The following is a 288,358-nucleotide window of genomic DNA, read 5'->3' on the forward strand; positions in this document are numbered from 1 at the left end:
AGATGCTGCTTGTAGAGACCATGATATTGCATACAACACACATTCTGATCTTGACAAGAGACATGTTGCAGACAAGAAATTAGAAGAGGCTGCATTTGGCAGATTTGTAAGCAAAGATGCTTCTTTAAGTGAGAGAATATCAGCATTGGGAACCACCATAGCTATGAGCACCAAACAAAAACTGGGGTGGGGGTTGTGAATATGTATATAATAAACCTACAATGAAGGCCAAGGGTGTTATGTATCAAATACCTTATGCAGGTCTCAAATCTCTTAAAACTATTGACAGTCTCTTGACCAAAAAGCAGCGCAAGAAAAAAAGCTCTTGTCTTGCAAAGGGGCATGGTATGAAATTGTTGCTTAGTACCCCCCAATTAAAAAAATTACAGCAATCAAGAAAAAAATTGCATACAGGTGGATTTATATTTACTATCCCTGCCATCTTAGCTGCTCTCGGGGCTGTTGGGAGCTTGGCCGGGGGATCAGCCGCCATAGCAAAAACAGTAATAGATGCCAAGAAGAATAGGGCAGAATTAGATGAGCAGAGGCGCCATAACCTGGCCATGGAGAAAAAAGGCAAAGGTGTTAAGAGAGCCATGAGTAAGTTTAAAAAAAACAAGAGCCGCTTACAAACCAAGATATTGAAGCTTTAATCAAGCCACTGGGCATCAAACATTTTAGAGGTGTGTACATGTCTGATTCTTTGCCAGAACAACCACTCAACAAAGAGTGTGGCATTGTTAATTTGGATGAGTACAAAAATCAGGGCACTCACTGGATCTGTTATCTTACATATTTAAAAGATGAGGCATTTGTGTTTGATTCATTTGGAGGTGTTCCTCCTGAAAATTTAGTAAAATATCTAAAATCAGCTAATCTTTATTACAATAATGCCCGTCTTCAAAACTTCAAAGATGTTAATTGCGGACATTTGTGTTTATCTGTTCTTAGATATATGTCTCAAATAAATAAACCATCAATTGAAAATTTTCAAAAGGCCTTGTGGTATTTAAAACATCATGGGGGTATTCCATCTCACCAGCCAAAATTCAATATTGAAACTTAAATTACATGATGACATAGTGTATCCCAAAACAATAGCTCTCAGAGCATTTTACGGCATGTACTTGATCCCTAATATTACACACCACAACAACAAAATTGCAGTAGGGGATCAAAAAATTGTCATCACTCCAGGGCAGTATAATCTATCCACTCTAAATGCTCAATTACCCAGAGGTGTAGTGTTAAGTCAAAATTCTGTCACTCACAGAGTAGAGATTGTATCTGCTACAGAAACAGTGCATCTGGGTACTATAGGAGAGCTGTTAGGCTTTGAGAACAACACAAAACTTGAACCGGCCATCAAACACACTGCTATGAATATACCTAAATTCTTAGCCATAGAGACTCTGAATATTCACTGTAATGTGGCCGAGGGTATGATCACAAAATCAAATGGCATAGGCACTCACAAACAAACTGGCATCATTGCAACATTCAAACCTAATTCCGAATTCATGGAGCCAATCATCTACAATCCATCCCCAACATTATATTTTCCTGTGTGCCATAATAGAATAGATAACATTGAATTGATGGTCACTAATGAAAAAGAAGAATTAGTTGATTTTGCTGGAGCCACAACAACTGCTATCATAGAGATTAATATTTAAATAAAAATACATACAAGAAGAAAATGGAAAATATTGAGAGTTATGAGCTACAATCATTCCCCCCAAACAGGAGGACATTTGCAAATTTAAATCAACCCAACACGGAAATAGAGGTTGATCTTGATGTAGGGGACGGCTTTATACACCCCCACAGAGCAGATCTGTACATCAAATTTGATGTTGTAAAGCTCGATGGAACAGATTATCCGGCAAATTCAAATATAAGATTGGTGGACAATTTTGTGCCGCATCTGTTCTCTGAAATTGAGATCAGAAAGCATGGTGTTGTTATAAACAGAATAGATTATCCCGGCATTACCTCCACAGCTTTGGCCACACTAAAATTATCCAAAACCGAGGCTTCATACTACAAAATAGGTGGATTTGAAGCTGGTGATAAAATATTAACCAAGAGCCACACAGTGCTGTTCCCCATGCGCCTGTTGCCAGGATTCTTCTCTGAATACAAAGAAATTATGTGGAAGGGCGGGTTAAGAATTACATTTAGAAGAGCTGCAAATGATAATAATGCTTTGATGAGGTACAGCACATTAAGCCCTACAGGAGAAGCTATGCCTAATACTCTACCTGATGAGGGCAAGTGCATTATTCAGACTATGGAGTTAAGAATCCCGGTTGTTGAATATGAGGCCAGTTACGCTCTTAAATACAAAGCTGATATCCTAAAAAATCCACAGATTCCTCTACAATTTTATACATATCAATGTGTACAGAAGCCTGCAACTGGTACTTATTATGAGTTTGATGCTACAAATTCATTCTCCAGTATACAATATGACATGCCTGATTTTGTGGTGGTACTGTTTCAGACTGGGAGACACAATAATCAGGAAAAAAATTCAAGTAGATTTGATAACTGCAACATCAAAAACATATATCTTAAAAATGGCAGAAATGAGGTATTTCCTAGAGAAAATTACAATTTAGACATGTCCAAGGATGATTTCCTCAAATTATATGAAGCTTTTTCGGCTTTCAAGAGGGTCACTACAGGCAGTACTGACATGTATTACACACCAGATGAATTCAAAGCACGGAGACCCATGTTTGTCATCAACGCTTCAAAAAGGAAACAAGTTGTGGTTAATGACAGGACAAACATTAAAATTATCTGTGAATTCCACGAGGCATTACCCGATGACACCATATGTAGTGTTATTCTCATAGGTGAAAAATCATATGTTTATGATGTAAGAAATGAGAGAGTCACAGAGCAATTCTAGAGACCCGATTCAAACACAGAAACCCCCTGATTACAAAGCAATAATACCAACACTTTGCTGTCAGAGAGGACCCAGACACTCTAGCAGCTTTGAAACCTCAACTGTATTATCAGCTAGCAGTATATTGTTGTAAAACACTTTTTACCAGGTTTAAGATCTGGGGGCTATCAACTAGCAGTAATTATTCTCAAAATCTCACTTGTGGACATATTATTTTGCCACACATATTTCAATCTATGAGGACTCGAACCCGGAGCCTTTTGCTTACAAGACAACAATATTAACATTTTGCCATCAGGGGAGGCTTCACATTTTATGAGGACTTAAACCCGAACCTCCACACCTGAAGAATTGGGGTTTAAGCCCCTCTTGCCATTGTTTTAAGTAATCTATCTGTTGAACCCTCGCCTTTTCTACACTAGAAATTCAGAATTTCTTAAAAATCAGAGCATATCACACCTGAAAAATTGGGGTATAGACCCCTTTTGGCTTTGTTTTAAGTGTAAGCAAATCAGATTGTTCAATCAAATAGCCTCGCCTTTTCTACACTTGTAAGTTGTCCTGTCCCCCCCGTAAGCCCCACTACTCGCAGACGTTCCAAATAACCCCCTTCCCCCCGAAGTCAACGCTCTGAGGTGCGTTAACCTCGAACTCGGCCTTTGTAGTTCAATATTCTGTTTTCAGCCCCGCGACGAGCGTGATTTACAACTGCAGGGTTCAATATCTCCAGGGTGCTTTGGACTTTGCGGTTTTACTCCGGGGACCTTGACGTAAAGGTTGCATCAGGAACGGTCACGTGGAAGGGACACGCTGCACGTGCTTGGTCAGGAAAAACGGGAGGCCTCGGGTTCGAGTCCAACTCTGTGTCTGAAGGCAAGGGTAGAAAAATGCAGAACAGCCGGTCGATATGGAGCTTGAAAATTTTCACCGGGCGCTTGGCTTTTCAAATTCACTACAAATGTCTCCCCAAGGCTATAATAATAATAATAATAATAATAATAATAATAATAATAGTAATAATAATAATAAAGTAGTAGTGTAGTAGAAGAAGTAGTATTGATGATAATGATGAATTTGGAATAAAGTTTTTTTTATAAGTTTATGGTAGTTACTATTTTATAATAATCATAGACATAATAATAATATATAATATTTATTTAAGTAATGAGCACGATTTGATAACCAGGTACATCACTATGTCAAAATTGGTTATACAAAATTACAGAATTGAATACATAAATATAAAATAATGTAGTGCATCCTACAATTTTATACATCATCATAAATTCAAATTGTAGGTTTCAACAACATCAGCTACTAAACCTCTGGGATTATCTGGGAATTTTATAAGCTATATTATTCAAAAAATATTCACTGTCTATTTGGAAAGTTAAGATCTTCTGTAGCGCCAGGGGTCCCGGGTTCGAATCCTGGCATGGGCATGGATGTTTTTGAGTGTCTATTTATCATTTTCATCATATCATCACTCATCCATATTTTCGCAAATTAGCCAAAAGTGGGACAAGAAGCTAAGTAGAATAAAACAAATCAAATCAATTAAGATCTTCTGTACAAAATTTATCCTTTTCATTTTTCTTCTTTCTTCTAAGGTAAACATATTCAACTGCGTTAACCGTTCAGAGTAATGTTGGTCATAGTAATTCTTTTTAAAACTTTGTGCATAATAACCTCATAAGAAGTTTTTGAACTGATTCAACTTTTTGAAGGTGACTGGTGGCTGTCAGAAACCATAATTCATTAGCATATTCAAGAATAGGACGAACTATCGTTTTATACAGGAATATTAATCTATATTCTTTTTGAAAAACTTTGCATGAGAAAAATATGTAACCAAGAATCTTCGCTTCTTTGCTCTTTTGCAAATTTCTGAAATGTGCTCATCAAGTATGAGAGAGGAGTCTATTAATATTCCTAAGTCTTTATGGCTGTCGCACACTTGGATTTTATTTTGATAAATATAATAGTTGCAGACTATGTAATGAACTTGCTTAGTACATCTTAAAACTTTACACTTTTTCAAGTTAATTTCTTTCATTAATCTTGCACCAGTATGTCATTCTATCGAGGTCAGCCTGAAGTTGAATGACATCTTTATTTGTTAAGTATTGTTAATTTTTTTATATCATCTGCATATAGTAAACATGTGCTAGATTTAAAACATAAAGTGACATCATTGATAAAAGCAGCAAAATTGAATTTGGCCCCTTGAGGTACTCCGCAGGATGTTTCTTTTCTAGGAAATTGTTTCACCAATCTTAACAGAGAAAGTTCTATTTACTAGAAAGTTGGAAAACCATTTCAGAAAGCGTGTTGATAATCCCATAACAATAATATAAGTAATAGTAGAAGTAGTATTGATGATAATGATGAATTTGGAATACAATTTGTTTTATTAGCTTATAATAGTGAGGCTACTACTTTATAATAATCATCATAAACATAATAATAATAACAATTAAAGTAGTAGTAATAATAGTAATGATGATGAATTTGGAATAAAATTTGTTTTGATTAGTTTATACAGGTAATAATAATCAAATATAATAATAATAATCGAGTCTTACGCCCATGAGTACAAGTCAATCTTAACACCTTCCTCCCCGCAAAAGAGTCAGGTTGACACCACTGAATTACACATCCTTTGGAATCTTGCACCTTGGTTAGCCTGGGTGATCACCAATCCTTTTGGCGCGAAACGGCGAGGCCAGACGCACGCCAGCCACCTGCAGTGTGTCAGCTCCCCAAGGTCAATTTCCGCCTGCGACCTTCAACCTTCGGATGAAGTCCCTAGTTTAGGTTGAAGGCATCTGAGACAGCCGCAGGTGGTGCCCGGGAGAAGGGTGAAGGACCTGCTCGAGAGTTCCAAGGAGTGGGTGCGGGGGATTAATCTATACCAGGTATTTGAACTCCCAACCGGGACAGCCATTTGCATGCAGCTGTCTGCGTCTTCTGGAAGCGTCGGTTCCATCACAGGACACTGCCCCGTTGCACTATCGGGCACGTATCTAGCAATATATTTCGGAAGGGGAGGAGGGGTTTCAAACCAAATGTCTCAAAATAATAATAATAACGTATGGCGCAGTGGTAGTGTCGCCTTGTAATCAAGGGGTCCCGGGTTCGATACCTGGTGGAGGCACATAGTAATTAGGATCTCACTTTAACTGTAGGTCCCGTCCCGATTAGTCTTAATGTGCATAAAGTGTACTTGAAATGCAAAATCAATCAATCAATCAGTTAAGCAAGACTTAAAACACTACGTAATCAATCAATACCCATCGCCTAATATAACAATATTCCAAACTTTTTGTGAGGAGTGTATTTTTTTTTGTAATTATTTCATTATTTTTATTTTTTCAATTTTTTGTACTTATTAAGTCTTTCGGCGCGGGGGCAGGGTCTGGACCCTCCTAGAGCACGCCTAAATACGTCATTGACTGCTATGTAAGAAACACAAACAATTGCACAAAGATAAAACAGAGAAACCGAAATATCATGTGATACAGAGGGCTGTGTAGCTGAGTGGATCACCGTTATTGCAAAGCTGTCACGGGCAGTGGCGTGCCCAAGGGGGGTTGGTGGGGGTTATAACCCTATCCCCTTTTGGTCCAATATTTTAAAACAAAGAACGTCAAAGGCAGGGAAAATATAGCAAAGTGAGGACTGACAACTTAAAAAATGTACACATAACCCCCCCTTTCGAAAATCCTGGGCACGCCACTGGTCACGGGTTCGAATACTTGGCAAGACTGCTTGTTTGTTGAAAACTTACCAAAAGAGTAAAAGGGAAATTAGAAGAGATATAAGTAAGAAAAAAGTTGGCAGAGCAATGGCACGGTATGCAGAAGCTGAAGTTTTTAATCTAATGGAAATATTTTGTACAAATGCCATTATTACGAGGGGGTGCTGAAAAGTTCGTAGCAGGATAAAAAATATCCCTGGCAGGGATGAGAACTTATCTTCATACGAAGGAATACCTGGGTCTATTGTGGGGGAGTGTCGGACATAACCTCACTGCCAGTCTTATATTACAAGTGCGGACAAAAGCACACCGATAGCGGACATAAGCTCACTTACATATAAAACATATATTTTTATGGAGCGATTTTACAATACCGGGCACTTCCTCAATCACATTTCGCATACGTACTCATTATTTATCGCAAGATTATTTGCGTTTCCAATACTTAAAAATCGAAATATATATTCCTGATATTACTACGACCCCAAATTTTAACTATGTTTGCCTAACCTAACCTAACCTTACCGTGATTGGTATGTGGGGCTACGAGTGCATGGTTCATGGGGCTAATTATTGCATTAATTATTATTTTATAATACAATTGCATTTTTTGTTCTGAGCTTATGTCCGGTGAGCTTTTATCCGCTTTTGCATTAATATAGGTGAGCTTATGTCCGGTGAGCTTATGTCCCATTGTGTGGGGGGGGGGGAATCCTTGGCACTAGCCCCCCACCGTTACATTTCCTGATTCTTCTGGAAAAGTACATAAATTTGAGTTGTTTCACACGTCGGGACTGTACTTCCAGTTTAAAGTGCCATCCAAGTCTCCACCGGGTATTATACCAGGGATCCTTCGATTACAATTCGACGATGTAACCACTACGCCATCGCGGAGACCCCGTACATAAATTTCAATAGCAACGAATAGCACGTAAGAATTCGCAGAGCCTAATCCAATGAGTGTCTAAAGCGCTGTGATTTTGACTCCGGCTGCGCGACGGCATTGTTCAGTCTGTAGGGTTTCGGCCTGTGTGTGTATAGGACCGGTGGCAACCCACCATCGTGAGGTAATTGGGAAGCTACGAGTGAGTAGCGTAACCCGGTCTGGGAAGCCTCCTATAACGGCTGAGGGTTCGACGTGCTGACCCCACGTTACCGGTTGACGATCTCCACACCTCTAGGTAGGATTGTGGGAGGGAAACTGGCAGTCGTGAGATAGGGCCAAGGCCCTTCAAGGGCTGTCGAGGCACGAGTTATGTTGATCCAATGAGTTGACTCGCCAGTCGACTTCTACGGGTTCAACCACGACAATGGTTGTTCTCTGTGAGTGTGCTTCTTCATTAATTTAATCTAATCAAACGTCTCGATCACCCCAAAATGACAAAGAGCGACACCAAACATCAAATACTAAGCCCGTGTAATGCCCCCTTTCTCCCCATTGTGCTGCTTGCATCCTGCCCAAATGTCCGTTCATACAAAGTGAAAGATCGCTGTTACAACATCGATTCCTGTGATCCGAGGTGGGTCCGATCAGCGAACTCCAACCTTGAAAGGCAGCCAATCCCTTCGGTCGTCTGAAGTGTCTGGATCGAGTTCTTCCTCCCCCAAGGTCACTGCGTTTTACAAAGACAATTCAATCACGCGTTTCAAGTGCTGGGTACTTTGCACTACTCCCTCTTTACTAAACGATTAAATATTCATTCTTTTCAATCCTTTCTCTACAAGTTCAGCGCCCCTGGTACTCGAGAGGTTATGCTGGAGTGCTTAGCTTCGAATCCCATCCTGGGAATTGTCGCGATTAGCCAGAGTCGCAGAAAAGAGAAGTAAAATAAAGCTAATCAAAACTCAAGTTTTTTTTTTTTAAAATGCCGGTTGTTTTTTTTAGTTTTAAGTCCACTTTATGCACAGATAAGCTAATCGGAAGTGGACCTACAGTTTAAAGTGGGATCCGAACCACTACTGTGCCTCCACCGGGCATCGAACCCGGGACACCTTGATTACAAGGCGACGACGCTACCACAGCGCCACCGAGGTGGCTCTTAAAGTGGAATCCGAACCACCAGGGGTGCCCAAAGGGGGATTGATGACGCGCCTGCGTGATGGGAATTTGGGGGGGGTACAAAATTGTATACAAATTCTATATATATATCTCCATATAAAATGGGAGATCCTTTCTTTGATTGACTTGTTATTGACTTGCAGTGATCCTGAGCAGTTTTGTACGTTTTATGTTAGCAAACATGAAAGCCTAAAGTAAACATATATTGCTTAAATATGCCTGTATTATATTGTTCCGCAAATTCTGTCTGACGAAAATTATTTGGGTTAATAAATAAATAAATAATCTATTTTTTGGGGGGGGAGGATGGGCACCCCTGCGAACCACCATATGTGTATCAGTATATTGTCCACGGGCAGACTAAGAGAGTAACTTCGAAGACGAATTATAAGACTTCGAATATTTCTTTTCTTCGATTATGTAGTGGTGTACAGTTCGGTTCCCTCTTAAACTGTAGGTCAAGTCCTGGTTAGCTTTTGTGAGTGTCCATTCATCAATTTCGTCATCGTCGCCATTAACCAAAAGCGGCAGAAAGGCGATGCTAAATATCAAAATTCAAACCCCTTTATGTATAAATTCAAGCAAATGCGCTTGTGGTTGACATCTAAAACCAACAATGCAAACATTGCTATACCTAAAAAAAACTCACCTATTACCACGAGAGAAGATTGTTAATCCTGTGGCGCAACCACAGGTGGGGCATTCCCCCCTCAACCTTCGACGGAAGTCAAGTCTAGGGGGGCAAGGGGGGTGGGCAAACATTGGCGGCCAAGGGCACCTGCAGCGGGGACACAGAGGAGAATTGTCCCCTTCGATTTCAAATTTTTTGCAAATAAAAGTACATTTCGTAAAATTTTCTTCCTCGCTTCGCTCGCAAGGCCTGCTTTTCTCAGTCTCGTCAAGTTCAGAGCCGTAGCTAGGTGGCGGCGGAAGTCGGCCATGGGTGCCGAATTATCTACATGAAAAAGTTGTGAATGAGAGAATGCCTTGGCGCCCCGTGATATTATTTGCGCCCTATTAGGGGCAAATAGGTGGGCAAACATTGACGGCCAAGGGCACCTGCAGGGGGTGCAGGGGGTGCCCCCTTCGATTTCAAATCTTATGGATATTAGAATACATTTCGCATAATTTTCTTGCTCGCTTCGCTCGCAAGGCGTGCTTATCCCGGTATCGCCAGGTTCAGAGCTTTAGCTAAGGTGCAGCGGGAGTCGGCCATACATGCCGAGAGATCCAAATGGAAAAAGATGTAAAAGAGACAATGCCATGGCGTCCAGTGAAATTATTTGTGCCCTATTAAATCAATATTGTTTTCAATTGCAAAAATTGGATCTAAAAATTTTCTAGAATGTAATGTATTCAAATAATATGTGTTGTATATGTATTAAATAAACTTTGAATACGTACAGAATGAATGTTAGCATGTTGCATATGTGTAAAAAGTATGTTGTAAATGAAAGTTATACATGTTATACGTACAAAAAGAATTATATTCGGAATGCGTTTATCATTCATTTTCTGCCATTCAAAAATACAGTTTGTGTGTTTGTTTTCCATTATTAGCTAATATGAAATTAACGGTGTTGAAAAAAGTATTTCAAATAGTTTGTTCCAAACAAATGCTTTAGTATCGACTTCTAACCCCTCTTTGCGTAATTTATGAGGATAATAATGTTTTTGATACTACTACCGCTAGTAATAATAATAATAATGTCATTAATATTATTATTATTATTATTGGTACATTGATCCTGGTACTTGGCCCCCTAGACAAACAAAAATTCGTGGTTGCGCCTCTTTGTTAATCCCCCACTGGTCTTGATGCGAGAGTTTGCCATATGGAACAGTTGAATGATTGATATCCGAAACGCACGCAGCATCAACTCGTTTAATCCATATGTTGACCATGGAGTCCAATTTATTCTACACAGAATACGTAGCACCCGGAAACAAGGAACAAACAAAAAACAAATAACCAATAACTGACGACTCTTGCATGGAGAATGCATCTGACCAGATCTCTGCCTGCAGCTACTGATGATCAAATTAGCCGAGTGGAAAATTCTGTTCGTGGAAGGGTGTCACAAGAAGCCATGAAATTTTCCATGCCCAAGGGTGGAGGACTGGTATGCTTCGTGCAGTAAGGGCCACTCAAATTTCAATTCAAGCGACCACGGGTAATTTATCTCGTTATGGATAAATGGGGCAACAGCTCACACATAATCGTGTTGACGTCCTTCTCGAGTGTCGATGCCAGTCATGAGTTCGGATAGCACGTGTCTCCGAGGTGTACAGCCTCCTTACCAACCTTAATAGCTGAGGCTGTGAAGGGGCACTTACCCATATAAGGACAAAACACGGCCCTACAAACGATGTGCTAACCACTCCACCACGGGGCGGAATTGCAAAGATGATATGATGAAGGGACACTCAGAAAGAACAATCATGTCCAGGCTAGGATTCGGCGCGTTGTACGGAGGCCGACAGGTCGCGGATAACCTTGTGCAGCCCCACACATTCACAATATTGGCCATTTGTAAGGTGACGTGATCAGCACCATGCTCCGGCCGTCATATAGTTGAAAGAGGGACGTAAAATATGAATGGGTTACCATTCTGTGTACATGTGTTCGTGGATTATCGTACGAATGCTTTCGGGCCAAAATTACCGACATCAGAGTCGCACGCAGAGGGGGACCAGGGGCACTTGCCCCCTGAAATATCTGGGGGAAAAAAACAGCTTGGGGTTAGGTGGAGTGATGTTTGTATGTATCAAACGGGGAAAATGAAGTGGGGATACGTCTGCAATTTATCATAGTGAGGGATGTTTTATGCGAATTTTCTTAATGGTGGGATATATTTTATTTCCATTATATCTACTTAATCTAGATGCGGTGTACATACAATGTATATATACAATAAATACGAACGGATGATATTCAATGTGACGTCAGCGGCGCAGAGCATGATGGGAAATCGGGCCAAATCCGTACATGGTCCGGCTCAGTCCGGCAAACTACAGCAAGCGTGAAGCGAAGCATATGCTGCGTGCATGAAAATGACCTGATGTTTAACATTTGTAATTGTATTACTATTATTGTATATTTTCAAATGAAGTTCCCTTTTGATGAATTAATGCGTTGTGTATGTGCCATTTTTTATGTATTAATTGAGAGAACATCATACCTTTATACAGTTTCGTCGATGGTTAAGATGGCGTGATTTATCCCAATCCGGGGTGGAGTATGAATCGTATTTTAAGGCAATATTTATGGCTAGCGTTATATGACATTTTGTTACTCTTTACATCCGCATGCTTTGCAACGGGCATGGTTGCTGTACGATCTTTTAATAACTAGAGCCCGGATGTTCAGACACTGAAAAGTATTAAAAATGGCAGGCAAAAAGGCAACGAAAAATTGAAAAAAAGGCAGTGTATGTCGAAAAAAGGCAGTAAAGTTTCAGAAAGAGACAGTGGAAATTGAAGAACAGGCATTAAAAATTGAAGAGAAGGACTTAAATTCTCCTTAAATCTTTAAACATGTATGTACAAATAATAATTTGAATAACAAGGGTTATTGAAAAACGAAATCAAATAGAAGAAGAGAAATATAATTTTAAAAAATGCCTTGCCGGAATGACAAAAAAGGCAAAAATGTTTGAAAAAGGCAGCGTAAGATGAAATAGGCAAAAAAAGGGCAACATAAAATATTGTTCAGAATGTTAAGAACCTGCGGATCGGTGTACTTTTGTGTTCAATTTTTGTCTACCAGCGTCGGAAACGAATAGGCATGTTGCCTAAAATCCGGGCTGCACTAATAACGTCCCCCACCCAAAATGAAATGCTGCTTATCAATCAGCGGATGCGTTCGCAGTATGCGTATATTTGTACGTATATACTTTTCAGCATATCTTCTATGGCTGTCTGAATTTACTAAAAGTGATAATGTACGTTACGGCCTTAAAAAATATAGTACACAATTTTGTACTTCAGAACTTTAATTCACTTTTTTTAAATATATATATTTCAATTCCCCTCCACCGGGAATGGAATTTTGGATCCTTCGATTAGAAAGTGATAGCATTAGTCACTACACTATCGAAAAGGACCGATTGATTCCATGAGGGACAATAGTCCTGTATTTTTTCGTATGTTACGTAGATTTATACAACGTTGTTTTGTGGCAAATAGCATGTTTTTAGACACTCTAGTCATTGTTACGAGTCTTAGGAAAATATGAAAGACTACATTTGGCATATAATCGTTATATTTGTACCTTGATCACTGCCACAAAAGCTGTGATCGCAATACATATAAAACGGGTTTTCAACACGCTCCGAAACGTTTGCCGGAATCATGGCAGCGGGCGTGCTTTCGCGCAATGAATTGTGGGGAAATTGTTCGCTGAATATCATCCATTGTTGCGGAATTTTCAGAATACGCCACTGCAGCGTTGACAACCTTTGTAAAAATATATTTCATAAAAACTCAAAGAATGCAAGATAAACATTAATGAAGATAATCATGCACAAAGTATTTTTTTTACATTAAACTAGACTTGATGTATGATAGATAAATCAGAATTAACTATTATATAACATTTTTCTTGGGTCAAAGTTCAAAACTTATATGTGATTAGCTGTGTTTATATAACAGAGGCTCTTCGAAAGGAAGAAAAAGGAAACATAAATGACATCACAAAGATTACTTCAAGTTCAAGATGTAGATTATGTCTTGGAAATGATATGCACAAATAGCTTCTTTTGTTCAGATTGGATTTCCCGAGACAAACTAGCGGACGTGTCGTTTGTTTCATGGTTTCACGAGTCCCTCTGTTCAAGGTCAAAGTACATGCACTTCTGCTAGCTCTTGTGTCTGCTTATTTTCCTCATAGGTGGCAGCTCCGGTTCACCTTCACGAGTGCTGAATTTCTAGGAAACTGATTCACAGTCGAATTTTAACGATAAATCGCGTTATGCAGCGAGGAACTATTTTTGTGGATCTGGTTGTTGATGAGGCGCCTTGATGAATGCATAAGTGATACACTTCGGTCGAAGATTGTAGGCGCACTACAGGAGTTTTTCACTTGAAGATCAAGGTGAGATTAACGTGGCCAGACTGTGAACAGTTGCAAAGCTTTTCTTCCAGACTCTCAAGAATAACGAAGAAGCTAGCTAGCGTTCTTACTGTTAGTGTTGTGCTTCAGCTTTACAATGCACAGTGTTGCCACGTTTCTGATGGAAGATTATCTACCTATAGTGCTCGCGTTCGTTGCAATTCTCGTGTGCTCGATTCTGTACGTGTGCGTTCGAATAAGGCACAGGAACCTTCCTCCTGGTCCATGGGGCCTTCCGGTTGTCGGTTATCTGCCGTTCATAAGCGAAGAGGAGCCCCACAAGACGCTGACTGATCTGTCCAAAGTGCACGGTGGCATTTATAGTCTTCGCATGGGAAGTGTGTTCACCGTTGTGCTGACGGATGTGAAGCTGATTCGCCAGGCGCTTGCCCTTGAAGCCTTCTCCGGCAGAGCTCCCCTCTACGTCACGCACGGCATCATGAAGGGCTATGGTAAGTCATTATAATTATCATCATATTTTGTTCTCTAAGTGGCGTGGGTGTGTCCGGTGTTGCACTGATGTAAAGTGCTCCCTTGTGCTGTGCACCATGCCATGAAAACGTATAGGAGGGGTGGAGTTAGGGCCGCACATTTTCTTGATCGCGGCCGAAGGTGGGGGTGATGTGATCAGCACCATACCTCCTGGTCGCCTTTACCCCTCATATTTTCCTCCAGGTACCCACTTTATACCACGCACTGATGTAACTCATTAACTCTAGGAGGCAAAATGCCCGAATACCTTTCGAAGTAAAGCATGACTCAGTACACACAGAGGGCCCTGACAGAGCTGATCTCTTTAACTCGTACATCGCGCTACGACGCCAGGGGTCCCGGGTTCGAATCCTGGCCTGGGCATGGATGTTTGCGAGTGTCCATTCATTAATTGCATCATGTCATCACCCATACCCATCTTCGCAAATTAGCCAAAAGTGGCACAAAAGGCGAAGTAAAAAAAGCAGTCAATCAATCTTTAACTCCTTTTTCTCTAAGAATATAGTGTCAAATACACCGGCTTTAATCTCACTTAAGTTTGCTGTCACTCTCTGACATCTCTCTCCACGTCTCCGGGAGAAGTTCAAAGCATCCTATCTTCGTTGCCTGAAAATCGCGCAAATGCTCCTGACGAAATCCCGTCTATTTTCCTCAAAAACACTGCTTCTTCTCTCGCTATTCCCTTCTCTATTTAGTAAACAGATGCTTCAATGAGGCAACATTCCCGGATTCATGGAAAAAGGCTAATGTGGTACCGTTATATAAATCTGGGGACAAGGATGCTGTTGCTTTTTATAGACCCATTTCCCTGTTATCACCACTTTCTATCGCCTGTGAAAAAAATAATAAAGGACCTGCTTTACAAATTCACCTCTCCATACATAAATACAGCACAGCACGGCTTCTTACCAGGCAGCTCCTACTTAACTTACTTGAGCATCGTATTATCTGACGCTATCAACTTTATATCTGAAAACTCTCAATTGGATGTAATATATATATATATATATATATATATATATATATATATATATAGATAGATATCTTGATTTCTCCAAAGCCTTCGACTCTATAAACCACAACTACCTCCTACATAAATTATCTCATCGTTTTAATATTTATGGGTAATTTCTCTCTCTGCTCAAACACTACCTCCGAAACAGACAACAAAAGGTTGTACTTTCCGGAACATCATCTTCTTATCGAGGTGTATCTTCTGGTGTTCCCCAAGGCAGTGTTCTTGGACCTCTTCTCTTCATCCTCTACCTTGATGATCTTCCAGAATATCTTTCTGACTCTTGTAAAAACCTTCTTTTGTTCGTCGATGATTGCAAAATATACCGTAAAATATCAAATTTAAATGACATGGCACTTTTGCAAAAGAACTTAGATTCCCTAATAAAGTGGTGTGACATACGGAACCTGAAAAAATTAATCCTCAGAAATGTACCACCATGGCCTTCTCCTTAAAGAAAAATACATTTAATACGCAATATTTCATAGAAAACAATTGCGTTCAAAGGGTTGCCGCACAGAAGGACTTAGGCGTCATGTTTGATGAGAAACTCTCCTTTTCTGACCACATCTCTGCAGTCACTGAGGGTTCCATGCGTATGCTGGGTCTCCTCTATCGTTTTACTGAAATACACAACCTGTCTGCTCTCGGCACTTTTTACCAATCTTTCGTTTCACCAAAACTTGAATACTGTTCTCCGATCTGGTCTATGGCATGCCGCTCAAAAGTAGAGACTAATTTTTTTCTTCCTGGCCATTGTTCGCCACCGAATTCCATCCACAAAACATTTACATAAGTCCATCCTTCTGAAAACGCTAAATATCCATACCCCTCATGATAGACACATATTTGCAGACCATATTTTCCTCCATTAAATAACCAATGGGAACATAAGAAGTGATCGCCTTCTTCAAGAAATTCACTTTCGAGTACCGTCCCGCACCACAAGGAGCACTCAGCTTTTCACCAAGGTACCTTTATTAGGTATGCCATTCCCGAGGTTTCGAGATTTTTTCCCATGATTCTGTGCGCGCTATGACGTCATTAAGAGGACAGAATGGAACTTACTTCGTTAGCGTATACGGAAGCTTGAGATAAATGGGTCGATTATTTACTTATACACATATTTTCTTGAATGCCGGTAGAATGAGAACAAATCACCCTGTTTGTGCTCTTGCCACGTGCAATAATAATAGAAGAAAATCGCCTGGAATAAAGTGATCATCGCAAAAAATCAAGTTGCTGCAGCAGGATTGATTCAATTTGTTCCTCCAAATTTCGGACTTACTCAGTGGTGCAACCACAGGGTGGGCAGGGGCATTGCCCGCCAACCTTCGACGGAAGTCAATTCTAGGAGGGGCAAACATTGATGGCCAAAGGCAACTGCAGGGGGCACAGAGGAGCAATTGCCCCCTTCTATTTCAAATGTTATTCAAATAAAAATATATTTCGTAAAATTTTCTTGCTCGCTTCGCTTGCAGTGCCTGCTTTTCTGTCTCGTCAAGTTCAGAGCCGTAGCTAGGGGGCGGCGGGAGTCGGCCATGGGCGCCAAATAATCCAAATTTTAAAATAAAAGTTGTGAAAGAGAAATGCCTTGGCGCCACGTGATATGATTTGTTCCCTATTAAATCAATATTGTTTTAAAATGCAAAAATTGGATCTAAAAATTTTATTTCCCGCTTCGCTCGCAATATAATTGTTTTCTGTAATGTGATGTATTTAAATAATATGTTTTGTATATATGTAATGAATAAACTTTGAATAGTACACAATTTAGTGTTAGCTTGTTGCATATGTATTTTCTTATTTTATGTCGCTCCATGTTGCATATGTGTAAAACATATGAAAGTTATACATGTTATATGTACAAAAAAAATATCTTCGGCATGCATTTATCATTCATTTTCTGCGATTCAAAAATACAGTTTGTGTGCTTGACACGTTCTAAAAATGGGTCTGCCGTTATTACCTCAGGCGTCGTATCGTTTTACTATTAATATTAACTTAATAATACTCAGCGGTGAACGATGAGACTCTGTGAAGTACACAGACTCCTCTCAGGTACAGGGATAGTGTTAGGCAAAGACAATATTCACAGCACAGAGAAATAAAACCACATTACTGCCGTATGTATAAATTGAAAAGTTTTATTCTTTATTTAATGCAATTATAATGCAACTATACTTGAGACGAAAGCGAGGATTTCGCTTTGTCGATGAATTGACTCAATTAAAACGCGTAAAACTCAATGCGTGGCTATCGGCAAGCCTATGATTGCATAGACCTAGCTTGCGCCCCGAACTACCACACCAAGAGATATGCAATGATAACTGAGCCAATATTTGCTCTTTAACCTTTTATTTCCAGATTAATCTTTAGGCTAACTTTATTATTTGACGTGGAATGGTTGCAGTATTGTGCATATCATCAATGCATGGCTATCGGCGTACCTATGTTCACATAGGCCTAGCTTGCGCCCCGAACTACCATACCAGGATGTATGCACAACACCGAGGAGTTCCTTTTACGTTTAAAAGCTTCGTCGATCCGTGGTGAAAAGTGTGATGATTCTTACGCGACATCCTCGCTTTTATACTCTTTTCGAGAACACAGATTAAAGTACAGATGAATCACTCACTATCTACAAAAGGATACTATCAACAAGACTGACATCTATACATCTTTAGAAATACAAATTCGTATAGAGCACTCTTGCAAACAAAGATACATTAAATTACTCATAACAGAGCATAAAATACAATAAACATTAAATAAAAGATATATATTACAAACAGGGTGCAATATTACTTATAATAACAAATAAATTACGCTTTCTTTTACAAAAATAAATACATTAGTGACATATCTTCTACTGGTGACTTCACATAAAAATGTGGATCATATCATCTGCCCCTTCCTTTCGGAAACTAAGTTTCAGGAAGGAAGTTATCTACCTGGAGGAAACTTAGTTTTAAATTACAAATTCTTTCTTTTTATCCTCCGAAAAACGCACCAGTTTTACGTTATCCAAGTTAACCTTACCATATAATTCTTTAGTCCTTGGAATTAGCAATGTCACAACATTATTTTCCACTTTGTCCACTAGATAAGGTCCTATCCACAACATAAATAACTTTTGAATGGTCCTATCTAATGAGGAGCTTAAGGAATGGTTTTTAACCATCACGAAGTCTCCAACTGTCACTGTCTTGGCGTTTCCCTTCTGTTTTAAATTCTTCGACAGCTTCTTCTTCTCCCTGACTTGGGCTAAGAATAATTTGGACTTCCAATCCGGTTGGGCTTCTTCCCGTTCTGGCCAATTGAAATGAGTTAGGATCTCTCTGGGTATGGGATGGTTGAAGAATAGTTCAGCAGGTGAATATCCAGTAGTCTCAGAAACGGAATAATTAATTAACCAAACAACTTTTGATATGTATCGAGACCAAGTCTGATGTTCTCGATAACAAAATAGACGAAGTAATCTGACTATCTCTTGATTTGCTCGTTCTACCATGTTCCCCTTTGGATTGTAAGCTGTGGTGCAAACGTGATGGATACCAAGCTTTTTGGTAAATTCGTGCCACTGCTTAGAGGTAAACTGAGCTCCTCTGTCGCTCAGGGTAAACGTAACGTTTGGATAGTGAGCAAAATATCCTCTCTGAAGCGTGTTTATAATTTCTGTGGTGCTGGCAGTCCGTAAAGCATATGCGGAGACAAAACGTGTACCCACATCAATAAGGCTCAAGATGTACTGGTATCCATTAGATCGAGGAAGCTTCCCAATCAAGTCCAGAGAAAGCATCTCATGAGGTTGCTTGGGACTGATATGAAGGGTCTCCTTGAGTATCCCCAATTTGTCTGGTTTACTTTGGGCACAAATCTCACAGTCTCGGATGTACTGTATCACGTCAACCTTCATGCCTTTCCAGAAGTATCGTACTGCAAGTCGCTTCAATGTCTTGGATACTCCAAAATGTCCAGCTTCATCATGAATTACTTTCAAGAGAGGTTGCTTCATTACCACCGGAACACACAATTTCCAAAGGGACTGATTGTCTGATCCTCTCTTAAATAAAATTCCTTCTTGAATGCGATAGGAACGATGCAATCTGAGGTTAGGTTCCTGAGAATTTAGAGATTGGAGTAAATGTTTGCAGAATTCATCTTCAGATTGTGCCTCTCTCCACTTGTCGACGTCATCTATTTCTCCTCTTTCGGCCCACAGGTAGTTTATTCTGAATGTCTGCTGGCTATTTTCAGGATGAATCTGTGGTATATCATCAGCAGGATACCGAGATAAAATATCTGCCAGATCGTTTTGGCGACCAGAGACGTATACTATTTTATACTGGTACTGTTGGAGTTTTAAAGACCAGCGAGTCAAACGACTGTTCCAGTTACGGGCGTCTTGTAACCATACCAACCCTTTATGATCACTGTAGATAGTGAAGGGCCTACCTTTCAAATAAACAGCATACTTCTCAACTCCAAAGATTATGGCCAAACATTCTAACTCATGGATGGAGTAATGGCGTTCGTTCTCCTTCAGTTTTCGGCTTGCATACTGAATGACCTTTCTCTCTTCACCATCCATTTGGAAAAGAATACTACTCAATCCTTTCCCAGAAGCATCGCATTGGATACAGAATTCCTGTTCAAAATCAGGCTGTGCTAATTCAGCATCTCTTACAAGTTCATTCTTCAGTAGCTGGAAACTTTGTTCTTCCTCGTCTCCCCAAATCCAACGTTGATTTTTACCTAACAGCTTGGTGAGCGGTTCAGATTTAGCTGCAAAATTTTCAATGAACTTCCGCCTCCAGTTGGCGAGGCCAAGAAATTTCCGAACATCCTTTCTAGTTTTAGGTTTAGGAAATAACTTAACGGCTGAATTTTTGTCTGGTTGGATTTTGATCGCATCTCCAGAAACAACGTGACCCAAGTAGGTGATTTCCTTTTTGACAAATTCACACTTTCGCAGTTTTACAGTCATGCCCACTTCTTGGAGTCGCTGCAACACTTCGTCTAGATGTTTGAGATGCTTGGAGAGTTCTTTGTCGAAAATCAGCAAGTCATCCATATATTGAGTTAGATATTCTTCGGTTTCAGGACCAAATACAGCATGCATGGCAGCTATGAAAATTGACACAGCACTAGAGATACCAAAAGGCATTCGAGCAAACATCCACTGACGTCCTTTATAGGAGAAGGCAGTACATGGTTGGCAGTCAGTTTTTACAGGGATCTGTAAATATCCAGAAGCCAGATCCAGATTTGTAAAATAACGAGCACCTTTAAATTTTTGTAAGGCATCCGAAATGGGTTCAACTGAATTTCGTGGAACACGTACAATTTTATTCAAATTTCTGAAGTCAATGCATGGGCGTACTGTACCGTCAGGCTTGTCGACTACAATTAAAGGGTTCAAGTAAGGGGAATTACAAGGCATTATAACACCCCATTGTCTCCACTTTTCTAATTCTTCCTCCAGGAGTTTCCTTTTTGCTATAGGTATGGGATATGGAGATCGATACACAGGTTCTCTGGTGGTGAGTTCAATCTCACACTGGAAGTTTTTAATAGTACCTGGTCTCTCGGAAAATACATCTCTATGCTTCAATAAGACTTCTTTCAATTGGTTTTTACCCCTTTCGCATAAAATCTCATTCGCATTGACCTTCTGCAGAATGTCGTCAGGACTAGCCGTCCACTGATCGACATGGGAATCTTCACGGACCTTTCTTACATACGTCCCTTTCGAAGATCCATTATTCACGAGGTCCTGCTCTACCGGAACTCCGTCTACGGTGAGGGATAACTTCTCGCGCTGTAGGTCAATTCCTGCTTCATATTTCCTGAGGAATGGGTAGCCCAAAATAAAGTCAGCTTCGAGACCCTTCAAGACAAACATGTCCTCCAATAAATTTCTTCCAGCAATCTCCAGATATACTTGTCTACATCCCACAACTCTAGTTTTGTTTCTCCCAGTGAAATCAGTCAGCCTAACATCTGGACATGTTTGTAACTGCAATGACGGCAGCTTCTCTTTAATCTTCTTCCAAATGGCGTAGCTCATGAGATTACATTCGCTGCCAGTGTCCAGAACACAAACAAAATCGACGCCTGTTACAGTTGCTTTAATTAACGGAGCCCTGGGTAGTTTTTCCTTTCCAACTGCTTGTTGTAGTGCTCTCTCTAAACTTTGTTCTCCTTCATTGAGAGTCAGCACAACAAAAAGATGATTATCTTCACTATATATAACGCTGTCATCGGTTCCCAGAGAAGTCCAAGATTTTAGCCCAACCGTGATCGGGAACGAAGAATTCACGTTGGGCGACTGGCTAAATCCGACTGCATACCACTCGGATTAGCACTAGTCGATGGTGCCCAACAAAAGTCTCTTGTCATGTCGACGCTTTGACGTTGCTCGTTCGTCAAACGTGAAGCAGAAGGTTCAAACGGAGGCGCCGTCGCTCTGAAATTACTGGGTTCAGAGGCGTTACGTGAAGAGTCACGGGAATGGTCTTCTGGATCAGATCTGGAACGACGCGGCCCACGTGCGTAGTTGTTCCTGCCATCCCTTCTCGGAGGATTACGTCGTCTGTTGTAATTGGAATATCCATTCCTCTGGTTCTGCATAACTTGTCTGACTCTGGGTTGTTGGTTTCCAATTCTATTTTGTCTGGGAGCATTTCCCTGGCCTGCACCTTCCCTATTCCACACAGGTTTCCAACTGTCCTGCTCTTCAAGCACCTCGAATCTTTTCAAAAAATCAGCAAGCTGTCGTACAGTTCGAGGAGAATTAGCCAAACTCAGACTGCGGGCTCTATATGGAAGCTGAGAGATAATTAAGTTCACTATCTCTGGTTCTACATAACGGGCAGACAGATTGCGGTAGGCTGAGTAAATGGACCATGCGTATTCTTCCATACTCATACCAAACTGCTTTGAATATCGACGAGATCTCACTGCTGTCAGCTGCCTTTCTTTGGCCTCTTCTGAAGCATATTGTTTGCGAAAACGGCGGCAGAAATCAGAATAGGACTTGAACTCTAACTGGTTTGCTCGAAACCAATGCTCAGCCTGGCCTTTGAATAACCGAGGAATAATTTCCAATCGATATTCGTATGGAACTTGCATTAAATCAAAGTTGATATTGAGTTCTTTTAAATACTGTTCAGCATTCTGGGCTTCCAGGTCTCCCTTGAACTTGGACAAGGAATTAAGGTCTGCCATCCTTGGGGTTCCTGTCGTCGTTGATCGCTGAGTTCGCGGTGGTGACTCATCTGACCCGCTTCTCACATTTCCATGCCTTCGTGTTCGCTTTCTGATATTCGCTTGATCCTGAGAGTCCGAGCTGGTGCTGGAAGAGGAGGAACTGCGATCTTTCTTCCTTGCTAGACGTTTCCTCTTTGCCCCTTCTTCAAAACGACGATGCCGTGCCCTGGGAGATTCACGCTCTCTGTAACCTCTATCATCGCCCGAGAGACTAAAGGAAGGTGGAACTGCAGATGCCACTTCATTAGCTCTTGAATCAGCAGTAACTCGTGGGCGACATACTTGTTTGTCTTTTCTAGTTCTCTCTCCACCTGTTCGGTCCATTGCTTCATTTAGTTCAATGTTAATGGTTGGTAACACTGCACTCTCAGCAACCGCAGACGGGTGACCAGCTGTTCGAGATCCAGTTTCTGTTTCCGTTTGCCGGGAAACGTGCATAGTCTCTAACTGATTCGTAAGTTGTTCTACCTGAGTCTTTATTTCCTCAACGTCCTTGCTTCTTTGAGACACAACGACGGAAATCTGACTAATATTTTCTTGGACCTCAGCCCGGAACTGTAATTTGTCAGTCTCGGCCTCGGCCAATATCTGTTCCATCGTCAGCTGTTTTTCAATAATCTTATTGCACTCCTCAGTGAATCTCGAATTTATATCCTCTACATCGATGCGAACACTTTCCGTGGCTTTATTAACATCGGCTGCCAAGCTACGCCGGAACTCATCAAAGTCCATCTCTCTAGCCTGCCGAATTTCTTCAGAGAATCGGGCCCTAGTATTCTCGTTCTCAGACTTTAGTTGTTGTATTTCACAGGCCATCTCGCCTATTTCAGCTCTTAAAGCTTTCATAGATTCATCGTGCTGCTTACCGATATCATCCTTTAATAGCGCACATTGTCTACAGATATCAGCTTTCAGTGCTTCAGACTGTTTGCTAATATCAGCCTTCAAGTTATTAATGGAATCAGCTTGCTGTTTAATGTCAGCCTGCAATGTTTCAGACTGTTTGCTAATATCAGCCTTCAAGTTATTAATGGAATCAGCTTGCTGTTTAATGTCAGCCTGCAATGTTTCAGACTGTTTGCTAATATCATCCTTCAAGTTATTAATGGAATCAGCTTGCTGTTTAATGTCAGCCTGCAATGTTTCAGACTGTTTGCACATATCAGCTTTCAGTGCTTCAGACTGTTTGCTAATATCAGCCTGTAATGTTTCCATACTTTCAACTTGCTGCTTGCTAATTCCTTCAATCATGGCTTTTAAAGCTTCAAACATATTTAATGGATCAGAGGTAATAGTTGTAGACAATGATTCACATTCTTTACAAACGAAATCGGTAGCTTCGTGGCTTTCAGATCGAACATCTAAGCCACAACATTCATAATGTAGAAACTTTGTACATTTCTTGCACACAAATGTGGGTTTATCTTTATCAACGTTCCGACAACAATCGGGAACATTAAGCTCTGAACTAGAAGCAAGATTTTTATTTGCGCTACGCAAATGTTTTCTTTCCATTTCAACGAAGTAGTTCTGTGCTTTTCTACAAATATAAAAGTTTAGTGCTCTTGCACAATGAATTTCAACTTTAAACAATTGTCTTGCCCTTGTACACTACAGAATCGAGCCAACACGTTGAGCTGCCATTTGACACGTTCTAAAAATGGGTCTGCCGTTATTACCTCAGGCGTCGTATCGTTTTACTATTAATATTAACTTAATAATACTCAGCGGTGAACGATGAGACTCTGTGAAGTACACAGACTCCTCTCAGGTACAGGGATAGTGTTAGGCAAAGACAATATTCACAGCACAGAGAAATAAAACCACATTACTGCCGTATGTATAAATTGAAAAGTTTTATTCTTTATTTAATGCAATTATAATGCAACTATACTTGAGACGAAAGCGAGGATTTCGCTTTGTCGATGAATTGACTCAATTAAAACGCGTAAAACTCAATGCGTGGCTATCGGCAAGCCTATGATTGCATAGACCTAGCTTGCGCCCCGAACTACCACACCAAGAGATATGCAATGATAACTGAGCCAATATTTGCTCTTTAACCTTTTATTTCCAGATTAATCTTTAGGCTAACTTTATTATTTGACGTGGAATGGTTGCAGTATTGTGCATATCATCAATGCATGGCTATCGGCGTACCTATGTTCACATAGGCCTAGCTTGCGCCCCGAACTACCATACCAGGATGTATGCACAACACCGAGGAGTTCCTTTTACGTTTAAAAGCTTCGTCGATCCGTGGTGAAAAGTGTGATGATTCTTACGCGACATCCTCGCTTTTATACTCTTTTCGAGAACACAGATTAAAGTACAGATGAATCACTCACTATCTACAAAAGGATACTATCAACAAGACTGACATCTATACATCTTTAGAAATACAAATTCGTATAGAGCACTCTTGCAAACAAAGATACATTAAATTACTCATAACAGAGCATAAAATACAATAAACATTAAATAAAAGATATATATTACAAACAGGGTGCAATATTACTTATAATAACAAATAAATTACGCTTTCTTTTACAAAAATAAATACATTAGTGACATATCTTCTACTGGTGACTTCACATAAAAATGTGGATCATATCATGCTTGTTTTTAATTATTAGCTAATGTAAAATTTCTGGTGTTGAAAAAAATTTAAATTGTTTGTTCCAAATAAATGCTTTAGCACAGACATCTACCCCCTTTTTGCTTTGTAACGTCTTTGATACTACTACTACTACTACTAGTAATAATAATGCCATTATTAATGTTATTATTATTACTATTATTATCATTGGTACGTTTATCCTGGCACTTGCCCCCTCCAGACAAAAATTCGTGGTTGCGCCTATGGCCTTACTTCTACACTCGCCTTCCATATCATCACGTATGCAACTTTCAAAAACCTTTACACAATCGGAACTCAGTTTCTAAGTATTGCTTCATTGAATATTGTGTGAAAGATAAGATTTATTAGCTTTGAAGTTGAAACATCGCCCGCGAAAATAATACTTTGAACATCTCGTAGGTAGCCAACAATAATTAACAATTGCACTGTGTTACTTTATTTATGTGCGTTTCATGGGCGGAGTATAAGCTTTTGCTTTGTGGGGGCAGACTCTGGGAGAAGCATATGATATTATAAACTAGGGGATATTCAATAACCCTCAGGTATTGAATATCCCCTAGTTTATAAGGGGTCCGGAGGCCTTCCCCCGGAAATTAAAAAAAAAAGCTTAAAATCACTGAGTTTTATTCCTTTTAGATTTGAAAATGTTAAATTTCCTTGCTTAAGTAAACAAATATTGGAAAAATGAAATTCAAAAGTTGTTTTGATGCCTCAGCAGTAACTGTTGACTCAACACAAAGTCATTTTACGTTTTTCTTTCTTCAAACTGTACACATCAATACGGCCGGTTTAAGGTGGGTGCTATTGATGCTGCGGCATTAGGCCCATTCCTGAAATAGGCCCAGATGAAAACAGACGAGAATTTTTCGAAAGCTGAACAGTTTTCTTTTGCTATATTAACCTGAAAATAAATCTTAGAATTAAATTTGGTGCCCCAATTTTGGACGCCTAGACACAGCGTTACTTATTATACAGTTACTATTATTCTTTCGGCTGTGACGTAACTATAACGTCGTTGTGTTTATTGTTCACCGAATATTTCAAGTTAATGCTATCAATTGATGCAGCATCAGGCCCAATTTCGTCTTAATCCGGCCCTGCACATCAATCAAATCGTCTAAGACCCGCTATTGCGGCGCAATTACCGCACATGACATCATGCCAAACGTCAAGATTTGCGATATGGCTTCATAACAAAAATGTAGTAACTGAACTTAATCATGTTTTATTTTATAGTCTTTTTTAAGTTGGGGGGCCAGGCCTCCCCTGGCCCCTCCATAACTCCGCCTATGGTGCGTTTGTTGAGAAATGGTGCTGAAAATATAATGTACGACTTACAGGACAGACGTTTCTCCCCTGCACATCCTTTCAATCTTCTCGTCAATCAATGAGAAGAGCTGTCATGTAAATAATGCCCAAAGAAGCTATTCAATATAAAGCATACTTATCAAAGCAAGGAAAATTTTATCAATGATTTTTGTATTATCAATATAATGTGTTGTATACACGTCTATTATATTATAATTTAAAGATATCGTACAAATATAATACTATTTTGCTGGCTTTAATTTATTTTATATGTGCTTTAAAAAGCCTCGTTGGTTCAGTCGTAAATAATCTGACTGTCACGCAGAAGACGAGGATTCTGTTCCCAGGGTGGTTGGTCTCGAGGGGGATTTTCTCAGCAACGTCCTTGCATGAAAACGGTTTCGAGGTTCGCCAGGGGTCTAAAAAAATAGTATTTTGGGGGCCGGAACGTGATGCTAACCACCTTCATAAATGGCCGGGATTGTGAATCATAATCCCTATTCATTCATGGTATGTTGCAACGCGCAGAAGGTACTTTTGCTTTTAAAACATAGTGCATATTTAGTCGCACACCGTGGTCGTTCGATCTAGACGTCATGCTTTGGGCTCTGGCTACGGAACGCGCAGGTCCGAGTCTCCTAGGGGAAGCGTAACAACTTTCCTTCTGAGGTTTCGGACTGTGTATGGGGCCGGTGGCCAGCCACCATTGTGAGGAAATTGGAGAGCTACGAATGAGTAGCGTAACCCGGTCATGGAAACTTACAAAAGTGACTGGGGGGGTCGTCGTGCTGACCACACGTCACCTCGTAACAGGTTGGATGATCTCCCGCCTCGGCAGGTGGAAGTGAGGCCGGCAGTCGGTAGGTAGGCCTTAGCCCTGTATTAGTACACATTTGAATACATGCCGCGAGAATACTGACACATTATGAAATTTGTTTGACTCAACTCAAACATACTGCAGAAACTCTTTCCATGTAGATTTAATAGCCGGCATCCGTGGCAGAGTGTTAGCACATCGCGCTACGACGCCAAGGATCCCAGGTTCGAATCCCGGCCTGGGTATGGATGTTTGTGTTCATCATCATGACTCATCCCCATCTTCGCAATTAGCCAAAAGTGGCAGAAAAGTGAAGTATAATAAAACAAGTTTAAAAAAAACAAACTAGATTTAATATTTCATATTTGTGTTGCTTGATTGAATTGGAGTTTTAAGTCCGCTTTTTGCACAGAAAGGCTAATTGGGACTGGACCTACAGTTTAAAGTTGGATCCGAACCACTATGTGCCTACACCGGGTATCGAACCCGGGACCCCCTTGACTACAAGGCGACGGCACTACCACTAGGCCATCGGGGAGGCCATATTTGTGTTGCTTCACAAGACTTATTTTCTAATTGTGCACTGTATTATTAGTAAAACACATTTTATATGTGTATTGGATATGGTATGAGATTTAATTAGGAAAAGCGATGGATAATGTAATATTTATACAAAGTAAAATAATGTATTATGTTCTTACAACAAATGTAACTATTACAGAATAGGAAGCCAGTGCCGAAATTAGCGGTAAGTTTCTTTTTAATTCCTCGGAGTAGTAAATATTGTTACAAATAAAATCTAAAAATTTAGATCCTCAACTCAGGTGGATAAGAGACCAAATTATAATTCTCAGCTTGCATTTACCTCCCATTATTAGAAGTATCATTCGACCGAAAAGCAATCTCTGACTGTTGGCTGATAAATGCGACGTGCCCAAAATACAGGAAAACGTAATTTGTATTGCTTTTGTTTTATTTCAAGTATAATTTACCCCTTGGCTAATCGCAAAGATGAAAATGAATGGTGAAATGATGAAATGGATGAAGGGATGATCACAAATCCATGTGGATCACAAACAGTACAGAGTCATACACAGATTGTTGGTTGTTGATTGTTGGATTGTTGTTGATCCCTTCGGCCCTCGACCCGAACTAGCAGTACACTGAGGCTCCGGAAGATCCGCTGTCGTCAATGTCTTCAACTTTGGACCCCAATTGGAACTAGTAGTAGACTTCGTTACTTTAGTATTTAGTTCTTTTCATCTTCGAATCACTAGATCTTGTAAAGCCACCAATGGACACTGATTGATCACTAATCGACAGTATGAATGAACTGTCACACTTACCTTTGAATTCTCATTAACAGATTGTGTTGTAGCCCGACCCTATGGCCGAGGGTTAGCACATCGCGCTGCGACGCCAAGGGTCCCGGGTTCGAATCCCGGTCGGGCTTGGTTGTTTGTGAATGTCCATTCATCAATTTCATCATTTCATCACTCATCCCCATCTTCGCAAATTAGCCAAGAGGCACAAAACGCGAAGTAAAATAAACTAAATCAATCAATCAATCAATCAAAGATTCTGTTGTACAGATCAACTTGGAAATTGAAGCCGCGTATTTTAACCTCATTATATTCTAGAATGTTCCGCAGATAAAACGATTCGTTAATGTTGCCAGTAGTTCGACTCCTTCTCTTATTCATGAACGTCCCCTCTCCCGCTTTCCACAGATTAGAAAATTACAATCAATCGCCCTACGTGTGGCGTTACGTTTGCAGCTTCCAAATGGTGACAAGTCTTTACATAGTGCAGCGACAACACCGAAAGCTCAAAAAAAGTTTTAATGCAATATTATCAATAACAGGGTTATAGAACATTCTCTGTGTTGCCTTGGTAAGTATTTCTCTCCTTATATCATCGACACACTATTCAAGAAAACAAAAACCTAATTTTATGTAGTGTAAACTGAAAAAAATTAAGGGGGACTCCAGCCCCCTGATCCCATCTTGGATACGCGCTATTAACAATAACAGGGTTATAGAACATTCTGTGTCTTGCCTCGATAATTATTTCTCTCAAATTATCATCAAATTATTCAAGAAGCCATGAACCTAATTTTATGTAGCGTAATTTCCTGAAGGGGTTGCTGGAGCCCCCTGATTCCCACCTTGGATACGTGCTTGACTCGATAATTATTTCTCTCCTTAAATTATCGTCACATTATTTTATTTCCGACCACAAGAAACCAAAAACCTCATTTTATCTATTGTAAACCGAAAACTTTCGGGGGGGGGGGGCTCGAGCCCCCTGAGCTCCCCCTTGGATACGTGCCTGCTGCGAGTGTACCTTCATCAATTAAAACTAATCATCACTCATCCTGTTCGTCGCGATTAGCCAAAAGTGGAAGACGACGCTAAATAACAAAAACAAATTTATCATCGTGGCGATCAACTGGAGAATCTGAAAAGTAACGTAATAATATTAAAGGGAAATTCCAGGACATTCAGTAAAAAGTCATATCAGAATATGCCCGGACAAGAACTTTCCTTAGAATTATACATTTAAAATAAATGCAATAGGTTAGCTGGAAAGAAAAGCCGGCAGTGGACTACAGCCTACAGGGATAAGATATCACGCAAAAAATAAACTATGCATTGTTTCGGAATAAAGGTATTCTTCTATCGCGTATTTGATCTCTTGTTGTCAAATTAAATTAACAGCTTTGGTGTATAATATCAAAAGATGCATGAAAACACAGCGTTTCATGGGCCATCTGCTACATTCTACGCATAGCTTTCTTCCGCTCGTGTCCGCTTGGTGACGTCACAAGATCTAGCCAATAACGTGCAAGTCGCGGAGTGGCCCCCTTTGGCTTTTCACATATCAGAAACCGAGCCACAGACTACCCGGCATATACAACAATCTACCAAACCGAGTTGACATTTTTGAAAACCATGCAAGTTTTAAAAGCTACTGTGTAACAACGTGTAATTCACTTTATTCAATATATATAAAGCCCCAATCTCACCTCTGACTGACTCACTGACATAAATGTTCTCCATGAAGGAAGCCCCGGAGGCAAAAAATACCCCATTACGACCCCCCCCCCCATGAAATTGTCCCAAAAGGCCGAGAAAATTTTAAAAAATCCCTCAATCGGCCCTCTTTTAAGGGTGAAAATGCCGTTTTTTCATGTCTTTAACAACCGTTTCCAAGGGCATTTTTTTGCAGCACACATTGTTTCCTTCAATTCTCAATTGTCAGCTACATTATATTTTTCACAGATCAATAAAACACAGATGAATGAACTCCTGGTTTTGAAAAGGTGCCTCAAACCAGGGTGACATCTACATAATAAGGAGTTTCAGGCAAGATACAATTACGTATATATTGTTATACTCAATGGGAAAATATCTACATCGTGCCTGTTTTAACTAAATGTTTAGAGGCATGATAACAAACAATTCTTTAGAGTTTGCCATGCCTATTGTCCATGGAAACGGACGTTGCTAGGGAATTTAAAGAAAGTTTATTTTCACCCCGAAAACTACTGTAAGAGAATTATGCTAGAGTTTTCGAATTTCAAAATACGAGCATCAGAATTTATTACAGAGGCAAGGTAGGAATTTGAGGACAATGACGGAAAACAATTATTTTTCAATTACGTTTATAAATGTGAAAATGGCGAGAGACGTAAATATTGCTTTTTCAATTTAAATGTCACTATTGAATTCGTTTATGCAATACATCCAATTAACTATCTTGAAACGGTTATTGCTTACTCACTTTATTATCAAGAAAATAGACAATTTTGAATATTTTGTATATTTGTACCATATTAGAGCCCGTGAACATTACGTTCAAAACTTTCTAAATAAGCAAACCACGCCGGCGAGCGCACGAAATGAAGGGAAACAATTATTTTTAAATTAAGTTTAAAAATGTGAAAATGACAAAACATGTAAATACTGCTTTTCCAATATAGTGTCACTATTCAATTCGTTTATATGAAAGATCTAACTATTTTGAAACGGACAATATTTACCCAGTTTATTATTATGAAAATAGACAATAATGTGTTGAATATTTGTACAATATTAGAGTGCACACATAAACTTATTTTTTCACATTAGCAAACTTACACACTTGTTCCCTTTCATCCAATACAACATGCAGACATTTTACCCCATCTTTAATATGATTGCGCCCACAACGTGGCCGAAGGTTACGCATGCGAGCGTACAAGACGTGGCCAAAGGCCAGCTGCAGCTGGGCAACGTCATAAACACACGTATGCGTGGCTGTAATGACACTCCGGATTGTGGGAAAACCCACCAAAAAAGGTCTTGACATATGTCGCGGCGGAAATGAACCGATAAGAAGCCTCGGCGCAAGCGACACGGACTCAAGTAAAATATCTTGTCAACTGGTGGGAATGTCCCTTAGTTTTATTTTATTCTATCTCCTTTTTCTATGCTTGTTAATTAAACAGGCAACATCTTTCGGTTGGGCATACACAGGAGATGTGCTATGCATAGGCTTACCATATTTTTTTGGGTCCAATCCAGGCAGTAGCGTACGCAGGATTTCATCAGGGGGGGTCATTTCTAAAACTTTCTCCAAATTCACATTATTATTGTTTTGTTATACTTTAATTAAATAATAATACTCATAATTAATTAATAATACTTATAATGAATTAATTAGCTGAATTACTACTAATAATACTACTCATACCACTACTACTATTAAGTACTAGAGATCTACATAAATATAGTATTTACGAAAGCAATAGAACGACATTACTTTCTAGTAATTCGATTTTTATCAAATTCTGGGAGCATTTTTTTGTTTCTTTGTTACGAAATAATTGTCTGGTCAACGAGGTGACACATTTTAAGTGTGAAGAAATCCATAAAAACAAGAAAATATATTAAAATAAATTGAAATAATCCAAGTATGGAACTCTGCGGTGGTCTGGTCGGTAGAACGTCTGACAACCACGCGGGAGATCTGGGTTCGATACCCGGAATTGGTTAGAATTTTTCCGGCTTCTTTCCCGCATAAATGTCCCCGATAATTCTTGCCAACAAAACATTTTACAATAGTTAAGCTTATTGTCGTTTGAATAATTGTCTAGTGAACAAGGTGAGACATTTTAAAGGGAGACATTCAAACGTGCTGCGGCAAACAATGGGAAGGCGGACTGGTGGCTGTATTCTTGTCCGCCTAGCCTTGTCTATACATTAGCCGCTTACAACGAGCCAAGAACTTTCTTTTGTTAATTCTCATTGTTCACACGAAAAAAATACATGTTCATTGAACATGATTGTCCCAAAATTCCCGTCCCAACTTTTAAATTCCCCCTTTATAAGAGTTCAAACCTAGGATATCCAGCTTCATAGCGCGTTACATTCACTATCCTTCACACAGCGGTTCGATATAGTACATACATATAACCTATGTGAGGTCCTATAAAACACATACTTGTATAGTGCATAGTGGTTGTATATAATGCTGTTTCGTAAGTATATGAACAATATGAGCGTCGGAAAGTGGGATCGAACTGATCCATAGAACCTCCACCTACCCCCGAATAGACATCGTTTATTGCAAGTTACAAAATAGCAAAACGTTTGTTAGTTTTATTGTTAATAACGGAAATAAAGTCCAGTTAGTATTCCAACAGAATAACCATAGAAAAGCTGCGTTAGATCGAAAAATTGAGGTTACGATACAGGCACCAGGTAATGTTTTACCATTTAATCCAAAGAATAACTGGTTCCACAGTTTTCAAAATTCCGAAAATTCAGTTTTATTTGAATGGCCAAACAACATAAACTTTATGACTAATTAGTTTATGAAATTTTAAAAAATATTATATTAACAATTATTATTGTTATTATTTCTATTATTCAAATTTATTGCAACGCCCATGGGAACAATTATGAGTGACCCCCCCCGAAATTTTTTCATGCCTACGGCTATATGTCACTAGTCGTCTTCCCACCCGAGTTTCTACATCTTATAAAACTGTTAATGGACACTGACTGATCACTAATCGACTGTGAATTATTCTGTTGTACAGACCAACCGTGAAATTGAATCCGCGTATTTATATCCATATTATATTCTGGAATGTTCCGCACATAAAATGTTTTGTTAATACTGCCAGTAGTTCGACTCCACCTCCTATTCAAGAACGTTCCCTCTCGACCTTTTCAGAGAATTAGTAATGCAACGAATCGCCCGACTCAAGGCGCCACCTTCAAAAGTGCTTTGTTGTGCAACTTCCAAATGCTGACAAATCTTTAAATAATGCAAGTTCGTTGCGACAACACCGAAAGAGCAAGAAAAGTTTACATACAATATTATCAATAACAGGGTTATCCCTCAGGGTTCTAGAACATTATCCGCCTTTCCTCGATAATTATCTCTCTCCTTAAATTATAATCACAGTATTTCATTTCACACACACAAGCCAAAAACCTCATTTTATCTAGTCTAAACCGAAAAATGTCGGAGAGGGCTCGAGCCCCCTGAGCCCCCCCCCCTGAATACGTGCCTGCCATAACCCGTCCATATGTGATTTCCCTTCATCAATATCATCATTCATCCTCATTGTCTCGAGGGCCTCTCCGATGGATTAGTGGTAACATCACCTTTCAATTGGTCCCGGGTTCGATACCCAGTGGAGGCACATAGTGGTTCGGATCCCACTCTAAACTGTATGTCCAGTCCCGATTAGCCTTACTGGGCATAAAGTGGACTTAAAACACCAACTCAATCAATCAATCAAATCGACTGGGCAGAGAATGAAAATAAAATAATTAAAATACAAAAAAATTCTCACGGAAAAGATCCGTCATTTGTCATCAAATCTAAAATTGACAAGGAAGATGATTTCACGGAAATGCAACATAACGGTAGATATTTAACCTTGGGTACAGCTCTGATAACAAAAATAGTTAAAATATGACCTACCATACTCGTAACAAGTTAACCCAAAATGATGTAATAATTGATTATCCTCTTCCTTTCAGATTTCAACAAGGCACTCTCCACACACTCACGTTTCTTCCCTGTAATTTTTAGCTTCTAGCCATGAGTGAATGGCATGTAATGAGTTTAATAGAGAGCGTGAAGAAGAGGTTCTGCGAACTTGAAAATTGCCGTCGGTTAACGCGATTGGTAGAATCTTGCATCAGCGAAATTACACCCTTTTATTTCTTCTTCCCTGGTTGAAAGGAGGGGTGGGGAAGGAAAATATTTCCAACAGCTGTTTGCCCTTGCACTCTTCAGACGATTACAACAGGGGAAGAGTAGAACTCTTACGTAACTCCTAGATGTGTGGAAAAGCAAGAAAGCAAGGTCGACAGATTCTAAAAAGCTTTGTTGCTAACTTGCATTGACGAACAGATACAACTGATAATCTTATGAAGTTCTCGGAAGAGTACCTTGCCCAGAAATTCTTGTCGGGGCTTTATTTTTCTCATTTTTTCACGTGCTCTTTCTTTTAACTTGTCCCAAATCGAGGGGCACTATATTTGGAAGATTTATTTTGGATATTGTCACTGTTAGGGATTTGCACAAAACAGAACTTCGAGGCCCCGTGTCAGATAAAAAAAATCGTTGTGTTCGCATTATTGCAAGTTTATAGGACGCTATGGTTTCCAATTAAGTAACTAATCTGATTTTCCTGACCTCATGGATTGTTTTGACATTACTTAAAAGTATCCAAACTTACTGAAATTATATTCTAATAATGTGTTATATAATAATCGTTTGATATAATGAAAGCATAAAGTGTAAATTCGCTACAGCGTCAAAATTTAATGAAGATAATTGCGATAGAAAATGTTATAAGATATGATTAAAAACGGCCGCGTTGATACCCAAGATAATAGTTTGATGTTGAACACAGTCAGTTTTGTAAATAAAACGTTGTCACACCAGTGTCGCATCGGGAATGAAAATGAAATTTAGAAAGTTTTATTTGGTTTTAAGTTTCGACGTATTCTCCCTATTGTTTTTAGGTAATAATACGGAATTGTATAAATTGGTTGTTTATTAATTGTAATATTGCTTGTATTGTGATTACGTAGGACACCTGTACTTCAGATTAAGGAATAAAAATCTGTTGAGTTTCTTAGGCATTTGAGAAAGTTTGGTTATAGGCCTACCCCGCGCCCACATAAGCCCGCATAAAGGATATATGCTGTGGAAATTAATGATTGACTCAAGTCAGAGAGAACTTTTTCCCAGAATGCCAACATCTGGGGAGAAGGAAAATAATTTGACGTTTTTATACTGCTGTCATGACCTATGATTTGCGACCAATAGATGTGTGGCACTTAATGATTTAGTGATTTTATGAATGCAATGAAAAAGTGACATTTTTCTGGTGTAATCTCGGCTAGCAACATTACTATGTCAACAAACATGTAGCCAAGTACTGAACATAAACCACACGAAAAATCTCATTACCCTGAAAATTGATTGATTGAGTTTTTGTTCACTTTATGCACAGAAAGGCTAATCGGGACTGGGCCTACAGTTTAAAGTGGAATCCGAACCCTTATGTGCCTCCACCGGGTATCGAACCCGGGACCCGTTGATTACATTACTCTGAAAAGGCCTTCTACTAGGATTTAGTTCGGCGAAAGAAATAAACAGCTTATTATAAAGCGTACTTAACACTGAGAGTGTTTCTTTTTTAGACTTGGCAATTCTTTGATGTGTTTCGGAAAAGCAACGCTGCCAACAGATAATGAGCTTCTAATTCAGTGTCTATGACAGACAAGAGCACAAAAGTAGTTTGTTGACATGTAGATTCTAGAGTAGAATGTGTTTCGTACGAAGGAAATGGACACACATACGCCATCAGATTTCTTATTTAACGTTTACATGGGTAAATGATGCGATAATTCTGGGTTCTGAAGTTAGATATTACAAAACGTTTCGACATTTTTATTAAGATAAAACAGGTTTTTGGTTATTGACACTCACTGTAAGAGCTTTTTCGACTTTTACAATAATGAACTTTGAATTGCATGTCTAGAACGCACAGTAATCATGAAAAACACAATTCAAGAAGAATTGACAGACCCTAAAGGTAGGGTAGGGGTGAGGGTGTAGACCACACACCTAGGACAAGTGTCATAATCATAAAATACTGATTCAACTAATGCAGCAGTTAATTGGTCACTATTTATTCTTGAATCATTTGTTCTGTACCTTTCATTAACAACGTACTCCCGAAGCAGTTCTCCTAGTTCACAGACTTGCCCACAGATGGCAGGAGAGTCGTCAGTCAATGAAACCAACTTTGCTAAATAGCTACGTAATGCTATTAACGTACCAGCATGGACAGTTTGTAACAAATTATTTGCTCTTAATAACAATGAATACAATTTGTAAAGTTCCACGTACACAAAAAGTTTCATGCACATTTTTCACGCCACTCCAGATCAATCTTTAAGTAAATGTAATCAGTTTCGGTTTAAATGGTAAGGTTGGCAGTGTATTTTCTCCGGGAAAAAGGTTCAAGTTCTGTTATTGTATTCATTAACTCTGCTCAAAATATTGCGGTATGTTCATACCGCTTGCTTCTCCAATACAAGCGCGCTGCGCCGCCAAGGGTCCCGGGTTCGAATCCCGGTCGGGCTTGGTTGTTTGTGAATGTCCATTCATCAATTTCATCATTTCATCACTCATCCCCATCTTCGCAAATTAGCCAAGAGGCACAAAACGAGAAGTAAAATAAATTAAATCAAATCAAATCCAATACAAGCATCGCGATACGACACCAGGGGTCCCGGGTTCGAATCCCAGCCTGGGCATGGATGTTTGTGAGTGTCCATTGATCAGTTTTCATCATATCACTCATCCCCATCTTCGCAAATTAGCCACAAGTGGCACAAAAAGCAAAGTAAATTAAAGCAAATCAATCAATCAATTCACCTGTCGCCAACTACTCAGTTCTGCGTTTTCTATTTCCTGTTTCCTTCTTGCACGGTTTTACTCAACGCCCTGTCTCCTCAAAGACATGCGCCTAGAACACTGGCGTACGCAGGATTTGTTGTCGGGGGGAGGGGGGGGGGCTGACTTGTGAAATTGAATGAGGCACAGGAACATACAAAACTCTAGACCCCGTTTTGGGCTCATTTCGAATGTGATGGAACGGAAAATCAGAAGTTCGTCATTTGAAAGTAGCGAACAAACATGCTTATTGCAGTATGCGATTTGAAGGTAAGATAGGAGGGATCCCCCCTGCCCCACCCTATTTTGGACCATCAAACCTCTGGTTATAAATGACACATCTCGACCACGGATCATTATTTTCAAACCCACTTGTAAACTAATTCGTACTTATGGATGGTATTCTAGTTCAGTCCGATTAAGTTTACCATACCATAGCTACGCGTACATAACAAAAAATTCCTTTCCAATTTATGGCGGTTACGTATGGTGCACGATATGAATAGCCGGTTTGAAGACTCAGTTTTTTTTCAATGTAGTCCTAATAAATGCACGTAACTGGAATTTAGATGATTAAAATCGTGTGTTTTATCATGACATGTCAGGTGAACTTTAGTGTAAGCTAAAGCATGTGTGTACTATACTGAACGCAACTGGCAGCTGGATTACAGCGAATCAGCGGTCAGCTGAATTTTCTTCGACTGAAATCTGACATTTTCGAGTCACAAGGTACCGAACGATGTTCGCGCGACGAAACAAATGAGCGTTGGGTTCACCACATGTTGCCAAACGTACTGCAAAGCGTGAGAGAGTCTTCTCGTGCAACGTTATTGCCAGCACCAGAAATCAGCGAGGTGTTAATGGTACAACTGCACACGTGATCCTACACGAGGGAGTTTCGCACGCAAACACTCAAATAGACAACTGGCAAAAACAGAAGTACGCTTGGCAACGTTGCTTCGGGAGGGCGATGTGATCCCTTCAGCTCTGAGTTTGTTGACGGCCATCGAGCAACACACTCCCGAAGACGATTGGGGGGCAGAAAGGGCCAGAAATAGCCGTCAAGGTCAGCCGCCAGTTGGAGCTGCGTTCAGTATAGTTAAAGATTTTCACGGCTACAAAGAAAATCCAAAGGGACATTCCTCCTCACTCAAAGATTGCGTGAATTTAATTTAAGTTATACCAATATCTACAGCTGAATGTGTTTGATTGATTTCGTGTTTTAAGTCAGCTTTATGCACAGGAAGGCTAATCGGGGACTGGACCTACAGCTTAAAGTGCGATCCGAACCACTATGTGCCTCCACCGTGTATCAAACCCGGAACCCCTTGATAACAAGGCTACGACGCAACCACTGCGTCATCGGGGAGGCTAGAACTGAATGTGAACGCAGTTCAGTGCCATGAATCTAACCTCCACTTCTCAGAGTAAGATTAAATATTTGCTTGGATCATAAATCCGTAAATGAATTTCGGTGATAATTCGTTGTTGATGTTTTATTTTCATGAGATATGAGCTGCAATTACAATTTTAAACTTTCGTTTTAAAAGTTATTCAAATACAAAAATGATTATCCGGGCCATTTAAAGTTTTTCCATCTTCATTACTGCCTTCATTTGATTCTTTTTTATTTTAAAAAAAATCTGAGAGCTATATCCCTTTCAAACCCCCTCTGCGTACGTCAGTGGCCTACAAATAATTTATGCCAAGTTAATCTAGTATTTTCTAAGTCTTATACTTCTTTTTTTTTGATGTTCACATTTGCTATTATCCGACATGACTGGTTCTCTTAGATCGATTGTTATTCCTGGTCATTTGTGCTGCGTTGAGCTATTATTCCATCAAATTTCGATATCGATAGTTGATTTATCGATAAATTGTTTGACAGTTCGATAAATGGATAGCGATAGGCAGACAAAGACGACCATTGCATCAGGACACTTTTTGCAGCTGTCTCTGCGTGACCAAAGTATTTTGCTTTGAGATATCTTCTCGATCGTCTTGAGGGAGAGTCGAATGAAAATTTAAAAGTCCTATAAAAAATATATGACAGACTGTATACAGGTAAACTGTACTTCAGGTATTAACTGATATTTGCAAAACGACCTCAAGGGTGCAACACTGATCAAGTGAGCTTTACAACACCATTCTCGTCATTTTCAAACATGGCGCCTCCCTCACACACTTGCACCAGTGAAGACCAGTGGTTTCTTGCCCACTGGAAGCCTAAACTTATACTAATTCTCTGGAAAATGAAAATTCAGGGAGAAATGCGACAACGGCTTCACTTCGCAGGCAGATGGGTGTAAAGACCTTCGCAATGGCGCAGGGCCCGGATTTTGATGACATTTCATCTTTTAACTGGTGCAAGGTAGACATTGCTAACTAGTACCGAAATCCTGAACACCCTCCTCAGTTGAAGAATGTAATTTTTTGGGTCATTTTTGGTCAATTTTTTACCATTTTTTTATTTTTCGGTCATTTTTTAAAATTTTGCGTAATATTTACGTCATTTTTTAAAATTTTGCGTCATTTTTAGGTATTTTTTTTTAAAAAATGTGTGATTGCATGCTGAAACATAAGAAGTTCAACAATTTCTGTTTTGTCTGAATGTTATCTTGCGGTACTTGCTCTGTGTTTAACTACCAGCGCAACAAAGCCTGTCTGAAAATCGCGAAATGCAACATTGTCGAGTTTCTCATTCACAGTCCATACAACACACAAAGGTGAAGAAGCAATTGTTAAATTGTTTGTCTTTTCAATAAGCAGATTGAGTTTTGCATGAATTTTTGGGTCATTTTACAGGATTTTTGTTTGTCATTTTAAAGGTCATTTTTCAAATATTTTTAGGTCATCAAAATCCGGGCCCTGGGCCATCCCAAAGATTCTTCTTCCTGAGATATACAGGCACTAACTCAAAACTTGAAATATGTGTGAAGCAGCAATGGTTAAATACTAAAATTCAGCAAACTTGTGCAACACTACATACAGGATAAAAGACGAAAACAAATTAAAGTTTTCATTTGACTTCCCTGTATATAAATACCGAAATTCTAACGTTCTAATCGGGAATCGAACATCGGGCCGCTCGCACCAGTTTGAACGAAATACAACTTCATGATCTGGCCTCCACCGTCAGAGCAAGAATTTCGTTCATGTATGTGGATCACACAAAACAGAATGTGATTGATATTCTTTTCAAGTGCACAACTTTTGAACTGGCAATATGAGAATTTTATGCAGATCACCACAAAAACATGCATGCAAGCCACTAACATATCTATTTACTATTATCTTGTCTTGCCTTCCTCCGCATTACTAACCAACTCACGGCATTTCGAGAGTGTCGAACAGTATTTTCCCTTGCACCGTGATTTCCATTCGCACAGCGCAGGCATGCAGATCGCTTGAAGAACTGAGGTAAACAAGTTATAAATTTCCTTCCCACTTGGGAATCTCTCTCGTCTTCATAGAACAGAGGCGAGGAAGACTAATGTGTTTCCGAGCAGGTTCTGGCCAGGGGAAACTTCTGCGACATGATCATTGCAGGTGCGGATTCACGGGGAGGGCAATAGGGGCGATCGCCCCTCCCAACTGCCAGTTTTGGATATGTTATTGTGCCTAATATTTTTGAAGACTCAAAAGGTTCTGTCTTATATCATCAAGTTCAACTAGCTTGTGGCTATTTTTTTTTAAAAAAATAGTAAAGTCCACTTCACGCTCATGGTAGGGTAATCGGAACTGAACCTTCACCTCAAAAGGGACTCGAGCCCAACACCACTTGATTATATTGTTCTTCTTTTCTCTGTTCATTCACTTTACTCCACATACCTGATCGTTCAGTGTAAGTGGCAATGGGATGAATTATGATAAAGACATACAATAATAAGAACAACCATCTATTCCAGCTCTAGACCCTATTTATGGACCCCATCCTCCAATCTCTAGAACATGGAAATCAACTTGGTTCGTGTTTACAGTATATAGAATATATAAAACAGTGCAAATTCAGGTTAGAATTGATTCTCGGTGAGGTCAGACACGACTATAATTCGCCCCTCCCAAGTGGAACTTCTGGATCCGCCACTGGCATTACGTCACAGCAATAAAAGTGATTGCTCTAAGTAATGGCTCAGCGAATACTTCTCGTGAACAAACGGATAGCGGCTGCTGCCTCAGCATGTCTCATGTTGCTAAAGGATTTCAGACAGGCGAAATTATCTTCTTCGGAAAAACCTACTTCCAATTCTGATGGCAAGGATTTCATTTTGTATAGAAAGTAAATCCTTTTACAGCAATACTCAAGGTCGCCTGAAGCTGCGAATGAACCACGTGGCATTCTCGGCGTAATCCATTCAAAATTCAGCAATGTACATCTACCTAGTCAATACAAAAAATGAACACGCGTTTAATTACCAATATTTCTATTATCTTTAATGTTGTCCTTATTATTTTCCTTTTTATTATTATCTGTAGAGTGTGTGGAGAATTATATCGTTTTATTGAACACGTTAAGATATTTTCAAGTAAAAAGCAATATTATGATTTACGTTGTCTCTTCATTCTTGAAATGTTTCTAATAAACGCAAACACAAATTAAGAACGAATACTGGAACACGCTGTAGCCAAGTGTTTTCAGAATTTATTCTGAAAAAATTGAAATGACAGTGAAATTTTAACACACTTACATTATAAGCTGCCATTCAAAAAAAAGAACAACAAAAAAAATATAATAAAATAGACTGAGTGTAGACTGAGTGGAGATTCCAAGGGCAGACTGAGCTGATGGTGGATCTCTCCCTTATACAATCTCTTCTGGGTTCGCCAGATACGTCGACATGTTTCGTCCAACCACTTGTTGCAACTTTGCATTTCGATAGGCCTATTGATAAATTTCCCCCAATAAATTATAGTTAGTGTCCATGAAAATATTTATATATCTTTTATGTATGATTATTTTTCGAATATAATCAGCTGCTTTCAAAATCTCCCACAAGCTAAAAGCTGAGTCGGGAAGACTGCCACAATTTGATCCTGGTTTACAGACAGTGTTACAAACTGTGAAGAATTTCCTTCGAAGTTATCTGCGGCAATAGAAATTTTGACAAATGAAGCAGTAGCAAAGAATGTGCATCAGTGAAAAGTTATCTGTAATTATTCGTAAAAAATAAGTAAACACACCAATCTGTTATAACATCACTAAGACTTCGACGTACTGGTGGTGTTATTTTTTCGTAGTGAGGTTTGCTATGCTGTCCTGCTTTGTTGTCACATCGTACGGTTTTCGATTTTGAAATTTTCAATGGTGGACTTTTTTTTTATACTAAATATTTATCCACATATTTTATCTTCCAATTTTAATTGGTCAGCAAGATAAGTATTGTATCAGATAGCAATGTTCAAATGATACATCGCACTCTGGATTGAATTTTGCAGACTACTGAGGGTCTGAAGTCTGGGCTCGCAGCCATTATAATCCTCTGTGTGTCTATTTATATTTCTGAATGTCCTTTCAATTTCATGTCATCATCGCGATTAGCCAAAAGTGGCTGGAAATCTAAGCAAAATATACCAAATCAATTAATCAATCATATAATACATCACAATACCTTAAATAATTGTTGTATATTTAAATGTATCGCAAACTCTAAATGTTCCATAAGTCCCTTACGCTCCCATACATGCTAGACGGGGATGTCGTTTGTAAGTATACATTACTCATTATGCATATTCATTTTTTTTACTCCCTCAATTACCTTGTTCACTCCGAGAGCAACCACTTTTATTGCTGTGACGTAATGCTCATATCCCAGAAGTTTCCCCTGGCCAGAACCTGCTCGGAAACACATTAGTCTTCCTCGCCTTTTTTTATGAAGACGAGAGAGATTCCCAAGTGGGAAGGAAATTTATAACTTGTTTTCCTCAGTTCTTCAAGCTATCTGCATGCCTGCGCTGTGCAAATGGAAATCACGGTGCAAAGGAAAACACTGTTGGACACGCTCGAAATGCCGTGAGTTGGTTAGTAATGCGGAGGAAGAGAAGAAGGCAAGAAGATGAAGAAGAAGACATGTTTGTGGCCGGATCAACCTTCGTGTAGATAATCTGATGCCGACACGCTCAAGGTCACGAAAAGGACACGATTGCATTTTGGCAGAAGCTCAAGTTGCACCTACCTGCAGGAATTATACTCCGTGGTGTTAAAAGTGTAATTGGCACTTTCTATGCTTTACTGAAACATTAAGGGCTAAATGGGAGTATTCAATTTCACGTGCGTTCAAAAATGGGTTAAATTCCTGAAAAATTGTAACTAGTATGCAAATTTTATGTTTTTCACGGCTTAATTGCACTATATATCATAATGGTTCCCAAAGTGGGTTTTACCGTTCTATTTGGGGAGTGGGATACACCGGAAATAACAAATAAAAGTCTGCTAGCCTGAATTCCAGTGCGTTTTTTTTTGTTAGGAAAAACGCACATAATATAATTACGAAGAGATTCTCTGGGGCTATCGACCAGGTGAGTTGTGGAAAGGATTTTCATCTTCGGGGTAGAAGTGATTCTATGTTAGCTCTCGAGAGCTTGGAATCCTTTCCACAACTCACCTGGTCGATAGTCCCTGAGAATATCGTCATTATTCGTCGCCAGGAAAGCTTCAACACTTACTTCAACATAATTATGTCTATTACTTGCGAGTTACTCGTTTCAGAAATGAATTGCAGACATTCACTAATGCTTATAGCATGCTGATATATTACAATAATCTATCAAGATGTTCCAAATATTAGTGAAGGTCGGTTTGAGTACTTACTGCAACTTATACAGTATACCTTACCATCCGGCTCTACAGCTTCTGGTGGGCCTTGGCCTCTTTCACGACGTGCCTCCAGTCTTGTCTATTTTGTATTGTTCTCTCCCATTCTCTTATTTCCATCTTCTTAAGGTCCTGGATGATTTCATCCCTCCATTTTGGTATCCCCCTTTGAATACATTCTTTCTTTCATTATTTTCTTTGACAATTTTTACTCTCCCATTCTTTCGACGTCCCCCATCCATCTGATTTTTTTGTGATTTTTGTATTCCATCTATGTCTTCATTATATACTTATACAGTAGGTTTGATCTAAATCCTCAGTATCAATATCAACTGTGTACTTTTAGGATGTGCAGCGTAGACTGCATTTGCCAAATATCCAAATGAAGAATGCGTCCTATCAATTACAACGTTATTGTTGGGTACAAAATATATGATGACACATGGCATTGGAGATGATAAGTAAAATTGAGTATTAGAGAACATTACTTCTGTCAAGTTTTGTGCCTGTATGTTTATCCAAGGATTGAAAACTACATAAATTGAAAATCAAGAACTATTAGAATAGAGGGTTTCCAAGGTGTGCTAAGTCAGGAAATGAAGTGGCTAAAGCATTTTATATTAGACTTTCAGTAAGAGAAAGGTTGTTCACATTCACATCAAAATTGACTTTGGGTTTCGGAAAGAAATACCGAAGCAGCTTTACTAAAGTGTTTTTTTGTGGAATGTACTGCAGTGCGGGTCAGAAATATTAAAAATATGCAAAGATTCTGAGTTGAAGTACAATGAATGTCAAAAACTGAAACAGAGTCGAGAGGAGAAGCACTACCTTGAGAAGCAAGAACTGCATAGGGTATGTCTTGAGAGTTGATGTTTAACTAAGGTAGAACCAAAGCACAGGCACAGAACATCTACAACACACACACACCTAATACTCAGATTTTCTGAATATGAATGTCCATATTGAGGATGGAGGTAGTAAGTGAGAGGTTCTAATCTGTTGATGTTCTATTAATACCTAGGGAAAAGTCCTGCAGATATAGATCAGTTTACAAGAATGATACTCTACCTTCGGATGATGGTATTTCATACAGCGATGTCCTTTAAACCGTGGAAACTGCGGACTGGCACTGCGAGTTGGTGCTTACGGTGTTGGCACGTTCCACATACATCTTTACTCCGTTGAATAAAAATCTGTATAAAATCGATTTCACAATGTAAATTAACAGTGATAATGGATTTTAAAAACAGATTCAAGGAGCTTCTAAACATGACCAATATTGTATTTGTAGGACTACCCAATACTTAGAAAAAGTTGTTTCATAAAATTGATAACGGATTTTTGGCAAATTTTAAAAAATCTGAAAATTAAGAATTGTGTTTAAAACCTTTCTGCTTGCACCATACTAAAATTTCGTAACGACCCGTAATCTAGCTGGACAAAATTATTTAGCCTTCAATATGTAAGTTATATATGCTGTAAAGTGTTGTAGATGAAATACAAAAGCATTGCCAAGGGTTGAGACATATATTTCAAGAAAATATCTCATTATAATAATAAAATATATGACAATGTTTGGCGTTAAATCGGTTAAGAACATCAATGAAACCAAAGCACAGAAGAAACGAAAAGTATTCAAGATAATATATAAGAACAAGAACCTACATAGTCGTACAAATATATAGAGGTACAACAAATATATACCACACACACCAAAGTTATACCACACGTCGAAAAAATTCCGCCGTGAAATTTGCGTAGTCATTCTGTAATGAAAAAAAAAGTGTATGAGTGTCGCAAACATTCGCAAACAAATTAACATCATTTGTGTAGGTAACAAGTAACTCTCAGAAAACTAGGATAACAGATCTGTATAATGCGATATAATGTACTAAAACTCTAGTCCAAACTGACTTATACGTTTTCTCATGCAGAAATAAACGTGACATTTTCTGATGGTGCTCATGCTTAAACTAAAACATATAATAATACACCAACAAATGTAACCTTACGTTGAAACACGAAAGCAAATAGGAACACCACACAATCACCACTAGCACACAGAAACAGACCCTATTCATCGAGCAAACTCAGACGAATGACGCGATCGCTTTCAGCACTTGGCAGGCGGAACTCAGGTGGTCGGCTAGTGAGACCTTTTTTCTATTGTTCAGTGTGATTTCTTGGAATACAAAGCCTAGTTTCATGTAATATGGTTCAACCCCTTTGCAAATTAACAAGTATTTAACCCATGTAGCCAAATGCGAAAATTTACTTTTGTCCAGCTAGTTTACGAAAATACCACACTGTGCGACCGGACAAGCAGTTTTTGATTTATAGAGTATCAAGGAGAGCGATCGTTTGCAAAGCTAAAAAAAACCGCCCTTCTTTTTGCTCTCAGAACGATAAACAATATAAGGTATATTCGAAAAAAATTGGTTAGGATAGATTAACGCAGAATTGAATAAGCTAAATTTTGATGTAACTCGTTTTTTTTGTAGGCCTACTGGTTAGTTCTTAATTGCAGTCTAACCTTGATTATCTATACTTTTTAATTCGATAGTAGTCCTCAAGTATAAAACCTTATGTTCATCCATATCAATTCTAAGAACAACATTTCAATGACCCCTTCCAAGTAACCTTCCGGTTGCTGGAAATTGTCATGGGAAAATAATGGGCGGTTGTGCAATTAAACCAATAGGAATTGTCGTAGTTTCGGCCCTTGTCAATATGTGGCTCCCTCCGTGTTAAAGCTAACCCTAACACAAGGGATGCCACATGAAGAATAGAAATCAAGCCCCCATACACCTTTTCATTACACAATATAAATTAGGATTAAAGTATTGCATAATGTCGTCTCTATTTGGGTTATTCTACATCGCTTGTCCCTTAGAGGCAGTCGTAGCGCGCCTGCCTGTCGCGCGGGAGAGACGGATTTGATTTCCGGGGAGGGTGATTTCAGACGTAGCAATGTGCTTTCATGAAGCGGCTCTGGGATTCACCCAACCTCTCATAATTGAGTCCCTAGGGTCAACCCTGGAGGATAAAAGCGGCCGGAGTGTGGTGCGGATCACACCACCTCCACAAATGGCCAAGATTGTGAATGTTCTCCCATATGACTTTGCGATATGTTGGAAACTGCAGGGAGCAGCTACATCCTTACATGTTTCTACATCTCTTGGGCTAATCGCGCAATGACAATTAGACACGCACTGTGCATCCATGTCTCAAAGCATTCTTGCATGAATTCTTATATGGATACGTTTTTAATATCATTATCTATTGGTAAATTGACCCATGTAAAGTATGAACAGAGATTAACATCTCCCACCTTCCCCCAAAATTCCACCCCTTTAGAAGGAAAACGTGCGAAACTCCTTCCCCCGTCCCTGATGGGACTTATTGCTTCAAAAAACTTCTCCTCGAATGGCAATGCTGTCGCTAGGAGGAGCTCTTGCATGAATGTCTTATGCAACAAGACCTACCACGTGCTTCAAGTGGATGTCAAGGTCGTGGCGTTTGTTGCTTGCAGATGAATCAGGTGGCCATCACGCCTCGGGGTGTTGCTGTGGCTGTCCTGCAACATCCTCAAACTCCTTGCTATGCGAACACGTTTCGCGCTCTTGCAAACCATCTTTGCATGGGAATCGTAATTTGTTTCTGTTATGCCAGTCGCACACTGGATCCGATACAACGCAACGCAACACGACGAGCCATTTTGTTTGTTAGCTAAAATCTGATAGCAGATTTCGCCCATGCACACAATAGGACTAGGTCTGTCTTTTATAATTTGGGAAGCGGGTAACGATGGAACAGTGGGTACCATGAGTATTACCAAGCAAATTTTCCATCACCACGTTTACTCTATTTTACGCAATCAGAGCTTCCAGAATTCGAACAAAACACCAAATAGTCTGCTACAACCTCTCCATCAGCAGAAGTAAAAATTCATTCCTTAACAACTAACAGGATACAAGAGAGAAATTTCAAGGGGTCCCGCTTGACTCGATACCCGGTGGAGTCACATAATGATTCGGATCCCACTTTAAACTGTAGGTCCAGTCCCGATTAGCCTTACTGTGCATAAAGTGGACTTAAAACAGCAATTCAATCAATCAATCAAAACAAGAGAAAAATTAATGAAAGTAGTCATGGACAATTTGCCGAGCTATACTTGTGGACCCCACTCTACAACAGTTTACAGCTGAATCAGTGTACTAATGCGTATGCAGAATTAATGTATCAGTTTATATGTTGTGAATTGAATATATTTCTAGAAGATGATTGGTTAGAAAATACGATATTAGCCATAGAATGTACGATTAAATTACTTTATTTAATTGTTGGTTTGACATTGCTTCAGTTTCCGATCTGTGATTAGAAAAACTTCAACACTCCGAAACAATTTTGTACGCAGACGACTTAAAAATTTATAAAAGTATTATAAACAATAAGGACGCAACCGAACTACAAAATTATATCAATTGCCTCGCGAAATGGTGCGAAGAGACCAAATTAATGCTTAATCTTAACAAATGCAAAATAATGACTTTTAGTCGCAAAAAACGTCCTTATTCATATCGTTACACAATCAATAACCACATTTTGGAGAAAGTAACTAACTATAAAGACTTGGGCGTCCAGTTCGAATATGATCTAAGTTTCCAAAAAACACACGGACCGAATAATAACCGAAGCGCATCGAAACCTTGGTTTTATAATGAGAATGGGAAGCGAATTTAAAAAGAAAGAAACGTTCGAAATGTTATACAACTATTATGTAAGGTCAAAACTAGAATACGCATCTGTTGTCTGGTCTCCACAAATCCAAACCCATATAGACAAAATCGAAAGAGTGCAAAACAAGTTTCTTAGGTTCCTGACACTAAAAATATCCGGCGTCTATCCTAAATATGTTCCAAGCGAAGCATTAAGAAGTTTTCTCAATATAGATTCCTTTCACAGCCGAAGACAGATCCATGAATTACTTTTTCTGCACAAATTACTCACAAATAAAATAGACTCCGAACGTCTTCTTTCGAAAATTAATTTTTACGTACCGCACAGCAAAGTAAAGCCGCGAAAAGAGCTATTCCAAATTTCCAGAGCCCGAACGAAATCTGCAGATGCAGCTCCAATTCGAAGAATGTGTAAATCATTTAACAAAGTTACAAAATAAAGTTACCCAGTGGACATCTTTCTAAGCACCCTAAAATCTAAATCCGAACTCCAGACCTACTTCATAAAAGCGCAAAAAAACTATGATGTAATAGTTCCGTAATCACGAGTAAAACAAACAGGATGCCCATACAATATGCACAATACCACAAACATTATGAACTAAATAACATTATATATTTTTAAGTCAACCTTTTGTATTTTTATCTTTTTTTAATGTATTTATTATTTATACGAGCAAATGCGTTAATCACTGAATTGTTTTTATCACCATGCCTTAACTTCGTTCAAGTCTGTATCTTCTCCTAAATATTATAAATCTCGTACAATGTAAATCTGTGTAATCATCTTGTTGTTTAGGCAACATTATATACTTGTATACCTTCATAACAATGGTACATGTATATACGTATGTTTGTGTGTGGGTGTATACAGTAGTAGCATTAATTCTAGACACTTTTAGTAAAATGTTTTTTTTTTTTTAAATTCCGAATGTAAAAACTATATTCTGTATGGGTCATTCCATGTCAAATCATCCAGAATTTTTTAAAAATGTCACCCACCATCCCCGATTTTGATGAAATTCGGTATGCTTATAGAACTTTTGATGTTGATTACAAAAATGACAACTTTTTTTAAAATTGGTCAAGGGGATCAGAAGTTACGCGGTTTTTAAGATCTCAGTGTACGCCACATGCGTCTCTACTTTGAATGACACGCATTAGGTTATAAACGATCGTATCTTCCCTTGGGTTTGCCGTAGAAACTTCAAGTTTGTTTTCTTTTGTTCAGAATAATATAAGCTTTCATTTAAATAACGTTTCAGATGAATGCATCAATAAACATGTATTTTTATATATAGTTTTATGTATTTTTTTTGGAAAAATAAATGACTAACTTCAAGAGCAAATTTCATGCAATGCTCCCCCTTCAATTTCCCCCCAATTTTATATGTAGGTAGGTCAGAGTGTGTACTAATGCCTGATGGAAAAATTGGGATGGGCGGTTCAGAGACAGGGTGATAAAAAAATAATTTGCATAAAATGACATTAAAAGTAAATCTTATTAAAAATGCTTATGTATTTAGCACAAAGCCTGAAGTACAATATGTTTCAAGCTACAATATTCAAAATTTATGTTCACTATGTGTGAATGTAAACATAGGCGTAACCTAGTAGGGGCAAAGGGAAGCACTCGCCCCCTCCCAAATTTATAGATTAATTAAAATTTACTAGTTAAATATATTTTGTGATCCTCCTGGCACTTGAGGAAGAAATGAATAAAGAGTAATAATTGTGATTTTTCAAATGTATTTATCAAATAATCCTGGACATTATTTTTATGCGATGGAAAACTTCGTGATTATCTCAACCCAAAGATAGTTCCCAAGTTACACCCATTAATATAGTACCTAAAAATTGTACTCTATGCATTGCCAAAATTTTATGTACTATAATTTGTGCCCTTTACATTTTAGATGGATATTTTGACCATTTCAAACACACTAAAGTATTTGACTTATCACTAAGTAAATATGTCCTTCCATTTGTGTTGATGATGTCCACTGGATACAGCATACTTTTTGGCCAGTAGTAGGAAGTTGATGGACCAAGTGGATGCAAGAATTTAATAGCTGCATCTCCATTTTCATGTCGACTTTTGAAGCAATACTACAAGCAAGTTTGAGTCGCGCACACACATGCTACTACATAACTGTTTACAGTTGGAATTTGGAATGCCACTTCTTCACAAAAGTCAAACCATACAGTTATACAAAACATATTACATCAGCACTTACTATTTTTGCTCTGACTGTTAAACAACTAGTGTTTCGAAGTAACTAGTTACAAAGTTACAAGTAACAGTTACTTTTTACTTAGAAATTCTAACTGTAACTAGCTACTTGTAAAAGTAAGTACCTGTAACGTTAACAACGATAACAGAGTTATTTTTTGCGGTAGGGAAATAGCAAAATTGGACAATTCTGTTCCAGACTATAAAAATAAAATATGTACCTTCTCCGGATGCTACGTGAAAGGTTTTTCTTGGAATTGCTGGCAAGGAAGCTATGCTTTGTTGCATGCTAAATTTAGAACATCCACGCTTTACTGTAATTCATTTCTAATTGTATGTGAAAACTCCATTGTGTTTGGTAGACTGCTGCGTTCGTTTGGGATGTTGTCCAGCTAGGAAAAAGTCATTGTCGAGGGAGTGGATCTTTGGATCTTGTTGAACTTGGAATGGAGGAGAAAGAAATAGGTGCAAGTGGAATAAATGACACCATATTCAAAATAACGTGGTCAATAACGTACACATGATTTTTTAACTATAATCGTTCAAGCAAAGCTGACTGTTATTTCCATCATTTATTATCAGTAATAATGTAAATATATGAATGCATATTATGTACTAGAAACATAAGTAAAACACGGAAGTCTTCATGATCGTTGATATTGTGTAACTTTTACACAAATCAATGATCATTAACAGTACGTTACTGTTACAGTAACTGTAAAAGAAACTCAGTTACTTTCAAAGTACCAGTAACAATAACTGAGTAACTTTTTTAACGATTGACTGTAACTCAGTTACTTGTAAAAAGTAACTTTCGGAACCTGTAAATTCAAATTAGTGCATACTTCCTGGTACTGTTGTAGTACTTTGCAATCGCTGACACATTGTATTGTGGGTTGTTGTCATTTCGCCTTAGATCATTACTAAGAAATTTATCCCTTGAATACTATTTCTACGGAATTGGTACATAATTACCGTGTTGCTTTATACTATAGAAGAATTTTTACTGTTCCAACCATCCCGTCACAAGGATATTTTTTGTGGTATGTGGCGAAAAAGCTCCATTTGAAAAAACTTCAATCAGCCCAAATGTGTAGTATTAATGCTTACTTCATATTACGTATCCCCATGAAGAGTAGCCAAAAAAGAACTTCCATATTGATATAAAATGCACAAAAGAATGTTCTCGAAGATAAATTTGCTAAACTTGGGAATGTTAATAATGATTATATATATAATTATATAATATATATAATGTTAAAAAAATTGAAGACAGTTGAAACTAACTTAGATACAGTGGAACCTCGATTTTGCGTTATCCAGGAGATCAAGCTCAAAAACTAAATACGCGGGAAAATGTATGATCTTGGAGAATTTCTAAACAATTTGCTATGTTGGGACCACCAAGATTGAATGCAAAATGAAGGAAAATGTAAAATCGAGGAACTTAAATTGGGGTTCCACTGTAATTATTACTTGCAAATTTAAAATTAATTATAAATTTGGGAGAGGGCAAGTGCTTCCCTTTGCCCCTACCAGGTTAACCCTATGCTTACATTCACACATAGTGAACATAAATTTTGAATATTGTAGCTTGAAACATATTGTACTTCTGGCTTTGTGCTAAATACATAAGCATTTTTAATAAGATTTACTTTTAATGTCATTTTATGCAAATTATTTTTTTATCACCCTGTCTCTGAACCGCCCATCCCAATTTTTCCATCAGGCATTAGTACGTACTCTGACCTACCTACATATAAAATTGGGGGGAAATTGAAGGGGGAGCATTGCATGAAATTTGCTCTTGAAGTTAGTCATTTATTTTTCTAAAAAAATACATAAAACTATATATAAAAATACATGTTTATTGATGCATTCATCTGAAACGTTATTTAAATGAAAGCTTATATTATTCTGAACAAAAGAAAACAAACTTGAAGTTTCTACGGCAAACCCAAGGGAAGATACGATCGTTTATAACCTAATGTAGAGACGCATGTGGCGTACACTGAGATTTTAAAAAGTGCGTAACTTCTGAACCTCTTGACCAATTTTTTAAAAAAGTTGTCATTTTTGTAATAAGGATCAAAAGTTCTATAAGTATACCGAATTTCATCAAAATCGGGGATGGTGGGTGACATGGCCTGGATGATTTGACGTGGAATGACCCGTATAGAAATATTAAACAAGTTTAAATGACATAGTTTATTATTATTATTATTATTATTATTATTGTTATTTTCAACCAACAGAACACTTGTGTGCGATTGTTGTATAGGAGGTCAAATGTGAGCATCATTCAGTAACTTCAAGAATTGCATCTTACTGCAGCATTGTTGTCTGATTTATTGGTATTTTCTGTACTGTACTGTGGGCCAAGTGTGAGCTTCATTGTTTACAGCAGTTGGTAACTGACCTTTGTGAAGTGAACATCTTTTAGGTGCTGGCCCACACTTGGTCCACAGTACAGTACAGAAAATACCAATAAATCAGACAACAATGCTGCAGTAAGATGCAATTCTTGAAGTTACTGAATGATGCTCACAGTTGACCTCCTATACAACAATCGCACACAAGCGTTCTGTTGGTTCAAAATAACAATAACAATTATAATCAGACTACAATGCTGCACTCAGATGCAATTATTGAAGTTACTGAACGATGTCATTTAAACTTGTTTAATATTTCTATACAGAATATAGTTTTTACATTCGAGATTTAAAAAAAAATAACATTTTACTAAAAGTGTCGAGAATTAATGCCACTACTGTATATAACTTATAATTATGTAATCACAGAGTTATGTATCCATCTTATATACAATTATATATATATTCATGTCATGAGAGAGTAATGTATGAATTATATGTTTGTGTCAATTACTCGTATTATGATATGTATACAACACTATAAATGGGCATTTGCCTATAGTGTCAAGTTCTATAAATAAATAAATAAATGTCTGTGGCTGAATTGAATGGATTCACGTATGCACAGATCGTTTTGTTGCGAGACCAGATTCCCCAGATATTCGTTGTTTTGTCGCAAACCGTCGCAACGTGACTCGAGTTTCGTGTTTCGTCCGGTGTGCAACCGCCCTTAATGACAAAACCGATTTTATTTGATTAATTTGTCTTATTTTACTTTGCTTCGCGAAGATGAATGATAAGATGAAATTGATGATTTAATTTATAACACGTCGCTTTTCTACAACTTTTGGTGAAAATGAATGATATGAAAAATATAATAAATGGGAGTGAGAAAAATTATTGAAAAGGTTACATTTTGTGAGTAATAAAATTAAAACATTATTTTTTTCTTCTGGTTTTAAATTCTAGTTAAACGTTATAATTTGAATGAATACATCAAATCAGGGGTGTAACACACTGCAGAAAAAACTAAATATTTTCGCAACACAACTGCAGTTTGAAAAATGTCGGGACAGGGATTAAAAAGAATGGACTGTCTCGACCAAATCGGGATGTCTTGTAGCCTTGCATCAATGGTTATAAAACAGAAATTAGTCAGTGTTGCAGACTGCACACTTCTAGAGCCTGACTTTCTGCCCAATCATGTATGCAAGGACGAAATCGAAATTCTTGCACAATCTGAAAAATCGTCAATGTTATTTTCGTACGTTTTTATATCTTCACATTATAATATTTCGAGGGGGGTCATGGCCCCTATGTCACTTTCGCTGGTAACGGACCTGTCCTACAGCTTCAGATTTCAACTTCCTCAAAACAGAGAAATACACTTTTAGGGTGAGTGAAATTATTAAATATAATTTTCGTCAGCAATTTATTATCATTATTTGAATATGATAAGTTGCTGACGTATCACATCGAGACAAATTTCAAGAACGGACGGGGGCCTCGCGATATGTTGCTGAGCCACTGGCTCTTAGCATTTAGTTTTGGCGCTTGTTGCAAGCTGGGTGGCCTGCACCATTGGAACTGGGAAATGGATCCCTACGACCACAATATGAATCAATGATCTTTAAAGATTCATTTAAATAAATTTAAAGCCGCACAGATCCTTGTAATGAGCAGTTCATCGCCTGACCAAGCAGTTCCTCTCTTCTGTTGCGTAATTCCTATGAATAACCGGAAGGAGGTCCTATTTTCGTTGTCGACAGAGAAAAAGAAGGCGATTGAGGGTGTTGTCGGCCGGCTTCAGCATTCCTCCGAGGACCAAGGTCGACTGCTCAGGTGATCGCAAGAACATAATAATGGGGTACCCGATAGGTGAAACAGTACGTGCTCGTTTACTGGGCGTATTTTGTTAGCACAGTCTACCACTTTGCAGATTGTCCATCATACTTTTAAAGAGTGGCGAAGGAATGAGGTCATGAGATAATATTAAGGTTATGTAAATTATACTGAAGATGGATACTAAGGTACTTAGAAGATGAATACAGGTTTATTCAAAACTTATAAATGTTTCAAAGGTTTGAAAATTTTTGACTTATGTTCTGCTTTAATGGTTGCTAACATACTTATTTTCTTTAACCCTCTTCCTTTCTTCCTACTCTGTTGAATCTCTCTATAGGGCAAAAGGTTCAACCGGCACGGTTCCCGCCAAAACCTTCTCTGTCGTCTGCAGAACATTGTTGCCACTGATTTCGGCGCAAGCGAGCAAATATGGCAACAAAGGACACGTGAAGGAAGCGCCGACTCCTGGTAGGCGGAGGACAAAGCACGTGCTGTCTCCTAGGCTTTCGTCAATGGTTGAAAACACTCACGTGACGCCCGGGAAAATCGGCTGGCAGAAGGAAATCTACGGTTTGGCGCGAACTGTGCCAGGTTAAACCGTCTGCCCTATAATTTTGGCTTTCTTTATTCCTTAATTTTGTCCCTCTATTTTTCTTTCATCTCGCTTTTCTCTCCTGTTTCTCTATTTTTTTTACTTTCTTTCTGTTTTTCCTTCCATTCTCTTTCCTCCACTTTGTTTCTTTTTATATTACGTATCTAACTCTTCTCACTATCTTCCTCCCTTTCTCTTATATTTGTTCGTTTCTTTACTTTTTACTTCCTTCTTTTCTTTATTGCGTTCTTTTCTTCTCTCTTATCTTCATTCCTCTTTTCTCTCTTTTATTTTATGTATCTATTTTTCATTTCCTTTCTTTTTGTACCTCAGTTTCTCAACTTCTTTCTATTCTTCTCTGTCTCTTTCTTCTCTACTTTCCCTCTCTCTCTCTCTCTCTCCCGTCATCCCTCTCGCCCTCTCTTTTAACCCATTTGGGAAGCAAAGTATCTGAGTGGGTAGATGGGTGGGCTAAGACCATTTAATTTTCTTCCTCTGCTTCTTTCTTTATGTCATTTCCTAGAAAAGGTTCCTGGATCGTATTTAAAATCATCCGGAAAAATTTCCTGGACCGTGTTTAAATTCATCCGGATAAATGTTTCCTGGACCGTAATATTTAAATTCATCCAGATAAATGGTTCCTGGACAGTGTTTAAATTCATCCGGATAAATGTTTGCTGGACCGTAATATTTAAATTCATCCGGATAAATGTTTCCTGGACCGTAATATTTAAATTCATCCAGATAAATGGTTCCTGGACCGTAATATTTAAATTCATCCAGATAAATGGTTCCTGGACAGTGTTTAAATTCATCCGGATAAATGTTTGCTGGACCGTAATATTTAAATTCATCCGGATAAAAGTTTCCTGGACCGTAATATTTAAATTCATTCAGATAAATGGTTCCTGGACCGTAATATTTAAATTCATCCGGATAAATGTTTCCTGGACCGTAATATTTAAATTCATCCAGATAAATGGTTCCTGGACCGTAATATTTAAATTCATTCAGATAAATGGTTCCTGGACCGTAATATTTAAATTCATCCAGATAAATGGTTCCTGGACAGTGTTGGAATTCATCAGGCAAAAAGGTTCCTGGATCGTATTTAAATTCATCCAGATAAATGGTTCCTGGACCGTAATATTTAAATTCATCCAGATAAATGGTTCCTGGACAGTGTTTAAATTCATCCGGATAAATGTTTCCTGGACCGTAATATTTAAATTCATCCAGATAAATGGTTCCTGGACCGTAATATTTAAATTCATCCAGATAAATGGTTCCTGGACAGTGTTTAAATTCATCCGGATAAATGTTTGCTGGACCGTAATATTTAAATTCATCCGGATAAAAGTTTCCTGGACCTTAATATTTAAATTCATCCGGATAAATGTTTCCTGGACCGTAATATTTAAATTCATCCAGATAAATGGTTCCTGGACAGTGTTGGAATTCATCAGGCAAAAAGGTTCCTGGATCGTATTTAAATTCATCCGGATAAATGTTTCCTGGACCGTGTTTAAATTCATCCGGAAAAATAGGTTCCTGGACCGTAATATTTAAATTCATCCTGATAAATGTTTCCTGGACCGTAATATTTAAATTCATCCAGATAAATGTTTCCTGGACCGTAATATTTAAATTCATCCAGATAAATGTTTCCTGGACCGTAATATTTAAATTCATCCAGATAAATGGTTCCTGGACAGTGTTTAAATTCATCCGGCAAAAAGGTTCCTGGATCGTATTTAAATTCATCCGGAGAAAGGTTCTTGGACCGTAGCAAAGTATTTAAATTCATCCAGAAAAAAAAGGTTCTTGACTGAATTGAAATACTTTACAGACAAAATGGTTCTTTGCGGTCCAGAACCCATTTACGCTCGGTGATTTTCTCTCCTGGACCGGAATTGAATTTACTTATAATTCTTGGACCTTTAACAACCCTGCTAGGAAATCCCTCTTTTACAGGAACTATCGGTTTCCTTTCAAACTTATTACTCTGCGAACAAGGAAAATTATGAACACTGTCGTTCAAGAGTAAGCTTCTTGGAAATCGTCTGCGAAGAAAACCAGAATCTGGGATTCTAAATGACTCTCCCTTCAGCAACAGCGTGTTGGACGCCTTCGTCTGAAGCTGCAGGAATGCAAAACGTCTTCAGGAAGGAGGGCCCGGACAAACCTGTCTTCCTGCTCATGAATATACGTGCTACTGGAGCGTAAACTGTGATACTGATTGCACATCGGACGGGAAAAATCGTGTCCTCGCGTGTTGTCTCTCTCGCTGCGGAGACATGTTGCTGCGCATGCATGACATTCTTCCTACCTGGGAGGACAAGAAGGAAAACTAAAGTGGAAACTGAAATCAAAGGGTAAATAGACACGGAAACAGAATAAATAGCCACTTGCCATTATAGCAAATGATGAAAGAGCTGAGGGACTACTCTCTTAGACACCGTTCAAAAATTTGCCTTACGAAATAACCACGAATTAAATGGAAGATCATATTTCAAAATGTGTAGCTTTATCTTAGTTGCATAGTCCACATTTGCAAATATATATATATATATATATATGTGTGTGTGTGTGTGTGTGTGTGTGTGTGTGTGTGTGTGTGTGTGTGTGTGTGTGTGTGTGTGTGTATACACACACACACACACACAGTCGACGCAATTGAAATATTTACGTGGTTATCGCGCGTGCCAACTATGCCATTGTTATACTCCGAAATAAACAAAGTTGGAGGGGTTTCTAATCTTGTGATTGTTCAGTGAAGAACAGCCGACAGTGTTGTGGTTATGCTTTGGCTAACAGTCTTTACAAGGGAACCAGAGAAAAAGGAGTTCCGGTTACGGTATCCAGTGCAAACAATTTCTTTGTGTTATAGAAGTGTGTAGTTTCGTCATTTCGTTGTTTCTGCCTAAGAAGACAATGGGGAGGATGAAGTTGACAATGGAAGAGAAAACTCGGGCCTTGACTTTGCTTCAACAAGGTATGCACAATGTCTGTGATTCGTGTTGCAGCTGATTTGACATTTGACGAAACTGCACACTTCTGTAACACAGATAAATTCTTTGCACCGGATACCACAACCGAGACTCCATTTTGTCTGGTTCCCTTGTAAAGACTGTTAACCAAAGCATAACCACAACACTGTCGGCTGTTGTTCACTGAACAATCACAAGATTAGAGACACCTCCAACTTTGTTCTTTGTTTATTTCGGAGTATAACAATGGCATAGTTGCCACGCGCGATAACCACGTAAAGATTTCAATTGCGTCGACTGTGTGTGTGTGTGTGTGTGTGTGTGTAAAATACGGGCTCCACAGAAAAAGCCCCTGATGTGCGTACAGTGGGACCCATGAGTATTATCGTGCAAATTGTCCATCAGCATGTTCGTGCACGTTATTTGACCCAATAAGAACTTCAAGACTTAAATGTAAACTCAAGACAAGCTGTTGACAACTTCTGCACCAGCACGCATAAAAATCCATCGCTTAAAAACACACAGGATGTAATAGAAAAATTAATGAAAATAGTCATGGACAATTTGCACGGTAATACTCATGGATCCCAATGTACAGGGTCAATGAAATTAGTAGTAAGTCGTGTTTTATACAGCGTATATTGATGCACGTGTAGGTTGAATTGTATCTTTTGCAAATATGCTGTATAGAGAAGCAAAATGCCGGAGTATTAATTCAGATGAGTGTACAGTATGTTGCTGCTATGGTAATATAAGGTTATTGTCTTTCTTTCATCTCAACAATGCAGCTACTAGTTAATACAAATATTAATTTTAACAATTAGAGATTAATAAGGAGAAGATGATGATTGTGACGATTCGGAAAGAACAGCTCCAACTTCACAAACAAATTTTTGATGCCAAGAACATTGTTGTTGGAGTTCATGAGGTCAGTGACGTTACCGTGGCACTGAACAATGACCAGAAAACAGTGGAAATGTAACGCCGGTGTTCTTGCGGCATTCTCCTAGAAAGTTTCCACATGTTCCTGCTCCCGTGAGACAAGGTATTCGCAAATCGAAAACAAGTTTCAGGAAAACCTGCGACTGTAAACAATTTACTCAATCCGAGAAGCCACAGAGTGACGAACTCATGACGCACGCGGATCTTCGATTGGAAATGCCTGTTGGTATTAATAGATGCAAAACAAATGTCGGTAGAGCGGCGTGAAGCAAACGGAAGCTCCGCCCTGCATAAACAGTCTGGCACAAGCATGTAAATCGTAGGCGATATTTTAATTATTGTCACGACCATGTCAGTACCTACTAGAGTTTTAACTGTATGACGCAATTGTAAGAGCGCCTGGTTAACTACTAACCTTTATGTCAGGGTTGTTAAAGGTCCAGGAATTTTAAATAAATTCAATTCCGGTCCAGGAGAGAAAATCAGCAAGCGTAAATGGGTTCTGGACCGCAAAGAACCTTTTTAATCTGTAAAGTATTACAATTTGGTCCAGGAACTTTTTTTCCGGATCAATTTAAATTCGGTCCAGGAACCTTTTTCCCTGATTAATTTAAATACGGTCCAGGAACCTTTTTTCCGGATCAATTTAAATTCGGTCCAGGAACCTTTTTCCCTGATTAATTTAAATACGGTCCAGGAACCTTTTTTCCTGATTAATTTAAATTCGGTCCAGGAACCTTTTTCCCTGATTAATTTAAATTCGGTCCAGGAACCTTTTTCCAATGAAACAATACGCAATTTGTACCGAATTTAAATTGTGCTAGCAAAGAGCTTCCTGTCCTGCAGCTGAACCCAATAGAATTTTCGGGTTCCTGGACCTTGAACAACCCTGCTTTATGTTGAACTCCTTTAAAACGTGGTTTCTATTTGTATTTATAGCACATGCACCAGTTTTACAAAGTTGTTCTATTAGCGTTAAGGCATTGTCTATATGCCTTGATAACTGTACTTAGTATGTACCAACAACATAGAAACACATTTTAAATTACCCCATAGGACACAAATAAATAATAACAAATATGCATTTCCAACTTTTTACACTTTTGTTTTAGAAAGCGAGCGAGACGAGGGAGTTTAGTTGTAGAATTGTTTCAACGCTCGCTGCCCGAGGGTTGCTGTTTTGCGCATGGATATTAAACAGAGTTGAGCTCACAGAATACAAACATATGTCCCAAGCATGTCACAGAATTTGTTGCGGAGGGCGTTGAAATCTCTACGGCTCTGCTTTGGCTATTTAAAGCCCTCTGGTAGGATTAGACATGCTTAACGTAAACGACCGACGAAATGTTGCTTTTGGAAAACCCATTATTCAAAAATAAATACTGCAGAAGGTGTGGCTTTATAAGATTATGGAAAACTTTTATTATTTAATTTTTAATAAAGAAATATTAATTTTAAGCCATGGTTCTGGCTTAGCATTTGGTTATCCACCAGTGCAAAGCATCCCCTTAGTTGTCTCATTGTCAACCTATTCCCCAAGTAACCCCAAGGCTCGACCACACATCTATACGACGCACGTTTTTAGAAGCGATATCGGGCGGAGCTACTGAGAGCGTGTCCTTGGCGACCAGCGAATGGCAGGTGTGCAACGTTGTACAGTTAGGAAACTGCGGCGCGCAAATTAAACGCCGTGTTCTGTATTTTTTCTTGCGCGCAAGAAGTTTTCATGAAACTCGCCACTTTAAGGTTCATCATAAGATGGGGCACGACATTTTGAACCTGACTGTCCAAGTCCCATGAATTTCCGCCGCCTACAGCCGGAGTTATCGTTCCTTGAAGAAACACGGGAAACAGCATGTCTCAACACACACGCACGCAATAACCCTTTCATTTTGCTTCAGTCTGTTCTTTTCGTTGCCACCGTGTTGACCCCGCTGAGTTGTGTCTTGGTAAAGCTATGGGTGTCAAATTCGGCTGAATATACACAATGACCTTTGATTGTTGTGGGCGTTAACGAACATTGCGAGTCATTTAAGTCAGTTTGAGTTCAGCGTTTTCGTAACAAGGGCGGTGTAAGATAATTATTAGAGCCCGGAAGTTTGGCAAAATGCCTCTTTTTATCTACTGCATATATTGATAAATTTTTTCCGGATATACGTTTCTTATGTTGTTTCGAATGTTTTGGAAGCCTTTTCATTTTGCCTATTTTACCTATTTGGGACCTCAGTGCCTATTTTTAATTATAATGCCTTTTTTTGCCTTTTTCAATGAAATTTGACATTTTTTTAAAAAAAAATGTGTATATAAATTATTTTTCTTCCGTTTATGATGTGAATAATTTTCGCCTTATTTAAGTAATATTGAACTCACGCATGTTTCAACATTGCTGAAGGAGAAAAGTGTAAGAAAAAAGTATTTCATGCTGAGTCAGGATATTGCCTTTCGGTTAACATTTATTGTGCATGATTGACTGCTGAAGTGGACAGGTTGATTTCGAACACAAAGAAAATATTTCTGAAACCTCCCTCTCGAACACGAAAATTTCAGGAAGTTGCGATTGAGCTTAGTTTACCTCAGCAACCAGTCTTGACGAGATAGGGAACCTGGATATCAGCAGCTATATATGATGCTAAAATCAGTGAGGTGATCGATGCTCTTCCAGAAAATGAAGCGGCTTCAATTCGTGAAGTGAAAAAACTCCTGTGCTATTCAAGTTTACTTTTGCACATTATGGTGCATTGCCAGAGACAATTACAATTATAGCATCCATGAAAATCTTCGAGGAATCTATGCAGCAGATGAGGGAAGTGCTAGGAGAAAAGGGGTGAGCTGTTACGGAAAAGTGCTAACGGGTAGTGAGTGCAAATGAGGACTTGAAACAATTGAAAACAATTTGTGATATTCTAAAAGGTGAAAATGCTGGTACCAAAATGAGTCCAGCTACATTAGCTTGTTATATGTATGCTCCAATAACTTCTGTCGAAGTAGAAAGATCGTTTTCTATTATGAAAAACATTCTCTCTGACAGACGACTATCAATGAATGTTGAGAACTTTAAAAAAACACCTTGTAGTTATGTGCAATCAAGACGGAGAAAATTGAAATGCTCTTCCCAATGTAGATTTTAATATTTTGCCAGAAATTATAGATAAAAGTAAGCGACTTCTAAATGTGCCTTTTTTCGGTTTATTTTGCCTTTTTTTCATTTTTAGTGCCTATTTACCACATTATAAATGCCTTTTTTGCATGCCTATTTTAACGAAAATAAATGCCTGAACTTCCGGGCTCTAATAATTATACTCGCACGCTACGAAGAACAGTTGTGAGAGGATTCAATACAGCCCTTATCGATTAATTGATTCAATTTATTTTACTTCGCTTTTCTGCCACTTTTGGCTAATCGCGAAGATGAGGATGGGTGATGATATGATGAAATTGATGAAGGGAAACTTACAAACACCTATGCCCGGGCCGGGATTCGAACCCAAGAACCCTGGCGTCATAGAACGCTGTGCAATACAGCTCTTATGTTAGATAATTGTGAGTGTTATTAAATAATATCGCGCCGGACACCATGGTTGGTGAATTGGTTAGCACATCACGCTACGACGCCAGGGGTCCCGGGTTCGAGTCCCGGCCTGGACATGGATGTTTATGAATGTCCATTCATCAATTTCATTATATCACTCATTCCCATCTTCGCAATTAGCCAAAAGTGACAGAAAAACAAAGTAAATCAAATCAAATTAAATTAATACGCATAATGTCGCTCTCTAAACCTAGTACCAGTTGTACAGGCACCAAGGGTAAAATATTACGATCACAAGACAGACATTTTAGTTTAAAAGTGTATTCTTACTTCACGGAATTGGCGTCGGAAGAAGTGCGTGCTGAATCAATGTTTTCTCATAGTCGAGAACGTGTGGTGTATGTGTGCATACTGTGTTGCTTATCATAAAAGAGGGTAAAGTATCTACCACAGAAATAGGTGAACCCTTTTTCAAATCTCAAATCTCTTACCCAAACATGGAAAGAACTATAGAAGCGCATGGTACTACACTCCTGACACATTCGGTCAATAGAAATGCAAATTATGATTTGGTTCGTATCGGTGGTCAGTGAAACACGGCAATGCAAGCCGAGTAGCTTGACTTCTATGTGACCCTTCACACCTATTTACATGGGTGCCTCCCCGATGGCGTAATGAGATCGTCGTCGCCTTGTAATCAAGGGATCTCGGGTTCGATGCCCGGTGGACGCACACAGGGGGCGACGGTGGGATTTCCCCCCACTAACAATCTTGGCGTCAAAAATCCCGCCCAACAAAAATTTTCGGGAGGGAGAGAGTTTTTGTTGCAACAAACAAAAGATAAGCAATTAGTTTTAATTTCGAATACATACACAAATTAGTGTAGTAGCTTTTTCTCTCTCAAGAGATCATTAACAAACCTACATTAATTTCCATAATGAAAGTAAAAGAAGGATCTAATGGATTTATATTAACATTAAGCACAAACTTAATAAAAACTTCATAATTTATTAACATCTTTAACCAGTAAGAAAAGGACGTAGTTTGCTACTTTATAATATCTGATTATATTTAAAAGTAACAAATTTATTTATTTTTGGGAAATTAATAAATAATATATTTTTAATTTAATAATTTATGTTTAGTTTTATTAACATTATAAATATGTATATCGTATAATTTATATGTATGTTTGTGGGGAGGGGGTTTGCAGATTAAGATCTTTCTCCCCCCGCCAGTCTTATATGATTTCGCACCCTGTGACCTACTTTAAACTGTAGGTCCAGTCCCGATTAGCCTTACTGTGCATTAGAGTGCTGCATCGAGGCTTTTTTGCTCGTTCGTCTAATAGTTCGCACGGATGACGCTAGATGGCATACGGAATTCGCTCGAGCGAATAACGCTCGAACAGACAAACGATCGATCGGTATACATTCGAAGCCCAGTAGTTCCCGTCTAACCGTAATTTGTCTGTCGTAGTGGGCCCTCAAATATGCTTCGTGAAGTGAAAGACGTAGTCGAATTGAAGCTTAAGTGAACATAGTCATCATGTCCATGTTAAAATATAATTTAGTCTATTTTACCAATACACAGCAATATATGAAAATGGATAGATGATTATGTGCTGAAACTACCAACACGAATTTTACATTTGTACGATTTATGTCACATTAAAATGATATTTCATATTCTATATATTCGAGCATGGGAGATTCGATTGAGTTTCACCGAGCGAAAGTGGTCCAATACAGTACTCTACTGTGCATAAAGTGGACTTTAAACACCAACTCAATCAATCAATAACATGGTTGAGTTTTATGCACAGATAGGCTAATTGGGACTTGACCTACAGTTTAAAGTGGGACCCGAACCACTATGTACCACCAGGTATCGAACCAGGGACCCCTTGATTACAAGGCAACGACGAAGGGGAAGCTCTTATTTTCATGGTGTTGTTTGTTCTGCTCTTTCCTGCCGTGTACAGTGATGGAAAAAAATACTTCCCCTATATAGCCTTAATACGAGTAGTCTTATGGGGGAAATATTTCTTTCCTCGACTGTACAGTCAACGACAAAGATAATGGTACGGAAATTGTCCACCGTTATTTTCATTACCTTTTTATTCTACAGAGCATTCCCTGACATTCGCTACGAGACTCGGCGGCAAGCGGCCCGGCATCAGCGCTTGTCTTTCACGGTGAACGGGTCCGCGACAGTCGCTAGAGTCGGTTATTAAAATTAACCTTGACTACAGAAGGTGTTGAAAATGATGTCCCTCTGCTGCAACACATTCCTGGCATCTCCGAAGGAAATTGGCATTTACACGTGCAAGTTCGTCTACCGTAATTCTCCCGATTTTACAATACTCTCTTTTAATTCACGGATCGTGTGCGGATTGTCTTTGTATACTTTATATTTTAGATTTCCCAATTTTTCTTTCCACTTTTATTCAGAACTGACCCTGTTACTCTAAACATTTTTACGAGGTTTAATATAGTGGTCCTATGTGGAACGGGAACACCAGGAAATTTCGTTGCAAAACGTCGTCGCACTTCTCCACAATTCCTCTTTCCGAAGTAACACTCGACAAGATAAATCCTTTGTTGTAATGTAAACTTTTGTTCAACACACGGACACGACACAACACAACTTCCGAGGCAGGATTATACTGGCGTCTGCAACCTCAACAGAAAGGGAAAGAAAGCGAAGGCAGGGAGAGCGAAAAAAACAGACTGTAGCGTGCGACTGTTGCGGACCCCGTTCACCGGGAAAGACAAGCGTTGATGCCGGGCCGCTTGCCGCCGAGTCTCGTAGCGAATGTCAGGGAATGCTCTGTACATCCTGTGTTGTTTGAAGGAATGAAACTATGTTGGTTCGAAGCAGGCATTGTTCTCTGCTTATTGACCGTCATTATTTCAATTCATTGTCATCACATTGTGTAAGTCGACCGAATGAAAATGGTGGAGGATAATTTGCGTACTGTTTCTTTCGCCGTTGGTTGTACACCTGTAATGCAAAATTGTTGGGTCGAAACCTGATCCGATGTGGCCATAGTCGCAAGGCAGAGGAGTACCATATCGTCCCATACATTGTGGCTTTTCCTCTTGCATGCAGGACGACACGAAAGGACATGTTGCATCATTCACGCACACAGAGCGTCCCGCAACGTGGAACTTGCCCAAAAAATCGTGATCAAAAAACTAAACGAATTCAAAAGAAAGAAGAAGGAAAAAGAACATGTGCGAGTAATTTAACGAATGGCAACCGTGCTTCTCATTGGTTACCCACGCTCATGACAACCAATGCCAATGTAGGAAAGTTCTCTGGAGAAAAAAACGAAGAAAAAATGCGAGGGAGTTACGGTAGGGGAAAGAAGGATGAAGCCTCAATACAAATATGGTAAAGTCAAGGCCACAGGCATTGCAAAAGATGTCGTAAGGCAATCGGTTATCTGTTAAGTAATCGGGAGGTGCATGAAAGTGGTGCCTGTCTGCTGGATGTCCATTTCTTCCCGTTTCCGTGCACTCTCGTTTCTGGATTCGCCTTTCGTGTCCCCATGGCACATTTTCTGCGTTGCGTTCCCGATGCAAGGACGTTTCGAGAACTTCTGGGTGGGGCACAATTCAAGGCTGTCGGTGCGTTGCTCTCCGAAAAGTCTTCTGGACGCGTAATCACGCTCGTGCGTCAGGGCATCGTGCACTGACGCAATTCCCACCCCTTCGATGGCGATGATCGCTTTCCGATGAAATCTGCTGATTCACCTATCCGGGTTTGCAAAATTCCAACGGATGTTGAGTTCGTTAATCCTAAAAACTTCAAGGAAACTGGTTAAAGGCTGCAAATTATATACGGAAAGGATATTGCAACTGACAAGGGAAACTGCATTGCTTTCAAGAAGATTTTGAATTTGAATTGATTCTAGGTACACCCCCTCAGGAACGTCGGTGATGGGAAACCTAAATGAACGCTGTTTTTGAAGTCTTCAGTTTCGGTCAGGGTTGTTAAAGGTCCATAAATTTTAAATAAATTCAATTCCGGTCCAGGAGAGAAAATGAACAAGCGTAAATGGGTTCTGGACCGTAAAGAACCTTTTTATCTGTAAAGTATTTCAATTCTGTCCAGGAACTTTTTTCCCCGATCAATTTAAATTCGGTCCAGGAACCTTTCTTCCCGAATCAGTTTAAATAGGGTCCAAGTTCCGTATTGAAATGAAACGGTGGACCAGAATTGGACGGTGCACCAGAACGCATTCCGGTTGGTTTCGATATGTGGTGCTTCCTCCTTCGGTCAATCCATAACGACGTATGACTATGACCTTGGTTTAGGTGCGGAAGGTCAAACATTGCGTGCGTGACACGCTCGGAGAATCCACTGGAGGCCACGCCCCCTTCGCACTTCCCAAAATAAAGGAAGAAGTTGCCGTCCCTGTCAACTGCGGCATTAAAGATCGGCATCATTTGCTTATACGGGCGTATAACATCAATAATTGCACATTACTGACATAGGCGTGTGCACGGGGAGGGGGGGCAGTTGCCCTCCTAATACTCTCACTTAGAAATTTAGTGTAGATAATTATTATTACCGTTATTAAACAATATTTTTCTCTGTAAAATTTAAAGACTTTTGAAGTCGACGAAAGTTCCAAGCAACTACGGCGGGTTTATTAATTACAGTAAAACCTCGTTAATACGGACTAATGGGGGATATGTTGACCGGTTTAACGAAAGTCCGGGTTAGCTGAAATAACCTAAAAGAACAGTAGAAAGTGGATTAAAACTCCGTTTATAGCAACAAAACACGTTTATTATGGTGTATTTAAAGGGCATAGGCCTAAATACACTGTACAGTACAGTACAAAGCCTGCGGGAAACATAATTTCATCAGTGGTTGACTGCCTTTTCTTCGGGAAGTTCTCTTGTTGACTTCTAACCACACTTAAAACCTTGCATTCTGCATATTTTTTTGTGCGCCTTTTGCCTGTTCTGATTAAGCGAAGTCCGGCTTATCGGGGTCCGAATTAACAAGGTTTTACTGTACTTCTTATTAAGGCTCACTTTTTTTACTCGTTAGTCTAGCTGTGTTACACCTATGTGGTCGCAGAATTAATTGGAAGTGAATAAATTATGTGTAGTTGTTTTGAATCTGCTGTACGGAATCATGTTTGTATGTAAATTGACACGGTCGAGCCAGGTTCAACCATAGGATATTAATAGCCATACGAATATATTAATATCAATATAAATTGAGAATGAGAAACATGAGACTGTATATTGGTATACGCGTGATACTTCCCAGGGCACGGAAAACATTAAGATTTGCAGTAAATAGAAACGAAAACACAGAACTTACGTTTTAACATACGTATTCAGAATCTATTTATCTTGATTATGCAATTTAAAAAGAACCAAAGTTGTACATCATAACGAAACTCACAAATAAAAATCACAGTAACAGCACAATCTCTCTCTCATGCACTTCCATTAATCTCGTATCTTCCAGCACAAGATTCATATCTATCAGGCGGGATGGTGTACTTCAACATTCGGTTCATACGTCCGGGAAGGACATGTCAAAATTAGTCTGAACCACAGAGAAGAAAAATAAATGGGGAGGGAACAGAGAACTTTTGTGCCACGGAAGTTAGAATTATTTTAAGAGAGTGATTTTCGGTGCGTCCGGACACACACTATATACGCCCCTGTTTAGTACCCATCAACAGAGAGATGGATTGAGGTTTTTCTCCGACTGAACTTCCATCAAGGCTTTTACCCCCTTAATTAAAAGGTCTTCGCACGCCTATTTTTGGAAATTATTTCTTTGAACTGTCCTAAAGCAGGGCACTTTTCGTTCGTTTGGGAAATTCTCTCCCTCCATGGGATGTTATATTGTTATACAGTAAAACCTCATTAATTCGGACCCTAATAAGCCGGACTTCGCTTAATCCGGACACGCAAAGGGCAAAAAAAAAATGCAAGTTTTTAAATGTGGCTAGAAGTCAACAAGGGAACTTCCCAAAGAAAAGGCAGTCAACCACTGATGAAATTATACTGCATAGTGTATTTAGGCCTATGCCCTTTAATACACCAAAATAAACTTGTTTTGTTGCTATAAACGGAGTTTTAATCCACTTTCTACTGTTCTTTTAGGTTATTTCAGCTAACCCGGACTTTCGTTAAACCGGTCAACTTACCCCCCGCCCCATTAGTCCGGATTAACGAGGTTTTGCTGTATCTGCATAATTGCTTTACACTCTTATTTCAAAATTGAGATTGTTTGTTTGTTTGAATTATTTTAAGTCCACTTTATGTACTGATAGGCTTACCGGGACTGGACCTAAAATTTAGAGTGGGATTCCAACCACTGTGCAATGTGCCTCCATCGGGTATCGAACCCAGGACACCTTGATTACAAGGCGATGACGTTACCACTACGCCATCCAGTGTGTAATTTTCTAATTAGATTTGCTGGGGAAGTAATTCAATATTCTTGTCTTTCTTGCTACGTCCCGCGTAGCGGTGCACTTCACAAGTACACTTACCTTATAAGCTCAGCAGAGCATGCTGGATAATCCCAGGGTTCGGGTTGAATTGCTGCGTTCCTTCCCCTTGGATCCACAGGTGAAGTCCAATGACAACCCACGAGGTTGTCCTCCTGATGCAGGTATCCACAAGTACGAAATACACTTTCGAAATAAAGAAAAACCGGAATATGTTCAACTTTACGTTTATTATAGACACGCACGTATATCACGTAAGACTAAAATTACAATAAAATACTTTCGAACGGTATAGCACGAGATGCGTAAGCCTAATCTTTCCCGTACCGCGAAGCACCTCTTGCTACTTCAAATCTCTCCGCGCAACTACTAACCGTTTTTCTGGAAGGCGAAAACAACACCTACTGAGTTACACAGTGTTACCAGACACAATAACCTTTTAATACTAGGAAGTTGATAAAAGCAAACAGTAATATATTAGAAATGTACAGTAATCTGGCACAGTGAATTTAGGTATGTGGTGGAAACAATGCAATGAAAAGCGCGTGATCTTCTCACACCACAAGAGTTTAAATAAATCAACAATGGCTTTCAAAATATAAGAGAAACGAACGGCGTTTTTCAGAAACATGAAACAACAAATAGATATAAGGAATTTAACTCAGAAATTATTAACTTAGGCTTCACTAACTTGATTAAAATGAAACTTACAACAATCTTTAGAACGTTTAAAGGCAAATCAAACGATTAATGTTGAAACTATGTAAATTGCTTAAATTTGCCGCTATTCATAATTGTAAATATGTGTATAATTTTGATTATAAAGGCGGCCATATTAGAAAATTGGCTGAAGGCATTAATATATTTATGAATATATATATGAATTATTAACTGTATAATGCGTTCAACTATAATAAGCATGAAATAATAATGTGATATAATAATAATAATATAAAACCACGAAGTAATGGCAAACTCGGGGTCATTGCATTCTTTTCTACGTCTTGTTGAAGCTCGATGGATGTTCCCCGCACTAGACTCCTAGACTAGGTTCACCACGCTGGAATCGCTTTGGCTGAAATGTAAATCTGAATGAGTGCTATAAATTAACTAATTTTCAGCTCAACGTCTCTCAGTTTGTAGAATTACGAAAACCGGTTATCGTAGTCTTGAAGCGCGTTGATCAATTTCCCTCAATGCAATACCAGGCAAATCTATATACAGCAGCTCAAAGACTCTAAAATTATGGCAGTTATCGCGCCTGAAATATTTTGTAAATTAATCTACAATCCCCTACTTAACTATGGCTTATATATTTTAATTGTGCATAATTGTGACCTTAGAAATGTTCTAAAATTTCTGTAACTTTAGTTCCTCAACATTCCGAAAATACATTTTAGAGTTTTCATATACACATTGTATAGCACGGTATGTAGAACATTTCGTTGTTGAAATTAAATCCATCGATTTTGCTCAAATGCGATACCAAAACAGTTCTCTAAAACTGTTTCACTTCACGAGATGTAAATAGTTAGGTTAGGTAAACCAAAGGTTAAGCTTCTAGGACAATTTACAAATCTCTAATGAGAGATAAATTTCTGAAATTAAAATAAATAACTCCTATATATATTTTGTAACATTGCTTGTAACTTTAAAAAAAGAAAAGAGATTTACAAAACCTTTACATCTGTTCCCAAGGTGGCCCACGGCTTATAGTTGGCTTAGAAAATGAAGCTCGTGCTCAAGAAAACATATTTATTCATGTTCATTCACGTTTCTACATCTTATTGGAGGAAATTGTTGGTGTCAAACTGTTGATTCTCGACATGCATTATATACAGTAACGACGAATAGCTGACCTTCGTGGAGGACTGGCCTGCACAGTCCCTACGACGCCAGGGGTTCGACGATAAGTTATATAAAATGTCTGCTGGCAGCTCGAGACAGTTCGTTTTCTGCATGGTGCACCTGAAAGGGACTGGGTGCATTAACGTATTTAGCTGTGTTAAATACGAATATGATTTCCATACGGATAAAGTAGATCAATTTTAAAAACTATTTGTCAGATTTCTGTGTATGAAAACTCAAAATTCTTATGTAAGATTTAAATATGAGGAGAGATTGGAATCAATTAACACTGTAAATGATAGAAAGAAAAAACTATATTTGTATATAATGCCCTCATCGAAGATTGATAGCTGCTATTTCTTGACAACTATTGCTTACAAGGTTCATAAATATAGGACTAGACACGATTCCATCATGCTACCTATGGCGAAGTGGTTAGCCTAGCTACGATGCTAGAGGTCTCAGGTCCGAATCTCGGTCTGGACATTGATGTTCTTTATGAATGTCCCTTCATCAGTTTCATCCAGGGTTGTTAAAGGTTCAGGAATTTTAAATAAATTCAATTCCGGTCCAGGAGAGAAAATCAGCAAGCGTAAATGGGTTCTGGACTGTAAACAACCTTTTTATCTGTAAAGTATTTCAATTCGGTCCAGGAACCTTTTTCCCGATCAATTTAAATACGGTCCAGGAACCTTTTTTTCTGAATGAATTTAATTAGGGTCCGGGAACCTTTTTTCCGAACCAATTTAAATTCGGTCCAGGAACCTTTATTCCAGGATCAATTTTAATACGGTCCAGAACCTTTTTTCGATGTAACAATACGCAACTTGGACCGAATTTAAATTGTGCGAGAGAAAAGGTTCCTGTCCTGCAGCGGAACCCAATAGAACCCATTAGAATGTATGGGTTCCTGGACCTTAAACGACCCTGGTTTCATCATATCATCGCTCATTCTCATCTTCTCAATTAGCCAAAAGTGTGAGAAAAGTGAAGTAAAATATACCAAATCAACAATTCGCTTATTTTAGTAGACGTGGCGAACTGATAAAATCTTATTCAGATAATTTAAACGGATGTGTTGATTACTAATTGTAGAATATTGGACGTTGTGCTGTATCTAGCCATTGCAGCATTAAGTAACGATAAACTACAGTGTGTTCGAAAAGTCCCAGCACTCATACTTTCAAGAAGATAAAGGTAGTAAGGCACTCATATGAGTTGGCATGCCTGCCACTAGGGATTGGTATGACCTTGAAGATCGAGTTTATGTTATATTTAGAGCAGTGTCGCCGTTACAGTCCTCTGTGTGACGTACAAACACAATTAGTTTGTCAACAATGTATTTTAAGCACATCGCCCACTGAGACGCGGTGAAACACGGAGAAATGCTGCGACGGAACTTCTGTCGTCTGCTTCCATTGAAATCAAATTGTGTAACAACTAACGCCCACTACAGGGAAACGTGAGAAACTGAAGTGCGGAATTTCCGTGCCAGTAGTCGGCAGGTTATCTTATAAACAAAAAATGCTCGAACTTTGAGTGCGGAACTTTTCGAACGCTCTGTATTATCTTTGCACAGAGCACGTCCCTTAGACCCGCTTTAGACGAAAACATTTTCCTTGGGATTTTTCTTAACATTTGTGTCATGACCAAAAAGCTACCGTGTAAAGCGAGAAATCTTATGGCATTTCAGTTGCCATGGCATATTTCATGGTATTTCTCAAGGATAGGCTCGGTCCGTAGCATTTTTCGTAGCGTAACCAATCAGAAGCGACCTCTAGGTCACGAGCGCAGTTGTAATGGCGGTCGCGTGAGATGTAAACAACGTATCACTTCACATTTTTAAAACACGATAATTATTCAACCAAGAGGAATTTCGCTTCGTATTAAATGGTTTTAGGTAGAGAAGAATGGCGATGATTAAATACATACTTTACAACGTTTACTGTACACATATGGAAGAATATTTCAGTTTTTTTAAAATTGGTATAACTCGATGTGCCTATCGTGCTGTATGTATCATACAATGTAATCTCAACAGCTAACCGAAATGTTCCATGAAATGCTTTCGTGTAAAGTGTTAACTGATATAAAATTTTTGGAAGCATTTACATAGCATTTATGCTAGCAAAAATGTTAAAGGAAATGCTTTCGTCTAAAGCCGACTTTACGCTATGTGGTACAAGAATGTGCATGCGTTCGACCAGCTAGAAAGAACCCTCCCCTGCTTTACCAAGCATAAATTGTCTGCGAGGGACACTCACTGCACGACGTGTGAAACTTGTTCCTGCTCGCGCGACGCCACAATAAAACTTCCACTCCATCAATCCGAGATGACAAGGTTTTGGCAAACGCTCAAGGTCACCTCGACAACTTTTCGTTTGTTATGTACATATACTAATCACTTCACGCATAACACATACCTATGTCCGCCTTATTCGGGTTGAGTGTGGCGAGGTTGGGGTGCATACTTTTACACTTCAACGAGAGCTTCTTGCCATTACATCAGCTTCATTGCGCAGACGCTTATTTGACATTAAATATTTTGCTACTTTACAAGCTCCGTACGTTCGTGCATGTTTGACATGGCGCAAGGCATGTGCAATCCGTCAAGAAATAGAAAACTTCAGAGAGGGATGGACTGACAGTTGAAAAGGAATCTAGTCAATTACCAGGTCTAGGATGTTGACGAGGAGCTTGAAGACTATGGATGCACAGGGCCGTAGCCAGAATCGATCTCCAGGAGGGCTCACGGGTTATCAGGGGGGGGGCGGCTTTGGAAATCAAGTCAATTTTTCAAAAGTTTAATAGTGTTAAATAAAGTTAAATTATGTGTGGGGGAGGGGGGGTCATTATGTTACATAAAGTTTAGAAATATCACACTACTACATTTTTTCTATATCTTTTAAAATATCGCTTGAAGTGTTAATTGACTGCTACTGAAATCGTCCCTTACTACACACTCCATACTACATTTGATGATGCAGATATTTATATCACCCAAGAAAAGATGGACAATATTCAATCATATCATATCACTGATTCTTGACAATTCTCCATATTTCTACTACCGAACGTACTAAAGTACCCGATACTTCCCAGGAAATCCCTCCCTGCCTCTTTCCTTCCTGATGATGTACCAACCGTCGTACCGATGTTCATCCCAGTCCGACCAACTCTTGCTGGTCTCCCGCAAGTCTCCCTGCATCAAGCACCACTCGTTCTTTCATATCCCTTCCTATAATAGTATTAATACTTACATCTCAAAGCCAATAAAACACTCACTATTTCAAACATAACATACTTGACCCTGCTTAACATTCATAGAATCGTATTAATGTCCATCCTTCATCTCATTCATCACCACTAATGTACACGACACACAATAGAAGTTATCCTAACAAACATTACAAACCCAATTACACACTTATGTAATTTCGTATTTGTATTCATAAACAATATTAATGTTAAACACTAACATATATTTACTTCCTACTATTACTAACCTTCTTACCTTGTAGAATGATGTAAAACCAACTTTGTTCAGTAAAACCGAACAAATTTGGTTCTTCACACTGGGGCATTCATGCCAATGTCACAGTGAATTATTGTAATAAAGAATGGAAAATAAAGGATGAATCAAAGAAAAGCGGGGGAATCCGTGAACTGACACCCTGGGTTAATGTTCAGGTACCAGGGCATAAGCGCATACCTCCGAAAGTAGTTTGACTACTTTTTGATCCATCCGTATACATAAAAATAATAATCTTTCTATGTAACCATATCTTGTATACTGTTTAGGATTCAATCATAGTGCCTAGCGTACATTCCACTCCTCGGCCGAAACAATAAAACTCCCCTTCGTTCCCAAAACTTGGGAGCTGTTAACCTTTGACGCAGATGCGGAGGGAATTTGCATAATGACATAAAAGTCACAGATTTCTGTATAAATAGGAGGTCGCAACATGGGTAGCGAAGGTAGAGATAAAGAAGCTCCCCTGTGAAGGAACTTTCTGAAGTCTAGAGAAGAGAATCTCCTAAATACTTGCCGCTACTTAAGACTTCTTCTTATAAATAAGATGAACGAATGTAATAGCTGCTGTTCATGCTCCCTGAATTTATCCATCACCAAAGTTGCGAGCAAAATAATATCTGCTGTCTACATTTTCACTCTTCACTGCAAACAAGGGGGCTGCCTCAGTGCCAGGGGGGGGGGGGCTGACGGTAGTTCCAAGGGAGCTGAGCCCCCCTGGCCCCTGCCTGGCTATGGGCCTGGGATGGTATCGTTAAAACACTTCACAGTGTCTCGTTCTGATCCTGATTTATAAACATTCGTCTCGTTTTCATCTCAATCTCATCTGAAGTCTCGAAATACATGTAAACAAAGTATACAAAATGTCACCTCACAAACGTTCACGATGTATTGAAGTCCTCGAGACAAACAACATCGTGTCCGCCATTCTGTTGATTCATAATTTTATTGCAATGATAAAATCTTTGATAAGAAGGATGTCATTATCATTGTCAGTATTATAAAATGTAGTATTATTGTGGTAAAATTCATGACAACTCATAAGTTAATTCCTGTGTTTTATTTAGCACAAAATTTGTAGATTTTGTGTTTGTTGCTAATTTAAATGAAACATCAACAATATTTCTTAGAGTTTTCCCGTTTTTAAACGTTAAGCTTTAAACTTCCAATGCGTATATTCAGTTATGTTGAGTGTTCGATAATGTTCATGTCTACGATATTGTCAAACATATGACATATCGCGCATAATGATTTGTATAGTACTTACGTATTTGTCATCATTTGCGTTGGTAACAACAACAACAACAAAAAAAAAAAACAGTTCCCATTAAGGCTGATACATTGTAAGATTTGGTTTGCTGCATTTTTCTTTCCACATTATAAATTTCAGGTAATTTAGTAACATAGTTAAACCCACAGAAGTTCATCTTTACATTGCTGGATTATTCTGCCTGGAGAAAGCATAATTGTGAACAATGTTTAATAGCAGTGCACATATTATGAAGTAGTGATGTTCATAATTCAACCGCAGTGTCAACTTCATTTGTTTCCTGTGGATGGCTCCATCACTTCTTTTGTAAAATTTGAAAGAGGTCTTATAATGTGAGATTGGCGGGAATCTATGCCAATTCTGTGACAGTAGTAAACAATTTTAGATGATGCTTTAGTAGTATTCAATAGATCGGTTGTTTCGAATGTCCTCATAAATGTGTATACTTTGCATGGGAAATCAGCAAAGGAGATATACAGCACCTCGCTTCAACGGGTTGGAAACCATTCGTCACCATATGTAACCGTTTAGTGGTGGATTAACGCTGTCAAAGAAGGACAAGCTGACATAACTGTTGCCCACCACGATGGTACCTCGAACACAGCTTGTGCTTTAAGCGCCTTGTACAGTGAGATCCATGAGTATTACCGTGCAAATTGTCCATGACCATTGCCATTATTTTTTCTCTTACATCGTATGTGTTTTCAAGCGATGGATTTTTATGTATGCTGGTGCAGAAGTTGTCAACAGCTTGTTTAGAGTTTTCTTTTAATTCTTGAAGCTCTTATTGAGTCAAATAAAGTGCACGAACATGGTGATGGACAATTTGCACGGTAATACTCATGGATCCCACTGTACACAATCAAATAAATCATGAACAAGTCCTTGAATTGGACGCTTAAAAGGAAATTACGTCAGAGGCAACATCATTTTTCTCATTGGATCCAAGGTTCGGTCAATGAATTTCTATAGGATTGGTTCTAATTAACACGATCCAAGTCTGACTGTCGACCAATCAGAGCACATCCTATTGAAATCGATTATCGAAAAGCGACCTCTAGGTCACGAATGCAGGTATAATGGCGGCCGCGTGAGATGTAAACAATGTGTCACTTCACGATAACTATTCAACCGAGAGGAATTTCGTTTCGTATTAAATGGTTTTAGGTACAAAATAATGGTGCTGATTAAATACATACTTTATAGCGTTTACTGTACACGTATGTAAGAATATTTTAGTTTTTTTTCAATTGTATACTCAGTTAACTTACCATAAATGGTGTAACTCGATGTGCCTTTCGTGCTATATATACATATTATACCTTGTAATCGCAAAAGCTAACCGAAATGTATTAATAAATGCTTTCGTTTTCGTATAAAGTACGTACTATCTGCTATAAGATTTTTTGAAGCATTTACTTATCATTTGTGCTAGCAAAAATGTTCAAGGAAATGCTTTCGTCGAAAGAATACATCAACATTACACTATGTCCTACTTCTTCCTTTGGAATTAAAAAAAAAAATATCTCTATTACGGCTAATCGCTAGTCTATTTATTTATTTCCATGCCGTACACACTGCCACGTTTTGGTCAATCAAATGTGAACTTGTCCAAGTTTCTTTGATCGTGTACATGAGCAATTTCAGACCATTCAAGATTTCCAATATGAACACTGTTGAACGACTTTCAATTTAGTTCATTTCAACGACTTGTACATGAAAATTTGATCGTGCACAAGGCGCTTTAGGGTAAAACCATAACCATGATGCCTCTCTCTTGTGAGAAAAGGTTCGACTAGCTTAGCTGTTGGCAGCAACCATAGTCTTTGGAACGTGGAGTAAATCTTTTGCAAGACGACTCGCCTCCTCATGGGCGTCTTGACTTTCGCATGAACGCCAATGTAAAATCACTATGTGAAAATGAACTATACATGCGGTTACCAAGACATCATGAAGATGTTTTGCATAGTATCAGCCCATTGTACCAGTAACAAGATGTCTGATAATGTTGTGAACGAACACATATCTTGCTTTATGTCATCTCGAGGTTACACACAGAGAACTAAATGCATCAATCGATTGATGCACCGTAATGCATCGATTGATGCACTAAAGTGTGTTATGTAGTTTCTTCAAAGAATCAGATTCACATTTGATGCATTTGGGTGCATTTTTGTATGTCGTTAAAGAAACACCAAATTGCATCAGTTGACTCAAATGACGATTTATTTCAGTCGGGATGCACTTCAATGGATCAGCTGATGCACCTTGATGCACCTTCATGCACCTTCCTGCATCTTTTTGGATGATGCACTTAAACGTTTGGTCTGAGCTACAGACTTTCTGTAGCTCAGACGAAACGTTTAAGTGCATCATCAAAAAAGATGCATGCTGGTGCATCAAAACACATCAAGGTGCATCAAAACGTATCAACTGATGCATTGAAGTGCATCTCGACTGTAAAAATTCCTCACTTGAATCAAATGATGGACTTCGGCGTTTCTTTCACGACATACAAAATTTCACCCAAATGCATCAATTGTGAATCTGATTCTTTGAAGAAGCTACAAAACACACTTTAGTGCATTGATCGATGCATTATGGTGCATCAATCTATATGATGCATTTAGTTCTCTGTGTGTATGAATAGGATTCTCGCCGAAGGACGATTATCTGCGCAGCAATTAGTGTTGTGGTCTTCACAGTAAATAGAAGTTGTTTCATTGCTGAGGCATGTGAGTGATGTACGCATCTTTGTCTGTCGTGACTTGCAAGTCGATCATTGAAGGAAGTGTCCTTATGATCGAGTGCTTCTGCAGTGTGGACATCCTTTCCCCATTTCACCAGAAGTTTTTTCTTGGTTTTGTGGCAGAACCTCTGGTTGTGTTATACTGATCGCAGATACAACTGGCGGATGACCTATATAGCTCCATCTGTCCACCAATCGTCTTCGCAGACGTGTGGCTCGATGCGCGTCAACAACCTCAGTTTCCAAGTAACAGCTGCAGGGGTAACATCGCTCTCTCGTTGCAGCGTTGCCAAGCGTACGTCTATTTTTGTCAGTTATTGTTACCTTGTTTGTACAGTGTTTCGGTGTTTTGTGTACTAATTTTCCGAGCTTGGTGTACTATTTGTGCAACTTATATCCAGTAACGGCGCTCATCGACTCTCTCTCACCATTTTACAGGACGTTTGGCAACATGCTGTGAACCCGACGCTCATTTGTTTCATCCCGCCAGCAGCATTCGGTGCCGTGTGACACGAAATGACCGATGTCAGTCGAAGAGAATTCAACTGATCGCTGATTCGTTGTTTCCCAGCCGCCAGTTGGAAGAGCCATCAGTAAGATAAACCTGCACAATATCTGATACTTTTTTAAAACATCATAATTAACCTACGAAAATGAACAGAAATGCGTAATTTTTGGCAATATGAACTATTGGTGCCTTACCTTTTGCCTTGTGATGTGTTTATCTCCCTTATTGTTCGATTCTTTGTTGTACAGTACAAAATTAAAAACAATGCAAATTTGAGGAATCGAAAAAAGCCGTCCTTATATCGGATAGTGGGTATGCCTAATATCGGATAGGAATTTAACATTATATAATATATATAAATTAACTCGCGTACTTTCGACGTGGCCTTTGGCCACGTGTACGCTCGCTCGGCCACGTTGTGGGAGCAATCATGTTATAGATGGGGTTCTTCATAGATCTTAATGACTTTGAAAATGTCTGCATGTTGTATTGGATGACAGGGAACATATGTATAAGTTTGAAAAGTTTAGAAAGTAACTTTATGTGTTGATTGATTGATTGATTTAGTTTATTTTACTTCGCGTTTTGTGCCTCTTGGCTAATTTGCGAAGATGGGGATGAGTGATGAAATTATGAAATTGATGAATGGACATTCACAAACAACCAAGCCCGACCGGGATTCGAACCCGGGACCCTTGGCGTCGCAGCGCGATGTGCTAACCACTCGGCCACAGGGTCGGGCATAACTTTATGTGTGTATGGGCTCTAATAAGGTACAAATATTCAAAGCATTATTGTCTATTTTTTTAATAATGAACTGAGTAAGTAATAACCGTTTCAAGATAATTAGTTGGATGTTTTGCATTTACGAATTAAATTGCGACACTGAATTGAAAATGTTATATTTACTTCTTTTGTCATTTTCACATTTTTGAACGTAATTGGATGATAACTGTTTTCCGTCATTCCCCTCTTTTGCCTACCTTGCCTCTGTAATAAATTCTGATGTTCATGTTTCGAAATTCGAAGAGTCTAGCATAATTCCCTTACAGTAGTTTTCGGGGTGAAAATAAACATTCTTTAAGTTCCCTAGCAACGTCCGTTTCCATGGACAACAATAGGCACGGCAAGCTCTAAGGAATTGCATGTCATTATACCCCCTAAACATTTTAGTTAAAACAAGCACGATGTAGATATTTACGCATTGAGTATAACAATATATACGTAATTGTATCTGGGCTGAAACTCCTTATTATGTAGATGTCACCCTTGTTTGAGGCACCTTTTCAAAGCCAGGAGTTGCTTCATCTGTGCGCTATTGATCTGTGAGAAATATAACTTATCTCGACAATTAAGAATTGAAGGAAACAATGTGTGCTGCAAAAAATGTCCGTGGCAACGGTTGCTAAGGACGTGAGAAAAGGGAATTTTCACCCTTAAGGAAAGGCCGATTGAGCGATTTTTGAATTTTCTTGGCCTTTTGGGACGATTTCATGTGGGTTCGTAATCGGGCATTTTTCGCCTCCGGGGCTTCCTTCATGGAGAACATTTATGTCAGTGAGTCAGTGGTGGGATTGGGGCTTTATATATATTGGATGGACATTATATTTGAAATGAAATTACATCTCATGATAAAAGCAACCTGTTATTTATTTTGCTGGAGGTTTGCAAATGTTAAAAAATAACAAGGATCACAAAAGTTTGATTAGTACAAAAGAGCATTGAATGACTTGTTATGCTTTACAGAAATCACATACATATGTCTTCCAGTTGTCACTATCAGCACATAATTCATGTGCCCACTGAAGGCAATGGGTGCAACGAATCCATTCCTCACACCTGCTGTCATACATATATCCGATATTTGACAAGCCTCCCTGTCCGATATTAGGCCGAACGCGACCTCTTGGAAATATAACCTTCATATCAAACAAAGACATTTACTCGAATAGGACCAGCATATAAACATACTCTATTATTCCATCTTTCTATGAAATATAAGTAAGCTATGGTTTCTCCTTACCTTCAATGTGAAAACCTTTGATGATGAAATTCTTCCAAAAACTCAGAAACTGAAAATTTCTGTTTTCGTCGTTCGTGGAGGCGCAGGGTGCTCAACAGCGTTCCCACTCAGAATGGAGCAATGGCGGCAATCGACGGAGATAGTTATGTGAACTGCTGCAGATGGCAGCACTCACGATCCGAGAAACGAGGGTATCCGATATTGAGCGGGTATCCGATATTATGCAGGTTTACCTTATAGCTAAGTCCACTTTATGCTTGTGGTGGGTAAATCACATCTTGGCTACTGGGATCCCGACCAATGTGGAATCTGCTTCCAGCGGGATTCAACCCCGGATCCATTGATACCCTTGCGGTTTTGTTCATCCTCATCGCCATGGCCAACTTGGAGAGAGAAAACAAGATCTAAAAATATCCAAAAGTAAGAATGCAAATGATCGTTTGAGTGTATTTCCAATAGTCATCCACACTGACAGGTTTTGCTCAAATGCAATACCAGGTATCTACAGTGTTACTGCTGTGGAAATTTATTATCAAAAGTTGGTCTGGTGAAAACATTGGATATCAACCCCCTCCCAGAATAATTCGTTGCTGATCATTGTTAATATCCAGAAATTATAAAGTAGGCAGATATTTCAAAATATGAGCAGAATTTGTAACACCAGGAGCGTCTTGCAACACTTTGACGGATACAGATAAAATCCAATATCAGATTAACCACCCGGGGTATCTAGTTGCTGTACAAGCAGAAGAAACAATGAAGCCAGTGGCGGATCTCGTAACCATACATTCTCAACAGGCATGCATTTAGAAATATGTTTCGGGGGGTTCTGAAGCAAGTGTCTCAATAATAATAATAATAATTATTATTATTATTATAATGTTTAATTGAAATAATTGCATTAAATCAAATTAATACTAATTACAACATACAAATTAATATCGTATTATTATTAGATGAATAGGTAAAGAGACGGTATAAGAATAAAGATATAACAGCGCATATACATTATGTAGCTTACCTGTAGTTAAGATCGGAATAATTTGTATATAAAAACAAGTGCCCTGGCAATGAAATTAATGCCAAATACATGAAGAATTGAATATTTATTGAATAACAAAAACAATGTTAGATACAGTCCGAGAAAAGTAAAGTTTCTGATTAATATTTTATGCACATAATTATGAGTAGTAGTGTGTATAAATCTTTGTAATGTCATTCAAAGCTGTATGATCCCAATATAATCCTTGACTTTCCATATTTTCATAGGAAATTAATAACCATCGATTATACAACAAATGCTAAACGAGTATATTTTCATTATTTAATTTTAATACTTGGTAATCCTTTCGTGGGGGTCCTGACCCCCTGAACCCCCCTAAATACGTGCTTCATTCGCAATTATCTCGCAAACTGTTTTTTGCATCTACTATCGTGTACTTTTCACCGTTTCAGTTTGCGCTCACATCTGGTACACCTTGTGTGTGGGGAGGGGGTGTATTGCTATTAAAAAATATCAAAAAATAAAATGAAAATCATAAATAAGGATGAAAACACGAAATATAGTAAATTGAATCCTAGTGGAAATTAGCATCTATATCCATGTTAAAAACCAAAGTTCGACCTGGCAACACTGTGTGTTTACAACATGAATGTGGATACGGGAAAGAAGCTATGGTAAGTAATGTAAGAAAGTTTATATTATTTCACAGAACAGGAACTTCTAATTGAAAAATGCACAGTGCCAAATCGAAGCTCGAATTAAGTACTACGAGTGAACATATATTTTTTTTACGCCGAAATGGTAAAACACAAGGGTCGATTGTGCAGTATAGCCCACAAATACACCATTGTAAGTTTATTCGCACAGTGTGTGTGTGTGAATAGAATAGAATTTATTTCCAGTATGAGCCTTTACAGCTATACATACCATACAAGTGAAAAATTTCCGTGTACTTTCCCTACACCCTTCCTCCTTTTAGTCTGCTTCCACCTTCACACTGCTTGCGAGTTCACAAACACTATTTCATTTGAAATCTTTCCCTATACTTGCACTGTTACCTGAGTGATTCCTAAATTTTCTCAAATTTATTTATTAATTTATTTATTTAGTAACCCTCCCCCCTTTCACACATGTTCGCTATCCCCACTGAGCTTCTTTGCTCTCTTTGCCCAGGCGTCATGTAGGAAAGTTCCCAGATTCCTTATTTGCGCCTCCCCCCCTCTCGGTCTCTCCCTCCTAATAACGGTTGTCATTATATTCTCAATGTTATCTTCATTTATTTCCCTGATATATTTTTGTCTTGCCTCCCCTGTTTCTTTGCACTGGAGGAGAATGTGACATTTCGTCTCGTCTTCACCGCATAACGGGCATTCTACGCTCCCGTCCTCCCGTTTAAGTTTAACTTGTGCCCATCCCCCCAGTCTGAACCAGGCCAATCCTGACCTTTCTTTTGCCCCACACAAATCTACGTAGTTCCTCCTTCCCCATTCTCGATCCGTATCCACTATTTTCGCCGATGTTAACGATATTTTTGCGTCGCATTCTGCCAAAATTTTCTGTTTGGTAATATCTTCCAGTCTGGCACGTATGGCCCCTAGCATCTGCGTATCAATTCTCCCCTCTATTCCCTCTTCCCGCACCCATCCTAGCCCTATACTGTATAATTCCGTCTTTATTTTTGCTACCCATTGCCTCCCATTACCCCCCCCCTTTATCTGTGATTGTACACAGAGTTTCTTCAAATTTCCCCCCTCCATGGTGATCAGTTTTGCCCACGCAGTATTTAATGCTCCTCATTTTGGCATGCACTTCCTCTCTTAATTTTCCCATTTCCCTAAGTGCCCCACATGTTGCCGTACACCTCCCTACTCCTAGCCCTTGTTTTAGGAATCTAGACTGTACGATGTTTACGGTTTCCCCTCCCTCCCAGACCCATAGTTCGATGCCATAGAACAGTGTTGCCTTAACTGTGGCCTCGTAGAGCCCCTCCAGAATTTTGATTGGAATATTTGGTACTTTGTATTTTATTTTTCTTGTTTTTTCTAACGCAAAAATTGCTTTACATTTATTCCTTTGTACGTGCCTTGCCCACCTACCTGTCATTGTCATCACCATGCCTGAATAATCGTACTGTTTCACCTCTCTCCGTATTTCCATTGTTCATCCTTACCAAATACGTACCGTGTGTGTATAATATATATATATATATATATAATATGTGTGCGTGTTTACATCATATACATTCTTAACGATACTTGTAGATAAAAATATATTTACTTTATCTCATTGCCCATACACAGTTCACATGAGAGAGTTACGTATGTGTACCAGGAGCGTATATTCTATTCTAGGTAGACTATCTGCGAAGCCTGAAGTCTAGAAAATAAAATTCAGGAGAAAAATCGATCAGAAATTGTAAATATTATTTATTATTCATATCAGTGAGATGATGCTGATTCTGGAGTTGGCAGCCTGATTTCTTATGAGTTGGTAACCTGATTACCTATGAGTTGGCAACCTGATTTCTTATAGGTTAACAACCTGATTTCCTATGAGTTGGCACCCTGATTTCTTATGAGTTGGCAACCTAATTTCTTTTGAGTTGGCAACCTGAGAGTTGGTAAATTTATTTTTATTCATAGCCTAGGACCACGTGACATAGTTAGACAGCCCATATCTTGGCCTCAGTGTACGCCACTGATGTGTACCGTATTGTAATGCAAATGATACATTGCAAGATAGCAGAAATGTGACAGACTTCGTGTTCTGTGCCATTACGCTATGCTTACATGATTCTACTGAAAGCAATTTTTTTTTACATAATTTGCAACACTGACAAGTTTTGCCAATGAGACGTGCGACGCATACAACAATTCATCAACTTGTTCACCTTGGAAGCTATGCGGGGCTCCAGGCAACAATTGCAAATGAGTGGCAATTGTTACTGTACTAGAGAGGAAGGGGGTATGTATTTACATGCGTTTCTTTTTATTATGTGCTACAACATTGCTCGCATGACCTTATATAGTGAGCGAAGGATAAAAACTGAAGCAGTGTCCGCCACTCAAGATTCCATTGGTCGCTATCTTCATTCAGTGAGTGACATTCAGAACGAGGAAAAGCAGCTTGTTCCCTGAATTAATAGACTGGGTCCATATCCCTCGTTCCCTCCGCTTCTCGGGTTTGTGATAAACAGACAAGTTTCGCGAATGGCTTGTCGTTGCTGGTACGTACATTATTATCGAAACTGCAGCTTTCTGACAATTGTGGTTATGGACTTATTTTTATTGTTGCAATAAAATGGGAATGAATAGAAACTTGAATAGTAAATCGGCATTGGTGAATTGTAGTGGAATTTGCACTCGACGCATGGCCAAGAAAACGGGTGGTGCCACACATAGGAAAAGCAAAACGAGAACGGGACAAAACTCGCTGGTTCCCGCGCACTGTGTGGCAACGTCAACCGGGCTGCGTTGCCTACTTCGAAGTCACACCGAGGCACTTTTGTGTCATCCCTGACCTTTCGAGCAAATACTGTCAGTTTGTATTACGAAGGCCAACTCTACAATGAGATCTTTCATTCTCTTGAACCTCCGAACACACGGGCTTGTGCTCCGGCGTGGCAACAACGCGAACTTCTGCCACCCGCCTAATTTCGTGGCCGTGCGTTTAGTCGAAATATCTTCGTGCCCTTCTGAACATTCGGCTCGTGAAACTGACACGCTACCTAGCCAATATATTCCCCTAATGAGGCGCGCATGGAAATCTACGAAACTTTGAAACACTTTTCCTCGGAGATGGCTGGCTAGTGCGAGGTATACCGCTCGGAATTCCAACTGGCGGCTGGGAAACAACGAATCAGCGATCAGTTGAATTCTCTTCGACTGAAATCGGGCATTTTCGTGTCACAAGGTACTGAACGGGGCGGGAAGAAACAAATTAGCGTCGGATACACAGCATGTTGCCAAACGTACTCGAATATGAGGGGGAGAGAGTTGATCAGCGCCGGTACTGGATAAAAGTTGTAAAAAAGTACACAAAGCACGGAAAATGAGTTTACGAAACACCCAAATACTGTACAAACAAGCCAATGAAAACTGACAAAAACAGACGTACGCTTCGCAACGTTGCAACGGGAGAGCGATGTTACACCTACAGCTTTTCCTTCGCAACTGAGGTTGTTGACACTCATGACCCTCTCACCCCCAAGAAACACAACAGATGCTTCTCCATGAAAATGTTCCCGTTCCTACGAAATTTCCCTTCTGGGAAGATCCCCAAATCGAATTCTATTTGAGGACCAGGTTAAACACTGTCAGTCATGTCCCGGCCAAACTTCAATAAATGAAGTGTGACAATCTCTTTTGAATCGAACTATCACCAGCTAAACTACAAATGACAGATCTAATATTTCTCCAGTAGTTCCTTTTCAACAGAAGAATTGTTATCCCCAGTTTATATGGCATATTTCGCGTCAAGTGCAAAATTCGGTGTTATTCTAATTAAATAATTGAATTCGCGTTATTTTGCGATTCGGAAACACCGAAAACTTGCCTCCTTAGCCTACCCAAATACATTTTAAACACTATATTTTGCTTTCTTCAACTTCTCGGTGTTATCGTTAAAACGAAAACTTCACGTTCCTATATACAGAGCATTTCCTGACATTCGCTACGAGACTCGGCGGCAAGCGACCCGGCGTCAGCGCTTGTCTTTCAAGGTGAACGGTGTCCGCGACAGTCGCACGCTATAGTCTGTTTTTTTCGCTCTCCCTGCCTTCGCACTCTTTCCCTTTTGTTGACGTTGCAGACTGACGCCAGTATAATCCTCCCTCGGAAGTTGTGTTGTGTCGTGTCCGTGTGTTGAAGATTGTGGCTTATTATTGCACCACAAAAGTTTACATTATAACAAAGGCTTTATCTTATCGAGTGTTACTTCGGAAAGAGAAATTGTGGAGAAGTACGACGACGTTTTGCAACGAAATTTCCTGGTGTTCCCGTTCCACATAGGACCACTATATTAAACCTCGTAAAAAAGTTTAGAGTAACAGGGTCAGTTCTGAATAAAAGTGGAAAGGAAAAAGAGGAAATCTAAAAATAAAGTATACAAAGACAATCCGCACACCATCCGTGAGTTAAAAAAGATAGTATTGTACGAGATATCGGAAGAATTACAGTAGACGAACTTGCACGTGTAAATGCCAATTTCCTTCGGAGATGCGAGGAATGTGTTGCAGCAGAGGGACATTATTTTCAACACCTTCTGTAGTCAAGGTTAGTACACAATATGAAAACTTTAATTTTAAGAACCGACTCTAGCGACTGTCGCGGACCCGTTCAGCGGGAAAGACAAGCGCTGATGCCGGGCCGCTTGCCGCCGAGTTTCGTAGCGAATGTCAGGGAATGCTCTGTATAAGTATTAAAGTACATAGAGATAAAAATGAAAAGTACTAATATGAAACATATGTATATATTAAAATTGAAGTTAATGTGTCCTAACGTGGAATATAAAATGTATTATAGTATATAGAAAAATAGATATGTATGATATAGTTTATATAATATTTGTGGGGCTATTTCTATAGGTTCTTATGTATTTTAGATTGACTTAGTTGTGTATAAATTTGATATATCTAATAGAATCTTTAGATTCCTATGTTATGAATTCTATTGTGAAGAAGGTTTCCTTTAACCTGGTTTAATATACAGTAGAACCTCGTTAATCCGAACTAATGGAGGGGAGTAAGTTGACCGATTTAACGAAAGTCCGTATTAAGTGTAATAACCTAAAAGAACAGTAGAAAGTTCATTAAAACTCCGTTTATAGCAAGAAAACACGTTTATTATGGTGTATCTACAGGGCATAGGCCTAAATACGCTATACAGTACAGTACAAAGTCTGCGGAATCAGAATTTCATCAGTGGTTGACTGCCTTTTCTTTGGGAAGTTCTCTTCTTGACTTCTAGACACATTTAAAACCTTGCATTCTGCTTTTTTCTTGGCCTTTCCGGATTAAGCTAAGTCCGGCTTATTGGATCCGGATTAACGAGGTTTTACTGTACCTGCTATTGGATGGATATTTGGAAACTGACTATTGTAGAGAGATAGGAGTTGGAATGCACTTCATGTTATTCTTCTTATTCATCTTCACATCTCCTCCCTCTTCTTCTTTCTTCTTACGAAGATTGATGAGCGAGGTGTGTGTGTGCCTTATATCATCCTCTGTTCCTCTTCTTTCCTTCTCTTTTCCTTATGTCCTTCCTCTTTCTTGCACTATATCTCCTCTCCAAGAGAGTGCGCATGTGTTGATTGACTGATTTAATTTCTTCCAGGTTTAATCTGCTCCGAAGGCGAGTTGTGGCGCGACCAGAGGAAATTCACCATCAACTGCTTGAGAAAGTTTGGAATGGTGAAATTTGGGCCGAAAAGAGATGTGATGGAAGGAAGGATCATACTTGGTGTTCGAGATGCCCTTTCGGTAAGTGCGAATCAACAGCCACACCTTGTCAGTGATACATGGATTGATTGATTTAATTAATATTTTGGGTACGTCACTTGCACCCGTCACATAATCCGGAGTTCAGCTCCTTGCCTTATCTAAAATACAGCGTGATGCAAAAAGAATGGTGCAATTTTACACAGTTATTATGACGTTACTATTTATGGTAGAAAATCAGACAAAGCATCAATATAAAGAAGAACTCTGGAAGTTTTACTCACATTATAAAGATTCAACATGGGAACCACGTGTAATGTGGAGAAGGTGAAAACGATAATCAAGTACCTGCTATTCACGAAACAGAAATCGTTGTCAACGGTTTCGAAGGCACTAACAATTCGCAGTTGTAACTTTGGCAAATCTTTTGGAAGGGTGAAACGTATGCATTACTACCGAAAAGCATTCGGAAATGTATTTGCACCATTGTGATTCAATCAGCTCCAACACACAATACGCCCTCTACTGGTCATTAGCCATTTTGCGACACTGACGATCCTGGTGGAGCATCGGCTAAGCAGAACAAGCCCGCTAAGTGGGAATAAAACTTCCAGAGATTTTCTTCATGTTGATGCCTTGTTTGATTTTCTATCATAAATAGTAGCGTCATAATAACTGTGTAAAGTTGCACCATTCATTTTGAATTACTCTGTATAACTACAGTTGAACCTGAGTTACACGTATGTCAAGATGAAGAGAAAAATAGTACGTATAACTGAGAATTACTTACAAATCAGATTTAGATACCATGTCATATCATTATTAAAAACTGTAATTGTATCTACTTTGAAGAACAAGATACAGTATAATAATGGTTATTTCTGTCATAAAGTGGTACATAATGAATCTAAAAGTTTGATTCTTATATACATTACATTTAGGGTTGACAGATTTCTAAAATAAAGAAAACGGGACACATAGACATGGATATAGTTAAATGTATTTTTATAAAATTTTTAAACATCACAAAATTAATTGCAGTTTAAAGCATTGTTAATGCCGAATTTTTAACATTTTGACAAAATATATTAATATATGAGTGAACACTTTGCGTACTTTAAGAGGATCTTTGTTTAGAATAATCACTACTATAAGAACACTTACTTCTTGGCATGACGAAATAAAAGAAAACCTTTTACAACACCTAAGTCCTGAATATTATCCACTCCACTCTGATTCCATTGGCCAAGAAAAGAAACAAGTGATAGATGTATTGGAACCAGAACTGCCTTTGCCAGTCGTGAGTCGCTTCTTATTCGACATATCGACAATCGACAATGAGCAGTTCTACGCCAATGTTAATATGAGGATTGAGTGGTAAATGGTAATTGGTATCCAATTAGGTTAGTTATAAATTGTTATACATTTCTTGTTGTATAAAATGATTTTCAAATTTGAATTAGTTTCTTGTTTAGCTAAATGCGGGACAAATGGGCGTCCCGAGAACATTTTCCGGGACACCGGGACATTTCTTTAAGAAAGGGGATAATCCCGTATATACCCTAATTACATTTGTCACTTTATTAGCGAACACTTTGATACTGAAATACTACAGTAGACATTATACTTTCATAGTTTTACTACCCAATTTTAAAAAAATCACCTAAAATAGCATTTCTTTTACTAATGACTGTGCAAAGTGCGGTATAAGCGATGCCTAAAACTGCAGCTATATCAGTTTTATTTTTATGTGGATTAGCGTCCACTTCCTGTATACATTTTACTTTCTGGTCAAGCGTGTAACTTTTCCTCTTTCTGTTGTCCATGGCCAACAAGTAGCAACTGTCACTTCTCTGACATATAGCTTGGTTACATTCAAATCAAATGTTTTATGAAAGGTAGTATGTATAACACCGAATTACGTATATAGGAATTACATACAAGTAAGGTTTAATTTACACGTTTTTAAATTATATTTTACCGGTACCTACAGTAATTTACGTATAAAACAGGATTACGTATAAATGAGTTACGTATAAAGCAGTCTCAACTATAATAACACAACTGTAATGTCGGAGACTAAAATATTCTGACTTCAGTTAAAAGCTGAGGCTGTAAAGGAGCACTCAGCACACACAAGGACAAATCACAGGACAACACACAAACAGTCCTACGAAGAATTTACTGTCCAGTCGCCAGAGCCTCGTTCGTCTGCAAAATGCAGTCCAGGGTGGACTGCGTGGAAGTGAGGTTGACCATTGGGTGTACTACGTGGAAATGTTAAAGTTGTATAAACAATAACTTTTTATTTCTAGGATATATCTGGGAGTCTAAATATTGGTCCATAAATACGACGCCGGCTTAGATTATATTGCCTCAGAAGATCGGTAGTTCTGTGTGAAATATACCCAACTATATCAACATCTGAGGGGAAATGTTCGGCACGCTTTCTCCCAATAAGCAAATCGAAAACATCAACAAAAGACGCACGAAGAGCGGAGTCAACGGCCGAAAAACAGGCTCAAGTATTCCGACTGGATGCACACGCCGGGGGCAATGACCCCCAAGATTGACAAGTTTTGTAAACATGTCTTTAACGATTTCAGCAACAACTAATAGTAATGTCATCTATAATAGATAATTCAAAATTGTCGATTATTTCAGGTAAGTTTCCATGTCGAGCTTGGATTTCTGCTGAGAAATGAATGCTTTTTCTTGTCAAGCATCGAAGTATTTCAGCTCCAAGCTCGAAAACTGATAGATGGCAATAAATACTTAATTCCTAAATAACTTAAATTCGATTGTACATCCATAATTGCCACAATCTGCAATGTGTAAGTTTTTACCTCTTCCCGCCAAAATATTCGACGTAGTATCGTGCACGTGACTCAAACAGCCAATCAGCTTCAATTTCCTGTTTCACAGGTGCTACCTGCTTGGTTCGTCAGTTACAGCATTTTCTTGTGAAGTGACTCTCAGGCGCGAAAATGATAATCAATAATCGATTATAGGTGTGTTTCACCTCCGTCACAAACTGTTGCGTTGTGGCTTCAAGCAAACACGATTGAGATTCTGGCAGGAATTCAAGCGGGAGGGCTGGCAGTAGATACTAACACAGACATTCGTGATTTAAAAGAAACGTGTAGTTGGTGCAGATGTAACGAACGCTACGTGGTGGATATTTCCTTGCAATTGTCCGCAAACATGGCGGCTGTGCGCATCCTGACGTCACATGAAACCCACCTGTAGCGAAAAAGTTAATCTTGAGCATTGATATTACTTTGGGTTAATTCACGGCCATCTTGAATAGAGGCCGGAGCCTTCAATTTGTCAACCCTGTAAACCGTGACATCAGCTGCCGATGTTTCTCGGTAGAAACATTACGGAATGAACGTCCAAATGTACAAAAAAGTAATAATTTTATGTACCCTATTCATCCCGTAATAACATAATACGCTCAAATTGTATTCGCTAGTGTATTGAACGTTATTTTTCCTAAGTAAAGCAATATGTTATCATGTTGTTAAAAATATACATTACATGTTTTGAGCAGCATATCAGCATTTCACGGAGCATTTCGTATGTTTCACATGTGGTGAATCATCGAATATAATAAATATACCATATTGATGTCATTAATATTCTTAATTATCATGTGCAAAATAAATTAGCGACGTCGAAGAGCTATAACCATGACATAGAGGCTTAAAACATGTTTACGCAAAAAGCAAATTCCACGCTGACGCTGAGAAAAGTTGTGTGCATGAGGCATCACACGCTAAGCTTTTACTTGTATTAAGTACAAGGGTTAAACTACAACACTCAAACAAGAATTCGGGAAACAATACAAACTGAAACAAACCTCTAAGAGCATAAAATTGCCTAACCTAACAAAAACTGTAGAACACAAAATCACTAATTCCTTCACTGTAACATATCTCCGCAAGATAAAATCGACGGAAATGTAACACCTTCTAATTTCTAAACCATGCAAAATTATCCACTTTCTTGCAGCGACTAGATAGTCACCAGCAGTCGGCATTATTTTAGCCTTGTACATACATAGGCTATATGCAAACAAAACAAATATTTGTACATATGCACATCGTAATTACAATGTACTCTCTGTTGAATAAAATCTTGGCAATTATGTCATAGACTGCTAAAATGAAGACGTTGTACAGAAATATTTAGGCTACATAAGATTTATTTAAACTCGGAATGTAACACTCGTTCATGCTGGTTTATCACATCAACAACTACTTTGTACAGTCACGGACACTGCCGGCTTTTAACGATTCCATTGAAAGTCAATGTATTCAGTCCGTGACTGTACGTCTTACTTTTAGAACTTTAAGTCCAGTGTGTTAGATCTTCCATCATTTTGTTGTTAGATTCGAATGTCATTCCGAAATGCTAGCAAATAAAATAAGGGCAAGCTACACATTATTGGAAAGTTCCATACTTGATACTGCGTATGAAATGCAAAGTTGGCATTGTATTTTCTGCTTATTTCAAGTTATTTAACGGCAAATTTATATTTCAATTGTTAATGTATGTCTTCCACTTACATCGTAATGTCAATCTTCTGTCCAGATTTGGAAAAAGGAAAACATTTTACACAGATTCCTGTGTTTCTTTAAGAGTCAACATCAATTTTGCTATTCGCGCCCATGCTCTTCTAATAACCTTGCCCATGCTATGTAGCTGGATGTTTAGACCGGCGAGACAGCGTTGCCACATTTCAGGATTCCGGCCTTTATAAAGCAGGCCGTAGTTAATTCCATGTGTGACTCACAGTATATTTGACTTTCTGTTATTGTTAGGTATTGTATTGCATTTTCAAGTAGAGGTGTTCAACTACACTGTGTTGTTACAAGAAATGTGATATCTACTGCATGCATATTGATAATTTGCATTTCAATTAGTATCTAATGAAATACAATAGTTTTTAATGCAGTTTAATATTTTGAATTTTCTTCCAACTTCACACAAAAAAGTACAATTTGATTCTACCAATTGACTTTATATACAGGGAGGTTATTTCAGTCGTTCACCGCGACAGCGCCGGCCGCTTAGCGGTACCTTCATGCAACAATTCCCGGCAAATTACGTTACAGGAAGTCCGTAACAAAAACAGCTTGTTTTGTAATGTTTCCACTTTTCACAATTACAGTTACAATTACAATTGAAATAAGCACGTACCTTGTCGCAAGGATGCTAGAAAAGGTGTCCTCCCAAATACAAATATTTCTGGCACCTTATTTCTGACATCTAATCTTAGATTAGACATCTCTACTTTATCCTCAGTTGTCTCGACAGCGCCGGCAGCTTATCGGGGGTCGGGGGAATTGTCAGCCGCGAGATGGCGCTTCATACTGAACGAACGGGACACATGTCGCCAGTGATGCCAACCGTAGGGACATGTCCCTACGCATAGGGACTTTTCACTATATTTTGCCCGCGTAGGGACAGATTTTACCAAATAAGGGAAAACGTAGGAACTTTTTTCAATCTTGGAAAATAACATTTTATTGTGCAAAGGTGCAAAGCTTACTCGTCAGTCAGTTGCACTTTCTTCGTGCTCGGTTTGGAATGAATGGATTCGTTTATCTGGATACTTTAGCGAGGAGGAGAAATAAGAACTAACCAACAAATCTCCATCAGAATTTTGAAACATGTTATCGGTTACCAAGAACTTTCAAGGCAAGTTCTTTTTTGAAAACTTTTCCACTCTCGCGAAAATAGTGCTAACATTGCCACATTCTAACGCGGAAACGTAAAGAATATTTTCAATGTTAGGTGATACAAAAACAAAAAAGAGAAATAGAATGGGACCAGAATTGTTAAAGACTGCAGGAAATACAGCATCACCAACCAATATCTATCTCTTCACATCAGCAGCAGTATGTATGACTTCAAATAACATAATCAACAGTAAATAACTCAACGTTATTCATTAGGAGTGTGCGGATCCCGAAAAATCGGGACCGAGATCGGGAAAAAAAATCCCGATGACTTCCCGACTTTTCGGGATCCCGAGCAGTCGGGAAATACCGAATGGTCACTTTAAAAAGTCGTTAATTCTAGACGTTTTCTGCATTGTAAGTTTCTGGAACTTATCGGAAATTTTAAGTTTTTATTCTACAAATTCAAAAACAAACACTTAAAGTGAAAATGACGTGTAGAATTCGAGATTTCCAGTGCTACGGAAATTTCCCGTCCCGAAAATTTCCCGACTTGGTCGGGAAATTGCAAATTTTCCCGTCCCGATCTCGTCCGGACCCAAAATATTCTGTCCCTCACACCCCTATTATTCATTAAGGCTAGAATTTACAATACCGGACCATTCTGTAATTTCTATGCTACGTCTTATACTCACGAAATAATTAGTCGTGATGATTTATCTCAAGTTAACATGTTGGGGTGAGGTGAAAAAATTGTTCATTAAAGTGTAGAAGTTGTAAAATAAGCTTTTCAATTCTCGGAATGATTCTCCGTATACAAGTATGGTAGCCATATTTGTTGATATGAACAAATGACGTTCGTAATTAGTTACGCTGTCTACAGCGTTGCCACACTGTCGATTTCATACTTGGAGAGCATGGATCGTGTAAGAATGGCGGAAGAGAATAGTAAAAAAGTTGTTAATGTTGTATAGATTTTTAGGTGGAGTGTGCAGGAGGATTGCCGTGGGCTAATTAATAAACTTATGGATTTCGGTATATTGCCCAAAGAAGGTGCTTGCTTATATGTGACAATCACGATGTAGAAGAACATGTGGAATGTGGACTGATTTTATTACAGGTAAGTTTGGCAACAGTGTATCGATCGTAAAATTGCAGGATACTAAAATGGCGTCTTCGATGATGAACGTTTGCCGTTAAAGTGCTACGAAAATAAGATTTTTGTTAAGCAAGGCAAACATAATTAAAATTTGGGGTCGAAATCCATGCACCCACAAATCATTGACGGATAGCCCCACGAACCATTCACGGTAAGGTTAGGTTAGGATAGGCAAACATAGTTAAAATTTGGGGTCGTAGTAATATCAGGAATGTATATTTCGTTTTTTAAGTATTGGAAACACAAAATCGTCCGGTAAATAATGAGCAATCGTGCCGATCGCGAACCACTCAATTTCACATATTTTGCAATTTCTACAAGTGACCGCAAATTTTACCTTCAAATTCGTGATTTGGAGGCCTCAATTAGTGATTATGAGAAATATTACAAAAAAAGGGGAGGGGTCCTGTATTGTAAATTCGCTCCTTCATTAATTGTGGAAGCACCGAGCAGAAAGATTTGGTAAGTAAATGTGTACATTTTATCTTCTGTTTTGCACGCTCATGAGGTGTTGTTTTTTAAAGTCGCTTTACTTGGCGTAGGTGCATTTGGCAAGTTGTAGGGAGATTTTGACTACGTCTGTAGGGACATTGCCGGAAAATGGTTAGCAACACTGGCGGCTACCAGACGTAGTGAGTCTGCGCTATGTTCACTTTTGTCTGAGTTTATCAGCACGCGTGTTGTTTATACTGTGTTATTGAGTTGGGTCTGCTATTCAGTCCTAGTGCTTTATTGTGTGTTAATTGTTATTCATTCATTAGTTATTCCGCTAAACAAATATAGTCTTGAACAAAGAGTTTTTATGTACGATAATTACGTGAAAACGTTCAGTATGAAGCGCCCTCTCGCGGCTGACAATTCCCCCGACCCCCGATAAGCTGCCGGCGCTGTCGAGACAACTGAGAATAAAGTAGCGATGTCTAATCTAAGATTAGATGTCAGAAATAAGATGCCAGAAATATTTGTATTTGTGAGGACACCTTTTCCAGCATCCTTGCGACAAGGTACGTGCTTATTTCAATTGTAATTGTAACTGTAATTGTGAAAAGTGGAAACGTTACAAAACAAGCTGTTTATGTTACGGACTTCCTGTAACGGAATTTGCCGGGACCTGTTGCATGAAGGGGCTGCTAGGCGGCCGGCGCTGTCGCGGTGAACGACTGAAATAACCTCCCTGTATTATACTTGTATAATAGAGGAGAAATCCTAACAGCTAAAATGTTGATGAAGTAAACAATTAAGTAATAATCAAAATTAATCACGTGATTCACACTACTTTTCCTTTTTCAGTTAAAAAAAGGTTAACAAACTCATACTCCATGCGACAGTGTTGCCAGATTGTTGCTCATACATTGATGCCAGTTGCTGATCCTTGTTTTTACCAACAACATTTTGTATTTCAAAGAGTTGGCAAAAAATATTTTTTAAACTCACTTTGGTGTATATTTCTGTGGAATTAATCGTTGCAATAAGTGTTTGTTAGAATAAGTATAGTTTAAAGCACTATACAATCGATTAACATTCCATGCTAATAGTATAGATATGAGATAACGACTGTTTTAGTTTAGTATTTTGAACTAATTTGCATATATTTTGAACTAATTAACTATACTACTCATGCTAATTCAAGTCAAAGGTCAGTTTTCTAACCTTCTTAAACCCGAAGGTTCATGGCTGTAGCAACACAGGCCTTCCATCTGTCCCTATCCTGGGCCTCCCCGATGGCGCAGTGGTTGCGTCATTAACTTGTAATCAAGGGGTCCCGGGTTCGAACCCGGTGGAGGCACATAGTGGTTCGGATCCCACTTTAAACTGTAGGTCCAGTTCCGATTAGCCGTAGTGTGTACTATTTTACACCAAATCAATCAATGTCCCTATCCTGAGCAAGATCTATATACTCTCTTCCATCCCTACCAATTTCCTTTAGGTCCATCTCAACATTATCACTCCATCTTCGTCTTATCTTCCTACTGGTCTCTTACCATTAGGTTTCCCAACAAGAATCCTGTAAACTCTTCTTTCCTATCCCATTCTTGCCACATGACCTGCCCACCTAAGTCTTCTTGATTTAAGCATTCTAATAATATTTGGACATGAATACACATTATGTAGTTCTAAATTATGTAACCTTCACCACTCACCTGTCTCTTCATCCCTTTTAGAACCAAATATTTTCCTTAATACTCTTTTAATGTAAGGGACAAGTTTCGCATCCATATAATACTACAGGCAAAATTACTGTTTTGTATATTTTAACTTCTAGTTTATTCATAAACCTTTGTCTTCTCGTTTAATATCTAAGTCCAATGTCAGATCATTTATATTACTTTCCAACAAGTGCACTGGTCGTTAATATTAATAAACAAAATTTCATTCTTGCAGAAATTGAAGGAGGTTGAGAATTCTCGCGTGGACGTCCTTCCCATCCTGTGCCACTGCGTGGGCAATGTGGTCAGCTCCTTCGTGCTGGGCAAAACATGGGAAGAAGAAGACGAGACGTGGCGGTGGTTGCATATGTTGCAGGAGGAAGGGACCAAGAAGATGGGCGTCGCAGGGCCCTTGAACTTTCTTCCTTTCTTAAGGTTTGTTCATTCTGAGAGTAAAATGTCTCATGGTTATGGATTCGTAGCAGGGTGGATAAAATCATGATTTTCTATGATTTTTTAAAATTTAAATCGATTTTTTTTAAAAAAACACACCCTTAAAATTGATTGTATCGTTTTTGTTTTGTTTGAGTATGTGTTTTAAGTTCACTTTATGCACAGGAAGGCTAATCGGGACTGGACCTAAAGTTTAAAGTGGGATCCGAACCACTATGTGTCTCCATCGGGTATCGAAGCCGGGACCCCTTGATTACAAGGCGACGACGCTGTCACTGCGCCATCGGGGAGACCCTGTATAGTTTTTGGCACCATACATATAGATATATGTTTTTTATAGAAAGGCTTTTTTCTAGTAAACAGCCCTGTAAAATATTTGAACAGTTTGATTAAAACAAATAAAAATAAATATATGTAAATATATGTAAATATACATATTTCTGTGATACTGTACATATGAACCTACTACGGAAATGTTTTTCAAGAGTGTGTTAATGAAACTACATATAATTATTTAAGTAACTTTTCTTCCAGTGAAAATTCAACATTCTGGATTTACTGTATAATTGTAACTTAAAATAATTTTATGGCCTTTGTAGCTGAATTTTTGGCGATCTTTTTAATTATAGTTTGCAAAATATCAGCTGCCATATTTATTTATAGTTTAATGATAATGATATGTACACTACTTTGTACACTTTTCTATACAAAATGTTTGCTATTTTTGCTTATAAAAATGATTGAATTTTAAATCAAGATAAATTTAAGTGTAGTTACACTTTACATATTGCATTTTGTTTCCTAATAGCTTCACCCCATCAGTACATATATTTTGTTTCCTATCTTTTCACATCGCGCTGCGACGCCAAGGGTACCGAGTTCGAATCCCGCTCGGGCTTGGTTGATTGTGAATGTCCATTCACCAATTTCATCACTCATCCCCATCTTCGCAAATTAGCCAAGAGGCGCAAAACGCGAAGTAAAATAAACTAAATCAATCAATCAATCAATCAAATCCTTTCTTTTCCTATCTTAGAGCCTAATAAACACCATTAAATGATTACAAGATGAATGTACTTTCACGATAAGTGATTCTGATATCTTCAAAATCCTTATGTACATTATTCTATAAATTATTTATTTAAAATGATTTAAATCGGTGATTTTTTTCTAAGAAATCACCTAATTTAAATCACGCCCAGATTACATTTGTAACTGTTCTACGGAGAGTTAAGCAGCATTGTCTCACAGTTTCTCTGCAACGAATTATGAAACTAAACACAATTGTTTAAACATAACTACCCTTTAAAGTGCCTCCTTGATGCCGCAGTGGTAGTCTCGTCGCCTTGTAATCAAAGGGTCCCGGGTTCGATACCTGGTGGAGGCACATAGTGGTTCGGATCCCGCTTTAAACTGTAGGTCCAGTCCCGATTAGCCTTACTGTGCATAAAGCGGACTTAAAACGCCAACTCAATCAATAACTACCCTTGTAATACGAGAACTTTCAAATGAAAACGTTAATTTCTTTTTAATCTAGTGGATTTCTGCATAAGAATTAAGAATATTGCTAAAATATTTTTCAAGGCAGCTAAAGAGAGAGGTTTGGAAATTAGCAAAGAGAAAACTAAATATATGCTTACAGGCCGAAACCAAGTGTTAGGTAATAATCAAAATCTAATTATTGATAACAACTCGTTTGAACCAGTTTCCAAATTCAAGTACTTAGGAGTAATACTAACAAATGAAAATGATATTAAAGAGGAAATAAAAAGCAGGCTTAATTCAGGAATGCGTGTTACTTTTCTCTTCATAAACTTTTGTCTTCTCGTTTGATTTCTAAGAAACTAAAAGTTAAAATATACAAAACAGTAATTTTGCCTGTAGTATTATATGGATGCGAAAATTCGTTCCTTACATTGAAAGAGGAAAATAAATTAAGAGTATTTGAAAATGAAATCGTTAGGAAAATATTTGGACATAAAAGGGATGAGGAGATAGGTGAGTGGAGAAGATTACATAATTTGTATTCATGTCCAGATATTATTAGATTGATTAAATCAAGAAGCCTTAGGTGGGCAGGCCATGTGGCACGAATGGGAGAGGAAAGAAAATTTTGCAGGATTCTTATTGAGAAACCTGATGGTAAGAGACCTGTAGGAAGGCCAAGATGAAGATGGAGGGATAACATTGAGATGGACCTAAGGGAAATCGGTAGGGATGGAAAGAGTGGATTGATCTTGCTCAGGATAGGGACAGATGGAAGGCCTGCGTTCCTGCAGACATGAACCTTCGGGTTTAAGAAGGCTAGAGAGGTAGTTAGTTAGGATTTCTGCATTTAAAGTTGCACAGATTTGTTGCATTTTAAGTCTTAATAATCACCCACCCTTCACGCAGTGTTGACAACCACTTTGCATTTTCATTGCAGCGTACTTCCCCGATACCAAAAGCTAATGCAATTCCTATGCGACGGCATAGTGAAGACCCACGAGATTTACGAGCAGATTATAGAGGATCATCGAAAAACTCTGGATCCTGAAGCCCCTAGAGATTACGTGGATGCTTACCTCATCGCAATGGACCAAGAAGAGGTGAAGAAGGAATTGTATTCAACGTCCCAGTTCCACTTTGCAATGGCCGACCTGTTCGGGGCAGGAGTCGACACCACCTTAACCACACTACGTTGGTTTGTGCTATACATGGCCATGTACCAGGATGTGCAGGTATGACTAACTAACAAACTCTCTAATCTTCTTAAACCCGAAGGTTTATGGCTGCAGCAACACAAGCCTTCCATCTGTCCCTATCCTGAGCAAGATCAATCCAATATTTTCCATCCTTACCGATATTTTTTAGGCCCATCTACGTCTTGACCTTCCTACAGGTCTCTTACCATTAGGTTTCCCAACAAGAATCCTCTTTCCTCTCCAATTCGTGCCACATGGCCTGCCTACCTAAGTCTTCTCGATTTAACTATTCTAATAATATCAGGACATGAATGCCATTATGCAGTTCTAAATTAAGTAACCTTCTCGGTTCATCTGTCACGTGGTGTGTGCTAACCAGGGTGGATAATAATCATGATTTTAATTTTTTTTTAAAAGTTTATTTTTTTTTCAAATCGATTTTTCATTTTAAAAAATGCTTAAAATTGCTGGTATGGCTTTTGTCACCATACATATAGATATGATTTTTATATATGGAAAGACTTTTTCTAAAGGGCTCTGTAAAATATTTGAATAGTTTCATTAAAACAAATATAAAATTATATGTAAATATACATGAACCTACTATCGAAATTTTTGTTGAGTGTGTGAATGAAACTATAATACATAATTTCACTAACTTTTCTTCCAGTGAAAATAAAACATTCTGGATTTACTCCATGTTTGTAACTTAAAATATTATTTAAAGCCTTTTGTGGATGAATGTTGGCAACTTTTTTAATGATAGTTTGCTAAATATCAGCTGTCATTTACAGTTTAATGATAATGACACCATTTACGGTTTGATTAGTATTTTGTATATATTTCTACACAAAATGTTTGCTATTTTTGCCTATAAAAATTATTAAATTTTAAATCGAGATTTGAGTGTGTTTTACATATTACATTTTCTTTCGTATGATCTTCACCCCATCAGTACATATATTTTCTATCCCTTCTTTCCCTTTCTTAGAGCCTAATAAACACCATTAAATGATTACGAGATTAATGTACTCTTATCAAAAGTGATTCTGATATCTACAAAATCCTTATGTACATTATTCTATAAATTATTTATTTATTTATATTTTTTAAAAAATAAATCAACCTGATTAAATTAATCCACCTTCGTACTAACTAATGAAATGAATGTTTAAAGCAGCAGACAGGCATTTGTTGAATCTTCTTAACTTGAACACCGCTATTCGTCTACTTGATTGAACGTCATTTATGAAATATGAAATACCACACTGCAGAGTTCATTTTTCATGTTTTTGAAAGTGCTGGGGGTCCATTTTCGTACCATGTGTTGCAGTGGCGCAACCACAGGGGGGCACTGCCCCCCCGAACCTTGGACCGAAATGAGTTCTAGGGGGGATAGGGGGGGCAAACATTGACGTCCAAGTGTACTTGCAGGGGGCAATTACCGCCCACAACTTCAAATTTTATGCAAATAAAAACACTATTCGTAAAATTTTCTGCTTTTCTTAGTCTTATCAAGTTCAGAACCGTAGCTAGGGGGCGGGAGTCGGCTCTGGGTGTAGAACGATCTAAATGAAAATAAGTTTTAAAATTGATTGATTGATTTGTGGTTTTAAGTCCACTTTACGCACAGAAAGGCTAATCGGTACTGATCCTACAGTTTAAAGTGGGATCCGAACCACTGTGCCATGTGCCTCCACCGTGTATCGAACCCGGAACTCCTTGATCACAACACAAGGTGACGATGTTACCATTACACCATCGGGGAGGTACAAAAGTTGTAAAAGAGAGAATACATTGGCGTCCCGTGAAATTATTTGCACCCTATTAAATCAATATTGATTTCAGCCTGCAAAAAATTGGATACAAAAATGTTCTTGCTCGCTTCGCTCGCGATGTATCATTCTTCTCTGTAATGCCTTGTAAATTACAGAGAAATAAGATTTGTCTTAATTGATTTTGTTTTAATTGCCTGAACAATTGTTTTGAGGAAAGGGAACGTGCACATTTGAGAGGCAATTTGTGTAATTTTTGCTGTTGGTTTATTGTGAGATGGATGAATTGTTTGTGTAATGTATTTAAATAATATATGTTGTATATAATATGTATTAAAGAAACTTTGAATATGCTTCATGTTGCATATATCTGAAACATATATCGTGCATGAAAGTTATACATGTTAATGAAAAAAAAAATTAGAATGCATTTATCAAGCATTTTCTGTCTTTAAAAAAATAGTTTGTTCGCTTGTTTTCCATTATTAATGTCAAATTGAACGTGTTGAAAAAATAATTCAAATCCTTAAGCACCAACTTTTGCCCCCTTTATGCATAATTTACGAGGGTAATAACGTATTTGATACTAATACTACTACCGCTACTACTACTACTACTACTACTACTACTACTACTAATAATAATAATAATAATAATATTGGTCCCGGGTTCGAATCCCGGCTTGGGCATGGATGTTTGTGAGTGTCCATTCATCAATTTCATCACATCGTAAGTCATCCCCATCTTCGCAAATTAGCCAAAAGTGGCACAAAAAGCGAAGTAAAATAAAGCAAGTCAATAATAACAATAACAATAATAATGATGTTATAATAATAACATTATTATTATCAACATTATTAAAATTATTATTAATAATAATAATAATAATAATAATGGTACGTTTATTCTGGTACTTGCCCCCCCCCCCAGACAAAAATTCGTGGTTGCGCCTCTAATGTGTTGTCACAAGATGATGCGAAATTAACTGTAAAATGCGAAATAAACTCTTAAAGGCGAAATTTGGAGTTTTGTGTACCCACGTGACCAGGCCCAGATTTCCCAATAGACCTCATAGACACGAATGCAATGACTTAACGTAGTGTATTGTAAATATAAGTTAACGAAGAATATTTCTTAAGAGAGATAGGCTAGCAGGGCTCGGAACTACTTTACTAATTTGTTGTTTTAATTACCTTTCAATGTACAGTATTGTTCTGAGCCGGGTCGGTGATTGCGGCAAGAACGAGGAGCCTGCCGCTTGCTTTTGAAAGACAACACCGGCTTGGCTGCGTTCCAGGAACGTTGTTCCTTGTTAAGGCCGGCATTGGCCGCATATCAAAAGCATGTGATTCGCATTGAATTGTTGAGAATTAAACTGTCGGTGCAAGCATTATTAAAGGGGTTTAATAACATTGTACTATTCTACTGTTAGTTGCTCGAGAATATTATTCAAGAAGTAGGTGGTGTGTCAATGTCCGACGTGCGTTTGTTGGGGTAAGTTTAAAATGTCATTACGCTCATTATGAGTGATAAAAGAGTAAGACTCAGTGGGTCACAATACAAAAAGAGAAAAGCGGAGAAAGATGAAAAGCAGGAAGCATTTCTGAAGAAGGTTCCGAAAATCAGTTCCTTTTTTATACAGAAATGTAATCAGGAAAAGAGTGAGGAAAGTGCCGTTGATGAGCCCAGTGTGTCCTATCACTTAAATGAAGTAAAAATAAGTCTTCTTTGAAAAACAAGGTAAATGTTAAAATGTAATTTATATAATTTATGTCATATCGCTTTGTTACATGTTTTGTATGTAACTATCATTAAATTAATACTGCATGCCGTTAATAGTAAAAATAGTAATACAGAATTATTTTTTTTCATTCTTGATAAACGGTATGGGGGGCGGCAGAGCTTGTTTGGCCTAGGGGCCGCAAACAGGTAAATCCGGCCCTGGACGTGACACATTCTGAATTCTGAATTATCCTACGAGTCAGATATGCAAGTCATGGAAAATGAATAAATTCCGTTGCAAATATTTGAGAAGCAAAAATTGACTCCTTAATACACGGATAAACGTAATACTCGACTGTTAGAAGGGAAATGTTTATTTTGTGTAAATAATGTAGTTCTTAAAATCAAATTTATGGTTTTATTCATCATTTTAACACCGAAATGCTATTTTATATATCGCTTTCGATCCCAAAATATGTCCAGTTTTTGTACAGAAATCTTGATATTTTATTCACCATAAATACAGTGTGTCCCAAAACAGTGTTTACACTCGTTGAACTTTAATGATGGAAACCCTGTTTTGCATGTTACATACCTTAAAGTTACAGCAATACTTTGTCTGCAATACCATCGAACAGATCGACAAATCAACCAACACCAGATATGGTTTCTACAGGAAGGGAAGCACAGCTAGTTTCATGTCATCCAGTGACGTTGGCTTTGTGGGGTACGCATCGTTCTTCAGTTTCCCAGAGGTAGAAATCTAACGGTGTTAAATTGGGAGATCTGTTTGGTCATTTGACACTTCTTACATTGCTCGAAAGAAAAAGTACTCACCTCTGCCACTTTGGGAACACTACCACCTGGTGGGCTGTGATGGAACTAAAAACAACAGAATGCCTACATACGCTCTCACACACACTAAATATAGATATTGCAGCTTATAATACAAGAAGTCCAGTCAAGTTATCTTCAGTAGTTTCTCTGTTAACTATTTCTCTTGTTGTCTACGGTTGTTACAATCATAAAATCCAGTTTTTTGTTGTGACGTTTCAGGAGAATGCACACTCCCTTCATCAGGCATTTATTTTTAGTTTGATTAAAGATACAGTTAAAACAATGGTTACAAATCTTTAAAAAAGAATCAGTTATACAATGGATCTTGTCAATGTTACATTGTTGGAATGTAGCAACTTTACTGTGAAACAAGCAGTCTGTTTTCTCAAAGCATCAAGAATCTCTGTAAAGGCAATGGTGATTTGGAATTGTCTGATGATTTGGGATTTATAATTTTTAAAGATTCTAATATAATAATTAAACAGGCTGCTTGTTTCACAGTTAAGTTGCTATATTACAACAATATAACATTGACAAGATCCATTGTACAACTGATTCCTTTTGTTGAACATATTTTAACCTTTGTTATTACTATCTTTAATCAAACTAAAAATAAATGTCTGATGAAGGGAGCGTATGTTCTCATGAAATGCCACAACAATAACTGTGTTTTCATGCTTGTAACAACCGTAGTGTACAATAGGAATAATTGTACAATGCAAGAAATGCGTACATACAAGAACAATTCTCTGTTAACATTCAAAGAGCGTAAACACTAATTTAGGACACACTGTAGATTCCTAAAGCATAGAAGAAGAGTGGTCTTTAACTCGGATACCCTTCCTGTCATTGCAGAGAAAAGTGCAGGAGGAACTGGATGGAGTTGTTGGTGGCCCAGGAGACCGATTGCCAACTCTCGAGGACCTTCCAAGTCTGCCCTACACCGAAGCCGCCATTGCGGAGACCCAGAGGATACGGTCCGTGGTACCCGTGGGCATTCCACATGGCACACTGCAGGTAACATACTCTGTAATGAGAGAACTGATGACTGAATTTCATTCTAATCAGTTCTTCTCAACCAAGAGATATACTAACTAACTAATTATATAGCATTCTTAAACCCGAAGGTTTATGGCTGCAGCAACACAAGCCTTCCATCTGTCCCTATCCTGAGCAAGATCAATCCAATCTTTTCCATCCTTACCGATTTCCTTCAGGTCCTTCTCAACGTTATCCCTCCATCTTCGTCTTGGCCTTCCTACTGGTCTCTTACCATCAGGTTTCCAGAAAAGAATCCTGTAAACTCTTCTTTCCTCTCCCATTCGTGCCACATGGCCTGCCCACCTAAGTCTTTTTGATTGAACCATTCAAATAATATCTGAATAGTTCTAAATCGTGTAACTTTCTCCACTCACCTGTCTCCTCATCACATTTAGGTTGTAAATATTTCCCTGAGGAAGGTTTCGGCATGCATCTCACATCTCGCACAACTGTAACCGTACTGCTGAGCCCGCCATTCGACGTGTGACGTAACAAACGCTGGGAAATGAGATTACAACCGGGAGTAATTTTTCACATGAAAAATGAAAATATTCGTTGGTTTGCCAAGTAGCTACTAGTTTCCAAATTGACAAACATATACACGCTAGCGTTCGACATGTTTCAGCCCATATCTCGTTACTCTAGCTTCTCCGACCCTAGGTTCCGATCTCCAACTGTTCAATAGTGCATCACGTATTTCATGCTTCTTTCTTGCACACTTTAACTGAATCACCCTGTATATCGATTAATTAGATTATTTAATCGAACAGACAAGTAAACAATGTGTAGGTCCTGTAGTTCGCAGAATTACATATTTTCAGCTTAAATTGTTTGAGAGGTATTGTCTACTTCCTGTTGCTTGTCTACCATAGACAAGCGGATCTAGTGCTTGTTGCATTTTGACACAGTAACATGAGATATTGGCCGATGCTTTCTTGGTATTGAAACAAGTTTATGCTGCACAGCGTTCAGCCATTTCTTCTGTCTAATTCGCAGGAACTTGCTGCAATAAATAACACCCTTTTGTCAACGAGCTCTGAAGAATGTTGAAGATCGTGCTCTCAAGTCAGAATTCCAACACCTGTTTCCCCACTTCAATTCGTGGAACGATTTATCTTCCCTGCCTCTTCCTTTGCAATGATCTTTTATTTAGAAACTACATGAATGCATTGTTTATGTATTTTTGAGATGATAAATAGATGATCAATCCTGTAACCAGTTTATTGTAGTGTTCTTTTATCGATGTTGTCATTCGTCCTCACTGTCAGGAGCTAATGTGGATAACCTTCTAGTACCAGTGTCTCTTTACCGTCTTTGGTATAAATAAAACGGGCCTCCCCGATGGCGTAGTGATAACGTCGTCGCCTTGTAATCAAGGGGTCCCGGGTTCGATACCCAGTTGAAACTGTAGGTACAGTCCCGATTAGTCTTTGGCCGTGTCCGACCCCTCCAAGAATGGTCTTGCAGTGCGGTCTTGAAGTCGTGGACTGGAAGTGAAAGTCTTTCGAATTGCACTTCGACTGCAGCGCCAAATACGATCAGTAGATGAAACTGAGGACACGTTGCTTTCCCCGCGTTTTAAACACTTGTTTTTCACCATAGAAATCACATAGCATTTTCAAATGTCCCTACATACACTTCCACCCATTAGAAACTCTTCAACCAACAACATGCTGGCCTATAACGTATATTTAACCTACGTTCCTGGCTTTCTACCTCCGTAATTTCAAACAAATGAACAACGAGTGCAGAAATCACGTGATCAAGTCTGCAACGATCCGTGCTCAGAGCTGTGGTCTCAATTCCTCGTGTACTTGGCGCTTTCAAACTGCATTAGGTGGCGTCACTTCCGTCAAGACTATACCTCAAGTCTGCTCTTTGTACCTTTCGGACACAAGCAAACACACGGAAATATGCTTAATTTCCTAAATGCCATTGGACCATCCCGATAGCGTAGTGGCTAGCGATGTTGGGATCCATGGTTTGATTCCTGGTAGAAACTCAGTGGATCCTCCTACATTAATCTGTGTTTAACGTTCCAATATGAGCAAAATGTGAACTTGAAAATATACTTTGCTAAATACCTCTGCCTAAGGATAATTCTTGATTCTTGGGCAGCCGCGTCGGTTGTCGGGGGTAAAGGCATGAGTGTCTATTCTTAATGTGTGTTCATTAATTTAATCTAATCATCATACATTTTCATTCTTTCAAAAGTTGGGGTGTAAGGGGTGACCTTCCACGTAGTACACCCTGGACTGCATTTTGCAGACGAACGAAGCTCTGGCGACTGGCCCAATGGCCAGTATATTTTGTGTGTTTTCCTGTGTTTTGTCCTTAAGCTTAAGTGTGCTGAGTTCCTCCTAACAGCCTCAGCTTTTAACCGGTCAGAATATTTTATATTTTAATATTTTAATTACGACACGACATTACAGTTATGTTATTTTAGTTGTGGTAAGGGGCTGGACTCCGTATAAAGTAACAGGTGCAAAATAGCCTATGTGCTGACGCACTCAAATTTTAAATTCAAATGCTTTCAAAAGTTAAAGAAACAAGATGTAAGAAAATGCTCAAGTTACATATTTTTTGGCTTTTTATATGGTTGCCTTTAACTGAAACAAATCATTAAAATTAAGAAATATCTATATCGTCCGAAAATGTTTGTACATTTAAAAATCCAATTTTATCAATAAAAAGGCCATCGTAATTATTTATTTAGTCCCCCACGCTCCTCCGTGCTGTAAGATGATGATAAACAAAAAATTGACAACGTTCTGTTTGGTGCTGCCATCTCGTAGCATTATCGAAACCTAACGAATCAAACAGTGCTGCACTCTTTTAGCATTTGCCTGTACTTCTGTTAAATCTGTAACTTGTCCAATCCAGTTGTCAGCTAAAGCGTGAATCACACGGAACTGGATATCCAGTAGGAATGCTCTAGTTGATGCTGGTTGACCCATTTGCTAGTTTTCGCCTCACACGATATTTGTTACACCGTACTTGTCGATAGTCTTTTGTTCCCATAATGGCGGCCGCGTGAGATGTAAACAACGTATCACTTCACACTTTTAAAATACGATAACTATTCAACCGAGAGGAATATTGCTTCGCATTGAATGGTTTTAGGTAGAGAATAATGGCGCTGATAAAATACATACTTTACAACGTTTACTGTACACGTAAGGAAGAATATTTTAGCTTTTTCAATTGTAAACACCGTGCACTCACCATAGACGGTGTAACTCGTCGTGCCTTTCGTGCTGTATGTATTATACATTGTAATTGGAACAGCTAACCGAAATGATCCATGAAATGCTTTGGTGTAAAACTGTAAAGTGCTATATCTGTTATAAGATTTTTGGAAGCATGCTTTCGTCTAAAGTCGGCTTAAAGGTGGACGTGGACGAGAAATTTGAAGAATGTTGTAGGAGAATTACTGCTTTGTGCTTTTATTAAAAAAGGAAAAGTATGAACTAGAGATTGGCTCGAAAAAAAAAATGATAATCAATGCGTACCGAACAAGCTTTTTAACTCGGGTTTGCATTATTCATACATGAGATTCGCAGGATTCATTCACAAAGAAAAGTCAAACATTTAGTAATACACTTGTAATAATAAGGATTTTCATTTTCAGCTAATCATATTTGTCACGTACACATCTCATCGCTTTGCATAAATACCTAAATGTTAATGAACTGAACACGAATGCACTGCACATCTCCTCTTTACTTTTTTTAATCGAGAAACTGAGAAACTATAACATAAACAGCCAGCACTCGGAAACCACAGACAAAAAGAAGCTAATTTGCAAACTCACAGATTATCTTCACATGGCCAAACTTTGCTCTGATTGGCTGTTCCACAGAATCCGTCTAGGAAAGCTAGTAGCACTTTGAACATGTCCTATTCCTCCAAAGCAGTCAGCCAGGCGGCCATGATTTCTACCTAGAAAGTCAGTTCAGCGCCAACTAGGGCATTTCTACTAGAAATCCAGTTCCGTGTGATTCAGGCTTTAGCTGACATCTGGATTGGCCAAGTTACAGATTTAACAGAAGTACAGGCAAATGCTAAAAGAGTGCAGCACTGTTTGATTCGCTAGGTTTCAATAATGCTACGAGATGGCAGCATCGAACAGAACGTTGTCAACTTTTTTTTACTTAGACATTTTCCAACTGAAAATGTGAACACGTAACTACAATGCTTCCTCATCACTCCAACAGGACACCACTCTCAATGGCTACGACATCCCCCGTGGCACCATGGTGGTTCCTCTGCAGTGGGCGGTGCACATGGACGACACCGTTTGGGAGGATCCGGAACTATTTCAGCCCAGCAGATTCCTGGATGACGAAGGGCGATTTTACAAGCCAGAGAACTTTATTCCCTTCCAAACAGGTACGTTATACTTAAGAAACAATACAGGGTGCCTAGCGAATAAACGTTAAAGTACCAACTGTGAATGTAATAAAACCCAGGGTTGTTAAGGGTTCCGCAACAAGACCGGAACCTCCTTCAAGTTCAAATTCAAATTCAAATTCTTTATTTACGTGGGCGAGGTTCAGCCTGAGGCTGTTCCGCCACCTAACCCGTGTCATCGATTACATATAAATTTACATTTCTTATACATACGTTATTACAGTATTAATACAGTGTGCAATAAACTGTATGATTTAGTTACAAAATCTATTGATAAAGTAATTGTAATAAATGTATGAATAAAATGATACAAAAATTGTGAAACGACAACTACATAAAAATAAAATAAAATGAATAAAAATAAAAACATGTAGACAAAATACATAACATAAACATACAAGTTACATCATAGTATTTGAGCACAATCTCTGCTCTGCCAAAAGAAAATTATTTACTTCATTTCGGAAAGATTCTATTTTAGATATGCTCGACATGGTCTTAGGTAGGGCACTCCATATTTTTGCAGCAAAATATGAAAACGACGACTGATATGCCTGTGTGTTGCAGAGTGGAAGGTTAAATTTGAAATTGTTTCTTGTATGGTGGCTGTGAATACTGGTGCGAGGGATCAACATGTCTGCCAGATACGACGGCTTGCCAGATGTAATAATTTTATGTATAAGGCAATATGTATGCAGTAGTCTCCTACGGTACATATTGAGGATATTCTTATTATTATTATAAAATATGTTCACGTGACGTCAAAATATGAACCGCCTGGACCGAATGTAAATTGATCTGGATCGCCTTGTAATCAAGGGTTCCCTGGTTCGATGCCCGGTGGAGGCACATAGTGGTTCGGATACCACTTTTAATTATAGGTCCAGTCCCGATTAGCCTTATTGTGCATAAAGCAGACTTAAAACACGAACTCAATCAATCAATCCAATTGTTCTGGAAAAAATGTTCCTGGACCTAATTGAAATACTTTAAACATAAAAAGGTTCTTTACGGTCCAGAACCCATTTACTCTTGCTGATTTTCTCTCCTCGACCGGAATTGAATTTATTTAAAATTCCTGAACCTTTAACAACCCTGGTTGAACCTCGCTCTGTAGCAAATAAAAAAGACCTTTCTATTATATTCCGTTCAAACCGGTTACAGAAGGCTATAAGTAGGGAAATTGTAATTGTGATCACTTACATAAACATATTTAACGTCAAAGGCAGTTGTAACCAACAACAATAACCTGTCGAATTCTTGGAGCGTTTCACAACTTGGACATTATCAATGACAACACTGCTTTCCCATTTCTCGGAATGTTTCGAGGCCTGTATCTCGCTAGGATGTTGACCTGCTCTTTGCCGACGGGTCAACGAACTTTTTCTCCTTACAATTCAGGATTCTGTTTTGGTGGCCATTGCAGAAAGCCGCCATAAATACGGAAGAAGCTTTCCACAAGATATTCAGTGTTGATCAATTGGAACTTCGCGTGACAACATGGTCAAGTCTACGATAAACATTATGTAATCCCAACGCTCGGTTGACAAACACCTATTCAGGACTTAAGCCCGCTGCCTTCGTAAATGGATTTCATATTGCAGTGTCTTATTGGCCGCTGAACTGACTTCAAAATCAGAAACGTACCTTCTTAAACGCACGGCAATGCAAATAGGCGGCAGGGCAGAATTGCGATGGTGCCACATGTGGGAAAAGCAAAGCGAGAGCGGGACAAAAGTCGCTGGTTCCCGCGCGCTGTGTGGCAACGTCAACCGAGCTGCGTTGCCTAGTTCGAGCGTCAGACCGGGACATCCCGAGTGTCATCCCTGACCTTTCGAGCAAATACTGTCAGTTTGTATCACATGCATTACAAAGACCAACTCTACAAAGAGATCTTTCATTCTCTTAAACCTCCAAACACCCAGGGTTGTGCTCCGACGTGGCAACAGCGCGAACTTCTGTCACCCGCCTAATTCCATGGCCATGCTTTTAGTTGTTGACCGCTGTCTGGACGACTGAATGTGATAGATAGGCGCGTCGCCTGATAATGTTCACATGAGCACGTGAACACTCATTTATATGTCTTAAATTACGTACATAATATATGCGCACACACACACACATACGTATATTTATTCGAAAAAATACTTTGATATACGAGTATATACACACAATTTACTGTGACACGATTTCTTTCACGTCTGATAACTTTTTTAGATAGTTGGTAACACTGACTCCTACAGTGTTCCACGGAGGGCGTTGAACACAATTGATGTGCGTGTTGCATAGAGCTGACAGCTAAGGGGCTGTTGGCCACAATACCCCGAAGATGTTCACTTCGATGTGCGAACACTGATGCAAGCGACAATACTTCTTTCATTCGGCACAAAGTGCAGCATATACAAGACATGTCTAGCGAGACTCGAAAAGGTCTGCGCTACATAGTTGCAAACTTTAGCGACAATTCGCTAAACCTGGCGGATTTTAAGAGGGAGAGGGACAATTTCCCCTAGGTCCTTCTTGTATATCATGATTTTGGGGGGAAAGCGTTGAAAATAAATTGAACTGTTATTCTCACTTTTTCAATTGAATATGAAGTTAACAAGGAAGAGGAGTAAATCTGCATTCAGTACAAAAACATTATTGTGAACACTCGTATGCGAACCGCATGCGACGCCACTGGTGATAGATCGTGGAATTCTTTCTGTTTCGGTGTGTAGGGGTCCCATGTTCGATCTCGGTGGAGGAACATTGTGGTTCTGATCAGTCGGTCTATTCCTAGTCTACATGTGCATAAAGCGGACAAACTTTATGATAAAAAAATTACGTCCTTTTTCTACATCTTGGGTTGAAGAACAGATTAAATAGATCATGGGACAAATACAGCGATGCACCCGTGCCAGACCATGGTTCGTATCTGAAACCCCTGGATTCCACGACCACCCCACAGAGGCCGCTAGTTTCTCTTCTAAATATTGTAGAACGGAGATCATCAGGAACCACTACAGAAATTTGAAATATATTGCGAGCTACCACACTGAATTTTTATGGTAGTTTCTGGTTAATAATACAGTGTGTGACAACTAAACCTGGCTGTTTTTATATATAAAAACAAAACTCTTTCCTGCAACGAAGTCAATACATGGTGTACACTCGCCTCAATTAGTACTCCGTCAGTTTTTTCTTTATACAGCATATTTGCAGAAGATACAATTCAAAATACAAGTGTATCTATACACAGTACGCTGTATAAAACACAACTTATTACTAACTTCGTTCACCCTGTACTACAGGGCAAGGTCCGTTGACTTGTTTGCCGCCTAGCGGTCTACGGACCTTGGTTTTCCATGGTGCTGGAAATCTGCGGGGAAATGTTTTCAATTTCATGCTGAATATTGTCCTTTAGTTGTTGTAACGTCTCTGGCTTATTCACATAAACAAATGACCTGGCCGGCCATGGCAAATCACCAAAACAGGATATTACTCTGCCCGGAAAAGTGTCACGCAAAATTGTCACAATTTTTCCACGTTCTTGTGGGGTATGCTTTTTCGCACACAATAAATTCCATGAGTATCTTCTATTTAACTGACAAAACACTCCTGATATAAACAACAAGATGTCAAAATAAAGGTCAGTTCAAATAGGATGATGACTCTGTGCCACCCTTTACAAACACAAGCCGCCAAGATCTGACTTGACTTGACCATGATTACTACGTTCGAGCCAATTACTAGAACACACATTTCTTTCTTTAATTTAATTTTTAATAACAAGCCGTAGCTACGGACCTTGCTACAGGGTGGGCACAAAGTCGCATTATCCAAAACAAGTAGCTTCTTCATTTATTGGGGAAAGCGACTTTGTGCCCACCCTGTATATCCACGGTGGATAAAAATCATGATTTTTACTTTAAAAAAATCATTTTTGATATTTTTTTTATTTAAATGAGATTTTTTTTTTTCAGTGATTTTTTAAAAAAATATATGCTTAAAATTGCTTGTAATTTTGGTACCATACATATAGATACGTTTTAGAAAGTTTTTTCTAGTAAAAAAAATGTAAAATATTTGAACAGTTTGATTAAAGCAAATAAAAAAAATATGTAAATATAAATTTTTTGTTTCTGATACAGTATATATGAACCTACTTTGGTAATGTTTGTTGAGAGTGTTAATGAAAACTATAATTATTTCAGTAACTATTCTCGCAGTGAAAATAGAACATTCTGGATGTAGTGTATAAATAATTGTAAATTTTTTTATAGTCTTTGTAGCTGAATTTTTAATTTTTTTTAAATGATACTTTGCAAAATATCAGCTGTAATGTTTATTTACAGTTTAATGATAATGGCTGCATTTATTGTTTAAAATAATTAGTATTTTGTATATTTTCTACACAAAATGTTTGCTATTTTAGCGTATAAAAATTATTGAATTTTAAATCAAGAGAAATTTTCGTATGTTTAAAGTTTACATAGTACATTTCCTTTTGTAAGAGCTTCACCCCATCAGTACATATATTTTGTTTCCTTTCTTAGAGCCTAATAAACACCATTAAATGATTACGAGATTAATGTACTTTCAGGAAAAGTTATTCTGATATCTACAAAATCCTTATGTACATTATTCTATAAATTATTTATTTAAATCTTGTTTACAATCGCCATTTAAATTAACCTGATTAAAATCAATCTACTTTGATTACATCTCAAAGCAGTTTTGGAAAATAGCATGAGTGGCAATTTCTTGACAAGGAGAGTTCATTGTTTTGAATAGTACACCTGTGAAGCACGGCAACTGAATCTGAGGGTTTTTATATCAACACTGAACAGACGTTGCTCGAGGTAACGACGTTCAGGTGTTCGTTATCTCAAAGCATGTCAGTCAGTGTTGCCACATGAAGGGAAATTTCCCTTTTGCAGGGAAATTCGAACCGAAATTTTAGCCAAAAGGGAAATTTTAAGACTTCTGACTCTGCATTATTACAGTTTATGTTAATTTCCAGCTTCATATTCACATTTTTATTTTTTCTGTTCCTTGTTATTTCTGCTTTCTTGAATATAAGCCTGTATATATTTATATTTCTTTTAAGTTTATTGTACGTCGCTTTTCTGTATCTTCGGATAATTGTGTCGATGAGAATTAATGGATTCCTGACCATGATTCAAACCTGAGACATCTGACCAGAAAGCGATGAAGCTGATATGTATGTGAAATATTTGTTTAATTTTTTTTATTCATACGAACATGGACCAACGGAAATTTTACTACTACTGCAGCTGCTGCTACTACTACTACTAACACTGCTAATAATAATAATAATTATTATTATTATTATTATTATTATATTTGTTTACGTGAAGGGAAAAAATTGTCCAAAAAGGGAAATTTTGCCTCTTAGAAAGGGAAATTGTGTCCTCGGATTTTGGCAACACTGATGTCAGTCAGCATGGAGCAGTGGTCGGCACAACACCATGCTTTTGTGGTTGAGACATGTTTCTTAATGAATGTGTGGTGGCAACGCAGTGTGCCTTCCTTCGGTACTTTAACATTCACAGCAATCTGCATTTTCCCAGTTGGAATACCATTTCACTGTGAAGACGGCATCAGCAATGAAAAGAACACCTGTTGTACATCGTAGTGACCTGTTACACAGATTTTGGTGGGAAATACTCCAGCACCCACCTTATAACCCGGATCTGTCCCCGTGCAATTATGCCATCTTGGTGAGTTGAAACTTGCACCGAGAGTGGTAGCCGGTTGAACTCGGACGCTGAGGTGAAGGATGCAGCGAGTGATTGGTTGTTGCAGCAATAGCCCACTGACCTATTGCCAGGACGGTTGGGCAAATGCCTCAACGCCTAAGGGGATTACTTTTAAGGTGAGAACATATTTTCATAGTAATGCAGGGTGGCCTGTTTTTCACTGACTGACCCTTATGTAATTATTATTTTACACTTAATTATTATTATATTTTTTAGGTAAACGCATGTGCCTTGGGGATGAGCTGGCTCGAATGATGCTTTTCCTGTTTGGTAGCTGCATTCTGCATCAGTTCTCGCTGTCACTACCAGATGGGGACACTGTCGATTTGAAGGGCGAGTGTGGAATCACTCTAACACCCAAACCGTACAAGCTGCATGTGAAGTCTCGAATGTAACACATCAAAACTGGTGCATGTGGAACAGAATTTGATAAGAAGGCTAGGTAGATTAAGAACTTAGCTGGATTGATTAAGAATTTTTAAACAAAGGCAGATTAAGAATTTCGCAAGGTAGGTTGAGACTTAAGAAAAAGTTATTGTGTCGTATTTTCAAGAGGTAAAAAATACTACTGCCTCTGTAAAGTTTATGTAGTAAATCGCTGCTTTGATAGGATTTGTTCAAAATGTTAAGAATATGAAGGATGCATAGAAATATATTTCCATATTTCCTAGAATGTGAAGGATACATAGAAATATCTTTCTATATTTCCTAGAATATGAAGGATACATAGAAATATCTTTCCATATTTCCTAGAATGTGAAGAATACGTAGAAATATCTTTTCATATTTCCTAGAATGTCAAGGATACATAGAAATATCTTTCCATATTTCCTAGAATATGAAGGATACATAGAAATATCTTTCCATATTTCCTATAATATGAAGGATACATAGAAATATATTTTCATATTTCCTAGAATATGAAGGATACATAGAAATATCTTTCCATATTTCCTAGAATATGAAGGATACATAGAAATATCTTTCCATATTTCCTAGACAACGCCTGGAATAGAAATTGCACATAATATACTCTTTGGAAAGTGTCGAAATATTAACATAGAACATTAAGAAACTTCCAATTCACTATATTTTTCCCCCTCAGTTATGCATATTTTCATTTTCATGTACCAATTACAAAGGCTTTTCTCTTAATACAAATATGAATAAATATCTTTGAAAAACTTATTTTTGTTATTTTTGTGGGTGCGTGTATGTGTACCGATAGTACAGAATATTACAACTGTAGTGAATTGTGTTTTTACCCTGGTTGTTAAAGTTCCAGGAACCTTTAAATTCTAATGGGTTCCGCTACAATAGAGACTTTTGACTCACCCTGTATTTCAAATGAATACGTGCCTATCTTCATCTTCTGCAACTGGGATTGTTAGGCCCGGTCTAGACGAAAGTATTTCTTTTAACATTTTTGCTAGCATAAATGCTATGTAAGTGCTTCTAAAAACCTTATAGCAGATAGTAGTTTACACGAAAGCATTTCACGGAACATTTTGGTTAGCTTTTGTGATTACATTGTGTAATAGATACAGCACGAAAGGCACGTCGAGTTACACCATATATGCTGAGTGCACGGTGTTTACATTTGAAACAACTAAAGTATTCTTTCATACGTGTACAGTAAACGTTGTAAAGTATGTATTTAAGCAGCGCCATTGTTTTGTACATAAAAACGTTTTACACGAAACGTTATTCCTCTCGGTTGAATATTTATCGGCTTTTAAAATTGCGAAGTGATACATTGTTTACATCTCACTCGGCCGCCATAACACTGAACTCGTGACCTAGAGCTCGCTTCTGATTGGTTATACTACGAAATAGGACCGATTATATCCTTGAGAAACTACTACAATATATATCACTTTACAGGGTAGCATTTTGGTCATGACATAAATGTTTACAAAAAATGCTTTCGTCTGAAGCAGGCCTTACACTTTTCCGGAGTATTGTACGTGAATTAAACGCATCTTTAAATGACTGTACACAAGATATTCACTGGGAAAAGGGGGTGGGGTGGATGCAGCCATGTGAGCTGCGTTGGTGAAGCACGTGGCTAGCCTAACCGGAATGAAGCTTAAACCTGTTGGCAGAAAATTATGAGCTCAATACAAGTCTCCACCCTGCAGCGAATCAAGTTTTCCGCAAATATATTTGCGAGTACGGAATATTTACGGCGGATTTTCAAGCAAAATGCACTAGGCTTTTTTCTGATGTAATGCTGTGAAAAATTAGAATCCATCTCCTGCTGCACAGTGGCGGATTCAGAAGTTGCAGTTGGGAGGGGCGAATTTCAGTCTGGTACCTCACCTTCCTGAGAATCAATTCTAACATACACTTGCACTGTTTTATGCAAACAATATATGGTGCTGTTAACAGGGCCCAACTATGTTCTATTTGCTGTTTCTGTTTTTGCAAAAATAGAGGTCCAGGACTGAAATAGTTTTTAATTTTCCCCTCATATATGACTTTACAATTATATATATCCACGTTTATATCCCTTTCTTTAGTTTAAACTCTCCGTCTCCGCTTCTGATCGTCATGTTGTTGACAACTCAACTCAACTCAACAAAATTGTATTGAACTTACAGCTTTACATGTGGCTGTTTACGCCCAGCATACATTTTAAATACATAAGATACATTTTAGCATAAATTTCACACAAAGTTCCAATACGCTCTTAAATACCTTTTTATATATCTACATTCAACCATTAATTAACAAAAATAAATTACAATTTTATATCAGCTTTTCTCAAAACAGCAAGTATAATATATGCAATTCTAATATCTGGAGCATTCAACATTTTTGATAATGTTTTGTATAAAGTCTTTCGTTTCTCTAAGTGGATTGGACATTCCCAACTACATTATTCTATGGTGAACGTCGTTAGGCAGGTATATGCAGGTTGGTCCATCTACCTGGTGTCTACTGAGATAGATGTGTGATGTCATCAGTTGGAGGTTATGACGCATTTTGAAGAACGAAGTTTAACAAGTTGACAAAACTAATATTTTTCGATTTGATTTGCTTTATTTTACTTCGCCTTTTGTGCCACTTTTGGTTAATTTGCGAAGATGGGGATGAGTGATGATATGATGAAATTGATGAATGGACACTCACAAACATCCATGCCCAGGCCAGGATTCGAACCCGGGACCCCTGGCGTCGTAGCGCGATGTGATAACCACTCCGCTAATATTTTTCGAAATAATAAACATTGGCTCCCCACTAATTTGCCTAATGTTCATGTATTGTACAAAGTTTTCACGTGTACGAATTGTTGTCTTATTATCTGGCAGAAAGCCAAAACAGTTCTACTTTTTCCATGTGGCCTTCAATCCCGAATCTTAACTTTCGCTAATCGTGGGAAACTTTGGTGCTAGCAAGCTCGTGCAAATTACCTTGTGGAATAACCCACATTGTCTAGTTCCGGTGTTTACGGTTTACGAGAGATTTTTTCACACACATGCAGAAGAATTCACATGGTTCCAGTTTAAATTTAGCCACAGAGCAGGAAAAGTACTTCGTCAGAAAGTGGAGGGAAATACTTTGGAAATTTGAAAGTCTATCCGGTTTAAGTATGGTGTCGAATTTTCTCTAAATTTTACCAGGGCAGAGAATATGTTAGAAATCGGTCGTTTTCTTCGTTTGTAGCCTGAAATTATATGTCCTCTGTCCCAGGCCTGTATTCAGCTTATATACTTACACCCCCCCCCCCCACACACACACACACACACACATATATATATATATATATATATATATATATATATATATATATATATATATATTTTTATACATTTTAATCCATTATTAGCGTTACTTTATTTTTATGATATTTTAAAATGTCCTTAATAATTGCAAATTTAGCCACATATTAATTTTAACAATTACAGCAGCCAAATTGGTTTGTTTGGATGCTGTTTAAGTCTACTTCTTATGGTGACAGGCTAATCGGGACTGGACCTACAGGTTAGAGTAGGAGCCAAATCACTATATGTGCCTCCACCGGGTATCGAAACCGAACCCCTTGTTTACAAGGACGACATTACCACTACAACATCGGGGGGGGGGGGCAATTTAATTTATTGGTAAACGTTTTACAAATTTTTCGTCATGAAACGCACGTAATCGGGAAATCATGCGTGCTACCTTTTTTCTGTTTTAAAAATATATTAACAGCCATTAGAAGACCTGAGTTATGTTTAAGAATAAGCGGGAGGGGTTCATGTCGAGACTTTTTGAGGCTACGTATGAGAAGAGAAAGGGTTGGTTGGATTAAGACTGATTGATTGATTGCTTTTGTTTATTTTCTTCGCTTTTCTGCAACTTTTGACTAATCACGAAGATGAGGATGAGTGACGATATGGTGAAATTGATGAAGGGACACTCCTAAAGAACACCCATTCTCAGGCGGCCTGGAATCGAACCAGGGTCCCTGGTGACGTAGTATGCTCTGCTTACCACTCCGCTACATAAGTCAACATTGCGTGTCTCTCTGCTCCCCCTACCCCACCCCTCGCCTACACACAAGACAACACTCCACGCTCACGCATTCACACACCTGATAATTTCATATCACGGCGCGGGCATTGGTATCGCTCTCAAGCAAAGCAAGCGTATTGACTCGCTCCTTATTACAGGTCATCGAATGTAAGTTAAAAAGTAAGAAAGAAAAAAAGCTTCCTTTTTCATTTGCTCTCGATATCCAGGAGTGTTCGCCTCAAGGACGTGCACCTTACAGCAGTGCGATAAGGAAGTGTGTCTCTTGCTCCAATCAGGGTTGGATGTCTTGAGATCTTAACCGTGGTTTTTCGTTTAGCCGGAGCTTTGTTCGGGTGTGGGAGAGTAAAGAAGTACTTGATGAGCCCAGTGCATGTGGCTTTTGTTTGGAAGGTGAGCGGTCCTCTGCAGTATGCTTAAGGGCTTGTGAACCAAAATTGGGCAGTGTTCAGATGTATTCAGCATTATTGCATTTTCGGCCGGGGATTTATTTCCGTGAGTTGCGGGAGGATGGTGCAGTGACTGGGAAGAAGTGTGTTCAAGTGCAGCAGACTATATCACAGGAATGGAGGGAAGAAGTTGAAAATACGGCAGCGAGAAGATTGGTGTGATGCCTTTGTATGTGTAAAAAAGGTAAAAAAAGGTAAAGTGTTCCCCTGTGCATAGCACCACGCCATGAAGGCGTATAGGGGGTGTGGGGGTAACGCCCCACACTTTCTTGATCCGGTCGTGAGTGGGGGTGATGTGATCAGCATCACGCCCCTAACCGCCTTTACCCCCCAGGGTTTCCCCCAGGTACCCATGTTATTCGACGCTGGGTGGGGCCGCTTCCACCGTTAGAAAAGTTCCCGGATTTGAACCGGCCGGGGATCGAACCCGGGACCTTGAGCATGGTAGTCAGACGCGTTACCGACTGAGCCACCGCGGCCTTTGTATGTGTTCCAAATGTATTAACTTGGATTGCTTCGCTCTGACCGGAACACTTTTTGCAAACATGAAACTGAGTCTGACATGCATACATGTATTCCCGTGGTGTTGGGCAGTTTCCCTTCGTCCCATCTTCGCCGGTAAGTACTTTCAAAAATTATATATTTTCGTTCATACTGGAAATGCTTGTTAGGTTAGGAAGGTTGCGTTAGGTTGCAATAGTAATTTGACATTGTTGTTAAGTCAGGAGTGTTAACTTTTGCTGCTGTTTGGGAAATCTCCTAGTTGACGCTGGACTGGATGGAAATCATGGTCGCCGGGCTAGCTGCTTGACTTGTTTTGACGATAGGCCATGTTCTAATTTCAACTGGCTTTCTCGACTAAGTTTCTGTGGAACAGCCAATCAGAGCGAAATTTTGACCATGTGAAGATAAAATCTGTGAGGAAAGTATTTGTGGTTTCCGAGTGTTGGTGGTTTGTTCTCTTCTCGATAAAAGAAAAAGTAACAGAGGATGTGCATTCGTGTTCAGTTCATTAATATTTAGGTATTTATGCAAAGCGATGAGATTTGTAGTCAACGGCAAAGATAATAGTAGGCAAATTGTCCACCGCTATTTTCATTACTTCTTTATTCTACATCCTGTGTTGTTTTAAGGAATGAAACTATGTTGGTTGGAAGCAGGCATTGTTCTCTGCTAATTGACGTCTTTATTTCAATTCATTGTCATCACACTGTAAGTCAGACCGAATGAAAATGGTGGTGGACAATTCGCCTACTGTTTCTTTTGCCGTTGGGTGTACGCGACAAATGTGATTAGCCGATAATGAAAATCTTAATTATTACAAGTGTATTAAATGTTTGACATATCTAGTTGAACATTTTTAGGAATGAATCCTGCGAATCTCGTGTATGAATATGTATACTCGAGTTCATTAAAAAGCTTGTTCAGTATGCTTTGACTACGATATTTTATTTCGATACAATTTCTAGTCGATACTTAACTTCTTATTTTAATTTTTAATAACAGCAGTAGCTATTGTTACTACAACTTTCTTCAAATAGCTCGTCTTCGCAGTGTCTTATGGGAACAAAAGTATACTGACAAGTACGGTAATAAGTATCGTGTGAGGCGAAATCTAGCAGCTGATCCAGTACCACACAACTAGTCTAAGTCCAACTGGAAAATCCAGCAGGAGATCTAACCTCGTGTGATTCAGGCATAAATGTCCTCTCAAATTAACTTCAATATTTATCTGACATCTACACGAGTGGCTCTCCTTGGGTAGGAATTTTTCCGAAGATGTTTCTATATAAGCTGCTCTGGGGTAGTGGCACAGTACGCTGCATACGGGACAACATTACTTCTAAACCCTATTATTACCCACGAAAAATAATGTATCAATCTAAGAATAATTTAAAATTTATTATTTTTCAAATGTTGGAAATGGTCATCATACAGGGTGTCCCAGTTAAAAGTATCCCGGCTCAAAGTCATTTGGCTATGAGGCAATTGATGGCTACATTGCACCAATAAAATGGAGTAGTCCATTGTAACATGAAGCGTGTTAGGTACTCAAGGTCATCAGTATACACACTTCATTTCTTTTCGTGATCCTTGGTATGTAACTCTTGATCAGAGCCGGGTTACTTTTAACTAGGATACCCTGTATAATATTCATCGACATTTGATTCCTCATCCATGGAAGTTAATTTCGCGGATGCATATTTTTATCTCTCTCTTTATTTTTAATTATGTTCAAGTACGTTCTGTACGTTACTTATATTGATTTTGAACAAAAATGTCCAGTTTTTAACGGAAACATATGTGTGTCATTTAAACATATCTATTTTCCACTTTATTTGTAATTATATTTTCATATCCCTTTATTTCTATATTTTTCTAGTCATTTACGCCTCTGCAGGTAAACCGCAACGATGATCTACTGAAGTAGAGGATAAGCAAAGAACGCATGTCTTAAAATTGTAATACAAGGTGTTTCAATTTTTTTAAACTATATATAGGAAATAGGAAATGTGCTTAAAGGAGGAAATTTTGCTAAAATGACACAAATTTATTCTTGTTTAGTGTGTGACAGTCTATTTGTTCAATATAATTCAATCATAGAAGTAAACATAGACTTTGAGTAGTACATTTATTTTCCCATATAGCCTTAACATTTTTTAAATCACCCTGTAGGTGATCAATAGCTCTAAAAATGAAAAATCGTTAAAAGTGTTCAAATAATTATTCCCAAACACTTGTTGCTAACTGGTATAAATAAAATGTTAAATTTCATATTGAGTGACAACACAAAAATATTTAGTCATTAATTAACATGTTGCTGAGAAAATAAAAATAGAATGAGGATAATAGATGTCAGGTAGAATGCAATTAAAAAGCCAATATAAGTATATCACAAATTTTTAATTGTACAAAATTTGAAACAAACACATAAGCACACAGCACACACATATAACGAAAATATGAAATACATGTCTTAAGAAATGACAATAATGCACTGGCACACGCACATCTGAACAATCGTACACAAAAGCACACATACACACACACACACATACTCAGTCAAACATACAAAGTATGACATAAACAAATAATGGGATACATTGATTAATGAATGTCTTTTAAGAAGAATCATCTGGTCTACAACATATAAAAATATGATTTGCATATAAAAACACTACATCGTTATTATTTAATGTCATTTTGTTCTTACAATGAAAATTAAGGTAACAAAATATGTTTTGATGCAGATGACTGAATATGTTGTCTTTATATAATATTCAAATCATAGCATGAGGTGTTCCAATAAGAAGCTAAGCAACTTAAGTTCATTGCTTGTTGGAGAAGAGAAAACATTTACAGTATTATCCTACACTTCATTTTTGTACTTTCAACAGTAGCTGACGTTGAAAAGATAGGAACTCATTACTTTATAATAAGTTGAAACATGTACTTGAAAGGTTGAAAAGTAGTATGTGGAGGAATTTTATATATATTAAATAAATAAATATATGTCACTGGATATGGCAATGTCCCTATCCTTTCAACTTTCTTAAACCTAACACAGGACTAGCTAAAAATATATGTATACTACAATGAGGTGTACATTCTATTGCAAACAATAGCATGTTATGCAACAATACTAGTAGACAGTGTACTCTACAATTAATTTTGGAAAAACTATGTATCTTTTAGATTGACAAAAATCTACACACAGAATATAGTGTGACCAATTTGCAAAATTTTATACTAATTACTTTTTAAAAATATACCATGAAAAATTAAAACAAATTACAGAAAATGCAAGAATGGTCAAGCATTTAAATGAGAGACTAACAATTCATTATTTTAATGTTTACTTAACTTTGGCGCAAAATCAAAAACATATTCATTGATGGTTGAAAGTTATTGTCTTCGTCAGTTACTTGTGCTGACATTCTTACACAACTTCATTTTTATATCATGTGGACATATTCATCTTTTGAAATAAAAGCGTTGAATATTTTGTGTTACAATTAGCTATTGGTATTTGTACTAACAATTTACATTTTCTGAAAGGTATACTTAATTCTTTCCTTGCACAATAGCTATTCTTGAACAGGGAACATATGAAACATACTAACAACGTACACTGACTAGCTGCTTTTTGTTAAGAAGACAAAATACATTGAAACACAACTATCAACAAAATGCACAGCCATGCTACAATATAAAGATATTGATGATGAATGAGATAATGATTGTTGAGTGACGCAATGGGTGGGAGAATGTATAAATAAATAACTCAATTGTCGACAATGTGAAACATCATGTATAAGATGTATGATAAAACTTGAAGTAAATTTGTCACTACGTCCAGGCACTTGCATGCGAACATCTGCACGGTGTAACTCTGAGGTTGGTTGTCTTTTCATCCTCTAAGAACTCACTTCCATGTCTTGTCTTTTGGATATGGCACATACATTAAAATCACTCAAAAACTTGAGCAAATCCATCATCTTTGCAAAAAAAAAAAAAAAAAAAAGTTTCGAATGATGCTGCAATGCATGAGAGCTTCCTCGTCTTGCTAAGACACACTTTCAGCAGGAACTACATATGTTGTTGCATGTGAAAACTATGCTCCTTGCTGAGGGCCTCGTTCACACTTCACGACAACATGAATACAGTTTTTTTTTCAATGGCAGCCCACATTCCTTAACACTGCTGCGTCACCATTGTGAGAGACAAAATCTTCTGCCATTGCCCTTTGGATCAAACATACCTGAAATAAATATAGGACATAGTAAATTGACTGTGCCAGCAAAATAATAAATAATACCATTGAAGACCTACTTAATGCAAACAATATGTATCTTGCGTCAATTGGATTCTATAGTGAACATTGTCGTTGATAAGACCGAATTTGAATAAAGCTTCAAGTATTCTAGTTAGAACCAACTTTCTATATTGCTATACAAAAGAACTACGTTTGTTGGTAAAATCTACTTAAGGTGTAATGCAACGACTTAAAAACTCCACAAAAGAGTTTTGATCAATCATTTGAATGATTTATCCAAATATATTTGAAATTGTGTATTTTAAAAATATGGTATCCATTAATGTAATTCAATTATTATGCTTGTTAATTATACGAGAATCCTTAATAGTTTATTTTTCTTAGATGATATGGTAGAGAATTTACCTTGTAAGACTCTGGAGTGACTGTGACACCTGCGTTGCCCTTGAGACTAGGTAATGGTTCACCTTCTGGCAGTTTCAGGTCAAACACATGTAGAAGGGATGAGAAGAATAGGAACAATTCCATACGAGCTAGGACATCTCCCAGACACATTCTCCTACCTGAAATGAACAGAAAATATTGATTGATTAATATCAGAACAGCCACAAAAAAAGTTAGGGTTAATTTGAAATCAGCTTGTAGAAATAAATATATATCACTTTGTTGCATTTTTTCATGGCTAACTAGTAACTAAAACATCTAGAGAATGCTAAACAATTCTTAACCGATGGTATTTCTCCAAATATTATGAAAAAATAGCAATTTTTAATGTGTTATTTGTTGTTTGAAACTGTTTGGCTTATAACTTATCAATGCATTCATGTAATGCATTGTTTTGTATGATGATGAAATGCTATACATACTTAAAAAATTCTTGATATTTTTTTTTGCAAACTGATTAAATGGAATGTCGAGTAGTACTTAACAGACTGAAATATATGTTAACCTCAATTCTCATATGATAAATATTAATTTTGCTAACAGTAATTACACTGGAAAAGTTTAATTTTTGCGAGAATGTGTCATAATTCATATTAAGTACGATATTCTGAATTACATCATCTTCGATAGCAAAAGTGATGTTTCCAAAGCCTGGTCTAGCTGGTAGAAATGGTACTTACCAACACCAAAAGGTAGGAAGTACTCTGGTTTGGTGACCTTTCCTTCTGGGCTGAGGAACCTCGTTGGGTTGAATTTCTCTGGTTCGTCCCATAGTGTTGGGTCCATATGCACTGCATGAAGAAGAGGGACAATTTGCGTGTCCTTTGGTATCTTGTATCCATACAGGTACATGTCCCTGAAGAAAGAAAAAAAAGCACTGTTATAACACGGTTACATTTTTTTGTAGTCTTAAAACAAAAGAAAACTTAAACCTTTACACGTCCATATCCAAAAAACTGTTCACCATGTATCTTAGTAATGTTTATAAGGACAATTTGTTTATACCAGGTATAAACATTGCAGGTTCTTTGAATTTTAATATGTACAGTGGGATCCATGAGTATTACCGTGCAAATTGTTCATGACTATTTTCATTAATTTTTATCTTACATCCTATGTGTTTCTAGGCGATGGATTTTTATGTATGCTGGTGCAGAAGTTGTCAACAGCTTGTTTTGAGTTTTCTTTTAATTCTTGAAGCTCTTATTGGGTCAAATAAAGTGCACGAACATGGTGATGGACAATTTGAGCGGTAATGCTCAGGGATCCCACTATACATGTATCACTACTGGCCAAAAATTCTACAGTAAGCTAGATACAATATGTGCAAAGGAACTTCAGTTCTTCTAAACCATACTAAAGAGGCACTCCCCTACCCAATTATATGCAAGGTAATGTACATTAATTTTCCCTTAATACGTATATACAGCTATGAAACACTATTTTCTTCTTATTTGGACTTTATCATAAACTGACGTAAGTCGGTAGGAATGATTGGGCTACACCACTCCTGAAATTTTGAGAAAATTAAAATTTTCAAATGAAAGCATTAAATAACTCAGGGGGAAAACGAAAGTGGCAAATAGGCATTTTCGTCCTTGAACAATTTTTAAAATGAACGTTAATTCATTGATTTGGTGTTTTAAGTCCACTTTATGCACAGTAAGGCTAATCGGGACTGAACAGTGGAATCTGAACCACTATGTGCCTCAACTGGGTATCGAACCCGAGACCCCTTGATTACAAGACGACGACGAAAACGAACGTTAAGAATGGAAATTTCTAAATATTTACGAAATACGAAATATACCTAGAACGTAGCTCTTACAGCCCCCTCCGAAAAAAATCAGTGTTGCCATCTATGTGTGTGTATGTTGTTTTTACACGGTTTTTTTAAACGTCACAAATGCAACTGACTTCCTTACCCGAGGCTAATCCAGGGGGCATATGTAATCAATGACATGGCTAAAGCGTGGCATTGTTATATCACCTACGTTCACTGGGCCACACTATAGTTACTTTACAAAGCTAAAATACCTTTAAAATGTCACAAGTTGTCAGTTAAAGAACAACTGCAATTCAAATCTTAGGTAAAGCACCCTCTGCCATAATTCAAAGCGACATTGTCATTTGAAACTAGCACTACCCGTTAATTGGAGTCGGTGGTCACAGAAACGTTATGTACCTTGTGGCGGCGTGGGTTGTCCCTAACGGAACTATACTGGATCTCCTGAGGACTTCCAGAAGGGTGGATTCTGTGTACGGCAGGTACGGCAGGTCCTCGAGTTTCGGCAAGCGGCCACGTCCCACCACGTGGTCCAGTTCTTCCTGGACGTTCTTCTGGACTTCCGGATGATACAGCATGAACACGACCGACCACTGGAGCGTTGTCTTAATGGTTTCCATTCCAGCCGAAAATAGGTCGCCAATCACTTGCTGCATTTGTCGGTCTATAATAGATAAATAACATGTTTAATTGAAATGAATCCTTTCAACATAATCTAGTAGCTAATACTGTTATGTTACAGCATTGTAAATACATGGGCGTAATTTTGAGCGTACTTAATCAGACCTGGGGCTTAACTTGTGGGGGGAAGTGAAGTTTTCCATTTCATAAAAATATCGTCGTGGATTATTTGCTAAATAACTGTGACATTTGCGAAATCACAAATATTACTTTTTACTACTTTGCCCCTCGATTTCCAAATGGTTAACAATAGTACTCGTAATTTTAATGAAAATGGAAAAAAAAGATGATGGGGGTGTGTGCAAGCGCCTCCCTTGACCCTGCCATAATATTTTCTGTTATAAGACCTACATGAATAGTGCTATGCTCTTCTAAATTTTGAAAGACGTAATAATATTACTAATAATCTGTGACACGGCTATACATCAATGGTTCTGACTGTGTTGGCAAAAAAAAATGGGTGGGTAAAATAATACATTTTGTCAAAAAATTTGTCTTACGAAAATACGGAATTTGCAAGCATGTTTGGATGAAATATCTATTCTGACTCTATATTGATGGCCACTTCGCAATAAATTCTACAAATTAGAGTGTGCATGCTTATATTCGACTATTACTATGTCTGGAAAGTTCACTTATACATGTGACCTAACCTAGAGTAATTATTTTCAGTGAATACAGAAACTTAAAACAATCAAACTTACCATGATTCTTTCCTTCAAATAGCTGCTTGTCCCTTCCTTCTTCCTTAGCTTTTTCAATCTCAAGCAGATATGTGTCGACCAAATCCCTGATATTGCTTGGATCGAAGGTGTGTCGGTGAGTATCAACAGATTCTTGGAAAAACTCCGCCATTTCAATGCGATTCTGAAAGAGGTAAAAGTTCTCGTGAAATCATGACCTTATGTTTGAGTACCAAGGGCAACAGTTATATTAGCAGCACTGTTATCGTTCAACCTATTTAATTTGAAAGCCACTTCGGTGGCTGGGCACATTTAGCACTCTACTTGAATCAGCACTTTATGATCATCGTCGCGATTAGTCAAAGTGGGAGAAAAGTGGCGTAAACTAAGAAACCCTCAAAATTCAAAAAGTAATGTTGATATAAGAACTTAACCAATCGCACCGAGTGAATTCTCGACCCAGGCTGTTTCTCATAGTCAGGATTAACCCAGAGAGGTGAGAAAATAACGTTAACTGCAATTAAATAGATGTAGGTATTGTTACCAACAAAGGAACAATGTTACACATGCAGGTTAATGGAAATAAATGTTGCTTTTTGTTGTAACCCTACTCTTCCTAGCTAAAATATTGTGACATTTTGGTCATTATTGAGTTTGCTAATAACGTTTATACTTAATAAACTATACTCTTGAGAAATTGTTTTCGTGTTGTGTATACCAATTTTAGAAGCTTTCAATGAGTCTAATGCAAATTGCATGACATGGATATTACATGCGAGAATTTACTTCATGATGTTTAGAAATGGACCATGTAACACAAACCTAACTTCAGTAGGTTATAGAATAACGCAGCTAAGAGACTAGTCTTGTCACGAAAGGGTAAGATGCTATACTGATACCTCAATAAGAAAATGAAACTCCCTTACCTTGGCCAATTTGGCGAATGTTTCCTTCAGTCGAGGTAGATACTTCATGATTGGGATGAAGTTGACAGCTGACACAACACTGAAGAGCTTAAAGCCTTCTTCTATGAGGAACATGAATCGCTTAAATCTTGAATCATCCTGCTGGAACCTCATACTCATCATCATCGAACAGATGACGTTGCTTATAGACATCGCCAGGTGAGGGTTGAGGTCGGTTGGCGCTCCTTTCTGCCTCGACAGTGTTCTCAAGAAAGATTCTACTTCTCCCTATACAAAGAGTACATAAACAATTTACAATGGCAGAATCTTATCATACAATATTTCTGAAACGCTCAGAGTGATTAAGACTGTGTATGTACACGTGAAAACACGGATAGACACAATAAAATACATTCTGTACATAAAACATAAACGATGTTTAATAACCTTTCAACATTTACACAACATGGCGGCTGAGGAATCGAAACTATATCGTCATAAACAACAGACTATTGGACATATTTGTTCTTCTTCCTCGTGATATACATAATAAATTTCTCATTTGACAAAACATTTTAACTAATTGCAATGAAGAAAACCTTATGTGTACTGATCTGGTATCGTATATGAGCTTCTATCACTAAAATTTGGCAGGTATTCTCTTGATTACAAGGTTATAGGAGATGCTTCCTTGCTTGTGAGAGCGTTGAGGGCACAACCGAATGTGTCAGGTTTGCGTTTGCGTTTGCATTTTTGCTTTACGTCCACTTTATGTACAGATAGGTGAATCGGAGCTGTATGTACAGTTTGAAGGGATCCGAACCACTGTACAATGTGCCTCCATCGGGTATCGAACACGTAATCCATCCTAATTAGTCTATTTGTATAAAGTTAAGAAAGACAAAAAAAAGCAGACTCCTAACGTAATAGTTCACTGGAAAAATACTATTATTTTCTGTATTAGAGAATGGTAGACGACGCACAAACATCGTGTTCTTTGTGAGTGTCCCTTCATCAATTTCATAACATCATCAGTCATTTTCATCTTCGCCATTAGCTAGAACGTGGCAGAAAACCAAGTACAACCAAGTGTTCATTTCATGACAGAGGTTTACAACAACGAACATATCTCTCACTTTCGCCCTAAATGTTGCAGACTCAAAGTAATGAGAAACCAAGCACTGGTGCTGAACGAGTTTCATCATGTTATAGACATGTTTGTTCATGCACTTCCCGTGATAGCGGGAGAAAGTTCAAGAACCCTCCATCAGGGTGGGATTAGAGAAAGAATTTGTTTTCACTGAATGACAAATGGGGTGGTAAGTCAATGACGCACGTCGGTCTGCATTCCCACGTTGATGCGCTTTTGTTTCTTTATCTCGTCAGCCACTCTGCATTGACGTCAGGTTGCGCTGCATGTAGCAGGGGAGAACTTGTCATCAACTATGCACGGCCGTGTGTGGCAATAGAGGGAAGATATTGCCAAATGCCACGGTTCCGATGCCGTCCCTGATGCTGCTTACCTGATGGTTGGAAAAACCATCTCGGCTAGATGCATTTGGCATCCATGATCGCAAAAGAAAGAAAGGTGAGGTAAAGGTCCCCGTGCATATAGCACCGTGTCGTGAAGGGGATGTGGGGGTAGAGCCCCACATATTCTCGATATCTGCCATTTTGGATATGCTGTGATCAGCACCACTCTCCGGCTGCCTTTACTCCCCACGCTGGGTGAGCCCCAGAGCCACTTTATGCGCGGACGAGACCGGAAAATTGCCGACCTTAGATCACCCACCCCAGGAATCGAACCCGGGTCTCCAGCGCGGCAGTCAGACGCCCTACTGACTAGACCACCGCATGTTAAAATAGTACACAGTAAGGCTAATCGGGACTGGACCTACAGTTTAAAGTGGGATCCGAACCACTATGTGCCTCCACCGTGTATGGAACCCGGGAACCCTTGATTGCAAGTTAACGACGCTACCACTGCGCCATCGGGGAGGCCCTTGTGGGCTATGAAGACAATGCCAAACCTTTTAGTAATCCGTTTTACTTTACTTAGAACCAGAAAATATTGGTTTCATGCATTTTTTTCCGGTCTTTTCAGCGTTTAGGTTATTTTTCAGTACTATTTGCCGTCTTTCTTGCATTTTTTCTATTTATTTTTTTCCTTCCCAGTTGTATGATCAATTTTAAATGCATTTGCTATCATAACTTAACATATTTCTATTCCCTAACATGGTCTTTTTAGCAAGCATACCATTAATCGTAAATATGCGCAATGCAAGAGCACAATATTAGTTTTTAACTGAAATCTTTGGCAATGGATTTTGTGGAATTAATTGTGTTAAATTTATTTTTCCTCCAGCAAACTTAAAAAAAATTGGGAGAAAATTACTTTGCTTTAGCGTGATTTTAAACTAAAATTAGTCACAACATAAAAAAATATAATTTGATGCACACAAAACAAAACCGTCTTTTCAGATGCTCGCAGACTACTGTCTCGTGAAAGGAGGTGAAAGACTTGCACAGGAAAACCCTGAAGAGTATTTTATGTTACCTTGAAGTAAACTACATTAATTGCCTTTTCCCCTTTGCTTTGATAGTTTAAACCACTAAACAACAGATTTTATCAAATTATTCAACTAGTCTCTTGTAATTTATGAAAAAATCAAGCTTTCATTTAAAGGGCGAATATAATTTTTAAGTCATTTTTTGAAATTTTTAGGTCATTTTGTAGGTCATCAACTTCCGAACCTTAATCATTACTCTCCATTTGAGACATTTGTGGACTTCCAGAAGTTGAAAGGGAACAAAACGGGGTTCAATTTTCCGTACGCGAAAGCTAGCAGGTAAACGTTTCATTTAGCTGCCTCCACGTGACTCAGAAAATGTGAACGACCTTCCTTTATCAGAAGGATTAGCGGTGTGATTGTGGAGTTTCAAAATATCTAGGCGGCTGGCAGGAGTCCCGTCTCCCTGCCAAGATCAAAAGGAGTGCAAAATGCCTCGCCGAGTTCCAGGCTGTTGTGTCAAGGTTAGTCACAGCGATAAGACGAGGTCAGGGGTGGAGCTAGACATTCTTCTGAAGGGCGTTGACCTGTCTCGTGCGTCCTTCTGCAATGGCACTTGGTGTGTAGAAACAACAGGTGAACAATGGAAGAGTAGATGTCAATCTCGTACGTTCTTTGTCGGAAATACATTCAGGCTGATTCATTCAGAAATGCCCATTTCAACCCCCGCTAACTTCCCAGGAACAATTGGCATGCTACTTGCCTGTTTTCCTCCAATGTCCACAGATAATGGTTAAGTTTTAATGCTATAAATTCGTTTTGTATACTTTCGTCTAATTTAAAATCGAACTGATCATAAATGCCTTCTCCCATACTTTATGCCTGCACCATCTCGTTAACTTATTTTTGCTTGTAAAGTTGCTATATAAGTATATGTAGCTTAGTGTACAGTGGGATCCATGAGTATTACCGTGCAAATTGTTGATGACTATTTTCATTAATTTTTCTTACATCCTATGTGTTTTTAAGCGATGGATTTTTATGTATGCTGGTACAGAAGTTGTCAACAGCTTGTTTTGAGTTTTCTTTTAATTCTTGAAGCTCTTATTGGGTCAAATAAATTGCACGAACATGGTGATGGACAATTTGCAAGATAATACTCATGGATCCAAGTGTACAAACAGCAAAGAAAATACTTTTCATTACTATTGTACAGTGGGATGCACAGTACCGCTCGGCAAATTGTCCATGACAATTTTAATTAATTTATTTCTGGCATCCTTCGTGTTTTACGTATGCTGGTGCAGAGGCTTAATTGGCGTTTTGTTTCAATTGAGTAGAACAAACACAATAAACATGGTGACAGAAAATTTGTCTGGTAATACTTATGAATCCCACTCTACGTGTTCATATTTGCGCTGAAGAGAGTCTAAAATTATACTAAAAAGTTCAGTAAGCATTTTTCTACCACTGCGTGAACACTTTTAAAACTGATCAAGAGAAGTTTCAAAGAAATGCTTCTTTTTATGTTCACCTTTTACGCTCGTAGATAAAAGTCGCAATCTGCTAGAATTTCTCATCTCCCCCTCCCCTGTCACGTTCTCACATATAATGAAGGTTTTCATAGCTCGATTCCCCATTGAAGAACCTTTTAGTGATTGAAAATAACGTTTAAAGTTAGAGATTCAGAATCTAATTTAATCTCAATCCGAAAAATGAGAATTCAAACACTATCTAACTTAAACAAGCGATATCTCGCAAGATAACAATGCAAACTAAATGTTGTTACTTCAGTTATTGAAATTCTAACGCGTTTCAAATTAATATTCCAAAGTACCGAATCCTCAAGATTAGACAAAGCCGACTTTATACACATGTAGTCTAATTGAGTATGCATATACATATATTGGGAATTAAGATATTTATACCTCCCCGGCCGTGGATCAAACCAGAGAATTGGTTTACAAGCTTACAAGACGATATACAAACCATTCAGCTTTAACACGTACAATTCTGTGTTGTAATGATCCCATTGAAAGTCATTGAGGTTTTTACAACCCAGAAGTGTCCGTGACTGTACATTGTGACTCAAAAAATACTTGTTGTGGAAAAGTTACAGGTTCAAAATCCTGTAAGAGAGTCATTAAAACAGAACCCAAAATCCCTATATGATTATATTTCATTGCATAAGGCGGGTAATGGTAAAAAAAAAAAAGAGGCTGCATATGGTGCAAGTGCAATGTTGTTTTTCAATAAGTCTCTAGCAACGGCTATATTCTCATGACTGTACAAACAGGAGCAAGAAAGTAACTTGTCCTTATGAAATGTCCTTCAGAGCTTTCTAGAGGTCAAAATGTGAGGGCACAAAAAGCCAATTTCTCACAGCTTGTCGCAACACACTGTTACTCGTGACTGTATATCTCAAGTAGCAATTCGGAAACTATTACTTACAAACACATAGTGAATTGAGTCGAGATCAGATCACAAGAAAACCTGCTTCATTCCATTGCCTTCAAATGACTGACAATTTGTATTTAACTCAACATCGTACTGGTTCTGTTCGCTGCTGCATGGCTAAAGCAAGACATGGTTTGATATTGAGCCCTAAGCTACAATGCAATGTTTGCCAATTGTGTAATGTTCCTGGAAAGTGCAAATTGATTCTACCTTGAAAGTGTGGGACTACTTAGCAACTCATTTTCAATGTCTGCAAGCCAGAAAGTGCAACAGAAACAGGATTGTTCGAAGGAATTAAACTGTGCAATGGGTAGACGTTGTCTTTTGTTCGATGGTTAGTCATTGATCTACACTCCTAGACGATTATTCTAAACGATTGTATCTATTGTTAATTATCTTTGTGCATTATAGATTACGTCAGTACTAACTGACATTACTCGGTAACCTTTGTATGCTTTTAGTGTAGGCAAATGATCTCAAGGACATAACACTTTACTACAAGTTAACGAAACAAGTTAACATCAATTACATGCAAGGTCGTCTGAGTGCCTTTACACCGAGTAAATAAACTGACTCAATAGTACAACGTACTCCAGAAGGTTGCTAGTTCAAATCTTACTGGAAACAATGATTTTAGTTTCTCGCTTACTTTCTCGTGCAACCCAATATATGTGGCGATGACACCTATAATGAAGGCCACGCAATTAAACTTGTTCCATTCAACTTCCCCCACGGTTGTAAAGCTGATGGTGGCATCACGTGTATAACCCAAGCATTGAATTATTTTTATTACTATTTTCATATGTAGCTAATCGTGTCCTGTGGTAAATTAAATTTCTAGTAACAGATTACATAATAACATGGCAAGCAAGGCAACCAACCCCCTTCAAACGTTGCTTCAATTTGAATACATCGTGTCCTTTCAACGATCTCTACCAGTCTTCATTGTAATTATTAATTCTTTTTAATGATTAAAGCAAATTACTGTGATATGAGTGACGTTAATTACAAAGGGAGGGGTTAACGGTTCTCCTTGCCCTCCCCCACCCCCAGACACCCATATCTAGAAAGCCAGATAACGCCGGCGATGGGATTCGATGCGCTGGCCACGTGTCGCCCAATGAGAAGTCTATTCTCATGCCTTGGCTCTTCAAAGGTTGCTGTGCAAATTAGTTCAGCTATGTTTTGTAAAATTATACCTTAGCATTGATGACACACGTGTAACCTATATTCAACATGTAAATCGGACGGAAACTGTTTTACTGACGTCATGTGGATTAAGAAAAGTGACAGGCCATCATCCCCCCTCCTTCCCAGAGGCATCTAATAACAGCAATAAATCGTAAATTAATATAACAGTAAGTTGCGATTATCTCCTTCACGTGTCACGTCTAAAAACTAAATGACCGCCATCCTTAAAGTCCAAAATTACATGATCGTCCTTCAAAACATTTAAAACCGCATCGTTACTTATCAAAAGACATGGCCGATCTGCGTGGCGGAGTGGTTATCACAGCGCAATGTGACGACAGGGCGTTCCGGGTTCGAATCCCGGCCTGGGCATGGATGTTCTGTGTGAGTGTGTCTTCATCAGTTCCATCACTCATCCTCATCTTCGCGATAAATGGCAGAAAAGCGAAGTGAAAGAACCAAATCAATCAATCAAAAATGATATAGTAGAGGTCTTGATTTCTACAATTAACCAATCGCCCCACATAACGTCAAGAACCAACAATAAGCGTACAATCAACCTAGCAACTGCAAATCGAGAAAAAAGGGCCATCCGTTCCCAAGTTGAGAACGTTGTTAATCCGCCACTGAGTGAAGTTAACAGGCGTTTCCATTGTTGATTGTTTTGAGAGTCCTAGGCGCTTTCTATGATCCCTGTTAGTTCTAACGGTACACAAATAACGCTCCCAACCGCAAGAGCACGTCTACTAACCTATTGCCCTTATAACGGATGGTTGCTCCGGGTGCACAGCAACGCCAGCACTGCAGCCGGACGTTGGAACAAATAGCAAGCCCACTTCACTTTCTCAAGGGAAACAAAACCAACAGCACTTATTAGGAAGTTTAAGAAACAGTGAACTTACCATAATTCTGGCTTCCATCTGCTCTTTGCCGGCTCCGAAACACTTCATTCCAAATTGGCGCAAACGATCGTGAAGAAACCTCCTTTGGTCTTTCCACAAACGACCATCGCAGTTGATGATCCCTGTTGAGAAACGAGAACGTCAGTTTAGTCGAGAAATATCATTTAACATTTAGTAACAGAGTAAAAAAGAACCAAGGCATAAAAATGTTAATTTATTAAATTATGCGTGAACAAAGCGACAGCGTGAAAGTGTGCGTGAAGGTCTTCTAGATACTTAACGCAGTTTATGCTGTTCATGTGTCGCTGAATCACATGACAGCAACCCGAAGCTGCTCATTGCTTTGTATTACTTGTTCATTTATCCGGTTTTTCTCAACACTCCTTCTCTTTGACCATGAACCAAGAAGAAATACCATCTTGTGGATCGTTATTTTACGTTTTATCATAACGTTTTGAAAGCAGACATGTATTTTACGAAACTACACGGTATATAACACTCTTATACAAACACGACGACTGAATGCTAAGATAACTAGGTCGTTGTGGCGCCAGTAAGTCTAACGTTCTGGCGAGGGGAAAAAAAAGACTGTTTTGTGCACCTGTCTCTCTCTCTCTCCCCATACCTGAAGCCGATAACGACGGATCAGGTATCTTTAGCTGGGAAAAGTCAACAGACCAGTGGCCGATAGCCGTAATCTATCAAGGTGCTTCTCGACTAACGGTAGCTTCCAAACCCATAAACACAGTTTCACACGCTCGCCAATTCAAGATAAACCTTCCGAATATCAATGGATAGAGTTGATTTTGTCTTAAAAGGAAAATTATACTTGATATAATGAAAACTATAAGGTATGGGATCTGCTACCACTGCATCCAGTTGTAACATATACGTCATTTATGGTGGAAACTTCAACAGAAGTATCGAAAGGTACCAGTTGGTGTATGAAAATGCAACACAACAATAATAACACTAAATTGTAATACAAATCAGATATTACAAACAGTTTAGGCAAATAAGATATCTACTATTCTGAATTTCATTTTGTTCGAACATTAAGAACCATTCAAATGTACAGATAATCAATTATTTCCAATTGTATTTTGAGAAATTCTTTAATTTTATGGCAAGGGAACAATGACCACAAAACAATATAATGATACAAGGTTTCGATTACCCTAACACTTCAACACTAATTGATTTCTTATTTAGCGTTGTTTTTTTGTGACTTTTGGCTCATCGCGGCGATGAGAATATGATGAATGGACACTCTCAAAGAATACCCATGTCCAGCCGGGATCCGAATCCCACTTCAACTCTAGTGAATTTATCATAAAAATGTAGTAAGATTCCAGAAAAATATTACAATTTCATTTATCTTAATTGAAATTATGTTACTTTAATGAAACTTTAAAATGTACATTTCTCTAACGTCTACACACGTTCGGCAAAGCATTAGTGATTCATTCCATTTGATGTACAGAAACATATTGCAGTTAAGGTGATACGAAAGCTTCTTAGAACCACATACACATAAAATTGTCCATGACTAGAGAATTGAAACATTATCTGTTAGCATTTTAAACCGTTAACTGCTACAGAATTTAAACCTCTCATATTTTAAAGCAAAGAAAAATTGTTCGTTTCGAAATGGAAATCCACTCCTATGGAACACGTGTTTTAGTGCATTTAAAAAAAATGTAGTAAAAAGGCTTATAAAGCAGGATGGTGAGCACAGCCTTTCAGCGCGATAGTTGTTTATCGTGGCGAGGATGAGACTTAAAGAAGAAAAGGTAAATGTAATATGATTTGCATACATTGTCACTACGTTAACCACGACTCGAACTCGGTGCCTACAGCCTAACCCGTTCCGAATCGCTAATGATGGGGTTACGTCTGTAATACGATATGTGCAGACCTTCGCGGTCTCCCGGGTTCGAATCCTGGTCTAGGGATGGGTGTTCATTGTGAGTGTCCATTGATCAATTTTATATCATCACTCATCCCCTTTGTCACGATTAAACAAAATTGGCAGAAAAGCGACGCTAAATAATGAAAAATTTAATCAAAATGAGATGTAGCACAGCCTATATTTCGGTTACCGGTGGAGACGTAGTTATTTTGAAGTCGTAAAACAAAGGGAAACGAACGCTTGAAAGGTTTGACAGCAACATGCTTCAAACCGCTTGTTGACTTCTCTACGGTGCTCTCGCCGGTCCCCGTGGCGGAGAGGTTAGCACATCGCGCTACGACGCCAGGGGTCCCGGGTTGGAAACCAGGCCTGGGCATGGATATTTGTGGGTGTCCATTCATCAATTTCATCATATCATCACTCATCCCCATCTTCGCAAATTAGCCAAAAGTGGCACAAATGAACGAAGTAAAATAAATCAAATCAATCAATCTACTGTGCTCTCACACACGCCCAGCCATATCATGTAAACACTGCATAAATTTAACTCGCTTAGTAGCATCGGTGGAACCTCAAGTTCCATGACAGTCTTTGCAAGCATTTTCAATGTAACAGGCTCTAGAATATAGTAACGATCTGTGTAACCATATGCACTGCCTCGGCCTATCACAAATATGGTTAGTTAACTGTAATAAACGCGCCGAGAGACACTTGAACGTGAAGAGGTGGGGCTAATAGAGTAGGTAGTTAAGCTGGCTGATATGAAACATATAATTAAGTATCCGGAATGTTGTTTGCCAATAGGTCTACTTTCTAAGGACATTTTGCGAAATGGATATTTCGACAGCTTCATAATGCGCATACATATAAATACGCTTGCCATGCTGGCGCCTTTATCAGCGACGGCCTCGCAAGATTCAGTTGGGATTTTCCTGGAATTGGCTAACGCTTGCACGTGTGAACCTTGGATGAAGCGAGTTTTGATCTTGCCGACGAAAACAAGGTCGAAGCACGTGTTTGCTATGTAAAAGTGCAAGTGACGACACTCGCAGAGCAACAATGGTTCTACTGATAGCAAAGTTACAAAATATGTACTCACCATAGCCTTCCACGATCTGGCTCAGCTCCATGTTCGGCCTTCCCGTGAATTCTTCACGCCTGAAAGCCTCGCGAATGGACCTGTAATCACTCAGAACGACGATCAGCTGATTCCCAAGCCGCGTGCTGAACAGCGGCCCGTACTTCCAAGACAGCTCCTTGAAGTGGAGATGCGCGTCACCTTTGAGGAAAGGCAAGTAGCCGATGAACGGTAGCCCCCACGGACCAGGTGGTAGCCTCCTGATCTCCTTCAGTTCCTGCAGCAGCCGAACCACGATTAGAACCACCACGAACACCACCAAAGTTTTGGCCACGTCCTGCTCTAGAATGGATCTCAGGATCCATTGGAGTCCTCGAACTATCATCGTGGTCTCCGAAAGATTAAGCTTCCTCCGAGTTTCGATAACTTCCGATGCCGGTTGGAGGAAAAGGGAGGGTAAAAAAAAACAAGAGAACGCGAGATGAATCGACGGAGAATGTGTGTCGGATGGTTGTGCGGTGAGAAATTACGTGTTCCCGCTTCCAACTTCCTTTTTATACTGACTCATCAGCTGTTGGCTGGAGGGTAGATAGTCGCCGTTACTGCAGCCAGCAGTCCAGAAGGTTTTTAGCTTCCCGAAAGGAGAAGGTACCTGCTTGGGAGGAGAAGGTGGTGGGCGGTCCTTCCAATGGACAATCTGGCTTTTCGTTGGGCGTCAAACTCGAAGGGGGGCAGTCCGTCCACGACGACGGGAGGGGCGAATTGGAATCTGCAACCGTGAGTACTGGGCTGTCACCTCAGTCCGAGGAACTATATTTCCCGACGACCATCTCCCGGTTCCAAAGCTGGATTTTTGGGCATTGGGGGCAAGGATGACGTCCACGGTGCTGGCAGAACGATTCCGCAAGCATATCCCTGCAGATTCGCCGATAACGTGGATGAGGGGAGGGTGTGTGTGTGAATTGTATCACTTGCCCCACTCTCAACTTACAGTACCTCCACCTCCCCCCTTTCTATCTCTCAGTGTTTTCTTGCACAGGAGCGGTCAATGACCCCGTACACCACGTTAGTGCACGATGTAAACTGTGAAACGAGGATATAGGAGAGATGTTGTGTTGCCTGAAGGCAAAAGGGGGAGGGGGAATACAAACACAGTCACGTGGTTGCTTGCAGTGGCCTACTTCATGCATTATGAAGAGTCGCTCATCTCAAAAACAGCTTCCGTAGATCGAGTTGTGATAGCGAGGCACCTCCACCCCTCTTTTCCCGTGTCTTCACCGGAAATGGTTTGTTTTTAATGCCAGAAAAAAAGTAAAACAAAAATAACAAGATAAAAGCGACCTCTATTCTCTCTCTAGAGAGCTTACACCAGTTACCATATGAGGTAACATTGCCAATTTTCGATCTGATAATTTCCATGGACGAGGAATGGCGTACTTGTCTCTTTCCCCTGTTTGCTCCAGTTCGGCTTCCTCCGTCCGCTTCTTGCACTTCCTCTAAAATTCTACTTTCGGTCATTTGACAAATAATTATGTTATGATTAGGAGGTAAAAGCGCGAGTCTTTCCGGGAGAAACTTCCGGACAGGCTCGCTGAAAATTGTCCGTTTCAGCCACCGAAGCCTAAATCTGCGACAAGTTTTTAAAGTCTGCAGTCATTAGTCATGAATTGGCATTTCTTATAATTTCTCTTTGAACCCAATTAGAACTTACAGCAGTCTAATTCAGAAGGACAGAGCCAGTTTGAGTGGCGATGTGGTTAGCGCTACGATGCCAGAGATCTCAGGTTGGAGATTCCGGTAATTCATATACTTTGTCTGGGGGGTAAAGGCGGTCAGGGGCGGGGTGCTGATCACATCACCCCCACCTTCAGCCTTTATCAAGAAAATGTGGGACCTAGGCACGTATATAGAAATATGTTTCGGGGGTGTCCGAACCAAGTGTCTTAGGAATAATAATAATGTTTATATTAAAATAATTATAAATCAAATTAATACTAATTACAATACATAAATTAATATATTATTACACGATTAGGTAAGGAGACTGCATAAAATAGAGATACTCGTATAACAGCGCATATTCATTACGTAGCTTACCTGTAGTTAAGATCGGAATAATTTACATAAAAACAAGTGCCCTAGCAATGAAATTAATGTCAAATAGATGAATAATTGAATATTTATCGAATAACAAAAATGGTGTTACATGTGGTTGGAGAAAAATAAGTTCCTGATTAATATGTTATGCATATTATTTTGAGTAGTAGTGCACATAAATCTTCTTTGTAATGTCATTCAAAGCCGTATGATCCCAATATAATCCTTGCCTTCTAAAAAGTTCGAGGAAATTAATAACCATCGATTATGCAACAAATGCTAATATTTTCATTACTTAATTTTAGTACTTTTCAGGGGGTCCGAACCCATGAACCCCCCCTTGAATACGTCCTTCCTGTCCTTGAAAGCCTTATGATCCCAATATTGTCTTCCAACAAGTTCAGAGGATATTACAACAAATGCTAAACGAATATATTTTCATCATTTAATTTTCGTACTTAATAAGTCTTTCGGGCAGGGGTGGGGCTAGTGTTGCCCACGAGACGAGACTTTGGCCTGTCTCGTCTCGTGGAAATGCTGTCTCGTCTCGAAAATATTCGTTTGTCAAAGGGACACATGATCAACCTCGTCTCGTCTCGAATTTTTAAAAGCCTGTCCCGTCTCGTCCCGTGGGCAACACTAGGTGGGGGGGTCCGAACCACCTAAATTCGTCCTTTGTGTCCTTCAAAGGCCTATGATCCCAATATAATCCTTCTCTTCCAATGAGTTCAGAGGAAAAACAACAACGGCTAAACAAATACATTTTTCATTATTTAATTTTAGCACTTGATAAATCTTTCAGGGGGGGTCCGGACCCCCTGAACCCCCACCCTCTATACGCCTTCATGGCGTGGTGCAAAGCGCAGGGGAGCGATTGCGTTTGAGAAAAATTAAGGTCCCTAGTTAAGGCGTTTGAATTTTGTTCACTGAAAAAGAGATTCCCCTTCGAAGCTGAAGACAATGAGTGTTCCTTTGCGTGTGCCCGTTCATTAATTTAATCACCTTAGGGAAACGCCGTCAAAATTTCTTTTTAAATCCACTTTTTATACTTTTATTCTAAATGTATTTATCTTACATAACTTTTTTGACTCTTGGACTAATCGCGATGACGAGGATGAAATATGAAATGATGAAATTGATGGTGTGAAAAACACATACACCCTACAAGTGTTCGAACAAGTGACCTGTTGCGTCACTATAACCACTCCGCCACTGCAGGAGGTCAACTTTATGATTAGCATATGCAGGCCAATGTGAAGTTGACCTACAATGAAAAGTATCATCTGGACCATGCATTATTCCTCCACCGAGGATCGAACCCGGGTTCCCTTGATTACAAGGCAATATCGTTACCACTACACGAAGGACAAGCCCTTTCGATGGCGTAGTGGTAACGTTGTTACCACTACAGGTCCGCTGCAGGACCGGAATCTTTTCTCTCGCACAATTTAAATTCGGTCCAAGTTGCATATTGTTACATTGAAAAAGGTTCCTGGACCGAATTTAAATTACTTTACAGATAAAAAGGTTCTTTACGGTCCAGAGCCCATTTACGCTTGCTGATTTTCTCTCCTGGATCGGAATTGAATTTATTTAAAATTCCTGGACCTTTAACAACCCTGGTTCCGGTAACGATACCCAGTGTAAACACATTCCACAGTGGTTCGGAACCCACTTTAAACTGTAGGTCCAGTCCCGATTAGACTACACGTGCATAGGAGGAGGACAACAAAAACGACGTAAAAATGAAAATTTCGAAGAGATAAGATCAGAAATGAGACATATTTGAAACTCTAGACGAGACATGCCGAACTCCGTGGCGGAGTGGTTATCACAGTGTGCTGCGAAGCCAGGGGTTCCGGGTTCGAGTCCCGACCTTGGCATGGGTGTTCTTTGTGTGTTAAATCATCAATTTCATCATATCCAGTGTACCAAGGATTTTTAAAGAAAGAGGGAGGGTGAGAAATCATTAAGACCGGGGGGGGGAGAAAGATCTTAATCTACAATCCCCTCCCCACGACCATAAATATAAATTATACGATATACATATTTATAATGCTATTAAAAGTAAAACTAAATTACTAAATTAAATTATTAAATTAAAAATATATTATTATAATCAAAACCCCAAAAGTAAGTAAATTTGTTACTTTTAAATATATCAGATATTGTAAAGTAGCAAAGTACATACTTTACTAACTGGTTCATAAATTACGAAATAGTTGAAATGCTTTTTATTATGTATACATTTTATTTATAGTTTTTGCTATATGTTGATATAAATCAATTAGATTTCATAATTATTATTGTTTTGCATTCTTGTTTTGCTTTTATTGATGTAGATTTGTTAATGATCTCTTGAGAGAGAGAAGGGGTCCCGGGTTCGATACCCGTTGGGGGCACATAGTAGTTCTGAGCCCACTTTAAACTGTAGGTCCAGTTCCGGTTAGCCTTCCTGTGCATAAAGTGAACTTAACAACACAAAATCAATCAATCAATCTCTTGAGAGAGAAAAAGCATTCAATACTCACAACTACACTAATTTGTTTATGTATTCGATATTATTCTTAGTACAGTATATTTGAATTTAAAAGTAATTGTTTATCTTTTGTTTGTTGTAACAAAAACTCTTACCCCTTGAAAATTTTTCGTAGGGGGGATTTTTGAGACCAAAATTGTTGATGGGGGGAAATCCCCCGTTCCCCCAGGATTTCGCACCCGGCATTCTTTTAGTATTCAGCCCTTTTGCCATCTTTTCCTGCCTTGGACATTCTTTTTATAGAAATTTTGGACCATAGGGGGCATATGACCCCCACCAGCCCTCTCTTGGACACGCCACTAAAATCATCGTTCATCTTCAACTTCGCGTTTAGCCAAAAGTGACAGAAAATCGACACAAAATTGCAAACATCAAACCAAACCAATAGGTTCCAGCACCCAGAGCAAGCTGGCACCTTTCTTCATTGAGTAGATTAAACATAGCACCAAGAGATGTAGTTCAAAATGAAAGAAAGAAGCGATACGGTTTCATCTGCGAAGCAAGTTCCAACATGACTCTTTCTTCCGCAGCAACCGTCTGTTTCCGCGTACCGTGCAGGAGATATTCGCTTCGAAGCCTGTTGACTGACATATACAGGTCTTTGCAGGGAGAAGTCCCCTCCCCCGAGGCGGAATGATGCAGCCGAAAGCTATCGCGGTTCACCGACCTGGCTGGATGAAAACAAGCCAAACGCAGCCTTTCTCATTGACACACAATCACACAAAGATATCGCGGGAAAGAGTGGAAGTTGGGGGAGGAGGAGAGGGGGGATTGTGTAGATCGGAGATGTCTGTTGGAAAGTTTGTGCTTCCACATTCCATTCTGAATTCTGAAGCTCAATTGCATCTCGTGCATCGTGTTTCTCTGCTGTTACCTACTTCCTATAAGGACTGCTGCACAGTGTAGCAACGTAAGGGGGAATTTCTCTAAGAACAGGGAATTTCCCTTTTCTCATATTTTCCCCAACAAAGGGTTTTACTGAGAAAAGAAATTCAATGGAAATACGAAAGTGATTTGTTTTTTTTCTGGGGGGTGTCATCCGTTCATTTAAACCGTTGAATTGCATTTGCATGGATATCCGACTACTCACAATATCGCAACAGACCGTTCGGGATTCCAGCTCCGTCCTGGGCGTGTATCTTCATCAATTTTATGCAGTCATCATTCATCCTCATTATCTATGTAATATTATATAGTTAACTAAGCGCGCTTGGACGCAAAGGGTCCAGGGTTCGAGTACCGGCCCGGTCATGGGGTTCTTTGTGAGCGTCCCTTCACCAATTTCAGCATATCATCTTCATCGTCGCAATTAGCCAAATGTGGAAGAAAAGCGACGTAAAATATCCTAATTCAGTCAATCAATCAATGTCATTTCAAGTTCGGATTAACATAACGGTACAAAAATGCAGCGTCAAATAAGTCTTGCCTTTGAAAATACAGGGTGTTCCAAATAGAAGTATACCCAACCCGATGTAATTGCATTCGATCTGGGTATATATTCATTTGGGAGACCCATTACATAGCGCTTTGATCAAGTTGGTTGGTTATCTGACTTGGAGATCCAGCTTAGATTGGACAATATCCCTTTTTATGTGCTGTGCATAAGGGTTCTCCAAGCCACTCATCAATGGTGCAGGGCCTCCCCGATGGCGCAGTGATTGCGTCGATGTCTTGTAATAAAGGGGTCCCGGGTTCGATACCCGGAGGAGGCACAAAGTGGTTCGGATCCCGATTAGCCTTACTGTGCATGGTGCACATGCATATAGACGGATTGTGATACCTTCACTATGGCAGATTCCGGTAATGCTTCGATACGTCAGGATTGGCCTGGTTCAGACTGGGGGGATGGGCACAAGTTAAACTAAAACGGGAGGACAGGAGCGTAGTATGCTCGCTATGCGGTGAAAACGGGACGAAATTTCACATTCTCCTACAGTACAAAGAAACAGGGGAAGCAAGACAAAAACATATCAGGGAAATAAATGAAGCTAACATTGAGAATATAGTGACAACCGTTATTAGGAGGGAGAGACCGAGAGGGGGGGGGGAAGGCGCAAATAAGGAATCTGGGAACTTTCCTACACTACGCCTGGGCAAAGAGAGCAAAGAAGCTCAGCGAGGATAGTAAATTTGTTTCGTCCTTGTATGGTATGTACAGCTGTAAATGCTCATACATGAAATAAATTACATTCTATTCTATATGTCTTCATTGCACGTTGTAATACACATATATGATAAAAATTGTGAGCACTCGGCGTTTTCAGGCCGCAGATCCCCGTTAACCTAAAATCATTCGGTTTCCAGTGATGAAGAGACATTACGTCTTTGGAAAATGTCACCCTTCTACTTTTACTATCATTGGATCGGATTGATTTGATGTTTTAAGTCCACTTTATGCACAGTAAGGCTAATTGGGACTGGACCTACAGTTTAAAGTGGGCTCCGAACCACTATGTGCCTCCACCGGGAATCGAACCCGGGACCCCTTGATTGCAAGCCGACGACGCTGCCACTGCGCCATCTTGGAGGCCTCTGTCTTATCATTATATTCTAAATTGTGAAACACTTATACGGAAATCTAGAATTTGGAGACCAATATGTATTAGAGATAACGGATACCCGGGTTTGAAATTATCCAATATCCGTTTCTGATGCAACGGATAATCAAAATAACCGAGTAATTCGGATAGTACAGATTTGACGAAGGATTTGTAGAAAATCGGTCCGTACCCAGGATTTTTTGAGGGAGGGGCCAGATTCGTGTTTATCTGTATGTATGCTATGTATCTATATACAACGGCGGCTATTTGGGGGGACCTGGGGGCAGTTGCTCCCGACTTTTTTTTTGCCACTTTTTCCCCCCATACTAAGGCCTCTTAATGCTTGTCTACCAAGAGAAAATAACTATTCTTGCCCCCCCCCCTTACCCAGTTTTGGCACCCAATCGCCGATCAGGAGAATTCGGATAGTTCTGAGTTTCGCAAATTAAAAATGTTTTAAAATTTCCTTAATTTTCTTATACCTGAACCATTAAACAGCCACGATAATTTTATGTTTAGAAAATAATATATTTATAAATTAAATTATACACATTAGCAATTATTATTACAATAAAGAATTCTATGAGTTAACCCATAGCCCGCTACGACCCCCCACCCGCAAAGAGAGAGAAACACATTTTCACCTGGTAGCCATTAGCGGCGATTGGGTGCCAAAACTACGGGGGTGGGGGAGGCTGATTTACTTTTTCTTAGTAGACAAGTTTGAATTTGATTTCTTGTTTTAGGTCCGCCTTTATGCACGTATAGACTAATTGGGACTGGACATACAGTATAAAGTTGGATCCGAACCACTATGTGCCTCCACCGGATCTGGGTAGACAAGGCTTAGCATTTTAAGAGGCCATAGTGCAGGAGCAAAAGTAGAAATAGTGGGGGGAGGGGGGTCAATCACCGCCACTGCTGGTAGCCTTGCATCAATGGTAATAATATTAAATGTACTCAATATCGCAGACTGTAGACTTCTGGAGACTGCCTCTCTACGCAACAAACACATTCATTTATGCAAGCACAAAATTGATTTTTTTTACAAGTTTGAAAAATGGTCGATGTTATTTTCGTAGCTTTTTAACGGTTTACATTTAAAAATTTCATGGCTCGAGGGGAGGGGGCATTGCCCCCATGGCCCCTCCCCTGGGTATGGGCCTGAAAATTATATGTGGATAGCACGTAAAACGGAGCAACGATAAAACTGTTCGGATAAAAAGACATTTAGAACAACTCGAATATCCGGATAAAATTCTATCTGATTTTGGCCATGCATAATGGATCATGGAGCTCCTGCCTTTAGTGTGGAAAAAGGTTCATGGTTCGATTCCTGGAGGATCCAAAAATGTCGCTATTGACGAGGACAATAGGGAACGTCTTGGAAGCAACAAAACCCGAAAACTAAGGTGACTACGCCTCTCTCAAAGAAAAACAACACCACAGAGTTTAATAAGATGAAACATCAGCAAAATATAAGAAAAACAGAACTTTCAGCGTTAAACCAGTCGCCCTCTAATGGCGCAATGGAACCACATTGCACAGGGATTCGGATCCCGCATTAAACCTCAGGTTCAATCCCGATAGTGACAAAAGGGAATTTTTTTTGCATGTCGTAGGGATATTATGTCCTCATGGGTTGCAACACTGCCGATGCTTCATTTTTTGCCGGTCTCTTCCTTCGGAACCGAACCCTCTCGGGGGAGTTACTCAGCACGCGTTTGCTGCTCCACTTTTTTGTGCCGTTTGTCCCTCTTTCCTAGTTTCCGGAGGCTGTAAGTAAAACCGAAGATTCAAATAATGTCAAATGGCCGAGAGAGTTAAAATAAGCGAAACGCATGTGAGCATGAGCGCCTCTGTACCACTATTTATTACACGGAGAGAGTCATGTTTCCCTTTTCTTTGCAAGAGTTGACCGCACTTTTTCCCCGCACTAGTTTTCTTCCTCCATGTTTCCTGCAATTGCCCCCATTTCGCGTCTCTTCCTTGTTTTTATTACTCTTTTTGTGGTGTTTTTTAAACCTTTCCGGGTCATTTATAAGACTGCTTTACCATTCCCAAACAAATCGAGATTAAACACGTTATCCACGAATCTATTGATTCCGTCCATCCAACCAAGGTCATTACATAAAGGTAGGCCCATTGGACATATTGTGTGTGTGTGACGTAGTTTGGAGGACTTTGCTAATTTGACAAAGCGTTGGATTGTCTTTCTTCCGATTGAGGTTTCTCAAGAATAATCCAACACGAGTTAACGGATATGTGGGGAATTAATTGCGAAAAGTGTAAAATTTACAATGTTATTCTTCACAAGCTAGACAATCGTGACTAGAGAATTAACCATTTCCTTCTTGGGAGACTGAGGTTCTTTTTAGCTCTAGTTCAGTGATCTGTGTGAACAAGGATTCACTCACAGATAGTGTTGCCCACGAGACGAGACTTTGGCCTGTCTCGTCTCGTGGAAATGCTGTGAAATGCTGTCTCGTCTCGAAAATATTCGTTTGTCAAAGGGACACATGATCAGTCTCGTCTCGTCTCGAATTTTTAAAAGCGTGTCCCGTCTCGTCCCGTGGGCAACACTACTCACAGACTTCCAAGTACAGTGTGAGCCATGAGTATTACCGTGCAAATTGTCCATGACTATTTTCATTAATTTTTCTCTTACCTCCTATGTGTTTTTAAGCGATGGATTTTTATGTATGCTGGTGCAGAAGTTGTCAACAGCTTGTTTTGAGTTTTCTTTTAATTCTTGAAGCTCTTATTGGGTCAAATAAAGTGCACGAACATGGAGATGGACAATTTGCACGGTAATACTCATGGATCCCTCTGTACCAGAACGAAAACGTGGGGCCTTTAACTCGAAGCCAAGAATATCGATGCCGGGGATATTATCATGCCAGGGAGCGTACCTTCATATTTCAATTTCTAACAACCATCTTGAAGATTGTGAGTTATTGCGTCACACACAAGATTACAATTTTCAAGTTTACTAACTCTACATGTTGAAACCCACAATGGTTTATTCTGCAGACTCAAATCAGAATGCGCATCTCCGCCATACTCCTATCCCCCTGGCTATGCGCGAACGAAGATGCGCGGCTTCAAACAAAAGAGCATTGCTTCCAGTCTGTAATTAAATGTCTGTGGTTCGACTTGCCCGACACCATACATCACATCCGTATTTGAAAAATCAAAATATTGTCACTTGACTATATTTTGCAGACTAACGAGGCTCCGGCGTCTGAACCTACGGCCAGTATAATCCTCGTAGGACTGTGTGTATGTGTTGTCCTGTGATTTGTCCTTGTTTGTGCTGAGTGTCCCTTTACAGCCGCAGCTTTTAATTGAAGTCAGAATATTTTAGTCTCCGACATTACAGTTGTGTTATTAGTTATATTTTAGATAAGGTAAGGGGCTGGACCCCCAGGAGCGTATATTCTATTCTAGCTAGGCTATCTGCGAAGCCTGAAGTCTAGAGAATAAAATTCAGGAGAATAATCGATCAGAAATGTATTCATATCAGTGAGATGATGACTGATTGTGGAGTTGGCAACCTGATTTCCTATGGGTTGGCAACCTGATTTCTTATTAGTTGGTAACCTGATTTCTTATGAGTTGGCAACATGATTTCTTATGAGTTGGCAACATGATTTCTTATGAGTTGGCAACATGATTTCTTTTGAGTTGGCAACCTGATTTCTAGGAGTTGGTAAATTTATTTCTATTCATAGCCTAGGACCACGTGACATAGTGAGATAGCCCAGATCTTTGGTTCGGTATACGCCACTGTGGACCTCGTATGTAGTGACGGGTGCAAAATGGCCTCAGTGCTGACGCAGCCAACATTTTAAATTCAATAAATCAACGAAATCATCCTCTTCGCGATTAGTCAAAAGTGGCAGAATAGCAACGTAAAATAAAGCAAATCATTCACTCATTCATTCCAAGGTCGGCACCTATACTGCTTTGGCAAAAACAGAAAAACGTTCTGGCGCTGTTGTAGCCCTAAGCGGGGGGATGTTGTCCTGCCCCCGTGTTGCCACAACACATCGTCATCTCTTTTCAGTGCCTATACTGAAGGCAACTCCAATTGGCGGCTGACCTTGACGGCTATTTCTGGCGCTTTCTGTCCCCCAATGGTTTTCGGGGGCGTGTGGCTCGAAGGCGTCAACAAACTCAATTGCGAAGTAAATGCTGAAAGGATCACATCGCTCTCACGAAGCAACTTTGCCAAGCGTACTTCTGTCAGTGTTGCCACGATATGAGGGCACAATTTCCCTTTCCAAGGGACAAAATTTCCCTTTTTGGACCAATTTTTCCCTTCACATAAACAAATTATATAATAATAATAATAATAATTAGTAGTAGTAGCAGCAGCAGCAGCATTATCAGTGGTGGTGGTGGAATTATTCGTTAGAATAAAAAATAGTTTAAAAAAATTTCACATTTCAGTTTCATCACATCCTGACCAGATGTCCCAGGTTTGAATCCTGGTCAGGAATCTATTTAATCGTTAATCCTCATCGTTACTATTTATCCAAATATGCATAAAAGCAACGCACAATAAACTTAAAGGAGCAGAAACAAGTAGGAATAGAAAAATAAATAACATAAAAAATGTGGATATGAAATTCGAAATTAATATAAACTGTAGTAATGTAAGATGACTTTAAAATTTCCCTGCAATTGTGGTATTTTTAATCGAAATTCCCTTTTGGCTAGAATTTCGGTCCGAATTTCGCTGTAAAAGGGAAATTTCCCTTCATGGCAACACTGACTTTTGTTTTTGCCAGTTGTCTATTTGCGTGTTCGGAGTGTTTACGTGTGAAACCACCTCCTGTAGGATCACGTGTGCAGTTGTACCATTAACACCCCGCTGATTTCTGGTGCTGGCAATATCGTTGCTCGAGAAGACTCTCGCGCTTTGCACTACGTTTGGCAACATGTGGTGGACCCAACGCTCATTTGTTTCGTCCCGCGAACAACGTTCGGTACCTTGTGACTCGAAAATGCCCGATTTCAGTCGAAGAAAATTCAGCTGATCGCTGATTCGCTGTTTCCCAGCCGCCAGTTGGAGTTCCGTTCAGTATAATGTTTATATCATCATGAAGATGGAAACCGTACACAGCGAAAAGGGAAAACACATCAATTCCACTTACTTACTATGCACCCACATCGTCGAGATTAGCCAAAAGGGCCAGGAAAGCGACGAGAAATAAGAAAAACTGTAAATAAAGAGAGTATGAGTTGTTGTTTCAGGTCCACTTTATGCACAGATAGGCTAATCGGGACTGGACCTACAGTTTAATGTGGGATCCGAACCACTATGTGCCTCCACCGGGAATCCAACCCGAGAGGATGAGTGATGATATTAAAATTGATGAAGAGACTCGCAACATACATACCCAGGCTGGGATTCGAACCCGGGACTATTGGAACCTAGCCGGAGGTCGGCAGTGTCCTTTGTGAGTCTATCTTCATCAACTTCATCACTCATCATCATCTCCGCGGTTAGCCAAAAGTGACGGAAATAAGAAATGAATCAATCCTCTGTCTAAACTATATTTTCGATCTTCCAGATGGCGCAGTGGAAGCGTCGTTTCCTTGTAATCAAGGGGTCCCTGGCATGGGCGTCGCTAGAAATTTTCCTAGGGGGTCGAATCGAAGATGTCGAGGACAACCCCTCCCCTCAAAAATATTGTGATTCAGACCAGTGGCATATGCAGAAGTTTGTCAAGGAGGGGTCCATTTTTTAATTTATTGCATTATTATTATTATTACTACTACTACTACTACTACTGTGGTGCTAAGCACAGGGGAGCACTTTACCTTTTTTCCTACTAGTAGTAGTAGAAGTAGCAGCAGCAGTTTTAGTTTATTTTAGCATCCAATAAGTTTATTATATGAATAATATAGTACTTGTTACAACCAAGATTACAAAATAGTTACTTCTAACATTAGTAGCAGCAGCAAACGCAGTACTATAAGAAACGTGTGAAAGTTACAAATTAACAGAGTTTCAGTGTTGCAAATTATGAAAGTTTCGCACCAAACTCGATATCTCAAGACCATTTTTAAACAATAACGCAAAATGAGGTGAAATACAGTGCTTCGTTTATAAATTGCCATAAATTGAAAAAAAAAAAGTAGATGGAAATTTCCAGGGGGGTCGACCGATCGGTTCGACCCCCTCTGCCGACGCCCATGGTCCCGGGTTTGATACCCGGCGGAGGCTCATAGTGGTTCGGATCCCACTTTAAACCGTAGGTCCAGTCCCGATTAGCCTCACTGTACGCAAAGTGGACTTACGACACCAACTCAGTCAATCAATGCACTATTTTTCTCGTGATTTGACCGTGGTTTTTCTCTCACTGTTACGACGGCTGTTGTGGTAGGACCTTGATTCCATCCGACAGAGGTGAAGAAACGCCAAGTGCGCAACTCACGTGCATCCGCCTCGCGTGTTGCATCTCCTTCGGAAGACAAAAGTTGGATTCAAGGTTGCGTGTCCCTTGCCTTCGCCGCGACGTCACATTTTGCACAAAGGAGACAACGAAGCATCGCGGATGGAAATTTTACAGCAAACGACCTCCGGTTGGGGGAAGAACTGCATAACTCCCTCCAATGACAAGCACTTGAAAAATGCATTACAAAACTCGCCAACTCCAAGGGAAGCTCTCGAAGAAGGATTTTATGGACCCTGCACAACAGCCGAAGAAACTTATTTCGTGCGACTTCAACACTCACTCTGTCAGGGTGTAGAGAAAGGTGCATGCACTTTACACCCTTGTGATAGTTCGTTACGCCTCTGTAGAAAAACATAACATTTAACAGGAGCGTATATTCTATGCTAGCTAGGCTACGAGCGATGCCTGAAGTCTACAGAATAAAATACCGGAGAAAAATAATCAGAAATTGTAAATAAAATTATTCATATCAGTGAAATGACGGTGATTCTGGAATTGGCAACCTGATTTCTTGTGAGTTGGCAACCTGATTTATTGTGAGTTGGCAACCTGATTTCTTGTGAGTTGGCAACCTGATTTCTTGAGAGTTGGCAACCTAATTTCTTGAGAGTTGGCAACCAAATTTCTTGAGAGTTGGCAACCTAATTTCTTGAGAGTTGGCAACATGATTTCTTGAGAGTTGGCAACATGATTTCTTGAGAGTTGGCAACATGATTTCCTACGAGTTGGCAACATGATTTCCTATGAGTTAGCAACATGATTTCTTAGGACTTGGTAGGACCACGTGACATAGTGAGATAACCCAGATCTTGTGTCAGTATACGGCACTGACATTTAAACTTCCTAACGAAAATAATGTTATTTGGAAATTTTCACGCGTAGAGAAAAACTATTTTTCAACTGTTACATAACGGGTAACCTGCGTGTAACTCACAAATGGCTGCAATTCCTAAATTAAATTTCTGATTTATGAAAGAAGATAAGTGTAGGTCAGGCTTGGTGCTTTTAGCACAGTCAAGCTGCTATAGATGTCGCTCGTTGAGAGCAGGAGCTTCAAGAAAAAAAATCTTCATTGTCGAATGGTCCTTGTGAGAAAGAGAGTGAGAGAACGACCCTCTTGGTACTCCTCGCAGAAGAAGTCTTCTCCTTGGTCCTCAACACATAGATTCCTCTCGGCAATAAAGATTTCAAACGGACTTTACAGTCTTTTTTTCTGCCCTTTCAGAATTGGGGTAGGAGATCCTATTTTTTTCATGGAGCATCCCATAAGCACAGCTACGAAAAACTATATCGTTTGGCTTTTTTCCGTTCCTCCTGGTCTCCAGGTCATTGGTACCATGGACATTAACTTCTTGCAAGTGCCCATAAAGCTTAACTCGGCAGATAAAAAGAGGGGTCGCTGCCCCAATGTTCCTCCGAAGATCTTTCCAGTCTTTGTGTCCCCCTCTCGCCCCATATTTCCCCCCGTGTCGTTCCCATCTTTCGCAAACGGTTATTGCCACTAACACACTTTCCTGTCTCCAAGACACCTGTGGACGTCCCATTGTCCGCAGAGGCAACAATTAGCAATGCTCCAGAAGACGGTAAGGAGCGTCAGAGCTTTTGAAATCGCCTCGGAATGTGTGAGGAAACGACCATGTTTATGTCCCTTCCAGAGCAACGTCTTAAAGGATGCCGAACTTACGCACTTTTTTACACGCAGACCCAAGGCCTTTCGACAATTAGAGGAAGAAGAGGGGAGGATGTGTCTAGTTCTTCGACTTGGTGGAAATTTTCAGTTTTGACACTGCTGTGTCAAAAAAGACATTAAGCTTTGGACATGTAAGATTTACTACTAGACTTCGAAACTAGTGATGTGGGGGTCTTGGGGTTATAACCCCCTTCTTTTGACGCAGATTTTCTATGTACAGGGTGTCTAGAAAGTAACTCCCTAATGAGAAATACTTATAACTTTTGTTAATAGCACCGCATTTGCATGAAACAAAATCCATTCTGACCTGAAGTGGTAGAATTTATTTACTAATTTCTTCTCTTTTCTCATTTTGCACGCACTGTTTCTGAATGGCTTGATATCCAATTTTCGGGACTTTAGCTGGGTCGTCCTGGCCCATACGAATGGCAAGCAAGGAGCCCTGACCTCACGCCACGTGACTTTTTCCTATGGGGAATGGCGGTGGTCTAGTTGGTAAGGCGTCTGACTGCCACGCGGGAGACCCGGGTTTGGTTCCCGGGATGGGTGATCTAAGATCGGAATGGGGCTAAGCGGCTCTGGGGCTCATCCAGCCTCATATCAATGGTCACCTAGTGGCAACCCTGGAGGGTAAAAGCGATCGCAGCGTGGTCCTGATCACCCTACCCCCACATCCCGTAAACGTGCCTTCATGGCACGGTGGTGGGGGATGGAAGAAGTTTACTGCACCAAACAATAGATTCTGGATCAAGTGAAGGATCGTATTCGGACAAGTTTAGACCAACATAGCACCTGAAATCAGTATAAGCTATTCCCAAACGATTACAGAAACTGGTGGACAACGCTATGTGGAATTTTAACCCAGCAGACAAGTATCACTCTACTGTCCACGTCGACCCCCGTGGCGTAGTGGTTAGCACATCGCACTACCACGCCAGGGGTCCCGGGTTCGAATCCCGGCCTGGGCATTTCTGTTTGTGAGTGTCTATCAATTTCATCATATCATCACTCATCCGCAACTTCACAAATTTGCGAAATTTAGCACAAAAAGCGAAGTAAAATAAAGCAAATGAATCAATCAATTCTACTGTCCACATTAAAACTTGTTTGACTATAATCGATCAATAACTAATAGAGGTATTAACAATTTTAAATAGAGAGTTTTTCTCGGCCACACTGTATATACATATAAAAAACAGGACAATAGCATATACATGGAGACGTGGGGAAACAATATACCTAAGCCGTACTTATGAGTACATACTCCCTTAAGAAAATACTAGACCTGCCACTGTGTGAAACATCTTTGTACAGTCACGGATAATGTTGGGTTGTAACAATCTCATTGAAAGCTAATGGTACCGTCACAACCAAGAAGTGTCCGTGACTGTACAAGACAATGAGTCGTATGAATGCAACTGAAGCACCTTCTCAATTCTCTTCTTTCCAAAGTAAATTCTCGCACATTGCAAATGGAATGATTGATTTTCTTTATTTTACTTCGCCTTTTGTGCCACGCGTGGCTAATTTGCAAAGATGGGGATGAGTGATGATATGATGAAATTGATGAATGGGCACTCGCAAACATCCATGCCCAGTTCGCCACAGCGGCCGGCGCCAATGCAGTGAGAACATACGCGTAGGTAATGTCATAATCACCACTCTCTGTCTCCCTTTACCAGCCGAGGCTGGGTGAACCGCGGAGCTCGTTGCTATGAACAAAATACCTCCTCATATCATCCACCCCTGGAAACGAACCCGTGTCCCCTGAGTACCAGTCAAAGGCTGAAAAGGGGAGGAAAGAAAGGAGGCTTCGTCGGTCTCGTTCGTGAGTCACACTGCAGCGTGGCAGCAGAATTAGAAGGTGGTGGATAGGAGTGCTCTGATTAGCTCTGATTAGCTATTTCACAGAATCCAACCGAGGAAAGACAGTTGAAATTAGAACATGTCCTATTCCTCCAAACCAGTCGAGCAGCCAGCCAGCCAACCTTCACATCCGTGCAGGTAGCCAGTTCAGCGCCAACTAACTGGATATGCTGTTCCGTGTGATTCAGCCTTTACTCGCCTTGAGATTAGGCGCGAAGCTCGCTGGCCTGCACAAGTCCCAAACCTATCTCAACTCATTACCCTACCAACGTACAACCCTTGTTGCAGTATGAGGTCAACATGAATTGGAAAACCACTTCTTCCGCAAGATGTCAGCAGCGTTTTTTATATACCACGAAAACAAGGAAAGGTTTACACAGTTGCATTTCTGTTTAAGCAGTTAAGACAAAAAAAAAGGCAATTATCCTAACTTCCAATTAGGTTTCAGAGCTGCAATTACTGAAAATGCGAAAGGGCACTAATAACTTGTCTTTCGCTGACGTCCTTTAACGGCCGTTGAGCGGGTTTTACCTAATTGCGAGAAGCCACTCTTCCCAACAAAGAAATACAATTGTGAATTTTCCATTATTTGTCCTGGAAACGAGTCACCTTATTTCGTGGGGCTTCTTGTGATGATCGCTGGCCTGACGTGGAAAGGGAGAAATTGCTTTTGCTAAATAACCTATTACGTGTGTCAGATGTTAACTGTCCATTGTCGTGTACAGGATTCTGCGTATTACCGTGGTGGGGAGAGTGGGAGTAGAGCTATGGATTTCCCACGTACCAAACCTGCAAGTAATGATATTATCACCCCAACAACAATGTAACAATTTATTTCATATGCTATTTTATATTTTCTTACTCACTGTTACTCTTTATTTTTCAACGGAAAACACAGACATTCGTGGCTTACCTAGGGTTCGAACCAGGGTTGTTGAAGGTCCAGGAATTTTAAATAAATTTAATTCCGGTCCAGGAGAGAAAATCAGGAAGCGTAAATGGGTTCTAGACCGTAAAGAACCGTTTTATGTACAAAGTATTTCAATTCGATCCACCAATCTTTATTCCGGCTCAATTTAAATTCGGTCCAGCAACCTTCTTTACCGGCTCAATTTAAATACTGTCCAGGAACCTTTTTTCTAGATCAATTTGAATACGGTCCAGGAATATTTTTTCCGGCTGAATTTAAATACGGTCCAGGAACCTTTTTTCCGGATGAATTTAAATACGGTCCAGGAATCTTTTTTCGGATGAATTTAAATACGGTCCAGGAACCTTTTTTCCGGATGAATTTAAATACGGTCCAGGAATCTTTTTCCGGATGAATTTAAATACGGTCCAGGAACCTTTTTTCCGGATGAATTTAAATACGGTCCATGAACCTTTTTTTCCGGATGAATTTAAATACTGTCCAGGAATCTTTTTTCGGATGAATTTAAATACGGTCCAGGAATATTTTTTCCGGCTGAATTTAAATACGGTCCAGGAACCTTTTTTCCGGATGAATTTAAATACGGTCCAGGAATCTTTTTTCGGATGAATTTCAATACGGTCCATGAACCTTTTTTTCCGGATGAATTTAAATACGGTCCAGGAACCTTTTTTCCGGATGAATTTAAATACGGTCCAGGAATCTTTTTTCCGGATGAATTTAAATACGGTCCAGGAATCTTTTTTCGGATGAATTTAAATACGGTCCAGGAACCTTTTTTCCGGATGAATTTAAATACGGTCCAGGAATCTTTTTCCGGCTGAATTTAAATACGGTCCAGGAACCTTTTTTCCGGATGAATTTAAATACGGTCCAGGAATCTTTTTTCCGGATGAATTTAAATACGGTCCAGGAACCTTTTTTCCGGATGAATTTAAATACGGTCCAGGAATCTTTTTCCGGCTGAATTTAAATACGGTCCAGGAACCTTTTTTCCGGATGAATTTAAATACGGTCCAGGAATCTTTTTCCGGATGAATTTGAATACGGTCCAGGAATATTTTTTCCGGCTGAATTTAAATACGGTCCAGGAACCTTTTTTCCGGATGAATTTAAATACGGTCCAGGAATCTTTTTTCGGATGAATTTAAATACGGTCCAGGAATCTTTTTCCGTATGAATTTAAATACGGTCCATGAACCTTTTTTTCCGGATGAATTTAAATACGGTCCAGGAATCTTTTTTCGGATGAATTTCAATACGGTCCATGAACCTTTTTTTCCGGATGAATTTAAATACGGTCCAGGAATCTTTTTCCGGATGAATTTAAATACGGTCCAGGAATCTTTTTTCGGATGAATTTAAATACGGTCCAGGAATATTTTTTCCGGCTGAATTTAAATACGGTCCAGGAACCTTTTTTCCGGATGAATTTAAATACGGTCCAGGAATCTTTTTTCGGATGAATTTCAATACGGTCCATTAACCTTTTTTTCCGGATGAATTTAAATACGGTCCAGGAACCTTTTTTCCGGATGAATTTAAATACGGTCCAGGAATCTTTTTTCGGATGAATTTCAATACGGTCCATGAACCTTTTTTCCGGATGAATTTAAATACGGTCCATGAACCTTTTTTCCGGATGAATTTAAATACGGTCCAGGAATCTTTTTCCGGATGAATTTAAATACGGTCCAGGAACCTTTTTTCCGGATGAATTTAAATACGGGCCATGAACCTTTTTTTCCGGATGAATTTAAATACGGTCCAGGAACCTTTTTTCCGGATGAATTTAAATACGGTCCAGGAATCTTTTTTCGGATGAATTTAAATACGGTCCAGGAACCTTTTTTCCGGATGAATTTAAATACGGTCCAGGAATCTTTTTTCGGATGAATTTAAATACGGTCCAGGAATCTTTTTCCGGATGAATTTAAATACGGTCCAGGAACCTTTTTTCCGGATGAATTTAAATACGGTCCATGAACCTTTTTTCCGGATGAATTTAAATACGGTCCAGGAACCTTTTTTCCGGATGAATTTAAATACGGTCCAGGAATCTTTTTTCGGATGAATTTAAATACGGTCCAGGAACCTTTTTTCCGGATGAATTTAAATACGGTCCAGGAATCTTTTTTCGGATGAATTTAAATACGGTCCAGGAACCTTTTTTCGGATGAATTTAAATACGGTCCAGGAACCTTTTTTCCGGATGAATTTAAATACGGTCCAGGAATCTTTTTTCGGATGAATTTAAATACGGTCCAGGAACCTTTTTTCGGATGAATTTAAATACGGTCCAGGAACCTTTTTTCCGGATGAATTTAAATACGGTCCAGGAATATTTTTTCGGATGAATTTAAATACGGTCCAGGAACCTTTTTTCGGATGAATTTAAATACGGTCCAGGAATCTTTTTTCGGATGAATTTGAATACGGTCCAGGAATATTTTTTCCGGCTGAATTTAAATACGGTCCAGGAACCTTTTTTCCGGATGAATTTAAATACGGTCCAGGAATCTTTTTTCGGATGAATTTCAATACGGTCCATGAACCTTTTTTTCCGGATGAATTTAAATACGGTCCAGGAACCTTTTTTCCGGATGAATTTAAATACGGTCCAGGAATCTTTTTCCGGATGAATTTAAATACGGTCCAGGAACCTTTTTTCCGGATGAATTTAAATACGGTCCAGGAATCTTTTTTCGGATGAATTTCAATACGGTCCATGAACCTTTTTTTCCGGATGAATTTAAATACGGTCCAGGAATCTTTTTTCGGATGAATTTAAATACGGTCCAGGAATATTTTTTCCGGCTGAATTTAAATACGGTCCAGGAACCTTTTTTCCGGATGAATTTAAATACGGTCCAGGAATCTTTTTCGAATGAATTTAAATACGGTCCAGGAACCTTTTTTCCGGATGAATTTAAATACGGTCCATGAACCTTTTTTCCGGATGAATTTAAATACGGTCCAGGAACCTTTTTCCGGATGAATTTAAATACGGTCCAGGAATCTTTTTTCGGATGAATTTAAATACGGTCCAGGAATCTTTTTCCGGATGAATTTAAATACGGTCCAGGAACCTTTTTTCCGGATGAATTTAAATACGGTCCATGAACCTTCTTTTCCGGATGAATTTAAATACGGTCCAGGAACCTTTTTTCCGGATGAATTTAAATACGGTCCAGGAATCTTTTTTCGGATGAATTTAAATACGGTCCAGGAACCTTTTTTCGGATGAATTTAAATACGGTCCAGGAATCTTTTTTCGGATGAATTTGAATATGGTCCAGGAATATTTTTTTCGGCTGAATTTAAATACGGTCCAGGAACCTTTTTTCCGGATGAATTTAAATACGGTCCAGGAATCTTTTTTCGGATGAATTTAAATACGGTCCAGGAACCTTTTTTCGGATGAATTTAAATACGGTCCAGGAACCTTTTTTCGGATGAATTTGAATACGGTCCAGGAATATTTTTTCCGGCTGAATTTAAATACGGTCCAGGAACCTTTTTTCCGGATGAATTTAAATACGGTCCAAGAATCTTTTTTCGGATGAATTTCAATACGGTCCATGAACCTTTTTTTCCCGATGAATTTAAATACGGTCCAGGAATCTTTTTTCGGATGAATTTAAATACGGTCCAGGAATATTTTTTCCGGCTGAATTTAAATACGGTCCAGGAACCTTTTTTCCGGATGAATTTAAATACGGTCCAGGAATCTTTTTCCGGATGAATTTAAATACGGTCCAGGAACCTTTTTTCCGGATGAATTTAAATACGGTCCATGAACATTTTTTCCGGATGAATTTAAATACGGTCCAGGAATCTTTTTTCGGATGAATTTAAATACGGTCCAGGAATATTTTTTCCGGCTGAATTTAAATACGGTCCAGGAACCTTTTTTCCGGATGAATTTAAATACGGTCCAGGAATCATTTTCCGGATGAATTTAAATACGGTCCAGGAACCTTTTTTCCGGATGAATTTAAATACGGTCCATGAACCTTTTTTTCCGGATGAATTTAAATACGGTCCATGAACCTTTTTTTCCGGATGAATTTAAATGCGGTCCAGGAACCTTTTTTCCGGATGAATTTAAATACGGTCCAGGAATCTTTTTTCGGATGAATTTAAATACGGTCCAGGAATCTTTTTTCGGATGAATTTAAATACGGTCCAGGAACCTTTTTTCCGGATGAATTTAAATACGGTCCAGGAATCTTTTTTCGGATGAATTTAAATACGGTCCAGGAACCTTTTTTCGGATGAATTTAAATACAGTCCAGGAACCTTTTTTCCGGATGAATTTAAATACGGTCCAGGAATCTTTTTTCGGATGAATTTAAATACGGTCCAGGAACCTTTTTTCGGATGAATTTAAATACGGTCCAGGAACCTTTTTTCCGGATGAATTTAAATACGGTCCAGGAATCTTTTTTCGGATGAATTTAAATACGGTCCAGGAACCTTTTTTCGGATGAATTTAAATACGGTCCAGGAATCTTTTTTCGGATGAATTTGAATACGGTCCAGGAATATTTTTTCCGGCTGAATTTAAATACGGTCCAGGAACCTTTTTTCCGGATGAATTTAAATACGGTCCAGGAATCTTTTTTCGGATGAATTTAAATACGGTCCAGGAACCTTTTTTCGGATGAATTTAAATACGGTCCAGGAACCTTTTTTCGGATGAATTTGAATACGGTCTAGGAATATTTTTTCCGGCTGAATTTAAATACGGTCCAGGAACCTTTTTTCCGGATGAATTTAAATACGGTCCAGGAACCTTTTTTCCGGATGAATTTAAATACGGTCCATGAACCTTTTTTTCCGGATGAATTTCAATACGGTCCATGAACCTTTTTTTCCGGATGAATTTAAATACGGTCCAGGAATCTTTTTTCGGATGAATTTAAATACGGTCCAGGAATATTTTTTCCGGCTGAATTTAAATACGGTCCAGGAACCTTTTTTCCGGATGAATTTAAATACGGTCCAGGAACCTTTTTTCCGGATGAATTTAAATACGGTCCAGGAATCTTTTTTCGGATGAATTTAAATACGGTCCAGGAACCTTTTTTCCGGATGAATTTAAATACGGTCCATGAACCTTTTTTCCGGATGAATTTAAATACGGTCCAGGAATCTTTTTTCGGATGAATTTAAATACGGTCCAGGAATATTTTTTCCGGCTGAATTTAAATACGGTCCAGGAACCTTTTTTCCGGATGAATTTAAATACGGTCCAGGAACCTTTTTTCCGGATGAATTTAAATTCGGTCCAGGAACCTTTTTTCCGGATGAATTTAAATACGGTCCATGAACCTTTTTTTCCGGATGAATTTAAATACGGTCCATGAACCTTTTTTCCGGATGAATTTAAATACGGTCCAGGAACCTTTTTTCCGGATGAATTTAAATACGGTCCAGGAATATTTTTTCCGGCTGAATTTAAATACGGTCCAGGAACCTTTTTTCCGGATGAATTTAAATACGGTCCAGGAATCTTTTTCCGGATGAATTTAAATACGGTCCAGGAACCTTTTTTCCGGATGAATTTAAATACGGTCCATGAACCTTTTTTTCCGGATGAATTTAAATACGGTCCATGAACCTTTTTTTCCGGATGAATTTAAATACGGTCCATGAACCTTTTTTTCCGGATGAATTTAAATACGGTCCAGGAACCTTTTTTCCGGATGAATTTAAATACGGTCCAGGAACCTTTTTTCCGGATGAATTTAAATACGGTCCAGGAATCTTTTTCCGGATGAATTTAAATACGGTCCAGGAACCTTTTTTCCGGATGAATTTAAATACGGTCCATGAACCTTTTTTTCCGGATGAATTTAAATACGGTCCAGGAACCTTTTTTCCGGATGAATTTAAATACGGTCCAGGAACCTTTTTTCCGGATGAATTTAAATACGGTCCAGGAACCTTTTTTCCGGATGAATTTAAATACGGTCCAGGAACCTTTTTTCCGGATGAATTTAAATACGGTCCAGGAACCTTTTTTCCTGATGAATTTCAATACGGTCCATGAACCTTTTTTTCCGGATGAATTTAAATACGGTCCAGGAACCTTTTTTCCGGATGAATTTAAATACGGTCCAGGAACCTTTTTCCGGATGAATTTAAATACGGTCCAGGAACCTTTTTCGATGATGAGTTTGTTTGTAAGCCCTCTTTAGGCACAAAAAAGCTAATCGGTACTGAACCTACAGTTTAAAGTTGAATCCGAACCACTATGTGCCTCCATATGGTGTCAAACATGGGGTCCCTTCATTACAAGGCATCACCGTTACCACTACACCATCTGGAGGCACGTAACATTCATTCTATGACTAGGCTATGTACGGTTTCAATTCCCTTTGTGATTATGTTGAGAAGTAGTTTAGGAATCAAATGTGACGGCAATTGGTGTAACAGGATACCAACAATGGTGCCAAAGAACGCCAATTCCGCATTAACACCAATAGAGGTCTGCTGTTACCACCACTTTTGGTGGGAACTCGGATGCATATTTTTTTTTATTGTATTTGTTTTGTTATTGAATAATTTTTGTATACTCTCCCCCCTTCCCACTTGAAAATATTCTTGGTACGCTACTGCTTCATCCTGTTCAAGTAGTTCCTTTTGACTATACCTTGTTGGGAGTGGCGGCGATTAGGGGCGGTCTCCCCCCTTAGTTTTGGCACCTTGCACCCCCCCCCCCAGTTTTGGAACCCAATCGCCGCCACTGATTGTAATGTAAGACTGAAATAGCGATCACTTCCTTGTAGTCTATTACTTCAGACATACTAACTTTTAATCTTCAACGAATAGGTTTTAAACTGAAACATGACTCCTGTGCTAAAGAAATCCTATTCCAGGATGCAAGGAACGTTGAAACTGAATTTCTATTTGGACTCTTTATCTTTTATAAGATAAAAACTTTGAAAAGCATTGTATGGGCTATAAATTGTCTCGAAAAAATATATAGTAATCAATGCTATGCTTTACACTTTTATTTTCTATGAAGGAAATTTTATTTCCATGCCTTTACCGCAGTAAATCTAAAATTGGTAAACTGAACTCACTGCAGGCAAGAGCGAAGTAGAAATAACACTTGATGCCAACACCATCTGTCGAGAAACGGCGCAACTATCTGTATGGCAGAGTGTCGTGCTTCCCAAGAACTAAATTATTTCGACTTTGGAGGAAAGGAATAGCAACGGAGGATGCGAGATTCAGTGGCAACGCTAAAGCAGGAGCAGGGTGGGACACTCCCCCTTCCCAGAAATTCAACTGACCACAGTTGGCATTTCAGTTTTGAGAAAAAATAATACTTTAATTATTTATTTATTACAGCGCGTATGCCAATATGTCCAACCTTGACTAAAATTTTCGCTAACGTTCCTGCTAGTGAGGTTTAGTAACTTCCTGTTCTACATGCCTTTACAAATGACTTTTCAAAAATATTCGAACCCGGTAACCTCTGGCGTCGTAGCACCGGTATGCTAACCACTTCGCCACGAAGGTCCATGCCATTGTTTCGAATTTTGAAAATTTACACCAACTTTACAACGTCTCAAAAAAATTTATGCATCTCTGTTAAAATTTGATGATCTATTATTATCTATTCATAAAGGACTTTACAACTTTGTAATTATATATAAATTTATTCACACGCCTCGCAGAGCTGGTTTTGGTGTCATTTTGTAGCAGAATACATGAAGGTTTGACTCGCATAGTAGCTTAGTTCCGAATCACACCACCGCTAGTGCTAGCGACAGTTGTACCAAAATGGCTGCCTTCACTGGTTTCCAGCGAGTGTTTGCAGTGTTTGCAAATTCATTTCCTGCAAGACGGCCCACCGCCACACTACCTCAACAACGTCCGGGATTTCCTCAGTAACCGCTTTCCAAATCAGTGGGAGTGGATAGGTCAACGTGGGCCAATTGCATGGTCAACTCGTTCACCAGACCTGACACCTCTTGATTTTTACTTATGGGGATTTATCAAGGATAAAGTTTTCAGACCACCCCTACCTGCTACACTCGCTGATCTCAGAGCAAGAATCTATGATGTAGTTGAGGAAGTTACACCTGACATGCTGCAGCGGGTTTGTCAAGAAATAGACTTCAGATGGGATGTCTGCCAAATTACCGATGGAAGTCACATGAACCTCACTAACTTATAGGGTAAAAACGTGATGTATTTTGCTACAAAATGACACCAAAACCAGCTCTGTAAATCGTGTGAATAAATTTATATATAATTACAAAGTTGTAAAGTCCTTTATGAAACACCCTGTTTATGTGCAATAGTTTAATGAAACGTAATTTTTTTTTTAAAAAAACTAATATTTTCCACATACGAAAGTTATGAATGTTTTAGGAGCTTTGATTAGAACAGATGGACCCGAATGAATTTGGTAATTGAAGACCACAGGGAAAGAATGTGATTTGTAAATTTTTAGCCAAATTGAGGTAAAGGTGCTATCAAATAGCTCTGTGAAGGGTCTTTCTTACTAGGAATTATACAAGATTTAGACGTGCCTTTTCCATCCATATCCAAGAGGTTTTGGCTGCGTATACAGGGAAAGAACATACTCATAACAAGGGAATAATGTGCTCTCCTGTAAAATCAAGAAGATGGACAAAGCATGTTCTTTTCCTGTGGTCTTGAATTATAAACGAAACCTCGTCGGTCGGTTAGGCGTCTAAGTGTCACACGGTAGAGCAGGGTTCGATTCCCGGGGCTGGTGGAAATTTTTCAGAGAAAGTCACTTCATAAAGCGGCTCTGGGGATCAGCCAGCCTCTCAACGATGGGATGAACAGAGAAAGGCGAAAAAGGTAACCGAAGCGTAGTGCTGATCACATCACCTCTATACCATGGCTGAAATCGAGCATGAGCATCTTACCTCTATACCGGCCTCTGGCTTCAATGGCACGGTGCAATGCACACGAATAGCCCCCCCCCCACTATTTTATAATCTCTCCTCCGTGGCCATGCGGTCTAAGGCGCTGGGCTCCGACTGCGGGACGGCATGGGTTCGAGTCCGCCTGGGTTCAGTCTCTGGGTTTTCGGCCTGTGTATAGAACCGGTGGCAACCCACCATCGTGAGGAAATTGGGGAGATACGAGTGAGTAGCGTAACCCGGTCACGGATATCTTCTATAACGGCTGAGGGTTCGACGTGCAGATCCCACGCCACCTCTCCACACTTCTAGACATGATTGTGGGAGGGAGACTGGCAGTCGGGAGATCGCCAAAGGCCCTTCGAGGGCTGTACAGCCACAGGTTATTATTATATTAGTCAGAACATGAAATAGTAGACGAATATACAGATTAAATCATTGTCATTTGTTATATCTTAATAAATAATAGTATTTTGTAGTCTTCGGTCATTTCCTTCATTGCCTTAGATCCAAATGGTTTTCTCCAAAAATTCTGTCAGTCCCAAGAATGTATTCAGAGATGGGGTCCTAGGGGTCCGCATCCCGCTCTCCCCGAAAGACTAACCAAGTAGTAAAATTAAATATAGAAAATATAATTGTTTGGAATTTGTTGTATAATCGAGGGTAATTAATTTCCGCTTAATTTACTGGAAGTCAAGTATTATATTGGGATCATTAGGGTTTGAACTTTGAATGACAGTACTTTTAGTTGTTCAATAAATATTTGCTTCTTTTTTGACATTCTGGACAGTTGTTTGGCGATGTTAACTACACATAAGTTAGATAATGAACAAGGTCCGCTTTAGACGAACGCATTTCCTTGAACATCTTTGCTAGCATAAATGCTACGTAAATGCTCCTAAAAATCTTATAGGAGATAGTACTTTACACGAAAGCATTTCATGGAACATTTCGGTTAGCTGTTGAGATTACATTGTGTAATAGATAGCTACAGCACGAAAGGCACGTCGAGTTACACCATCTATGCTGAGTGCACGGTGTTTACAATTGAAACAACTAAAATATTCTTCCATGCGTGTACAGTAAACGTTGTAAGGTATATATTTAAGCACCGCCATTGTTTTGTACATAATAACGTTTTACACGAAACGTTATTCCTCTCGGTTGAATAGTTATCGGCTTTTAAAAATGCGAAGTGATACGCTGTTTACATCTCACACGGCCGCCATTACAACTGCACTCGTGACCTAGAGGTCGCTTCTGATTGGTTATACTACGAAATAGGACCGATGCTATCCTTGAAATATGCCAAGGCATCTGAAATACCATTAATTTTTCACTTTACACGCTAGCATTTTGGTCATGGCGCAGGCCCGTAGCCAGGCAGGGGCGAGTGGGGGGGGGCCTCAGCCCCCCTGGCAGGGTAGCCAGCCACCCCTGGCACTGCCGCCAGCCCCCTTGACATTAGGTAAAACTATTTTGTATTCTAATTTGAGGTGAAGTGTGAAAATGTAGACAGAATATATTATTTTGTTCACAACTTCGTTCGTTCATTTTCTTTATGAGCAGAAGTCTAAGCAGCGGCAAGTGTTTAGAAGATTCTCTAGACTTTAGAAAGTTCTTTCATAGGGAGCCTTCTTTATCTGTACCTTCCCTGCCCCTGTTGCTGCCTCTCGTTTGGCAGAAATCTGTGACTTTGATGTCATTATCCACATTCCTTCCGCATCTGCGTAAATGTCAACACATATTAAGTTTTATTGCTTTGGCACGGGGTGGAATGAATGTACGGTAGGCACTATGATTGAAATGAATATTGTACACTTTAACTTAAATATATGTATCATCAAAAATAGTATGGAGTGTGTATTAAGAGATGGTGTCATTTGCAGACATTAACACTTCAAGAGATGTTTTTGAAGATATCATGCAAATGCTACAGTTTTGTTTTCTATATTTCTAAATTTTATATTTTACATTAACGTAATGATCCCGACACACATAATTTACCTTCACTTAATACTGTTAAACTTTTGAAAAATGGACTTGGTTTACAACCCCCCCGATAACCCGTGAGCCCCCCCTGGAGATCTAGCTACGGTCCTGTCATGACGTAAATGTTATGATAATGCTTTCGTCTAAAGCGTGCCTAAGTGATGTCTCTATTCTTAATCCATCTTTTGCTAATTCATGTACGTACATTATTAATTTATGGTAACTTTCCACATAAGTAAATTTGGAAGCCCTGGCAAAATGCAGAATTATCTTTACGTGAGAGTTGCTCCAACAAACACCTGCCCTTTGTATTGTCAGTTCTCTCTATGTACCCTTTGATGTCCGTTGAAATCCGACACCTCCGTGGCGCCAAAAATCTGCTAAAAAAGGTAACACAATAGCTGTGGGGGACAGCACTGGAGGAATGTGACGGGATCCGACCTTGAAGAGTAATTTCTCTTTCCGCCCTGCCGAAACGCGAAAGGATAACAATAATGAAATTCCGATGGAAGAAGGGATGATGAAAATGGCAACAAAAGATATTTCCCCAATTTAATTTCTTCGCTGGGGTTAAAGCCCTCGTAACTCTGAAAATCGACCTGCGAAGAGTTATGTCTTTCTTTCGCCCTTCTTCCCTTTTCACGAATTTTCGGCTAAGATGATTCAGGCCATTTTTTCGATTAAGGGGGAAACAGGGATTATAACCCCTTTTGCTGGAGGGGGTCGTGAACTTTTCAAGTCCATCATCGTCACTGTTAACTTTCACTTTTCCACCTGCAAAGTTGCCAACCGCCCTCTTAGGAAATACCCCAATGAGATGCACATTACACGCTAGTTTGTTGAGATTATTTGACACTTCCAGTTTTCGGTTTTCTTACAAACCGACACGAGAGAGGTACCTTTGCGGACCAACAAAGCAAAAAGTGGAATTTTGCGAACCGTAACCCAAAATACTTTTGGCTACATACACAGTGTGTGTCGTCCTCCGTGGCCGTGCGGTCTAAGGTGCTGTGCTTTGGACTCCGACTGCGGGACGGCATGAGTTCGAGTCCGCCTGGGTTCAGTCTCTGGGTTCTCGGCTTGTGTATAGGACCGGTAGCAACCCACCAGCGTGAGGAAATTGGGGAGCTACGAGGGAGTAGCGTAACCCGGTCTCGGATATATCCTATAACGGCTGAGGGTTCGACGTGCTGACCCCACGGCACCCCATTACCGGTTGAAGATCTCCACACCTCTATGTATGATTGTGGGAAGGAGACTGGCAGTCGGGAGATAGGCCAAGGCCCTTACGGGCTGTATGGCCAAGGGTTAATTTATTTACGTGTAGTGCATATTTGCATACATATTTATGTATTTGAAGTGCTGCATAACTATCCGGACCCTTAATAACGATCATGCTTTCTCATATTCCTTCTACATGCAAGGAAACGTGCCAACAACCTAACATTTAGCTATAAAATAACTGCGATTGCTACACTGTCCGTTAAGACACTGACCTTTCCCAACTTCCGTCCCTATCGCAGCAGCCCCCAGACCTCTGGTGGCAAATTTCTGAATTTATAATTGCCGAAAGGAGAGGCCTGGGGCGGCGGAGGAAAAGGGGTCATCGCCCACAAAGAGATCCTGGCTTCCCGCGAAGAAGGAAGCGAAAATTTCGTGATTTACTTGTGCCCCTTTTCCCCGCAGGTGGCTCCCCAAAAATGCAACAGTCATTAGGTTGAAGAATCTTGGCGTTTCGGAGACCCACGGGCAATAAAACTTATATTGACTCGCCATTTTTAGCACACGCAACAGGACCATACATTTCTATGTGGTGTGGGGAGTCAGGTCAAGGGCGACAGCAGTTCCCTACTTCCAGAAATCTCCAATGCAACATTTACGCCATCTAATGCTGTATGTGGCTGCTTGGAATAAAGGCTGTGCTCTATGAAGAAATAGTTTGGACACTGTAGCTTTAGACGGAAGCATTTTTGCTAACATAAATGCTATGTAAATGCTTCCAAAAATCTTGTAGCAGATAGCACTTTACACGGAAGCATTTCATGAAGCATTTCGGTAAGCTTTTGCGATTACAATGTATAACATATAAACACTATGTATGGTGAGCGCGTAGTGTTCACAATTGAAACAACTAAAATATTCTTCCATACGTGTATAGTAAAGGTTGTAAAGTATGTATTTATGCTGTGCCATTGCTTTGTATCTAAAACCTATTTTATAGGGAACGTTACTCATCTCCCTTGAATAGTTATCGGCTTTTAAAAATGTGAAGTGATACATTGTTCACATCTCACTTGGCCGCCATTACACCTGAACCCGTGACCTAGAGGTCACTTCTGATTGGTTATGCTATGGAAATAGGACGGATCCTATCCTTGAGAAATGCCATAAGATTTTTCACTTTTCATGGTAGGATTTTTGGTCATGTTGTAAATGTTAAGAGGAATGCTAAGGATAATGCTTTCTTCTAAAGTAGGCCTAAGCCGCCATATTTAACTGGGTCTTACTCAATGTCCGATCATTCGGCGATTGGGGCTTCCATGCCCGGATTGATTTTGAAGACCGTTGGTCTCGAGGGACCGCTTCAGTTTCTCTGAACAGTTATGAAGCAATTAATTTTTATTTCAAAGTGGGTCACTCTATAAGGCAGCGATTCACTGCTCACAAAAATGCACCAACCTCCACCTGTCTACTTCCGATACTTTGTTGTTGATCCTTGGGATGACAGTAAATTTTCTTCCAGCAGTTCAGAAAGTGGAAGAGATGTTCTCAGGTAAAACATACGAAGGTGCTCGTCTTGTCTGAGAAACCACATAACGGTCTGCAAAGAACTGCGACAAAAGAATGCTTGAAAGACTTGTGAAAGACAAAAGAAGCGCAACAGCTTGCTCGCGAAAAGGAACATTGTCTGCACAGAGTATTTTCGACCAGCTCCAGGTTCCTTGTTATTTTCGCGACGTGCTGTATGAAAAGGAAATGATGTTCTTTTGTAGCATTCAAGAGCGCGTGTTCCAAAAGCAATTCTTTCACGGCTGTCTCGCAGGTACACAGAACGCGCGTGCAACACAACCTTTCCTGGAGATGCTTAGTCATTCTTGGATCAGAAAATGTGGTGAAGAGTAATGGGCAGTTGTCCAGTGGATCTGGTTGGAGGGTCCAAAGATAAAAATCTCATCCAACTTTCTTCTGTATTAATATTGTATGCATTCAGGATGCTTTTAGAAGGGGATGAGGGGAGGCACATATCTACAAATATATTGTGGGGGGAGGGGGGCCCGAAAGAAGTGTCCCAGAAATAATAATAATAACGTTTAAATTAAAACAAATTAAATTAAATATTAATTAAATATGTAGTACATTTATTAATATTGCATTATTATTATTACATGAATACTTAAAAAGATGGTGTAACAATATAAATATAACAGCTTTAACTAACATCGCCAAATTTGTATGAAAACAAGTAAATTAATGTCAAATAGAATAAAGAGCTGAATATGTATTGAATAATATAAAAGGATGTTCCTTATCAATATTTTATGCATATTTTCACAAGTAGGCCTAGTAGTGTGCAAAAATCTTCTTTGGTACTGTCCTAGCAGTATGATGCCAATGTAATAATCCTTGTCTTCCAAGTTCATGGGATATAAATAAACATCGATTATAGTACAACATATGCAAAATAGTAAATTTTCATTGTTTTATTTTGGTACTTGGTAAGTCTCTCGGTAGGGGTCCGGACCCCCTGAACCCTCCTCCCTAAATACGCCCTTGGTAATAGGCAATCCCCCCATGGTTACTCCATTCCCCGATCTGATTGCTAATTATTTGGTATTTAGGATAGCAGTGTTGGTAAATCCATTTGGAAGAAATTCCCTTGTTTCCCTTTCCTTAAATAGAAACCTCGCTTTTCAAATCAACGTATTTATTTATTACTGTATATTGAAAGTATAAAATACATTTGCAATCAAAATAGGGCTAATTGCAGTTAATTTTTGTCATACTACACTTCAAAATACAAATAAACTTAACGGATAATATTTAAGACAAGTTAATTCAGCTCCTGTCAGCAATATCTCCACAGATGAATAACAAAAAAAAATAGAAGTTGTCTCTTCTTAAGAACGTCCTTCTATATTGTTCATTGAAGCTCTTATTTGGTCAAATAAAGTGCACGAACATGGTTATGGACAATTTGCACGGTAATGCTCATGGATCCCACTGTACGTGACATTGAGGAAGTAAAGGTTTATAATTTAATAATCGCCGATAAAATCTGTTACATTTTGGCAATTTTTGACAAAAACTCCCCAAGTTTTATCCATCACTGCTAATTGACTCAAACTTACCTTCGTCGAGCGATATTTTTCTCTTGTTACCATCACTGGCATTCCATGTGAAAGTTCCCCTGAACCTCAATTTTTAAAATGAAATGAAATGCTGTAACCATTTTGTAGGCGAACAATCTAAATTTGCCATTTGCATAAAAATTAAAGTGTTATACATAATTAAGTTATAAGGTAAAAGGTATTGTACATATTGTTCGTTTATTTTATTTTTTGATTTACTTATGTTTCCTATTGTGTGACACCAAAAAACAATTAATTTCTCCTTTGTTACATTTTCCCCTCGACTCCACTAGAATATTCAGAGGTCAATTACCTCCTCTGTTTGTCATAAATAATTTAATCTCATCATTTGACAATTCATAAAAATTAAAATAAAGCAAAGAGATTACCGATTCTCTGTCTCCCATGAAAGCAAAATGTCAAATGAAGCATATTTTAAATATAGAATAGAATAGAGTGTTTTTCAGCATGAGTCTTTATGGCTGTACATACACACGTACAGTTGGATCCATGACTATTACCGTACAAATTGTCCATCACCATGTTCGTCCACTTTATTTGACCCAATAAGAGCTTCAAGAATTAAAAGAAAACTCAAAACAAGCTGTTGACAACTTCTGCACCAGCATACATAAAAATCGATCGCTTAAAAAAACACAGGATGTAAGAGAAAAATTAATGAAAATAGTCATGGACAATTTATATGGTAATACTCATGGATGCCACTGTACATTTCGTTTTACATATCCCCTTTCCTTATATCCTGATATGTTCGTCTTTTTCTTTCATGTCAATTGTGAGTTCTTCTCTCACTAGAATCTAACTTCCTCTCCGGTTTTTTTTAGACTTTATACACGGATGAATTTTGAATCAACAACAAGCTTTCTGCACACCGCTCTCAAGCCCTCATTTTATTCACACTCTTTTCCAGATGTAATGTTCGAAGGTTCCCAGGTCCCTTATTTGCTTTTCCTCCCTCCCCGCCTTTTCCCTTCCCTCATTAGCCCCTCAATTTTAGATATCCCTTATGTATTTACGTCTTGCCTCTCCTGTTTATTTGCACTTGAGGGTAATGTGGAATTTCGTCTCCTCTTGCCCACACATTGAACATTCTGCACTCTCGTCCTCTCCCACGTGCTTGAATTGTGCCCATCCCCCTAACCTGAACCAGGCCAAACCCGTCCTATCACTCAGGGCCTCCCCGATGGCGCAATGGTGGCGTCGTCGCCTTGTAATCAAGGGGTCCCGGGTTCGATACCGGGTGGAGGCACATAGTGGTTCGGATCCCACTTTAAACTGTAGGGCCAGTCCCGATTAGCCCTACTGTGCATAAAGTGGGCTTAAAACAACAACTCAAACAAAAAACCGCCCTGTCACTCGCATCTACGTATTTTCGCCTGCCACATTGCAGATCGCCATCCACGATATGGGCCGAAGTTAAAAGATACCTTTCCCGAACATTCTACCAAAATGTTTTATAGTATGTCCACAACGTCACGTCAACAATATCTTCGAAAACGACACCTGATTTTCAACCCTTCCGCAAACGAGGATCTAACTCCGCCTGGTCACTCTACCTGCATCCAGGCAGATGCAGGCTTGGCACCACACAGAGAGGAATATTTCCCAAATTGGACCCGCGATGATCAACAGGCCCCGCAGCTGAGCAGAAGGTCCCTCAAGTGGAAGAACACATGCCTCCTCTTAGTGGCCGCACTTCCTCCACTCATTGTGGGCTGGGACTTCAGGCCGACACGCGATTCAGACGGCGACAAGAAAGGGAAGGTCATTCAATCTCTCTTGACCCGATCTTGGAACACCCGTCGCAAATCGAGGAAGGGTTAGAGCCACCTTTCCGCTTTCCCCACACCTGTCTTTTCAAAGAGCACATGTACGGAAGCAAGATGGACAGTTCCGTGTTTGGTCTCTTCGTGTCCTCGAGGACAGCTGAGGTGGTCTACAATAGAGTCCTGACGCCCACCAGCCCTGTTCAAAAGCCTTTTCCTGGCCACATACCTTTGAAGTAGGCAGGTAAATGGCCCTAAAAGGTGGCGATATGTATTAAAAGAGATTGTATATGAAGGACCGGGGAGAAAGCGATCAAAGACCACACTTACTGGAAGCTAGCAATTTGAGTATGACACAACTTAGAATCCGTACAATATACATTGAAATGGAATATTCTACGTGCGTACATTTAAGTAAATGATTTGGACGTTTCCAACTGACTTGACTAACTATAGGGTAACCAGACTACGAAAGTCAAAATACGTTCTTTTTTTTTTTCTTTAAAAAAATGTTTTGCGAAATGTAAAAAAATCTGGTCACTGCTCTTTTTATGAGGTTACTAATATTAAAGTATGTGTAACCACTGCTATAATTAATTAATAGAATTTACTAAGATAATATTGGATTTTAGAAACATGGGATATTTTAAAACATTGTCGAGAAACAGACATTAGATTGATAAACGTTCCTAGAAATATAGTTTGCTTTCAGTGTCTTCCACACATCAACTGAAAAATAATGTTTTCAATAATGAATAACATTTGGACGGTAGAAAAATCTAAACCATTGGTACACACATGAAAACTCTTTACAAGCACAAGGCTAATTTTACTTGCAGATGTTTTGATTTTAGACTTCTTGATAAGAGCAAAACATATGCAAGTAACATTAACTATATTTTGTGCTTATCAAGTGTTTTCAAGTTTCTACCAATAGTTTAGATTTTTCTACCGTCCGAATATTATTCATTATTGAAACACGTTTTTCAGTTGTTGTGTTGAGGACACTGAAAGCAAACTACATTTCTAGGAACGTTTACCAATCTAATGTCTATTTCTCGCAAATGTTTTAAAATATGTTTGAGAATGTGTTGAATGATTTTAAAGTAATGCTCATTTAATTTTTAAATAAGATATTTTTTCTTTTACAGATATTTGTAAGGGTAAAAAGGTACAATTTCAACATTAATTACCAAGTTAGCAAAAGTTTATTTCTTGTGTCTGTGTTATGTCCAAAATTAGCGGACGCTTATCTCAAAATTTGTGGTTTTGAGCATGTGTAGATTTTTCAAGTTGACAATTTTGTCAGAACTTTGACGACTATAGACAGCGGATGCGTTCGGGAACATAGCAGTTCCCTATTTCTTACTCAGCGTCTTTGTTGCGATGACTGTAAGTTCCTTTCAGTTTACTTGATGTTCAGGTCGGTTAAGGAGGTCTGGACCTACAGTATTAAGTCATAACGACCCACTAAGCAATTTCGTGACCTGAAAGAACACCAGGTGCTTGTATAGTGGGATTAAAGTTAATTAAATTATAAGTTAAAATATACGAAACAGTAATTTTGCCTGTATAGTATTATATGGATGTGAAACTTGGACCCTTACATTAAAAGAGGAACATAATTTAAGAGTGTTTGAAAATAAGTTCCCTAAAAGAAATATTTGGATCTAAAAGGGATGAGGAAACAGGTGAGTGGAGAAGGTTATATAATTTAGAACTGCATAATTTGTATTAATGTTCACATATTATTAGAATAATTAAATCAAGAAGACTTAGGTGGGAGAGGAAAGAATAGTTTACAGGATTCTTGTTGGGAAACCTGATGGTAAGAGACCTGTCGGAAGGCCAAGACGAAGATGGAGGGATAACGTTGAGATGGACCTAAAGGAAATCAGTAAAGATGGAAAAGATTGGATTGATCTTGCCCAGGAGAGGGACAGATGGAAGGCTTGTGTTGCTACTGCCATAAACCTTCGGGTTTAAGAAGGCTAGAGAGTCATTTAATTGTATAGAGGGATACATCTTAAAATTCTTATGGTGACCTATCCTTAACCAATAAAAATATTATATAAGAACATTTGTAAGCGACGTGGTATAACGACGTCGCCATGCAATCAAAGGTTCGATACCTGGTGAAGGCACATGAAGTAGTTCGGAACTCAGCTTAAGCTGTAGGTCCAGTGCATAAAGTGGACTTCCAAAAAAAACCTCTATATTTTTCTCTAAATTGTTTATTCCTTTAGCAAATTTTGTCAGTAAGGTTGCATTTTCCATGTTATATTCATTCCTATGATAAAAATGGCCCGAACTCACCACCCCGAAACATTTACCAAGTACAAAATTATATAAAAAATTAAGCTAATCACTTGTTTGCTGTTGTATAACATGGTGTTGATTTATTTTCGCTGAACTTACATGAAGGTATTAAGTAAATAATTCATTTAAAATGTTGTTGTCATTAATTTTTTGGTAGGACAGCCTATTATTATTCAGATTTCATCGGCGTAAGCTAGACAATGAATACGATCTGTTATATCTTTATTCTTATCTTTTTACCAGTTTGGTATTTAATAATAACAATAATAATAGTTAGTAATTGATCTATTTTCATAATATTAAGGCATATTATTAATATTAACATATTAATTATAAACTTGAATATTTAAAATTAAATATATTATTATTAATAGGTCCTCCTCCCGTGGCTGTGCGGTCTAAGGCGCTGTGCTTTGGACTCCCACTGCGGGACGGCATGGGTGCGAGTCCGCCTGGGTTCAGTCACTGGGTTCTCGGCCTGTGTATAGGACCGGTGGCAACCCACCATCGTGAGGAAATTGGGGAGCCACGAGTGAGTAGCGTAACCCGGTCACAGATATCTTCTATAACCGCTGAGGGTTCGACGTGCTGACCCCACGGCACCCCATTACCGGTTGAAGATCTCCACACCTCGAGTTACGATTGTGGGAGGGAGACTGGCAGTCGGGAGATCGGCCAAGCCCCTTCGAGGGCTGTAGAGCCACGGGTTGTTATGAATATTATTAATAGACATATTAATATTATAGCATATTAATTTTAAACTTTATTATTATTACTACATGTGACGTACTTCTTTCACACCCCTCCTAAATTTGATTTTCTCGTTATTTAGCGTCTCTTTTCTGGCACTTTTGGCTAATTACGACGATGTGAATGAATGCTGATATGACGAAATTGATGAAAGGATTCGAACCGGGACCCCTTGCGTCTTAGCGGGCTGTAATGACCCTCCCAAATAGATGCCTGCTGATTGGCCATTTTCGCAAGATTGTCGTGCAGATTGCCTTCTACTTGACAACGTTCCTGAAACTTTCGGTTGCAAATATTTTTTTTCCGTTACTGCAAATCCATTGCTTTGCTTAATACATTCCGCGTCTTCTGTCGCCGTTTTCATTTGGAAACAAAAGAAGCGTCGCAACAATGAAACCCGAACCTTGAAAGCTGAAGGTGAAGAGAGGATACTAATGTGTATTATTAGGACAATTTCGGGGCAATTTAGCACGGATCCTGTTCTCACACCGCCAGGCGTCATCTCGCAAACACGGAAACGAAACAGTTTCGCCTTTTCTTGGAAAATTTCTGTCGCCCGTCTCGTTTCTGTCGCCTCATTTTAATTGTTTCGAATGTAGCAGTTGCAAAACAATTTCAGCGCACGTGCAGTGGAAATATCCATCTTCTGTATTTCACCGAATGTGGGATAATACGGTTTAGTGTGTTTCGAAATCAAGTGACCACCATTCGTTGGCTGTTTCGCAGAATTTAATTGAATACCAAAAATCCGGCTTGCTTCCCGGAACACTCTTAAAAGAGCGGTTCACGAAATGCTTTTTGAATTAATTGCCTTTGTTCTATTGGCACAGACTGGTAGATGGCCGGCCTCCGTTGCGGTGTGGTTAGCTAGGGGTCCCGCGTTCAAATCCCGGTATGGACATGGGTGTGTATCATGGGCGCCAGTAGGAGAGGATCAGGGGGCACTCGCCCCTGACCCTGAGATTTCTTGAAAGAGTTAATGTAATTCGAATGATAAAATTGCAGAGATATTTTATAACAAAAAGTATTGTTTTCTGTGACTTACAGACCGTAAGTTCAGCAACTATTATTCTTCTTATTATTGTTTATAAGTAGGGTTACATTTAAACTTAGTCTATTTTACATTGATTATAATCAATAGATAATTATCTAACTATATAAAAACAGCTTTTTGTCCTACATGAATTAATATTATGTATACAGTTATGCAAATTGTAGGATATAGATGTACAGAATATGGAAATTATAAATGTATGTAATTTTAAAAAAAAAACATAAGTAGTAGTAATAATAACAACAAAATAGAAACAACAATAATAGCAACAATATTATTATTATTATTATTATTATTATTAATAATAATAATAATAATAGCTAAAAGTTTCTAATACTCTGCCCCCCCTGAGAAAAATCCAGCGGGCGCTCTTGGTGTGTATTTGTGTGTATCCATTTATTAATTTCATCACATCGTCACTCTTCCTCATCTTCGCGATTAGCCAAAAGTGGCAGAAATGTGAAGTCAAATAAACCAAATGAATCAGTCGTAGATGGCCGGGGTATGTTCACTTGTGGTTAGCGTGACGCGCTACGCATTTTGAAGGTGCTGTTGAATAGAATGTGATTGAATAGCAAATTGTATGTAGACGGGGAGATTCGCGACGTTGTTACTACGGGCCTCCAGAATGTGGCGCCCCAGTCGAATCTGATCGTGCTTCCATTTGTAAAGCGGCAGCGCAACATCTGCACGTACCATACATTATCTGTGCCATGCACGAAATTCGAACATTCTCGAATTAATTTGCAATCTTTTTAGATATAAAACTTAATTACTTTGTGATCTTTTCCGGCATTGGAAAAATATTTTAAGTAGGTATTTAATTTATGTAAATATTGTAAAAGTCTAAATTCACAATTACGACCAAGTTTCCTTGGTATTTTGGCAACAACCGTTAGGTATAAAAAGGGACCAGATTTCTGTACTTTTTGGCTTTCTTACCTGGTTGCCGATAGGCTGGTATCACAGGTTAACTAATCTGTGGGTTAACCTCGTAGGGAGAACTACCAAGACCATCTTGAGATTCAGGCCACAGCGCTCAGTTAAGACGTCATCATCTGGAGGCGATCGTCTTAACGCTGTAAACCCCTTTTTTACCGTAGATAATTAAGGTATATTTATTTCTTTTATGAAGTTAAATTTTGACATTTACCCTCCCGACGAATATAGAAGAAAAATGTATAATATTGAATATTTACACCAAAATTTTTATTCAGGCCACCACAAACATTCCTGCCATAGCACAAAGAAAGAGTTGAAAACCGTTAGAAACTTCCTGGCGGAAAAATTTAAACATTGTATATCTTTGAAAAATATTATCGGGAATATTTGTCAGCTATAGTAAAACTCGTAACCGCTTTTGTATGAACTTTTGTATGTAAAATCAATTGATTAAATAAAAATAAAAAACATGTTAGGTTGACCGTAAACTTTCCAAGTTGCCTAATCAATTAAATTGTCTTTAACTTTACCCAAAATTAATCAACCAGATAATGCAGATATTCTGCTTAGCTATACAATCTCAATACAAAAGCTTAATTTCTGTATCCTTGCAGCAAAAGTGAAACAAATTGGTACAAGGGGAATGTTACATTTCTGTGAATAAAGACTAAACATAAATCATTTGTCATATTGTAATTTCGATCCTATTGACTTTATTGAACGAAAAATAATAAACAAATTGAATCTTTTCATTGGCGTTAGTAAGATCTGTGACAATAACTTAAGAGTTTCATTGAAAAAAAGCAGTCAAATATTTCGATCTTAGCGTTCACGTGGGATATAAACATTTGGAATATTTCCTTACACTGTTTTTACATTATGTTAATAACATCGTGAAGAATGTTAATAAATTATGAAACAATAAACATTATCACTGATTTAATAATCAAAGTTACGAACATTGAAGCTTCACAAAGACAAAAAATAAAAAGCAGTTCATATGAAACAGTTCTATAAAATTTAACACATTTGTAGTTCGTATTAACATAGCTAGGTAAGAAAATGCTTTCTGTGTGAAAACATTTGTATTTGAAACATAAGTAATATACAGTGGTCGGAAGTAGCGCGCTACTTGTAGCGTCGCTACTGTAGCTAGCTACAAAATTTGTAGCGGTAGCTGTAGCGGCACTACATTTTTTAAATTGTAGTTGTAGCTGTAGCGAAGCTACAAAATTCCTGTAGTTGTAGCGAAAATTTCGCTACAGCTACATTTTTTCTCAGCATTTTGAGGTAATTTTTTAATGTGGCAACGGCGTCAAAAATAAATGACAATATTGCTTACTTTTACAAGAGACTCAAAAAGACGAAGTCCATTACATACAAATACAGATAATCTAGATTATAAATATCTGCGTAATTTATTTAATTAGCATCTGAATAATTCTAATATCCAGATAACTAACTGGCATATATGAATATATTCAGGCTAATAGCCATTTATTTTAGCTGCATCGCTATTTTGGGGAGAATCATGCCGCATTTGCTACACCGTCAGGAAAAAATGCCCCGTTTGTGCCACCCCTGGAACAAACCCTGTGGATATCGATGGCGTAACAGACAGCAAAATATCGATAATTACTGTGTAAAACACAACTTACAGTGCAAAAACGGGCGATCCATTTTCTACTAATCTGACAAAGTGCTAGCAAAAAGTGGTTCAGTACGTTAACAGCATTGATCATTGTCAGTGTATAGGATCACACCTGCAGGAAATTATTGTTACAAGAACGATTGTTTCTGGAATTACATTTATTTTGGTCATGATATTTGTTCGCAAATTTTAAAATTACAATATGTTTAGAACACTCGGGTTTAAACATCAGTTTCCTCAATATATTTTATCATATTGTAAAAAAAAACGTACAAGTTATTGACTTTCCTGCAGAAATGACATTTTTTGTTAAAATACACAGTTTTGAAATTTATGTATTTTTCCTACTTTTGCGTCCCTTTCCTGTAACTTTTTCTAATCATGGCAATGAGGATGCATTGTTTATTTAGTTATTTTCTTATCTATGGCCGTTTTCCGCCACTTTTGGCTAATTGTGAGAATGGGGAAGAATGATGAGTGGGGAATGGAGAAGCAGGAGGATCCCATCTTCCCAACTAGGAGTCTTTCCTAGTGTTTGTTTTGAGTCCACTTTATGCACAAATCAGCTGATCGAGACTGATACGAACCACCATGTGCCCTCCGCCAGGTATCGAACCTGGGGCCCTTTGAATACAAGGCTACAATTATAATTTCCACTGTGTCTTCGGGGAAGAATTTTCAACAGAAAAACTTACGTAAAGCATTGTTCCAGCTGTTTCTCATTTATACCATTAGAAGCATCCCCCAGCTATCCTCAAGGTTCGAGCAAATATCCGCCATCCCCAAATAACATTTTGTTTAAGTTAAGAAGATAAAATTGCTACATATCACATTTTTATCTTATTCCCATTTTGTGCAACACTTTCTAGTTAATTTCGATACATGTGATATTCTTCCAATTAATTTTAAAAAGAAGTCTGTCACATAAATATTTTTAAAATGACAATCAGAACATCACGCATACGTGTAAGACCTAGTTTTTTGAATTGATATGCCACTTACAAGGTACTTTATTCTCAAACACTTTATTAAAAATATGAAACTGAAGTAACACTGCTATAAAAATTATAGAATGAAGGGAATCATGGTAATAAATAACAGAATCTATTTTTCAGTATGTACAACTATCATACTAGGGCTTCTTTTGAATAGCCATATAGTTGTTTAAGTTTTTAATACAGAAGTAGCGCAAAAGTAGCGAGTAGCGAACAGGAGTAGCGTAGCGAGCTACTTTTTGGTAAATGTAGTTGTAGCTGTAGCGAAGCTACATTTTGGAAAGTAGCTGTAGTTGTAGTTGTAGAAAGTAGCTGTCGAAGCTACTTATAAATTGTAGCGTTCTGATCACTGGTAATATATTCTTGAATAGTATTACACACGAATATTTCATCGAAGTTCTTGTTACATCGCACCCTTGTATTTGAATGTACAACATATCTTCCAATTAGCATAAAGGAGCATAAAGCGGGATAAAATAAGAATGTAAATGTACACATGTATCAACTTTGCCCCGTTGTATAGCTTTCTTTCATTAAGAACATTTTCAAACTGAAAATTTGTGTAAATAATATGATATTTTTTTCGACTGCTTGCATAAAATTTACACTAACAAATTGCTTTAGTAGACAAGAACGTAATATTTTAAATGTTGGCTATATCTTGAAACCAATTAATTTGCAATCATAAACAATAATCTTAACGTTAACCAACGTTTGTAGTAATTCAGGGTATATTATTTGATATTTCTAAACAAGAATGTTGACAAGAGATAAAACATGACCACATTTAAGAGTATATTAGATGCCTATTCTGTACACATGAAATATTTACATCATGAACTATTACTTTTATTTATTTTTGAGTATAAAACCTTTGTTACTTAACTTGTATCTTTTCGTAGGGACCGAATCACATGGAATTGCCCTAAACATTTCTCATTTTCAGCAACATGTTGCAGAAATGTGAACGTTACTCTTACCTTTTCCATCATAATTGCCTCTGCAATTGAGCACACAACACTCATACACCATACCTCTTGCACATTTAAGCATATTTACACGTCATGTAAATTCGATTACAGTTCCTAAATTTGCATTACAATTCCATATTCACTAAAAAGGTTCAACATTGATTCCGAAGAAGCAAATCAAACATGGCGGCTATCTCGCCTCCAGTTGATGACGCTTAGTCACGTGACCGGAGCAAGCCATGAGGCTTTCAGATTGAGAAGGTAATGGAACTACCCGTACGCTAAATGGGCGAATCTGCTTATGCTTGGGCTAGTTTCTCATAAACCTCTGCTTTCGAGCCAGGTTCTTGCGATACTATCAACCGTGATTAATCTTGGAAGAGTTGTCCGTTACGGATTTGTACGCAGATCTTCGTCTGTCAACTCGATCCAGGATTGCCAGTGGATAAGTTTTGATGTAATTCTGCATTCATTCATTGTTTTCTGCCTAATTGACAGGTTTTTCGCTGCAATCTCCAGCTTTCCCTGTTCTCTGCCTTACGCTTCGTAATAGCATACGACCCAGTTAATTTAATATCATCCATAAGCTGATATCTCTTTCTTCCACGGACTTTTCTTCCTTCAACCATTCCCTCCAAGGCATCTCTTAGCAGGCAGTTCCTTCTTAGACAGTGTCCTAACCAGTTTATTTTCCTCCTCTTGATGGTCTCCAGTATAGATCTTTCTTCACCAACTCTTTTCAGTACGGCTTCGTTTCGTACCTTGTCAGCAGTGATGTGCCGTAGACTATAAGTTTACGTCTACGTGCGTTGTCTACACGTAATCTACGCGTATGTTACATTGGGTTGTAGTTTACATAGACTACGTAGACAATCTAAAGTGGATTAAAATTAATTTTCAAGGGTTTTATGAAAGGAAAGTGAAATTTTCAACTATATTGGTTCCTAACGAAATGAAAATAATCCTATTTACAACAAAATTTATCTTCTCTTCTATTATCAACTATGGAAGAAGATAAATAGTATGCAAAAAACAACAACAGATGGCAGTAGTGAGGCAAGAGTGTTCTTTTTCCATAAAACAATAGAATATTTCCTATATTAGGTTTCTTTCTAGGTGAGAAATTGTTCGAATTTAGAAGAAAGAGAATGAAAAGTTCTCAATAGGCAAAATTAAATTGCCTTTAAATGAAGCTCTCTAACAGGAAAGAATAGGCATTTTGCCTAACATCCGGTCTCTAGTTATCACCTTTCGCCATGTTGTTTACATAGATTACGTAATCTTCGTGTATAAAATAGTCTACGTGTAGAATGTAGACTATCGTTGTTTACGCGTATACGCACATCATTGCTTGTCCGTCCATTTTACACGTTCCATTTTTCGCCATGTCCACATTTCAAAAGCTTCGAGTCCATTTTCTTCATTTCTTCTCAACGTCCAGGTTTCTGCACCATATAGTGCTACACTCCACACAAAACATTTCACTAATCTCTTCCTTAGACTTATGTCCATGGGTCCACAAAAAACATTTTTTCTTCTATTGAAAGCTTCTTTTGCTATTGCGATTCTCATTTTCACTTCTTGGTTGCAACTCATGTCACTGCTTATAGTGCATCCGGGGTACTTCAAGCTATCCACTTGCTGGATTCTTTCACTGTTTGCTCTCACATTAATATACCTTGGTTTCCGTCCTATGACCATTGCCTTTGTCTTGTTTACTTTGATTTTCATCCCATACTACTCACAGCTGCTGTTTAACTCTTCTAACATAAAGGACAATAAATAAAACATATATTGGAAAAAATTTCCATAAACTTTTCATTTCACAAACGAAGGTATAAATCCGACACCAGTGACCAGTCAGAGCTTGGTCATCTGTTTACCCTCTTAGCCTAACTGAGAAGTCTGATTTGGGTAACCTAGCTGTGACCATTCACACAGGCCCTATAGGACCAGTGTAGGTGCGTGTCAACATGTGTAAATACGGTGACAGAGAAGATACATTTCTAAATTTATTTATATATATATATTATTGTTAAGGCTGCAAGGATCACTTCGTAATCAAATTATGCCTATAACTTCAATTAGTTCATTGGTTTGTAAATACCTTTAAATATGTATATTACTTCTGTGGGTTTACGTAATATAAATAACATAATGCAAGATGCAGATCACTCGGAAGATGCGCAAGTGTCCCCCTGGCCCCTCTCTTCGGGTGCCCTTGACTGGAATGAAGTTTTCCCTCAAAAGCAGAAAGTTCAAATTATACACTGCTTTAGACAGTCCAGCAATTATTCACGTCAGAATGGTTTATAAAGTAATATTGCATGACTGAAACTATATTAAGTTAAATAATAATAGCTCTTCTTCTCTACAACTTCAGACATTGAAAGTTTGGGCTTTATAAAAACAGTATTCGCTCTATCTTGCATGTACTGTGATCACCTGCTCATTTTTATATATTTAAAGTCTTTTCTAACGTCATTAGGCTTAGCTAATGCTCTTATTTTTATTTGTTTCTTCCATAAATATTTTTCACTAAGTTTCCATTCATTCTTATATCCAAACCACCTTAATCTTTGAGACTTAATAAAGTGTATATTTTTGTTTTGGATTAATTTATTCACTGCTTCGAAACCTCCACGTGCCATATATTTATTTGATTTGTCCTATCTTCTTCTATCTTCTATATATATAAAAATGGATGAATGTGTGGGTGTGTATATTTGTTTGTTCCGGCATAACTCTCGAACGCCTGGAGCAATTTCAACCAAACTTGGAACACGTATCACTTGCAATCTGGAAAGAATATTTTGGTGGTAAGACACCTCTAGGGGTGTGGGTGGGAAGGGGTGACATGTAAAAATAATCGAGAACCACCAATATTATATTCCGCACAAACAGACATCCGTGACTCTATGCAATCCGCACAACGATAGTGTTTCTCATTTGTCTAACATTCAGGCTGTGTTGCGAATGGAATCCATAGTTTTCGTGACACTCCCAATGCGGTTCAACTCCAAGTTCATCACCTATCGACATGGGGGGGGGTGAGAGGGGGTGAAAAATAAAATGCCACAAATGACCTAGATTAGTGTGAATCCATAGTTTTCGGAGTCGCTAAGCTAATTGGTGACAATCACGATCACATTTGAAATTAGTTACATTTTACACTATACCGGGTGGGCCATAAGTCAGTTGTCAAAAATGCATTTGGTGCAATAATACTAAACAAATTAAAATACAAATGGAAATACAAATGTAATTTACAACATAGGTATTACATCCTATACATGTAGTGTTCAATGAACCTACAAAAGGTGCTCAAAGTGGTTTCCATGCTGTTCTATGCAAACATTGCATCTGTTCAACACTGATGTACAAATTTTGTCGGAAATCTTGCTGGACTTTAGGTTTTCAAATGCTGATTGGATTCGTTCCTTCAGATGCTCAACATCACGAATCTTGACGGAATAAACTTCATTTTTTAGTATTGGGATCGGCTTCTTGTCGGATTGCGTACAACTCGCAAAATTCAATACGCCTATCCGGATCATCTTCATTTAGGCCTTGCAGTAAAGTAGGCCTATATGGTCTCAATTTCAGTGTTTTCTGCATCCTTCGTAGGCTTGTTCTTGCAATTCCGTACTCATTGCATGCTTTTCTTTGAGATTTAGTCGGTGATTGCACAAAACATTGCGCGACAACATTAAGCTTCTCTTCTGTAGTGACAGACTTAGGCCAACCTGAATGAGGAAGCTCCTCTACCGACCCAGTATCTTCAAATCTTAAATTCAATTTGTGAATACCTTGTCGAGATGGAGGATTGATGTTTGGAAACGTTCCACAAACAGATCATAAACATCACTGTAATTATGCTCATGTTTCCACCATGCTTGCAAAACAAAAACACGCTGTTCTGCAGTTAACTTTCTATCCATTGTTTCTCAGATAACAACAAACACAAACACCACACAACAAACAATCAATGTCACACAGAACCTCACGCGAGACTCCAATAACTGCTAGTGTCGACTGACTTATGGGCAATACGCACTAGTCAAGTTCACAACTGACTTCCACTACGCTAGGCAAAACAAAGTCTAACGATTGCTAGTGACAACTGACTTATGGTCCACTCTGTAGTTAGATTTCATTATTTTCTGTCTAATTCAAGATTGGGATAAATAAATACCCGGGCAACGCCGGCTAATCAGCTAGTTAATTATAAGAGTGCTGCAGGGAGAGGATTTTGCTGGAGCGCCAAATAAGTTCGCACGGACGACGCTAGATAGCGTACGGAATTGAGAGCTTCTTCGCTCGAGCGAGTAACGTTCGAACAGGCAAAACGAGCGGTATGCGCTCGAAGCCCAGTAGTGCACGTGTAACTCAAATATGGATTGTGAGGTGATAGAGGCAGTGAAATTGAAACTTAAGTAACCATAGTCTTTATCTCCATGTTAAAATATAGTTTAGTCTATCTTACTAATAAAGTAATATATGAAAATGAAATAGATGATTCTGGGCTGAAACTGCCGGACGGATATCTCACACACGATTATTGTCACATAAAATGATTACTCAATTGTAAATGCTTGAGAGTGGGAGAATCAAACGAATTCGAGGTTCAAGTACTCTAGTCCTATATTGTACAGGGTCAACGAAGTTAGTAATAAGTTGTGTTTTATACAGCGTATATTGATACACCTGTAGATTGAATTGTATCCTCTGCAAATATGCTGTATAAAGAAACAAAGTGCCGGAGTACTAATTGAGGCGAGTGTACAGTCAACGGCAAACATAATGGTAGGCAAATTGTCCACCGCTATTTTAATTACTTTTTAATTCTACATCCTGTGTTGTTTTAAGGAATGAAACTATGTTGGTTCGAATCAGGCATTGTTCTATGCTGATTGACGTCATTATTTCAATTCACTGGCATCGCAATGTGTGATACAGACCGAATTGAAATGGTGGTGTTCAATTCGCCTGTTTCTTTCGCCGTTGGGTGTACTAGGAAACATTTATTCAGAATTGGTATAATATCCATTATACAAAATGTTATATAATTTAAGAATTCAGCTTCCAATAAATTTGACAAGTTTTGTTGTCAATCTGAATGTTCGGATGGGTTATAGTCTGTTAACATTTTTAACATACAATTGTAAAGGGGAATGTTTTTCTTTTTGAATCTAATGTCTGTGAAATGGGGGGAGACTGATATTTGTAATGAAAAACAATTATGTATGTTTTATATGCATATTATAATGGACAAAAACGGATTATAATCTGTTAGGTCCAAAAATAAAATAATAATAATATATTTTTCTTAAAACTTTTCAATCCGCATCCTGCAGCATTCGAATCCTGGATTCGATATCCAAATACATTCATCTGTAATGTGCAGTAACAGGTCTTGATGTGATAAGAAATGAAATATGTATGATGTATGTAAACAAACTGCTAGTAATTTATGCCGTTTTCTGGCATTGGTCATGGCTATTTGCATCATGCACTTCGACCTGGACACACACACACACAGGAGATGAATACGAGACACCGACTTCCCTGTGTACTTGGCTTTCATTCTTATCTGCCAGGACTTTTGTCAAAGGCGTTGAGGCAAAGCAAATAGCTTATTGTCAAACAGGCCTTACGTAATGCCTCGCACAATGATAAATTCAGATTTTGGCATTGAGAAAGGAAAAGTATTTGGCATTTGTCCAGTGAATTCCAGCTCCCTGTCGGTCATTTCGTACTCCAGCACGGACGTGATGAGCAGAGACTCCTTCAAGGTCTTCCATTCCTGGAACGGTGAGTGTGATTCCTGGAACCTGGCTTTGCTCCAAGCTCAATGAGATATTGTGCTTCTTGCAAGGTGATCCAGGGATCTTTAAAAGACGAGGATCAAGTACGTCCCCTCGCGCACAGGTGTTGGCTTTTGACGAGTACAGGGGTATTTCAAGGTTAGTTACGATAAAAGTGCATTCTCACCAAGCTGCCTGTCCGAATTGTTTCAGGTACTGAGAAGTAAGAGAAACAAAACACAAGCAAAGTTACGAAAGGGCGGGGTTAGTAGCCGCTTCGGTTTAGTCGAACTTCCCTAAAACATTCCCGATCACGTCATCGAATCGACAATTCCATTAGGTTTCAACAATCAAATCTTTCCTTCCACACCAAGTGTATATCCTGAACAAATTGGAAATAAAGGGAAGGTTAGGCGTTGAGGCTTCAAGCACGTAAATGCACCAAGAATCATCCATTTGCAGGACCAATCAGCAGAAACTTGAAAGTATCATTAAACGTGGCGCGTTTCCGTCCGTCTGTCCTTCTGTGTCAGCTATTGGTACATCAGAAGCTATTATATGACAAAATTTGAAAGGCATTTTGCAGATTATCCCAAGGAAATATAAATCGTGAGTCAGCAATGGATTCAACGTGACCTTCCACTACTTAATGCACTCGATTATTTGTGACCACCCTGTATAACAGTGCGAAGTTCGTAAATATTAGTGTATTCATCTTTTGAAGCTCAAATAAACGTATAAAATTACTGGTTTAGGTCTTTAGTTGCAAACATAAGTCTCCTTTCTCTTCTACAACATGCGACAAGTGGGAGCTAGCGTAGGATTTCTCACGTTACTTCTGCGAAACAAGAAATATGTACAACGCCATAGCTACCAGTGGATAACAACGTTCAAGTGTCGCTTTGACAACACGCCATGCACATAAATCGAATTACGATGCTGATTCCTTAGAAATTGGACTTTATTATTATTCCAGTGTCGTCAGCGCCACTTCATGAATCGCCCGTCTAATGAATCTTAGTGATGCCACGGAAAGTATTTTGTTTTTTCGTCGAAAAACCCGTTTGACGCCTTCTGCAAGTGTTCCAGGAATCTGAGAGCAGCGCCGTATGACGCCCGGCGGTTGGCCACTGAACTGATATTGAAAATTGTATTCCCTTCTGACGTCACCGTTGCATCATGAAGTCTCTCGGTGCTACACTTTACCACAGTGTGATGTTGGCGTTGACGTGTAAGTGTTGCCAGATGCAACGATTTTTTTTAGTGGAATTTCCAGCGCAGAGGAAACTGAAAACTGGAGTATTTGGTCTACTGCCCAGTGTGTCTTGTTTCGTCGATTATTCTGAAACTTGTAGACATACAAAAATGAAATTCTATGTAATAAATATGAGCTTGTTGCAATACAGAGGTAGACAAAACTAAAAAAAAAAAATCATTCAGGCGCCAGCCTTTTTTTCTCAGGAACCAGCTTTATATATTTTTTATTATATATTTAAGGCAAATACGGGCTAAGAAAGCCATGTGACCTTAAAATATTAAATTTATTAATTAATACAAGATTGAATTAAAAGTAATTAATTCTTGCACCAGAGTGGCTTCCCTAAATAAGTCTCAACTGTTAACATTCTAATATATCCTTGTCTCTACCATATTGTTGCAGATTTTATAATTCGGCTAGCAACAGAGAAAACATTCATAATCGCACAGAAAACACACAAACATAAAAAGAAACAGAATATTCATTATTTAAAAAAAAAAACGTAGTGGAAATTAGTTTTAATTACATGGTTGTTAGTTAAGTAAAGAACAGCCCGCTTGTAGTTCGTATGAGCAACCCTTCCCATTGGTTTAGAAATAGCTTGGATTAATTTTAAAATTTCAACATTTGATCAAATTATTACATGATTTGAAACAATTCTGAAAATATAACATGTTTCAAGAGGTGTTCCACAGATGTAATGGATAGTCTTTTGTTCTTCAAATAATATAATATTATTTTATTTGCATCAGAAAAACTGTTTCAGAATGTTTCAAGTTAAAAATAAACTGGCTATAAATCATATAATTTTCAAACTCGTAAATACGTTGCAGATATGAAATTGCTATACAAAATCATCCCACTCCACGAACTCTCACTCAGAGCGCCTAGACATAAAACACGGAGCAAGGAAACTTTCCACACTACAACTCCCAGGCTCTCACTCAAATAACGATCACTATTCCATAGGCTACCGAATCAGTTCAATATCATCTCAAACCAAATAGATATATTCATTTTTTATCACCAACATAGAAATAATTGTACATAAGTAATGCTTTTGTGAAACTGATCTGTTTACTTTGGTACTGTTTTGGCTTGTTTTTTTGTTTCTTTTATGTTATCCTTTTTTTGTGTTTTTAATGTTAGTCTATTGTTTTACTGTTTTTGTTTCTGGTTTAAAATGACTTCTGCTGTACTGGAAATTTCAATAAATAAATAAAAGGAAATAAAAATGCACAGAAATATTTCGGTAGATAATTTGAAAAAATTGAAAACTCTGTAAATGTACAACATAAAAAAAAAATTGTGATTGTTAATATAATTAGCACATAGATATATATGTATAGTAAGATATTCAAAAAGTAACATTTCATTAGTTAGAACCTTTTTAAATGCAGTAGCCACGCCTTTACACTTAGAATTGAAAAGTAATCTTGGAAAAACTTGTTTTGAGTATAAACAAACTTACAAAGAAATAAAAGTTCAGTGAGGAACAGTATTCTCAGAAATCCAACAGTTTTTATCCCATACATGGCCTGGCAACATTTTCATCGCCCAGCAGCAAGACGCGAGGGTGGTTCGGAATTTCGTTTCACAGATGGAGCCACCGGCAAGCAAGGGGTTAAAGCACTACATCTTGATGGAGTTCTCTTATAACGTACGCACGTTCCCAGACAATGACGACACCAGGTCCTCTCCATGACGTAATGAAGAGTTCGCTGGCAGGGCAAGTTTTGGAGTGTTCGACTGCTCTGGGTCTCCGGCTGTCATCGTCACAGGAACCTTTTTTCTGCACGCTTTCCGTTTCCGAAGAAGTCTACACGAGGGAATTCTGAAATATATGGAGAGGATTCCTCTTACTAGAAAAGGCAAATGAACTTTTCTGCTTTGAGCATGCATGAATGCTTCTGTTTCCATATTTTGAAGAACGATGAACATTTCGCATGTAGAGATTGCAGCAACTGGATTCCAAGTATTTTTAACACACACGCTGACATTTCAGCAGACATATTTGTCACTTCTTTCACCAGAACTGTCTTTTTTTTTTAATGTTACGATGGCAATATTTTTGGTTTTATTTGTTTCGCACATTTTCCTGATAATCGAGGGCATTACCCTGCTTCACGTGCTGTTGGATAGAAAGTAATATTATTCACTGTAAAAGTGGTCTCTCTTTTATGATTAACGTTCTAGAAACCAGAGGTACTTAGCCCCCTCCCCCACCCCCAGAAAGCTATGACTCGTCTTCTTAAAAAGAGACACGCCCCCTTTTATGCTCAAATCTGCACGCACATTATTTTGGACAGAAAGGTTTACTAAGAATTCAATTTTTTTATTCATTTCAGAGTATACTTTAGTTTCCCTTTGCTATTGTGCTGAAAAATAAATTTGAGCATTATTTCTGTTATTGAGGTTCTATTTAATAAGCTTGTTGCTATTTTAAGTCCACCAGCTTTCCAAAAAGTAAGAACTATTTCGACTGGATCCTATAAGTGATGGGAGAGTTAACCTGGGCTTCCCATGTGAACATTTTCACTCTACACTGTACATCGTTAGCGTCAACTACAAATAAATAGGATTAGAAGGGGGGGGGGGGGGAGGAGCAAGACGAACTTATATTCACCGCCTAATCAATATGCATACAGGGTAAAATGTATTATATAGCAAAAAGTAAAGTGCTCCCCTCTCTTTGAACCACGCCATGAAGGGGTATAGGGGGTGTAGAGTTAGGGCCCCACACTTTCTTTTTGATTGATTGATTGAGTTGCTGTTTTAAGTTCACTTTGTGCACAGTAAGGCTAATCGGAACTGGATCTACAGTTTAAAGTGGAATCCGATCCACCATGTGCCCACACTTTCTTGATCATGGCGAAAGTTGAGGGTGATGTGATCAGCACCACGCCCCGGGCCGCCTTTATACCCCAGAGTTTCCTCCATGTACCCACTTTATATGTCTCTGGGTGGGCGCCGGAGCGGCTTAAACAGATGGAGAAAATCCAGGTTCTTCTCCGCCGGCGATCGAACCCGGGTCTCTCGCATGGCAGTCAGACGTCATAACGACTTTTTTTAAAAAAGGAATACCCCTATACGGTAGTATCCCCGTCATTCACACTTTTCTCAACTGTCACACATATCAATTTTTACAATATTTTCGTCTTTTCTCAGTACGGACAAACACAAACGTCCATGTCCTAGCCGGGATTCGAACCTGGGACCTCTGGCGTCGTAGCGCTCTGCGCTAATCACTCCGCCACGGAAGCAGACAGCGACTGAGCTACCGCGGCTCTTCGATAAAATGTGTTGTAGAATAAATATATTTATTTAAATTCCTATAATATATGGGGTCACCCAATTGCCAACCTCACATCCACATAGTACACTCTGGACTGCATTTTGCAGACTAACGAGGCTCTGGTGCCTGTGTTTTGTCCTCGTGTGTGCTGAGTGCCTCTTTACAGCCTCAGCTTTTTACCGAAGTCAGAATGTTTTAATATTTTAGTTAACGACAATACAGTTATTTTAGTTCTGGTAAGGGGCTGCAGCCTGTGTAACGTGACGGGTGCAAAATAGCTTTTAAGTGCTGACACACCCAAAGATTCAAATTCAAATCCTCTAATATGTGCAGTCCAGCTACATAAAAGCTCAGAAACACACGAATATTACTTTAACACTTGGTGGCATAATTCGAAACAAACTAACACAAAAACATCTAAGCCTGTAGAATATAAGTAGAGCATTCCCTGACATTCGCTACGAGACTCGGCGGCAAGTGGCCGGGCGTCAGAGCTTGTCTTGCCCGGAGAACGGGGTCCGTGACAGTCGCTAGAGTCGGCTATTAAAATTACAGTTTTCATATTGTGTACTAACCTTGACTACAGAAGGTGTGGAAAATGATGTCCCTCTGTTGCAACACATTCCTGGAAGGAAATTGGCATTTACACGTGCAAGTTCGTCTACTGTAATTCTCCCAATTTCTCGTACAATACTCTCCTTTAACTCACGGATGGTGTGCGGATTGTCTTTGTATACTTTATTTTTTAGATTTCCCCATAAATAAAAATCGCAGGCTGACAAATCGGGGGACCTAGAGGGTTTTTGAAACACCCGTTTCTGGTGAGAGGCGGCGGATAGATTTCCGAGGAGACTGTTCTAACCTTTGTCCTATCTCAGTAGGTACACGTGGGTTTTTCTTTCCACTTTTATTCAGAACTGACCCTGTTACTCTAAACTTTTTTAAGAGGTTTAATCTAGTGGACCTATGTGGAACGGGAACACCAGGAAATTTCGTTGCAAAACGTCGTCGCACTTCTTCACAATTCCTCTTTCCGAAGTAACACTCGACAAGATAAATCCTTTGTTGTAATGGAAACTTTTGTGGTGCCATATTAAGCCAGAATCTTCAACATACGGACACGACACAACACACGTTCCGAGGGAGGATTATACTGGCGTTAGTCTGCAACGTCAACAGAAAGGGAAAGAGAGCAAAAAAAAAAAGACTGTAGCGTGCGGCTGTCGCGGACCCCGTTCACCGGGAAAGACAAGCGCGACGCCGGACCGCTTGCCGCCGAGTCTCGTAGCGAATGTCAGGGAATGCTCTGTAGATCCCTGTTGCAAAGCATTAAATCAGCGAAGCACTTATCAGAAATAAGGAGAATTACACAGTATTACAAGACAGTCTGAAATAGCTACACATTCCGAAACGAGTGCGAAAATAAATTGACACCTTTCTGTTCAGAGATTACTACAAATCGTACAAAGACTATAATTCCATCCAATTTGTCGAAAGACTTGCGTGCTACGGAAGAAAAATATACAACTGCAATTTAACAATAAAATGGCCCAAAGTCTCGAGAAATTCAGGCGAGAGGGCACCAAAACATGGCCGCGAGCTACGAAAAATAGGTCAAACATGAAAGAAGACAAACGTTTGGGAGAAGGGTGGAACCGAGATAAAGACCTTTTTATGAGTATAACTGGATCTAGGAGGTTGAAAGAACTGGCGCTTTCTGAAATCTGGAAATCAGCAGATACCTGAGCCTGAAAAAAGATATTATTTAGAGAAAAAGAAAAGACTTTCTGAGCAAAAGAGGTTTTATTTCTTTTTTTACCGCTTCGAGCAAAAATTTTCCAAGACAACAAAGAATTGTGCAGAATAACCAGGAAAAGGGCGGTACGAGGAAATACTTTAACCTTTTTTTTCCTTTCTAAGTGTATTTTTTAAGAATTGATACGAGGATATTTCCCCTTCTATCGTGCTTCAAAAGTTTAAAGAAACCGGAAGAATTTTTGTTCGTTTCTTACAGAATTCGAAGGTTGAAGGAAAGGAAAGGCTTTGAAAACAGAAAAATGGCTCAACTTCATCGGTAAAACCTCAGAAATAGGGGTAAATAGGAACGATAGGGAGCTTTATTTGAAGAAAAATCTTCCTTACATTTCTTCCCTTCTTCTGAAACAAAGTGATCAGTTGAATGTCCGAAGACAAAGTAAATATTCTAACAAAGAGGGTAGGTTAGAGGTACCCATGGGAATTTTCGGAATGGGATTTTGACAGGGGTCATAATTTTTATAACGCGTCTGACTACCATGCTAAAGTTCCCGGGTTCGATCCGCGGCCGTTTCAAATCCGGGAACTTTTCTAACATTGGCGCCCACCCAGCGTCGAATGACATGGGTACCGGGGGAAACCCAGGGGAGGGGGTAAAGGCGGTCAGGGGCGTGATGTTGATCACATCACCCCCACTCACGACCGGATCAAGAAAGTGTGGGGCGTCACCCCCACACCCCCTATACGCCTTCATGGCGTGGTGCTAAGCACAGGGGAGCACTTTTCCTTATATATACAGTGTGTGTGTGTGTGTGTGTGTGTGTGTGTGTGTGTGTGTGTACAGTGGGATCCACGAGTATTACAGTGCAAATCGTCCATCACCATGTTCGTGCACTTTATTTGACCCAATAAGAGCTTCAAGAATTAAAAGAAAACTCAAAACAAGCTGTTGACAACTTCTGCACCAGCGTACATAAAAATCCATCGCTTAAAAACACTTAATATGTAAGAGAAAAATAATGGGTAATTTACAGGGTAATATTTATGGATTCCACTGTACAGGTAGTCTCAATCGCATGTCTTATGTCTTGTAGTGTTTGTGGATTTGCAGCTTACACATTGTTCTTCACAGTTCCACGCAGGTAGAAATCTAACGGTGTTAAAGAGGGAGATCTGCGGAAATTTTTCCGCCTAGCGGGCTGTGGCGGAACTAAAAACAACAGAATGTCTACACGCGAATTGCAACTTCAAATACAAAAACTCCAGTAAAGCTATATTTAACAGTGTCTGTTATTAACGTTCAAAGAGCGGAAACACAATTTTTTGGACACTCCTATACATAACAATTATTATTTCAGCACTCTCTGACAAATTCTAACATATATTTATACATTTGAAATTATATCACATGATACTGAAATAATTTTATTTCTGAAAGGGACCACCTAGTTGTGATGCAAGTTGTTGGATGAATGAAGAAAAAAATATAATCTATAATAGCAGTGGCGGCGATTGGGTTCCTAACCGGGGGGGGGGGGGGAGCAAGGTGCCAAAACTGGAGAGGGGACGGGGGGCAAAGACAGTATATTTCTCTTTGTATGGTTTAGCATAGCGCGGGGACAAAAGTGGCGAAAAGTGGGGGGGGGCAACTGCCCCCTAATCACCGCCACTGTATAATAGTCTACGTTGTAGTACTTGTACTAGTCATCATGCTAACTCGTCAAATTTCTCTACAAGTTGAGATAATAAGAAGTATCTAGTGTGGATTTAAAATTGCGGAATCGTTGCCTTCTTGGTGGTTTTCAAAAGCTTGGAACGTGAGGTGACGTTTTTTTTTTTTTGTTAGGATTAAATCACCTTTTACTCACTGTACAAGACAGCTGGTGAATTTTTCAAGTTCTATTCTTGCTACTTGAGTGGGTTTAAAGTTTCAGTCAGCTGTTTACATAACATTTCTGCCATTCCGCAGGCAAGAAATTCGAGAAACTTGCAGTTTTTATATTTCCATGTAAAAGGACAATGTGAACTGGCTATATTTTCATGCTTTATTTCGAAGATATATCGAATTAATGATGAACCTAATGACCCCTCTCTTTGATTGGTAGCCTATATATTATTTTTAGGTAGCTCACTCAATACATATGTACAGTGAACACACACCAACGAGTAGCCTACATATTATATTGGAATTATCTACGCGCTAGATATATATTGAACTACTCAAATAATCCGGGATTTATCTAATAAGTTCTATCAAGTTTCTTCTCGTATTGTGAATCATTATTTCTGACTTCAATGTGTTTGGAACCTATTTACCAACTATGGACAAATGTTAAAATTACCTTGTATTGTACAGGAACATGCAGGCCTGTAGCTTGAATTGATCTCCAGGGGGGGTGGCTCACGGGTTATCAGAGGGGCTTTGTAAACAAAGTCCATTTTTAAAAAAAAATATTAAATGAAGGTAAATTATGTGTGTGTGTGTGGGGGGGCGCTCATTCATTTATAAATATACTACACCAATAGTACATTTTTCTACATCTTTTAAAACATCTCTTGAAGTGTTAATTGACTGATACTGAAATTATCCCTTACACACTCTATACTATTTTTAGATGATACAGATATGTATATCACACACAAAAAACGCACAATATTTAATCACAGTGCCTACAGAATATTCCACCCCCGGCCGAAGCAATAGAACTCCCCTTCCTTCCTAAACCGTGGGAGCTGCTGTTGACTTTGACGCAGATGCGGAGGGAACTTGCATGATGAAATCAAAGTCACAGATTTCTGTCTAAACGGGAGGTTGGGACAGGGACAGTGAAAGTACAGATAAAGAAGCTCCCCTATGAAAGAACTTTCTGAAATCAAGAGAATACTTCTGCTCATAAACAAAATGAGCGAATGTAATAGATACTGTTCATATTCTGTGGATTTATCCTTAAAGTTGTGAGTTGTCTACATTTTCACTCTTCACTGCAAACAAATTATGCAAAATAGTTTACCTAATGTAAAGGGGGGCTGATGGCAGTGCCAGGGGGTGCTGAGCCCCCCCTGGCCCCTGGAAAAGGATACATCCAAAGGGAGCTACATGATTTATAGTTCAGCCATTTCCCGATGGTGGGGATAGAATCAACTATATTAAAAATAACGCTTCCAACACGGAGGTATCCAATGTTTACAAAAGGGAGGTAAATCTGTAGTTCAGCCATTTCCCGATGCTAAAGTTAAAAGTTGGATATCTCTCCTCCCCACCATCGATGAACACTTTCTTTTCTTCATCTAATGGATTAAATATGGTGCATTTAAGGCGTAAAATCTTTACATATATTTTGGAAAAATATATAAATGTTGAATTTTATATTATTTGAAGAGAAAAAATCTCCCCAAAAATTTCGATAGCGCAACCTGCGCCATAATCCTCCCTGGGTACCCCTGAAGAAAAGTGAATACGTTATATTGTATTAAACATAACTATGTTATGATATAAAATATCTGGTCAAATAAAGCTAATTTTTCGTGCTTCATTACTAGTATTAATGTTTTGAAGATACTGTGTGAGGGTTTGCATCTCCATCCTTCTTTCTGGTCACAGCCTTGACTAAAATTGAGAATTAAAAGTTGGTCTAATTTTTTCCCGTTCAGATTTTCACTGGCAAATATTTTGGCGTGTTGTTCAAAACGATATACACACGGTCAGTAGTGTGAACTACTTTGCTGTATATTGTATTATATCTTAGAAGTTCTCCATGTATTAAACTCGAAACATACCAATGTTATTAGTATCGTGATAACTAGGGCACGGATAGTTATGCACTAAAAAACGCAAAATATGAACTAAAAAAGTGTAAAATATGCACTTAAATATGAACTTTAAAAAACCCGTTCAGTTTATAAATGCTGCATATTACAAACTACGAAAGATTACATGTCAAGCAATGAATATGCATTATTATGCTCATTCGCTACACAGATTTCTTTAATTAATATGGTTCTGCGTTAAATGAAACACAATACATTACAGATCAAGATCATGATTGCATTTGATAACAATATGATGTCTCAAATTTTCGAACTTGAAACTCCTGTTTCTTATATTCAGAAAACACACGTTCCACTTCGCAAGATAAAAGTGGGCCTCCCCGATGGCGCAGTGGTAGGGTCGCCGCCTTGTAATCAAGTGGTCCCGGGTTCGATTCCAGGTGGAGGTACATAGTGGTTCGGATTCCACTTTAAACTGTAGGTCCAGTCCCGATTAGCCTTACTGTGCATAAAGTGGACTCAAAACATCAACTGAACAACAGCAAGATACAAGTGGACTGTGTTTTAGGGTAACAAAGTCGGACACATCAAATTCCAGATCATCTACACGTTGTCCATTTGTATGCAATAAAGACAAGAGAAATGATACAGAGAAGAGAAGCGAGGAGAAGAAAAATAAATACAGTATATGTTCGGTGCTGGTTGTGGGTACAAAAATGTGCACAACATCAACTTATTTTCATTCAAATATGCACGTGCATATGAAATATGCATTTTTAGTTAAAAATCCTTAAATATGCATTTGCATATGCATAGTGTTAACCAATATCTGTCATTTATTCTTCGATCAACATGTTAATTCTGCCAATACTTCATTCCCATAGACACATGCAGATGTTGGTATTTTCTTCAAAGTATTTGTCGAGTAGTTCCAAAGTGGAGTGTCGAACGTGATGACTGAGGGACAGTTACGTAACGAAAGACAAAAGCGAAGATTATGCCACGCTTGGCACAGCCATCACGCGTGCATGCCAAATGCTAACTGCGCAGTAAATGTCGTGGCCCCCCCAGCGAGTACTTGAAACTTCTCGCACTCTCTGTTTACCCGCAATTGCAAAGCCACTTTTCTCACTAAACAAGCACAGCACACCATGCGGATTATCGCGTTTCAGAATGTATTCACTGGACGTGGCACCAAATGTCCTTGAGTCAGAAATATGGTGATCATCACTTATTGACTTAATATTTATAACTAACTAACTAACTAACTCTCTAGCCTTCTTAAACCCGAAGGTTCATGGCTGCAGCAACACAGGCCTTCCATCTGTCCCTATCTTGAGCAAGATCTATATACTCTTTTCCATCCCTACCGATTTCCCTTAGGTCCATCTCGACGTTGTCCCTCCATCTTCGTCTTGGCCTTCCTACTGGTCTCTTACCATCAGGTTTCCCAACAAGAATCCTGAAAACTCCTCTTTCCTCTCCCATTCGTGCCACATGGCCTGCCCACCTAAGTCTTCTTGATTTAATTATTCTAATAATGTCTGGACATGAATACAAATTATGTAGTTCTAAATTATGTAACCTTCTCCACTCACCTGTCTCCTCATCCCTTTTAGGTCCAAATATTTTCCTAAGGATCCTATTTTCAAATACTCTCAATTTATGTTCCTCTTTCAATGTAAGGGACCAAGTTTCACATCCATATAATACTACAGGCAAAATTACGGTTTTGTATATTTTAACTTTTAGATTCTTAGATATTAAACGAGAAGACAAAAGTTTATGAAGAGAGAAGTAACATGCATTTCCTGAATTAAGCCTACTTTTTATTTCTTCTTTAATATAATTTTCATTTGTTAATATTACTCCTAAGTATTTGAATTTGGAAACTGTTTCAAACGAGTTGTTATCAATAATTAGATTTTGATTATTACCTAACACTTGGTTTCGGCCTGTAAGCATATATTTAGTTTTCTCTTTGTTAACTTCCAAACCTATCTCTTTAGCAGTTTTGAAAAATATTTTAGCATTATTCTTAATTGTATTCACATCATCCCCCAGTAAGTCTACATCATCTGCATATGCTAACAACTGAGTCACACCATTTAATTTTAGTCCTTCTTTAGTTTCTTTTACCTTCCTTACAGCATATTCTAAGGCAAAATTAAAGAGCAATGGAGATAATGCATCTCCTTGTTTTAACCCATCCTGAATTGTAAATTTGTCAGACATATTAATACCCACACGAATTTTACTTTCTGTTTCACTGGTGCATATTTTTATCATACTAACAAGCTTCTTAGGTATTCCAAACTCTACTAATATATTATATAATTATATTATATATTATGATTAATATTTATGATTTTGTAAACTTCCACCCAAGTACAACTGCTAGGAAATCCTGAAGTTTTGTAATGAAATTGTAAAGAGGCCGCTAACCAAGTTGCCTTACGAGCAGTGTTGGTAATTGGAGGGATTAAAGGATTTTGGAGAGAAGTGAAAAAAGGGAACTTTTCTAAAAAGATAGTAAAATTTAGGTAAAAATAGTCGAGCAGAGGTTGTTTGGTTTCTTTTATCTTCTTTCACTTTGGGATTCTGATGTTATGTACAGTGGCGCAACTACAGGAGGGCAGGAGAGCATTGCCCTCCCAACCTTCGACGGAAGTCAAATCTAGGGGGCAACGGGAACATATTTCAAAACAGATACAAGCCAATATTAAAAGTTTTTGAAAAAATCAATATAATTTAATACGTAAATTATGCTGTAATAAGATGCTTTGCTTTTAATCACTTATTTGATAGCGGTTTAAATCCACGTTTAAATAATAACCCGTGGCTCTACAGCCCGTAAAGGTTTTGCGTCTCCCTCCCACAATCCTACCAAGAGGTGTGGAGATCTTCAACCGGTAATGGGGTGAAGTGGTGTCAGCACGTCGAACCGTCAGCCGTTATAGGAGATATCCGAGACCGGGTTACGCTACTCACTCGTATCTCCCCAATTTCCTCACGATGGTGGGTTGCCACCGGTCCTATACACAGGCCGAGAACCCAGGCGGACTCGAACCCATGCAGTCGGAGTCCAAAGCACAGCGCCTTAGACCGCACGGCCACGCAGGAGGATATCCACGTTTAAAGGAATGATCATTTTAGATGTGTTACGAAGGGATGGAAAACAAAAACCCTTAGTGACGCAAGTGATCTTAAAATTAGACTTGATAAATATTCTTCCGCGACGAAACTTTCCGCTGTACAAACTACGTAGCCATGCTATTCCATGGATGCGACACAACCAAAATCCTGTTTTTATTTACGTCAGCAAACTTTCGCTTAGTCAACATCCCGTATACATAATTTATAATGCTATGAAAAATTTTCCGCTCTTTGACAAGAGGCTTCTACGTACTGTACATGGGCCAATGGAGATCTCGTATATGCAATGAGGAAAAGTATTATAATCAAACACCCAATCCGAAGAGGGAGACAACGGACTTGTATATTCTCAAACTCCAAATGAAAACTTTTATATTATTATTATTACACGTCATACCTAAATCATAACATTCAAATACAAGTTCAGACTCCAATCTGCTATCTAGATAAAACTACATTCGTCTTTCTAATTTTCCAAGGGTACTGTAAAAAAAAAGTAATAATTGCAAATGACGGGGTGTCATGAGGGTCAGATCCCGACATTTCGTAAATCCCGATTTGCTGATTTGTTTTATTTATTTTACTTCGCTTTTCTGCCACCTTTGGCTAATCGCGAAGATCTGACTCCTTTGCCTTACAAACTCTCATGCAACATTAAGAAACGATAAGGGCACATATTGTAACTTCTGAAATCTACTCACGTGTATTTTCTGGACGAAAATGTATTCCTCACTATTGCATGATTAGAAAAATGGACATTTCGACAAAGCCCCTCTCCTCAACATTTTTTCCCCTTTCGTTGTAGTCCCAGGTTTGAATCCAGACATGGGTGTCCTTTGTGAGTGTCCCTTCATTAATTTCATCATATCATCCTCATCTTCGCGACTGGCCAAAAGCGAAGTAAAATAAAGCAAATCAGTCAATGAAACAACCCCTTTCGTTGTGTTGGTTCACCGTGACTGATGTATATTCTATAATAAAAACTACATACAAGAGGATTCTCACTGATCTGGAAATCATGGGAAAATGTGAATTAAAGAGTCAGGGAATTTCATAAAGATTCTTTAAATATCTGGAGAAGTCAGGGGATTTATGTATCGTTCTTGAGCATGTTTTGAATATGCATTTCTCATGTGTTTGTAAACATTACTTTGCTGCAATGTTCTCATACTGCCACTTTAAAATCACAAACGCTGTCATAACGTGTTCTCGAAATGTTTCAAAAATGCCTTGAAAATTTGGGATGGAATTATATGTGGAAAAATGAATGTGGAAACATTTGACAACAGGTGTGAGTGCTATGAAAGTGCAAATCCCTTATGTATTTCGTTTGTCTATCTGTTAGGGTTGGAGTGCCCCCCGTGGCGGAGTGGTTAGCACATCGCGCTACGATGCTAGGGGTCCCGGGTTCGAATCCCGGCCTGGGTATGAATGTTTGTGAGTGTCCTTGTATCAGTTTCATCATATCATCACTCATCCCAATTTCGCAAAGTTAGCCAAAAGTGGCACAAAAAGCGAAGTAAAATCAACAAATCTTAGGGTTGGAAGGCTCATTTCGATTAGCATTGAAAATTCACTTTGTGTCTTGCTTCACAGCTGCTACGAGAAAGGTCATGAATCTGTGCGACTGTAGAATGGCCAAAGGAGATTCAAGGAAACTGGAGGAACAGTGGTGGAAGTGTCTCACTGTGGAGGTAGTCACTGGCGTATGCAGGGGGGGGGCGGTTGAATGGGCTACGGCCCCTTCCGAAATTTTGAAAAAATAACATTTTCAAATAAAAGAAGTGATGAACTCTGAAAAACCATAGTGATAAATGTAATCCCCCTTTTAAATGGGGCCCGGTTGCAATTTTTGAGAGTTCTTGTGTGCAGTGTTGTTAAAAGGTGCAGGATCCCATAAATTCTAATGGGTGTCTATTGAGTTCCGCCACAGAACCGGGATATTTATTCACGCACAATTTTAATTCGGTACAAGCTGCGTTTTGTTTGACTGAAAAAAGGTTCCTGGACCGTATTTAAGGTGATCCGGAAAAAAGGTTCCTGCTGGACCGGAATTGAATTTATTTAAAATTCCTGCACATTTTACAACCCTGCTTGTGTGTACTGCGCGGTATAAACCAGCTGTGTTCTATCCGCTTTTACAAGTCCAGGCCCTCCCGAAAAAAAATCCTGCGTACGCCAGTGGAGGTAGTGTGCACATACATACATGCGCGCGCTCTCAAATATGTGAAAGACACAACAGCCCTTTGAAAGGAAAGACATTCTAAGAGGCTTTTCATCAGCGCATCGAGTCTCATACCATTGCTTTTAAGAAACTCCCTAGTCGTTTTTTGCTGCTGGGTAAACGTCGAAATGTTTCAGCTACCACTGGGGATCACACCCAAGACCCGTCTCGTTTCCGCGTTCCTCATCCACCCACCCTTCAAGTTTGATTCAAGGTTACGGAAACATCCTGTATATATACATCTACTGTATATACTTATTTGTAAAAAGTAAATAAAAACATCATTGAATAATTTCTTACAAGATTCTTTTCAGCATATCCACTAACTATACACCCCTTTTCTCGCTCCAAATTCTGTGTTTTTCTGATGTCGCAACCACGAGGAACACCTATATCTTACCCACGATTCGAACACAGAACTCCAGCGAGATACTACAACTCTACAGGGCGAGTCGGAAATATGGCTACACGTTTGAATTAAATGTAGTGTGTTACTGTACAATGCACAGGGAAATGGTGCATTAAACTTGGAACGTGCCCGATCTCATGTTGTTTATTAGATATGATGGCAGGGCAATTGCACTCCAGAATGATCATGAGAGCCGTGTACATAGCAATGGAATTAAACAGCAATTTGATGTAAGCAGTCGTTTTCTCCACTTTCCCACAGTCGACTGCAACAATGTTACATTAAAATCACGTCTCACCAGTCTCACAGCTTCACGATCATTCTGGTATGGAATTGGCCACACTGCAACTTTTCAGTGTACGTTCAGCGCCATCTTGGCTAATGACGTAAGCTGGGACACGTGACACTTATCTGAAATGATAAAATGAAGTTTCAAGTTTAAGCACCATTCACCATTTCCCTGTACACTGTACAGTAACACACTACATTTACTTCAAACATCTAGCCATATTTCTGATACCCTGTACCGCAAAAATCGGTAAAAGTTCCTACCACGTGGTAGGTGGACAGTACAGAAACTGCACCACCAACACTGAAATGTCCAGCGACAGTGGCGGAAATTGGGTTCCAAAACTAGGGGGCACGGACAGTTTATTTTCCCTCGGTACATAAGGTTTAGCATAGTGTGGTGAAAAAAAGAGTGGGGGGCGGACATTTGCCCCCCCCTCCAATCGCCGCCACTGTCCAGCGAACAAGAACACTAAAGCTGTCCGGATGACTCAAGTGTGTATGTTAACCAGCGCACTCAATCATGGTCTTATGAGGTACGTACTCGCTGCAAGGTCGGGCGCAAAGAGACAGCGATGACGTAACAGCATGTAACACATGCTGAAAGTCAAGTTTATACACCACAAACAATGATCGCGACTCTAACTGGAGTGGTCGCCACGTGGCCTTGACATGGTCGGGAGGCAGTGATGAGCCCTGCAAGTGGGTCACGTGCGGTAACACACTATTACTTTGCGTTGCGGGACGAGGTCACGGGTAAAGAAAGGAGCATTACGGACGCACGCCCACGAGTCAGCACGTGCGTGTGGCTCGCACGCAACGTTTGACTCCCGAACTTTTCGTTTTCCCCCTCCGGCCCCATGTTTCTCAAACTGTCCCTCGCAATCCGATATAATCGTGGGCATGGAAACCGTAAATATAAACTGTATTTTTTTTTCAGGTGTGTACGAGAAACGTCTGCTTTTGGTGGGGAGGTGTTTTCGCTGGATCTCTGTGTTCATAGAAAGCCATATAAATAATAATGATAATACAAATAATGGATGATAATAAATTATTATTATCCACATTAATATTGATTGAAATAGATTATAAAATTACATAAAAATTACACAATCGTCACATATGTATAGTTCCGACTATTCAGTGTTATATTGTTTGCCGTGCAGAAAAAATAAATATTAGGTAACATTATCGTATGAGGGAAACGGATTCCTTCAAATTTACAGGAGAAAGTACTTACGGAAATCATTTTCTTTAGCATTGTGGAAGTTCCTGAATGTAGATTTGATCCATTTTAATGTGAATGCGTGTTGTTTTCTGCGAAAATCTCTGTCCGACACGCTGTTTCTGCTCCCGCCATTTGCTTTCTGCACGAGAGTGCAATGTTCCGTGTGTTAAGATGATGCAACCCCGTAGCGAGTGTTTCAGCCTCGCCGTGTTTTCACTAGAACATGACGTGTCGAGTAATTTTATTATTATTTTTTTTTAACTAAGCTTGCCTAACCTAACTTAACCTAACCCAACCTTACGGAAAATGTTTTTTGGGGCTAACGTGAATGGTTTTTGGGGCTAACGTGAATGGTTTTTGGGGCTAACGGGAATGGTTTTTGGGGCTAACGTGAATGATTTTTGGGGCTAACGTGAATGGTTTTTAGGGCTAACGTCAATGGTTTGTGAGGCTAACGTCAATGGTTTGCGACGTATTAGCATAATTTCAAATCCGGGCACGAAAGTAGATATTTTCCGGTGAACGAGGTTGCAACACTGCATAAATCGACAAAACCCTCTCAGAACGCCCCCTAAACAAGTACGCTATCACGGCCATCATGTGTTACAGATTCGAAACAACAAGTAACAGTAAGTACTCGTAAATAGAAGAAATAGACATTATCTAGATAGAAATGCATTGTTTCACCTTAAGAAATGTTCCGCATTCGAAAATAACACGTTAGCAATGTAAAGAAGTCCGAAATACATGATTCGTAGGTGTTTCCCTCATACGATAACACTGGGGAACAAAAAAAATATTTTATTTTGTGGCATAAAGTTTAATAACAGTTTCAGCACACAAAACAGCTGTGATTGCCAATTGTATGATTGGTTCAGTTGAATTGACTCCGGTTATAAAAATAAACACTCCATGGAAAATGTTGGAGGTAAAATTACTCCACGCTTTTCTCGGTAATATCAAAATTTGACAATGGGCTGAAATTCCCATTAAGAAACTTATTTATTTATTTGTAAATTGTTGCTAGGCAACTTATGAAGCATTGCTAGGCAACATATCTCTAAATGTTGAATTTTGTAGTATAACTAAGCGAAATGCGTTTAATGTGAATACATTGGAAATATGAGTTCCTCACGTAGTAAGTGTTTCAATAACCCAAATGTTTTTTGCTATATATGTGGAATATATTGTCTACCATCACAGAGAAGAAATATCAAGGATGTAGTGAGAGATTTGTATCAGGCTTATTTTGCCAAAAATCTGGGACAACAGAATAAAGAATGGGTCCCACATATAGTTTGCAAAACTTCTTTGGAATCACTTCGTTATTGGGGCCAAAGCGGACGAAAGAGACTCAAATTTGGAGTGCCCATGACATGGAGTGAACCAAAAAATCATGTTAATGATTGTAATCACAAAAAGAAATATTAAATTGTTGTTAGAAGTTAATTTATATGTATGTCTGATGTTTCCGCCATTTTGGTTTAGTTGCATTTATTTCATAAATTAGAGCCAATTCAGGAAATATATTATTATATCATTATTCAGCAGTATGAAATCGACCTAAATTAGCTCTCAAACACTGTGCCGCAATTTCACTGTTCCCCAGTGTAATAGTACCAAATATTATTTTAAAAACAACTCTTTAAAAATAAATTAAGGTTTGTAATATATGCAGACCTCCGTGAAGGAGTTGTTAGCACAGCACACTACGACGCCCGAGGTTCCGGGTTCGAATCCCAGCCCGAGCATGGGTGTTCTTCGTAAGTGTCCCTTCATCAATATCATCATCATCACTCATCCTCATCTTCGCGATTAGCCAAAAGTGGGAGAAAAGCGAATTAAACTGAAGGAAATCAATCATATATATTAATAATACCTAAAAAGATTTAGAGTTAATATTTGTGTTGCAATATTAAATAGGGTAAAATATCTCTGACAGGAATAAAAACTTCATTTTGTTCCCTAGACATAGTTATTAAGTGGAACATCCCCTCCGGTAATTTTCACCCTGTCGGAGAGGGTGATATGACTATTCTTGCTGAGCTTCAATCCCTCCCTCTCACAGTTATGCAGCGTATATGATTAGTAACATGTTCTTCTGCCAATTATGGCAAAATTTGTGTTCTTAATATTTTAAACAGTGTTTTAATCAAGATCAGAAAAAAACATATTTTAAACAAATAACATGTTTAAAACATAATGCCAAGAAGACTTATTTTCTAAGAATAATGATTAATAAGCAACCTGTTAATAATCCAAGGAAGGACTATGTTTCTAGTTATAAAGTAGTTATTTTTGTTAATCTTAAATCTCTCATTTAGGCTATTCATGAATCTTCAACTAATGCACAGTTCCCAGGCCCCACTGAGTCCTCGTGGCAGCTACTCTCACATGGATACTCTGTTTTTCGAAATACATTTCTTCGTGAATGCAACAAAATGCTGACATTAACAACTATGCACAGTGTATTAAGTGAAGAACAAAACTGTTTCACCTATATAATATTCAATTTTAAAAATGTTTGTAATACTTGTAACAAGAACATAGCAAGTTGTTTTAAAGCGGACTATATGTCTCTTTGTTAATTGAATTTTCAGCCAATGAACAGATTTCTGTGCACAGTAAACAACAAAACACGGAATGAATGAAACGACAAAATTACAAAACCCGCAAATAACCACAGATTATCAAACATCAAGTGGCAAAATATGTTCTAAACAAGTCTAAAAAACATGTTCTGTTTTAAAAGCAATATTGAATATGATAATAGAAATTATGTAACTTTATGTAGCCATTTTGGTCTCAATACCTTGAAAGACAGAAGAGTTTTTAATGATCTAATGTTTTTATGTAAATTAGTAAGACAAGATTGGCTATGTTCTGAGCTGTTAGAGAGAATAGACTTCCATGTAACACCTTTTACAGTGAGGAACAGAACACCTTTCTACACGCCATTCTCAAGGTTAAACATACACAAAAACTCGTAAATAGTAAGAGTTGAGAAATCGTTTAATGAGTTTTTCTTAGTGCATGATTTGGACATATGTTTCGATTCATGTAATGTTATTAGGCGCAAAATTCTGCAAAATATTATATTTTATCGGATTTGTCTGTAAAGGAGTCTTAACTGTATTTATATGTTGTCACAGTATCAAAACTTTTAACATTATTTTATGTATTAACATTATTGTTAACATTGTGTATATTATTAACGTTATCTTTGTAATATAATTAAGCCTTGTTTCCATATTAAAAACAATAAGTTGCTGACCAAGGCAGTTTATTAAGATAAAAACACTTAACACGTAACGTTTCAACCGTTCGTCTGAGGAAGACCCTGATACAGGGTTGAAACGTTACGTGTTAAGTGTTTTTATCTTAATAAACTGCCTTGGTCAGCAACTTATTGTTTTTTTGTTATCTTTGTGTACATTATGTTCAGCATAAATGGGACATCGTTCCTGTGATGGACAAATAAAGAAATGAAAGTCACTTTGTTTTAGACATTTGTATAAAAACAAAGCCGTGTGTTTTATACGTTTAAAGCAAGTTGTTTTAAACAGTTTTGTTTCAAACATGTCAAGTATGGTGCAGTCAATTCAAAGTGCAACCTTTCTTATTCTTCATGTCGAACTACAAAATATATCTACATCGCATTAAGCGCGACAAGTAGCTACATTTATACACATTAAAGCCCATGATGTTGTTAAGTAAATGCATGACCATGACATAGGCGGGTGGCATAAGCTCGCGCTGTTGCCACGTCGGAGCACAACCCCGTGTGTTCGGAGGTTTAAGAGAATGAAAGATCTCGTTGTAGAGTTGGCCTTCGTAATCCATGCGATACAAACTGACAGTATTTGCTCGAAAGGGGAGAGTGGTCGGTCTGACGGTCGAACTAGGCAACGCATTAGCCTATGAATTTGACTCGAATAAATGAATCTCCTGGAACAACAGTTATCTAACTCCATCACTCCTAAAAATAATTACATAACCAGAGTTTGTGTCGGGGGGGGGGGGGGCAAGTACCAGGATAAACGTACCAACAACAACAATAATAATAACAATAATGACATTATTATTATTATTATTATTATTACTATTGGTAGTAGTAGTATAAAAACTTACAACATGCACAGGTACCATTTCCGATATCCTTATCTACACTAATATCTGAACCTCGCACCGCAGTTATTTGCATTCTCCATAGTTTCGCTAAGAAACATAAGTTTACTATTTAAACAACCACGATGATTCACACTACAATTTAAATTAATAACCTCACAAAGCTGTTATACCATAAGAAGAGGAAGACATTAGTGTTTCGAAGAAAGTGAATGACATTCAACAACAGTTTAGAACATAGATATTAACAATAGAACCTGAACTCGGCAACTTTGGCTAGAAACTGCAAACGCGGTGTGAGCCATAAAAAGAAAGAAGTAGTAGTAATAGTAGTAGTATAAAAACGTTATCATCCTCATAAATTACGCAAAGAGGAGGTAGAAGTCGGTGCTAAAGCATTTGTTTAGAACAAACGATGTGAAATATTTTTCAAAACCGTCATTTCGCATTAGCTAATAATGGAAAACAAGCACATAAACTGTATTTTTGAATGCCAGAAAATAAATGATAAATGCATTCCGTAGATAATAATTTTTGTACATATAAATTTTATGTCTTACACATATGCAACATGGAGCGACATAAAATAAGAAAATATATATGCAACATGCTACCGGTAACATTAATCGTGTACGTATTGAAAGTTTACTCAATACATATATACAACACATTTTATTTAAATACATTGCAGTACAGAAAATAATCATATTGCGAGCGAAGCTAGCAAGAAACTTTGTAGATCCAATTTTTGCAATTTGAAACAATATTGATTTAATAGAGCACAAATAATTTCACTGGATGCATGGCATTCTCTCTTGTACAACTTTTTTCATTTAGATCGCTCGGCATCCATGGCCGACTCCCGCTGTCCCCTAGCTGAGGCTCTGAACTTGACGAAACCGCGAAAAAAATATGCATTGCGAGCGAAACCAGCAAGAAAATTTACGAAATGTACTTTTATTTGCATAAAATTTGAAATCGAAGGGGGCAATTCTCCTCTGTGCCCCCCTGCAGGTGCCCTTGGCCATGTCCCAGCTTCAAATTGATAGGTCTGGTAGTAAAGTGATAAAACTCTGCGATATGAAAGTTTTTAATATGTTATGTTATCGTAAACGAGCAGCAGAAATTCCAGCAACTTGGAAAATTTCCACAATCAAACTTCCTCTATAGAAAAGTATTTAAAGTGATATATATATATATATATATATATATATATATATATATATATATATATATATATATATATATATATCTGAGTGTAATTCATTGATTGATTGATTTGCTTTATATCACTTCGCTTCTTGTGCCACTTTTGACTAATTTGCGAAGATGGGGATGAGTGATGATATGATGAAATTGATGAATAGACACTCGCAAACATTCATGTCCAGGCCAGGATTCGAACCCGGGACCCCTGGCGTCGGAGCGCGATGTGCTAACCACTCCGCCACGGGGGCCGGCATATCTGAGAATAAGAAACAGCTGTTGGTCTGCACACAACCACAGACTACCACATTCAGCAAAGAAAATATCAGTTCAGAAAATATCGCACCATGCTCCGCAATTTGATACTTTTTTTTTACATTGAAAGTAGCATATTGTTTATCTAGCTATTTCCGACCACTTCTACATCCATTTTTCTACCTCGTGGTCCAACCGCGACGATGAAGATAAACAGATGAAATTGATGCAAACACAATGATGCATGCCTTGACCAGTGTTCGAAGCTTGAAGCTCTGGTATCGCAGTGTCTGACGCTGCCCGCAATACCACTTAGTTCTCTCATGTTGTATAATACGTAAAATCCAAATGCTCTGTCCAGAAGATAGTGTATGGTGCCTTTGGCACGCGTGTTTCGACGTTGGCGATATAGTTCTGAGGTTGGCAACTCTGGACAAAGTTGCAACTGTCTAGCAACCACCCGCCGCTCATGTACTGGGACAGGGACAGGGGCGCCGAAACGGGGGTGGCCGCGGGGACCTCCTTATAAGGAGGCCAATGTATAAGTTCCAACATTATTTCAATTTGGAAAAACATATTGTGATGAGAATTTCATAATTTAATTGAGTGAGGACATTTCAAATCCTAATTTCCTCACATGTCTAATTCGAATTATTTCTTTGATTTACAATTATAAAACTTTTACACACAGGAACTTTGCATACAAAGAGGTGGTAAATCACGCAGGATTCTTTTCTGAAATGGGAACATCAACAAAATGTAGAGTCTGTCACCCAGCTGAGTCTTTATCCAACATGTCTGTGCGTTTACTCTATTTCAATATCTTTTCTATCGAGCACACAGTGAATTTAGAAATAGACGCATGGTGAATTATTTTGATATAAACTTCGCCCTCCATCCAATATGAAACCTCTTTGCTCAACAAGATGCCTCGCTCGTCTCTCACCAATTTTAAGGACAATGCAGTTATATGGACTTTGTTCCTTCTATATAAAGTATTGTGTTGTATAATTATATAATCGAATCAAAATGTAATTCATTTCTTGTCCAGCTAATAATGTTTAATGTACCTTGGTCTGTAGGTATGCTTGTGTTTTCAGTTAAGACCCCCCCCCCCCGTGGCGGAGTGGTTACCACATCGCGCTACGACTTCAGGGGTTCCGGGTTCGAATCCCGGCATGGGTGTTTCTGAGTGTCTATTCATCAATTTCATCCCTCGTCCCCATCTTCGCAAATTAGCCACCAAAAGTGGACCAAAAGCGAAGTACAATAAAGCAAATCAATCAATAAATCAGAGTTAATTAATTGTAAATCCATTTTTTGAAAGGTTTTTCTCAAGTGTGTCCCTACTACTGAAAAAAACTCCCCCCCGCAAGCTGAAAAAGTCAGCATTATGCGTTGCTTAGCTCCTCGCCCTTCAAATATCGGTAGAAATCGGCGCCCGAAACGCGTGTAAGATGATAGGAAGGCCTCGAATGCCCTCATGACGTGGCAGAAGCCGAGTATACCACGTCCCAGAACGACACATTTCCATCCCGTGCAAAGGCACACAACAGAAAATGCTCGGGAGCAAATTTCCCTTGTGATTACATTACGTAACTATTATTCTCTACAAAATACGTTTAATAATTATCTATGTAAGTCTATAAATGTGTGGTGGTTGCGCAACGTTGCCACCAAAGAAGCAGCATCCATTGATGTGTATATAGTCAAAAAGACAACCAGTGCCTGGCGCAGAGGTTTTGAAACACCCTGCAGTCCAATCAAAAGGAACCACAATAAAATGGCCGCAGTCCTGGATTCTTGTCTCGTCGTGTCTCCCCCACCAGGCAGCATTCTTCAACAGACACCAGATGTTTCGGTAACGGGTCCTTTTTTTTTGCACGCAGTTTCATCATCGCTTGCCTTCCCTCCTAAAATCTATATTTTGCGAATGTCTGGTCCGCCACCGCCAGGGAAAGGAAAACACAACGAATCTGAAGATAAACCTGTCTCGCACCCCTGACCTCCTGGTCCAGATTGCTGACCTGCATTTGAGGAAGAAAAAAACTGGCCGAGAACTATTGAATCACCTTAGCCCCAGAAGTCCCTCGCAGACTTACTAGTGACGCTTGAAGCGTGCAAGTGTTGCCAGAACCACAATGATAACGTCATTTGAACAAATGCACAACAACATTTATTTTGTGACATTGTATATTGTGTCCACTAAATTTCTCGCTAATTCCACCATCATAATACTTAACCAGTCGCTTATTTAAGGGCAGTGTCGCAGAAGTACACACAACGGTATTTAGAGGCAGCAGAGGGATTTTTTGACATTGTTAGGGAAATGTGATGTGTATGATTGTGTGCAAAGATTTGCATGTTATCATTAGACCTCGGATTTTTAGGTTCTAAAACGTGTGCTTTTAGGTTCCTAAAATAGGCTCTAAAAATCCTAAAATAGATTCTAAAAACCTTAAAATAGGTTCTAAAAATTCTAAAATTGGTCCTAATAATCTTAAGTTAGGCTCGAAAAATCCTGAAGTACGTTAAAAAAACTTGAAATAGTTCAAAATTCATGAGAAATGCTGATTAGGTACAGTCACCGACAATGAAAATGGGACACCTTTATCCTGAAACACGCACTATCTTGCATAACGTTATGTGTGTTGCCTAACCCTACGGCGATGACAGAACTTACCATTGGAAATTTTCTATTATAATCCACTCTTCGCCGTATAGTTAGGCAACAATCTTTTTTCATGTTATCCACAGTCAAACTCAGCAATTTTGTCTGTGAGGATCATCTTATATGCTGAAAATAATCTTTCAACAAAAACATAAGCAGTGTTGCAAACTTTAATACTGAAATGTTAGTTTGCAAGGCGTGAATGCCACAAAGCACCGAAGTGACCCGAAAGTGAGCAAGACCACACAGATCAGAAGTTTGCACCAGACATTTTGCTTTGTTTAGAGCAGGGGTTTCCAACTGGCGGCCCGCGGGCCGCATACGGCCCCCGTTGCCTTTTTTGCGGCCCGCGAAGCCAGTTTGCAAAAAAACATTAATTTTATTTATTTTTATTAAAATACGTTCTATTTTTACTGAAGGAACGAAAGCTCTGTGAAGATAGGCAATATCACTGGTAGAATTGATTTGACAGTCAATAATGATCATCAGAAGAATTTAAAGTGACTTAACTTTCTCTTCACATCATGCATTCCACCCCTTCATTATGCGGAATGAATTCCACAGTTTCAGCGAATGCTTCATTCACTCTGTGTGTTTAGAAACAAACTGCAGAGCGGCGCTATAGAGATCTTACTACGCACGAAGTACGAAGAGATTTCCAGTGTTCCAACTCGGATTGTACTGCGACTGATTGTACAAGTTTGTGCAAATATCGAAATGAGCAATATCTCCAAAAAACGTAAGATTGTAAATGAAAATAGCTTCTCTCCAACTTGAATTGTGTGATTTGCAAGGCGATGTGTTCCTTCAAACTAGGCAAGAAAAGGGGCCAGAGATTTTCAAATACCTTTCAAAGGAACGCTTTGCAAACCTTCGTAGTTGTGGACAAAAAATGACATCGATGTTCGGCAGCAGATACACGTGTGAAAGTGTTTTTTCTTCAATGAAGTTCATGAAGGACCGCTACAGAAACCGACTGGCAGATTCTTCACTGCTTCACCTTCTCAGACTTTCAAATACAGAAATTGAAGTGGACATTCCAATTTTAATAAAACAAGTACATCAACCACATTTTTCACATTGAACACTTACTATGAGTGATTCTTATTTGTATGGTGTGTTTTTCATTTTTTTCAATTCATCTAGAAGTATTGGGTTTTTGTGAAATAAATTGTAATTATACAATTTTGATTTGTGATTCCATTGTTTTTATTGCCTCATTTTAGAAATTTAGGTCATGCGAAAGTACTAGATTTTCAGTTCAATACTTACAATTTTTGTAATTTTTAATCCCCTCCCCCCAAAGAATAAATGCGGCCCGCCAATCAACTGCTGGATATAATTTTGGCCCTCGGACCTTTTGAAGTTGGAAACCACTGGTTTAGAGCTTTGAAAAATCCCCATGGACTTGGAGGAAAGGAAATCGACAGAGAATTTTATTTCAGACACGTTCGTCATTGACATTTATCGTGACCAAACAAACAAATGCCTTGGTGTGACATAAAAATCCTGTAAAACCTTTAAAGACATATAGAAACCTAAATAAAGGCTTCATTTAGGTGCATAAACCTAAAATAGGTTCTAACAAGCGAAATAGTTTTTTTAGGCACTATAAAACTTCATCAGTTGTTGCCTTTTCGAACGAAACGCTGACATAACTTGTTATTTCTTACATAACAGTTGGGCTGAAAAGTTCGTAGGCTGACTCATAGATGGCGTTACTAGAATTAAATCCATGTGATTTTTACTTAGTACTAACCTTCAAAAGATACGTGTATAAATTTCACAGCTGCCGGATAATTAGTTCGTGAGATATAGCATTGTGAGTGAAGCAGCTTTTGTTATTGTGAAAAAATGGATAAAAACAGAATTTCGTGTGTTAATAAAGCATCGCTTTTTGGCGAAAAAAAAATACTGTTGAAGCCAAGGCTTGGCTTGATAAACATTATTCGGATTCTGCACCAGGAAAATCAACCGTTGAGAAGTGGTTTGCTAAATTTAAACGAGGCGAAATGAGCATCGAAGACGATGCACGCAGTGGACGCCCCAAAGAGGCTGTTACCGACGAAAACATCAAAAAAGTCCACAAAATAATTTTAAATGATCGTAAAGTGAAGTTGATCGAGATAGCTGAGATTATTACATAGCGTTGTTGGAGCGTTTAAAGGATGAAATCACGAAGAAACGGCCCCATTTGAAGAAGAAAAAAGTGCTGTTTCATCAAGACAATGCACCGTGTCACAAATCAATGAAAACGATGGCAAAATTATATGAATTAGACTACGAATTGCTTCCCCATCCACCATATTCTCCAGATCTGGCCCCCAGTGAATTTTTCCTGTTTGCAGACCTTAAAAGAATGCTCGCTGGAAAGAAATTTAGCACCGATGAAGAGGTAATCGCCGAAACTGAGGCCTATTTTGAGGCTAAAGAGAAATCTTACTATAAAAATGGCATCGAAAAATTGTATGACCGCTATAATCGTTGTATCGCCCTCGAAGGCAACTATATTGAATAATAAAATCGAATTTTGTCATAAAAAATATTTTTTACTATGTTAGCCTACGAACTTTTCAGCCCAACTGTTACCTGTAAAGGAAAAAATTGGTTAAAAACCTAAAATCGACGTCTATTCATCATTCATAAACATCTAAAGCATACAAGAACAGTAAAAATGTAAAAATATCACCGATTTTCAATTAATAACACAGAATTTTGCCCCAAACCGCGAAAAATAACACCAAATTGCAGTAAAAAATAATATCGAAGTTTTATAGATTTTGAATGCGTTGGACCAAATTGGTCACGGGAAACGCAAAAAAAAAAAAAAAAATGACAACTCATAAACTCTTAACGATTTTTCCGAGTGTTATGTGATACTCCGTGCATTGTACTACACCACGTGACCTAAAACAGACGAACATCGCTAGCAGACAACATGACGGATGAGATGATGAGTGGAAATCTTCCGTGAACGCAAACCGGTACTAGATGAAATCTTATTAATGGGATAACATGCTCAAACCTGTCATCTCAATCCAGTTCGCTACTTTTCCGTGAAATTTCTCCACTTCCTCCTCGTAAACGGCTTCTAGAGCATCTTTATCCCGTGCTCTGTTTTCTTTCCGTGCCGTTAATTGACCTTGGGTTAAGATTGGCGCGAAAACGAGACCGAGGAAGTCTGTATCGTTGTCGATCTCGTCTCAGGTTCCACATGGAAACCTTGTCTGGTGATCCGAAATAGTGGACACGAAAGTGTAAACACGTGCTTATTACGACAAACCCACCTACCTCTAAATAAAAATATATTGGTATGTTTGAATAACTAGCATACACTGGCTTACGCAGAGGGTGGGCTGATGGGGCTACAGCCCCCTCCGAAATTGTGAGAAAAACAACATTTTCAAATACAAGCAGTGAAGAACTCTTGGGGGAAAACGGACTGGTGAATATAAACTCCCGTTTAAAATGACCCCTAATTACCATTTTTGAGAGTAGAAAGTTTTAAATTCAGGAAATATCTTATTCTGTATACCGTCCCCCCTGGCGCAGCGGTAGCGTCCTCGCCTTGTAATGAAGGGGTCCCGGATTCGATACCCGGTGGTGTATTTTCGGATCCCACTTTAAACTGTAGGTTTAAGTCCCGATTAGCCTTAAAGTGCATAAAGTGGACTTATTTTGGTTTATGATACGTTTTCTTGTAGTGTACAACATTATAATTTACTAACCAAACGCTTGTAGAGTAAGTATATATATATATATATATATATATATATATATATATATATATATATATATATATATATATTTTATAGGGTGGTGCATATTGTATCTACCAATTTCAAATGACAACGGAAAACCGGCGAGTGCTTGTAGTAACTTTATATGTGAATAATATGAACAGTACCTACAGACATCAGTGCACCTTCAACATAACGTCCTCTAAAAGTTCTCCTTCTGCTTGGATGCTGTTCGCCGCGACGTGGGAAGGCTTTCATGACGCGCGTCTCAACATGTCCTGTGGAATAGCGCGTATTTCACGGCGATGAAGGTTCACAATATTCGTGGCTCTGCCCTGTCTAACCCACCTCAGAATGCTGTGTGTGTCTGGAGCAGGTGCATGGCGATCTTGATTCTTCCACCGCAGTGCTCGGTGCCTGTTTGGATGAAGGCTTGAACGCTGCAATCGTCATCTCCACGGCAGTGTTTCAACAATCTGAGGACAGAATTTCCCTTTCCAAGGGGCAAAATTTCCTCTTTTAAACCAATTTTTCCCTTCACGTAAACAAATACGTATAATAATAATAATAATTCTTATTATTAGCAGTGGTAATAGTAGTAGCAGCAGTGAATATGAATCTGGAACTTAACATAAACTTTAATAATGTAGAGACAGAAGTCCTAATATTTCCCTGAAATTGTGATATTTTTCATCGAAATTCCCTTTTCTCTTTTGCCTAAAATTTCTTTCCGAATTTCCCTTCATGTGGCAACACTGCTCCACGGATGTAAATTAGGTATGCCACACACGTGCACGTGCATTCTGGCAGTGTTCCCAACTCAAAGTGGTAGCTACAATGTGCGCCACCCTCTACATAAGAAAACATTTCTGTGAATATTTTACAGTCATCTGCAAAAAGACCGAAGTTGCTAGACGAAGCCTTGATATGATCGACAAGGTTATCCACGAGCAAGCGGAAAAAGAGCCCGCTTTTGACAATGCATCACGAACATTGAACCCATTGAATCTGAAGTTGATTACTAACAGTATCGAAAGCTTTGGCCATATCAAATTATGAGCAGACGAGAAAGAAGGGACAAGCTAGAGTCATCCGTTGAACGTAGTATGATACTGTCTGGTCATAAGAGATGACGAAAAGCATGATTTGGAAGATCTTGGTTCTCGTGTTGAACATCGGATTTTAGCTCTAAAATGTTACTAAATACCAAGAGATGCAGGCATGGGCTAATTTGTCCATAATTTCCAATCTTATTAAAAGTTTTGTTGTCATGGAAACATGTTGATCGTTGCAGCGCGTTGAGAGGATAAAGTTTTACATGTATTCCTTTAATTGCACCATAATCTTCTGAGGTTCTTAGAGAATTGTGTTCTCCAGCATTACGCGAAGCCAAGAGATTTCACTTTGAATGCTTTCTTTTCAATTGCATCAGATCGAACCACATAAAACATTGGATTACTAGTTCCACAATCATTTTTTTCGGAATTAAGTAAATATGGCCCTACATTGAGAAAATTTCTGTGAGATTTAAAGCATTTAAGCTACAGTGTTACTATACTTAATTTTATAAAATAAGAAACATTTTATTTAATTAATAATAATCATAAAATATTAAAGTGAAACCTTTCGTTGCACTGAGTCTCTTGGCTTTTCAGTCTTTATTAAAAAAAATAAACAGTCTTAAGAGTCAGAGCCATCTGTGGAGAAGAAAAGTAAACATCGTGACGAACGGTCAGAAGGGATTACGCTCTGGTGTTAGACCATGTGTTACAAGACATTTTTATTTCTTTTTCGCAACAGAATGAGAGTCAAGGACATAACATGACCTCAATAGCTCTTCGAGAACCGCAGACGTGCGTAGGTTGCGTGAGTCGATCGACCGACGTTACGCAAAATGCCATGTAACGGAGCGCACGCACAAGCCCGTTTGATGAATGCGTGCTGCCCGGCGACTTGAGGTTTTTTTTCTTATTTTGGCGCCCATTTATTTATAACCTCTTAAGAATTGAAACATGATAAGGTACCGTTACAGGGAATCCGGCAAGAAACTTGAATGTAAATTGATGCTTATGGGCACAACAATAAAGTAACATTGAATAAAAGATTTATTGTTTGGGCTGTTATAAATTTAATAATACTTCTCGAAGTGTAATAATAGGCCATCTACATGGGAGGGTCAAGGGCCCTCAGTGACGTAGCAGTTGCCATCCCCGCAACGCTTTCTATATAGGCCCACTCTTGAATTTTTTTATTCCAGAAATTCAACGCAATAAGGAGAAATCAGATTTACGAAACACATGTCACGTGTTTGTGTCACTATGAAGACACGAAATTACTGCATTCGTGGAAAGGGGGGGGGAGAACAAAAATCAAAGGGTCCCGGGTTCGATACGATGTGGGGGGACACAGTGCTTCAGGTTCGGATCCCACTTTAAACCAGGGGTGCCCAGCCTCCCCCCCCCCAAGGCCAATGGCGCATCCCACCAAAAAATCATGTCATGCGTCCCCCCCAAATCATATCATTCGCGCCCTCAAACTGTATCGTAATTTCCACAAAGTATTTAATTACAACAGCTTGTCTACTGAAAGTAACTTTTTCCTTAACTTTACTGAACACTATACTTGATCTGCGATCGAAGCGAGCAAGAACATTTTTACATCCATTTCTTTGCAGGCTTTCAAGAATATTAATTTAATGAGATGTCAATACTTTCTTAGGATCCCGAGATATTTAGTCTTTTTCAGCTTCTCTTTCGGCATGTTCGGGGTCGAAAACGTGTGGTTACCATATCGCTAAATACAGTCTCCAAAATTGACTGTTCGAACTCTCTCTCCACTACAGAAATCCCTTGACAATCTAAGTTTTAACACTTCATCAAGAGCTTCTTGCTAAATCACCCTTTAAATTTAATACTCAATCCTACCACCAAAATTTCCATGCCAATATTAGACTTACTGTTGATATTGAAGGGTGGCTATTGCTTCCTCCAAAAAATTAAATTTCGGTCTCCACTCCAAAATTTCCACAACAGTCTAAGACAATAGTAATACACAAGAATTGGATACCCCCTCAATTTAATATTCAATCACCCTCTAACTGAAATACCCGCCAGAATCTAAGATCTATAATTGGATACTGCCCCCCCCCCCAAAACATTTAATTCAGAATCGCCCCCAGAACCCACGTGTCAATTAAGGTCCAATATTTAAGAGTTAAATATCCCCCCTTCTTCGATAATACCCTTAAATAAATACTTTCGTGCATTTAAGGCGTACAATTTTTACATATATCTTGGAAAAATATATATATACGTTGAATTTTATACTATTTGAAGGCGAAAAAATTCCCCCAAAATCTCGATGGCGCAACCCTTCGCCATAATCCCCCGCCTGTGGGCACCCCTGCTTTAAACTGTAGTTCCAGTTTCCATCATTATTTCTTGTCGATCTATATTTTCTAGTCGCTTCCCTTACCTGTTGGACCTCTTTGATAGTGCTTCCCCCTGATATTATCAGAATTGCCCAATATTTAACCCTTCTCTACGTTAAACTACAAATTGCACAAACGCCCCTACCACATACAGGTTGTGCTATGATATGATATGATCATATCATAACGTGTTGTGAATAAGCTTCAAGCTGAGGACTGCGGGCCGGCAAGCTATACCACGACGTACTTGAGGCGGTGGAAAATGAGATTGTGATGCAGAATGTGTGGATCGCTGGCATCTGTGCCTAGACTTGAGAGGTAGTCACATTGAGTTATACTGATTTTGTGTCCTACTGTGATATATTTTTTCAGTACATATTGCATTTTATGAAATAAATCCTGTTCATGTTGAAATGTATAGTGGCTTTATAATCACCCTTTACAATTACGAGGAAGTGAAACATGTAGACATGCAGCCTATCTACAATCAACAATTTACTTTCAGAAATAAATCTGAGAGGGGAGGCATTTTTACACTGACCAAGGGACAACTGTCTTTCTGCCATCCCATCTTCTACATTTCTTTCTTTCTCGATTCTCTCTGTCACTTTGTTTTTCTGCCATTCCTTCTTCTATATTTCTCTCTCTCTCTCTCGCTTCGTTATGTCTATCTCTCTCGTTTTGTTTTTCCTTCGTCTATTCTATATTTCTCTTCCTTATACCTTTCTCACTTCTCTCTCTCACGTTTTTCTATATATCTGTTTCTTCCTTCCCTACTATCCAATTTTTCTCTAATAACCTTTCCCTCTTTTCTGCGGCTGTGGTAGCGTCTTCAGCTCATAACTGTTTTTCTTTGTGAATGTATCATATTATTACAATGCATTCGCGCGCGCGCACACACACACACACACACATACATATTGTAATAAATGGAGAGATATAGTTTCAAGTCCACTTTATGTTCAGATAGGCTAATTGGGGCTGGACCTACAGTTTTGAAGTGGAATCCAAACCATTGCATTATGCCTCCTCCAGGGTATTGAACTCAGGACTCGATCACAAGGTAAGAATAAAAGAATTGTGCCATCAGAGGGCCTGGAAGTCTCTAATAAAATAATTAAAACATTGCCTTCAAGAACATGTTAATTTTGTCCAATGAAAATGTATGTCATTGCTGGTTATGGAATTGGTGGATGCCATAGAAATGCTATTTTATTAATAAGTTGTAATTCTTATTTTGGTATTTTTGTTTCTTTCTGCATATTGGGTTAAATGTGATAATGATTATAAATGATGGAATGGGTATAATAAATACAATGATACACTCATGTATGACCTGGGCTTAAACCTGGCACCTCGAGCTTTATGGGACGTTAGCTCACCAGTCCACTACAGAAGCCAGAAGGGGGCTCTAATAGTTGAGTATTTCCCCCAGTTAAACAGGTAATTTTTACTTTCTAACTACTGTCGAGTGTGTTGTGCAAGTGTAAAATTTTCTCTAAATGCTTTAGTATCGTGGAAACCGATGAACTGTGCTGCCAAGAAGTGTTTTAAGGACATACATTGGCAGTGAAATTGGAAATGTTATACCTATGCCAGAACAAAATCAATCATCAATATGTAATGTGAACATAAGTCTGGCCAAAAAAGTATAATTTTTTACATTATGCATGAAAGTATTCCATCTAAATACAGCCGATTATTGTTTAAATTACGGCATTATGCCGTATTTTTTTTTTAAAAAAATCTTGTTCAAATTACGGTATATTACCGCTCAATATACAGGTATCTGTAAAAAGAAATTTACGGTCACCGTAATTTTTACGGTATCTGGATGGCAGCGAGAATTGACGGCCTTAGACTGTTTTTTCTACTGTCAACTTTTTACAGTGTGGAGGCACATAGTGGTTCGGATTCCACTTTAAACTGTAGGTCCGGTCCAGATTAGCCTTACTGTGCATTAAGTAGACTTAAAACACCAACTCAACCCTCTTCTCTGCTTCACTATTTCTATCTCTTTTTGCCTTTACTTCAATTTTTTTCACATCCCTCTCCCGCTCCTTTATTTCTCTATCTCCGTCTCTCTTTCTTCTCTATATCTTTATTGCTATCTCCCTCTATCTCGTTTTCTCTTTTTATACCTCGCTTCCTTATTATTCTTAATTTTTTCCCTCGTTCTCTCTTTCGCTTCCTTATTTCGATTTTATATTTCTTCCGCGTCTTTACTACTCTTCTATTTTTATTTTTATTCATCTCTTACCTTACTCTTGTCTCCCCCTTCCTCTTTCCCGCCTCCCTCTTTTCGCTTCTCCTTCTTCTATATTTATCTCTGCCATTTCTTTCTTTCTCGCTCTTCTATATATATATATATATATATATATATATATATATATATCCTCTATTTCGCTTCCTTATTTCTTTTTACTATTTCTGCCGCGTCTTTACTTCTCTTCACCTATTTCTCCATTTCTCTCTTGTCTCTCACTTCTCTTCCATCCCCCCTTTCTCTTTTTTCCCCGGCTATTTAATTATCTTCATCTCTCGTTCATCGCTCCTTCCCTCTTTTTCCTGCCTCCCTTAAAACACTTCCTTATTGTGGTGAAGGCCAAGGACGTATTTAGGGAGGAATCCAGGTCATTCGAACCAGTCCCTCAAGACTTACTAAGTACAAAAATTAAATAATAAAATAAGTAAAATTAAATATTGAAAATATACTTGTTTTTTAATTGAGGGTGTTATTTATTTCCGACAACTTATTGGAAGGCAAGGATTATATTGGGATCATACGACTTTGAGTGACAGTACCAAAGAAGATTTATGCAAGATCTATTACTAGTTGTAACTAGACCTCGGATTTAGGTTTCTAACCTATTTTAAACTTTTTTAGGTAAATAAGAAATAACAAGTTACATCAACGTTTCATTAAAAAGCGCAACAACTGGTTATGTTTTATAGTGACTAAAATAACCTATTTTGCTTGTTAGAACCCATTTTAGGTTTAAGCGCCGAAATCAAACCTTTTTTATATCACACAGAGGTATTTGCTCGGTTTCGTAACGAAAACATTCATTGACTAACGTGTTTGGAACATACATTCAGTCCATTTCCCTCCCTCCTAAATCCATAATGTCTTTTTCAAAGCTCTAAACAAAGCAAATTGTCTGGCGCCATTGTTAGCCTGCCTGCACAAAGTACAAACTTTTGATCCGTGTCGTCTTCCTCACTTTCGCGTCAGTTCGGTACTTTCTGGCATTCACGCCTTGCGAAGTAACGTTTCAGCATTCAAATTTGCACCACTGACTATGTTCTTGTTGAAATATCATTTTCAGCATATAAGATGATCCACACAGACAAAATGTAGGGTTTGACTGTGGATAACATGAAAAGGATTGTTATGTATTCAGAGTGGCCACTCGAGGATAAAATTCAACTATAATTCCCGTTTTTCAAGGCGAACTTTCCAAAAATTCAAGAGTACAAGCAGATGTTTTGCAACCCTCCCACCAACCACACACATACAAACAAATATATTAACACTATAAAGGGTCTGTGGGATTCCTATGTATCCAAACATTCTAATTCAATTCCATTAAACGGTATACATTTTAAAATATTTAATTTAAGGTGCGGAGTCTACATTGGCCATTTCACATACTCAGACTAAAAATATATCTATAAACACAAGTCACAAATGAAGACTACAGGGGAAAAAGGAGGCAAGTCAGTAAATGGTCGAAAATGAGTTAACAGCAGATTCATGTAGCTTGAATGATATAGTTTATGTGGACCCAATGTCAGAGCAACAGGGAGGTTAGTCACTGAGAAATTTAATCTTGAAGATTTCGCATACAGGGGGTAAAAGGGGGCAAGTCATTTTACGAAAGTAACTTCACCGTCTGATCATGCATCTGAAACACTACAATGCAGCATGGGTTTCCACAATAGTCCGCGGGAAGAAAAGAAAACAGAAGACTTCCACCTCTAACGAATTTCTACACCCTGCTAGAGCTTATGAAGGACTTCTACAAATATCAGACGAAAAGTTCAAAGATCTTCAGGAATTGAAAGTGTTCTGCACAAGAGAGGCTCAGGTTCACTACACAAACCTGCCACATGGACCTAAGGGGCAGAAACATTAAGGACAGCACTGCCTAAACCTGAAGAAGTAAATTTGTGCACCACTTCATAATGCCGTAAGCTGCTACATTAAGAAAGTTTTTGTCGTAGCTTTTGTACTCAATTTCTTTCATATTTCATTTTCATACAAATAAATATACGCTTGCTTCATAATACATGTAATGAAGAACATACATCAATAAGAATAAAGATTATTTGGTTTCAAACTTTAAATTTGCTATTCTGTACAATTATGCAAAATTGCCTTCCCTCCTTTTCCCCCTGTAGTCTTCAAATGTGAAAACTCGCCTCAGGGCTTTAATAAATATGTATAAATACAAGGGATCTGGATTAATAGAAGGTGGAATTTTTCACGAAATGTAGAATTCACGCAGAATTCCTCGAATTCAAGGAATTCCCGATGAGTTGCCACCCAGATATTGTGCAGCAAATTATGCATGCGTAATTGATTCTACATATCAACAAAGTAACTTTTGCTAAAAATACAAGTATAGTATTACAATAATTTGTGGATAATTTTGAAAATGGTGTATGCAAATGAAAATTTGGTTAGGAAATTAACAATTCGTTGTTAATATACCTATTAAGATTTCTTACTGTTCTCTTTAACGATTATACCTAATCAGTATTTTTCAGGAATTTTGAACCGTTTTAAGTTTCTTTTTGAAAGCTACTTGAGGACAGGATTTTTCGAGCCTTATTCAAGATTTTTAGAACCTATTTTTGGATTTTTAAAACCTATTTTGGGAATTTTAGAGCCTATTTTGGGAATTTTAGAACCTATTTTTGGATTTCTAGAACCTATTTTGGGAATTTTAGAGCCTATTTTTGGGAATTTTAGAACCTATTTTTGGATTTCTAGAACCTATTTCGGGAATTTTAGAACCTATTTTGGGAATTTTAGAGCCTATTTTTGGATTTCTAGAACCTATTTTGGTAATTTTAGAGCCTATTTTAGGAACCTAAAAGCACTTTTTAGAATCTAAAAATCCGAGGTCTAGTTATAACGTAACATTCATAAAATATCACCAGGAAGTTTGCTTATCGTCAACTGGATCTAGCATCCTTTTTTTATATACAATAAATATTCAATTCTTTATCTATTTGACATGCATTTCCTTGCCAGGGCAGTTTTTTGTTGTTTTTTTTTACAAATTTTACCGACCTTAGTTATAGTGAGATAGATAATGAATACGTGCTATTATATCAATATTCTTGTGACGCACTTTTACCTATTCATGTAATAAAAATATATTAATTAATTGTACATTTTAATTAATACTATTTTAATTAATTTAATATAATTATAATTAATTTATTTAAAGCATTGCTATTATTATAGTGGCCGCGGTGGCTCAGTCGGTTACGCGTCTGACTACCATGCTAAGGTCCCGGGTTCGATCCCGGCAGGTTCAAATCCGGGAACTTTTCTAACGTTGGAAGCGGCCCCGGCGCCCACCCAGCGTCGAATGACATGGGTACCTGGGGGAAACCCTGGAGGGTAAAGGCGGTCAGGGGCGTGATGCTGATCACATCACCCCCACTCACGACCGGATCAAGAAAGTGTGGGGCGTTACCCTCAGGAGCACTTTACCTTTTTTATTATTATTATTATTTTGAGACACTTGGTTCGGTATCCGCGAAATACATTTCCAGATACGTGCTTGCAGAAGGCTGTCCAAAAATTTCCGCGCGGGTGTCACAAACAGCGAAATGCGAAAGGTGAGATTCGGGTCTGCTGTCCGTTCCAGAGAATCATCATCCTTCATTTATCTGGAAGTGAAAGCAAGGTGGTGAGATATAGGAGAGCCCACGTTCCTCAACAAAAGGTCCCTCGGCTGGGCAGGTGCTCGCTAGTAGGTCAAGGATGTCCACACCTCGGGACTGGCTGGGGTTGTTGGTTGGGGAGAGATGTTCTCTCCCATTTCCTCTCCCTCTGCTCCCTGCCTGTGGGGGGTGGTAGGGGTGTTGCGGAAATTCCCTACCGATGTCGAAAATTTCCCTTAAAATCCCTCCATTTACGGAACATTTTAAAATCTGGGTAGACTATGAAGAGGGGTGGATGCATAGACGTGTGCACGGGTGTGGGGCAAAAGGGGTCATTTGCCCCCTTTAATAATACTCAGGCTTAGAAATTTTGTGTCGAGGAATCTTAAAACCGTGACTAAACAATATTATGCTTTTAGAGAAAAATTACTAAGTATTCTCAACCCGACAAACGCATGTAATCTGTTTGATTGGTGGAAGTCAAATGTTCTAAATATAAAAAATAAATTTTGTGTTATCTACCTCATCAATAGATTGAAACATGCAGGAAAAGACATTTAATGTAGAGCAATTTTACCACTGTTATTAAACAATATTATGCTCTTAAAAAATTAAGTATTTTCAAGCCGACGAAAGTTCCCAGCAACTACAAAAGGGGTGCATATTACCTTGTAATTGAACTATCTAACTTCATTCTCTAGCAAATTTCTTGTTATTAACATTCCCACACACATTATCTGTTAGTTATGTTACCTGCAGTGGCGGCGATTTGGTTCCAAAAGTAGGGGGGCAAGGAAAGTTTACTTTCCCTTGGTCCATTAGGTTTAGCATAGTGCAGGGGCAAAAGTGGCAAAAAATGGGGGGGGGGAACTGACCCCTCGCCCCACCTAATCACCGCCACTGCCTCTATGTGTATGCGGAATAAATTGCCCATACATTGGGAATGAATACATTATGTGCAGTTGTTTTTAATCTGTTGTTCGAAATCATATTTATATTGATTATCCGGCGTTGCCCGGGTATTTATTTATCCCAATCTTGTATTAGACAGGAAAATAATGAATTCTAACTATAGTGTAAAATGTAACTCATTTTAAATGTGATCGTGAATGTCACCAATTAACTTAGCGACTCCGAAAACTATGGATTCGACACTAATCTAGGTAATTTGTGGCATTTTATTTTTCACCCCCTCTCACCCCCCATGCCGATAGGTGATGAACTTGGAGTTGAACCGCATTGGGAGTGTCACGAAAACTATGGATTCAATTCGCAACACAGCCTGAATGTTAGACAACCCGAGGAACACTATCGTTGTGCGGATTGCATAGAGTCATGGATGTCTGTTTGTGCTGTTTGTGCGGAATTTAATACCGGTGGTTCTCGATTATTTTTACATGTCACCCTTCCCACCCCTAGGGGTGCCAGGGGTATCTTACCCCCACAGTATTTATTTGCAGGTTGCAAGTGATACGTGTACCAAGTTTGGTTGAAATTGCTCCAGTCCTTTGAGAGTTATGCCGGAACAAACAAATATACACACACACACACACACACACCCACACATCCATTTTTATATATATAGAAGATAGATGTAAATTTGTTTCTCAACTACAGAGAGGGGAAATAAAGGGGGGCAGAGAACGTTGGAGCCAAGGAAGTTGGAATTTCTCCAATACGATGATTTTCGGTGCGTCCGGACACACTACACATACGCCCCTGTTTTGTATCCATCAATACAATAAAACAGAGATCCACAGGCTGAATTTTCGCCTTGATCAGAGGGTCTGCGCACGCCTGGTGGAATAACCGCGAAAAAGATTAAGCGAAAGGCAGAAGGGCTGAAGGTTTCAGCGCGAAATGGAATAAGCTCGAAAGGAATTACAGCGAAACGGGTTAATCTCGAAGAAGACTTAGGTGGTAAGCCCATGTGGCACGAATGGGAGAGGAAAGAAGAGTTTACAGGATTCTTGTTGAGAGACCTGATGGTAAGAGACCAGTAGGAAGGCCAAGACGAAGATGGAGGGAAAACGTTGAGATGAACCTAAAGGATGGAAAATATTGGGTTGATCTTGCCCAGGAGGAGGACAGATGGAAGGCTTGTGTTGCTGCAGCCATAAACCTTCCGGTTTTATTTATTTATTTAACAGAATATTCCAAATACAGCGTTAGCAATTTTACATAGGAATGTATTAACAACAGAAAATAACAACAAAAATAATAGCATTATATAAACTTACATGTGGTTAAGGGGCTTACACACTTTTGTGCCAGATTTTGAAAAATGTGTATTTGACTTGTTAGATTATTATTGGCTGGGCAGTTTATGGAACAGTGAACGCTGGATGAGGCACAATCTCGGCTTGTGAGAAGTGAAAAGTTGAGTGCTTCTTGTTGTGCGAGATGGCATTCGAAAGGGAATTTCATACAGAAGGCAGTCAGTCACTTCTGACGTTGCCGTTCACTATTTTATGCAGGAATATATGGTCAGCCTGACGCCTAGGTCCTGTGAGGCAACTCTTTGAACACATTTTTTTTAAAGAAGGCTAGAGAGTTAGTTACTTTGAAAATTCCCTTTCCAGAGAGAAATTCCCTCCCGATCTTCCTACCCCGGGCTCTCTCAATCCCCACCACTCCAAAAGACCTTCCTCTGGGATTTCTCTTCTTGAAGAATCTTTTATAACGAGCAGGTAGTAACCCGAGCTAGAAGAAGGAAGCACTCAAAGCATGATGAGCTGAAATGATTTTTGGCAAAGTAGAAAGCGACCTCCCCTCACAAACGAAGTAACTGTACTTGGGGGTAACGTACAGTGGAGATCGTAATTCATGTCTTGTTATGGTCGAACTGGCAGGGAAAGTTCAGGGGGCGTCGGACGCACTCCCCGGAGGCCCATTCACAACCCTCACTGACCATTTTGAATGTTTTTCTGCAAAATAATTGTGAAAACACGCATAAATTTTAAATCCTGGTTCGAAGGCATTTCCAAAACATGTCGAGTGCAAACACCTCATTTACGGCCCTTCAGTCATAAGATGGGACTTGGTCAGTATAGGCTGCCAACTTGTAATCATGTAGTGGTTATAGCTGTTGCTTTGTAATCAAGTAGTGCCTCCAAGATGGCGCAGTAGTAGCGTCTTTGCCTTGTAATCATGGGGTCCCGGGTTCGATACCCAGTGGAGGCACTTTAAACTGTACGCCCAGTCCCCATTAGGCTAGCTGTGCATAAAGTGTACTTAAAGTTTCTTGTTGTAATAAAGAGGAGTCTGGTTGAACTTATGTCTCCGATCTCAACAAGAAGCTAAAATTTAACTTTCGATTTACACTATTTACCAATTGAAAGCAATAACTGGTCTTACTAGAGTGTATATAACTACTGGGTGCTTGTTTCACGTTGCCTCCCCCACATACGGCACTAATGAAAGTAATAGTATTCGTTAGTGAACTAGAGTTATGTTAAACATTTCATTAGGGTTTCATTAGAGCAAAATTAATTACAAAACCATGCCTTGTGGGTTGAGATCACGTTGCCCCCTCCCCTATAGATCAATAACGAATCTAACAGTGCAATTTATTAGTGCTTCGTTATCGTTCTAAACCACTGTTAACTATTTCGTTAGGGCAGGAGGAATTAGCTGGAAGAAAAAACTCTTTTGGTGGCCTTCCCACATGGAGCACTAACACACCAAACTACTGTTATCCATGTTATTAGTTCTTTATTAGATCAAGAGTAATTACAAAGACTGTTGGGAGCTAAGTTCTTGCTAGTGTCCCTCATAGAGCACTAAGAAATCCACTGCCATTAGCTGTGGTTCTTAGAGTTAACCTCTTGCTCTTGCTCGACCGGTCAGTGCGCCCCTGAGCAAATAGAGGCAAGAGTTTTTCATTGATTGCAATAGTGAACAAGAAGGGAGTTGAATTTGAATTGAGTTGACTTTGAGTTTTATGTTCACTTTACGGACAGTAAGGCTAATCGGGACTGGGCCTACAGTGGGATCCAAGAAGGGAGTTGAAGTTGTGCAAAGCACACGCGCCTTACTTCAGTCGAGCTATATTAGCGATATATCGCGATATTGAAAAAAATCGTATCGGCGATACATCATGATAATTTGACGATATACGTGGGTTGTAAATAAAGTAGTGGCAACACTGTCAGAAAAAGGTAGTGAGCAATGTCAGTTTGGAGCCGAGCTGATGTGTGGAGTGCCAAAAGTGTTGTTGTGTATGTAGGAGGTTGAAATGAACACCATTTTCTGTACTGCTCTAAAACATGTTTACAAAGGTAGATCAGTGATTGTGGATCAAAATCCAGGTTTGATCGTGGCAAAAATGCACAAGAATATGATCAAAACTTGCATGAAGCCTGAAGCAACAATAACTAGCCTTACCTGATGGTTGCACAATGGTGACAATATCCGGAACCCAGCATGATGCAATTTTCCTCATGTTGAGGTTGTTCTCACGGACGCATCGCAACCTCCTAAAGAAATTCACTTACACTTATCCATTATGCAACCATCAGATACGGCTAGGTATTGTTGCTATAGGCTTCATGCAAGTCTTGCTGATATTGTCGTGCAGTTTTTCCACAGGCAACCTGGATTTTGATCCGCAATCAATGTTCTACCTTTGTAAACATGTTTTAAAGCTGTACAGAAACTTTTGTTCCTTTCGACATCCTACATACACAACAGCACTCGCTGCACCAACCACTTTTGGCACTCCACACATCAGCATGGCTTCAAACTGACATTGCTCACTGCCTGATAGCACATGCACAGTGTCATTATCTTTTCCTGACAGTGTTGCCACTACTTTATTTACAACCCACGCATATCGTGTCGACGACACATCGTCACGATATTTTAGCGATATATCGCCGATATCACAATATGGAAGAAAAAAATCGTATCGTATCGTCTGTGACGATATTTTCTTGACGATATATCGCGATATCAAATTTCTGATATCTTCAATCCTGTGTTGCCGCTTTCGCAAAGTCAGGGGTGCCTTCATAGGAACTTGTGTCGCTATGAACGGCCCCCTTCCACACGTCTAAGTAACCTTACCTAGACATTCCCTCAATAACTTTTTGTTCTCTTAGAGACTATTTTTCCACTTGCGACAGTTGCAAGTGACAAACTAGCTTTGACAAATTACGTAACGATTATACAAACGGAGGCACAAAGTCACCCGCCACGATGCAGGATGGACGATGTTCTTGTTTAGTTCAATGAATTGTCGCAAGGAGGCAGGCCCGTACTCAAAGGGGAGGGCAAGGGGGCCCATGACCCTCCTTGAACTATGAAATATTTTAATGTGGACTTGTACAGTGCCTTTTTGGATCGAGTCATCCGCGGAACGGCGGCTAGCGCTGCGGGAAGTAAGATCGCATCTGCCGGCATTTAGACCCACAGCTGTACGCTGACTTGGCACTTCATTATTCAGATAGCTGGTGTCCAGTTTGAACCAGTGTTGCCACATGAAGGGAAATTTCCCTTTTGCAGGGAAATTCGGACTGAAGTTTTAGCCAAAGGAAAAAGGGAATTTCGATTAAAAACATCAGAATTTCAGGGAAATTTCAAGATTTCTGACTCTATATTATTACAGTTTGTCAAATTCCAGTTTCATATTCACATTTTTATTATTTTCTGATCCTTCTTATTTCTGCTCCCGTGAATATAAACCTGTATCTATTTATATTTCTCTTAAGTTTATTGTACGTCGCTTTTCTGTATCTTCGGATGATTGTAACGATTAGAATTAACGATTTAATGGATTCCTGAGCATGATTTAAACCTGGAACATCTGACCAGAAAGCGATGAAGCTTACATGTATGTGAAAAATTTGTGCAACATTTTCATATTCATGCGACCATGGACCAACGGAAATTTTACTACTACCACCACTGCTAATAATAATAATAATTATTATTATTATTATATTTGTTTAGGTGAAGGGAAAAATTGTCCAAAAAGGGAAATTTTGCCCCTTGGAAAGGGAAATTGTGCCCTCAGATTGTGGCAACACTGGTTTGAATGTGTTTCTGAAGTGTTAAGGTGTTAACAAGTGTTTTAGATTGTCACGCTATCCGTACAATTTGAAACAACGGATATTTATGCACGACTCTTACGTCATTACGAATTCTTGTAGGCAAGTTAAAATACGTTTTGCAGCAGAATTCCCAGATGTTCCTGTTTCACACAGATACAGTGTTCGGATACTTGTGAACAAATTTAGGTAATCAGGGTCTGTTCTTGATAAGAAGCAAAGGGTAAAACTGCGTGTGCTTAATGAGGAGAAACGTTGAAGTACGGTCAAAAATCCCTCCGGCGCCTTGCACAAGAAACAAACATTTTCACGACGTCTGCGTGGCGAGCTACCAAGCTTTCAAACCTGAAACCATACATTGGAAGAATGTAAAGAAAATATCAGGAGAGAAATTGAAGCAATTTTGGAAGAGGAACTGATACGTGTTAGTGAAAATTTCCTATAAATATGCTGTAAATGGTGGATGCAGGAGGACATCATTTCCAACACCTCGTGTAACAAGGTACGTGCTCATTTTAATTGCAACTGTCAATCTAATTGTACGAGCTTCTTTCATTACATAGCTAGCGGCTCCAGTTACGCGGATATTTGCATCCTGTTTGCCGGCAGACGCGCTCTTACTTTCCGCCGCGCTAGCCACACTTCCGCGGACGACTCGACCCACAAAGGCATCGTAGAAAGCTACAAAAAAAAAAAAAGATTAAAATTCCGATCTCCGGGAGACGTCTCAAATTCGTTTATTTTGTTATTTTTGACATTCGCACTTAACTATTATGCATTGCTAAAGATCCTTTAAGGTGGGATTTCGCTTGTTTCACGAAAATCATTTCAATTTTGCACATATCGAGTAATTATTGTTCGTTCCTTTTTTTTCGCTTGCGTTACACACAATATGGCGGGCAAATCTTGACTAGCGTTGTCTATCATCAGTGGGTATGTAGTGTTTCCGACCTTCCTAACCGAAAAATAACTGCTTCCCTAACCGAAAATAACTACTTTAGTCGGTTACGTTCGGTTAGGTTAGGTTACATTAGTTACGTTACGTTAACTTAGTTACGTTAGGTTAGGTTAACATAGTTAAACAAAAGGGTTACATTAGTTATGTAACGTTAACATAGTTGCAAATACGCGTGGTTGGAAACACTGACCGGGGTTTACGTCATGAAACGCACGCAACATCTGGTTTACGTAGTGGAAGGAAATAGAGGCAACAGCTTTTGTGCATCGGAGAGACATTAATGTCGAAAAATACATGATTTACCGGCGGAATAAATTGAACGAAGGGAGAAAACACTTCCACGACCTGTCTAAAGTGTACAGAAACTCAGTTTCGTAAGTACTTTCTCCTGTAAAATTGAAGAAATACGTTTCCCGGAGATCGGAATTTTACCAAAAAAAGAAAGAAAGATGATTTTTCCGATTCGGCAAAGAATTTTTGATTTCGTCCTTGCATGAATGAATGGATTGCTTCTGAAGAGAGGCTGGCTCCTGAAGTCTGCAGTTTGTAAGATTTGGTAATATTAGTTTCATAACCATTGATGCAAGGCTACCACACGTTTCTATTTACCCCGGACTGTTCACTCTTTCGAAACCCTATCCGACCTATTTCGAACTGCAGTCTTGATGTGAAAATGTCACATTTCTTTTGTTAACTCATATTCAGACATGTTCCTCGTTATAAGAACCATTCTTAATATGTATAATTTCATTTATAAATATATTAACAGTCCTAACGCATACCTTTGTGTGAATGTTTCTGCCCAAGGATAGTACTGTTCAATTTTAATAGCTATAATTTAATTGTTGCTATCAATGGCGGCGAATGGCCTCCAAAACTGGGAGGGGGGCGCAAGGGGCCAAAACTTGGGACCAAGGACAGTTTACTTTCCCTTGGTAGATAAGGTTTAGCATAGTGCGGGGGCAAAAGTGGCAAAAAGCTGGGGGGGGGCACTGCCCCTTCACCCCCCTAATCGCCGACACTTGTTGATATTTATTTAGTATGAATAATTGCTTATAAATTATAACCAATACACACAATTTCCATGCAAATATTAGTTTGATGTACATAATTTTCAACTTTCAAATTTACAATATTCAACTTTAAACATTTAAAAATCTTATTAACCAATGTAATGACCACTGTTCTGATTTGTTTATTTGATTATACAATTTGTGGATCTATGGGGGCGGTAGGACCTGTTAAAACATCCCCTTACGTACGACTATGCCGATGTCCTTACACCTCATTAAGCTCTAGACAAGCAGTGTAAATTATAATAATTGTGAAACAGAATAGGAGCATAAATTATGTTTTTGCACATAATCTATCTCCAAATTGGCCAAGATCGAGAATGTGGCCCTACCCCCTGTAAGCCCATAGTGTAATATTGCTCATGAATGACGGATGGAGACTCAACAGACAGGTGACTCTGGAAGGTTCTGCCATTGGCTGGGCTTCTGCGCTGGTCGAGCGAGAAGTTTAGCGTGGCAGATCCTTGCCGACTACGAGAGACTTCTGACCAAAGAGAATGGGATTACAAGAGAGACGAAAGTTCCGATACTCACAATGGAAACTATTCAGCAGCCGACGGCCAATCCGCAATGAGAAATTCAAATGAGATTGGCCAATCAGGAAGAAGTATAGAGTCTGTGCTGCCGCCACCGGCATCTCCCCCGAACTACTGCGGTTACCATAGCAACGCCGGAAGCAACGCGGCTTGCGTACAGGTAGAACCTATTCAACTTTTACGCTGCAACGCGCATTTCTATTTCGAAAAATTCGATGGCGATTTAGGCACTTTACATTAAGCTGCGTGGCTGCTAAACACAATTAGCGACATAATAAGCTTTCGAAGGAAAAAAATATGTATAATTTAAGCAAATGTACTTAGGAATTCAGGTTTCATTGTACAGGCTATTGTAATTTTAAAAGTGCAGAAATATACACGTAAATTAGAATTTATCTTGAAAAGTACACGTAAAAAAAAAAGGAAAACTTACTTATTTCGGTGTACAGCATTTACTGAAATGCGTTCGTCATTCACGAACTTTGAATGTGTATCTTGTGTTGAACGGGAGAAATATTGTACCAAAAACTCATACATGTCATGCAGGTGCGATGAAACACAAAAACAACAAGAATAAAAACCCGACGTCATATCAGTGATAATACAGCCACAGCTTTATTTTTTCCCCAGTAGGGAGCAAACAAACTATATCACCCTCATAATAGTGTTACCCTCACACAAACTAGTTCTTCAGTTTCAGTTATGTTCCTGCAATTCCCTTATCCTTATAATAATTAGGTCCTCCTCGATGGCGCAGTGGTTGCATAGTCATCTTGTAATCAAGGGGTCCCGGGTTCAAAACCCGGTGGAGGCACATAGTGGTTCGGATCACACTTTAAACTGTAGGTCCAGTCCCGATTAGCCTTCTTGTGCATAAAGTGGACTTAAAACAACAAACCAATTAAACCTTATAAACATTAACATAAATTACTGTTACTTAATGAAAATGTGCAATATATATATATATATATATATATTTTAGGTTGACATTCAATTTGTAGGGGGTGTCCCCCCTTCCTGATGACCATGCACATATTTAACTCCATGATGATTGGATCATTTCTAAAAACCTTGTGTACTTGTTTTGTTCAAATATGAGGGAAAGTTTTTGCCAAACAAAATATGAATGCATTAAAAACTACACATTAAGAAAATTCAAACCTTTACCTGACACATTACTTACTGGAAATGTGTAAATAGCTCAACCAATGAATAATTTCATATCTCCCAAATAAATTGTGCCAGAATTACATTAAAAAGGATAATCTGGGCTTCCCCAATGATGTAGTGGTAATACTGTTGACTTGTAATGATGAGTCATGGGTGGAGGCTCAATGCAGTGGTTTAAACTTTAAACTCTAGGTTGTCAAAATTGACCTCTTAAACCTCGAATTTTGACAAAAAATAATCTGGTCTTACTTAGGACCAGTGCTTTTTTTTCTGGGAAGAAAGGCTCCAGTACTCTCAAAGTAAATTTCTTATTGTGTTCATCATAAGAACTTTCCAGAATACAAAAAAAAAATATATTAGTTTTAATTTTCACCTACATAAAGACAATGGTATGGCGTACCTTTACATACCACCAGAAAAAAAGTACTGCCTGGATTTAGCACACATAGCATGTAAATATTCCAATCTAACATGCTTTTTCCTGTGACATATAGCAGGAGGCAAATCTAAACTAGTGGTGTATTCTGAAAATTTGACCTGGTTTACTTCAATAATTTTTACTTATTGTGTACGTTTATTATTTAATTAGATATAATAGAAATAAAACATCAATGCAGGCATGCAAGTAAAACCAATATCGAATTACGACAATTTCCACATATGTGAAAAAAAGATGGATTAGCAGCGTAAACCAGATAACAGGGATGAATGCACCACTGATGTAAACTCAATGAAAGGGGGGGAAAGCATCAGTCATCATCATCCACAGAAAAAATCAAAAATCAATTCAATTAAAAAGAAATACCATTCATCAGAACTTGCATGTTCACATCTTCACTGAAGAAAGTAAAAAATGCAAGAATTCAATTATCTTCACCCACACTATGTGATCAGTTAATTCCATCAGATCCTTCTTATGATAAATTATTTTCCAGCAAGAAGTAAATGTAATAATCAAATTTTCATTATCGTTTATGTGGGTGTACGTCACGGACACTGCCGGCTTATAATGAATACACTGATTTTTAATGGAATCGTTACAAGCTGGCAGTGTCCATGACGTACATGTTAAGTGTTGAACATGAGGAAGAAATTATTTTCATCAAAATTTGAATGAAACTTAACTCAGGTAAATATGATATAATATATATATATATTATCTGATGATAAATTGATCACATAACCATTGCTACATTAAAGAGTAGCATTTTTCATTGATTTGGCCCACTTCTGCAGAATATTCAACATCTAAGAAATAGCAGAAGACCCTTGACAGGCAAACCAACAATACTATTGCTTTTTCTTACAACCACTGGAAGTCTTTTGTGGAGAAATGCAGTAACAATAGGCAAGCAAACAAAAGGATAATATAAACAAAGACGGATACTCAAAATTTCATGATTGTCTCTAATTCATCATAACAGTACAGAAATATGTAATAAAAATATATAAATTACATATGAGTAACTGTTTCTCTTTGTAAAGATAACAAAAGTGCCACAAACAAAACCTCACCTAATTTTGTAATTTGTGATCAAATGAAGATTGATATGACATTTTAACCTATAGCCTATGATTGTTATGATATATGAACCTATACTTATATTGGATTGATAAACATTGTTCAGTGCTAATTGCTATATCAGCTGAAACCAATAAACTATCAATAATCTGTCCCTTCTATTTTGGGCAACTTCTCTGACATGAATGGATATGCAAGGAAACACCCATGCCCTGACCCAGACTTGAACCGGAACCTCTGGTTATGAGATCATTCCATGTGTTTGGACACAGAGATAGGACTAATAATATTCTAAAAAAACAATGATTGTTCAGTGAAACACTTACTAACATGTATCTACACTGTGTAGCAGCATTTTTTTATTACGAGCCCAAATGCAAAAATTAATGGGTCTTGCACACAAACAAATGTGCCACGGAAAACTGGAAATACTTTAATAATAATAATAATAATGTAATAGTTGACTTGCACACTCATGCAGATCATTGTCACTATATTTTTAATGCAAAAAAATAACACATGGGTTTATTTCACAATGTACGCTTCTAAAAAGACTGAATTGCAGTGAATATGTCTTGGTTATTAAATTAAAAAGAAGCAAGAATTCCCTGAAAACTTTTGGGACTATAGAACAGAGCAAACATTTCTATAGTTGTCTTGCAACTTACCATCAGGTAGGGAATCTATACCCCAAGCTCCATCAAAGTACGAGAACAGGTTGTCAAAACAAGAACTTTATTTTAATTTTCATGAAATTTCCTTCATAACGCTGACACTATTCATTGTAGAGTACATATACCCTTGTTTTTCAAGTACCAATCTGAAATACTCTTCTTATCTCCCCTTATTCAATAAAGATACATTAAATCTAATAAAGGAAAGGGGAAAAAAGAGACCTGCAAAATAAGCAATTCCTCACAGTATATCACTTTCTCTCATATACAGGGTCCGGCATAATGAATAGTAGGATATAAAAAGGCCAGAACGTCGAAACAAATCGAATAATTTATTGAAACACACATTGAAAACAAAGAATAATAGATGCCATTACATACCATATATGCCGTTTTACTTGGTTTTGAAGATAACGCCAGACAGATGGTCGCCATCACGTTCAGCGCATTCTTCCAGGCGGCGAACGAAAGCTCGCAACACCCGCTCCAGCATGTCCAATGGCATTGCCTTCAAAGCTGTACGTATCCTTGCCTTCAGTTCAGCCACGGTATGAGAACGTGTAGCGTACACTTGACTTTTCAGGTAGCCCCACAAGAAGAAGTCAGGGGCATTCAAATCGGGCGACCGTGATGGCCAATGAATGTCCCCAAATCGGGAAATCAATCGACGAGGAAAATGAAGCCGCAAGACAGTCATGGACCGGCGGGCCGTGTGGGCTGTTGCCCCGTCCTGTTGGAACCATATGTCTCTGTTCACCCTTGGAAGGAGAAAGTCACGTAACATTTGGACATAGCGATCGCTATTAACCGTTACCGCACGTCCATGAAGATCCTCAAGAAAATATGGACCGATGATGCCAAGCGATGCCACACCGCACCACACCGTCACACATTCACTGTGCAGGGGTTGCTCATGCAGTCAACGAGGATTAAATAGCGCCCAGTATCTGTAATTCTGTTTATTGACACCACCGTGCAGATCAAAATGAGTCTCATCCGACATCAGTATGTTGTTTCGCATCTGCGGTTCGGCTGCTAAAAGTTCCAAGCAACGCAACGCAAAGGTTCGTCGGGCATGTTTATCTTGTTCGGTTAGTTTCTGTGCGACCTGCATTTTGTAGGGGTGGAAGTGGAGGTCTTCATGGATGATGCGCCACAGGGAACGATCTGATATTCCTAGCGCAAGGCATGCCTGGCAGCAGAACGCCGAGGACTTCGGATCAGTGCTTGACGGGCCTCCTCCACTCGCTCCTGGGTCCGTTGTGTCTTTGGTCGCCCCGGGCTTTTCTTTTTTGCACACGATGCAGTAGTCCTGAATTGTTGCGGCCACCGTACAATCGTCCTATGATCCGGGACGTTCTGATGTCGGCCCACATGGAAATGGCGACGAAAGAACCGATGCACGGTGACTGGAGACTCGTTATTTTTTAAATACGCCTCAACGGCGAATGCTCGATGTTCCGAACTCCACAAGGCCATACTTACAAATGGCAGTCCTTCCTCAATGCAGCGCGGACACACGTCGTTGCACAGGCGCAACAGCGACGCCGTACTACGTGACTCAAATCAGGCTATTCATTCCGCCGGACCCTGTATATACACACACACACAAATGAGCAAATGACCACAACAAGAATTGAACTTTTGAAGAATCAAAGCACTCACCAATTACTTTTATCTTGGCGTAAACTATATAACACGAAAATATTTCAAGATCAGAAGATTTTGGAGCATGGAAACACATATTTACGCGTTTATGGTTGAGCTATTAGAATATATTCCACAACAGGACATCTTTGCACAGTGGGGCAGTAAAATTAATATCTTATGAGTTTTTACTTCATTTCACACTTGTCACTTAATCTGAGCTGAAACCACTTTCACATTATGTATAGACACTGCACAGTATTTCTCCGCATTGCACACTTCCAGGACTGGTCTTACAACAGCATCCAACCAATGGGAACATCTGTAAAAGAAAGAAGAAAAGTTAAGATTACTTTCACTCATAATTGATAGTTGTACACACATGTAATGAAAATCACAAATACACCCTAACTAGGTGATCTAAACACACACACACACACCCATGTGCATATGGAATTCAAGATCTGAAGAAATTGGAATTTGTAAAATTTAAAGTTTGTTCACATGATGCTTATTCTTTATGTTGGAGTACGAAACTACTTACCGTAATAAGTTCCTGTAGCATTGTCTAACATATGGAAGGTGTTTTCTGTCATGTCTGAATGTATCATAGCGGAAATTATTTTTTTTAACTATGTTTGCCTAACCTAACCTTACATAATGTTTCTTGGGGATGGAACAAATTTTAACTATGTTTGCCTAACCTAACGTTACGTAATGTTTCTTGGTAATATTCATTCCATCCTCAAGAAACACTACATAAGGTTAGGTTAGGTTTAGTTAGGCATAGTTAAACAAAAATAACAATTTCCGCAATGATACATTCACATATGACAGAAAACACCTTCCAGATGTTAGACAATGCTAAGGAACTTCTTACGGTAAGTACTTTCTTGTGTAAAAATGAAGTAATCTGTTTGAACTACAGTAAATTAGTACCAAAAATGGTTGCTCGCACGAGAGAAAATGCATTCCGGTGTAATATTGATATGTGTCAATAACTAAAGAGTGTATGCATCAGTGTAACAGGCCACGTTTTAGATAATGTGCATGCACACTTCAAAACCTGGTGAAAATAGCTCAAAAGCTAGCTTCATTGTGACATAGGTGTGTGTGTGTGTACACACACTCTTTCTTTCAATGTGTTTTCTTCATTTCTTCATTGAGAAATTGCTTTTCAGTACTGCTTTACAAACATATTGTATTGTGGAAGCATTTACTGATGAAGCAGAAAAACCTATATTCGAGTTTTACAGACTGAGCTTCTAGAGTGTTGAACTCACAATTTTGCCTCCAAAGGTGGTTGGTATCTTAAAAGTACTCCTAAACGTCTCCTTAACAAAAAAATAAAAAAAAAACATAAATTGAACGGTGACTCCAAATCAAATCACCGGATATCCGTTCTTTTTGCCTGCGTCGAGCTTCAGCCAACATGTTTCGCAGGTCAAAAGTGTGAAATTAAGTGAAAATAGAGGGTGGACCAAAGTATCATGCATCAGAGTTATGAATGTCTACAATCATATACGCACACCCATACGTAATAATATATATTTATTTTTGGCACACTATTAACAAACTAATAATTTTCTAACTACATTTTCTTAATGTGAGTTAAGATTTATTGTACATACCTGTCTGCATTCTTCGGAATTCTGAGAAACGAAAGCTTCACATTGTGTTGGTTTCTCCCGCAAATCAGACGAACTCGTAATTCGCTCGTACGAGGCACAGTGGGCTTTAAAATGCACTTCAACTGTTGCTAGTGGGCTAAAGAACACAGCCAGAAAGCATCAAAACAACACGCCAAACACGGAACACGAACAAAAATCAGCGTCCGACCGACGCGAACGAACATAGTCAGTCGGTTACCCATCAATTTCAAATTCAAACCTGAGCACAGCGCAACGCCACCTTCAGTTGTCAACAGTGGAGCGCTACGTTAGTTGGGGGAGATGAACGAGATGCCGCTAGTGTCGCTGAGATCCCCACTTCCCCTCACTTCCCCTCCTAGCAGACGACGTGCGATTTCCACATTTGGGCGGACTTTCATCTCTCATATAATCCCATTCTCTTTGCTTCTGACGTACTGGACACTGGCTGGACAGGCTGAGTATATTGCATTACAGTCTATCGCCCTTTATAGGCCCTCATGGCCGGGTGTAATTTACCTAAAGTCTATTGATTTATTTTGAGTTCTTAAAAGTGCTAGAAAAGGAAATTGTTTTAGTTTAGATTTTTTTAGGTGGATTGCTCCGGGTCATGTTGGCTGTGGGAGGGGGGGGGTTTGGGCTGGGTTGCGATTTGCTCTGACTCGTGTAGCCTTTACTTACTGACTGCTGACTATCAAATGGGACAAATTAAACTAGGTTAACTGGGAGATAATCCATAGACATTTCTGTTGAATTAATTGTATTTGGAAAGTATAAGTACTAATATGTTTTGTAATAAATATTGGGTTAACGAATATTAAGTTCCAATTGTATACTTTAAGTACCTAATATATGATCATCCACTGCGCCGATAAGACAATCCTCGTCTCACTTCTTTGGTATTAAAGGGGAAACAAGAGACGTAGAGGATTATACCCCACACCCCCTAAGTGTGCCTTCATGACACGGTTCTATGTTGCACGTGGAACTTTCACTTACCATATGGCTTTGATTTCCTTTTAGTGTACAATCGTTGATTTATTTAACAAAATTTGAGAGTTTATGATTCTCGTATATTCATGATACTACTCGAGATTGGTTCGTAGACATTTAACTTATTCAGTGAGTGTCTAATGTTTTATAATTGTGGCAAATGTATCTAGATACTGCCGTTTGGAATATCAATGTTCTTTACTTTCACAGCCCGTTACACTTCTGACGAATCTTGACTCTTTGAAAATGTTCTGACGAATCGAGGGAAATTGCGTTTCCATAAGGGAATTTTTCCTTAGATAAAGGGAAATTTTCTCTATCTAAGAGGGAATTTGTTGGAAATTGAGTTGCCACCACTGAACAGCCAGTCAGCCAGTCAGCTATGTACCTTGCTAACGGCTACGAGCCAGCGCTTGACAGGACGAGGTTACCTCGTATGTCCCGAGCAATTTGCTGCTGAAGTAATGGGTAAAGTATCGTGTATTTTCCGTTTCGATACGTCGAATATACATAAAACGTTCAAATGCTTATCAATATACGTGTTTATTTCATTCCTAAAATTGCAGAATTTGTGTGTAGATCGCGTAACATGTTCCGCGCCCCTTTCCATGGCTAAATCAAACTATTCTTCTTCCTCTTATTTTGCTCTACAGCCCTTGGTGGGCTCTGGCATCCCAAACAATCTTCCTCCACCTCGTTCTGTCTTGAGCTACATTTTTCCAATTACGTATATTCATCCTTCTCAAATCTTCCTCAACCGCATCGATCCATCTTCCCCTCGGTCTTCCTTTGGCCTTGTTCCCCACAATTTCTGATTGAATACCAGGCGTGGTAGCCTATCCTCTTCCATTCTCATCAGATGTCCTGCCCATCTTAAGCGTTGAGATTTTATATATCTCACCACATGTTCATATTGAATAAATTCTTCTAACTCCATATTATTCCTAATTCTATAGGATCCAGCTTCATTCCTAACGGGGCCAAAGATCTTACGTAATATCTTCCTTTCAAAACACATTACCTTGCTTTCTGCTTTAGATGTAAATTTCCAAGATTCTGCACCATATGCTATAACTGGTCTAATAAGTGTCCTATACAGTCTTAATTTTGTGTTCCTAGAGAGGTTTTTTGACTTAAATAATTCTATATGTGCATAATACTGTCTATTTCCAGCCTGTATCCTTTGGTTAACAATCTCTTCTTCTTCTATGTTGTTATGTAGAAGAACTCCAAGGTAAGTAAAAGTGGGTACTCCCTCAAAGTGATATGTACCTACATTCAAAGCCAGATAGTTTCGTCTGGCTGGCGATCTGGACATTCTCATATATATATATATATATATATATATATATCTTGTTTTAGTTTTATTAATTAATAGTCCTATTTCTCTGGATTTACTATCAATTTTTAAAAAAGTGCTTTTAAGATCTGCAAGTGTCCTTGATATTATCACAATATCGTCAGCATAAGCAAGTATCTGTGTTGTTTTGTAGAATAAACTCCCTCTTTTTTGCAGTGGACTGATAATATCATGTAGTACAATAATGAAAATTAGGGTGGACAGAGCATCCCCTTGTCTCACTCCTGTTTCTATGTTAATGGTTGGCGAGACTTCTCCCCCTGCACCATGACTCCCGCTGTTGTATTTTCCAAGGTTACCTTTATCAATCTTATTAATTTATCTGGAAATCCTACTTTCTTGAATACTTTCATGATCCCAGCTCTGTGTAAGCTATCAAATGCTCGTTGATAGTCTATAAATAAAAAGTGTAGATCTATATTTTGCTCATAGAATTTTTCCATGATTTGAGATATGGTGAAGATGTGATCTATGGTAGATCTATTTGGACGGAATCCACATTGATATTCCCCTGGGATTTCTTCTGCCTGCTTAGATGCTCTCATATATAGGATATTGGAAAATATTTTGTATCCAATATTTAATAGTGTTATCCCTTGTAGTTGCCACAATTCCTTTTATCACCCTTTTTATGGATGGGGAAGATAACTCCATATTTCCAACTACATGGTATTTTCTCTTGATCCCATATCATGCAAACTAGCTCATGAACTTTCTTCCAAAGTGTTTCTCCACCCTTTTTAAATATCTCCGCAGGGAGCAAATCTTCTCCAGGTGCTTTATTATTATTTAATTTTAATATTGCACACTTTACTTCTTCAAACGATGGTCTTTGTACCTCACATTCTGTAACTTGGGTTTGATCTTCATCTGCATTATCTGTTATATTAAATTTAGATTTATAGAGCTCCTGAAAATATTAGACATTTGGCTTGATCCGTAATAAGCTTCCCATTTTTGTCTTTACATAGGTTTAACCTTGGTTGATATCCAGTACTAAGATTTCTAACAGCTTTGTACATTTGTCTTATATTACCCTCTGTCTGATGTTCCTCTATATTCCTTACTCGCTCCTCCATCCAATATGTCTTTTTCCTCCTACAGATTTTAGTTGCTTCCTTCCTAGAATCTTTATATGCATTCATCGATGCTCTTCTTTCTCTTTGAATCATCTTTTCCCGTAACTCATTTTTCTTCCCTATTAGTACTCTACACTCTTCATCATACCAATCTTTTCTGTTAGATCTCTTCCTTTGCCCTAATATCTCTTCTGATGTTTCAGTCAGAGTTTTCTTCATATCATTCCATATTTCCTCAATTTTCATTCTCATCACTTAATTGTTGGTGTATTTGTTCCTGAAAAGCTCTCTTATCGCTGTCTTTCTTTAACTTTTCTATATCCCAACCAGTTCTCCTTTATCCCTTGATTTTGCCTATATTAGACAATCGTTGCCACAATATAGATTTGACTAGGAAGTGATCACTGTCACAATTGGCCCCTCTGCGTGTTTTAACGTCTATAACAGGTGTGGCATATCTGCTGTTCACCAGAACATGATCTATCTGGTTTGTGTATGTTCCGCCGGGAGCTGTCCAGGTGCCTTTATGAATATCTTTCCTGGGGAATTGGGTACTTTTTGCAAGCATTTTATTTTGTATACAGTACTGTATTAATCTCCAACCATTCTCACTGGTGACTGAATGTAAAGAATTCTTTCCTGCCACTTCTTTGACTTCAGATTCTCTTCCAATTTTTGCATTGAAGTCACCCATGACAAGTAGTATATCATGTCTACTTGTACTTTCATTTAACAAGTCCAACTCGTCATAAATTTTTTCCTTGTCCAGTTCTTCTGCATCCTCGTTAGGTGCGTAAGCAGAGATGATGGAGATGTTATAGAACTTGCCTTTAAGTCTAATTTTACACAGTCTGTCATTTACTGGTATAAATTCCATTAGTGATTTCCTAGCTTCTCTACTTATTATAAAGCCTGTACCCCTGTGTCCTCTGGTTTCAGCACCACTGTACAAAACTGTACAGTTTCCCTTGTCTATCTGACCACTCCCAGGCCATCTTATTTCTTGCAGTGCCAGAACATGCAACTTATATTTTATAAATTCATCAACAATTTCTGGCAGCTTACCAGCTTGTAGCATTGTTTGCACATTCCATGTCCCCATCCTGAGATCATTTACCTTAACTCGTAGCCGTGTTCGTCTTCTGGTTTCCTTCCATATCCGAGGCTCATTGTTTGGTCTCTAAACAGCGGATATTTTCCGAGGATTGGGTCGTCAGCCCGATGCCTCAACACCCAACCTGGAGGACCAGGATTTGTATTGGGTTTACTCCCTTAGAGAGATTGGCTTCACCACGCCTTACAGAGCTCTCTCTACCCATGGTTTTCTTTCAGGGTTTTCCTTCCCTTAGCCTTTGAGTTAATCCCTACCCGCAAGGCAGCGGGGGCAGCACCTATTTAATGGCGGTGCTTACTCGCCATGTCACATGTCATCAAGCATTGTGGTATTTAATGAGTGTAGTCTTGCCAAGAACTACACTCCCACACTCTGATAACCTGGTCGCCTCGGTTCGGGGGGACTCCGGTCTAACCGTCATGGTCCCTAATCTTAATATCTGCAGACCGTTCCGCTATCCACCACCCTGCGGACCCGCCCAGTAGCTGAGGCTCGCCCTGGGAAACATGCTCCGCGCCCCTTTCCATGGCTAAATCAAACTATTACATAAGTCAAATTTCTGCATTTCCGTGAAAAAAACATGGCAGCTACCTACATTTTTGTAAGGAAAAATAGATCCTATCGTTTCAGTAGCCAAATAATGCCAATTTCTATCATTCTGAAACTATTTCTGTAAATAAATGTAACCCTAATTTGACAACTAAGGGCATGAAGTACGTTACATTTGAAAATCCATGCATAGAGGTTGCGTAATCGTGTACAGTATTTGAGTGGTCGAAAAACTGGTTTCACTTAGCAGCACGTATTGTATCGGAATAACTATGGTATTTCCCTAAACTTCAGTGTGTCTCATTAACAGAGCTAGGAACTTTAGGTGCAAAAATTTTCCAATAAAGGTGCAAAAAAGGTGCCAATTTTTGTACAAAGAAAGGTGCTAAAATAGGTGCTAATTTTCAGATGTAAAATTTATTGTGACCAGTGCATACATATAAGATTCAACTTGTCTGGATAAACGCATAGAGTATTCTCTGGTTTAAAATTGTTTAATATAACTAAGCAGAGAAAATTCTCTGATACATTAGAAAGCGACATAAAGGAAAACATGCTTCTTCTTACTTGCTTAGAATTAGTCATCTAGAAAATTGTTAAAATAGATTACATTCAAAATTTCTATGCTCTTCTGAGTGAGGCTACATCTGCAGTCACTAAGCAGATACAACTGGTGCGTATTTCGTTTTCAACTGGTAATCCACATCCTTGTTGGTTGCGACTTCTTGAACATCAGGGTTTTTGGCTAAACTTTGTTCTAACTTCTCTTTCCCGACCCCTTGCAGCTCTCGTTGCACAGCCATCAAAACAGCCCATTGCTTTCTTTCCAGGACACTGCTCCTCAAGTTTTGTGATTGCAGTAGTAAGGAAAGAGAAGCCATGCGCAATATAGAGTTCATCTTGCAATTCCTGTTTTAAGTGCAAGTTTTTTGGCTTTTTCTACAGCTGAGGAATCACTAGGTAAAGCATCTAAAAACTTCGATATTGTATGGAAATGATTGCAAATAAACACTGCAGCTTTTAAGCATGTACCCCATCTAGTGAGGATGGGAGAGGGTGGTAGTGGAAGTTTCGTAATTTCTACGTACTTCTGTATTCTAGAAGGAGCCTTTTTCAGTATTTTCTTAATGCTAGAAACAAATTCGTTCACATATGTATATTCATCTTTAAGAGCTTCACAAACTCGATGAAAAGCATGAACAATGCAGGTCACATGTTTTAAGTTAGGATACATATTCTTCAGATTAGAAAATGCAGCTAACATGTAAGATGCTTGGTTGAAGAACTAACCACCACTATCATATTTTACGCCCTCGGGCCACAATACAAAACATGCATCATTGAAACTTTGCATTACACTTGCATTATCTGTTTTTCCGAGAAAATAAGTTTTTAAAATCATGGGTTTCACTTGATGTCCATTGAGAGGTGCTACTAAAATGTTCAAAACGTACCTGTTTTGTCTATCTGTGGTTTCATCTAGTATGAAATAGACTGGATGGTCAGCTACTACTTGCCTGATCTGCGAGATTTTAGCTTCATAAAGAGGTTGAAGGTAAGATTTCCTTAAGTTGCTCTCATCTCGAACTGACTTCCCAGTATATTTTTGCAAATATGATTTCATGACAGGATTCTTAAGTTTCGAAAGAGGTATTCCACATGCTATAAATGTCCTTGCTGTCTCACTGAAAAATTCATTCGTATTTCTGGAACTCGAAGATGCAAGTTATAGCCCTTTCTTTCTTGCTCGGGTTCGGATTTAAGATTATTTGTTTTAATTGGGATTAGACATACCCTTCCGATTGACCGATGAAAGATAGCTATGAACCTACATACTGGACCCCCATAGGTACGTGATACACTATACATCAAGTAGTTTAATTTCTAGAACATAAAGTTCACTGGATAGGATTGGATGACAGTTTATTTAACAAAACTTCAATTTTGTATTAGAACAATAATATTATACATACATAAACTGTCATTAATAATTATGATGTCAACGATAACATTAATACATAAATCAAGATAATTTTCAATAGTTATCCTTAACTAATAATTGACTTTCTCTCCTTTTGCTGACTATTTAATTGGTATCATAATTCATCCACGTTTACCTGATTACCTAAGAGAATATTTCTTTGTTAAATTTCCCCCTTTTCCTACTTGTCTGTAATGACGATCACCCGGTAAAGATCAACAAGCAAATTAATATAATACTACGAACAAATCTACAAAATTAAATAGAATACTATTAAACTATTTCTCTACTAAAGAAATTAAATTAAACCATCACCACTACGTTCGTCTAAGGCCCCTGTTGATCTCTCCCGTCACGTCGAGTGCCCTGTTCGATTGTGATGTTGAACGTGTGCTAGCTGGAAGTGGAGTGTGTCGGTTTAGGATTCTTACATCCAACCGGCAAACTGAATGACGTAACCTGCGATCAGTGCCATCTATTGGCTTTTACCTTCTTTCATTCAGAGAGAGAGAAACCAAAATCTTACACAGGCTATAAAGTGCCTTACCAATGAATTGCTGTCGCCTCCCACCTTTACCATCTCGTAGTTCTTTATTCCTGACGTGCTTCCCACTTTGTAGATGCTGCACAACCCAAGTGCGTTGGTGTTTGTCATCTACAACAATAGAAATATCACACACATCACACCTCAGAACAGATCCATCACTCCGCCGTCACCGCTAAACTGTTTAACAATGTCCTGCAGTTTTCCAACATTTACTGTATATTTTGGCATGGTGAAAAGCAAATCCGATGCATCGATCAGTCGATCACAGACTGCAGTTACCTTGCTCGCTGAGACGGGAGAAGGAAACGAAAACAAAACAGCTTTCCTACAACAATTCGTAAACAATACAGCATAGGACAAAAAGAGCACAACTTCTAGCAATTGTAACGCGTCATTGTTGGCACTGTTTAAAGTCCGTGCGTTTACTACATTAACGTCCAAGAATTGTTGTGCGGTAAACAAGAATCGCATGCCAAGAAACCGTGCCTCGAATGTGGGTGGGGTTAAACAGCGCGCGAGTTGTATTTAAAAAAATGATAAAGATGCAAAAAGGGCGGAAAGGTGGAAAAGGTTCTGAGATTGTGAAAAAGGTGCAACCGAAACACGATGAGTAAAGTTCAATACGTGCTTATTTTGGGGATGAGTCACTTTTTTACTCATTTTCACACAAAAAAAATTTAAGGTGCAGCACCTAAAATTCCTAGCTCTACTCATTAATAATGATAGCTGGAAATCTTGTGGTTTATTTTACATGTATATTTGGGTACTTTAATGGGGAAAGCCTTGCTTGAAAATAGGGGTGAATTCACGTTTATAAATTTTGGTATAATTTAACAAAACAGGGAATTTATCCAATTTGTTTGAAATTTAGGATACTTACTAATTTGGGCCTCGTAGTCACGAATCTGCACTTAAAATTTGGCGCTTATTTGGGGGCAGGTGAATCTGGCCAATTTCTAACATGCCTTTAACAGGGACTCTATAGAGAAAGCCGGGGAGCCGGAGCGGAGGAGGGGCTGCGTTAGCGGTTGGGGGCGGCAGGTCAATTACCCCAGGGGCGGAGCCCGGAATCGGTGGGAAATTTGGAAATCGAGGGTGTAGAAATAAGAACTTAATTTAGATTATTTTGCTATTTCCACGTGTGAGCGCCAAATTTTAACTGCAGATTCGTGATTAGGGGGCCAATATTAGTGAGTATGCCGAATGTCAAACAAAATGGAGAAATTCCCGGTATTGTAAAATCGCTCCAAAATCATTAAACATTCGGAATCGTTAAATTTGTTTTAACTCTAGAAAGCCAAGATATTAGATCGAGAAGTTTGACTCGTGAAAATTAAATCGTTCTAATACGTTAAATGAATGAGTTTCTTTTCAAGAAGATAACACAGGAAACGATAATGAAATGTAAAAAATGTACAGCCTAATTGGCCTAACCTAGTGAGATCGTGTTTATGCATTCACCACCAACCCTAACTTTTTGCTAATCTAAGCAGTTGAGTACGAAGGCTACAAGAAATACCAATGTGTGCGTCTGTATCGCCCCAAACAAACACGTATCATTTTCATTTGCTGTTTCTGTAATCCTAACTTTCAAAAAAATACATTTTTTTTCGATGAGTCTCAAATTTGTAACCGGGAGGACGTTCATTCACAGCTTCGAATGCTTGAGAGTAGTCTTTTGTTTCGTCTAGTTAGTCTAGGTCTCAGGTTCGAATCCTGTTATTTCTGCACTTGTGCAGTACATTATTGAACCTCGTCGTCGTTTGGCCAAAGTGCCTGGGAAAAAACGTTTAACATAAACACGCTAAAATAGTCCCCCCCCCTCTGTTATTAGGCGCCTAAGGATTTTTCTTCACCTTACACCTATGTTCTGAACCTGCTTGTAATCAAGGGTTTGCGGGTACGACAACCGATGGAGGCATGTAGTGGTTCGGATCCTACTCCAAATTGTAGATCCAGTCCCGATTAGCCTATCTGTGCATCAAGTGGATCTAATATTATACCCCTAAACTGACTTCTGATATGAATTCCAGATAAAGCTTGGATAGTGTACCCTTGACTCTCCGTACTCCCCCTAGAAAAGCTTTTTTGTGGATGTTTAGATTGTCGTATATCAACTTTTGTGTTTTAGTTCGCGGTGATGTATATAGTGAACCAATGAATGCTTTCAGTGATTCATCGTTGAGTTGTTTGTGACTTGTTTGGTTTATTTTACTTCGGCTTTTCTGCCATTTTTGGCTGATAGGGAAGGTGAGGAATGATGTGGTGAAACTGACGGACACTCGAAAAGAGCAACCATGTCCAGGTTGGGATTCCAACCCTGGTTCCCTGTCGTCGAAGCGCGCTGTTCTGATTTATGTGGAATTATGTATTCATTGTCTTTGGAGCGTTTTTAAGATATTAGTTTTGTACGTCGGTTCTTGGGAAGAACGAAAAATGAAAAGGAAGCTGGAATGTGGTTACGTTATGTTCGTGGTTTGCATGGAGTTTACGTGAAGTTTTGGTGCTTACAAATGCAGTGGCGTGCTCAGGATTTTGGAAAGAAGGCCTCATTATGCTTTCCCGCTGCCTTTGACGTTCTTCTTTTATATAAATACGTGGCCAAAGGGGTCAATTAAAACTCATCAATCCCCCCCCCCCTGGGTACGCCACTGTAAAGATGGCAATACTGCTTTGACGAGTGAAACGTGGCGAAACATTTAGTGCTGCTGTAGTGGAATCGCGTGCTGCTTGTTTGTTTCCAAGTGTGCGTATGTAGTGAGGTGTACTTCTTTGCACGAATTTCTTAGTAATTTGACTATTTTAGTAATTGCGCCTCTCGGATGGCGTAGTGGTAACGTCGTCGCCTTGTAATCAAGGGATCCCGGGTTCGATACCCGGTGGAGGCACATGACACAGTGGTTCGGATTCCACTTTAAACTGTAGGTCCAGTCCCGATTAGCCTTCCTGTGCAGAAAGTGGACTTAAAAACACAAATCAATCAATCATGTAGTGAACTCGGATAAAGTGTGTTTGTAAGAAGATAGTGCATTATCATGCACTGTTTAAGTGAACTTATATGTATTCTGTAAAATGGAATAGTTTTATTGAATTGAAATAAGTTGTGGTGGTTGGACGATAGTGCTCTATCATACACGGTAAAGTGAAGTTAATATATTCGGTGAATTGAAATTTTAATTTTTGTTGAAACGTGTCCGTGACTGTACAATAAGAACAAAAATATTATATTACCCCTTCTACTGGGTGAGTCTTTTAAAAGAGGCCCCGTGGAAAATGCTCTCCTTGCATGTAGGCAACCTTGGTACACCGAAGATAAGAGCGGGTTAGAGAACAGTCCAGGATATCGGTGCCAAGGATATTCGACAACATGACATGACATGACCTATCCTGGACTGTTCTCTGTCCCGCTCTTCTCTTCGGTGTACCAGGGTTGCCTACATGCAAGGAGCACATTTTCCACGGGGCCTCTTTTAAAAGACTCACCCTCAACTTACCAAGTGTTCTTATCACGATGCTCTGGAAATGAGTTTTTTCTAGTTCAAGGTTGTCTGGCTGAAGATGATTACTAGGAACAGATGATAGCGATAGGAAGGGAGAAGAACTATCCGGCAACTCATCTTCATGACTTTCAAATCTGCCATCCTTCTGGTTGATAGAAATATTTTTCTTTTATAGTTTCCTAGAAAAATCGATATTTCACACATATACAGTCATAATCCAAGGAACAGTTCCTTCAAACACACTGCTACTGAGGAACTGGCTTTGCACACGTAATGTCAACAAGTTCTGAAAGACCAAACGCTCACAGTTTCCCGTGAGAGTATTTATAGTATATGAAACACTCAGTGGCGGCGATTAGGTTGCTCCCCCACTCTTTGCCACTTTTGTCCCCCACTATCCTAAACCTTATCAACCAAGATAAAGTAAACTGTCCTTCACCCCCTTCCCAACGCTTTTGAAACCCAATCGCCGCAACTGGAAACGCTGATATGCAACATGCAAAATATAAAAAAAATACAATAAATTCTAAATGACATTAATCTGAAAACACCCGTGAACACTGGGTTATTATGTTTCAAACAATAATTCGCGTACATTACCAAACAAAACCTCAAAACATTCAATTATGCAACAAAGAATCACATTTTTGTATAAATAAACGCGAGAACTTTCTCAATAGCAAACTAGCAAGAGTACCAACTAACTACCTTGCATGCAAACTAACAGGACCACAATTACGCCACATATAAAATTGTCTCCATTCTACATGTTCACATTGCAAGTCTTATCCGAGTGAAAGATTGGCAAGTTAAATTAAAAACTGAACTGAACATATACTATAAATTTTCGGTTGCTTAATGATAAGTACCCACACTTCTTGCCCACCAAATCTGATATAAATGTCACAGATTTTCAGTTACCCCTCTTCGTACTTTTTGGAAGTTAACATTTCAACATACCAACTTCCTCTTTCACGTAACTTATCTTAAGAATAACGTTATCATCCAATGCACCTAATTTACATACCGATTGTGGACTTTTTTGGATCAGATGAATTGGTCGGATCTTTCCTTGGTTCCGAATTTCCAGGATTAGTTTTGTGTCGAACCATGGAAGAAGAGGGTAGAGCATATGAAGAAACAACCGAACAATGCAAAACAGTATTTTTCAAGAGGTCAACATTTGACATCCTCCTTCCACAAAGCTTTTCCAAACCGATTTATCTCCTTTCTGAATCTACTTTATGAACCCAATACCTCAACAGTCAATTCTGTATTCTTTCCACGAAAATAATTTGGTACAAACGTCATTTTAGATTTCTTCACCTGCAAGATTAAAATAAATCTTAGTAGGATCCCTAACTTGTAGAAAAACAAATTTGAGTGTTGCGAGGTTGTGAACATGTTGAAATCAAATGACGATTCGCTTTACAAATTGCAAGCATTATTCTATTGTTCTACTACTTAAACTAGTTTTAGTTCATATCTAGACCAGGATAGGAGTAACATAAAATTGTTTCAACATTTCAAATTGAATCTCTTTCTTGAGCGAATTCAATGCCTTTCTTTTCTTAATACAAAAACTCTTCAATTATGATTATAATAAGTTTCAATGTTCTATTAATTATTTCCTTTATTGTTTATTTCTAAAAGGGGCACTTACCACTCTGTTTTCTGATAAAGAATGTTTAAATACTTGGATGGAATGTGTCGTTCCAGAACTCTTAACGGGTCCTGTGTTCTATACCCGGTGGAGGCACAAGTTGTTCGGGTTCCACTTTAAGCTGTAGTTTCAGTCCCGATTAGCCGTGCTGTGCAGCAAGTGGACTTAAAACCAAGACTCAGAACTCCTAACAGCTGTGTAATGAGTACACCGAAGAATGCTGATATGTATGTTCTAAAAAATCTAGGAAATTATGCATGGAAATATGCCGTAAAAACCTAAAAATATGCAAAATGAACATTAGCTGCAAATACGTACGAAATCAATCATGCTGCTGTACTACAGAACACGAAACAAATGTCAAAGTGCTACGCCAACAAAACTATGTGTTAAAATCATCAATATCACATGCAACTAGAGCTGAGCCGATACTCTCAGATATAACGATACTTGCAAAATTCCATTTTAAAACAAGAAAAGCTAGTTTCATAGTCATGCTAACTCATAACATCGCATCCCCTTAGTGACATGAAATAACTACGAAATTATTCTCATTTAGCATTATAAGGGCCATTCTAAAAAAAAGGGGTAGAAACCTTGTCCGGCAGCCATAAAAATGTTTTAAAAATATTTACACATTTTTTTTTTCAGTAGGAGTTAATTTGGTTATTAGTTACAAGATTCATCAGCTTTATTTCTTCCAGAAATAACTTTTCCTCTTTTCAGAATTTTACACAGAACATGTCAATTTTCCCCTCCGTGGACTGTCCGCAATCAAAGTCTATGGATGTACATGATTTTAATTGCTTTCCTTTAGACAAGTTTTAACATATTGCAATTACTAATCAATCACCTTAGAACCTCCTATGAACATCAACAAATAATTTCGTGAAAATGTTAGTTGAGTCAAGTATCAAAATATAATGTCCCAGGGGGAATTTTCTACTCCGTGGACACTGGTAGAAAGTTGCTATAAAGATCCAAAAAGTGCAACAGTGTTCACTCCACATCAGGAAATTGGAGGGAATGGAAGCCATTGTGATTTCAAGGGACAGTTAGTAGGAGCTTGTCTTGCCTTTTGTATGAGATTTTTGGGATTAAGGTCTGATATCCGAACTTCGTTCAGATCACATGTCCACTCCGTGCACAAGCTTCTCAAGGAGATAAATTTTGCAAATCAATAATTGTTGAGTTAGTGTTTTAAGTCCACTTTATGCACAGTCAGGCAAATCGGGACTGGACGTACAGTTTAAAGTGGTATCCGAACCACTATGTCACTCCACCGGGTATCGAACCCGGCAAATCAATAATTATTTTGAATTTAGTGATAAACATTATGTAGAGAACTCATCTGAAAATTTACATTCGCCTAACTTGTATTTCCATGGCGTAATACAATAAAAGAAAACCTTTTGTCACGGAAGGGATAGTGTTATCAACGGTCATATTTTTATCATTTGTTGAATCCTAATCAATAAAAATATTTGTAATGAAGCGAAGAATAGGAAAGTCTGGAGGCTGGTTCTGATGGAGGCCGAAGATCCGTGAATAACCCACCACCTGTTCAAAATTTTAATCAAATTTTGTCATCGTTAGTGTTACGTTAGCGATGGTTTCTGTTAAGAGTTTCGTTAAGTGCACTTACATTTAGAAAATAGGCCCATTCCAAAACGGGCCCGGCTAAGTTCTACTTACCGAGAAAACTCGCCAAACTTTGTCTATCGTTACTACCACTATTGCGTTGGTTTTTGTTTGAAAGATATTCGTCAACACTGCCATATTTCTGGAAGGGCTGTTCCAGAACGAAGCGGGCGAACTTCGCGCTTACAAAATCTTACAGGATATCCGAATCGACACAATCCATAACGACCCGCTATATATCTTTCAGTCTACTATACTGAATTCACTATTTTCTGATTCGTAGAGCACTAACCTCCAATAACAGCAACAAATAGGTCTATCACAATTCTCTGACATTAAAAACCATTCTATTCCGATCTCTCCAAAATATTTATATTCACAGAACGAAACGTAATCTTAATCACATCCAATCTAACTCTAGGCAAGTCCACACAACCCGACAGTACCCTACAGGATATATTAACAACCAGAGTGACTTCAAGAAATGTGTATTTCGTACAGATATAACTCATAGTAAATCTTCTGATCTCATAATTTAAAACCTATTTAATTCTGCGAAAATAACAACTTCACCTAACGAGTCAATTGAATCCAACCTCAACAAAAACACAGAGAAACACGGTGTAACCTAAGCCTAAGGACCTAAACCCACTTAAAACCAACCCAATGAATGCAAAGGTAACCCACCGTACAGTACCCTACAGTCTACAGACCAACCTAATTCTCTCGTTATATTAATTACTCGCGCACTTTCGACGTGGCCTTTGGCCACGTCTCGTGCGCTCGCCGACGTGGTTCTCTGATTTGGAAAGTTTTGAACGTAAATTTATGTGTGCGCTGTAATATGTACAAATAATCAAAATATTATTGTTTTTTCTTAATAATAAGCTGGGTAAGTAATAACAGTTTCAAGATAGTTAGTTAGATGTTTTATGTAAACGAATTCAATAGGACACTAAATTCGAAAAGTAACATTTTACTTCTGTAGTCAGTTTTACATTATTAAACATAATTGAAATAAAGAAATGTTTTCCTTCATTCTTCGCAAATTTCTATCTCTCCTCTGCAATGAATTCTGTAGCTCACATTTTAAAATTCGAAAACTCTAATACTGTGCACAAAGTGGACCTAAAACACCAAATCAATCAATCGAAAACTCTAGCATAATTCCCTTACAGTAGTTTTCGGGGTGAAAATAAACTTTCATTAAGTTCCCTAGCAACGTCCGTTTCCATGGTCAACAACAAGCACGGCAAGCTCTAAAGAATTGCTTGTTATTATACCCCCTAAACTTTTAGTTGAAACAAGCACGAAGATATTTACGCATTGAGTATAACAATATATACGTAATTGTATCTGGGCTGAAACTCCTTATTATATAGATGTCACCCTTGTTTCAGGCACCTTTTCAAAACGATGAGTTCATTCATCTGTGGTTATTGATCTGTGAGAAATATAATGTATCTCGACAATTAAGAATTGAAGGAAACAATGTGTGCTGTAAAAAATGCGCGTAGCAACGGTTGCTAAGGACGTGAATAAAGGGCATTTTCACCCTTAAGGAAGGGCCGATTGAGCGATTTTTTAATTTTCTCGGCCTTTTGGGACGATTTCATGGGGGGTCGTAATCGGGTAATTTTCGCCTCCGGGGCTTCCTTCATGGAGAACATTTATGTCAGTGAGTCAGTGGTGGGATTGGGGCTATATATATATTGGACTCGCGTACTGTCGACGTGGCCCTTGGCCACGTTTTGTACGCTCGCATGAGTGACCTTCGGCCACGTTGTGATCGCAATCATGTTTTAGATGGGGTTCCTCAATGATCTTAATGACTTTGAAAATGTCTGCATGTTGTATTGGATGATGGGGAACATGTGTACAAGTTCGCTAATTTGAAAAGTTTAGAAAGTAATTTTATGTGTGTATGGGCTCTAATAATTTACAAATATTCAAACTATTTTTGTCTATTTTCTTAATAATAAACTGAGTAAATAATAACAGTTTCAAGATAAGTAGTTGGATGTTTTGCATCGACGAATTGAATAGCGACTAAATTTAAAATGCAATATTTACGTATTTGGTTATTTTCACATTTTTGAACGTAATTGGATAATAACTGTTTTCCGTCATTCCCCTCAAATCCCTACCTTGCCTCTGTAATAAATTCTGATGCTCGTATTTTGAAATTCGAAAAGTCTAGCATAATTCCCCTACAGTAGCTTCCGGAGTGAAAATAAACTTTCTTTAAGTTCCCTAGCAACGTCCGTTTCCATGGACAACAACAGGCACGGCAAGCTCTAAGGAATTGCATGTCATTATACCCCCTAAACATTTAGTTAAAACAAGCACGATGTAGATATTTACGCATTGAGTATAACGTAATTGTATCTGGGCTGAAACTCCTTATTATGTAGATGTCACCCTTGTTTCAGGCACCTTTTCAAAGCCAGGGGTTCATTCATCTGTGTGCTATTGATCTGTGAGAAATATAATGTATCTCGACAATTAAGAATTGAAGGAAACAATGTGTGCAAAAGAAATGCCCGTGGCAACGGTTGCTAAGGACGTGAGAAAAGGGCATTTTCACCCTTAAGGAAGGGCCTATTGAGCGATTTTTGAATTTTCTTGGACTTTTGGGACGATTTCATGGGGGGTCGTAATCGGGTAATTTTCGCCTCCGGGGCTTCCTTCATGGAGAACATTTATGTCAGTGAGTCAGTGGTGGGATTGGGGCTATATATATATTGGACTCGCGTACTTTCGACGTGGCCTTTGGCCACGTCTTGTACGCTCGCATGCGTGACCTTCGGCCACGTTGTGGGCGCAATCATGTTATAGATGAGGTTCTTCATAGATCTTAATGACTTTGAAAATGTCTGCATGTTGAATTGGATGATGGGGAACATATGTATAAGTTTGAAAAGTTTAGAAAGTAACTTTATGTGTGTATGGGCTCTAATAAGGTACAAATATTTAAACTATTATTGTCTATTTTCTTAATAATGAACTGATTAAGTAATAACCGTTTCAACATAAGTAGTTGGATGTTTTGCTTAAACGAATTGAATAGCGACTAAATTGAAAATGCAATATTTACGTATTTTGTTATTTTCACATTTCTTAACGTAATTGGATAATAACTGTTTTCTGTCATTCCCCTCAAATTCCTACCTTGCCTCTGTAATAAATTTTGATGCTCGTATTTTGAAATTGGAAAAGTCTAGCATAATTCCCTTGCAGTAGTTTTCGGGGTGAAAATAAACTTTCTTTAAGTTCCCTAGCAACGTCCGTTTCCATGGACAACAACAGGCACGGCAAGCTCTAAGGAATTGCATGTCATTATACCCCCTAAACATTTAGTGAAAACAAGCACGATGTAGATATTTACGCATTGAGTATAACGTAATTGTATCTGGGCTGAAACTCCTTATTATGTAGATGTCACCCTTGTTTCAGGCACCTTTTCAAAGCCAGGAGTTCATTCATCTGTGTGCTATTGATCTGTGAGAAATATAATGTATCTCGACAATTAAGAATTGAAGGAAACAATGTGTGCAAAAGAAATGCCCGTGGCAACGGTTGCTAAGGACGTGAAAAAAGGGCATTTTCACCCTTAAGGAAGGGCGAATTGAGCGATTTTTGAATTTTCTCGGTCTTTTGGGACGATTTCATGGGGGGTCGTAATCGGGCGTTTTTCGCCTCCGGGGCTTCCTTCATGGAGAACATTTATGTCAGTGAGTGAGTGAGTGGTGGGATTGGGGCTATATATATATTGGATAAGGACATCGCGGATTGCGCGTATACGTTCCATCTATCTCAATCTAACCTAACCCGTGTATGATACAACACAATCTTCTCACAATTACTTTAAATTCATTATACAATTCTATTCCACTTCACCGAATATGTACTGTACAAATTCACTTATGGCCGTGTGCACGAACGAAGATCAAATTTTAAACTCGGAACGGGTTGCTACATGGTGTTGGAAATATGATTGTATAAATTTACGAAAATACATGTTACTGGCAATTTACACGACACGACAATATAAATATATAAGAATTAAGAAATGAAAAATTCAAATACTTACCACAGTACAGTAATAATAATAATAATAATAAATAATATATCTATTGAGCAGGAGAGGTTCAGCGTACGTTGTTCTCTCAAAATCGAATGCATTTCGTAAGTCTTAATGTCCCGTAAAAGAAGGTTCCATGCTCTCTTCTCTTTTGTGTTGTGCCGTCAGTTCTTTTTTAATATTATTATTTCTTTACATTCTACTACATACTTCTACTCGTCGACAAGGTTGAACAGTACATTTCTCAAATTCAGATAAGTTTGCAGCACGAATTACTTTCTTCTACTACATGTTGATACTTTAATACATCACACTACTCTATGCGGTTCTTGATTTTAACCAACCAATCAGGTATAGCCTTACAAATTAATCTCAGATCAGTCGAACGGAATCTCGTGAACGTGGATTTTCGTTGGTGCGATACAAATCTTTAAACCAAGTTCATTTAGAGTGGATTACAATTGATCTCGTTCATCTGAACTTCGAAATATTCGGCGATGGTGCACGCGGCCATTAGTGTATGATAGAACATTAACTTAACCACAGTATATCTCAACACACTTCAATTTTATTCGAATTTACCGAAAATAAATAACTTCACTTAGAATATAGTGTTTTATCAAGAACGGGCTAACAACCACAATTGATCTGAATTCACAAATTCTATTTCAATTCAGCAAATATATTAACTTCACTTAGCAGTTTATGATAGAACACTATTTTCTAAAAACACAATTTATCTCAATTCACAAGAATTCTACTCCAATTCAGCCAATATATTGACTTCACTTAACCCGTGTATAATAGAACACTTTCTTCAAACAAAAAAATGTCCTCAATACACAAAAATTATATTCCAATTCACCGAATATATTAACTTCACTTAACCCGTGTATGATAGAGCACTATATTCAAACAACCACAACTTATTTCAATTCACAAAAATTATATCCTAATTCACAGAATATATTTGTATATTACTGTACTTCACATAGTCCTGTATAACAGAGCACTATCTTCTGACAATCACAATTTATCTCAATTCACAAAAATTAAGTTGCAATTCACTGAATATATTCACTTCACTTAACCAGTTTATCTTCAAACAACAACCACAATTTATCCAAATTCACTAAAATTCTACACCAATTCACCCAATGTGTTCACTTCACTTAACCCGTGTATAATAGAGCAATCACACACACAATCTTCTAGCAACCACAACTTATTTCAATTCACTAAAGTTATGTTCTTCTGACAATAACAATTTATCTCAATCCACTATAATTTTATGCAAATGATCGTATATGACGTTCCGGTCAATAAAGACCCAGAGGAATTGTACACAGAATTTTACAGCCTTAACCTCCAAGAATCTATTCCATATGAAGAACACACAAATGATTTCAATGTGAGATTTAAAACAGGACCCCGTAACAGGAACACAGTACATCTAGTGGTACAAACCACAAGTAAAATTACAAAAATCCTTCTCCGCACAGAAAATGTATATTTACCGTTCCTATCTCTTTTTATCAAAGATTATATCGTGGTTGCACGTTGCCCGAAATGTGGAGATCTCTGCCACGTAGCAAAATACTGCAAAAACAAACCCTTGTGCACCCATTGTGGGAATGAGAATCATGAACGCCAAAACTGTGATAAAAAAACAACAACCGAAAACATGCATTCCATGTAAAAACAGGAACAAAACATGCAATAGTAAAGACAACAAAGACTGCCCAACATACACCCTCATGTGGCAAAGACTAGTGGACAAGACAAGACTATGGAGAACGCCCCTAAAACAAAAAGGAAAAGAAGTCCACCAAGTAGAAGAAAAAGAAACGCTAAGAGAGCGGCAGCATACCGATTAAAAAAAGCAATCGATTTAGTAAACTCTTCCACGCTAAACCCAGAAGCTCCCCCTTCATGTACCCATATAGCACATACTTCAATCCCCCGACCCTTCTCGACCTCTCTGCTCATCAGAGAATATAAAATCCACTTCAAACACCCATTCCATCCTCAATGACCCTTTTCGAACTCCTTCTGCCCCAATTGAGGTAATAAAACCCGCTCTGACACGAACAACTATATCTGACACATCATTTCACACCTCTCTCACATTCAAGAAAATTGAACTCGCTGCAGAAGACACCCTTGACTTATATGACACTGATCTCGATACTGACTCGGAACCTTCATCGCCCTCACCAGAACACTCATCCCATACCTCGGATGAGTACCTAATATATAAAAACTTCGAACACATCTTGAAACTTTCAGGCCTAGAAGAGAGACATTCTCATTACCGCACTGAGACTACTAGTCAGAAAGAAGCATAGCAAGGGCAAAACTATTACCTTCCCCATACCAGAAGCAGTGGACAGGATAACAATAAAAACTTAACACCTTCCTACCAACACAGTTTTCGGACGTCGCGGGGAGTCCCTGGTACTTGATGTTTACGCGGACTTTGTAAGGGCACCCTGGAGGATGGAGTTCATAGCAACAAACGAATGGCTCCGGTGTCACTAATTAGTACGGCACTCATAAAAAACAAGATACGCGTTGTACAGATCAACACCAGAAGAAGCAAGCTTGTAACACTTGAAACAATCAATTACTGCAAAGAGCAGCAATACATTGACATAATTCTCATGCAAGAACCATACACATGCAAAAACAAAATTCCCTACATACCACTCAACCAGAGGCGAAGATATAGTACAAGCAATGCAAGCACTGCTTGCATAATTCGAATATCATTTAATGTACTTAATGTTCTAACCGTATTTAGTTTCCATCGCACTCGATTTCGCGAAAAATGCGGCCGCAAACTCCCCCAGCAGCTCTGTAGCAAGCACCAGCCTCAATGCTTGCAGCCGTTCTGCGGGAAAATAAGGCCTCCGAAGGAGTCACATGGCGAAGCGTGAAATTCTGGTGGAACCCGTCCATAAAGCTTCTACAAAAAGCTGTGTTTTCCGAGCTTGCGTGATTCCATAAAATAGCAGAGTTCAACCGAAAGCAGAAGGATTCATCTATGGGTACGTTGCCAGCAAAAACTAGTAACGAATATTTGTCTTCATGAACACGTAAACAAGATCGCAAATATAATAATAATTGTTAGTCATAAAATAACTAAAAGAAGTTATTATCACTGTTCTAAATTCCATATATATCATATTATATTACAAATTATTTTAGATTTCGCGAAATGTAAAACGCGTAAAAAAAGTTGACATTGGGAGTTGGGGCAGTGGAATTTCTGCACCCCCGTGAAGAGTTTTCTCAGGGAGGTAGGGAATATTGGACGGACCTTGGTCCTGCACCCTGCTTCCTGGTCGGTCCAGCTCAAATTACGCCAGAAGTGTTGACCGCTACCAGTGTTTGCAACTGCCAAATTATTTCCGCAGTAATTCAAGTGAGCTCTTTCACAAATTTTACAATCAATAAATTGACTGCTTTTGAATAAAACTTGGGGTGAAAATAAAGCTATCTGAGAAAGAACTATCTACTGATATTTGTACATGGCATAGAAGTAAATCGTATACATTCTGCATATTATGAGCACAAGAATATGTTTTAATGATTGATTGATTGATTGATTTGTTGTTTTAAGTCCACTTTATGCACAGTAAGGCTAATCGGGACTGGACCTACAGTTTAAAATGGGATCTGAAACACTTGTGCCTCCACCGGGTATCGAACCCGGAACCCCTTGATTACAAGGCGACGACACTACCACTGCGCCATCGGGGAGGCCCGAATATGTTTTAAGTTCTATTATTATGACGCAAGTGGTGTTCCCAGGGTCTTTTTACGGTCCCCATTTTGTCATCTTTTCCTTCCTTTGACGTTTTTTCTTAGATATACTGGGCCAAAAGGGGGTTATGTCTACCATCCACCCCCCCTTCGCCCCGGGCACGCCATTGAATGACACTTTATTACTTAAATATTAATGTACATACTCGTTCTGCTGAAATGATTCTGATTCCTCCGCGTAATTTTTATCTCCAAACTGATATATCTTTCCTTTGTGACGGATAAAATTAAGGAAATAGGTTGGTATCACTTTCTGTTGTTTCAGACATTTTCAAAGTGATCTTGTGTGGATGCTTGCATTTGCAGTTGTGGAAAGCGCGTGGGATAGTGTGAGTGTTTGTTGCTTCGTGTTTTGTGCTGTGAATTTATCGGAATGAACGCGTATTTAGGAACGGTTGATGTGAAGTGCGGGTGTATTATTGAGCAATTGAAAATTGCTTCGTTTAGCTCGAGAGAGATAAGTGTTAAAATGAAAATCGTGGAAGGGGGTCGACCAACACCAAGAGTTTGAAATTTATTGTGGTGAGTACATCGTCTATGCATGTGTTTCTTTGCTTTGAAATGAATTTTTTATTGTTTGTGTTTAACTTTTTATTTAGTGTTTAAGTTACTCCAATGCGGTTTTTAGGGTGCCCAAAAATACTAAATTACATCATGCAGCGTAAAATAAACAAATGATTCCCATTTTTTTTATCTAAATCGGTTTGGTCACCGTTTGACCATATTAAATAATAATGAACAAATAAAGGTACTAATAAGTAAGTAAGAAATTCCGTCTCCCTTTAGTCGTATGCGGAAAGTTCGCATATGCAAAACGTTTAATATCATATGAATAACGTTACCTGGATTTTTTTAAAAAAGGAAATGTGACGTTTGCGGATCATATGGTTTATTTTTTGTACAGTCACTTTATTACGATATTTTGACAAATCCAGCGACTGGGTAAATGAGGCTATAAACCTTGAATCTTTCCCCTCGGCATGTCGTTGTACTACATGTTTTGTTGTACTGAAACATTGCTTCTTCGTAAGACTACGCTTCGCTACTGCACTCAACGTACACACAATTCAGGACCGCAATCAATCCAGGCAGCAATAATTAACCTTAACAGAAACAGTCACCAAAATAACACGATTCTGTGACACATAAATTGCGCTCAAATATCTTCCGAGCATGGTTCTTGGATCTTACTAAATAGCTATTTTCAATTCAGCCATGACATAGACCCATATCTGGAAAAAATCGATCTGATCTGCAATGCGTACAAAAACTACAAGATCATAATCACAGCTGACACGAACTCCTCCTCTCCGTGGTGGTACAGCCAAGAAACCGACACCAAGGAAGTAGCCATGGAGGAATTCATTTCAGAGCACAACTTACAAGTCTAAAATCAGCCAGATAATCCACCCACCTACAGGGGAAGGGCGGGCACCTCAAGCAACATTGATCTAACACTCACGAATGCAAGGGCCTGGGGCGATGTCCAAAACTGGAAAGTTATAGATCTCGCCACAACAAGCGATCACAACTTAATACTATTCGATTTAATCTACAGGCAACATCGGCTTGAACAGACAGACCAGAAGAACATATTAAAGTGGAGAAAAATCGATCATCAAAAATTCCTAGAACTCACTATCCCTGAACAATTGAAGCAACAAAAATCACTCAACACGCTCGCAGAGGAACTGTCTGCAAACATCAGACAAGCAATTCAAAATTCAACACCCAGAAATAGCCAAAGGAAAATGAAGGGGGAAACCATGACCAAAGAAACTAACCAACCTTAAGAAACAAATGCAAAAAGCCAGGAAACTATATCAAAAATCCATCATCGCACAATACAGAACTGCCAACCTCCAGATTTACCGTGCCAAAAAAAGGCAATACGAAACCGAGCTACTAAATTTTAAGACACAACAATGAAATATCTCAATCGAAAAACGTCTGGAAATAAATAAATAGGAACCCCGTATATAATCGCTACCGGCAAAATAAAAAAACCGCAAACCATTTCCACCTTAATTAATGACGAGAACAACACAAATATGACAAAGGACTTGGAAGAAACCATCAACTTCCTAATGAAGAATCTCATACCAGATGACAAACCTGAAAACGACAGCGATGAAAATAAGGATACAAGAAAAATCTATCACCAGCCATATCCAGAATCACCGATATTATCTTTCACCATCCAGGAAGTAGAAAACGAAATAAGCAGCATGAAAGGGAAAAAATCCCCGGGACCAGACGGAATTCCCGTGGAAATAATACAAGAAATCACCCCAATACTTATGCCTTACATTACTCAACTATTTAATGAGTGCCTTATCCAGAAGACATTCCCAGAAACCTGGAAGGAAGCAAACTTAATAATCATCAAGAAACATCCAAATAAAGATGAAACCAGGGTCAATTCATACAGACGAATATGTCTTGTCAACGTTTTGGAAAAACTCTTCGATAAACTTATCCTAAAAACACTCAATTAATTTCGCCTGCTCAAGCCCATATCAGGGATACAATTTGGGTTCACGAAAGGTAAATCCACTGACGATGTATTACGCCTGCTATCGTCTACAACACAAAACACTCCAAATAAGTACATGGTGGGAATTATGGTGGACATCGCCGGGGCATTTGAAAACTTGTGGTGGCCCAGCCTCTTTCAAACACTCAAAAACATGAACTGCCCAGGTACACTCTTCCTACTTCTGGAAAGTTATTTCTCTTAACAGAAAAGTTAGCATCAAATATCCGGATCTACAAATGAGTAATATTATGTCAAAAGGTTGTCCTCAGGGTTCCACTTTTGGACCCGAGCTTTGGAATATTAACTTGGAGCCTGCGTTTATCAAACTAAAGACCATCCAGACATAGACCAGATCATAGCTTATTCGGATGACATTATCATGCTCATTTCCCGTAATTCAAGAAGGGAAATCGAAGATAAAGCATCTACTGCAATCAATATGCTATCCGTTTGGTGTGATCATGCTAAACTCAAAATAGCTGCGGAAAAGACTCATTACATTATCCTTAAGGGGAAGTTACAAAGAAACCCTCAAATCAAACTCGGAGAAAGAACTTAAAAAGAGTACAAGAAACTAAATACCTTGGTATTACTCTTCAAGAGAAGAAGTAGTTGTATTGATACTACGGACAGCGCCGGAAAGGAAGAGCTTCTCTCCAGCAGCTTTGCTACACTTAAAACTTGCTTAACATGAGCATATGAGATTTTTGCTCAAGTGTGGAGCTCTTCCTAATCCAAGATTTTTGTAAAAATGCCCTCGGGAATTTTTCAGAAAGGAAGAGCTTCCTCAGATTGATTTGTACATACTTACAAAAGTTGCATCAGCCAGATTTTTGTCCATAAACTTGTCAATTTTTGGCCACACCAGAAATTAAGCTTATACACATACATATTTACTTCTGGTTTAAGTTTAATTGGATACCATTCAATTTGCTTATCTAATATTAAAACAATGTAATATGTAGAGCCCTCTTCTAGAATTGCTCTGTGCTTGCATGTTTCCCCCTCTGTGGCAATGTGTGGAATTCCCGAGACGGTAGTATTGATTTTTTTCCTCAGCGCCAGTATTTACAGAAATTCCCGATTATTGCATCAGCCAGTTATGTGAGAGTGACTGATGGGAATAGATGTGTTGATACAGTGCTTCTCATACTTACAGGCCTGTTTGGTTTAATTGAACATTATAAAATCTGATATTTGTTGTAATCCACTCATATTTAGAGTCAAGCTTATATTTGTCCCAGCCTGTTATACATAACAAGGTCATTGCCATTCTATACATGCATGTCCGTGCAGGCATTTGCGGAATGGCAGTGTGAATGAATATTCCACTTGTAAGCTATTGGCTTTACAACCTGTCATAATAAGCATAAAGATTAGATTTAAAACCCAGGAAATTTTATATAAATACCAAAGCCAAAAATATTAAGTGTATACACACCTACACATATACACACATATACAAAGCACACAGCTGAACCCAACTGATATTTTTTATTCAGTATAAAGTTTTGAATTGAAACCCAAGAAATTGTATATAATAAACAACAACAAAAATGCCGAATCAAAAATATTGTAATCAATGCAATAAAAATATATTTAGCTCTAATTGGGCCAGACACCAAAAGATTTGTTACCCGGACAAATACAGAACTCCCACAAAAATTTGCCCCAAATGCAATAGAAAATACAGCATGCAATACTTCACATATACACATAAAGATACTTGCTCTGCACAACCATCTACATCTGGTCTGAAAAGAAAGCACGAAGCACCTCTTAATGCCAGAGCAGCAAAGCAGCCACGCCATGAACCTATCCGTAGCAGTTTTAACGGCCAATTAAGGGATCACCGGTTTGTATCAGAGCCAAGATGTGGCATTGAGAATTTCTTGAATAGTATAAATTCTAATCTGCAGGCAATTCTTAATGTACAAAATGGCTCTTATAAGCTCTCCCTCAAATTGTTTGTACAATATAAGAAGCCAAATGGCACAAAATTTACACATCCCCACTTAACAGAAACTGTACCTGTATATTCAAATACAAATTCAGACAAAATAATAAGCAGCTTGATAAATCAACTGAATATCAAACACTCTGAATTTGCGGCAAAAGAGTCAGGATGGAGCCTATGCGGTTCATCACACAAGTTATATGTTAATATTTCTGAATTCAGCCCATTACAAGGATCTACATATGTGCCATTACCTGCCAATATCAAAAACAAAAGAGCCGTGGTCAATATAAAAAACACCGACCAGAAATGCTTTTTGTGGTGTATATTAGCTGCTTTGTATCCAGTTTCAAGGGATCCTCAAAGAATAACTTATTACAAACAGCATGAACATGATTTTGACGATGTAATGGAGGGTTTAGAATATCCAATGTCAGTTCAGAATATTGATAAATTTGAAAAAAAGGCCAGGCACATCAATGGCAAACAATTATCTATTAATGTATTTATTTGTTCCACTGGCAATTGCCCGATAGCACCTCTCAGAATCAGTATACTTGATGATGAAGCTGCAATTCCGATTGATCTGCTCTTAATTGAAGGGGATGGCACATATCATTACACTCTAATACATAATCTTGAAGCTTTAGTGAGAACACAACTAGACAAATATAAAAAAATATTTAAGTTGTGCAGAAGATGTTTAACCGTATTTGATGGTCAAAAAATGGTAAATGGGGTTCGTGAAAAAAATGCAGAAATTGCCAAAAACAAGTTAATTGAGCATCTGAAATACTGTGGCAACCATAAACCTGTTCATATGGTGATGCCCAATCCAAGTGAAAATTGCAAATTCAAAAAATATGAAGCCTTGTTGGAACACCCAGCACATATTGTCTGTGATTTCGAATCGAACCTCAAACCTCTTGCATTCTGTAGCCCAGATCCCGAAGAATCTTCAACTACACCATACCAGTTACATGAACCTTCCAGTTTTTGTTATGTAGTTGTACGGGATGGTATTGTTATTAAAGAATATTCATACAAGGGACCAAATGCCATCAAAATATTTGCACATAGAATAGAAAATGTGTGCCGTGACATAGCATCTAACATCTTATTAAAATCAAAGCCTATGTTGCCTTTAACAGAGGAACAGATTGAAGATTTCAACAATGCAGAAAAATGCCCGGTATGTGATTGTGAATTTCAGATACAAATATCAAGGTGAAACACCATTCTCATACAGATGGTCGATATAAACAGGCCCTGTGTAATAGCTGTAATATTAAGATCAAGAGACCAAGATTTGTCCCCATATTTTGCCATGGAGCATCCAATTATGATTTCCATCATCTGATCAGGTACGAGGGGTTTGACAAGCAGAATTTAAATATTTTAGCTGAAAATGATGAAAAATATATATCTATTAGCAAGATAATTAAAGTTGATGGTGTTCCTATTCACATAAGATTTCTTGATTCTTACAGATTTTTATCTGCTGGCCTGGCCACACTGGCCTCTCAATTATCTGATGATCAATTCAAAATCACACGTGCATTGTTTCCAAATCAGGACCTGAAATTAATTAGGCGGAAGGGTGTATATCCATATGACTATGTTACAGATTTTTCTAAATTTGATGAGTGTTCCCTGCCACCACAACAAGCATTTTACAGCAAAATCAGAGGATCTGGAATCACTGATGATGATTATCACCATGCTCAGTTGATGTGGAACAATTTAAAATGCAAGACATTTGGTGATTATCACATGGCATATTTAAAACTTGATGTAACCCTCTTAGCTGATATATTGCAAGCATTCAGAAAATCTTCCATGCAAAATTATAAACTGGATCCAATATATTTTTACAGTGCCCCGGGCCTAGCATGGGCTGCAACGTTTTGGAACACTAAAATGCAATTGGATCTGATCCACGATCAAGATAAGTATCTGTTTATGGAGAAATGTATAAGAGGAGGGATGGTGCAATGTTCCCAGAGATATGCCAGAGCAAATAACAAGTATATGCCTGATTATGATCCAGCACGGCCATCAAATTATATAACGTATGTAGATGCAAACAACCTCTATGGTCACGCCATGATGCAAAAACTGCCATATGCAGGGCTTGAATGGGTTGAAAATTTCAATATTGAAGATCTTAAGGACTTTGATGACAGTGAATATGGCCTATTCATAGAGGTTGATCTGACAATTCCTGATGATTCGCACAATAAATTTTCTGATCTGTCCCCAATTCCCGAGGTCCAGTGCTCACCTGGCTCTAAACAGAAGAAGCTCATGATGACACTGGAGCCGAAACAAGGATATGTCATATATTACAAAAACCTCCAGTTCCTGATGAAACATGGTGTTCAAGTGACCAAAGTTGGAAAAGTTTTGAGGTTCAGGCACTCAGAATGGTTGAAACCATACATTGATACAAATACAGAGCTTCGAACATCTGCAAAGAGCCAATTTGATAAGGGCTTGTTTAAATTGATGGTGAATTCAGTGTATGGCAAAACAATTGAAAATGTCAGGAAACATACCGATGTTAAAATAATTACTGACCCCAGCCGGAGCAAAAAATTGGTTGCAAAGCCTAATTTCAATTATAGAAGAATTTATGATGAGCACATGGCACTTTTCAACATGATGAAAACAAAGATTAAGTTTGATAAACCTATTTATGTAGGGGCTGTGATATTGGAATTGTCCAAATTACATATGTTAATATTGTATTATGATGTGCTGAAACCTTTTCATGGTGATCGTGTAAAATTATTGTACATGGACACGGATAGTTTTATTCTTGATATTCAAACAGAAGATGTTTATCAAGATATGTCACAGCCTGAATTGTTTCCATACTTTGATACCAGTGAACATACATTAGTTCAACCCCACAACAAAAAGGTGCCTGGCAAGTTAAAAGATGAGACACTTGGTGATGTTATTGTGAAATTTGCTGGGTTAAGTGCCAAGATGTACAGTTTTGAAACATGTAGTGGTGCTGTTGCCAAAAAAGCCAAGGGCATTGGCAGAGTTACTGTTGAAAAAGATCTCCAATTTGAAGATTATGAAAATTGCATCAAATCCCAGAATTCAATCAAAACATCAGAAAATAGAATTCAGAGTGAGGATCACTTGTTGACTTCAAATGTTGTAAGAAAAGTGGCCCTGGACCCACATGATGATAAGAGATGCATTTTGTCATGTGGCATACATACTTTACCATGGGGTCATTGTGATTTGAAAAGTGGGAATCAATGCCCAATTACAGAGCATGATTTGAAATAAATAAACATGCCTATGAACTTATTTGGGTTCAAAAAACAGGCTATTATGGACCTGCCGACACCACAAGCCTCTCCTGATAGGCTGTCTAAACTGAGTGGCTTGTTAATTATTCATCTGAACAGCATACTTACAGATAATAATGAAGAAACGGGCAAAACATTGTACATATTTAACAATAATTTAAATCATTACCAATTACCTGTAGGTGGGCAATTGCAATTTATTACAACCCCTGAGGGTGATGTCAAGATTTCAGTAGGGAGAAATATTTACAGAATTAAGCACTCAAACATGGTTTCTGGCACTGTTTATACTGTTTCTGCTGGTGACTGCTTATATATTGAGGTCCCTGGATCTTATGACAAGCTTATACCCTTTTTTATAGAATTAAGAATCAGATACTCTATAATAAATAACCACTAAAACAAAATGCCTAATGATATATTTGGCCATACAAGACATGAAGATCACAGTGATGAGATTCTGATGCTTGATGTCAGAGTCAAGAAATTAAGAAGTGATTTACAAGCTTTGCAAACCACACTCAATGCCAGTCTTCAATTAGAAATTACAAATTTGCAATCACAATGCATGGACCCTCTTCTTAAAATTGATTCTGAACTCAAAGTGCTGCTTCAGAAATATACTGATTTGGCCACATTGGATAATTTTCAAAGTTTGGAAGAAGCTGTAGCAGCTCTTCAAGCCAAATTTAAGACCCAGGCCACCAACTCTGAGCAATTGAAACAGCAATTGGAGGAGCAGATTAATAATGTCCAGACACAGCTCCAAACAATTGTCAAAAGCATAAAATCACAAGAAGATTTTGATCTAGTGATTTCCACTCTAAAGGAACAGATTCAATCACTCCAGATACCTAATCTGGACCCCTTGAACAATGCCATAGCCGAGGTTAAAGAAAAAATTGAGACACTTGAAAATTTTATGAACAATTTGCCATCTTCTGATGCTTTGAATGCAATAACTCGGAGTGTTGCAAACATTAAGCTGCAACTCGAAACATATGAAGATTTTGGAAAAATTCAAAGTACCATAACCCATCTTGAAGGTACAATAGCAGCAGTGCAAAGTGATTTGGCAAATGTACAAGAATCTCGCCTGCCTGGGATTGTAGATACACTTGTCAGTGTCCAGCACCAAATCACAAAGCTTGAAAACCTCAACACTGAATCTGAACTATCTCATTTTCATCACTTGATCGATGATATCCAAACAAAGCTTGAAATTTTACAACAATCAACACCCTCTCAGGCAGATATAGCCCTGCTCCAAAATGCTATGCAAAATGTGGCTGATGCATCTGAATTAAACAATGTGAAATTGGCACTTGAATATTTGCAAAATACAGTATCAAATCTTCCCACATCACAGGAACTTAAAAATATTAAGAGGGCAGTGAATAGGATATTGAAATCAGAAGATATCAAGAATATCCAGACAGAGATCAAACATCTCACTCAGACAGTGGCCACTCTACCAACCAATCAACATATTAATGAACTGCATGCCCTGTTTGAGGATATCAGAAGACAGGTCCATGATCTTACTGCTCAAAATTCAAAATTGGCAGTTGTTGAAAATTTGCAACAAATTGTAGCTAATATCAAGCAACAGCTAGGAACCATGGAATCCAATCAAGCAAATGCTCTGTCTGTTTTTGCCACCCAGCTTCAAGAGATTGTGCAACAATACAAGAAACTTATTGTGGACATAAAAATCAAGCCAGGCCACGATGATGTTGTTAGGACCATCAATGAGCACCTTGAATCTGTAACAAGCAGATTGCTCACAGCAGAAAAGGAAATAACAGGCATAATCGAGAATCCAAAACATACAGTAATTCTTGAATTGTACAGCATCCCCAACAAAGAATATGATTCTCCATTTACACCAGGTGGCAAAATATATATGCTATCCCCTGCACAATTTTATTACCAGTTTTTTGTTGGGGGCACATTGAGACCAATCAAGATCAAATATTGGCATCAGCCACAGGCACACCACTACCCTACCTTATCAATAACAAATGCTGAGAACAAAGTGAAAATCACCAGTGTAGAATTAGAGGATTTTACAGACCCCAATACATTAGAAACAGCCTATACTGAAGATGATGGCACTTTGGAATTTAAAATACAAATAGGGGACAAATTATATTTAGAAAATCCTGCAGTCTCAGCTGCTGAACACCCCATAGTTGCAATATTCTTGTTTTCATATTATGTCTAGTTGTTGATGAATTACACAGACAAGCCAGACATAATTTTAAGAGACTCCCAGTAGTCACAAAAGGCATAGATGATTTATGGCAGAGCGACTTGATTGAAATGGCAACTGGACAGTTGAAAAACTTAGACAAAATCAACAAGGGCTACAAGTATCTACTCACTGTAATAGACACATTTTCAAAATTTGCCTGGGCTGTGCCACTCAAATCCAAGACTGGAACATGTGTTACAGAAGCTATCAGGACAATCATCAATCAGAGTGGAAGATCACCGCGCTATTTGCAAACAGATAATGGCAAAGAATTTTATAATTCAGTGTTTCAACAATTTATTAAAAGCCAGGCAATAAAACATTACTCGAGTTACAGTGATCTCAAAGCCTCAATTGTAGAGAGATTCAACAGAACCCTAAAAAATCTTATGTATAAACAATTTACCCTCCAAGGTAATTATAAATGGCTTAATATTCTTCCAGAACTTCTACATAAATATAACAACTCGGTCCATTCCACAATCAACATGAAACCCTCTGAAGTAACTTCATCTGATGAGCAAAAATTGATCAGGACTGTTTATTATCCTAGAAAAAAATCACATGTAGGTGGATTTTTATTTACCATCCCTGCCATCTTAGCAGCTCTCGGGGCTGTTGGGAGCTTGGCTGGGGGATCAGCTGCCATAGCAAAAACAGTAATAGATGCCAAAAAGAATAGGGCAGAATTAGATGAGCAGAGGCGCCATAACCTGGCCATGGAGAAAAAAGGCAAAGGTGTTAAGAGAGCCATGAATAAGTTTAAAAAAAACAAGAGCCGCTTACAAACCAAGATATTGAAGCTTTAATCAAGCCACTGGGCATCAAAAATTTTAGAGGTGTGTACATGTCTGATTCTTTACCAGAACAACCACTCAACAAAGAGTGTGGCATTGTTAATTTGGATGAGTACAAAAATCAGGGCACTCACTGGATCTGTTATCTTAAATATTTAAACAATGAGGCATTTGTGTTTGATTCATTTGGAGGTATTCCTCCTGAAAATTTAGTAAAATATCTAAAATCAGCTAATCTTTATTACAATAATGCCCGTGTTCAAAACTTCAAAGATGTTAATTGCGGACATTTGTGTTTATCTGTTCTTAGATATATGTCTCAAATATATAAACCATCAATTGAAAATTTTCAAAAGGCCCTGTGGTATCTGAAACATCATGGGGGTATTCCATCTCACCAGCCAAAATTCAATATTGAAACTCAAATTGCATGATGACATAGTGTATCCCAAAACAATAGCTCTCAGAGCATTTTACGGCATGTACTTGATACCTAATATTACGCACCACAACAACACAATTGCAATAGGGGATCAAAAAATTGTCATCACTCCAGGGCAATATAATCTATCCACTCTAAATGCTCAATTACCCAGAGGTGTAGTGTTAAGTCAAAATTCTGTCACTCACAGAGTAGAGATTGTATCTGCTACAGAAACAGTGGATCTGGGTACTATAGGAGAGCTGTTAGGCTTTGAGAACAACACAAAACTTGAAGCGGCCATCAAACACACTGCTATGAATATACCTAAATTCTTAGCCATAGAGACTCTGAATATTCACTGTAATGTGGCTGAGGGTATGATCACCAAATCAGATGGCATAGGCACTCACAAACAAACTGGCATCATTGCAACATTCAAACCTAATTCCGAATTCATGGAGCCAATCATCTACAATCCATCCCCAACATTATATTTTCCTGTGTGCCATAATAGAATAGATAACATTGAATTGATGGTCACTAATGAAAAAGAAGAATTAGTTGATTTTGCTGGAGCCACAACAACTGCTATCATAGAGATTAATATTTAAATAAAAATACATACAAAAAAAATGGAAAATATTGAGAGTTATGAGCTACAATCATTCCCTCCAAACAGGAGGACATTTGCAAATTTAAATCAACCCAACACAGAGATTGAGGTTGATCTTGATGTAGGGGATGGCTTTATACACCCCCACAGAGCAGATCTATACATCAAATTTGATGTTGTAAAGCTCGATGGAACAGATTACCCTGCAAATTCAAACATAAGATTGGTAGATAATTTTGTGCCGCATCTGTTCTCTGAAATTGAGATCAGAAAGCATGGTGTTGTTATAAACAGAATAGATTATCCCGGCATTACCTCCACAGCTTTGGCCACACTAAAATTATCCAAAACCGAGGCTTCATACTACCAAATAGGTGGATTTGAGGCTGGTGATAAAATATTAACCAAGAACCATACAGTGCTGTTCCCCATGCGCCTGTTGCCAGGATTCTTCTCGGATTACAAAGATATTATGTGGAAGGGCGGGTTAAGAATTACATTTAGAAGAGCTGCAAATGATAATAATGCATTGATGAGGTACAGCACATTAAACTCTACAGGAGAAGCTCTGCCTAATACCTTACCAGATGCAGGCAAATGCATTATTCAGACTATGGAGTTAAGAATCCCTGTTGTTGAATATGAAGCCAGTTACGCTCTTAAATACAAAGCAGATATCCTAAAAAATCCACAAATTTTTCTGCAATTTTACACATATCAATGCGTACAGAAGGTTGCCACTGGTAGCTATTATGAATTTGATGCTACAAATTCATTCTCCAGTATTCAATTTGACATGCCCGATTTTGTGGTGGTACTGTTTCAGACTGGGAGACACAATAATCAGGAAAAAAATTCAAGTAAATTTGATAACTGCAACATCAAGAACATATATCTTAAAAATGGGAGAAATGAGGTTTTTCCTAGGGAAAATTACAATTTAGACATTTCCAAGGATGATTTTCTTAAATTATATGAGGCTTTTTCGGCTTTCAAGCGCGTCACTACTGGCAGTACTGACCTGTATTACGCACCAGATGAATTCAAGACACAGAGACCCATGTTTGTAATTAACACTTCAAAAAGGAAACAAGTTGTGGTTAATGACAGGACAAACATTAAAATTATCTGTGAATTCCACGAGGCATTACCCGATGACACCATTTGTAGCGTTATTCTCATAGGTGAAAAATCATATGTTTATGATGTAAGAAATGAGAGAGTCACGGAGCAATTCTAGAGGCCCGATTCAAACACAGAAACCCCTTGATTACAAAGCAATAATACCAACACTTTGCTGTCAGAGAGGCCCCAGACACTCTACCAGCTTTGAAACCTCAACTGTATTATCAGCTAGCAGTGAATATCTTATGTGTGGGCAGTTGTATATATTTCAATCTTTTATCAGGACTCGAACCCAAAACCCCTGATTACAATGCAACAATATTAACACTTCTCAATATGGAATATGCCCACATTTTACTGGGTTCTGAGACCCTTATACAGACAAAATTGGATTTTGTTTCTGTCATAATATTTTCCAAGTCTCTGCCTAGGCTCATATTATCAGAAGAGAATTGCTTTTAGCATGAAGGGGGTGCAGTTCATTGCCACTGTGTGAAAATATGTATTTTTATCTCAATAATCTTTGTTACACTTTTACATGTTGCAGACATGTTACACTTTTTCCCCTGTCGCACAGAAAGATTAATGGCCCCTTCAGTGGATCGTACAGAAAAATCATTAATGCTCCCTTCTAGCGTGTAGATTTTATCTCTTGCATGCCGGCAAGACATGCAAACAATTAATTATATTTACCCGCTTTTCCCCCTATTGTATGGCTGAGCGAGTGGTTCCCAATAGAGAATAATTTTGCTCTGTTGAACAACACTTTTTACCAGGTTTTCAGATCTGGGAGTTGTATATCAACTAGGAATAATTATTCTCAAAATCTCACGTGTGGAGATATTATTTTGCCACACATATTTCAATCTATCAGGACTCGAACCCAAAACCCCTTGTTTACAAAACTACAATATTAACATTTTGCCATCAGATTTTATGAGGACTCAAACCCGAACCTTTTGATTACAAGACAATGCACCACACTCCACTCGGTCTCAGAACCCAATAGATATCAATTCAAGATTCCTGGGATTTTGACAGAAAAACATACTATAAGCTTAATTTCTGGTGTGGCCAAAAATTGACAAGTTTATGGACAAAAATCTGGCTGATGCAACTTTTGTAAGTATGTACAAATCAATCTGAGGAAGCTCTTCCTTTCTGAAAAATTCCCGAGGGCATTTTTACAAAAATCTTGGATTAGGAAGAGCTCCACACTTGAGCAAAAATCTCATATGCTCATGTTAAGCAAGTTTTAAGTGTAGCAAAGCTGCTGGAGAGAAGCTCTTCCTTTCCGGCGCTGTCCGTAGTATCAATACAACTACTAGAAGATTTTTTTTAACAGACACATAGCCCTGGCAACAACCCAGGCCGAAACAACTATAAACAGTCTAGCCACATTGAGTTCTGCAAACTACAATCTTCTACTATCACACATAAAAACATCTCGCTTCGCTTGCAATATTTGCTTTTCTTACAGTCTTGTCAAGTTCAGAGCCGTAGCTATGTATATGCATATACATATACCCGTCAACGCAATGAATTTAAAACAATGACAAATGAGGTTTTTCTCTCGCGACTAAACTTTCATCAAGGCTTTGCCCCACCCCCTAATCAGAGGGTCTGCGCACGCCTATGATTTCAGACTTTTCAGTTTTTCTTCGACATAATTCTTTGAATACACACATGAAGCGAAAAAACATTGGTAAATGCTACTAGCACGAAAACAGAACACTTCACGTAACAAAAAATCAATAAAAACCTAATATAAATGTCAAATTACTAAAAAATTCGGGTCCATGTCGAAATCTTACACCCTCGATTTCGCAGGGATTTTTTTAATATATAAAAAGTATGTGTTGCTAATTGTGAATAATAAATTTCTGGAGCGCGGAAATAAGTATTTACGACTGTACAGCCGTTTGAAGTTGAGATGTAGCCGTTTGAAGTTGCGAGGTGGTTGCTCTGTTGATATTTCCCACCGATTCCGGGCTCCGCCCCTGGGGTAATTAACCTACCGCTACCGCGGCCCCGCCTTTCTATATAGTCTCTCTTTTGAAGGTATTTTAGAAACTGTCCGGAGCCACCTGCCCCTAATACTATTTTTCGCACAGACACATTTAGGTACCAAAGGAATAAGGTTAAAATTAAACCTCAAAAGGTAACTTACCTCTTTATCTCAAGTGCAGGCTGAATTGCGGGCCGAAGTTAATTTGAAAGTCCAAAAGAGAAGTCAGTTGTAGGTCAAAAGTCTTTGTTGTCCTTTTCCACAGAATACTACCCTCCCCTGTCCGTACCATCATAGAAATAAGAAGTTGTAAATTATCCCATCCCACAAGTCATTTCTGCCCCGCAGTTCTGCGAAGAAAAATGTGCACGATGTTCCACAAGATAACGTATTTAGACACGCTGAGGATACCGTTCAACAATATGTTGAATGATATTCCTCATCGCGTCTCGTCGCTGTTTTCCATGCCTGTCAAACCACAAATTCATCCAGATAATCCTCCAAAAAATGTCGCAAATTATCCCATTGCACAAGCCAATCATAAGAAAAAGAAAATGTTTAGACGTGCGCCTGTGACATGAATCCAATATGGAATCCCTGAAAAGCCGTATAGACGCAACGTACGTAAGGAACTTAAATATTAAAAAAACGTAAGTTTCGTAGCCGTAGATGTAAAAAAATACCTTCCGCGCTGTTTAGAAACAACCTTTGTTACAAGAAACTTATTTATTTGACGAAAACATTTGAAATGTTCGCGAAATCCAGGGTGTAAGATTTCGGCACTGAGCCACAAATTCGTGCAAAGAAGTAAGACTATAGTACACCTCACTACATACGCACTCTTGGAAACAAACACGCACCACGTGATTCTCACTAGAGTTGCACTAAATGTTTCGCCAAGTTTCACTCGTCAAAGCAGTATTGCCATCTTTACAGTGGCGTACCCAGGGGGGGGGGGATTGATGAGTTTTAATTGACCCCTTTGGCCACGTATTTATATAAAAGAAGAACGTCAAAGGCAGGGGGAAAGCAAAATGAGGCCTTCTTTCCAAAATCCTGAGCACGCCATTGCATTTGTAAGCACCAAAACTTCACGTAAACTCCATGCGAACCACGAACATAACGTAACCACATTCCAGCTTCCTTTTCATTTTTCGTTCTCCCCAAGAACCGACGTACAAAACTAATATCTTAAAAACGCTCCAAAGACAATGAATACATAATTCCACATAAATCAGAACAGCGCGCCAGAAAACCAGGGTTGGAATCCCAACCTGGACATGGTTGCTCTTTTTGAGTGTCATCATTCCTCACCTTCCCTATCAGACAAAAATGGCAGAAAAGCCGAAGTAAAATAAACCAAATAAGTCACAAACAACTCAACGATGAATCACTGAAAGCATTCATTAGTTCACTATAAACATCACCGCGAACTAAAACACAAAAGTTGATATACGACAATCTAAACATCCACAAAAAAAGCTTTTCTAGGGGGAGTACGGAGAGTCAAGGGTACACTATCCAAGCTTTATCTGGAATTCATACCGGAAGTCAGTTTAGTTGTATAATATTAGAATCCACTTTATGCACAGATAAGCTAATCGGGACTGGGTCTACAATTTGGAGTGGGATCTGAAGCACTACGTGCCTCCATCGGTTGTCGAACCCGGAAACCCTTGATTGCAAGGACGTTCAGAACATAGGTGTAAGGTGAAGAAAAATCCTAATAACAGAGGGGGAGAGGGACTATTTTAGAGTGTTTATTTTAAACATTTTTTCCCCAGGCACTTTGGCCAAACGACGACGAGGTTAAATAATGAACTGCATGAGGGCAGAAATACCAGGATTCCAACCTTAGACCTAGACTAACTAGACGAAACAACAGACTGCTCTCAAGCATTCGAAGCTGTGAATGAATGTCCTCCCGGTTACAAATTGGCGACTTATTGATAAAAATTGTCTTTTTTAGAAGTTAGGATTACAGAAACAGCAAATGATACGTGTTTGTTTCAGACGTCTGGTGCGGTACAGACGCAAACAGGGTTGGTGGTGGTGAATGCAGAAACACGATCTCATTAGATTAGGCCAATTAGGCTGTACATTTATTACATTTCAATATAGTTTCCTGTGTTATCTTGTTGAAAAGAAACTCATTCATTGAACGAACTGGAACCATTTAATTTCACGTGTCGAACTTCCAGACCTAATATCTTGGCTTTCTAGAGTTAAAACAAATTTAACGATTCCGAATGTTTAATGATTTTTCGTAACTTTCATAAGAGAATTAGGAAATGCTTTAGAATACTGGAAACAATTGTGGAAGTAAAGCTGAAGCTTGGAAAAACTAATTATCACAGTTAAAAAGCTTCATTATGTTATATTTACCACAAACATTACAAACTGAAAACTAGCTTAGGCGAGCAATCGTTCTTCGTTTCCTGTCATTTCAGACACTGAGATTTAGCCGATTTTCATGTGAGGTACAAAGGGATTTTCATACTTGTGTGTATGGAAGGGAAATATCGTTCACCAGACAAAACGCTGCAGGGAATCACTTAGACAAATAGAAATCGAACCATGTAGAAAACGCATGTGTATCATGGTTAATTCGTTAAACATTTGGAACTTAGGCCGAAGCAAATGATGCTATTTCATAAAACAAGGCATGTCAATCAAGCACACAAAGTAACTAATTTTTGAGAGGATCCGTTCCACGACGTACCATTAACTTAAGATTTGACTAAATATACGGCCATAAAAATAGGTCACGTATGGAAAAACCATAGATTAAATAAATGCAATACGGAAAACTTACTCAACAAACCATATATAATACGAAAATTTATAAAGGTAAATTCACCCCTATTTTCAAGCAAGACTTTCCCCATTAAAGTATCCAAATAAACATGTAAAATAAACCAAATAAGATTTCCAGCTGTCATTATTAATGAGACACACACTGAAGTTTAGGGAAATACCATAGTTATTCCGATACAATACGTGCTGCTACGTGAAACCAGTTTTCTTTTCGACCAGTCAAATACTGTACACGATTACGCAACTCTCTATGCATGGATTTTCAAATGTAACGTACTTCATGCCCTTAGTTGTCAAATTAGGGTTACATTTATTAACAGAAATAGTCTGGGAATGATAGAAATTAAAATTATTTGGCTACTGAAACGATAGGAGCTATTTTCCCTTACAAAAATGTAGGTAGCTGCCATGTTGTTTTTTTTCACGGAAATGCAGAAATTTGACTTACGTATGTAATAGTTTGATTTAGCTATGGAAAGGGGCACGGAGCATGTTACGCGATCTACACACAAATTCTGCAATTTTAGGAATGAAATAAACACGTATATTGATAAGCATCTGAACGTTTTATGTATATTCGACGAATCGAAACGGAAAATACACCATACTTTACCCATTACTTCAGCAGCACGTTGCTCGGGACATACGAGGAATCCTCGTGATGTCAAGCGCTGCCTCGTAGCCGTTAGCTGATTGGCTGTTCAGTGGTGCCAACTCAATTTCCAACAAATTCCCTCTTAGATAGAGAAAATTTCCCTTTAACTAAGGAAAAATTCCCTTATGGAAACGCAATTTCCCTCGAGTCGTCAGAACATTTTCAAAGAGCCAAGATTCGTCAGAAGTGTAACGTGCTATGAAAGTAAAGAACATTGATATTCCAAACGGCAGTATCTAGATACAATTTGCCACAATTATAAAACTTTAGACACTCACTGAATAAGTTAAAATGTCTACGAACCAATCTCGAGTAGTATCATGAATATACGAGAATCATAAACTCTCAAATTTTGTTAAATAAATCAACGATTGTACACTAAAAGGAAATCAAAGCCATATGGTAAGTGAAAGTTCCACGTGCAACATAGAACCGTGTCATGAAGGCACACTTAGGGGGTGTGGGGTAGGGCCAATTTCTCGATCTTGGCCATTTTGGAGGTGATGGGATCAGCACCACTTTCCGTCTGCCTTTGCCCCCCTCACCCTCAGGGTTGCGTCAGGTACCCATTGATTTGATTGATTTTTTCATTCCTACACATTTCCTGAAGTTAGAAATCCTAAACCAGTAATACAATACACAATTAAACTAAAATCGTAAGTGGAAATACGAATGTCGAATTTTTTTACGATTCTTTTTCTGAAATTAAAAATGGGGAAATTTATTTGAAACACTGAATAGGTTCTCTTCACCTCGAGAGAATTAACATCACATTTGAATGCAAAGAGGTTAATTTCTCTCGATTTTAGGAGAAATTTCAGTAAAGATACCTTGCACGATACCGGACGAATCCGATAGTGCTCTTTTCCTAGATATGTAGGAAAAAATGGTTCAAAAAACTGATACGAGATTGCTTCAACAGAGATCAACGTGTTTTACTGCGCTCTTCGTTAGTAATCTCCTGGAGCAGTTGGTTAGATAACTGCACTTTTTTGCTTTTTTCGTCAAGAACGAAACATCGTAGGTTCAAATCCCACCCTCTCCTGATTCTTTTTTTCTTGTTATTTACTGAGTACGAAGTGTTGTAATAATGTAATATAAGATTAGATTATATCATTGTAAATATTTATGCGATGAATACCTCGAGTAATGTTTCTCCTCATCTTCTTGATTTTTCAGTGATTGGAAGGATTTGAGGCACGACCTTTCTTTTCATTCAGCTGCCATAAGTCATGTTAAAAAATTTATTAGTCATGAATATATGTTCTTAAACAGGATGTTATAATCAAGGGATCCTGTAATACCTGGTGGAGGCTCATTGCACAGTGGTTCGGATTCCAGTTTAAACTGTAGATCCAGTCCCGATTAGCCTATCTATGCATAAAGCAGCCTTAAAACAACAACAACAATATCTTGTGTGTGTGTATATATATATATATATATATATATATATATATATATATATATATATATATATATATATATATATATATATATATATATATATAGACACACACAAAAAAAGGATGTTCTTTTGTTTTTGCTCTTCACTGCGGACTTAAAATATACGTCGGAGTTTCCATGATACAACAACATCTTATGGTATATTTAGCGTTTGAAACTACCCACCACCTTACTTACTACGATTAAAATGTATTTCGGAAATACTGGACGTAAATTGCATAAATGTTGATAAGCATTCTCGCCGAAGGCCGTTTACTTTCAGAAAAGTTTTTGCAAGAAAGGTTTGAACCCGTGAACCTACTGATTCGAAAACGAATACGATGCACCTACACCACACCATTCACGTTACTTTATGCACTCGGTTCGAGGGATGAGGACATTCACATTTCTGTTGTGGTGTAGTGCAGTGTGAAGTGGAAAGTTTGCTCGAGCCTTTAGGATAGCTGAGGAATGTTTGTAGGATTAAACATTATGACTAGGGATCGGAAGTTGTTGACCTAAAAAAATGCCAAAAGATGATCTATAGAGTGACCTAAAAATGGTGAAAAATTACCCAAAATTTTCGCTCTGGAAACGAAAGCTTGATTTTCTTCATAAATCTCCTTTCCAATTGTAGTCGGCCAACATCCGAAAATACAGTTGTGTTTCGCCTCCATCAGAGTATAATTGTATTAAGTGCCTAATTTTACTTTAAAACCAGTGTCCAACAAAAGAATCTCAAAGTAGGCTTCACACAAAGTATTTTAATCCTTCGATTCATGACGGAAATTTAAATATGTAAGTTTTGCTCGTAACACGAAACAACAGGGAAGGAGAAAAATAATTCTCGAAAATAAAGAAAAATGCAACAAAAACGGCAAAGAAAATATGAAAATTGACCTAAAAGTAAAAAAAAAAAATATTTCAAAATAGAAATATTGTTTTCTCATTCTAACTGAAGGAAAACGGACATGATATTATGTTTAGCATTGTAATGAAGAATATGATATTTCGTCAAATAATGTAAGTAACCCTATAGCGCTACAGCCCAATATTGGGCCCTGGCTTACCTACCGACTGCTGGCCTCCCTCCCACGCGGGCCACCAGGGGGGCG

General features: G+C 38.6%; 3 protein-coding genes across 3 annotated transcripts; 1 reads left to right on the forward strand and 2 right to left on the reverse strand.

Moving 5' to 3' along the window:
• Nucleotides 1-13,523: 13,523 nt before the first annotated feature.
• Nucleotides 13,524-118,118, forward strand: phtm (cytochrome P450 enzyme phantom). The gene is made up of 7 exons (XM_083125698.1): nt 13,524-14,304; nt 89,196-89,341; nt 98,528-98,727; nt 101,171-101,465; nt 106,619-106,780; nt 111,022-111,196; nt 117,199-118,118. The coding sequence occupies exons 1-7, from the start codon at nt 13,950-13,952 to the stop codon at nt 117,375-117,377; spliced, it is 1,512 nt and encodes a 503-aa protein (XP_082981824.1). The 5' UTR covers nt 13,524-13,949; the 3' UTR covers nt 117,378-118,118.
• Nucleotides 118,119-124,890: 6,772 nt separating this feature from the next.
• On the reverse strand, nt 124,891-141,910 carry Cyp18a1 (Cytochrome P450 18a1). Its single transcript, XM_083125699.1, has 8 exons — nt 141,297-141,910; nt 138,286-138,407; nt 131,247-131,513; nt 130,342-130,504; nt 129,356-129,620; nt 127,851-128,026; nt 127,132-127,289; nt 124,891-126,711 (listed from the first exon to the last, which is right to left on the reverse strand). The coding sequence occupies exons 1-8, from the start codon at nt 141,658-141,660 to the stop codon at nt 126,625-126,627; spliced, it is 1,602 nt and encodes a 533-aa protein (XP_082981825.1). The 5' UTR covers nt 141,661-141,910; the 3' UTR covers nt 124,891-126,624.
• A 106,796-nt stretch (nt 141,911-248,706) lies between these two features.
• Nucleotides 248,707-249,471, reverse strand: LOC145990564 (protein CFDP2-like). Its single transcript, XM_083126257.1, has one exon. The coding sequence runs from the start codon at nt 249,469-249,471 to the stop codon at nt 248,707-248,709; it is 765 nt and encodes a 254-aa protein (XP_082982383.1).
• Between the last annotated feature and the right edge of the window lie 38,887 nt (nt 249,472-288,358).

This window comes from Lepisma saccharinum, chromosome 7, assembly GCF_977018435.1.
Source record: "Lepisma saccharinum chromosome 7, izLepSacc3.1, whole genome shotgun sequence".
Lineage (NCBI taxonomy): Eukaryota > Metazoa > Arthropoda > Insecta > Zygentoma > Lepismatidae > Lepisma > Lepisma saccharinum.

What these genes read in the sequence shown, in the direction of transcription:
- phtm (XM_083125698.1), top strand. Translation starts at nt 13,950, where the DNA reads ATGCACAGTGTTGCCACGTTTCTGATGGAAGATTATCTACCTATAGTG. An exon ending in CGGCATCATGAAGGGCTATG is followed by an intron (nt 14,305 to 89,195) that starts GTAAGTCATTAT and finishes AATTTCTTCCAG; the next exon opens with GTTTAATCTGCTCCGAAGGC. An exon ending in CTTTATTCCCTTCCAAACAG is followed by an intron (nt 111,197 to 117,198) that starts GTACGTTATACT and finishes TATATTTTTTAG; the next exon opens with GTAAACGCATGTGCCTTGGG.
- Cyp18a1 (XM_083125699.1), bottom strand. Translation starts at nt 141,660, where the DNA reads ATGATAGTTCGAGGACTCCAATGGATCCTGAGATCCATTCTAGAGCAG. An exon ending in AGATGGAAGCCAGAATTATG is followed by an intron (nt 131,514 to 138,285) that starts GTAAGTTCACTG and finishes CTCTTTGTATAG; the next exon opens with GGAGAAGTAGAATCTTTCTT. An exon ending in ACAACCCACGCCGCCACAAG is followed by an intron (nt 128,027 to 129,355) that starts GTACATAACGTT and finishes TTCTTTCTTCAG; the next exon opens with GGACATGTACCTGTATGGAT.
- LOC145990564 (XM_083126257.1), bottom strand. Translation starts at nt 249,471, where the DNA reads ATGGGGACATGGAATGTGCAAACAATGCTACAAGCTGGTAAGCTGCCA.